This window comes from Sparus aurata, chromosome 17 (assembly GCF_900880675.1).
Source record: "Sparus aurata chromosome 17, fSpaAur1.1, whole genome shotgun sequence".
Classification (NCBI taxonomy): Eukaryota; Metazoa; Chordata; class Actinopteri; order Spariformes; family Sparidae; genus Sparus; species Sparus aurata.
Window position 1 is genome coordinate 14,353,885 of NC_044203.1, and position 243,968 is coordinate 14,597,852.

Here is a 243,968-nt window from a genome sequence, read left to right on the forward strand (position 1 = left end):
AAAATGTCCAGCACCTCCTTCCTCTGGGATTTGAGGCAGTCCAGCTGAAACAGGATGTGCCTAGGCCCTTCAATCCAGGAGTGATTGACCTTCACTTTGAACCAACATGGATAGTACACTCCAATGATAAATTCCACAATGAATCGCAGATTCTTCAGGTTCTTTCCTTTAAGTCCGTGCTTTGACACCCAGCCTGAGAAGTCTGTTCGCTGTGGTGAGCCAACGGCTGTGGTTCACTGGTCCTATCTCCAACAGAGCTATCCTTGCAGGAAGCAGTCCATCCCTGACTGCACAGACAATTTTATACCCATAGTGTTGATCAGTTGAGAGATCTTGAATGACCTTGTCAGACAGCTTGATCAGTGATGGGCCAACAGAGATCCGGGGGAAGTTTGGATTGATATCCAATTCTGTAACAGAATCAAGGAGTTTTCCTATTGTCCCAGATAATTTGTTGTCTGACAGAGTAGGGCCATCAAGGGCAACAATGAGATGGCGTAGAGGATGTTCACCAGTGTGCAGGTTGCACACCAACCAGACCAGCTTTCTCCCAATGTGCAGCTCCAGCTTGCGCATGACTCCAGCTTTCACACCAGTGTTGACATTCGTTGAGTCTCCTCCAATGGCCCACAAGGTCTTATCGAAACCCCACTCTTTCAGCCAGGCAAACAGGACCTTAGCAATCTTCTCTGCATGTGACTCCTCTTTACTTGCTTTCTCTGGGGTGAAGTGGAACAGATAGTTGCTGCCAGGCTCACTAACGACACTATAGTGTTCTTCCTTGATCTTTGCAGGAAAAGACTGGACACTGCCCTCAGCCTCCATCATCACATTGGTCAGGTCAATGCGCCCATCAAAGAGGATACAGGAGATCCCACCTTCCTCCCTGCACTTTTCCTCAAACTCTTCTCCCAGCTCTCTCATCAACTTCTCCTGTGCTCTCTTGACCTTGTTCTTATCAATCACTTTACTTGTGTCGTCTTCTGTGATGATTCCCGCATCAATCAGGGCTGCAGTTGCTATGGCTGCAGTTGGCCTAAGCCCTATGGCAGGGGTACTCAAATACAAATCTTAAAGGGCCACAAAGATTTTTTTCAATGACTCAAAGGTCCATGTGTTGAGGTCGGTCAGGCCACATGCAATAATACTGTAATATTCAAAACAAAATGTCCTTTTCATTCTAAACAACAAAATACGAACGAAAATAAAATGTAATTTCCATTTTAACATAAATTAAAATACATAGTTGAATATTTACTCTTTTTGTTTGCCTTCAAACATTGTGTCCATCACTTCTGTCATGCATTATTTTATTTCATTGTGACATAGATGTGACAAGCATCCTGCTTGCAGCTTGATATGACGATTTCAGTGCATTTATTTGTGTTGTGCTCATCTCTGAATTTTGAGGAAATGTCTCTTCAAAATTCCTATGCTTCGTCTCATAATGCCATTTCAAATTGGAAATCTTCATCACAGCTTCTCCTGGCATATTGTAACACCCCTTGTGGACTGTAGCGCAATGACTCTTGGGTATTCTGTTGGTGTTGGTGTAATTATGGTTCATGAATGTGTTTGTGAATAAGATGATATGTAAGATGGTTGTGGGTTAATTCACTTCATTTGTTCTGTGATTAAATGGTGTTGAGTTTTAACAAGGATGATAAAAATTTTGGCACCATGAGTAAAAGGGTGTTTGCCGGGAGAAACTCCCCGTCCGTTACACTTGTATTGAAAATACATGATGAGACTTGCTAATATAATACCTGTTAAACAACGTAAGTGTGTGTTATTGCAGCACCGTCAGATCCGCAGGTTTTGTCCTGGTTGGAGGATGAATGAATGCAAAGTTCCTACTTCTATGAGTGGCTGATTCTCATTGTCCACTTTGTTATAGCAGTTTACTTGGAAAATGCCATTTCAATCTCTTACCACCGGCGAAATGTTAATACGCGAACTGCTCCGAAAACGAAAGTTAAAGTTAAAAGTTGCGATCGCAGCGGTGAGTGACCCAGCTGTATGTGTATCGTTGGCATGGAGACAAGTCCTGCTGTACACGTGATGACCCAACCAAAACACATGATGAAGGAAGGAATAACAGTTCGGGGGCCACAAACAGGAGGCCGGCGGGCCGGATGTGGGCCGGGGGCCGCCTATTGAGGACCGCTGCCCTATGCCATACCTTACACTAGCAAGGGCTATGTTTGGAATCTCATCATAGTTTTTCTGTACCTTAACTGAAGCTGCAGGTTCAGGGTCAGTTTCAGGGACAAACTCATCTTCAGCACCACTTCTCTCCACTTCCAGATCCTCATCACCATCTGCTAAAAATCTCTCGATGTCCTTCTTGGCTGCCTTCTCTGCTGCTGCAGAACTTTCCCCCTTGCTCCTTCTCCTTTCCTCTCCCTTCTTCTCCATCCCCTGTCTTTCTAATTTCTTCACCTGTCTCTTGTGCTCTGGCAGATCAGGGCCCCCCATTTGGTGGGGACCTTTACTTCCAACCTTCTCTTTCTGGCCCTTGATGTAGGCAAGCTCCTTAACAGGAATCTTTTTCTCTCTGCTGCAGGAACAGTTAATGGAGGCTTGGTTCACACAGCCCTCACAGCCTTCTTCCTCAAAACTGGTTATCACTTGCAAGTCAAAATATCAAATAACTTGTCTAACTTGAGCATGAACCTCTCTTTGGCATCAAGTTTGCCCTTCCCAAGAGAAAACTTCACTGCCTGATTCCAGACGTCCTTGAGCTTGGACATGATGGTCACCTTTTCATGAATAACAGGTGGCTTGAAAAGAGCATTAGCTTTTCTCCACTGACCAATCAGAGCAGGGTAGATGTCACCCATCAGCTGATCCACTGGGTTGTTCCTCCGGTCATCTTCACATTGTTCCCTCAAGTAGATGCCATACCTCAGGATATCCCTCACAGTTGGCAGTTCAGACACCAACAGCTCCTGGCCGTTGCCGACAAAAATACTCAAATGAGAGCTTGACTTTGTCCTTGTCTTAACATGAGCCATTTTACTACTGCATAACGCAACACAATATGAATTTAAACCCGGACCCGTCTGCGCAAAGCTCAATTTTTACGACTGCGCGGACTCCGCATACTCAGTGTCACGCAATAGACAGCTCAGTGACACCGTACGCTCGACTATGAAACCTCAAACTTCCACGGACAGTGCATGTGGAGTCCGCGTGGCTCACAGTACGCGCACAGTCCGCCCGACTATGTGGGAGCCTAACTATCAGGTGGCTCTTATGAGGTAGAAGACTTTTTCCCTCCAGAATTTCCTCTAATCATATAAAATTTCATGTTTCACTTGATAAACCGCCTCAAAATAGTAATTTTCTTACCATTTCTGAGCTAGATGGTATCACAATTACAATTCAAATCATTCCAGAAGAATAGCAAAATAACCCGAGATTTAAAAATAATCAACTGCAAATTGATGTAGGTTAAAAATTAAATTCAGATTTGTCTTCTACACACTAAAACACATGATTTGAAGACCCCTCTTAATTGATTTAAAAAAAAATTTGAGTATGGCCCGCCCTACTACTACATACTCAATCAATATATCCTGTACACTGCCAATTAAATGAGCAGGAAAGTGTGCCATTTTCAGCAGAGGGTTAACACTAAAGTATGCTCAAGCAATACGTCTTCTCGGCATCAACAACATTACCAGTCTCATCATTACAGTGTTTTTAAATCCTGTTCCTTGTTTCCCCCCCGTCCTGTATGTTTTAGATGTCGCGCCTGATTCAAACGATTAGCGTGTCATCAAGCTCTGCTAAAGGTTGATAACGACCCATTCATTTGAAGGGTTAGAATGGATGATGGAATCAGGGAGGCCCTAGGAACAGTATTGGAAAAACACTGCCTTAATACATCCATGTGTCAGCTGCCATTGGATAATAATTGGTTATCACAAACATAAATCAACATAACCTCCTCCACTCACTGTCATATTTCCTGGTTTTATTTTTCAGGCAAGATAAAGAAGACGTGATATGAAACCTGGTGACAGCTGTTGTTAAGGGTTCACATTTGATTAACGGAACAGTTACTTTACTGAAGAATTACAGTAAAGTAACTTTCAAGATCAATGATGGGCCGAGCACTGATAGCAACTACCTTTGGTATACATTACTGAGAAGCAGAAGAATAGGCTGCTGAGGAGGACGCAACTACTAGGAAGAAGAGCAAGGATGAGGAGGAGGAAGAGGAGGAGGAGGAGGAGGAGGAGGAGGAAGATTTGTCTTTGGTCTATATATTATCTTTTATAGTGTACCTAAAGCAGTGCTTAACTTTCATAATAGAAAACAAACCATGGACCATGAAGCTTCACCTGACTCTCCAACGACATGAAGGTGAGTAGTAAAAGACTGATTTTTCATTTTTGGGTTAACTTTAAATTCCTGCAAATGCATAATTTGCTGTGACAAACAAGTTAAAAGGTACAGTACCTTTATTCTACTCTCTATAACCAACTAATCTGTTAAAGCAGATCTGCATATAAATGTGTCGCAGGAGAAAAAAGCGCAGGTGTAAATTGTAACAAGAATGACGGCTGAATTCCATTAAGCTGCTTCAGTTTCAGGGTCCTGGTAATGTACACTGTGACGCTAACGTAGTCTACTGGGACACTCTGGGACACATTGACACACAGAGGCATTTGAATGTTGATCGTGCTTTTCCTACTGTGACAAGTAAAACGTTTTTTTTTACGAAATGTGCCTGTATTTTCTACAGAATGTCATTATGTGACAATATATAGACAGCATTAGTGGTGACATTACAACAGTTGAACACTATTTCCTCCCTGTAAGTAAGAAGAGGACTGATTGACCCTGCTGATTTAAGACTCCAGACTGCCAGTTCTGCATTATGTATAGCAACATTTAGGTAATCAGAAATGTGCTAGCTATAAATGGCAGCCCCAGCTGTTGGATCCACAACCATTTCAACCCTTGCTGAGGTCACAGCTTGGATCCTCAGGCCATTGTATCTGATCCCAACTGCACCATTTGCTGCTCTTGGCCCAGTACCTACACTTGTCTTTAAATCCTCTTCCTCCATCTTGTCTCAGTTCATCTCCACTTGCATCAACAAATCTTTGCCGACAGAAGTGCCCACTGCCTTTAAAATAGCAGCTCTGAGTTCAGTCCTGGGAAAATCTAACCTCAATCGAGGCTCTTGCTCAAACGACACAGACCCATCTTAAACCTGCTGTTTCGCACCAAAGCGTTACAGCGGGCTGTGCCAGGCACAGCTGTCCAAAAAATTGACTTGATAAGACATTTTTAGTTGCTATCTGTTCACAGCAGCACAGAAATGACACTTTTACATGACTGAGTAATATCAGCCAGCTCGGCTTCGAGCCTCGTTTTGATTTTAGTACAGAGCACAATATTTTCTTACATCAATCTGTCCTGGAATGGTTTTCACTTTCCTCCAACAAGCGCTGATATTTGTCGCAATATTTATGCATCTGCATGTTTTTACTGCAGCAAAAAGCGTTTGAATTTCATGTAAGATATAGTGAAGGATTTCAGAGGCTGTGGTAGCAAATATGAGATGTAAGTGTTTAGATGTGACTCCTTGAGTCTCTTTTTCTCTCACCTCGGGTTTATTGTTGCATGTGCGCATACAGTACTTTCTACAAGTACAGTTCCCTTGTAAACATACCGAGATGTTTTGCCACGGATACACATTTTATTGTATGAATGCAAAGGGATTTAAACAACCAAAGTACTTTCACAACTGACGGTATTTACAGGCTGAATTAGTTCAAGAGAAGCTAGGGAATAAAAATGAAAAATGGAATTCACAATTTCATATGATCTAAAGCGGTGTTGTTAGACAACAGCATCAGTCCAACAAGGCACAGCTGTGTATTTATTTCCATCCGACTCAGTCCAAAGACAATACAAATTTGGCAAAACATACAATATATGATATTGTACAGCTTATTTTCAAAAGCCTCTGTCTATGTTCTTCTGTTTACCTGAAAAACTTGTCAATATACACTCGTGGAAGCTATCTCTTTGTAAGTCAGATCCTCCTTCACACTGTTGAGAGTCTTGATGCACAGTGTACACATAATAGAAAACAGAAAACAATTCCAGCTTCGTGACAAAATTATAAATGACTATACCAAATGCACCTGGCTACGATGTGGGAAACGGCAAAGAATATGAGCAGATATGCATTTTAATGCTTCATTTTTAAAGGAAAAATTCATGTTATCTCTTTCATCAAACTAGTTCCTCACTATCATTTGACTATGACAGTTTTCATTTATAAATTTACAAGGCCTTCTGTTTGTAGGAATGAAGGGGACTTTTCATTTTGTTTGTTCAACAAAATTTATGCACAGCGATGACACGGCGAAGAGGAAATTCAAAAGGAAGCGAAAGGGAATTGGGGTATTGATATTCAGGCAGACGCAGACCAGTAACAGTAAGGAGCAAACTACGTATAGAATAGCAGCAGCAGTCAGTGAAAATACAGTATACAGGAGGACAAATTGACATAAAAAGGCACAAAACAGACGGTACTGCTCACTTTTTCCGTGCGATTTTAGGGAATCTTGGAGGAAGCACAGCAGGACCCGAAAGCACAAAAGCAAGAGAGCCAGGCGGGTTGTGAACAGGCTCATTTAGGACAACAGAGGAAGGGTGTGTGGATGGGAAGTCACTCTGGCGCTGTGAGTGGGGAATTTTCTGAAAGCTGCTATAGTGATGATTTTCTTCCTCTTCTTCTTCTCCTTCTTGGTGTAAGAGAAGTTAGTTTTTATTCTATTCATACCAGTCACTGGTCACAACGGGCTTGTACACAAGCCTGAAACTGTCAGCAAATTCATCTTTCTGTGTATGCTGCTTCATGCCTTTCACTTACCCAATCAGGCACAAATAATTGGTTCACAATCTCACTGCCTCTCAAACTCCCATCGGCAAATGCTCTCCTCAGTTTCTTCTCAGATGAACTGAGCAGGTATTCCAGCAGGAGTTTTGTTTTCAATTACTGTGTTTCTCTTTTTTAACTGTCAAATCATTCTCTTCACTCCATATAATGATAGCTGTCTTGGCTGATTTGTTTCCTGCAGCTCATTTGTTGTTTCTGGGAAGCTGACGTTGGAGTAAAAGCAGTTGGACGCTCCAGTGGTACTGGGAGGTTTCCACTCTTGACTCTTTGACACAGACAAAGATGAAAACCAAAACTAATACATCAGGCAGCATCACACTGGGGTTTTATTCATCAAACACAATGAATAATCGTTTTTTTTAAAAGGGCAGATCATGCAGGGAGTGTTGGGATCGGGCCCTGATTGCTGCAATTTGATGTTTAGCAGAGAATGCACTCATTTGAGAATTGAATTTCATTTCAAATGGAATTCAATAATTCATCCATGATCAATGTGCACATGACTTCGACGCAACCAACACCAGTCACAGCGGCATACCTGTTATACCTCCGATTGATTTGCGATTGTGATTCTGTGCGGTGAGCTCAATCTTAGATCCGGGATGGCCAGAATAGCCTTCTTAAAACCCAAGGTAATTTTAAAAGTTTTCCCACCCGGGCGCAAAGTGTGATGGAGTATGTCTTCCACTGCAGGCTGAAGACTTGTCTGCACATCACCTTCCTCCCTGAATCATATCCTCTCTCCTCTACTGACTCTAATTGCTCTCTCAAAATATCCCCTCTGTCTCTCTGTCTGGCACTTATTCTATTTCTTTTCACACAATTTCAAGCCGACCGCATCATTTGATGGTCATGCGGGTATTGTAAGAACTAAAAGGGCCAAACCACCGCACTCGTTAAGTTTGACTGCTTCGGCGTAACTCCCCCTTGATAAAAACATAATCCAAATGCTAACACGTAAAGTGCAAATGTGAGGCTCTCTTTTCTGAAACAATGACTTTGAATTGCAGGTTCCGATGAAATAAACCGATACAACAGCTGTTTATGTTCACAGCCATATGGGGAGAGGAGGGTGAACGGATCCGCGTTTCACATTTTGTGCCATTTCAGCAAAGTAAATGTGCATGCACTTCAGACAGTAATTGCTGTGTATAATTAAGGTTGCTGGGCATACATAGAAACTAACACAGAAACTTGAATTCAAAGCAATTTCAGAAGTGTGACCCATTTTTTTGGGAACAACTTGCCCCAGGTCAGGGGTAAGTATGAGGCAACATTCGCACTGTGAAGGTAAAATGACTTTCCGATACAACAGGAAACATGGATGCAGGTTGCAGAGTGTCAAAAAAACCTTTTTGTCGTCTGTTTTGGTGTTTTTCTTTGTATTTTTGTTTTACCAGAACATTCTCAGCTGCCACCTGTTGGATTTCAGACACAGATGACTTGTCTCTTTGCAAAATGTCCCAGTTTCAGGTTCCAAAGGTGCCTAATTTACAGCTACATAATCTGCTGGAAAACAAGAAGCAGCTTGACTCAACAGGTTTGTGTTGGGCACAGTTTGTGCCGTATATGTATGTATCTGATGCCAGATCAGGCAGACAGCTCCCTCGCCGCTGATCACATCATCGTACATCTGCTCTGCAGCATCCGCGGATCCCGCTTGAGCAAACATTTGTTATTTCAAGTTCATTACATTAGACTATAAATATTATTACATAACATCAGAAACTGTTTCGCACACCGAGTCAGCTCCAGAATTAGTTAATTCATTCATATTCCACCAAAAAATGAAGTCTCATATGTATCTCATTCCATTTCGATGCATTATGGTGATATCATTATCACACTCAGCGAAAATAAAACGTTCTGACCTACAGCAACCTGACTCTTTTATCTTATTCTCTATGTGCTCTTTTCTACCAGCGATACAGGAAATGAATCACATTTGTGATCACATTAAAGCCTTTGTGTCGATTTAAGTGGTGAATCATCTAACCCACCATCTCAACCTACCCATTTTCAGCTCTGTTTAGCTCTCACACTAGTTTCTGGAAAAAAGGTTCATTTTTTTTGTCCCTATACACTACAATCTCATTCTTGTATTCTTTTATTATTCATTGTTATTTATACCCACCTATGTAGCTTAACAAAATATAAGAGATTTTGCCCCCCCAAAGACCCGCTGTGTGCAGTAGCCTTGGAGTAAAAGGGTTCAAAGTTATACTGCACTTAGAAAAAAAGACTTTTGCACTGGCCTCTACACTGACCATTATCATAAAAACCAGCATTCACCTCCTTTTTGACTACTTTTCCTTCATTTCACACTACACACATTTCTTACCCAGGGATGTGTACACATTTAATTCCATCTAATGAACAGATCTGGTAAACAGGGTTATTAATGTTCAAAATAAACTGATGCAATATCACAAAATGTTGCTTGATGAAGGCAAATAAACATGTTTTTTTTATGGTGTAATATAACTGATTCTTTTCATTCCTGCTTTAGAGTGCACCGTAGTTAGGTCGAGGTGAGGACAGGTCAGACAACGAAGACAGCAGAGTGACAAGTGATGAACGGAAGAAGTTCAGGAGCAATATAGACAGTAGAAGGTATGCAAAGCTGCAGCTTTGCCAGGATACCCTTTGCCTGTCACTTAAGACAGGAAGCGCTTGAATCCTGCGCCTCAGGTTAACCATGACCTACGGGGAATGTAGCCTGCTATTCTGAAAGACATGTTTTTTACCTTGGGATCAACACTATAGGAATTGCTAAGCTTCTTAAAGAATACTTGATAGCCTTGCAACATGCTCTGCAGAATGCACTGCATAAAAAATAGTCGGGCATGCCCATGCACACAGCACATCATGTCTCTCATTCTTGTTTTTTGTTGCCTGGCAGTGAGAGACCAACAACGTGTATAAATATTGTTGTAACAGAATACAGCTGTTGTCCTGGAGAAAAACTCTATTTTAACAGAATCTGAATGAGTCTCCTCGGCTTGGAAAGGAATTCAGTCACCGGAATATCAAGGAACGAAGGCATTAATACAGCTCTTCTAGTGCTGCTTACAGTTGAAATCATGAATTGGCCCTCTTCAACAAGGCTTCATGTCTAGCGCTGCCTAAAAAGCATAGCAACACTTTAGCCAGTGTAGGTAAGTCTGGTATTTCACAGTGTGATTAACCTCAGCTGTCATGAATACCAGATTATGATGTGAAAAAAACTCTCGCTCAATAAACCCCTGCACATTTTTTTTAATACCAGGAGCACATTGAGAAGGTCTCCTCTCTACACTTACAATCAAACAGGACAGTTTTCCCCATCAAAAAAAAAAGAGGAGTGAAATCAAGAAGCTGGCGTTTGCTTATTCTCTCCTCCTCCCTCTCAATCAGCCATTTTCCCCCTTTGATCTTTTATTCATATGATTAAGTCTGTGTATCACCACACTCTTCCCTCTACATTTCAATATATGATGAGAACATCTTTGAAGTGGGGCATGCTGCTGTCGAGTCACTTTGGCGAACAACTGTGTTTTTTTCTTCTTCTTCTTCTTCTTCATCTTCTTCTTCTTCATGTCTGCAGTTTCGCCAGTTATTGTTGGAATGGAAACACTTCCCTAACTTGTTAATTATCTCCATAAAGTGGTTCGACCTCGAGTGTAAACACACACAAAGGCAGTTTTTTTTTTCTGCGTGTGCGTTTATATTTGATTCCCGGCCCGTACTATATATTGGCTGTGGCTGGTCTCACCCAAATATGTTATCTCTTTCATAAACACATTCATTTGGTATCCAACTGAATTCACATTTCATTACATTTTCCTCGCCGCACCGGCTTCTGTGCTCCCGCTTATTACATTGCTTTACCCTCTCCTCTCCTCTCCTCTCCTCTCCTCTGTCTCTCGTCCTCTTTTTTTTCAGCGCCTACAACCTCAATTCATCCCAACCCTGCCCTCCTCCCACCCGTTGGTCCTCTCCTGTCATTCCCTCACTCTCTTCGTCTCACATCTGTTTCTAGCTCCTGCCCTTGTGTTTGCCACCATCCCTCAATCGATACCTTTAACCCTTCTCATCTCCAAGCGCCCTTGTTCTCCCTCCCCGTTTCCCTCTTTTCGCCGTCTCTTCTCGCCTGTTTCAGACTTTTCCTCAGAAGACAAAAAGGTTAAAAGAATATGTAATGCCAGTCAGACGTGTGAACAAAAGCACGCAGGCGGCCTCGATCGGCAGAGATCTGATTGTAACCTATATCGAATCTAATGAGCAAAAAGGGAGCAGTGTGGAGGAGAGAGGGGGGTGAGATGAAACGGAGAGTGCATGTGCCCGCGTGTAAGCTATAGGCCGTGTAGGGGAGAGACTAAATATATTGTACTAATACTGTGTGAAGCTTTTATTAGACTAACTCTGCGCAAACATAAATGGATCAAAAATGTGTTTGATGTCACTTTTTTTCCCCCCCATATTTACTCAGACTGAACCATTTCCTATGACTCATGGCTCAGAGTGTTGCCCTGAGCTAAAGCGCTGGCATCAGGCTGACGATGATCTTGTCAGGCGTGCCGGTGAAACTGTCAATGCATATTTTTGTCAGCACGCGACCACGTAACCTGCCACAGGATACGGTGAGATTATGCGGTTTTTTTGTCGTAATTGTAAAGCCGCGTCACACTAACTCAATTTCGTGTCTTTCTGTCAATGGCGGCCCATCGTCTCCGAGCAACGGACTGGACCAAAAACAAACCACACTTTGTCAGAACACAAAAGTTCAGAGGTATGGTGAAGAGCGTGAACATACAGGAAAGTAAAAAGGACATTTTTGCTGAACTCGCTAAGCTTAAAAGTTTATTCGAAACATGCTTTTTTTCTGCCCGAATGCCCTTGATCCCACATCACTCCGTCCCCACCCCCCATCTACTGTCTTCCTCACGTGCACAGGCACCTCTCCTCTACCACTCCTCACCTGCCCACACCTACGCAGTGCCCCTTGGGTGCTGTAGGTAACAGACCCTGAGCAATGGAGCAGCAGAACCCAGCAGTGGATTAGCGGCAGTGTGTAAGAGAGGCCAGATTCTGACACATTCCTCCAGGGAAGTCAAGCCAGTTAATCCGACCCCGGTGCTTTACTCCATCAACCCCCCACCAGCTGCACTTTGCCCCTGCACACAAACACACACACACACACACACACACACTCAAGCAAAAATATTTCCCAAGGCGTAAAGATTTGAACTTCGATGCCTGCCAGGTCCTGCAGCATCACTGCACACACAAACACGTGTTCGGCGCATATATACATACATATATATATATATATATATATATATATATATATATATATATATATCCCTTAAGGGCGCACGTGTTACACGCACACACAGTCTGACACTTTTATTCACACATGTGCATACACTCCTGTATACCACAGACAGTATGCATACACACATTCACAGCCACCTGTCTGAAGCGCCCCGCGAGGCCCCCGCAGGGAAGACAGGAGACCTTTAACTTCTGTGTGACACGAAAACCGTCCCGGGCATCAGTCTCCCTACATGGCCGCCGCTAATCAGAACATGCCTCCCAGATTTACAAGTGCAACTTCCCTGAGGGGAAAAACAGTCAGTGCAGTCAATTTAGCCGGCTGTTCAGTACGCTGCCTGATCGTCTGACTGGTTAGCTGGCAAAAAATACACGGAGGTATATTCTACACATGAATTCCCTACATCAATATGAGCTAAAGCGTGTAAATGTTTGCAAGCATGCCTCCACACGCACGGAACGCTCAGCCGTGCTTTCACACACGTTTGCATGTGTAAAAGTATACCGCATATATTCAACCTGTCATGCATGAGCTGTCAATACATAGACGCGGACATGCACACATGGATGCACACAAAAAAAAAAACTAAAAAAAAAAAAAACGACAGGAGGATCGGGCAAGAGGCAGTCTGATTGCTCATCAAGCGGCAAGCGGGAGCTGGCAAGAGGCATCAATAGGACTGAGGCTCGGTCTCCCGGGCCCACCTGTCGATTACAGTGGTAGAGACAAGCTACCTGGTGCCTCAATCCATTCCGAGCAGCCTCCACCGGGCCTGTTAGACACCTGAAGAATTTTGATGCCGGCAGGGAATAAGGGACCTTCCACTTCGCACCGGCACATACACGATGGTTTCCCACGGCTGCATAAACCATAGAGATAAACAACTCTACAGAGGAACGGGCCGAGGATACAGATCTGTCGCTCATGTGGTAGCGATTCAGTTTGTAAGGGCAGTATGAGATAGATTAATATCAGGCTGTCCGCAGATACATGTAAAATGAGAGTCTCACAAAGAGCTTCGATGCGTTCCATTGAGCTGGCGAGGACACAGTTAAACACAGAATACAAATGGAATCCACAAAAAACACAAAGCCCATAAAGTGCTGCGGCTATTTACAGCACAACAATCCCAAACAAATCTCGCACTGTTACAATCGTGAATGTGATATTTATCACAGTTTGGCCTCCAGAGCTGAATTATGTCTTCTGAATATTTGGCCAAAGGACAACAATCCCATTGCCCTCTGCTGGCTTATAATTAGACGAGATTAGAGCGGGATCAAGCTGTTTCTTTCGCCCATTTATTCTCCCGAGGGAGAACAGGGTGCAGGGGTGGGAGGTTTTACCCTGTCGAGTCGGCTGACCTTGGACGCAGAACAGAAACATGCACAAAGATGATGATCTTGGAGGAAGATTAGAGGCGCTTTATGCTGGTATATTAGGGAAGACACAGCTGTCTGATTTTCATCCAAACAGCCAGTAAACTCTTTGAAATACAAATACACATACATACAAAGTTAATCAACCCGATGCATTTTATTTAATTTACTTTAATTTATTTTTTGGGGGGGTGGGAATTGCAAGCACACACACTCTGGTTGAGAGTTTCAGAGATTCAGCACCATGGACAGCTCTCAGACTGAATCTTGCTGGCCTCTCCTCACACACACACACACACACACACAGAGAGGCTGGGGGGGTTAATTGATCACGTTTCCTGATGAATTTGCCCGCTGACTTCATGCTAGTAAATCTTGCCAATACTAAGGCACAGGATATTGATTGTCACTGAGGTCAGTGCAGGTATGATTATTAAGTGGGTGATAATCAAATCTGAAGACATGACCATAATTGATTTTAACCCTCGCTGGATCTAGAAGCTCTTCTCAAAGCTGCTGCTCTAAGAAACTTTCACGTTTCACGCTGTAAGAGTCCGGGGATGGTGGTGATGTGGAGGAGGACGCGGAGCCTCACGAACGAGGATCTCCTGCAGAATCCGAATGTGTTGTGGACCGGATGATGCTCATCCTGTGCGCAATCACGGCCTCTCACTTCACCCCGCCCCCCCCCCCCCCCCCCCCCCCCCCCCTTTTTTTCTTCCTCTCCGTTTCAAAGCACAGGTCGGCGACTCTTCCGAAGCTAGATGGCAGAAGAGCCCCACTGCAGCTGAGCTACGCTCTGCGCCGTCATCACCCCATCTTTGCATTGCAAATTGCCCAGTCCCATCACTCCCAATAACGGCAGCGCTCGATCTCCAAAATGAAAATCAGAGTTATGGTGGGATTGCCTACCGGGCGAATTTCTTTCATCAGCTTTCGGGACGGGATGCTGCTTGTCTGAGTCTCACCTAACACCCACCTCAGCTCCCTGCCTCCCCTCACGCGCCAACGCTCGCGCGCGCGCGCGCGCACACACACACACACACACACACACACACACTGTCATTAACATAGTTCATTTCTTTCTCGGGATTTACATTCTTCCCGTAAAGACGCACCTCCTCCTCTTCCTCCTCCTCCTCCTCCTCCTCCTCCTTCACCTCCTCCTCCTCTCCTGCCACCCACACCTTCACTGTTCCCGCTTCATGATTAGTGATCCACACCTAAAACAAATCATACTTACACAGGACGCTCTCTCTCTCTCTCTCTCTCTCTCTCTCTCTCTCTCTCTCACTACACCCGTCAACCCCCCTTCCACCACCACCACCACCCCCCTCTCTCTCTTTCTCTCTCTCTCTCTCTCCCTCTCTCTCTCTGCGTGCTTCAATTGCCGATCGATGAAGGCAGCATTCAGACTGTAGGACAGTCTCCTCTCCTTCCTCTACCGCTTCATAGGGACTTAAAAAAAGAACAGATGTTGAGCAGCGAACGCGTGAGCGCACCAGCACAGATCCTCACACTTGATGCCCCTCTCAGCAGAGATGGTTGAGCCCTGGTCCAGGTTGCTGTGGTCCTCTCCTAAAATTCAGTCTTGCTCACTCCTCTCCTATCAGCTGACATAGCGCGGCGGGCGGCTCTGCCTGTTTCTCCTCTGAGAAAAAGGGAGAAAAGGGAACCCACTTCAACCCAACAGAGAGAGAGAGAACAAACAAAAAAAAGGCTGTAGGTTACATGTGTGAGTTGTGAAACATGAAGGGGATTTACAGAGACGGATACTACGACGGATCTATTGAACTACGGGACGTTTTCAACAGGAGATGCGTTAAATGTGGCCGAGGGGACTTTGTTCAAGCCAGAACGATGAGGACTAGGACGGGAATTGTTTTTTGGAATCTCATCTTTTCTCTGATGTTCACTTGTGTGAAAGGTACGAGCCACTGCAGCAATTCTCTCCTGTTTTCTGATGCGCTTGGTGTGCCCGTGTGTGCGTGTGTGTGTGTGCGTGCGTGCGCGTGCGTGCGTGCGAGAAAATCAAAAGCTTTAACGTTTACAGACGTGCGCAGAAACAGGCTGCCACGGTTTGCTGGTCGGAGTTTTTAAAGGACGCATTTCCACCCGCTTTAGCGCTCAATGCAGGCTTTGACTGAGCCGCTCAATAGATATTCCTGCGGTAGCCTACGCTCCTTCTAATAGCCTACGTGAGCTGCTTTGCTTAGTAGGGTAACTAGTGAATTGTTGGAGGCGCAAGTGCGTGCACTGCAGATCTCCTATAGGATGCTCAGAGATTCTGATTTATTTAGGCTGGAGCTGTTCCCTCTTTTCTGGGTCGACTTTTCAAGTATTTATGTGGGGTTTTTTTTTTTTTTTTTTTTTACGTCACGCCAGAATTTGTTGGAGCATTTAGGAGGGCCCAGGCAATTAGTGGTGTGAAACCAATTTGTCGACTGGTGTTTTAACGGGACTCGCCAGTGCAGGCAGGTGTAAGGTGGGCTTGTTAGTATTCCGGTGGCTCTTTTCTCGGGGTCCGTCCTTTCAGTACTCGCCTCTAGCTGGTGAGGTAACCGCTGGGTCCCATTTTTCCTTGCCCTCATATGCATCAGCTATTATTTTACTCTGACGGTGAACAATTCAGCTCTGGTGAGATGCAACTTCTCTGGTACAGCTTCTTAAAATGCATTCCTCGGTGACCACATGGAGCAACAGCAATCCTGGACTTTGCACTTATCTGCCCGGTCACATCCGCCCCCCCCTTTTTTTTTTTTACCCCAGTAATGTGACTCATGCTATTTACATACTACAGCCTCAGTGGGATTAAGACAAAGCAATTGTTGCTCATTCGCCACACTGTAATTACCATGAGGCCATCCATTCAACTGACATTTAAACAACATTTACAGGAAACAAGTAAAAATCCTCTTCCCGGCTTGCTTGCATTAAATTATGTGTTGGTTGCAAAGAAAAGTCTGTATTTGTTTGTGTCTGTGTACGATATATTTAATGATCGTGTGCAAAATCATCCTTTCCAACTCAAATTAGAGCCAATGGAAAAAAAGGCAAATCTAATTCCAATCCTCCAAATGTTTTCTTGCCAGTGTGTGTGCGCGTGTGTGTGTGCCTGTGCGTGTTCAGGGCCATTGTGTGTGTGTGTGAGTGTGTGTGTGTGTGTGTGTGTGTGTGTGAGTTCACGGCTATTTATCTGTTGAATGCATGTAGAGTATGTGTATGTGCTTGAGTCTGGGCACTCACAGATATCAATTTACATGCAGATTGTTCACCCTGTGAGTAATTCTCATGTCTGTCTATTGGGGGTGGATGGAATGTGCAGCATGCAGAGTAGCAGCGCCCACCAAGAATGAGCCAAGCCGAGTCGAGCAGAGTCGGGCGCAGTGCTGTTTCATCACCACCCACATTGTGGCAATGTCAAACCTCGAGGCCACTGCCAATCCTCCCAGTTCTGTTACTTATTAGGGAGCCAGCCAGCCAGGGATTGGGGAAGTGTGGGGCGGGGAGGGTGGAGGGGGAGGAGGCCTTTTTTCTTCTTTCTGAAAAGTGCAAAGGAAATAGTGACACAGAGCAAAGGGGTGGAGGAGGAACCGCGGAACAGCTGTTGTTCCTCTGCTCTGACAACTGACACAGTGTTTGCACAAGTAAATAAGATCTACTAGATTTGGCCTGTGACTCACTTCTCCTTCTAAGATAATGATGCTGTAAAGAAAGACCTCTATCGAGCAAAGTTTGTACAGCAACACTTTGCTGGAGGAGCTCTCTCATATTAGATTACTTTCGAGCCAGGATCATGTGTGTGTGGGTGGTGCACAGTCCTCTGTTTACTAAGTTATCTCAGTCACCTGTCCGATTCTTGGCTCTCACCACAATTTAGCAACTTAGATGTGGATTAAAGAAAAATACATTCTTGTTGCAGCGGTCCACTGCCAAACAACTGAGGACATCCACTGCAACTGTGTCATCTAATCCTCGGGGAACTTATAAAACTGCCTGACACAGACACAAATTTAGGAAGCTAAATTGCAGCAACTGGATTTTATTTTTCACACGGAGAAAAAGTCTTGGGTCAGAAACTAATTGAACTCCTTCACGCTGATAGCGAGCACTTGACTGTATCTTCTGCTGAGTGCAACAGCTGCCTTTTTTTCTCTTGTGACAATCACGCCGCATTCTTTGACTCGATGACAATCAATCAAGTTCACAAAGCCGTGAGCATCCCATTCTTATGAATCAGGCTTGTGTGAGCAGTGGATAATATCCTGTGAGAGAGTGATGCATGAGATTCAGACTGGAGTGATGCCCAAAGCTTCCTGGATCTGACCTTTAAATTGTCTATGGTTGCGCCTTATATTAAGATGCACATACTTGTGATAGTGAGTAAGGAAGCTGTACGTGAATTATGATCTTAATATGCTTTGCTCAGTATGAGCCGTATACTTTTGTGCAACCATGAATGCACTAATTCCCCTTTAATAAACACTACATGACTATAATCTACTCTTATGTAATAAAAGAGAAACCTACAAGTGTTAACAGTGTTCAAGTCTTTCTAACTCAGAACATGTTCCACATTCCAAAGTGAGGACCTGCTCATAGCTGGTTTACCAGTCGAACATATGCGGACTGATAAGTGTCAGTCCACGAGTCGTAACTCATGTATAGCTAGAATGTCACTCAGTCGAGTGCATACCTCCACCAAGGCCCAACAGTCCCCTTTCTTTATCACTCATAGATACCGGACCCCTAAACACATTACATTTTTCTTCATCAAGATCCCTGAGAAATTAACAGACATGTTGCCAAACATTCTATCACTCGCAACATTACATCCATCCATTTATCTAGATGTGCCCAAAAAGCGAATGGGGTCTATTCTGGGGTGAAGCGCATCTTCCATCAAAGTTTTGATGGAAAATCCATCCAGTAGTTTTTTTTTATTTAATCCCACTCACAAAACCAACCAACAAACCGACACAATTATCAAAGCTTTTTTAATTACTACAGTAATTATGAGATTATTGAGGGAAAACTCCTAGTTCATGGCCTAGCTGTTGAAAAATATGGTCTGATAAATAGCCAACAAGCTACTTATATACATACTAATAAGCAACTAGTTAATGCTTACAAGTGTACCCTAATCTCCAGTGTTGAGAATTAGAATATTTCTCCTTGAACCTGATGAATGGTATCTCACTTCACATTGTTATCTATATAAGACAGGATAACACCCCCGGCGTTCAGTGTCTTGTACTGGACAGTCCTAATAGAGAGCTGATGAGGAAAAGTGGGGAGGGGGCGGGATCTTCATGGGAAGTTGAAGGGACGCCACGGGAGAGGACACACAGAACACACGGGCGCTGGCCCGTTTCCCGCGCTGACATTAGCACGTCAAATGACAGCGAACGACTGATGATGGAGAACAGATTGTTGAAAAATCTGTTGCGTCCCAGCACTTCTGTTCCTCGTGATTATGCTCTATCCCTCAAATTTCCACCTAGCTTCCATATTTTGTTAAAATGTTGTTGTTGTTGTTTTTTTTTAAACTCTATACCAGACAATCCTTAATTGCTGTTAATCAGGTGCGTTCTGCACAGACAGTAATCTGGCCACTGAGCCCTTGATGAAGACTTTCTCTCGATGTGATTATGTAAACAGGCTGGAAAGGCTGCTGGGGCTAATCAGGATTACAATTTGTCTGTGTAATTATACACTATCTACAGGGAATTTAGGGCATTATCCCGCTGCCCCTCGTGTTCTTTATCTCCAACAGTAGGATAAGTAGAGCACAAGTATGAGTAAAAAAGTGGACAGTCTCCAGAAGAATCACCAGAGTTCAGCGCGACCCGGAAGGAACTATATATAATTTTCCAGGATACAAGTTTACTCCCTGGACCCCTGATGCCTCTTTTAGTGCTGCCATCTAACTGGAAAGCCTTAGCAGGGTTCCGATGCACTACTGGCCTCTCGCCCGTGGTTTTCGGCCTGGCCCAGGCTCTTAAATGTTGCTGACAGGTCCCTGCGAAGGTTGGATATAGTTTGCTGGTTCTGATTAAGTCAGTTCTTCTCAGGTATCAGTTTTAATATAAGCGGTACTCTTGGGGGGAGAGAGATTGGCAATATCTTGTCTTCGGGAAGAAAAATAGCTCACAGTTTGTTGAGATTAAATGTAATAGGCTGAGGAGAGGCTGCTTCCAGAGTCAAGGCTACAGATTCAAGGTGGACTGTCTTCTGCACCTCAGGTGGGGATTAAACTCCGCTAACTGTCTGGAGGCATACCGGCTGATAAAAATGTGTGCATTCATTTAGCCCAATGCATGCAGTGGTGGAAATCTCAAAACCCTGACAGGTGAGAAATTTGCATTCACATGGTGCTGGGATGTATTGATGCAAACACTGTATTTAATTTATTAGGAGGGAATGTTAAAGGCAGTGACACATCTGTTTTAAGTGCGATATGGAACTAATAAAACAGTGACTACACTGCTGCATATAAAATGTATGTCCTGTGTTCACTGAAGCCCAATAACATCCATACCAATCCAATACTTTTCGTTAATCTTCCTTAGAATTGTATCCAAAGTGTGTTATATTGCCAGTGTTATCCACTTTATAACCTTTGACCATGGCGTACCCGCCTACCGTCACGAATCCTCCCTCACACTGATGACAGCTGCTCTTGTTTGTGTCCATGGCTGTCGGCTGGATTTTTGATCTGTGACAGGAGAGCAGGCAGGGGCGAAGCATGGCCAGGGAAACAAAGTGGGCTGATGTGAAGGTAATTGAGAAGGTAGACTGCTCAGCGATTCAACAGCATATTTCAACAACAATTAAAGTGATAGGTGTGGATAGCTTAACAGGTACCTGTTTAGACTCTCAACTACATTGTTCTGTTATCAGTGTTTAAGGAGGCAGCACTGGGCAATTTTATATTCCATCTAGTTAGAAAATAGACTAAGGCAGGTAGATTGCAGATAGCTCAGATGTGTGCGAGCTGCTCTCAGGTCAGCAGCTTAGGAATTATTGATTTTCTCATAAATGCTACATCTCTCTTAATTCAACAATTGACTCTTTTAAGTTGTCTGACATCCTCTGCTAGGAATCAAGTTGCAATGTGATCTCAAATACATTCTTCTGTTTTGCATACTGAAAGAAATCATTGATTGACTAATCATCTGATTTATTGTTCCATGCTGTGTTTTGACCTTTGGTCGTGGCCTGTGGAGCTGAATGTATTAACATACTTATTCATCATCCATCAATGTCCATTCCTAGTTCAAAACCTGGTCTAATTTTGGTTCTAATCAAGGACACACAGTGTCACTGATTGGAAGAAGCTAAACCTAGGGGCCAAGCCATTATCATCGAACTGCAGTGGCAGCAGTTTAGGTCTGCAGTGCCAGTCCAACCTGTGGAGACTCAAAGAAATGACAGTGACAGCAGGTTAGAAATGACAAGAAAAAGACAGGGACAGTAATATCTGTGTTACTGTGGCACTTCAGGCGATGTGTGCCACAACTGTAGCGTTTTTTAGTGTCTTTTTAATACCTTCGCTGAGTGTGTGTGTGTTTATGTTTGTGTGTTTCTTGGAAGGGTCAATGCAGGGGATTTTATCTACATTTTATTTGTTTAAAAGATGATAAGGGGATAACACAGAGGCCAAAAGACAATTAGTTTAATAGGTTGGCTCAAACTTGAGTTATGGCAGGAACAATTCATTGATTCATTGATTAGTTTTCACTGTTAATTTTCAATTAACAGAAAGTCAATCAGCAACTATATTGATGATTGATAATAATGCCAGGTCTTTTACAAGTAGGATTAAAGAAAAATTGCTTTTCCCAGTTTTCAAGTGAAGCATGAAGCTTTTCTTTATCACGCATGATAGTGAACTGCCAATCTTTGAGTTATGGACCGTTGAGAAGAACAAAACAATTGAAGACATCATGTTAAGCTGTGGGAAATTATAATAGACATTTTTCACAGCTGTTTGACATTTAGTGCACGAACCGATTAACTGAGAAAATAAACGATAATGAATATTATCCCCTATTGCTGCCATAACATGAGTATGATTAAAACTGTTTCCATAACTGTCAACGGTATTATTGTTTGCATAATTGTATTTTTTTCCACTTAACACTATGGCTGACTTCTCTGATGGCCAAGTAATTGAAAAACAGATATTAAGATTCATACATTAGGTGTTTAGAAATGGAAATTGGAAATACATTTATGATACCTTTGGGTGTTTTACAGCTACAAATTGTGTTGCACTGAATTGAGTTTCTGTTTGATTACTTTATATACACTGCAGGATGTGAACCAGTTTCCTGATGGTACCAGTGTTGTTCGATCTTTTCTGTTGCTCTTGTAGCATTAAAAACTGAAGGAATGAGAATAAACAAAGTACTTCAACTTGATTATCTATTATTGTATTCGTCTCTCGGCTGGCATAGGACATTTTCTAAACTAAAAATAAATCAACAGAAAATAGCTTTAAAACAGTGCAACTGTAACATCGCCTCTAGGTGGTGCAAAATTGCTAAACTCCTAAAAAAATCGGTATCATAATAATCAGAGAATCTGCAGCCAGCTTTACTTTAATGAGGCCATTTCTGATTGAGTTACAAGCCATTAAGCACTAAGCATAACTTTTTTTTTTTTAAAGTAAAAAGCATCCTCATTCTGTGAACAGGCTGTTTACCAGAGGAAGATGTTTACTTGGAAAAGTGAAAAACAGTCAAGTATTGTTCGAGCCTTTAGATAGGAAGAGACAGAATCTTGCTCTGTGCTTCATTCCTTTTACCTTTTTCGGGGGAAAGTGAAGTGTTGATGTTATTGTTTGTTTGGGAAATTGGAGGCTGGAGAGACAGGCGTCCTATTAGATGTGTTGTTGGCTCACAGTTTTGTGGTGTACAGCAGCTCTCACAGTGGTGGTCTGGCATCAGGTGCAATATGGTTCAGTAGCACTTTGAGGAGGTATTGGTGTCTAGCCATGCAATACTGTATCTGCAGGGAGGTAGCTAAAGCGCCGGGAGCACGCAGACGCTTGGAAACAGTTATTATACTTGGCTACGCAGACACACAGCGTCTGTTATTTTCTTGTGCACCGGTATGCGTTTGGTGTGTGTATTTGTGGACGAGCCAGCTGTGTTTCGGCATGGCAGTGTATTTGATTTTAGTATTTCTCACCTCAGCGGTTGGCAATTTAAAACCACCGAATGGAATATTTCCAAGCCCTTTTCCAAATTGCAGTGACACACTCATGAGGTAATAGTCGTTCTCTGGAAAGCCTCTTTTCTGTTTCTATTGTATGGAGCCCATTTCCTTTTCATCAAGCATGCAGACAAGCATGGTGAGGGGCTGCGATTATGCACATTCTATCTGTATGAATTGTGAAGGTGCAGCACAGCCATGCAGATAAAATCCCTCTCTTTGGGAACATCAATTTAAGATTTCTGTCTAGTAAGGTCGCTGGCTGGGCCCGAGCAGTCATCACTGTTGTATTTCTGGCTGTGTTGATGAAAAATTATTTTCTCTTCCCTCCGCATTTTTCTGTCTGTGGCTCAGAGTACAGCTTGTCATAGAGCTAAGAGAAAAGTGTTTGGATTGCTAAAAACAAAATTACCTCTAAATATAACTCCTAAGTGCTGCAGCAGCTCCCATTTGATATGCTGCAGACCCTGAAGATTCAAGATCTAATGGTGTGACAGCAGACGGGCAACAAAAGGATTTGTTTTCTCTTCCTTGCCAGTTATGCTCAATTTTGAACATCATCTGTAATTTTTAAATCTATAACTTTTTTTTTTCTCCTTATAAAATCCAATTCTGAGCAATAAAGCAGAGTCTATATCGACAACAGTACTGTTTCTCTTTGTTGTGTTTTGCCGTGCGGATGTATCCCACCAGGATGTTGGTTGACCTTTGTCTCGTATCGTAAGGGCTCTATCTTTCCAGTCACTGCTCTGTAACCAGGCCCCCCCCTGATGGATATCTCTATATTGGCTGACTCACCCTTAAGGCCAGGTACAAATCAATGCAGGTTTTCTTTTTTGTGTGGATTTTTTTTTTTTTTTTTTTTTGTACCCTAACTTTGATTGCTTGGAGTGGTGCTGCAGCGTACCCCTCTGTTTGTGATAGGTCATCATCATGAGCAATGATGAAATGCCATCCGGAAGAAGAGGCGCCCTTGACTGGGCATGCACTACATAGTGAGGAAATGGGGTACCAAGCAGAGAGGGAAAATAATGCATGCCAAAAATAAGTCTGGAAGAGGAGCTTGAAAGCGCATAGCTCAGTAGGCTTGTGGACATTGGGCTTAGGATTTGTTTGAAGAGAGATGCTGTGATGTATGAAGGGTGAAGGCAAAACACTCCTCATGCATAGATTGACTGGTGGTCCGAGTGGTGTTCAAAGCGAGGATCTTTTCCTTCTGAAGCCCTGAAAATGTGCATTTTAGTATGATCTTATGGTATCACGTTTAATATAATTTTGACTATACTGCTGTGAAGGAAACTTTTTAAACAGTCACTATTAATTAGACATATAGCATATTTACGTAGAAGTACCCCTTATGGTCCCTTATGTTCCCATTTCTCATTCACAATATATTTCCAGCAAATATACTATGCCTGTATGAATCTCTCCGCTATTCTAACACTGGTATCTTATCTTACCAGGTACATTTGCTATTCAAATAGCAGGCGCAAGGTTAAAAGTCACAAAAAGAATCCTAAAAAAACTTAATGAAATTTTACATAATAACTATGAATTATACCGTGCAGTCGGAAAAGCCGCTAGTCAAAAGATGCAATTAGCATTGAAACGGAAACATCGCATGAGTGTATTTTTCTTTGGTCTCTAGGCTCAGTGCATGACACATGCTGGCTACAATTATAGCTGCATTGAGGTAATTTAACAAAGTGATGTGTACAGATACAGATACAGATACAGATACATGCAGCTGATAAAGCAGTATCTCAGCCGTGTCAGCTGTTACTATTATTCAAGGGTCCTTGAGCAAGACAAGGAACTCGTAATTGTTCCAGATGTGTGTGTGTGAAAGACAACCCAATCTCCAGGATAAATGTTGCAAATCACCAATATGTTGAAACAACGTTTCCGAACTGATGTACTAAGGCTGTGTAGTCGCTACATGGTCTGATTCCAACCTGTTGCTGTAAAAAAAACAAAAAAACAAAACAAAACAAAACTCTCTCTCCCTGTTTCTTGTCATTATTTGCCTGTGCTGTCAAAAACCCCATGAAAAATAATGAATAATGTTGATATGATAGACTGAAATGTACAAATTCAAAATGTAGATACATTCAATGCAAACGTTTATTCTGGTGACTGAGCTGATAAAAAAAAAAAGAAGCCTTCCAACCGGCAATAATGTAATTACAAAGTTTGACAATATTAACGTATCATCCTCTCTTTTAAATTCTGTATACTTTTAAAGTAAAGTCCCTTGACAGTGTCGTACAGCCAAAGCCATATGTCCTTACAAAGAGCCTTGCAACTGATGTCCTCTCCTTGTTTTGTCTGTCCACACATCACAATCATGCTTCTTATGAAGAGCCCAAGAACAAACCGTTTTTGATGTATAATGCATCTAACGTGCTTCTCCCAGATGGTCACTGTTCACAAGCAACTGATCTTTAGTCCAAAGAACTTTTTGAAATCCTTAGTTTCCAAGCATATGCAGTCACTCCCTCAATGTAAGTCTGACTGGGGCCAAAGGATGGCGCTACATTTCTATAACTGCTTGAACACTGAATGCTGTTAATCAGTGAGCAAAAGCTTGTTGTGCCATTATTACTCTGATTGCTGTAAGGCACAGGATTTTGTTAGATTAGATAAACTTTATTGTCTCATTGGACGTGCAGGCTGCCACATAAACCGGGGACAATAGACAGGCGATGAAGGACAAACATAGCACAATAGATAGCAGATCATTTCCATAAGCTTCAAGGACTGTATAGCAAATGGAGCACAATAAATGTGCAAAATTAGGTCTTTCATCAATACTCAACAGTTTGACTGCCTGCGGGGGGAAAATAAGAGTTTGTCTGATGGTTAAATCTGCCCTCGGGGATCCTGAAGCTGACGAGCTGAAGCCAGAGGGTCAAAGTGGGGATGTTTATTTTCTGAGCCTCAGTCTCACGATGGTCTGTTCGAAATAGTCGATTAGGGAGGGGTAATCTTTCATTCAGCAATCATCCATTTATCCCATGATCTGTTTTTCACTCATAATAATTTGGACGGCAGTAAATGACTCCACCTCCCCTCTCCCTATTGCACATAATGATTCCTCTTTATGACCTAACTATAAATCTGTATAAATGGTGGAGGACAAGTTATATGCTGTTGACTTGTTTTGGGCGCACCTATCCCTTCAAACACGAGTAGCTTGTGTGCTGGAAAGCCAAAATGTTGTCTCTCAGTTGCCTCCATGCTTAAAGCGAGCATTAAGTAATCTATTTAGCCTGCAACTAAATCTATAATGGGACACCTGCTATGATGCATAATGCATTCAGTCTACAAAATCAATCTTATTTTCCATCCACGCAGGGTACAGCACTGTGCTTCATTAACTGCTTCACTCTGCCCCAAATCTCTGTAGTCACCTGGCAAGGAAGACGGAATCATGTGCAGTCGTCTCTCGCAAGGCCAGCAACACGTATAGATATGCTTGCGCTCACACACAGACACGCTCATACAATTCAGTCTGACAAAGAGACAAACGCCTTCTGAAACCTCATCAGGGTGGGAGACAGCTGCCATTTCCTGTCTGTTTCACCCGGCAAGTTTAGCACTCACTCACGAGCATGAAAGGTTTTCGTGCAGCGGGAAGGTGCTATTTGTGTGTGTGTATCGGAAAGGTTACGGGTAAATGTAACTGTTTGAGGAACAGCTGGGATCGCTCACACGCTGTCTGTCATCCAGCCTGGCTGCCTGATGAAGCCCCTGTTCGTGCCAGACTTGTGTGTTATGATACTAATTTATATTTCTGAACCGCATTTTCCCCACTGTGCAATCACAGCATGTTGTTAATTTGGTTTCTCATCACAATTTATGGTCGGTGCTGCAGCGTGGCACTAACACGGGGTCGGTGAGAAACCCCAGGGAGTGCTTTTTTTTCTTTTTTCTTTTTTTTAACAATTGAAGTGATGATGGAGGTCAGAGCCGGCTACTAAGCGGTGACGGCAGAATTCAAAGAAGACAAACTGTTGGTGTACAGTGAGCGGTAAATGGATCTGATGTCCTCTCTCCCCGCTACAAGGAAGTGCGTGTTGTCGCCGCGTTTTTCTTTGAAGTAACAAGATGATTGTTTACAATGTTCTTTTTGTAGATACAGCGCTTATGGAGATGACAGTGCTTAACATATTACAAGAGCCTATGAATCAGAGGATTGAGGGGGATTCTAATTCATAAAGGATAGCTTATGGGAAGAAACAAGCGGGGCGCTGGATAGTTGGAGGGAGGAGGGGGTGAGGCGAAGACGGGAAAATGAGAGGTAGAATATCAAAGCAGGAAGGGACAGAGGGATAAAGAAAGGAAGGGAATAAGTGGCTGAAGAGCGGGTGAGATAGGAAGATGAAGGATGAAAGGAATACATAGATCTGAGACGGGGGAGAGGAAGAGGGGGAAGCGGAAAGAGGGAAATAGATATCTTGGCAATGAGCATCTGCTCCATCATCTTTAGGACATCAGAACAATCAGCCACACAAACAGTGCTAAGCAGTTCACACAAATAGCATTACTCTGAAGAGTTGGTAACAATCTTCATCTAATGCTTGACAAACACTGAAATATTTCTGGGTCTTATAGAGCTCCTGTGCCTGCTGTAGTCTGTAGTAACGCTGGGTGAAACAAGACAGCCTCGAATTCGAGCAATACACCTGAAATCTAAACAGGTGTGCGTCTTCCTGCCGCTGAGCTTAACCGAAGGTTTAGGATTCATGCTATCCTACAGTGGCCGGCTGCAATCACAAAACTGTGTGGTAACACAATCACAATTTAAACTGCATGACTCTGGTTTCATATATTTTTTAAAGGCTGTTCAAAACTTTTGCGGAATATAATGTTGCTCCCACTGTTGCTGTTGAATATTTAGTGCGATTGTATCCTCCTATGGCCGTGGCCAGGTAAAATTAAATTTTAGATTAATGTATTCATAATTATGTTCATGAAAATGGAGGAGGTGACTTTCCAAGATTAATAATACACTGGAGCTGAACATCAGTTTTCACATGGCGTGTTGTTATGCATATCTGCCCTCATGCATACCTAATCCCCATGCTTCTACTGAAGAGAATTATGTCTGCATTGCAACTTGCAGGTGGGCTCAGCCTCGGTAACGGACATTTCTTCCTCAGAATTATTTTTCAAGGCCCTTGAAACATTCAGTGTGGGTGAGAATCATTCTGTCTTATCTCCAAGTGCTCATCATTAGCTCTAACTTTTTCTTTTAAACTGCCCTACATACGCCCGGCCAAGCTATTAATTGTTTTTAGTTAAAAACACAAGCATGATGTTGCTGCTAGGAAAATGTGTTGCTGGCTCTTTTGGTGGCAGCTTTGTGAAGATGAAGGCAATGTGGATCAGGCAGGCCTAATTTCAGTTAATTAAATTCAAGAATGAGTAAAACTTTAGAAAAATGCAGCAAAAGAGTTTGTGCAGACCACCAAGCCACCAGATAAAATAAATATCAAAACAGTTGCTGGTCAAACTTGCTGTTTTAATGCAATTACAACCTTGTCATCAGAAATCCACACTTTTACCACAATGCTCACATATTTGCCGGATCAGTGAAGATGGTTGTTCTGGAAATTATTACATTCCCGAGAGTGCTTGAAACAGCAGTAATGCACCGTGTCAAAGGTTGGATCACGTTGACCCCGTAGGTGGCGCATCAGTGCTGCAAATTTGCCATGATTAGCCTGTTTGCTCAATGGTGGCGGAAATAATTGCAACTTAGACATGCTTCAGACCTGAGCAGGGAAGTTTTACCACTGCGTTTATAGCAGCAGTGCATCACCAGGCACATCATAAACCTGTTATTTACTGTATGTACAACTGTATCTAAAAGGAGGTCAGGCCGGTTGATCACTCGATACAGCGGGAGTGAATTGGCCTCAGGGGCAGGTCAGTTATCAGGACAATAGGTGGAGATACAGCTCCGTCAGGGGCCCCTGTGCGTATAATATCCTGAAGGTGTTGAAAGATGTAAAGATTGTGGAGACATTTTCCAGAGGATTATCATGTGTGTGATAACAGATTTGTTTTATGTGAAATATAAACAGCTTACAGGCTTTGTCCAAAAATAATGAATCAGCTTGACAACAGGGAAATTAATTTTCCGTTTGTCTCAGAGTTAAACATTTTGACTGTTCTGCCCACATCCGTTTATAAAAAGGCGCACATATTATTGGGGCGAAAATTACTACTGCTTGTCTTATTAGAGGCCATTTTGGTTGCATAGCTGCCAAATGTTTTTGCCCCCCCCATACTTCAAAGCATGTGTAGAACTATGCAAAACATCCCTTACCTACTGAGTGTGACGAGCTAATTACAGAGTAAATTGTGGGGGGTAAACCATGCATCTTAATTAAGTTTGCTTTAGACAACATGCAAGATAGCCTCAAATAAAATGGCACTCTTCCTTTTCTGTGACACCGTGCGTATGAGAGCATGCACAAGCATTGTTTGTGCGAGTGTTGATATGTGAGCATGGAAAAATACTGTGCTGTAAACTGATGCCGTTAATGCCTGTGAATATATGTCATGGATTATGTTTGTGTATGTGCCTGAGTTACTTAGCTGTGGTACACTTGCTCATTTACATGAACACCACCGAGGTTAGCCAAGCAATCGCATTATAGCAGTTTCACTGTGATAGTATAATGCTTCACCTAATATGTCGAGGGTATTGATTTCCTGCAAGCCAATGCAGCAAGGTGCAAAGATATATCTTGTGTGGGCTGTGAAACAGAGCGTCAAGGGCTTGTGGCACCAAATCGGGAGACCTTGCTTGTTGCTCGTCTCGGGGGCTTTGTAACCCTCTGGAAAGAAGTGGGCAGCAATAATACATCACAAGCTTTTTCTGGACAGTATAACACTGAGAAGCATCACGGCGCAGTCCTCAATTATGCATTTATCTTGTATTATTACAGCAGCAGGTTTCACAGCTTATTATTTTTTGTAATTTTGAGGAGAGCCTCAAAATGGAAACAAAGAACTTGGCTGTTACTCAGCTGTTTGCCAGATTTCCCTCACAGCTTCAGCCAGCTGAGAGAAATGTGGATTTTCCAAACAATTTGTTCTCAGTAGAAGAAATATTGCACCTGAACTCTATGGGCTGTATACAGTCGCTGCAATAAAAATGTTGGAATAACATCTGTACAGGCCTGTAAAGCCATTCAGTTTGTTTATTGCTGCTTGGATGTGTGCACCAGGCAAAATTAAGCTGTTTTCTGCAAGAATCTCTGCAAATTACTCCTTTTCTTCCATGTGCATTTGATTCTGATGGTGTTTCTTTTCTTTGCAGGTTTTATCCACACCTGTGGAGGCACTTTAAAAGGGAGGAATGGGACGATAGAAAGCCCCGGGTTTCCATATGGATATCCAAATGGAGCGAACTGTACCTGGGTGATTGTTGCTGAGGAGGGGAACAGGATTCATATAGTTTTTCAATCTTTCGCTGTGGAGGAGGAATATGACTTTTTATCTTTGTATGACGGGCATCCACACCCGGCCAACTTCAGGACCAGGTAAGGAAGCTTCCCTGAAGCCATGCACCTTGAAGGCTGTGTTTGAAGACTGGCAGGTGGGACAGGAAGTAAGAGGGAGGAAAGCCTTCAGTGATCACTTCTGAGGGAAGGTTCACCTTTAATGTACACATGACAAAGACTGCTTAGTATTCTTGTCAGCAAAGTGTCAGGCATGTCAGCTGCGGTGTGTGTGGATTATAGAGTGTCTGCCCGTTTCTGACATGGTTTTGTGCTGAATTGAAATGTCTTCATAAAACTATAGAAGATTAGGATCTTGATTTTCTTATGAGGGGAGAGAAAAGAGGTTTATTTTGTGCCTTTGTTTGATAGGAGCCAAGATGATTTTTGTATATTAAACAGAAACAGACAGCACAGTTGAAATCAAAATAAAATGAAATTTGCTTCCATACCATATCTTCTTTTAGAGTAGTGGAAATGCAAATTTGTGTGAAAACAGGACATAATGTATTTGATTACAAATCATCACTTGCATATATAAACATTGTAATACAGAAAATAATTGCCTCAATAAAAGTTATCAACACAGGCAAGTTTTGTTATCACATATCATACTTCTTTTTACCCTATTGACTTGTGGCGTCTTAATTTTTGTCTAAAAAACTTCTACAATACTCAAATGATTTATTTTCTCATAGTCTTACTTAGAAAAGTGCACTTCAGGTGCAATGATATACACCAAACTTTTCAGTATTACTCCTACAATATTCTGAAAGTTTTAACAGAGGATTGAGTTCATATATAATTCAGAGCTGGATTTACATAACATTTTTCTTTCTCAAAACACAGATAGAATAAATTTTTTTATGGTTGTTGACGGTGTCTTCTGATTTTCGGAAGGATTTAAAGAGAATCACCTTCTAAAAACCTTTGCCCATATATATCAACAAAATGAAACAAGAATTCCAAAAACTGTCTGTAACCAATGTTCAGGTTTCTGTCCTTGAAATGTATACTGATTAGCACATATTTAATTAAGATGCTACATTTGTCAAATTTAAGCATTGCATATCAATTGTCCGCTTGTCACTAATCAGCTGGGTTAGTTTCATGGTGATAATTATTAGTTTAAAGCATATGTATAGTATTGATACAAAAAACAGTACGGACCGTTCGAGTAGAGGAAAATCAGGGGGAAATCTGTTTATCCCACGATGCTCACTGAAGAGTGTCTTGTAAATGTGTTGGGATACCACAGCGTCAAACTGAAAACTAAGCAGCATCCACATCATTTATTTCTGAATGAGCATGCTGTGCTGGCTTCAGTGATGCATGGGTCAGCTCAGTAGCCACCATCCTTTATTCAAATGTTTCACTGGAGGAGTCAGAGGTAGAGAAAAACACGGGAATCCAGCAGAAAGATCTGTCTTTGTTTACTTTATTCACTGAGCAGGCAAACAACTGTTTACTCTGTGTGCTTTCTGCATTCTCACAAAAAGCCTGAGGTTCAACTTGCGTGGGAAGATTTTTCCTTTTTATTTTTTATTTCTCCCTCTCCCCAGAATCCGTCTCTAACACCATTACTTGGCTCTGCCTTGTGTTTGATTTTGACAGTTAATGTAGTGAGTGTTACTTTATTATTGAATTATACAAAGAAAACCTGACACCTGTGGTGAGATGACATTCGATGACTTTTGCAGTGGAGGCTCACTGAATGCAACCCACATGTAAGATATCTTTAGAAAAGTACATAAGAGGCTCCTCCGAATAGGCAGCATATGTAGAAATACTGGCTTTTGCGGGATGGACACTGCTGAAATGTCCTATTCAACATAGTATCGTCGGCATGTTCTTGATCAAACCTTTCTAACCAGTTTGATTATGAAGGCTATAAAAGACATGCGTATGATTGAGCGAGGGTCTTGAAAGGCAGTATTATTAGGATGTTCTCTTTCCTAAATGAAACCTTCTATAATGAATCGTTTTGTGCTTGGATTTCAAAGGAAATAAGCCACAAAGGTTTCACATTTTCCTTGTCAAACCAAATTGCTCCAAATAAACCCACTCTTTTTTAGATAAGTGTGATGTGTATTGTGGGGAGATTATCTCTCGTCTCAGCTGATGGCGAAGTCAGGATACACACATCAGCTCTTAAACCTGTCAAAAGCTTTTTTTTTTCTTTTTTTAAAAGGACATCTTAGTGTCTGATTATCCACTTTTACTCACAAGCATGCTCCATCAGAGGTGAGAGTGGGGTCCAGCATTTCTCTGTGAAACGCTCAAAAAGACAGAGCCAAAGTGATTTCTCTGGGCCCATTTATGTGGCTCAACTTCAGTGGAAGTGGACTGAGGGCACATGCTAATACAATGCAGGATGTATAGACAAGAGTGGCAATGGAGGGGAATAATTCAAGAGCTGAATCACTGTTGATACTTTAGCCGCTGAATCACTTTGGATACTTAAAAGATTATGTTGCATAATTCTGTTTTCAAGGTCAGGCTTATGAGAGGTTTGTCACTATTCTTGTTTGACGACACATCACTTGATCTCACATATATAGCCTAACTCTTTTCACAATTATGTTTTTAAAAAAGCCTCAAAAACACAATACCTTATGTCTGTGACCAATTATATAGTAAATCACGATATTGCTACGACTTTACATCCATATCATTCTCTCCAGAGGTTAAAGTATTGACAGCCCTAGCTTGTTCCTATGTTGCTGGTAATATGTTAAATTGAGCTCAATATTCAGCATTATACAACATAGCACGTCTTCTCACACCCAGTGCTATGAACAGAGGGAATCATTTCAGGCTAGATATTTGAGTTAAATGTCAGTAAAATGGCATATCATTTACAAGTCATGGCAGGCATGATGATATGTTAACAAACAGATGAGAGATAAATCTTGTGGCTTTTTAATTTAACAACTGTAATCACAGTGCCAGTAAAAACTTTAAAATGGATTGACATCAAAATAGTATCAGCATCGAAATGTATCCATAATAATTGTTTACATTTAAAAAAAAAGAACAACCCCTCCATCAGGATTAATTCCCCACCTGATGTCCGGATATTAAGTTAAATATTATATACCCACATTTTCCATTATCCTTGAATGCAACACCCGTCTCCCACACTCCCAACAAACACTCAAACTATCCTCGCACAGAGAGCAGTAACACCTGTGTGGAAGATGAGTGTTGACGGAGCTTCAGTTTGTCCTGTTACTAATAACTTGTTGTAAGCAGCTTTCATTTAAAAAAAACAACAACACACAACTGTCCCCCTGAGTTTTCGTCTACCTAATTCGCTAATTTGCTCACATAACGCCACCGTCGACTAGTTCCGGTAAAGTTTTTCAGCCAAACGCGAGGCAAGCTGAGCTCCAAGTCTTGAATGTTGGACACAGTCACTGATGATATTGACAAGGAACGTGTCACTAATAGCAACATGGCGGGCAGATTAGCATCATCTGTGTGCCTGCAAAATCCAGGTAAGCTACATTAAATGTCATTCAGCTGCAGAGAAACGCCACACTCAAACAACACTAGTGTAATCTGACTTTTGGAATGGCCAAGTTACAGTCATTTTACTGACCTGGTATTAGCACTTTGGCTAACTGTCACGACCTAGCTACATGTACCAGTGCCATTTAATGCTATCAGGTGCACCTGTGCTGAAATTCAGATGTGACGCATCAAAGTGTGTCCTGTAAAAAGAGTGGTACTAAACTGAGACATGTCAGTGTGGACTTGCTTCTCATTTGATAAGAGCTACACGTCATTGCTTTGAGAGTTGATTTTTTGTCAATATACTTTTCAACTGCTTAAATGTACAAACAAACAAAACACCATGCAACAGTTATCCTTTGATTGAAAATGTTAACAACCTTGGTTCTCAAAGTGGGGTCTGCCGATCCCCAGGGAACCTCGAGGGGATTCCAGGTGTCCACAGGAAAAAGGGAAATGTTTTATTTTCATGCTAATTAAATCCATTATTAATACATTAACAGAGCACATGAATTGTAATGAAATTAGTAATAATGGGGGGTTTGTGGTTTCATTTGTGTCAGTTTAGGGTTCCTCGATGTAAAAAGATTTGAGAACCACTGATTAACAGTATAGTTCAATTCAAAACCAAAGAAACACTTAATGAGGGCTATTTACGTTGGATTTCATCATGAAATTGGAAAATGATACTATGTTAACGCGCTGTATTATTTGTTGCCTGTTAAAGAACAGTTGTAGAGTGCAAGTGTATTGTTGCTGAGTTGTAGGCTATCTCATTTGTAGACAGACACAGGCATGCTGTCAGAAGTGGTTGTCCCATCAGTTTTGTGAACTGTGATTGTCTGCTTGGGTTTAGATTGGTGAGGATCAAGCAGACGGATAGTATTCCTCTTTATCTTCTAATGTCATCTGTCAGGTCATCTTTTTCACGTCTTGGTCCATTTCTCCCCAACCGCTAATTAATTCTAAAACAAGAGGTGTAATTTGTTATTTTCTGTTCAAGAAGGGGCGTTCAATTACACCCCTAAGACAGTTGTATTTGTGTGTTACAAATCCTATAACTGGCTTATTCACAGCAGTTTTAAATGCAATGTAAGGTGATGTTACAATGGCAGTCCATTAACACTGCTGAAGATGTGTTTCTTTTAAGTTCAGTTTTAAACCATGTCTGGATGTCTCAATGTCTCTTCATTTTGTCCTTTTTCCCCATCCTTTTGTTACTGGGCCTTGGCATTCTGCCAGTTTTTAATTTTTGTTATTTAATTTTTTATCAGCAGATCTCTCAGGCTTTGTGTAACCTTCAACTCTCAAGTGATGCTTATGATTCTTGTCCTTTTATGATTCTTGTCTAATTATGCTTATTGAAGAAAGTTAATTTTACAAGTTAAATTTTGGTCTGAGATGGTTGCACCAGTTCAGGCTTTTCCCTGGTTCCATATACAGTTTTTATTTTACATTGGATGGAGGGATGTTTGGTTGGGATGTAAAAGTAGATTTTAACGTCTTGAGTTTGTAACTGTTTCAACCAGTGTGATATATACCAGGAAAGACTAGTAAATATCTGTGCTAGTGTTCATCTTGTTTACATGTTTGAGAATGGGTGCGATGGATGCGATGTCAACAGCGAAACATCAAGATGGAAGATGACATCATTGTTTAGGTGGGCGTTACTCAGTGTTTCTGAATTTGAGCTACTGTGTCCCCTCAGAGTTGCTGCAAGGCAGAAGTTACTCATTAAAACAACACTGCGCTCTTTCTATCTCTGTCTCTGACTTTCTCTTCACTCTCACTCGCTCTCCCCCCGAACGCTCTAGGTAGATGACTGCCCACCATTCAGTCCAGATCTTCTCCGAGGTTTTGCCTGTTAAAAGTAGAGGTGTGGAAATTTCTCGATTGAAGATGCATCGTAATTCGGAGGTGGAAGATTCTGCATCAATGCAGGGATAAAGCATTAACGAGAGTTTGCAGCTTATGTTGATTGTCCGGTCTCAGGGGGACAATAAATTTATGTCACAGCATTGCACACATACTTTGGGTCTCTGTAAAGGAATTAACTAAATAGTATGGTTTAGACCTAGACCAGTTAAAAAATGTCATGTGAAAAACCTTTGTTGCGAACAGGTGCATTAGTAGATTAGGCAGAATCAAACTTATTTAATTTCTCCCCACCAATGTCAACAACTCCTTTACGGTAACCCTGAGGGGACCCACTACTTTTATGTCGTCACTGGTGGGCCGCCTTTTAAATCATGACGTTACAATGGTACAGGGCTCAGTGGTTGATGCCATCTTTGACCAAAACCAATTTGAGTGTAGCAGTGCCTTTTTCTTTGTCCTATAGTACTGGTGAAGTTTAAAAAATATTATCACTGAGCAATTTCTCTCATAATTCTTAGCACTGACACATGAAAAAGGCATAATGTACTTTAAGTGTGTGTGTTCTGGGCTTTGATGCTTATCCAAACTCCAAACCAAAGTACTATCACAACCATTCAGCTAATAGCTGTCCACTAAACTGGCTCACTATGCAAAACAAGCAAAAGTGAGGTCTGCTGGCCAAAACTACATCTGTATTTTAAACATCGAATTACTTCACCCCAAATTACTTTATTGAATCCATAATAATTTAGACATTTTCCGTAAGCTTATAAAATGGGATCCAGTTGGAATATTGAAAATCATTTAGAATTATTTAGTTTGAATATAAGACTCCAACACTCGCGGCCTGGAAGATGTTTAAAATTCATATGACAGTATTAATAAGAATATTTTTCTGATATATCACAATATAGCAAAAGGGAAGCAAATACACACATAGAGACTGAGTGACGCCGAGATCCAAAAGTGGCTGAAGGTATGTCAATTGCTGCTCAGCGGCATATTGATCCCCAGACTGGCATACAGATTCTCGCGGTGGTATACCGATCCCCAGACTGGCATACAGATTCTCAGAGTGGTATGCTGCTACTATGCCGCTGTTATTCCACCCACACATGATGGTATATGCCGCTTGAGATTGTTGAGAGACTGTTTTTTTTTAAAGACAAAAAAAATGTATACATTTACGGCAGTACTTGTCGTCAAACCAGCCCAGTGGCATTATATTTGCATATTCATCGGGGGCGATACCCATCCAACAGTCTCTCAGTGCCATAACAATCTCAAGCAGCACATGCCGTCATGTGTCCGTGGAATAACAGCGGCATAATAGCAGTATAGCACTCTGAGAATCTGTAAGCCAGTCTGGGGATCGGTATACAACTCCGAGAATCTGTATGCCAGTCTGGGGATCGGTATATGCCGCTGAGCACCAATCGGCATACCTTCAGCCACTTTTGGATCTCGGCGCTACTGTAGAGACTTGGTGCTAATTGGAATAAATCCCTTTACAGTATGTATTAAACATGTTAGACACAAACTTCACTGTCATTCTGCCAGTTTTTAATTACAGTGATATGGAGTCATTAATTGTAATTATGAAATAATAACATGCTATAATAATTCATCTTTATGAGTCCAGTGAAAGGGCCTAACAATGACTACAGAGATGCTAATAACATTGCCAGGCTTCATATCAGTGTTAATTGTGTGTTAAAGTGTTGACAGTTTTTACTTTGGCTTTAATTATGACAGAAATTATGTGTTATTATAATAATAAAGGGAAGATGATACATGTGAGTAAATGACAGCAAATAGCAGGTGATCAATATGAGGTGGTCCAATTTGCTGTTTATAAATACCTGAAGATATAGCATGCTTGTAAGTTGTTATGAGCCTGAAAACCTAATTAAACATCATCATTAGATGTTCAGTAACAATGTAAATGAAGATAAAGAAGCAGAGTAAGAGTTTCTTGCACAACTTAACCTACTTCCTAGGTCTATGGAGAATTGAAACGGTCTAAAAAGATCAAAACTACAGCAACAGTTGTAGTATATAGAACAACTTTGTGTTTCCGGTTGTGCCTTTCATGTCTAGATGACCTTGATTAAAGCCACAAGCTGAGCCACAAGTCTAACAACAAAGTTGTTCTTTATACCACAGGTGTTGTTGGAGTTTTGACTTTTCACCTTCAGATGTAGATTTAGAACAACCCTTAGTTATTGCTATGACTGTCACTGAACAAATACTGTGGGTATTTAACAATAAAAGTCAAACATGGTTCTCCTCAATGGAAACCACGAACTAGCAAATAAGTGCTCATTGTCTCCTGTTATGCTTATTTTTCAGCATCTTAGCGCTGCTTTATCCCTGTCAGTAGTGCTGGAGAGAAAGCCCGGAGGTAGTGAGGTGGAGGTTGCGTCAGACATTCCCTTTGTCCATCATTTTGACTGACAGGGTTGTAAAAATTCCATCATAATCCATTATTACCCGTCATTTTAATTTAAATCTATCTTGGAAAAAAAAAAAATTCAGTCAATGTCACAAAATATTGGGTTAGTGTGACCTCCGGTAGTGTGGTGTTCAGTGCTGTGTGAGTGGAATACATTTTGGTCAGGATTATGCAGCATGATGAAGACCTTGGATGAAATTGAATTGTAAGTACACAAAGTATGCATTTTTTCAATTCAATGCAACCTACCACCTCCAGTACACTGAAGTGTTTGTTTACAGAGATGTTGGTTCCGGCATCTGTCATAGAGAGGCTGTAATGAAATGCAGACAGAGAAAACACAACAAAGCTTATGTCAGGGAGGTGGCTGTGCTCTGTCAGTGTTTTGGTGGAAATGTATGATTGTCGTGTGCAGGATGCATATCTGCTAATGTTTATAGTCAGGCTGCATTTATGTAAATGTGAACTAGGAAGCCATACACCGAGATTCCTATAACAACTTGACTGACAGACTAGAGAGTCAAAATTTTTAAAAAATGCAATATGCTAAATGGCGTACAGGAGAGAAGTGATACTTGAAATCGCACACTGATGTGTGTTTCAGGGCTATAGGATCTTTGAAAACTGGAGAAACTGCAGTGTCTTTTAGAGTTATATTTAAGTTGCACTATAGTTTATGTTGGCTTATGTGGTACACACAATATAGATGGTGCTTTGATGTGGTATAAGTCATCAGTTGTATGTTTATCATTAAGGCTGTAGTTCAAGGTGGTGTTGTTTTGGATTACACAATATTGAGAGGTCCTCTATTGCATTGCACTTTTCATTTACATGCACTTGAGGGGGTTAGGACATTAGAAACACCTCTTACTACAACGCAGTCCAGGACAACACCATCACCAATGATAGTGCAATGCTAAAACATAACTTAATTAACACCTCAGACTGTGTAAACGAAACCTGAACATTTTAGAGACTGAGTGTAGGTGTCTTGTCAAGTCATTAGCTTTAAAGAGCCATTGCTGATTTGCTGTGTCAAATATAGTATAGGGTTAACAATTTGCAAAACAAGAAACCACAGATTATATTCTGCTGAGACTTCTTGAATGCACATTGAACTAATCCTGCCATTCAGAGAGGAGGAGGAAAAGCACGTCTAATTCTTACTACGAGACAAAAGGATATGGCTCAAAATTTGATGGGTTTTTCCAGATCCGACCCAAACCTCTAAATAGCAACGTTGTTCTTTGTGTTTTAGTCACACTTGTTTTTTTCCAAGTGCTGGATTTCCTCACAATGTGGGACTGTGTTGTGTGGCGCCAGAAAACGATAATTCCATGACAGAGTCTTTGCTTTGCCTGTAGGGCCCAAAATGTACACTAGTCAAATGCCTGCTCTTACACAATTAATTCTCTCCCAAAAAAATCCCAGAAGAAAACAACAAGTTTCTTTACGTTGTGTTTTTTTTTCTTGCCTTTTGTTTAACTTTGTCAAGAAAGATGCAGCACAAACTTTCCCACCCTGTCTTAGAACAACTTGTTCTAAGAGGTGCATATTTACATATGGTAACACATGAAGTCGTTTCATTTTTCATTTTTTCCGTGTTTTTCCTTTCCTTCTCTGAATGTGTTGTTCGCTCAGGTGTTACTTGGAATAAATGAGAAGGTGAAAATAATGACAGCCAACCCTTTTACGGCTTTTCTTTTCCTCTTCTAGGGTATTTATAAAAAGAAACCTTGATAGAGATTAAAGAGGTGTTTAATTTATTAATGCTATTAATTAATTAAGGCATAAATTCAGAAGGGAACAGGACAAAAGCGACAGTGAATTTTTAACATGAAAAAGAATCGACATCCCCATGATGGACCTGATTAGTGTGTCTCCCCATTGATCTATGTATTCTCTTTGCTCTGTGAAGTTTTTCCCCCATCCCTCTCACTTGGTGCTGCATTACGATCCCTCATGCCTGAGAATGGCTGGTTGAAGCACTAATTATTATGCTGAAGTTATATGCTGTGGACGGTTGAGGAATGGAGGTGAGTTAGGATAATAAAGCCTTTTATTCCAGTGTTGTCCTGCATAAATAATGACATCATTAAAGTGATCTTTTTGCACTGTCATTATACAATGAAGATGACAAGCACAAATTGAATTCAGTGTTGATGCATATTTATCCTACTTGGATTTAGAGTTGTGCTTTCTTGCTCAAGCCTCTAAATAAGTGATCCTTTCATCATATAAACCTCAAACCAGTTGGGTCTTTCTGGTTACTTTAAGTGACAGTCAATTTGATCCTTGACTGATTATGGACTTGATGGTGTTTTTTTGTTTGTCTTTTTTTTGTTTGTGCCCCCATGATGTAATTTCAACTCAAGTAAAAGCTGTTGTGCTACTAGATGCTAAGCACTGGGGGACACTAAACACTGTCTAGACGGTTTATTTACTTGTTTAATATTTATATGATATATCCAGTGTGGCTGAACACTGTTGGCATAAGAAAGTCATTGGTTTTGATATCAATAGTCTCTCTGTGGAGTTCACATGCAATACTTTTAAGTGTCGATATATGTGTAGGATTTTTTCTTGTTTTCCCTTCTGGTTGGCAAATCTTTCCAGTTAAATTTTTCAGCTTTTAACTTTTCTCATCACTGGTTTATAGCTTGAAAGCTTGTAATTGCTGGTCAGGGACGGGGTCATTCAAGTAGCAGACACAGACTCCTGAAAGGGAACAACATGTGTATCTCATGCAGTGTTGGGTGTTTTAAAGTGGTTCGCATACAGGGAGTGAGACTTGAACCCTTTGTATGACTGGTTCTCTGCCCAATATGTGGACAAAGTTCCACACGGTTGCCAAGCAAATCAATTCCTGCGGTCCAACCATTTATTTTTGAAACATACCTATATCCTTATCTTCAGGGCATTTCTATCAAGTACAGTATCAAACAGCAGCATCGCACATGAACATATTGGAGATGACCCCGGTGCAAAATGAGCTTCACATGACAACAAAGCTAATGCTAACTGAGCTAGCACTGCAGTAATGATAGTAATGGACACTGAAAGGAACTCTAAAAACACAGTTATAGGCATCACTTATTATTTAGTTGGCTTCAAGTAAAGCATAACATTCACACAGTTTCTTTTGATCGTCTCTCAATATAGCGACATATAGTCCAACATCACCCCAGATAGGGAATAGCCACACTGAGCAACATGATAACGCTTGACCTTCTGACATAACAGCAAAACAACATGACACATGAAAACACTTGCAGCTTCTTAGTTTGAAGTCGGGGCTCTAACAGCCAGGATAGATCTGTTCTTTAGCTAGTATAGTTACTGGCCTTCATTGATCTGTCCATAGTAAATTCATGCATTCTTAAACTTCAGAATTTTTTCAGTAATTATGGGGACAGTTTAGTGATATGTCCATCAAAAATAAGGTTAATCTGCTGGGACTTGACATCCTCAGATGAGTGTAGATGAAGACTTTTGTGTTAATTCTTGCAGCCAACAACAGAGCAGCTCCCGTGCTTAGCTTTGTACTGGCCCTGATCTTGGTAAAGTTTCATGCTCACAAATGTTGAAATCTCATTAAAATGTGCTTGTCTGTGCAGCCAACAACAAAATGCTAAATCTTTCCTTCAGCATAATGTTAGTGCTAGTGTGCGGTGCATACGATAAAAACAATGGCTAATCTTTGTACGGGAAGCTCCCAAGGCGTGGCTGGACAGCAGTATTCTTCAAGTGTGCCTCTATGTAACAATGAGGCCAAAATCTTAATGGTTTACTGAATCCCACATGTTCTGACCTACGTAACCCACAAAAAACTGACTGGCTGGGACATCTTATTTTAGAGTTTGTGGGTTGGTCGGCACTCCAGAAACCCAAATATATACGCAACCACTGCAAATGTGAGTTGCTCATGATTGGTCCTCTTTAAATTATGCCAGGCATCTGTTAAAATCCAAACACATGTATCAAATGTAGAAATTTAGTTTATTTTCTTTGACTGTAATTTCTGGTTTACAAGTTCCGCTGAACAAATGAAATCAATGGAATTCAAGTCAATCAGTTTAAATGCAAAGTTATTAAGCAAATTTCTAAGATTGTAGCTCAGATTGTGAACAGACTACCCTAACCCTGACCCTGACCCTAGCCCTAAGTAAATGTATTGCTAAATCTATATTTTACTAGTTTCAACCAATTGTCCTGAACATACTGTTGGTATGAAAATGTGTAGTGAAAAAACCTCCTTTTTATTTCAGAGTAGTGACCTTCATAGGTTACATTACATGCATGAATTAGGCATGGGTTTCGAATGTTTTTGAGCAGACATTAATAAGGTAATAACAGAGCGGTTATCTTAACTTAGCCTGACATTTCCTTTGCAGATTTTACCACACAGTCACTTCAAGTAACACAGAGTTTTGGTTCATATAATGTAAATCTGTGACTCTTGACCTCTGTGTTTTATTGCCACTCTTTTGTAATGCCCTGTAATAAAAACCCTTGAGGCTGAACAGTACTAGTCGTAGAATAAGTGGTGCCACTAGTCTCAAGTGGTTGAGTCTATATTGCCTATCTGAACAAAGAGAACAGTGCAGAAAGTACAAGTGCAATTCAGAAAAATTATGCCACTGGCTAGTGACAAATCCGATGCTCATGAAAGAAGTTTGCAGTCCTATAGTGTACAGAACTGGCCACAAGTCCAAGTAGAATGATAAGTCTTGATGCGAGGATTCAGGATAAATTAGAAAATAAATACTAACGTTTTCTTTCTTTTATAATAGATCATTTGACTTTTTGACGTCATATCTCAGTCACAAGCGCATCATTTGTCATGATGGGTGAAGTCTCAAGATGTGTTATAATTTTGAGTCATTATGACTATTTTTGAAAAAAAATAAAAATAAAAATCCCTTGCAAAAGGAGCATGAGGTTTATTTTTGTGTGAAATCTAAGCAGGATCAACGTCTGTTCAGTGCTTCCGTATTCATCTGCTCCAGCCTTTGTCACCTCCAACCTAGATGACCTAAATCCAATCTGTGCTTAGGCTCTCGGTTCTCCGTTTCACCCAAAAATACCAGAACCACAATGTAGTAGGCATAGATGGTGGAGAAGTAGAGGGTTAATTACCTCTTTGTCTGCACACCTGTGAACTAATTAGTTTTTAAGAGTTGAAATAATAGCTCATATTCATCCTAGTTTTGTTTTTGTGTCGACTCCCTGCCTGTTCTCATCAGGAAAATTACATGCAGATGCGTCATACTGAAGAAAATGACAATGTAATACTGTGAAAATTATTGTGAAAAAATGAGAAGCACACTAGGCACACAGAGTACAGTATCATTTTTCAGATCATTTACCAGACTTTCGCCATCTTATATTTCCCTTTGTAATCCAAGAAATCACATATTTATTTCTTCCTCTTATTATACCAATAATTAATTAATTGATAGGATGATTTGACCTTTGTTACTGCAGTTATTTAAACAAAATTTAAATGTCTGGACCTGCTGTAATGAGTTAGGACACGTCAGTGCAATATAAGCCTATTAATCATCCCCTGCTGTTTTTTTTTCTTTGTTCTGTGGAGATGGCCAGCAGGAAGGCAATTATTCATGATTATATTATTATTTATTTTTGTTTTGCTCTGTTACTAACAGTAAACTAAAGGTAAGTGGATTGTTTTAACTGTTGCTTGGTAAAATCAGTCAGAACACTTAGGGTTTCTTCCCGCCTCTGTTTTTGTTCTTTCCTCGTCTTTCCCAAGAGACACAACCTCTTTGTGTCATGTTAAGAGCAGTGTAGCAACAAGGAGAGGTGGGCAGAGACAAACAAAGAGATACAAAAAGGCAAAGTGACACAAACAGTGAACCAGCAAGACAGGAAAAGCGAACATAACAGTGAATAACAGCAACCTCATGAAATGAGAAACAGAGAAAGTGAGAGAGAGAGAGTCTCAAAGAAAGAGCTGGTGTGACACAGAGCGAAAGACAGATGGTGGTAGAGAGATGGTGAGTCAGACAAATGGAGGCACATCATTCCTGTCTCTCTCCCTTCTCTCTCTCTTTCTATGGAATGCCACTACGGTGACACTCTAATCAGACGAATGTCTGACAGCTACCTTCAGGGCTGACGTCGTGTGTTCAGGTGGAAATAAAGGCTGCATCTGTCCACACAATCATTGGTGCACTGTTCCCAGGCACACAGTCATTCTGCTGCCACTGCCACTCCGTCTCCATTGAGACCAGAACTCCACCATCTCAACTTAGAGTCCGGTTTTGTCAAGTCAAACTCGGCAGGGGTGATATAGTCTCCCATGTAATGTGAGTTGAGCATGGTAGCTATGCGCATCAGTTGGATGGTTTGTCGTCATATTTTCTCCTTTGCTCCTCCTCGATGACCCTGTGTCGTGTTGGCATCATCTATTTCCAATTCAAAGCATTGTCTCTCAGATAATGAAACATCGGAATGAGGAAGGATATAGTCAAGTCATTTTTCGCTGACAAAATGTCCGAGTCGGGGCCTGGCCTCAAACCTACATTCACCAGCTCAAGTTTGGGAGGGACTTGCTGCAGCACTTTCTGTTTCATTCCCCAGTCCTTGTAATTAGACACACAATACAAACAATAATTAGATAGGGTAATAAAGTTCAAAAGACCAAAGTCCTCACGGACAGAAGCACCTGTGCTCCTGAAGTGCCTGAATTGCCTCGTCAGTAGTCACGCCTTTAATTCTGTGACTTCTTGACATCACACTACATCACCATTTCACACATTTGCATCACTGTGCCTAAGGGCTAGTTTTAGAATTGAATTGGCACAGCTGCTCTGTTTTTGGCTCAGGTGTGAGTGAGCTGTGTTTTTATCCTTTTCTTTTTTGCATTAAAGCATGTAAACCTACTTTTGTGAGTGGCTTAAATAAATTATGAACCTGTAAATGACAATAACATGTCTACTTGTAAGTTCCTTAGTGAGTCAGACTTACCTCCCAAAGTCAGAGTAGGTCATAATCTGATATTTAAGATGTTGTCTTCATAGAATTTCAGAAAGAAGTGTGATTTAGGGCATGGAAGTAGCTCAGTTAATAGAGTGCTTCCCATGTACAGAGGCTTTGTCCTCGCTGCAGCGGACCAGGGTTCAAGACCAACCTGCGGCCCTTTGCTGCATTTCTTCCCCCTCTCTCTCATCCTATTTCCTGTCATTTTTCAGTGTTGTCCTACCAATAGAGCCATGAAAAAGCCATAGAAATACATTTTTAAAGAAAGGAAACAAGACTTGTGTCTGAGAAGACAGCAGGACCCATGGTGTTTATTAGTTAATGACATTTTCCAACCAGTCACCTGATGCCCCCGTTGCCAAAGAAACAGGTGGCAGTGAATGCCAGATGATGGAAATCTCGTTGTCTGCTTTGTCAGAGACATACTTCAGTCATAATCTGTTTCCTCAGTATAAAATGAACCTGAGAATCGCCCTGTCTTATCCTCTAAACCAGTGGTCCATAACCTTTTTTGCACCATGGACCGGTGTCATGTATGACATTATTTTACGGACCGAGGGGGGCTGGTTTATGCGCAAGTAAAATACAGTTATACAACGAATAATTGCCACCAAAAGTGCCTTCCTTATGTCCAGTCTACTCTGTTTCTTACTAAGGTAACATACTTTAAGGCCACCGTCATTTGCAGTCTCCAGCAGTTGTTCACTCGCCATCCCCACAGCTCCAGTTCAGCCACTGTATCAGCCAACTTGAAGACAGTTGTCAATCTCCAAACGACCGGTACCAGTCTGCGGTCTGGTGGTTGGGGACCACTGCTCCTAACCAGCCATATGTTCAAGATTCAGGTTGTAACTTAGGCACTTGCAAATAGTTTAGTTTTTTATTCTATTTAAGATTAATCATGCTTTATTCTAACCCATGTAACTTGATGTTTCTGACTCAAAATTTTGACCAACCATGTCTAGACTGTCACCTCTTCGCTTCGTCACTGACTGACAAGATGTCTTCCCCTCACGTACACTAATCCCATGACATCCTCATTCCCTTGCTATTTCTTACAATGATGACAACAGGGCAAGCTAAGAAAGGATTCAGTCTGTTGAGATTTCTAACGTAGGTCTCAGGTTTAGTTTGGCAGGGCTAAGCTTTTTGTATGGCATCTTCAGGAATGTCTTCTCTCAAAATGTCTTTAAGATATTCTTGTCGTTGTCTGAGTCAAAAGAAGGCACCAAGATTTTTGCTCATTCACCTTGATTCTTCAAATTACCCTGAAATGCATCTGTTTTCTCTTCTATCTTTGTCTCATTCAATCACATGTTGCCATAGCAGCACATCTTTTTCCAAACCATTGTACACTCTGTCTTCATAGTCACTGTTGCAGCACAAAGTTAGGCGTTTGTTCAACTTTTGATTCATGGGCAAAGTCAGCGATCATTTGTCCCACTTCTGCGGTACCCACTGCAGGTCAAGGCGTGTATCTGCACTCATCTTGGTGGGTGCCATCAGTCTCTGTGTGAGCATGTTCTCTGCCACTGATTGTCCCTTTCTTTTCTGTTCAGCCCCAATAATTAGTCCCCCCATGGATCCCCCTCCCCAGACTTGGGGTAAGGAGGGCTAATTTCATAGACTACCCAGCTGGACATCAAACTGTGAATCATTGAAAACATATAACTCCCACACTGAGATGGCTCTGCAGACCCCTCTAAACCCTGTGCTCCTCTTGGAATGATGCTGAGAGAGAGTTATGTTGCAATAGAAAGCTCAAGGGCTTGTTTGTTACATGCCACAGCAGCTAACAATGCGAACAGGGATAAAGGCCAGGGTTACACACTTGTCTTTTTAATGAACAGAAACACGGAACTGAAGTCCGATAAAATGGATATCGTCAACATGTGACATTTTTATGTGAACTCTGGCTGGAGCTGTATTTAAGCACAAGTGTCTAACAATATAAATGCACAGAGTGTGGGAGACTTCATCACATCATATTATATCATATTATGTTATATTATATTTTGATTGTTCACATCATACAATGTTAGGGAGGTTTCCAACAACTTCCAAGGTTAAATGGTTTAAACTTAGAGCAGTCAACCAGTCTAAAAGTGAGAAAACCTTCCAAAAACATTTAAAACAGGGCACCATTTAATCTAGACTATAAGGATAATCAATGTCCAAAAAATATTGCATTTCAGATCAGTTTAAATCGTTAATTACAATCTTCAATAACCAAATAGTATTTTTAAAGCTGCTGAAAAATAACAACCAGCATTGTTAGCATCATGAACTGATGCTCATTTTGTTTAAAGCTCAGTGTGACTATGAAGACATGACAGTTAAGTGCAAATTCTGTCAAAATGCCATTTAAATGTGTACATTAATGAATACCTTAAAGATTCAAGAGATTCCGTTTAAATTTTTGGGAATGCCATATTTCTTTTACTTTTAACTCTTATTATTAAAAACTGTCTGTTTTTAATGTAAACGACTAAAATGTAAACAAATAGAATAGAAATTACCTTAAATTTATTGAGGTGACAAACACATTTCCTCAATACTGTACTGTACACTACATTAAAGTGCATCCAAAACATTTTGACTTCATCATGTCTTCATACAGTAGTATATTTTGTGTTTTTATGGGTTTCATTTGGGTTTCATTGAATAAAAATATGGTCAGCTCTCAGGCGGATCCAGTAAATGTTTGCATACCAAAATTGTTCTGAAAATTGAAGTTGTAAATATTTAAAAAATTTGCAAAGATGACCAACAAAATTAGAAATTATACTTGCGACGTTATGTCAAGTTAGCATACTAACTGAACACCAACCCTCCCCCTGTCGTCTGAGCTCCCAGCCCAGGCAGACTCAGCTAAGAGGGCTGTGGCCAACGGGGCTAACTAGCTAACAGCAGCTACTGTTATCAGCAGTTAACAGTCACTCTGGTGATATGCTGATAATATGAATCGGACAGGTGGCTAACTCTCACGCATTACACCTTTTAAGTATGATTTCTCAGGTCTGCTTCTTTGCAAAACAGCAGTTCATCTGACACATATAAGTCGTTCGGGAACTACTCGGCTTTGTAGTGAGAGGTTAATGTCGAGTTTCTCAGTTTTTTGCTGACGAAGAGCCAGGCAGCCGCTTCGCCATGCTTACATTGTTTTGACGGGGGAGCTCAGACTGTGGAGAGGGCTTGTTATGCCACCCAGATTTACTTCCCTCCGTGCACTTTTCCCCAGATATACGTTTCAGTGAAATTATGTCAAATGGCACGATATTCCGTGTTAAAAAATAGATTCCGTATTAAGATTCCTGACTAGTAAAGGCAGCAACTTTTAATTGTCTTGTAGACTTGTAACTAGAATGTCCCTTTTAGATAAACAATGTTGTGCTTTTGTCAGTTCTGATGCTGAGAGTTTCCTTTTCCCTTTCAACGACAACAGCTTTGGCAATGACTTCTTTCCTCATAAATTTCTCCACTCTCTGCACTAACTCTATACTTAACAGGGTTTGGGGCCTGCAAACTTAATGACATTGCCTTTAATATTTAGTTTGGATATTGCCTAACCAAATGTCAATGGCCAGAAACATCAATAAGTAAAACAATAAAAAGTGACAAAAATAGTTTCAAGGTGCTTAACCCTCTCTCTCTCCAGTCCTTGCTGTTTTTGTTTAAGCACTCCAATAAGGGGTTGCATCCAAGATTAATTTAGCCATGATGGCAGGCAAGTTCAGTGCAGTGCTCTTATGTGATTTAAGCTTCTAACAAGGTCACATTTTAAATTCTGTTTCCATGTAAATGTATTTAAAATGGCATCTTCTGGCCATTGACTTTTAGCAGTATTTTGGCATGCTGTGCAGAACCTGCAACAAAGGGTAATTATTTACTGCAAGGACCAGCACAGTTCACAGTGCTGCTGTAATTGGAAACTCTATTGAAGCTGTAAATACAGCACCCTCTTCTTTGCTGTCAGAGAGTGGATTTCTGTTTTTCCACATTTGGCCTACTACAGGCATTATTCACCTGGCTTATTGTCAGGTAGAGGTTCAGTCACACCAACAGCCCCAAAACTAGCAGTTGATAATACGGCGAAAACAAGAATGCAAGAGAGAGAAGGAGACATTTGTTTCATGCACAACTTTGGTTCCTGGTGGACAGCCTGGATTACAGCAGTGGAAGGTCGATAGAACATCAGCAAATGCCGCTGAGGAATGGTCAGCAACACATCTTGTTTATGACGTCGTGAAAGTAAATGGATTTGTTTGGACCTGTACCTAATTTGAAATGCAGTAATGAAGCAGTCTGTTACAATGCAGCTGCCAGCCCTCAAACACTACCCAACAATAGGCCATGTTCTCACTTGGGTTTTGATTGCTACCCAGAATATTGGTGGACAAATTGCATCACAATTCTCAAAGCCAGGGACGTGCACATGATTATAGAGGGGCAGGGGCTCAAAGCCAGAAAAGGGCAGTATGTGCGCGTGCATAGCGCCAACATTTTTTTCATGCCTTAATAACACAATATGTAGATTAACTTATAGAAAGCTAACAACTTAGCTGTGTATGTAGCTGTGAGTGATATGTAACTGCCATTTCTTTTATGTCAACAAATTATTGTCAACATGAGTTTATTCACATATCATAATACTGAGGTTTGGAAGACATGCAATTCAGCTGCAATTCTTAAAAAGCAATCAAACACTGGTTTATTATTAGGCTATTTATTGGAGGGCAAGTGCAAACTAGAAATACAGGCTACACATCTAAAGATGTGACAAACCCAAGAAATGACTACTGTGACTGCTACTGTGGATGTTAGTAGGAACAGCAATGTTTACAACAGCAAAGTCACAGTAACCTCAATATCTGGAAGAAGTTTAAGATTTGTGGCAAGATAAACAGCCGACACAGACAGCTGTCAGATTATTCTTAACTTTCATTAACAAGCAGTTTGCTTAACAAGCACAAATGGACGCTCTTCTGTAATGTGACTCATATTTAAGTACATTGAATAAGTGGAAGGCGACTTGTTAGCCCCCACAAGGAAGTTATGTTAATGGGTTTATGCGGCTTCTCTCTCTCTTTGTCTTCAAAATAAGAGCTTTACATTGCACCCCATTGGTGTTTAGAACTGGGTTCTTAGCGGGGGGCTTCTAATTTGAAAGTAGCGACCGTTCATAGAGTGAGAGAGAGCGGAGCTGCAGCGGACAGAGAAGCAGCTTTAGGCTCAGCACACCCACAACACCATATTACGAGGAAATACGTATGGTAGATAACCGTGCATTTTTATACCGCCGGTTTTTTGACATCCCTTTGCACAACAGGAATTTATGTATTCATTAAAAAACACACAAAAAGGGCACTTTATAATACAAGGCAAAAAGGGCAGGGGCTCAAGCACCCCTTAGGCCTTCTGTGTGCACGTGCCTGCTTAGAGCAATTCTGTTTCATTAGACACAAACAGCTACAGTGAACAAACTCACCGACTCGTCTCTGAACATCATTATTTTTAAGTGATAGGCACTGTGACGTACAGTTTTTTTGTGCAACGTTGTATTTTAGTGCACACATCTCTCAACAAGAAACAGTTATATCAAGCCATCTCACCTGGTAACCTGTCTGCCTAGAATAAAGACAGATGTTTAAAAACAAAGGTAGTGTTTTAGTTTCTGCCTCAGAACTTTTCAACAGTGTTGTCTTTTTTGGTGTCATTGCAATTTGGGGTAAAAGAATGAATGGTAGAAATGTTAGTAGATGTCACTTAATTGTTGCTGGTTGATTTTATTTCGTGAAAGCTGAAAAATTACGTTTTGTTGGACTGCTATCATATAGATTGCAACAAAACATTTGTCTTATTTTAAATTAGGCTTGAACGACAACTAGCAATATGTTTTTATTTGTATTGTTATCAGCATATAAATGTGATTTTCTGTCAGTTAAATCCTACATTCAGTACTGAGATCTCTTTCTTTTATCTGCAGGTTAACAGGATTTACCATCCCTCCACCTGTTACCAGTTCTGGCTCCATTTTTTCACTGAGGCTTACCAGTGACTTTGCAGTAAGCGCTCACGGATTTAAGGTAGCTTATGAAGGTAAGAAAAGCATCACTTTCTGCTCTTTCTCTTCTAATGTCATTAGAAAAAAAGCCATTTGAATGAAAAATGAAAGACAATTAAGCTGAAGACTATGATCAGGCCTTCATTTAAAATGTGCCAAAAAATCCATCACCCAGGAGAAGCAGACACCACTTATCCTGTCTGTTCTTATGTGTGATCACACTTACTCACTTGTTTTCCTGCAGGACCTCCACAATTTTGGACTATGGAAACATTAGGCAACCCAATTAAGCAAATTAATCTCATATTTTTCAAATCGTCTTCCCTACCCCCAAAGTACTGAACCTTTTTGCCACTCCAGAGGTGCAGCTGAAATTGCGTGGCAGATGGCGATGGGAATTAGTTGAACTAATGGATGTACAGAGTTATCTGCGTTGAAGCAGAGCTGAGTGCAGCAGGGAGCTGTCTAAATTTGAACTATCCTTCTGTGTCCATCTCGCTCACCCTTACTCTTTTACCTTCTGCTTGTTCATGCCAACTCCATCATTAATCCATTTTTTTCATATTATTTTATGTGTTCCTTTCTTTTCTCCTTGTTGCATCATCTTTACTTGTTTTTTATCCATCTCTTCTTCTTCCCTTTCCTTCTACCCTCCTGCAATTTTGTGTCTCTTCCTTCTATACCCAATTGTCTTTGGTTATTTTTTCACTTTCTGCTCTATTCCTTGACCCTCTCCTGCACCAACAGGCTCACCCAATCCTCTGGCCTTATGCCTCCTCCCTTCCACCATGTCCTTTTCCATCCCCCTTTACCCCCTCCTCATCTGCCCACCTGCCCTGGACCTGGCCAGTCCAGGACCTCTCCCCTCTCCATCTGCCCATTTGTGCACCCTCTCTCAATCTCATGTTCTGTTTCTCCCTCCACTGTCTCCTTCCATCTCTCTCTATGTCTCCGTGGGGTGGTTGAATTACATCTAGTTCTTCTGCCTCCACCTTTTGCTTAAGTAATCTTACACAGAATTTCAAACTGATTTGGATAAAAATCACATTTTCCTACATGACCGGCACAGATATTCACTGCCCCATGCTGAGGACTAATATGGACAGTGGACAATATTTTCAATCAAAGGACAATCTGGGATATTATTATCATCTAGTTGTGTTATCACTTTAAAAGTGGGGAAGTTGTATCGATTAAATATTATAGCTAAAGCTAAAGCTTTCATATAGTGAAATATAGGCTATAACATATACAGCTAAATTTCTTCTGAACATTATTCATTCATTTAAGCCATGTGTTCCAAGACATTACACAGCATAAATATTTGAAAATCTAAGTAGTATGGTATTACTTACCTCTACAGGCGTCTCCCCTGAAATCCCTTGTGCTATCAGTTTTTAAACAGTGTATTTTTAAATATTGTATGCAACAGTTGCAGGGAATGTATTAACACCATATTTTCAATGTGAAATGATGACACCACAGTCAATTCTGATGGTGCAATTGAATACAAAATATGTATAAGAAGGTTAATTGCTTCAAATGATGACCCAAAATGGGTGTCATTATCATCACGATCATCATTATCTAAATCAAAAGCCTGACGGCCTGATTACCAATATCATTTTCAGCTACCTTGTCGGAGACCTTCATGACAATAGATTTTGCCAGTCCACATGTCCTGAAAGATTTCGGTGTCCCAGACAAAAGCGAGACATTCCCGTCAAATACAACTGGTGTTTATTGAACCTACAAACAATTCATGACCCCTAACCTCGTCTTGGACAATCTTGGAATGAGATTCAACTAGCAACTGTCTTTTGATGGGATTGCTTACTCCACCCTCTGTAGCCTACAACTTAAATTGTGGTGAGAGGAAAGTATTTTCATCGGACATTATGACCAGAGGGATTTAAATACGTCAGACCTCAGCAGATTTTCTTTATTTAAAACTGTTAATTACTGAATAATGGAACTCTTTGACTGACAGGTATAGAACACAAATATTCAATCTACTCATCCATAATGTATTCATTTGCAAAGAAACTCCATAGTAACTCCCTGTTGCTGCTGTACACCTCTCTTTCGTGTTATGTTGATGTGGTTAGCAACATCTTACACATGAATATGTATTTGCTCCTCGCTCTTCTGACTGAAAAAGTGTGATGCTTGTAGACTCTCAGAGATGATTGAATCATGACTGTAATTAAATGGATTTGAATCTGCATGCATATGAAGGACACAGTGAAGGACAGGGCCAGAAGGAATCTAATTTCTCAACGGACGGTCAATCTTTCATCAAGTATGTTGGAATGCTAACCAACTCCGACTTTCTCAGAATTTTTTTCTTTATTGGTGCTACTTTCCTATACTGTCTCTACTCTGTCAGTGTGAACCTGTGACCTTTACAAGTGTGGCCTGAAGGAGTCAAGCTAAATGTGTTAGGGAATAGAGATACATGGGGGCCTTTATAATAATAATAATAATAATAATAATAATAATAATAATAATAAAAATAATAATAATAATAATACATTTTATTTAAAGGCGCCTGCCTGGGCACTCGAGGAGCACTGTACAATGCATATTTAAAAAGAAACAGTAAAAGAAAAAAAAGAAGAAAAAAAAACAGACAGTACAGTACCAGAGTTGAACAGAGTAGGACAATGTGGACAGTTAAGTGGGGTATGAAATTCTGAAAAGGTGAGTTTTAAGTCTTGATTTGAAGAGGGGGAGAGAGTCAGGGTTCCTGATGCTTTTCTATAAATACAGCCAAACAATGGCCATTAGCGCTCATAACTATTAAAGGTACAGAGACAGGGTGCAGCCATGCAGCATACATGTGCTATTGCTGGTAAGGCTATCTGCTTGCCCTTTGTTGAAGGTTGTGTATTTGCAAGAAAACATTTCATCGCCTATCTAAAACCTGCCTCGATGCCATTTCAGCTTTTTTTTTTTTTTTTTTTTTTGTCTTTGAAAGACAGCTGACCCACAAAACATAATTTCATCTTTTCTCTCCAAATCATTTCATTTGTTCCTCTGTGGCCATACAGATTGTCCACTGAATTGGAAAAGTGTGTGTGTGTGTGTGTGTGTGTGTGTGTGTGTGTGTGCATTCTTGTATGAGCATGTGTTGTTTACCGGCCTCTTTGCCCTGTGATCCAACATGCGTTCAGTCAATATTTTTTTCACCGCCTGCACAAAAATCCAGCTCAGCAGCCACTCAAGCAGCCAGCAAGGAAGCCAGACAGACAGTCTTCAGGCATCTCCTGTGGGGAAAGTGTGCTGCTTGTGTGCTCACAAACACTGCCACTCCGTCAAACTTCCATCTTCTTCAAAGGGCTACAGAGTCATTAGTTATACAGGCGAAATAAATAGCTCAGCCCCGGAGAAATCTTGCGCCCAACTACCTCATTTACCAGTTCACATAATTTACTGGTTATCCCTGTGATGGGGTATAATGCAAACCTGTCTCAATCTCACTGTCTGTGTACATAAAAAATGTGTAAAATGTAGAGGAGTGTTTTTTATGATGAGAAAATCCCATTGCTGTGGCCTTTACACATTATTCTGTGATGTTGGTATCCCAGGCCTTCATATTCATGGCTGTCTTCGCATATGAATACATGTTTGTGGACAATAAAAACAGAGTGCTCTTTTTAGTTAACAGATTTCTCTGGGTTAAAAGCACTCTGCAGGATCATATTAATGTTTTCATTTTGATTATCTGGCATCACAAATAATTACTGCTTGTTATGGTGCTTAATTATGATGTTAAGCACCATATGCGCTGTTTTAAGCAGGCTTGGGTGGTGCTTTGTGAGGTCTACATCGTATTTGCATTGTTTGCAATAATATTCCCACCTTGAAGTAAAGTTTGTACAGGTTTTCTTGCGGGCTTTTCAGCAGCCCCTTATGCTGAGGAGCATCTGTTTTCCCAAGGTTCAGTTATATCAACAATTTATTTAGAGTTCTCCAGACAACAACACTTGTTTGCTCAGGGCTTACTCTCTATCTAAAACACTTAATTTCTTAAGGGGGTTCTTCAAACCCTAATAAATGTAGAAAAACAGATTGAGTGTTGCAGTGCAAGCTATTATTCAAAGTATTTTTTTGTTTCAAATTTAGATATGCAGCTATATTGTGGCTGCAGCTGAGGCAGTTTTATCTCATCTACAAGAGAGGCCATATCCAAGGCCAGTGAGTCAGTATAGTTATATCCAGGATTCATCTTTTTAACTTTGTAATAGAAACATTTACATTATAGCAATGAATATCTGAAAGTCTCCTTAAGTACTTTTGACTGTATTATAGCAACTGGATCTATAAATCAGATAAGGCATACTGAAATTCTGTATTCCTTTGAATTGGTATTGTATTTGATAGGATTTTTTTGTTTCTTAAGCTTGATCATCAAAAGCATAATACATCTGCATCAAAAAATCCATGAAAATTATTAAAGACATTTGCATTTCATGGAGAATGTAATGCCATTCTGTTAAATAATTTATATGCTATCACATTTTTATTTGGCTGAGTGCAATCTGTCCGATGTCCCAGCAACATCTGGCAGCTGAAATGAGAGCTCTGTTCAGAGTTCACAGGCTACAGCCTGCTTTTGGATATGATTTGTAACACTCTGCAGTCCACAAACTTCTGAGGTTTTGATCTAACTCATAGTCATATCTGATTAGTGGGACACTTTTGAGCAACAGCATGTCTCCAGTTTAGAAAAATGCAAAGAATAAATTTTGAGTACAAAGAGAGAGTTCAAAAACATGTATGTTGACATATTATTGCAAATATTCACTGAGGAGGAGGTGTTACAAATAGTTCATCATCATGGCGAACTAATAGGTACACACGATGTACGATGTCTCGGAAAGCCTTAGCTTTTAGCTTTCGGTAGGCCAGCATTAGAATTAGTAAACAGTCACGCTCGATACGGAATGAGACAACAATAACATCAAAACTGAGAGTGGTAGATTTGCATTAAACCCCCATACCATGGAAAGCTCATGCCCAACATGTACAGAACAGTATGTGATGCATACACATGAACCTAACCTTATTTTCCTTCCAACATCATTGGCATGGTTATTTGCCAGTCAGTCATCCAAGAAATGTTTGGCAACCTAGTTCAGCAGCAAGGCTCCTGCTGATCAAGTTTTGCTTAATTGGCTGATGAGTGTTAAATAGCTGGAGCACAGTGTGTCTTAGGTATTCTCCAGTGACATCCCCATTCTTGAATGGTAAATGCCCAGTTTAACACTACTGGTGTGATGGAAGGCATTGTGCAGAGTTGTTCTGGATATTAATTGGTTGCACACAGCACCAGTCCCTGGCCAGTTGATTTTCTGTCTTGTATATATTTTTGAGCTGTGTGTAGAATTTTAATATAACATTGTCTGTATCACACTTTAAAAGGTTGTTGTGGTGAGTTTTAGATACTTAGATGCCTTTGATGTGCTTAGTCACACTTTGTTGAATTCCTAAAACTTTCATATTTCAAACTAATAAATTAAAATTTCATAGGCTCTCCATAATTCCCATGCAGACATGTTTGCTGTTTGTTGCCAGGGAGCATGATGTGCTGTGTAGGGATGCATACATTCATGCAGCCTTCAGTACACAGTACTCTGTATTTGATACTGGTGAAGCAGGGCTATGACACATAACAGCGGATCATTGGGACATTTAAGCATTTTCTTTTTTTTTGTTCAGGCTCACATGAACCAACATGTTTTGGATGTTGCACCATAGAATTTGCACACTCAACCAAACTTTGTCTAAACAAAAGTTTACATAGTTACTAATGCATAATAGCTGCATACGAATATAATTCTTAGGAGACTGGATTGCTCTTCCTAACCCCTGACCTCTGCTCTGGTCAGATGTCAATCCTGCATTGAATCTCTATTCTGCTTCTCACACCTCACCCCTGCATCAGTCAGGCATCATTAGTGTTGCATTTAATATGGCTTGTTTTTCCATCGTCCCTCAGTTTGCACTTCTTTTCCAAAAGAATAATCTAAATAGACTGTCAGTCATAAATATCCTTTTGTATTTTCAGCAAACTTTGTGACTTGGAAGGAGGAAGGAAGGAGGTGTTGCAGAAAAAAATGCATGGATCATACATAAATAGATAATCAACCCAATATGCATATTTTATTCTTCCTCAGACAGATTCATTTGCAGAGGGTTTTGTCTAAAAATAGCTGGTATTACAATTTGAGAATGAGAGACTCAGCTGCTTATGTTTCAGTTACTCTCTCAGTGAAAACCTAAAATCATCAATGTAAAATTGTATTGTAGGACTGATTTATTTTAATTTAATATAGCTTTTATGGGTAAAAATTCTTTATCAGTAGCTAAGCTTTGGAATGTAGTGTTGCTTAGGTCTGTTTAGTCTGTCAATATTTCACTTGTGTTAGTCAACACTTTCTGTAGTTGATTAAAAATGAAATCACCCATGATCTGTGGTCCTCCTGATTTATTCCCATTGCAGTCTGTTGGTATTTAATTTTGCTCATAAACATAAACAGCCGGCAGTTGATGCTGAGGATTTATATTGCTTTCATTAGAAATCATATGTATGAGGGATGTGTATGCCAGCATCTGCAATGTAAAGTGGATTCATAATTGGATTTATGAAATGATTCCTGGAAATTAACATTAGAAAATTCAACTTCACAGATGTGTCTATCAATGAAATTAACTTGAGGATAAAGGTCTCAAATACCCTCCTCCGTATCTCTTTCTGTCTGTTTCTATCCATAGATACATCCATCCATAACACACAGTTTGTGAAAGTGTAAGAATGTCTTCTGGTTTCCTGGCTTGCCAGTTGGAATAATTAGACACAAACAGATGGCACATTATCAAAAATAATAATTTAACTTGACTGCATGATCAGTCACAAGCTGAAGGATTTAGGGATGTTTTATATTCCCATCAACGGCTCTACTCCTGAGCTGATCACTCTAATTGGATTGTATTGATCATGCACCACAATTTCAGTTATGCAGTGTCTTCATCATAAAGCTCGGCCAAGTGTGTCTTTGAAATACACTGTATATGAGAATTATATTTTAGTTATAATTTTGTGAGTCTCTGTGCTGATTCATATTGCTGATTCATAAGGATTTAATTATTGTAATAAATAATGAAATAATTTCCTTGTCGAAGAAAATGGCATATGTGAAATATTAACCCATGAATGAAAGAGAGACCAGGTGCAAGTAGCTCGTTAAAGACCATGCCAGTGTGGTTCCTCGTCATTCTTATTTAAAAATGTTACGAGTTTGATACTGGTACAGTTGAACCCAGCAAAAAGGAATTTAAAAAAAGAAACAACACTAATTGTTTTAGCAGTTTGAAATGTGTAAACACAGTTATGGCAGTGATGAGAGACAGAAGTATGAAGCAGCAGTAAAACAATGATACACAGAGCACAAACACCATAAACATCTTTAAAACTTAACGTAACATCTATTGAAAAACTCTGTTTGTTGTATAAATAATTGGTTTTCCAGGCCTAACCTCTTTGCTCATGTTGACAGCAGGTTGACTGCCAAAAGGACCTGATATCGTTAGACTGCAGTCTGACTCCCTCAGGTGTTAAGTTTAGTGACATGAACTCAAGGTCAGACCCAATCCTGCCTTTAAGCTGAAGAGACAATTTAAAAACTAACATGTAACTGCTGGGGCAAAAAGATGCCATTGCTGTGTTATTGTCTTGAATTGATTAAATTGAGATAAAAGCTAATACTTTTTGTTTGCAGGGGAATTTTTGACAGAGAATGAGTTATGGTGGTCTAATGGAGGAGAGAAATGTACTGGAAGATTGTGTTCAACCAAAAGAACACAGGATTGAACAGCTCTCCAGACATGTTCATCACAGCTAACAGTAGATCGCTATCAGAATTCTTTTTCAATACTTTGCCAAGGAGTACATTGATCATAAGCACTTTGGTAATGTCAGTGCATAAGAATAGTGCTATTTCTGGGGAATTGCTTTCTTGTGGAAGATGTATAACTTCAATATGCCATCTTCAAAAATGTATCTACCTTGGGATTTTAATAATACTAATGCAATTTTGTACAAGTAATGTTATTTCTCATTGTTATGGTGTTCTGTCACATACTGTTCTTTACGTCAAATATCAAGAACTGACCTGAATGCTTCAAAGCTTCTACCATTGCCATAATCAGTTTTCAGATCTGTATTCGAGTGCCTGTCCACAGCATTATCTGATTGGTTACACACCAAGGGTAATAGCCTACCAACACTGATGGCTACAGTGCCACAGAAGCTAGATCGGCTCTGGTGAGCAAGAAGAGCTGTTTGTTGAAGGGAAGGCAGAAGATACTTGCAAAGTTGCAATAAACTTCACATTCTTAAGATCTGTTTCTATGATGACAAGCATTCCCGGCTTCCTAGTTGCGTGTCAAAAAAATGCCCAAAGTTGAAGCCGATTTCACTAGAGGTGGAAGTGACAGCTTCAGTCGGTCAGCCAAATCATTAGACCTTGGAGAAATACAACACACATCTGTCTGCCTGTTTTCACTGCAACTCTGGCTTTGAGATTTAGGAAATAATTATTTTAAAATGCAGCGGAAATAAAAATGTATTTCACACTTTAATCATTCAAAAGGTTGAGATCACAAGCATGCTGAATCATGTTACAGTTTAACTATGTTCTGCAAGGGAGCATTACTGCTTTGTATGTACAAATGCCTTCTTGTGAGCTCCCTCACTGTTGGAGCTTTAAAAATATTTGCAGATAATTGTCACTGAAGCCTTGAATCCCAGAAATGGTAAATAAGCTAATATCTATGTTTGTACCATTATTAGCAGTGAATGATGTATCCACAATAGCTACAGTTACAAGGAAACAGTTTTTAAAAAGATTCTGAACATTCTGATAATATACATACATATTTTGCAGACTTCATCATATTAGATTTCACCAGAGTTTAAAAAATGTGTGTGTCAAAATTATGATTTGTCTACGAAGAGAAATAAATGAAAGTTGGTAAGTTATATGAGTAACTTAGAAGAGATCCATGTCTAAACATTGGTCATTTTATATCAGGCCTCATTGACAGTTATCATTGTACAGTAGAATGTGCCAAAAGCAATAATTTGGTGAGCATTCCTGTGGACGCCAGAATCCTAATGTTCATGTTAAATGATGTTTTGGGCAATCTGTAGGGCCCTGCAGTGGGTATCAGATAAGAGCTAGTAATCAAAAAGTCTAGTGCACATTCAGTGCTATGTTTCATTTTTATTTTTTTTTTGTAGTGAGGAATTTTCCACCGATGAATTTATGAAAATAATTTGAGTTCTGCCCCTGCTGTTAAGCAAAATGGCCATTCAAGAGCATACAGGAAATTATTATAGTTGGCAGCTGTAGCTGCTTTTTTCATTTAGCCCTGCTATCTTTTTTTTACTGCCTTGTTTTTCCTTTCCTTCTGCATTGTGCTAATGTACTTGTTTTTCTCTGCCCTTCATTGCTGCCTCCAGCCATAGATTTATGTTGGTCAGTGAACTCTTAATGTAAAGAGATGGGTAAGACAAAGTATGGTACTTCAGCACTCCCTGGGTAATGCATTCTATCATCTTACCATATGAATGTCAGCTCTTCAGAAATAACTAAGCATTTGAGTAGCAATGGTATTAAATGAACTCATTGCTGACATTTGCTAGCTATGAACAGTGTCCATAGACTGTACACTGAAGTCAAGATTATAAAAAATGTCTAACAATATAACATGGTAAAAACTATGAAAATACATTTTAGACAGTTCTGCATAAATGACTAGAGACAAAAGGAAGAAAACACTTGTAATTCTTAACAATACTGTCTTGTCATTCTATTTCCAGAGCTGAGAAGCAGCGCGTGTGGAAACCCAGGGATTCCACCCAAAGGCATACTGAATGGAACCCAGTTCAACATAGGTGATAAAATCCGCTACCGGTGTGTCACTGGCTATGTCCTGGATGGACATTCGCTCCTCACATGTGTGACCAACGCAGCCGGTGTGTCAGTGTGGGACTTCCCTGTGCCAATCTGTAGAGGTGAGGATGTTTTATCATTAAAAATGAGTTATTAATCATTATAAGGGACTGGCTGCTGCAGATTTTTTCTCATAGCTGTGCAATGTTACTGCCGTGTATCATGGAGAATATATGATGTTATCTAGATATTGTAGGGCTCCCTTAAAAAATGTAAAATTAGCAGGTGATTGTTTTTTGTTTGACCTCTTGTCATTTGATTTCCATGAGTTGGTTAAAGTTAATTGCATTTCAGTGATTGGCAGCCTAATGGCTGCATGATTGGGTGACTTGTCTGTGCCACAGACATAGTAAAGTGTGGCACAAGCATAATAATAAGCACAATCATTAGATCTATACATTTATTTGCAATCTGATGGGATGAAAAGATTTTAATCATGTTGAAGTTGATTAGAGCCTCCCTGTCTTGAAAGGTTAATTACATATATATTCCTGTAGAGAAAGTAGCTTAAATACATTCTAGTGTAAGGTGGAGTGCTTCATCTACTGGATTCTAGCTGCACTATGATTGTATTGGAGAATGAGATTTGGACCCTTCTTCTTTGCGCTGTGGACTGTTTTTTTTTTTTTCCTAATGTGATGTTTTTCACTGTTTTTTTCTGCTGCCTCACTGAGGTCACAGTCAGCTCTTCTCCTAGACTGCAGGCATAGCAACAACAGCTTACACGACCTACAAAGCAATTAAAGGTTTATCCGAAAATATTTGGCAGTAACAAATAAATAAACTTTTAGTCCATTGTGGTTACCCAACAACTCCGGAACCATTGTCAATTCAATGAGATGGACCAGGAGCAACATGAACATAACGGTAGATCCAGCAGAGAAAAAAATACTGTTGTGAGGCCACAGTCTGAAGGATTCGAAATAGAAATGCCACATCATTCACAGGTTCCAGGTGTGACTGAAACTGTGCACCTTTTCTCTTTTCTGCTGATACATGAATATGGGTGTTATCTGTGCTTAAAAACTTCGACCGTAAAATGTATGTCTGCCTGAGGACCCCATGGATTATTTGGACTGTTAATTTTGTTACACATGGATGTGAAGACAAATAATATCAATGATTTGTGTTTATCATTTATCCAATGGTATACATTCTCCATAGAAGAACCATTTTACAGGTCCTTCCGTTGAAAATGCTTTAGGTTTCACAATGCAAATCTACTAAGAATGGATGAAATCTCACACCCTATGCAGTATGGGAAAGCAAAAAGGTCTCAAGTTCTCTGTATCAATTACATGCACTTGGCAGTTCAGACTACTAAAATTACAAACCATAGAATAACATTCACATGTACAGTATGAGTGTACAGCAAGAGCCAATTGTAGTTCACAGCATTGATATATTGCAAAAAAAAATGTAAGAGTCTGCATTGCTCGAGGTGTGATACATCTTCTTTTCTGACACTTGGAGAGCTTCATAATGTTTTTTTGCTCAAAAATCTTTTGTAGTGTGTTCAAAAATACTGCTTCCCATGACTTGAACCCTAAACGCTGCTGTATGTGTGTAAATGAAGGAGAGCGATGAAAACGCTACAGTGTAATGATGGATTCTTGTGACAGCGGGCTGATAGATGACTGACTAGCACTCATCATACCATGCTGCTTATTCCTGTCTTTGCCTAGATGAGACCTGTCATCACATGGATGCAAATAATCCATTACATATGTAGAAAGGCATTGTGTGGCTAAGAGTGTGATATCTTGCAATATTTTTATGATGATGCAGTGCATCTGTTATATACCTTTAAACGTATAAAGTAATTGTCGGTGCTGCTTCAGAATTTTGTGAAATGTAATAAAGTCGCAATTAATTGACTTTGTGGTGCTGTCCACTAATCTGAACTTAGATCAACAGTTGTTCGCTCTTTCTCCACTTTGAAAGTGCGCACAATGAACAATGACAGGATGTCAATCAAGTCAGGACATCCAAATAAATAGTGCTGGCACAGCTTTTTCTCCTTTGACATACAGGGCAGAGGATGAAAATACTCTACTGGAAGTCAAGAAAAAAAGTAGGTTTAACATGCAGCAAGTTAATTTAGAGTTTACAGTTTAGATACACATTCACAATATAGTCTCTATTTGTTGATCAACTCTATCAATATTAAGAAGAAAAAATGTTTCAGGTAATGTTAGCTCAAGTAAATGTGATGATGCACTGTAAAGTTAAAGGGATGAAAGTGGAGGAGAGAGGGCAGACAATGGAAAGGAGAGTAGAGGAGAGAAAACAAAGACAAAGCATAAGGTATGAAATAAGTAGACATCATCTTCTACCCATGGCTTTACCACACCAAATCATATCAGCTTATAATGCTTGTTTTTAGGTTTTTTGTTTTATATTTAAATTACATATTGATGTAATTGAGTGTGATCATTTGGCCTAATGAATTAGAAATTATGTAAGACAGCACAGACACATTAAGGGCTTACTTACAGAGGCTATTGTGATGTAGACTCTGATGCACATATTCCAAGTAGGGAACTTTATCTCCTTTGCTTTTCATGTGTCAGCCTCCCTTTACCCCGAACCACCATTAGCAAGTGCTGCCGCAATCTCATTTTGAGTCGGGGAAAACCTTGACAGTTATTTTTGTTTTTATTTTTAGACAGAGCCACAACTTTATACAATGTACGGCAAGGACACATAAGCTAGCATTGGGCAAAAGCTCGTAAAAGGATTGAAAACCATTCCTATATACAGAATAATTCCTTCCAATCTAAGAGAATAGTCTGTTATTGTTTTTCATTGCTATATAGTGAAATAGAGTAATGCAACTTTTAAGATATGGCTCCACAATGGTTTACTGAATCCAAGATTGGAAGCCTTGCACTATGGAAAGTTTGGAGTGGATCTGTGTGTTTTTTCAGTTTTTCTTTTCTTTTCTTTTCTTTTCACAAATAATCTCACTGTTTTTTTTGTTTGTTTTCTGATGCACAGCAGTGAATAACTGCATTTCTTGAATTGAAAAAATTAGTACATTTTGAAGATGATGGACTACTAGGTCTAAGATTTGCAAAGTCATCCAAACAGAAGAGAGGATATACTAAAACGATTTTAATATACAATCCTAAGCAATCCCAAAGCCAGCAGAGCAAATTTGCTTGTGCCAACTCGTTCTACAGTTGCAAGGCACAGCAAAAAGAAAATGGTACAGCATATGTCTGAGAAATGGCAAGCTTGGAGAAATAAAAAGCTGCAGATGGAGGGTTCCTCCGGTTTCCATTTAAAGATGGTGTTAGCCTCTATTGCCACGGGCCAGAAACATCACTCCTTTTCAGGTCTGGGCACTGCTTGAGCCACTCTCTCTCTCTCTCTCTCTCTTGCTCTCTCTCTGTGTCTCTCTGTCTATTTCTCTCTCTGTCTCTCTGGTCTAAATCCGGCCCGGCTCCTGTATGTAGGCAGATGGTCCTTTGATCTTATTTCCTCAGAGATCCTGCCCTTTCTGCTCATCACCAATTGTTTCACACTAAACACACAGCAACACAAAACCTCTCCCCAATCCACCGCCACCCCCCACAGTCTCCCAACACCTCAGTCGTTCACCTCTTTTTGTCCCTACCTCTCACTCTTTCATCTCACTACCAGTTCTGTTCACCATCCTCGTCCATCTTCCAAAGTCATGGAAGTCAAACGTTTGTGTGTGTGTGTGTGTGTGTGTGTGTGTGTGTGTGTGTGTGTGTGTGTGTGTGTGTGTGTGTGTGTGTGTATAGCTGACAGAAACATAGAGGAGAAAGGGGTAGAAAGAGAGGAAATGAAAAGGGCACGAAGGCATACACATTTCTTAATTAAATGCTGCGTTTAAAGCAAGATAATGACGGCACCAAACCCAAATTTAACCAATATTACACATCATTACTAAACCGTGGAATTATCAGATATAAATAAATTTGCTGGACAGAGTTGTCAAATTTCATTTAATTAAAAGTGGTCACTGCAGTGCTTTCCCTGGAGGCATGACATAGAAGTCTGTATCGATAAAGTCTTTTTTCAAGTTTGTCTTCTTTTGAAACAATATAATAATAATATAATTAATATATATTATAATTAATATTATAAAAAAGCCAGCCTTCAGAGACTGCAAGTGTCATACAATGACGCTTTGAGGATACTTTTAAAAAGGCCCAGCTGGACCAGTGCTAGTGAGCTGTTTGTGAGCGCTGGAGTGAACACACTGCAAGCAGTTCTGAGAAATGTAATGCAATGGTTCATCTGCCGGTTAAATGATTCTGAGAATCAAAATGTTGTGGCAATGGTGAACATTATGTATAGTGACACGCGCTGCACGTCTCAGTTTTGGGGGCACTGGTCTAAGTGTCTTTTAAAAATGAGTCATTAGATTATTATGTTTTTATTTTATTGTGTGTTTCTTCATCCTTTTGTACTGTGTGTCTTGCTTTTACTTTTTGTATGGACCTTGGGTCTGAAAATAAAGCTTATCTATCTATCTATCTATCTAATAAATAAAATGATAAAATACAGGAGAATAAATGGTTTCAGTGGCATGGGTTATAGGACTCCCAGAGTAGTTCTGCAGTAACTATTGTCATGCCATTTGAGGCCAAGCGCCACCTGCAAAAACGTGTTTATTCCACACGCTGGTCAATTTTGAGACTTTGGGCTATTTTGCCTCGTGTTGTCTTTGTGACAGATCCATGTTCTGGAAGTGTATGCAAATTAGCACATATTTATTTAGATAATGCTGCACTTGCATATTTAAACATACAATTTCAAAAAACTTGAAATAGATTTTTTTTTTATCTTAATTGACTCAACTGGAAGTTTCACATTTTTACCTTTTACACCTGTAGTGTCTTATTTTTTGGATAAAAACTGTTTGGAGTTGTACAAAACATTATTTTAAAGCCTGTTTTCACAAAATTTGTATTTTTCTCATCATATCTTCAAGTATTATTCCTCTATATCTGAAAGATTTGTACAGAGGGGTTTGCTGGTATGTCATTCAGCAACTCATTTATAAATTGTTGTTTTCTTAAACACATGGTGAAAATGTATTTATGATATATAGAGTGGTACAGAGGAGATATCCAAAAGTAATAGTTATATTAATTTATTCAACTTTAGCACAATTCATCCGTAGTGTCTGGCTTTAATGGAATTACTATCCATAAAGTGTGTTAATCTTCTGTCACTGTATCTTCAAAGAGGCAACACTAGAGCTTGAAAGGTTGACAGATAAACAGCGAAGCGTACATAAATGTAAGTGTAGGGATGGTTTAAGTGTAGAGTCAACAAGACTGAAATGAAAAACCAGAGAGAATCGCCTCCAAGCAGAAAGACAGTGAGATGGAGAATTAATGGCTATTCTAATCGTGAGTTGCTACTGCTCCTCCCAGGAGCCTATTTCGATTCCTTCCATCTAAATTGTCTCTGGACATTGATTAAACCAGGCAGTGAGACAGCAAACAGGGACAGTGTGGTAACATGAGAATATGGTCTATTGATACACTGTCATTCTTGCTGCCAGCCACTGTCCAACAGAATCAGAGAATTAGGCTATAGAAAAACCTTGCTCCTTTAAAACATTTCCATATCTGGTAATGTGACACGACTGAGCGCACAGCTCTCTCAGCACTGCCTTTTCAACTTTCTGCTTTACAAATTGAGAATTCAAATACGAAAACTTGACTTGTCCATGGCAAGATTTTTCAGTCCATGTGAGTAGTAAGTTGTTCTCTACAGTTAGAACTGATATGAAAATAGCTCAATATCTTCTCCAAGCTACTTCCAGAAATCCTTATATCAAATCCAAGTGCAAATATACGCAATTTGAATACTGTTTGGGTTTGTAGTGCAGTGTTTCTCATGGAATTGTTCCCTCATAATTCATTTAAAATATGAAATTTCTACGAGATGGTCACTGTAATGACATGACCCCCAGCAGTATGCATGGCGCAATATGAATCATATCTCTGCACCCATGACATCTCTCTTTACCTTTTAATCACTTTGTAATGTGACTTACAGCCAAGCAAATGGGGGACTTACTGTAGATGTAGTCACTGCCTTTGCATTAACACAGCGATTGATACAAAGGAAAAAAACCTGAGGTAGTGTAGAAAATTATACAAGAGTTCCTTCCCTTCTATCCTTGGGGGTGAATATTTCTAAGTAGAAAGACAAGTGTTGTGTATCTGATCAAAGTCAAGGGGAGAGAGGCTTAATCCCTCCTCAAGTAGCATTAGATTGCTGATGCTGGGATGTAAATGAGCTCAGCTAAAGTAGTCCTAATCCTCACCACCATCTTTTTTTTTTTTTTTTTTTTTTACACTGCCACCGTTTTAAAAAGAGACAGCTCCTTCCTCGTTTATAAATCCAGAGCATGCTCTAATGATTTGCTAAGGAACATCTTGCCCAGCATTCAGTGCCTCTTTATGTCACTAAACCTCGTTGGCAAATTGTAGCTCAAACGCTGCCATGCATCTCGATGATACACTGCACGTGAATGTATGAAATCTGTAATGCAGTATCCACTCAGTGCCATTTAAAATTCTCAAGCTGTGAAGCATTTTTCAAGGCTCAGAAAGTGGTTTGCCAGTTTATAATTTGCAGCACCATGCTTGGATGCTTTTCAAAGAAACAGCTAAGAAACCTGTAGTACTTCTGTACAATAACAAATTGCCCCCAAGCATCTCCCCAATTTTTCTTTGCAGTTTACAACTGTAGACACATTAATGAGTTATAAGTGAGGTCATTATTGTTAAATCTGGTTGTTCAAATCTATTTCATTCCATCGAGGAAGCCCTGTGCAGAAATATTTGTGATTAATTCATGCACACAAACTAGAGTGTGACTTGCAGCTGTTGTACCGAAACACCTCTTAAAAATTGCTTGCACACAGCAGGCAGTTAATGCCACCACTGCTACTGTTTTCAGTCTCCATACAACATTACCTTTGTCCTTTTCACACACTTTCACACATGACATCTCGCTGCCACCACCTGAGTTGGATTTCCTTTAGCAGTGATCAGACAGCATGTCTGTTATCTTAAAAACCACCTCAGAGAAAAACCTAACGGAGATGTTTTTTCATTCGTCCCAGCATAATATATTCTCGTGTAGAAAGATCTGAGAACCAAAAAAAGGATTTCATTTTTGTTTACTGTTTATGGGGAGCCTTTTCATTGTCTTTTTTCCTTTTTATGATAATGTCAGTGGAATCATTTGCCACAGTGGCAACGTTGTGTCCTCTGTGCCTTCAAGTCAAAACCTCGAACATAAACAGTGCAGGATGACAGCTTGCTGTTTCTGCTTGCTGTCTGCGTGCACCTCACAGCCTTAATACACTCTTATCTACAGTGCTGAATCTTACTGCTGTGTGTTGATATTTGATTGATTTATATATCATGTTTCATCATACGATGCCCCTTGGGTCTAGCAGGCACCCTGCAGATTCTTGTATTGTATTAGTAATATACTTTTCACATTTAACAATTTGGAGATGAATTATGCTTTAAGTGCATATGCAATTCACTCACAGTTTCCCAGTGTTGGGCAAGCTACTTGGAAAGTGTAGTGACCTAAGCTACCAGTTACTCTACATTGAATTAAGCTTCACTATACCGAAGCTACCCCCCAGAAAAGTATTTTTTGGGCCTTTTTTGGCTTTACTGATAGTACAGCTGAAGACTCAGACAGGAAACAGGATTAGAGAAGGGGAGTGACACGCAGCAAAGGGACCCAGGCCGGGAGTCGAACCTGGGTCTGCTGCAGCGAGGACAAAGCCTCTGTATATGGGACGCCCGCTCTACCCACTGAGCTAAACGGCACCCCATCATACTTTGGTTTTGTGGAAATTGCATTTTTGTTGTACCCTCTGCTGGTTAAAAATGACAAAAGTAATAATTAAGAGAAATGTAAACTTTTCAAATGTTTCTCTGTTCCCTCATTTCCCCACCTCTTCTGTCGGCTCCACATACACGGCCGTGTATGGCGGTGGTGTCACTGACTGATCCTTTTATTTCAGACCGCAGCAGAAAGCTCTGATGCGTTAAGCTTCGGGGATGTTTGGAAAAATGTTGCTTGTGTAGACACTACCGCACTACTTGGTCAATAAAATAGCTAAGCTACTGAAAAGCTAGTTGATTCAGAAAACAGCGACGCTACCACAATGCTACTGAGAAATGTAGTTAAACTAGTAACGCCGCCACTTGTAGCGACGTTACTGCCCAACACTGCAGTTTCCTTTACTTCTTAAGCAGTGTTTATAGGAAAGACCTTGGAATGTAAACATTTTTCTTTTCTTTTTTATTGAACTTTCACACATTTAGCCTCTGTAATAATCTTGCTTGGTTGTAATGGATGTTGTTCTCTTATTCAATGTAAGCTGTTGAAAACTGTATTGCTTAATAGCCTACTGCAATCCATTAACTGTGTGCCTTTGCTGCATTCAACAGTTTTGATGGTAGTGTGCATCACTGTGTGTTTTTCTGTTTCACAATTAATTTGTGTGGCACTAGGATTCACTAGGATGTCACAGTGAGAACTTGAGTTCTAAAGCTCAACCCATGTAAATATGTCATTAATTGATCTTATCAGACACTTATGTTTTTTGTGTTATCACTTTACAACACTCAAGTTGGAGTCTTGTCAAAGCTGCTTTCTTTGAATCTGTCCTATTAAACTTATTTTATATTCCTCAAGTGTTATTTGTGTATGTGGTTACCAGTGTTCATATCTATATGTTTCAAAGACACTGTAAAAGTGTGGTAGAATGAATAATTGTGATGGTGTTTGATAGGAGCACCCACTGATAATTAGTCAAGGTTTGACCCTCATAAAAATTTTGGGCTACTGATTTGATGCACTGTAAATAGTGCATCAAATTCATAACCATTTGATCTGTAAATTGGACTTTTAATTTACTTTTCCTTTACCATCCCCTATATTAATCTTCTGACAATCTTTGTCTCTTGGAAAATCCCAGTCATTCTTCCTTTTTTTTGTATTCCTCTGTTTTTTTTTACCCTCACAATCGATTTGCCCTCTACTTTTCCCTTTCCCTTCCACTTATTTTCTGTCTTTTTCCATCTCAACTCCCACACTCACCCTCTCTCATTATCTAACCCTTCTTATCTGCCACTTCTTTCTTGCTCTCTTTGCCTTGATGGCAATGTGGACACTTTACACTGTCCTCGTGTGTCTCATCAAGGTTAAAAAAAAAATTATATTGCTCATTTGGTTATACTTGCTGCACTCTAATATCACTTTAATTTCAGCCTATAGCCAATTACTCTACATATCTACTGGGCACTCTTTGGAATGTCATCTTAAATGCATTGAGGCAATATAAAAATTCATCGCTCAGGATAAGTGTTATACGGTGAAGTGTATGATGATTTAAACCAGAAACAAATCATGGCTCCACGTGCTTTTGTTGTTACAAGGCTGCAGGCATTCAACAAATGAATGCCTGCCCTTGCTGTTGTTCACCAATGAAAGTCTGCCCTTCATATGAATTACATATGTGTGGACATTATTGAAGTCTCACACGGTATCAATGCCATCTCCGCCCTTCTTATAAAGACTTTGATCAATTGCTATGCTCCAGCTAATGTGTCAAAGGACATGGATCGCGCTAACTAGAAGCCCCTGCTCTCTCATCCTTTCCCCTTTTCTCTTTATCTTCTTTTGAATTTCATACATCCGCTTCCTTGTTCCTTGACCAATCGTGTAATGCAGCATACGGAAATGTTCCAAGGCTGGCAGCTTTGACAGCCCTGAGTGGAGCACTGAACCATCAAAGGTTTCAGCTGGCACAGCTGAGTGTCACATATTAGTCTTAAATGATGTGAAAACTGTGAAAGCCCTTCCATCATTAGAATTCTTTAGGGGAAAAAAATCGGATACAGGGGTAGAGGGGAGTGTGGTGAGTAATAGGAAGATCTGAGAGGGCTTGGAGGAGAGGAATGGAAACAGAAATTGATAGAGATTGGAGTAAGGATGGGGAAAAGAAGGGAAAAGGGACGTGAAGTGAAAGAGAGCAAGCCGCTGTTATGGTAGAGTGCATTAACATTCAACTGAGGTGTCATGCTCCCCACATTACAAAAAGTTCACAATTTTACAGCATTATAGGCCTTGTTTATCACCATTTGTCTGTTTCCTGAAACATGAGGGGGCTCAAAGGACACAATGATGAATTACTGACTCTTCCATAAATGGAAGAGATGGTAGAAATAAGAGAACAAGCACAAAAGATAGTTTTCCACCCACATAGAAATTGCACAAAAGGAAACTGCACCAGAATTAGTGCACAATCAATTGGTAAATAGATATCATCTCAATTGTGACTTGTCTGACTGCTTAATGATTCATGCCAGTGTGAATAAAAACACAAATAACCTTTTAATCTTGCACGTCATGTTGTCAACAATCAAGAATAAGCTGTAGATACCGGTCTTGACAACCTACAGATGAGTAAAAAACAAATAAAATGTGCTTAAACAGCCTGTGCAGCTGAGCAGTGGCTTTCACAATGGTCGTTTTCTAGCTTGCATTCATTTGAAGGGACAGGTACAGATGTTTTATGCCTGAGGTCACTTTTCCCTCCCATGTTGAACTTTGAGTAATAGCTCTGAAATAACCCAGAGAACATGTGTCTGTTCTCCCCACACCCTCCCCATTTGGTTTTTCTCTACGGTGACTGACAGCGGAGGACACGTGCGGTGGCACCCTGAGGGGCTCCAGCGGACTTATCTCCAGCTTCGATTTTCCCACTGGTGACTCCCCTGGTGCTGGCGGAGGTGGAGGTGCTGGAGGCCTGGGCAGCAGTGGGGAGTGTAAGTGGACCATCCTGGCAGATCCAGGGGACACGATCTCCCTGGTTTTCACTGAGTTTCAGATGGAGGAGAAGTCGGATTATCTGGAAGTGGAGGGTTCTGAACCGCCAACCATCTGGTGAGTTGAGCTGTGAGGAGTGAGAGTGGTTGGTGCTTGTGTGAGATGATTATTCAGTTGGAACATTAAGAATTTATGTATGACAGGAGGTGTGTCATATGGTGTTCACAAGGTGTTGCAGAATGGGGTTTGTGATTTTTGTGTGATGAGATTATATTAGTGTGGATGCAGGTTTGGTTTCCATGAGTGTTTTTGACTCATGTATCAGTTGGCGAAGAATGAAGTATACTAAATTCTCTCAAGAAAAATACAGTAAAGCTATAGTAAAGCTGTTAATAAATCATGACCTATATTCTGTTTGAAAAACAGGGCTGCAAAACTGAATGTAGGCCAGAAAGCACGTTTGGCAAATCCAGAGATGCTAGTATTTTTATCACAATTAGGGTGTTTTGTAAGTATGAAGTCAGATATGATTGACAAGTGAAAGTTGCAGGTAAGTTGTGAAGTCATGTTTACTTGTGTTTCCCAACATCAAGTAGGATGTTTCAATTGGTTTTACAGGTGCAGCTCCTTACTAAGACCAAACTGTCCAAGATAATAATGAAGAGATCCCTAAGAAAAACATTTATTTTTTTATATTTTTTATAGTATAATGTATTTACCTGTCTGCAAAAATGGTGTGCACTGTTGAGATTTGGCAGCTGTTTGTTTGATCAGAACATAAATGGCAGTCAGAGAGAGAATATATACATTTTGAGTCTACACATAGAGATAACAGAGAGCAGGCTACTGTATTGCCAGCTCTAAATTTATTCCAAAGAGAAGTGAGGGGTTTGTAAGACAAGACTGTATCGCCTTAGGATTGCTCTTAGTTCTCGAGATAACAAGGAAGCCTGCCTGCTATGATCTTGAAGCATAGAATAGAGGCTTGGTATGTGTGGTTGAGCATGACTCTAATATTTTATAGGAGCAACTCTTTACAATCAGTGGCATGTATTGGAAACTCAAGAGAAAAAGCCAGCCGACAGACATGCAAATGTACATTTAACGAATTTCCATGGACTGTTGTGTAAAGAAAAGTTTAAAATATTCCTTGTGGTTCTGATTGAATCAAATCTATCACAGGGAGGGCCTGTGACTCCCTGTTGCATAATTCAAATTAAAGTGCACATGAATTACAATCTTTGACAAGAGGTTTTGTTTTAAAAGCAGCCTTTCAGACACTTTGGTTTATAGCTTTCTGTATGGGCTGGATTTAGAAGTCACTTCCAGATGAATCAAGAAAAGATGAAATGGGTTTGACCCCCAACCTTGAGGCTCAGGTTATCCATCTCCTCTGCGTCCTGCCCGAATGTGAGCACCCGCCAGCTTTATGTGATCCTGCTGGGCATTAATTATAATTGGCTGAAAGATGCTCTAATCAATCACTGAGCTACGAGCTTTGTTGTCCCTGAGAGTTGTCAGAGGGAGAGAGAGAGGCAGACACTGTGTCAGTGAGAGACAGAGAGAGTCCAGAGGAGAGGTGCTCTGAGTGTGGTGATGACTGCTAAGCATTTTATGTTGACATAGCTAAAGAGAGTGTGACAGGGAGCTGGTATGGGATGAAACTGATTTGTTTTGACGGACCATCAGGTAACTCTCTTCTTTTGGATGCAAACTCCCAAATTAACTCTTTTAGTGACAGAAATGCCTCTTGGTTTTAATCCTTTAAAGCCCCAGTTGCTAATGCTTTGTATTATCTTATGCCTCCTGTTTTTCAGGATTTAAGAAAAATTGGTCTAAGTGGTTAATTATTTACATTAATTTTATAACTGTTTATTTATATCAATTTATTCCTCTGGCCATAATAATATCTTCACATATTGGATAGACGATTGCTAATTAAAGCCAAAAACGAATGTCTTGAAAACATTTTACTGGCCAATGCATTGCAGTTTTAAAGTGAAACTCTCGCCAAAATGCAACAAAGGCTTTATTTGTGATTGAATATGAGTCAAACCTTCGGGTAAATGCATGATTATGACGAAAGAGGCACTTTTAAGATTTACCGCAGTTTCGTTTTCGGGCAAGCTAATTTTGAACGGGAGTGCTCGGGGCAGGGATACGATGGCATCAAAATCGCTATTTTTAAAACACTAAGAAGGCTCGACACAACATGAAACTTTGCTCGTAGCATCACCGGGGTCTCTACACATGAACACGAGCATTGAGAACATTGTTTGTGTACACAGAGTTTATGAAAAAGAAGGTTTTTGAACTACTCACGTTAGCTGCTGCGTCTCCGGCGCGCTGCCGTCATGGCAGGCAAAAGGTGTCGAGAGTGGGACGCTCTTCAAGCTTGGTTCCATATGAATGCACGGATAATTCATTGTTTTGTCGTTAGCGAAAAGCAACATTGACATCCACGTTGAAAAGGGAGCCTCATATTACAAGCAATATTACAATCAGCAGCCGGAAAAGTCACGTGACACCTCGCGTAGATAGTTGTTGAATAGTTGGATAGTCAAGATTGCTTGAATCAAACTTTAGAATAAAAGCATCTATAAATGTAATTACATTTCTTTTAATGCTGTCACGGTCATGAGTTGTTGTTTTCTTTGAACAGGTTTCTTATAAATTATTGTACGTATTTACTTAAATAATGTATTAAACAAGGTATGAATTACAAATGAAATGCATGAATGGATTACATTAACTGTAAACCAGGAAATTACATAGATACCCAAAACATTGAGTTTTTGGAAAAATGTCTTATCTTTTAAAAACATCTAATCATCACAGCAGCATCAATACATATCATATAGATTTAGATTACCTTACCTTACTACCTCCATCTACAGCAGAGTTTCCTATGCGTTTCTTTCCATTACCTTATCTGAAGCAGGGCCCAGCAATAAGGAGGATGGAGGAGTCATTTTTACTTTTAAAAATGTATATAAAAATATATCAGCTCATCAGACAAAACTTCCTGTGACTGCTATCAGGCGACACTTCCCTGGAGTCATAACACTTTTGGAGGAACTGATGTCTTCAACCTGCAGGAGAGGTTATAAAAGCATATATTGTTATTATTTATCAGGTAAACCAATCAAACAAGCAGATCCTTTATTTGTTAGAGTTTAATTATGTGTGTGCTGAGCGGTCACCACGCATCACTTGAATGCTTTGATACTCCAAGGTGATGTTATTGTGTGTCCCCGAATGTCGGTAGCTGTCAGTCACAGTTCTTCTTTTAAGCCCTACAATCCAAGTGGGACCCAGTGAGCTTGAGTGCAGTGGGGCTGGAATTTTAGAGCGATGGCTTCAGCTCGGCCAGGTAAACAAACAGACATGAAAACAAACACGATTCAGAGCGAGCAATTCTCTGATGCCCATAAAATTCATTGCTCTCACTCGCTCTCCCTTTATGAGTGTCTCTTGACTGCGTACAAGGCCATTGGAAAGCTAAACTTTCAAGCATCCTAACATATAGCATCAGCTGCAGGCAGAGACAAGCAAACTGTCAATTTAGCCTTGAGGGTTAGAGCTGCTTAACAATGATTGACAGCCTGGAATCTCCAAGTCAGACAGATTTAACAACTCCTCTTAGCCTTTTTCAGGCAAATAGAAACAAAGCATTACCCAACTTGACTTGTTTTCCTCTCTGAACCTGTGCTATTATTGGCTGTTATCCTGTGACAAACACAAGTAGAGATAAGGTTGCTGAATATGAGTTGCAAATTAAGTGTTACATTAATTCGCTAAAATTGATCCTTAAATAATCAACACATATTCCACATAAATGTCATTACTATAAATTAACTTCAATTAATTTCCACATATGTAATGGTTGCTGTAAAATAGGAAATGCATTAACATTTGGAACAGCCAATTTCCTGAAAGTGGTTGATAGGTGATAAATACTAAAAAAAACAATTCCTGATAGATTCCAGGACTATAGGCAAGAAATATGTTTTGCTGAAACCTCTTAGCAGCTTTTATCCTTTTATCCATTGAAGATTTCTATCAGATCTCCGCAAATGAGTTTATTGATTCCATCGTCATCACGCTGGGGAAGGTTGGTGTGAGGCTACACATCAATCACCGTGAAAATGGACACGGACACAAAAAAAATCTCTGTTTCTTTTGGCAAAAGCCAACATTGGATCTGGGTTAGATGGAGAAAAACTGTTGTTTTTTTTATTCTTCTGACCTTTAATATGATTGTACAGCCCTGTTCACAAAGGGCAAAAACAACAAGCTGTAGATTACACATCACTCATTATTTCAGATATAGACACAGAACATACAACCTGAAGGGCTTTGTGGACATTAGATACACTTTTTGTGCCCATATACTAGGCAATTCGGTAATTTGATTTATTTTTTGCCATGCTTGTCTCTGGATATCTATGTCATTTTCTATGTTCCCATCGTATCTTTGCAGATTTTTCAGATTCACTACTGTACCATTGACTCCACATGGTGGATGCTTAAAATTGATTGCTATTTCACCAAGCAATCTCGCAATATTTTGCTTGGTTCACTAAATATGAACAATCCTATCCCAGCAGAGGAGCTAAATTACCAACTTTGTTTAGATTACCATTTGTATTAGATTCAATTTCGTCTTTCTGGGATTTATTATTGATCTTTCCCAGCAAAATATATCCTATCAAAAGGTCTTCAAAAGCTTTCCTTCACTGTGATTAGAAATGAAAGAATGCAATGTTTAAATCAAGATATGTGAATTGAAAATGGATCCAGGTATCCTACCAGAGCAGTTAATGTAAAGGGCTACAGTGACTGGCTCACCATTCTCAGAAGCCAATCTACTGGCAGACAGGGAGTAACTTGATGAAGTATAGAGAGCAACTACTTCCTTATCACATGAAATATTCTTACACTTTCTCCCACTTGTCAGATTTTATGGAATAAATGAAGGAGAAAAGACAAAATCAACTGGCCCATCTTTTTTTGACAAATTTACATTGATCGCTTATTATCACGGTTGCACCTACCTATAACCTTCTTCTGTGAAACTAAGCAGAGACGCAAGAGATTGCAGCTTATCTCTCTGCCCTCGAGGCCACACATTTGGCCACAGTACTGACACATAGGGACTTGTTAGGTTGGTATTTTTGATGAGATTTCCATGCATCCTTTAACCCTTCATCCTATCAAATCAGGCAGAAGAACATCATATGAACTAATGTACCTTGCAGACCTGTGTCAGAAACAGAATCAGTCCTTGAGACACCCCAAAACTGCTCAATTGAAGCATGCCAAAACTTGGATGAAACCAAGCACATAAAAACACTGCGACCATGCCAAGAGGTAATCTCTGAAAAGCCATATTGCATATCTATGAGGGAACAAATAGCCTGAGTGAGTCTGCAGAGATAGAATGGCAGTGCATTATGTGAAGAATCCATTTTTCCAATTGGACTTTCTCATCTTTTGTCACTCAGTATGCACTGGAGGTGCTACAATAAGAAAACAGTGGGCAGCACTCAGTTGTTCTTACCTGTTTTACGGAGACTTTCACTCCACTTTCCACAAGTAATTTATTTGTTTTCATGACAGTTACGTTGATAAGTAACGGCACCAAGCATAGAAGTGTCATGAAGTACCTCTGAATTATTTTGCATAACCATTTGGCTGCTGTTAAATTTTTTATCACAATCTGGAAACACAAGGACAACTTGAGAAATAAAAAAATCAGAGCAAATTAATTCAACACAAGTTTCTGTTATCAGTGATGGAACACATTCCCTGAGATGATACCTCATCACTTAAGCTCTAAATTACATACAACATTAAGTATCTTCATCAAAGAAGGCATGAGAAAAGTTTTGGCACGCAAGTCATCAATTTCTCAGATCACATCAGATGCTGTAAGTCTTCCTTCTCATCCTGCCTTCAGCCTATGAGCACATTTTCCTCTGTCCAAACAAGGAGCCTTGAAAACAATATAATGCTACTTTGCAATTTTTTTCACTTTGTACGTGCTTTGCTTTATGCAGCAGGGAGATTTTTGCATACACTGTTACCTTTTAAAATTAATATATTGGTTTGCCATATAAAAATGTACCCATTGGAGTAATTCCTCAGTAAGGTGTCCATAAGCCTTTATTTACTGTTGATGGCAGATCATGTTTCACTTCCTCTGCCAGGCTTTGCTGCTGCGACAACAGTATATTCTTCTCCGCCAGTCTTGAATTTCTAACATCATTCCTGTGCTGCCTAGAGCGTCTGTGCAACTTCTGGATGTGTACAGTTTTATGGACACTATCCGTTTTCTTGTAGACTTGTAGACGATAATTTGCAGTTTCCACTACAGGATACATAGGGGCAGATTCTTTTAGATAATTCAGCTACCTGAAGGTAGCTGTTTTTCATTCAGCCCATGTATTAGTGTCATTAGCATTTTATTAATGACACTATGAGAGAAAAGGTCAACTTCTGTGTGAAAATCAGTTGTCTTTTAATTCTTCTCTCGGAGCTGCCATCGTCTCTCTTTGTGATACATCATTTGGATTAACAATATCAATATTGTAAAATTACATTTAGTACAATTAAAAATAAAGCAATCTATAATCTGTCTGACAATTGTATTTTACTTTTTAATCTTGATAAAGTTAAGATTTAAACTTCAGTAAAAGTGGTGCAATTAAAATACAGAAATATCAAATGTCAAGTGAATTTACTTACTTTTCTTACTTCTGTTTGCAATTTCATCCAAGGGAAAAGTAACTATCTCATTTTTGTTTTTCCTCACTTTTCCATCACTCTTTGTCTGTCTTTCTCTCAATGCTCTGCCCCCTAGGTGACTCTGCAGTAAATGCCAAAGAAATTACACAGAAAAAACCTTAAGGATGTCTTCACACTACCTAACACACAGCAATAACACAGACATGAATAGATGTGGGCACACACACAGACAATATAACAAGTTAGCACATTGTTGTTGTTGTTGTTGTGGTTTTTTTATTTTTTATTTTTTTTATACACTGGGCCAATTTGAGAAAACAGGGCTCAACTGCACCAGGCCCTTTTTAGCCTGTCCCCAGCCTCCGTTTAATAGTTAGAATGCCATTGTGCACTATTGACTGTTGTATGACAGGGCACGGTGTAGGGATTGCAAGAAAAGAACCTTAGCTGGTCAGCCAGACAAATGAGAAGACCCCTGGCAGCTTTAAATCTCTATGATTATAGTGTCCCTGATGCTGCGGCCACAAGCTGAATAAAACTTCTGATCCAAAACACCACAGTAAGACATATGTAGACAGAACATGCAGAGACTTTAGTACCACAGGCATGGTTTGACTAACACTTCTTCAAATATGATGGCGCATTTCTGCATTTGGGTAAAGTAGTCTTTATATCTCTCTGTCCTCTTTTTATTTCCCTCACACGTACACACACGCACACATAGACACACACACACTTAATTTTAACAGCAACATTTATTTCCTGTCCACCTCTATAGCTAGAGTATTTATTCTCTTCTAATGGTTGTGAATTCTTTACTTTTTTCCAGGATTTTAGTTCATTCTTAATTTTACTCAATTGCCTGTTTTTCCTTTTTGTGAGATGCTTGTGGTGACACAAGCATGCAAGTGACCAGCAGAGTCCCTGTAGCTGAATCAAAGTAAAAACAGATGACATGTATTTTCTTTTATTTGTGACAATTTACACTCAGGCTAACTGGAATGAATATTCCAGCACCCATCATCAGCAACAAAAACTGGCTTCGGCTGCATTTTGTGACAGAGAGCAACCACCGCCACAAAGGCTTCAGGGCACAGTATCAAGGTAAGACATGATTGCTTCATTTGCACATCGTAATCGAGGACCCCCCTACTTGAAAAAAAGCGTCCTTGTAGGAAAAAAAACACTGTAATTACAAAACATGTTTTTGATCTTTGTTAACTGAATATTAAACAGTTTCAGTAATACCCCCTTCTGTAGAGGGCATGAAGGCTTTTTCTGCTTCAAACCATTGACTTCAAAGGGCCTTGTTAATCAAATATTTGAGAGATACATACTGTATATACTTCTCCCTTACACCAACTCAGCTCTTGCAGTTCAATAATCCATTACTCTGACATTGTTCTTTGGCTTGACTTTAAAGTCAGAGTATATGTGCTGCATATACTATACTATAGACGCTTAAAGCCTGGTTTCGAGCCAGATATTAAACCTGCAACTTCGCCATAAACAGCTCTATAAAACGTTCAGTAACATGCATGTGTGGCAACTCACTGTAAATGACGACATAAAATCAATTGCATTGCATCTCTCGTCCATTGCAGTGCAATGTTGTGCAGCGGTTAAAGCAATTTTTATATGCATATTTTATGCAGGATGTAAAGGGCAGATGTTTTTTAAACCAAAGACAGGCACAGAGGGTTTTTTTTACGCAGTATGCTTTTGAGCATATAACAAGCCTTGTCTGGTCACTAAATAGATTCTCATCATGATTGTGTTTATAAGACACCAGTTGACCTACAGTGTAGTTCAAAGGAAAGGCATCATCCCAGTGTTTTCAGATTCAAATAGCCTTGTTTTGGTTTGATGCATCATTAATTGCTTTTGGCTATTCTGATGATACTTCAAAATTATGACAGCCACTTGCATCACCTGGCTTTTGTGTGCAATCCTGCCCCTGCTGTGTTTAATTAGACTATCTTAAGATGTTACACTGCAGTCCTTAGGCTGCCTTTTCTTCGTGGTATACCCCCCACCCCCACATACGAGCTATAACCATTTAGTCTGCACTGACCAATCAATTCCCATACACTGTTTAATATTTCTGAGTTATATGAGCACACAAACAAGAGTGAAAAACTAATTTACATTTTATAGAATTGTCAGGGCAACACTACAAAATTCATCTGCGTCGATGGACTCATTTCTTTGAAAAAGGATGCACACCAGTAGCAATTAGATTTTGATGTACTTCATAGGACCAAGTGTTATCCAGAGAAAGAAACACTTGTACTGTATCTTCTCACATCTAATACTGTAACTTCTTTTATCTAATGAACTCTTTCTATTGCTCTTGACCAGTGAAAAGCTCTGGAGAGCTTAAATCCAGAGGGGTAAAATTATTACCAGGAAAGGACAACACTAACAAACTGTCTTTGAGTAAGTCTTTTATTTTTCTTATGCAACTGTTTTCATTGTTTTTTTGTTTATGTAGGGCTTGCGTTCTGGGTCTCTGTTTCCTTTCTTGTCTCTCTTTTTTTGCTGCATCATTTGGTGAAGGAATTAAGCTACAGTACTAGATTTTGCAGAAGTGCAGTCTCTTTTTCTTTCTGATGACCTATTTCCCCTGCTGCCCCGGACTTCCCGTCCCAACAGAAATGAACTCAGCTAGATCAGGCCAAGTAATGTATATTGCAGCAAAATGCTACATTTGATCGGTTTCACTCGGCCAAACCCCCTATGTATCATTCTGTACTATTTAAGCAGCACATCAGATCGACACATGTTCATGCACTGTGTGACCTACGCACACAGCAGTAGTCAAGGTTGAGTGACCACTCACTTGACTGGTGATTTGTGTACACTCCAGACCGAAGTGAATGCATTGTAATTGCTTGCGGAGCTCTTTCATTAACATAAATCTAGACACTCCAGTGTGCTAAACACTTCAATGATAACAGGTTGTAATCTTTATTACCTTATGTGTCATAGATTCGGCATTGCATGGAGACATGAATAATGCAGAGGACTGTAATCTTTTCTATGAGCCAATACTGTAAATCATTTAAAAGACTATGAAGAGATGCTTCCAATGTCTTGTGGATTCATTGCATATAATTGAACCCATAACTGTATTATAACCCACAATTATTAACTTCAAAGCTAATGAACTTCTTGAAGACGTGAAAACATGCTGGTAGGGCTTCTCATGTTAATATAGAACTGTCCGTGTGTGGGGTAATGTCATTTTGCAAATATTGCAGCAGACCTTAACAATAGCTATGATGCTATTTCATAAATTTAACTTGCAGTGCCATCAGTCTTTGATTTACAGATCACAATTTGAAGGGGGAGATGGGCTTGTTAAAAGTCAGAACGCAGACAACTAAAAAATATTTTCCTACTTCCAAGTTACCTCTCTACTTTTCTACCATACAGCGTGTGCATTTTTATTATGCAAGGGCATTTTTTCCGACTAGGTTTTATTGTTTAACTGACTCAGTTTTATAGGTTTATCCCAAATTCAAAGGGTAAAATATCACCTCTGTCATTTCTCCTAACTTACATTACAAACTTAAAACATACAAGCATGCCAAAAATAGTAATACATATAAGAGAACATGATAAATGGTTGATGTATTCATTTACCAATAGAGCTAACCCTCTCTTCAATGACTTGCCGCCCAGTCCGCCTCCTTATTGTAGATGAAGCAGTCTCCACACTCTACCAAATGTCAAAGACCTGAACTGCCTTCTCTGACAGTACATTTTAGGTTTTAAGGTTTTAGCTTTTCAGTGGTTTTAATGTCAGGAGAACAAGTCATAATTTGGCCATCTTTAAAGTCTCTTTAAAGCAGCAGAGTACTTGAATACATGTGATGGAGTATTGTCCAGCATAATTATAGTGCTCTTGAAGGCTGCAGACATATTTCTCCTACTCTACTGCTTTCAGATAGTGTCTTGCAGAAACTTGCAGTCATTTTGTGAGTCCATTTTTCAGACCATGTGTCACTCAAATGGGCCCAACCAGTTCATTGTTGATAATGCCAGTCCACACCATTACCCCCTGTGTCCTTGATTGATCCAGCCACTTGTCCACCCATTTGGTCCATCAAGAGTCACCCTCATCTCATCATGTCCATAAAACCTTTTGAAAAGTCGGTCTTCAAGCATTGGCCAGCTCACTCTTGACGCTTCAGCTTGAGCTTAGCTTTTCTTACCTTGGCAATACTTCTGAGCACTTTGCACCTTGTTCTTCTGCACCTTCCATGAGACTTCAGTTTATAAAGATGGTAGCACTGGAGGCTAAACAGTTTTGGAAGGCTCCATGCCTTGTTCGTTGTAGCTCTCGTGTTAAAGTTAACTTTCAGACATTTTTCTTGTTTCATATTTTGCAACTCTGTTTACTAATACCCAAGAAGAGTTTAACTGTGCAGTCATCCATCTTTAACAATTTCACTATTTCAGTTGTTTTGCATCCTTCCTCATGAAGGCATTTCATTTTTGTTATTTTTTTGACTTTTTTGATAGGTATCTTTTTGCTCTATTTTTACCTGTAGTAAAAAGCTGCCTAATAATTGTGCACACCTGAATCTATGGTATGGCTCAAGCCAAAACCTCTCTCAATCAAGGGATAAGATCACCTGAAAATGACTCCACCCAATAAAATGTTCAGGTTGATATGGTTGAGAGTTTTTAAACATTGTCTCACATTATGCACACGCCGTTAGAAAGGCTATACCCACTATGAAACCATATCTACAAGGCTTTATCTGGTGCACCTAAACTATTATTACGTATGGAGCGTCTCACTGAGTGATTATGGTAGCTCTCGCAATTGATAGCTGAAGGTTATTTAATACTCTTGGTCCCTGTTGGGCCTGGATAGATTTCTCCCTATTTTGTCTAGCTCAGGTAAGAGAGTTGCATTTATCCTTGGCATGGACTCTGATATCACAAAACACAAGTGTGCATTCACAAGCACTGCCAAACAACCTACAGTTAAAAGTCTCTGACCTTGAGAGATGAGCTAGATTTGTATAACTACTGTATAACTTCTGTTACCAAACCCTACACTAAACATTGAAACAGATTAATCCACTATTCAAGTGCTTTCCAATGGAGTGGATATTGTCTGAAAGTACGAAACATCGAAAATTAAAGAATCCTTCTCACAGCATTCTTGGTCCTTCTCTTTCTCACTCAGTGAATGAAGGAGGAATCAAACAGGTGTCTAATTACTGCCCTGACCCAGGGGAGCCAGAGAATGGCAAACGGTTCGGCTCCGACTTCAGGTGAGGTGGTGCTTGAGCATCCGAAATGATGGAGCCTAGGGTTTGTGTGGAAGAGAGTTATGGAATGGGTCAACGTACTCTTCATCCAATTTAATTTTCATTATTATGACATGCAGCATATTTCAATTATCACATTGTTACGGTCTAACACAAACTATGTGCACATAATCACAGCATTAATCTTATTATGTTAACCTGCATCAGGTTTGTAACTTTGTCACCGTTTCAAATGTTTGGTCTATTTACTTGAGTCATGGATAATCTTTTTGCTAATATTGTGCACTATAGTCTAAATGTTCTTTTTTCTGTACCCGACCCATTCAGCTTTCAGGTAAAAAAAAAATAAAATCAAGCATTTGTTTGTTCAGACTATTTAATTTGAACTGTAACTGAGTTTGTTTCTTTTCTTGTTGGACTTGGTTTGCTCTAATATATATTTCATTCAGTATATTAACTGTAATTATATTTGAGGTGTTTATCAGTTTCTCTGCAGAAGTGTTCAGTGGGTCATATGTAATGCAAGTGTAGAGACTGAGGACAATAAATAGATACATTAATTCATTCATCTACTGAATTTGATATATTGATGCACAGTGCAATGTGAACGTGTAATGAATGACATAAAATAAATAATGAATTTGACATTTCATCAGGTTCATCTTTGGCAGATTGATTGCTTTTCCAGGCGTTAATGGTGTTTGTTATCTTCTCAGCATCGGAGCAACTTCTCAATTTACCTGTGATGAAGACCATGTGCTGCAGGGTTCCAAAACGATTACCTGCCAGCGCGTAGCCGAAGTCTTCGCTGCTTGGAGCGACCACAGACCCGTCTGCAAGGGTGAGCAAGGCTTCTGAGGAGCTAATAAAACAGTTTGATTAAGGCAGTGCCTCTGGTTATAGGCTCTATGCAGATAGAGGAAAGTTCATTTTCGTTAATTATGTATGAAAGCCTTCGCTGCTGCACTCTGCTTTTCCATTCCAAAATGCTCTGCATGTTTTTCTATGTTTCATAATACCTGGAGCACCTTTTAGAATTTGATTAATGGAAATGCAGCTAATAGACCTTCTCTCTACTTGTGCAACCAGTATATTACCTTTCTGTCACATTACAATGCAAGAGTTATTACTCTGCCTCCTGAGCATATTCATTGTGAATTTAAGTTTGCCAGGACTGACTTTCAGGTTCGGTAGTGATAATTTATACTATGTATACTCCGTATTAATATATTTTTTTAAATGTTCATGTATATTTTGAATCTGACTCATAACTTAATGTGTATATTGTCTGTGTCTTGCAACTGTCGTTGCAGTGAAAACGTGTGGGTCAAATCTCCAGGGACCCTCTGGGACTTTTACTTCTCCTAACTTCCCCATCCAGTATGAGAGTAACTCCCAATGTGTGTGGATCATCACGGCCAGCGATCCAAACAAGGTAGCACAATAGCCGGCTTGGAGTTTTTAGTATGTTTTACTCTTGGACCAAGTCTAATTAAAAATCCATTGTAACTGTTGTCATGCAAGGATCCAACAGTAACCGGCCTTTGGATCCTAAATCACTCTTCCCATCTCCACTTGTATGAATTTAAAAATGACTCATAGCGATACAGTATACAAGACACACAGTTATGGTCCCTAGCAGAGTACAGTATAACTTAAGTTTTGTCTTATGCCTTTTCACATCTGCTTTACTTATTATAACTCTAAAGCAGATACTGTAGATAAAGTTGAGAGGCAGGATAAGGGGCCATGGTTACAGTTAAAGAAAAAACTGCTAATCTGAGAGGAAATGCCAACATTACCTGCAGTTTTATTAGATGATAATTACTTAAAGCCCCTGTACGGAGTTTTTAACTGGATATATAAAAGTCTCTGGTTTCTGCTGATGTGTCTCTGTTACCTACAACAGCAAATGAGCCCATCAGTGTGAAGATACGCTTTTTCTAAGTAGTCTAATTCTATACCTCTGAAAGGCCTTGGTCGGGTCGGACCACTGACGAAACGATTTACGGCAGTCAGACCGGAACTGACGACATTCAGCATATCTGTTTTGTTGCTACGCTAGCCAGTGCTAACTGAGCTAAAACTTTTGTCATGGCTGATAATGAGACAATTAAAATAAAAATAATTCGAACCGAAGACCAACGAAAGGCCGAGAGGGAATCCGATCGAGCTAGGGCTAAACACGGATAAACATTGGCGATTCCTTCCAGAGATGGAGAGAGTTGCGGGGCTTGAAAGGATTCAAGTCACATCCAGAATTTGCCCGATTCCTCCTAGACAGGTATGTAAATAGTATTTCATTTAAGAAATGTATTGCGGGACGTAGTTTACAGCAATACATGAATTTATGTTGTCACAACAAAGCTGGCTAACGTTACCACTAGATTAGCTCTTGATACTACACTCGTAAAAATGACAACAAACGTCTTAGATCACGCATCCATTTCAGCTGTGTGTATCAGCCCAGCCGACCTGCAACGATGCATCGGTAATATCCTCTGTCATTATAAATGATTCAGTTTCTTACTTAGAACAAAACATCCATCACAATCACTGTGACTTTGCTGTAACGCTAGCTCTGTAGCACTGTGGGTAATATATATAGCGGGGAAATTGCAGTGCAACAGCAGCATTACACACAGTGACAATAGTGTCTGTGTCTTTGCATGTTTAGCCTATGTCACAGACATCACGGTAATACAGTTAGCTTACAACGTAACGTATTATGTTGGCAATGCTACTGCAGTTTTTGTAGGCTTACTGTTACGAACTTAGATGTATGTCTGTGTAAATTCTCATTTGTCCAGGTCAAAGGCATGATCCAATTACATAGACAGAACTTAGATACAAGTTTTAACATTACTTTGCTTCACCGGCGGCATATTATATTACATAGAAATACAAATAGACACATTACCTCATCCATATGCACGCTGCAGATAGCTGCTAAAAAAAAAAGTTTTCAAAGCAAGTCCAGTCTTCTCTCCGACGTTTCCAAAACAAATCTACATGCGCCGGCCAGACAAACGTCTTCACGACAGTAGGCGCTAGGGCTCATGGGAAATGCAGTCTTCATTCCGGCAAAACACCACCGCTTTCGTCCAGCGGGGCCGCCATAATCAACACTAAATGAAAAGTCTGTACAGGGGCTTTAATTACCACCTGTAAAATGACCTCAGAATAGTCTCTCTTTATAGTACTCATGGTATTTATAAAGATGAAATAATAGGTGTAATTTTCTTGATTAATTCATTGAATAAATGTCAGATTATTAAGTAAAACAGTCTAAATGCCCCACTTCGGTTATTCTTAAGCAAGCACAACAGCCCCTCATTAGTTATATAATGAATACAAATGGGCGACTCCCTCACCTTTTTACTCTCCCTCCCAGATGTATAGAGCATACATTTTGTCCAGGCATTTCCTTCCTGAATACGCATGTCTGCATCTATTTTCCAAGGGCTTCCCAAGGTGGGGAAAGGTTACATAGAATATGCATGTATTTTGACTTAAGTTTGCTCTAACTGTCCCTTACTAATGAACACAGTTGCAGCAGATTGCATTTCAGTCCTCACTAGACTACCAGTTTGACCGTGGCTGTTGGCAGTTCAGCAATTCGCCTTGTTCATCTGTGGTAACAGAAATGGAGAGAAATAGTAATTGAATGAGACCAGCTTTTCCCCAAAGTGAAGAGGTCAAAGCTGTTTTCCTAATGGTCATTACTGCTCTCCTACATCAAGTCTGGCTCTCTATAGTTATTCTGGTGAGTCATATACACAGAGGTGTCAACTAAGTGCTATCCAACTAATAAACAATGACTAACCCGCTAACGCTCATTCAGAAACTCACTAGGACTGGCAAGTATCATAGCTTTGTGCCATCGCACCCTCTCCTAGGCAAACAAGCCATTGACTTGGCACTGAAACTTGGTCCATTAGTGTTATTATGGTAATTATGCTTATGTGTGCATCATAATGAGGCTGTTATACATGGATATTGTGCAGGCATTGTCCTCCCCTTGGCCAGAGAATTGGATGCGAGGGTTGAGCAAGCAGCCATCATATGTTTGTCATCAACAGATGTGACAGTCCCATCATTACAACATCCTTTCTTTCATCACTAATCCATGTAGGCTGAGATAATGTTGCTTTAATGTGCAGTGTCTCTGCAGTAGACCTCATTTTGTGTGATTATTATTAGTGTAAGCGGCTCTTGCCAGTTTGATCTGTGAATGTAATCTATTCTGTCGTAGTGTACATTTGTTTATAGGGAAAAAAAGATAAACCAGTGACAGTTGAGAAAGACGTCTCAATGGTGAATGTGGACAGGCAATTAAAAATCTTAGAATTTGCCTAGCCATAATTGGTTCTTAGTATTTGATTTGTGCCATGATGTAATTTGAAGAGATGCTGCTGTCAGTTTCTATATTGCTTTGAAGTATGTTTGTGGTGTTCGAATGGTGTAGGGGTCACTACACGTGTGTAAATATCAAGCAGTCGGCAATATTTTGGGCACCCGGCACATTGGTTAATCAATCAATTTATAAGTTAATTAGAAGATGAATCAGTTACATCAAATGAATATATCTCTATGGCTGAAGTTGTAGATCCTGATATTCTATTATAAGAAGAACACAAATCTTTGCTTTATTTCTTCTCAGTTTAGAGTTCTCTCAGAGCTTAATTTAGCTACTTCTCTCCAAATTCATAAACAGATAAAAATGTGAGGAGATGAGTTAAAGTTTGCCTTCCATGTGTGCTTGATGCCATTGTTGATTAGAGTTTTATATTTTATATTTTTAATATAGCATATAAGTTATATTATGCAGCTATCACAATTATTAGATAGGAGGAACTTAAACAATTTCCCCCTGGGGATTAATAAAGTATTCTGATTCTGATTCTAAAGTCTTGGTTTTCACAGTGATTTCCATAGGCTTTTATCTACATACGCCTGCCTCTTTCTGTGTTACAGACATGCTGTCTTTAATGAAAGTTACAGAAAATTATATTTTATTACAGGTTATTCAGATCAACTTTGAAGAGTTCGACCTTGAAATTGGGTATGATTCACTAACAATTGGAGATGGAGGGGAAGTAGGTGATTCGAAAACAATAATACAAGTGTAAGTACTAAACAAAATATTCTTACATTGGATATATGTTATACTATAATATTGCTAATATAGTCGAACATGTTGCAGAGGTTGTTAGATCTACATCTTTTTAGAGAGAGCATCATATATATATATATATGTATATATATCATAAAATATATTTCAGAATTCTTTTGTGCACATTCATGAATACTGAGAGCCATCTGATTCCATACATATGTAATTGCTATGATGCACTGTATAGATGCAATGAAAAAAGTAACTCCATGATGAGATGAGGCTTGAAAAGTGTGTTTTGGTACCACAGTAACTTTTTTTTTTCCTTGGCCGATCTGCAGGTTGACTGGGAGCTTTGTGCCGGACTTGATTGTCAGCATGTCCCATCAGATGTGGCTTCACCTACAGTCCGATGAGAGCGTGGGCTCAATCGGCTTCAAGATCAACTACAAAGGTACACAGACTTAGTGCAGATATCATGTCTGACTGTCTGGTTTATGTCTGTCAGTTTGTTCTTCTATCTGTCTGTCTGCAACTCTCTACTGTATCTCCTTCTTTAAAAACCTGCGTTAACCAGGCTCTCTGACTCCTCACCTGGACCTTTATAGATAACTTTAAAGAAAAGTACTTGGCTTCCTCTCCTCTCCTCTCCTCTCCTTTCCTCTCCTCTATCCTACTGTACTCTACACTCCTCTATTCTACTCTGTTCTACTCTCCTCTCCTCTGCTCTGCTCTACTCATCTCACCCACAGAAATTGACAAAGAGAGTTGTGGTGACCCCGGTACACCCCTGTATGGTTACCAAGAGGGAAGTGGCTTTCTAAATGGAGACGTTCTGCGCTTTGAATGCCAGTTTGGATTTGAGCTCATCGGGGAGCGGATGATAACCTGCCAGAACAACAATCAGTGGTCGGCTAATATTCCCATCTGCATATGTGAGTCCAATACATGCTTTTTTTCATGACAGCAAATGAAGCAATTACTTATGTGTTTGGAAAGTTCACAGTGACATTAAGCTACTGGAGGATTAATTATAGCATTGTTAAATGACCATGCAGTGCATTTTGTGTAAACAGCATACAGATTGTAAAATAGGAAATTGATAGCATATGGTTGCCTTGTTATTTGGGGTTGATAAAAAGGGGAAGAAAGAAGGGTACACACTGTCACCCAATACAAACACTCAGGAGGGGAGAAACCTGCATTATACTGTAGATTATCTTCACAAAATATAACCTAAACCCCTCCTGTGAATTTCACTATACCCAACCTATATCCATAACAAAAATCTAGTCTACTGTTTCTTCAAGTTAACTGTGTCCATTGGGACAGTGTGCAGTATTCCTGTGTGCCCATATTGCCAGATGTCTGTATTTTTGTACACTAACTCGTCAGCTCCATCCCCCCTTACAGTTTCATGTTTCTCCCAACTACTCAGCACCCATGGGACCAGTGCTGTCTCCTGATTGTTGAGCTAGTTATAAAGTACTGACATTGTTCTATATCAAGCTTTGTGCCCGATCGCATCATGGCAGAATCTGTGGTGCAGATTTTTACACAATCAGTGAAATTTGCTGTGAAACAAATAGCCTCACCTGGGATGTGTATGTTTTTACTATATATATATATATATATATATATATATAGATAGATATATATATATATATATATATATATTATATTATATATATATATATATATATATATATATATATATATATATATATATATATATATATATATACATGTTCTTCTGCAGAACGTATATATATATATATATATACATATATATATATATATATATATATATATATATATATATAATATATATATATATATATATATATATATATATATATATATATATATATATATATATATATATATATATATATACATATACATATACATATATATATATATATATATATATATATATATATATATATATATATACATGTATATTTTATTTTATTTTTTTTAATTTTTTTTGACAGATTAAAGTGTGTTTTTGCTCTATCACACAGTCCCCTGCTTTTCCAACTTCACGGCTCCAATGGGGACGGTGTTGTCTCCTGACTACCCAGAGGGCTATGGAAACAACCTCAACTGCGTGTGGCTGATAATCTCTGAGACCGGCACCAGAATCCACCTGGCCTTCAATGATTTTGACCTGGAGCCTCCCTATGACTTCCTCACTATTAAAGATGGGGACCAGTCAGGAGCCACAATACTAGGGCGCTTCTCAGGGGCGGAAGTCCCTTCCCACCTTACGTCCAACAGCAACGTTCTGCAGCTGGAGTTCCAGGCTGATCACTCAATGTCTGGACGAGGATTCAACATCACCTACAGCAGTAAGGGACAGTTAAGTCAATTATAATCGAAACAATCATATCATAGTAAAGCAGTTAAATGAAACTGAAATTGAATTATGGATCAGCCAATATGTTTTTTTCTGGTCCAGAACTGATTATTAGAAGTCAGGGAGACTGATTAGCAATATTGAAACCAATGTACATTTATAGTAAACATTACAATTTTATTGTCAAAATGTAGAATAGCCAATGTTGGTTTGTAATTAAATACACTTTACTCAAATACTCCTCCACTAGAATAATTAAATGATTCAATTACTAGTTACTTTGCAGATTCAGTGTTGATAGGCTCTTACTTGTGTATCCAATCAGATAGCTTTGTGATTGGGACATGAGGGACCACAGGGTGACTGACAATAAATGACAACAGAGACTGGTAGCTGCATTGAAGCGAAAAGAGCATTATTAAATACCTCCACAAAAAGCTCCACAAAACCCAATATCTGAAAAATCCTGAATATTTAGATCAGCTAGGCCACTATTTGGTCTACCCCAGATATAAATATCAGGAATGAGTGTCTGAGCTCTAAGGTTTGTGCATTTTCTCTGAACTTAAAAACATCTAGCTAAAGAATTATGTTGTGTAAAGTACAAGCAAATTACATCTTCTATCTTATTGATAAAGGATGTGATCAGGTTCAGTGGTTCTTGTAATTTATGTGAATGTGTGTGTTCTTACTCACAAAACATACTCCTGTAATTTTGTTCTTTTAAAAAAATACAGCAGCATTTAGGAAAATGCATGCTGTTCCTAGCCTGTGCCTCATTGCCTAAAACAACACGACCGTAATTATTTTTCTCGCAGCAAAGTCACAGCAAGCTTCATAGATGGAGGCCATTGTCACCCTCAGGTGTTGAGAGCAGACCTCTGTTTGTTTTTTTCTTTCTCACGGACAGCTACATCCATTTCCGTTATCTCCCTTCTCCTCAAAGACCCTATTTCTCATTCACACAAGAGCGTTTGTCACTAGATCTTGTTCTCTTTCTTCTCATAACAAGCTTTCGGCCGTAATGAGTGCCCTGACCCTGGCATACCGTTAAATGCCAGGCGCTTTGGGGACAGTTTCCAGCTGGGGAGCTCCATCTCTGTGGTTTGTGAGGAGGGCTTCATCAAGACACAGGGGGCTGATACCATCACATGCCATCTCGAGGAAGGCAAGGTTATGTGGAGCGGACTCATACCCAAATGTGAAGGTACTGAAATGGAATAGCTTATAATTGTGTGGTTGGTGGACAGAAATGTTGACAATTTAGTTTGGAAAAGAAAGAATGAGCAGGGGAAATTTGATTTAAAAAAAAAAAACTGAGTGGGTGATGTGGAACATGCTGTCCACAGAACTGGCTACATTTATCTTATAGTATTATTTTCAGGTTTTTGTGCAACTCTAGCCCTTTGGTGACTCATTTTTATTTTTCAATGTTTTCATGTGGGTACAAAATATTTTACTGTGCAGTATCATCTTAAAAAACATTTCTCTCTATCTCTTCTCCTCTCCTCTCCTCTCCTCTTCTCTCCTCTTCTCTCCTCTTTCCCCTCTTTGCTCCTCTAGCTCCTTGTGGGGGCCACTACTCAGGGCCGTCTGGTGTCATCCTCTCCCCGGGGTGGCCAGGCTACTACAAAGACTCCCTGAGTTGTGAGTGGGTCATTGAGGCCGAGCTGGGAAGCTCCATCAAGATCAGCTTTGACAGGTGTGTATGACATTGCCGCAACAACTCAGCTGTGGAATACACACTCACACATGCTCTCACAAAGACAAATACTTAGAAAGCACACAATCCCTTGTGTACGTATATCCAAATACTTTACTGAAAAAAGTTGAATGACTGATGTAATTCTTTAATTCGACACTGGCTCTGGCTAAGTTCTTCAGAAAATTGCAATAAAGCAAGTCTTGCTTTAAGATCTTCACTTCTTACTATAAAATGTTTGTATTTTATAATCAAGACTTTTTCAGTGCTGACACATTCCTTTGTAGAGAAACATAGAGCTACTTTCACTATAACTTTTGCGTATGTGTGTGGTTGAAATTAGCTCAGATCTCTTCTTTAGTCCACCTTCCCTTTTATGAGCCAAAGTTTCCCTATGTCGAGCTTATGCAGTTGATTGTGGCATTATACTAGTGGTAATATGATTCTTTGCATTATAACCATAAATCTGATGGTATTTTCCCCACAGTATTGATGGTAATATTGGCACTCGTGCAGATGTCACTTGTTTGATGATGTAGAGACCTGAGGGTGACCACGGATCCATATCATGTCAGATTTCCGAGAAGCTCATCGATCTTTTACAATTGCAATAATTGGAGCACTTGCGATGAAAGCTTTTTTTTCTCATTTATCTTCACAAAATTAGATAGTTTTCTCTGCGGACACAACAGGCTAAATGCCTGCAAACACTTTAATCTGTCAAAGCTGAAGTATTATTTTGAATACAAATAACTGTCTACCGTCACTTCCCTCTCTCTGCTCTTCTCACTTTTAAGGTTTCAAACTGAGCTCAGTTATGACTTCCTGGAAGTGCACGACGGGCCCAACCTACTCTCTCCACTGATTGGCTCGTTTAATGGAACCCAGGTCCCTCAGTTCCTGTTTAGTAGCAGCAACTTTCTGTACCTGCTTTTCACCACAGATAATAGTCGATCGAACAGTGGCTTCAAGATATTCTACGAAGGTGAGCGTGCGCTACCATTGCCTGCATGCACTGCAAAACAATAAACTGGATGAGTGAATTATGCATTGTTTTTTTAACAATACACAGATTTGGTGCTTGATGTAATATTAAAACCATTTAATACTTTTTAAATGGGATATTTCAAATAAAGGAAAGAAAAAAGTTGAAGTACTTGGTAGTTACTAGCAGTAGACATTTGAATTGGTCTGTCTTTCTTATAACACAAGTTTCTGAAACTTTGTGTCAAGACTAAATTGTGCTGAGGATGTTTATCAGGTGGATTACATAACAAGAGCACCAGTATTATCATAACAGCTTGGCTCAGTGAGTAGGTTATCAGGATGAAACTGAATTTATTCAGTTTGAGCATAAAAATTCAAGTGAGACTACAGCATTTTAAACATTGATTATTTTAATGGAAGACCAAGGTCAACACTGCTTTTGTAAATCGTATATTACCATTAATGTAAATTCTTAAGGATACCTCACACAATTACACTTGGTTGTGCTGGAGTTTAAAAACCCAACTGTTTACCACGTCCTTTCTGAGAAGTGAGGGAATGGCTCCTGCGTGAAATACAAGCCAAACTTTAGGATGAAGTTGGCCGTACTTCTTAATCAGTGTTGGATATTGAATAGTATTGTGTTACAAACTATATATATGTCGATATGATTTGTAAACAAGCACTAAAAGTTAAAAGAAAGTTCAGAGGAATTGTGGGATTTTATGTCTACAACAAGGGCCTGCTTTAAACCCCAGTCCCTCAATTCACCATTTTGCCTTCAGAATATGTTTGTGCGCCCTGCTGCTAGTCATGTGCAAAAGTAGCCCTAAGTTAAAAAATGCAAGCTTGTGGAAGATGGTTGTCTTCAAGTGCAAGGAATGACTAAGAAAATCTGAGTGAGGGAAAAGAACCGTGGGCTCTCAGCGGTACATAATCTGATACTGAATAACTACCATCTTAGAAAAATCTTCTGCTCTCGGGGGTGTTGTAAACTTTTTATCTTTCCCCATCATTATGCATGGAATGTTAGTCTTTGAAAAATCAAATAAAAAAACACTCTGGACATAGTGTGATCTATTTTCACGATTGTTTGCACTAGCACCATTACCCTTGTCTCTCAGATGTGATTCATAAGACGGAGTTTGTTATTATGTCTGTATTATTGACTGAAAGCAGGCCACAAGTGCCTTTGTCTTATTATGTTTCACTCTCAAGTGCATTTCTCTTTTGTTGATGAGGCTATTGAAAAGCAATAACAGTAAGATCATATTAGCTTCTTCCATAGCACTTTAGGACATATCTTATTGCCGAAATGCTTTAGGGAAACCAAGCCTAGTTCATTTGTAAAATTGGTCTTACAAAGTAGAGCTGTTGTGAATTATGCTGTAAATAAACTGGGGCACAACACTGCATCATAAACCTTTGTATGTAATAATACAAAAAACCTCTATTCAGAAATTAAGAATAATAAAACATTTTATCAAATCATATGCAGGCCCACATGTTCCACACATGCTTTTTTATTAGTTTTGGGTTCTTTTTTTCCATTCTATGCATTCTCCCTAGAGGCCAGTATCAGCAGTGATCAATGAGTGCTCTACTTCTCTTTGCTGAGGCAAAATCTGTGTGTTTCTGTGTTGACTAAATATATCTAGAATAACTCAAGGAAAGCAAGACAGATTTTATACAGAGGCCCAGCATTACATAGGAAGAGCCCTTTTATCACACATGAATAATCAGTCAGCCTGGGCTGTTATACAGGTTATTAGTGTTTATGATTTCAATCTATAGCTCACAAACCATGCAATTAAACTGTTATACTCTTAACTATGTAATTCCTTGTTAATAATGCTGTGCTACACTGCAAAAAGAAACCTGTTAGCTGTGCAGTACACCTCTCTTCACAGATTAGAATTTACTGCAATCAGGCACCCCAGTAGCTCAGTTTGTTGAGTACGTGACCCATGTATAGAGGCTATGTCCTTGCTGCAGTGGTCCAATGTTGAAGTCCAACCCGTGGCCCTTTGCTGCATGTCATTCCTCCTTTCTTTCATCCTGCTTCCTGTCATTCTCAAGCTGTCCTGTCAACAAAGTTTTGATGGCCAAAATGCCTCATATATAAAATAGAAAAATAATTTACCATAATGGAAACATTTGAAATCAACAGTATCTGTTTGACTTGCTGAGAGTGTGTGTGTGCGTCCAGTGTAGTTTGATTCTGCATTAAGTGCAATTTTGCATGTAGTTTACATTGTGCTGTGCCTTTAAATGCGCTTCATTCTGGGCTCACAATGTCTGATGCCAGACATCCTGCAATGAACAGGATACTATTTGCTGACATGTCTTAGTCATTTGACCTGGTCAACCACCTGTAACAACTGTAGCGACAGAACTTGGACTGGAACCAGGAGCCCTCTGAAAGAGAACAGAAGATGATAGCCACATGCACTTTGCAGCTAATTTCAGTTCTGATTTAGTACTTTTTGATTTAGTTTTAGTCTGTGTATTATAAAAAATAAATGTATGGCCCCAGCCATCTCTGGTATCTGTCTCATCAGTAGCTGTTTTGTCTTGGTGTATGTTTTTAGTGATAGCTTACAGGCTGTGTATATGGATTAATAGACCACCAAAACCATTTTTTCACATAAAATGAATATGTACACATTACTTAGAATAGCCTACCCAAGATGACCTGATAACTGCTTACACAACTGTTGCCTGTAAGTGCCGAAAATCAGCATATTTTTAGTGCATCAAAAGCAGCCCTACTTGGAAGATATCCAAATGATAGCCCTGGAAATCACAGGGAAAAATGGGGGCATCTCTTTACAGCTTGTAACACTGAAGATTGAGAGAGCAGGCATAACTTAAACCAGCTCATTCTAGGAGTAAAACCAGTGTACAAAAAGCATTTTTAGGAAAACCAAAAGTGGTGGTCTAACACATGCGTAGAACAAGGGCAAGTCTATATCTACAGTGTCAGCAGTACAGTTGTCTACATTTCAGCATCTACATCTGCCTTCAATCGCCTGACCTTCTCTCAGTGGGTGACTTATTTAAACATTAGAAAAACGGGTTTACATATAAATGAAACCTTGTTTTTCTTTTATACCAGTGTAACCGACAACTCTATCAAGGTTATCCAGACAGTAACTGTCAAACATTGCAACGTTCAGTGCGAAAGTATATTTGTCTTCAAAGTCTCAACTGTATTGTAACAGCCTTTGCTATTTCTGAAATGTGGCTCTTTTTCTGTGCGCTCTTTTGTTCGTCATGTATTAATTTTTTCCCCACTTTTGTAAGCATGACCGAGCATTCATTTTTAAAGTTAAAAGTCAAAATTGCTTTGTATAACGTTCTTTCTTCCTTTATTATGTATGTGACCCGAGACCTACCTTTATTGTGATTATTGTAGTAGCATCAAAGGTTCTGTCTATTTTGTAGGAATATGACCTAGAAATTTGAGTGATTGCAAAAATAGAATTGTCATTTCATGTTTCATGAATGCTGTATGACTTCAATATGCCTCTGTACTTCAACAGTCATACTTTATCTGCATCAGCAAGAACAGACCTCCTTTGCTATATAAATAGTTGAAAAGAAAAAGACATACTCTGTGACAGACAGTCACTTGCTGTACCTAATACATAGTTCACATGACACATCACAATTAAGTTTTGTGTCTTAGTAATTATCATCACCCGTCATAGTAACAGACAACATGCCCAGAAATTAACACACAAATCTAGACACAACAAACAGTTTGTGAACAAACAGGACCTGCAATAAATATCAAACGCGGAAGTGAATTAAGTTTGTCTCTTTTTAAAATTTCCTTAGTGGTCACATTGGACACATACTCCTGTATGGATCCTGGTATCCCAGTGAATGGCATACGCTTAAGCCACGACCTGTCTATTGGCTCCACGGTGTCCTTCCGGTGTGACCCAGGATACAGACTGAGCCATGAGGAACCACTGGTTTGTGAGAAGAACCACTTCTGGAGCCACCCACTGCCCACATGTGATGGTATGCTTTCACCATTTCTTTAGTATCATTCATGAAATCGATTACCACAATTTGTCTTTTGAGTGAATGCTAATCAAATCTTAATGTCTGATTAAACTGTTTTGCTTCTTATGTTCTTAAAATGACTCTGGATGACACTGTATGACATGATCTGGTCCTTTTTCAACAAGAGGTTTCTGTATTGATTTAGCAAAAGGTAATTGGGTTTTGACAAAAGCTGCTGCTTTCATTCTGTTATTTTTTTGAGGTTAGTGAATAAAAAAAAAGAATCAGAATCAGAATTTCCTTTATTTCTCCCGCAAACGGGGACATTTCTTCATCGCAGCAGCCAAAGGACAGTGGTATTGTAATAAACAATAATAATAGTAAAAGAATAAACAATACAATAAAAAAGTAAGAAACAGACTTGTATACGTTGTGTATAAAAAATCTTTTACACTGTTAACAGTGTAATTGTAAGCAGTATAGTGTAATTGTAAGCAGTAAAGTAAAAATCAATAAAATAAAGATATGGTCTTATTGGCAATAGGTAACATGCATCCAACTATGGGTAGCTCACAGCAGTTTTAATTCACCAAGCAGAGGATTGTCCGAATGCTTTTTATTAAAAAAAAAGACCCAGTCTGTAAGTGAACATATTTCTTGGGGTGTTAAGAATCATTCCATACTAAAGACAGATAATTCACAACTTCATAACATGAAGTTCAACATTTTCCTGATATGATGTCCTGCATAATCTCTCTCGTATTTTACAGTTTTTATGTTTTTGCTGTTTAGTAGCATGCTGAAGGACAATTGTGGCAATTATTGTTGCAGTGCACAAACCGTAAATGAAGCCTCTAAGTGACAGATCATTCAGTTGAAAAAATTTAACGAACAAAATACATGCATGGGTCGGTGGGGAGAACGATACCGTGCGTATGATCCGTTGCCGTGCTGTACAGCTTTGGCCCACTGGTTACCCTGGAAAATCATTTTATGTCTTGGAGCATTTTCTTGCCTAGGTGTGTGCCAGACTGGTGCCAAATACCTTGGCTCTCTGCCTATGGAGCCTCTAAAGTAGATCATTTGCCAAGTGTACTCATTCACTTTTAATGACTTTATGTAATTTTGGCTCATTAATAAAATATTTGATATAATTTTGTTGGTGGGTAAGGATTCAGGCCTTGATGTGTTGTGCTCACTGGAGGGCCCTAGGGTGGAAGGAGAGAGGATAAGAGGGGGGTGGGTGTGTGCAGCTGTGGAGCCTGAGGCATCTCAGTGATCCTCCAAAACATCATCTGACATTCATTACTTTGAAAATATGTGCATGCACAAGAGTTCTACTTCTAATATTTTGTCAAGATCGCTGTTTTGAGGGAAGGCATCGGGGCATTTGGCTGCAACACCACTCCACTCTTTGGGCATTCAAGCTAAAGAACAAACACACACACACACACACAAACCAGCACATAGAAACTTAAAGCAAGAAGGAAGGAACAAAAACAAAACTTGTCAAGCTTCATAATGCTGTATTTAAAGAGCAGTGCCCTTTATGTGAATTGACCTTTTATTTGAAACACAATGACAGCATGAGAAAATTGTTGCTGGTTTAACCAGTATCAAGTTAGACAAGTTAACCTTCAGAGGGATTTGACATTAACCTCCTGGTCCTCAGCAGCCAAAGAGGGTAGAGACTTATCTCATTAACTTCCTGTGATGCAGTATTTGTCAATCGACAATATGTATGAGAGTCATAGTACTGGGGTGGCGATGGGTGTTGCTCCTGTAAACGACACTTGCTTTCACCTCAGCTGTGACTAAGAGGGGATTCAATTTGGCCAACCCGACTGAAGACTTGTGGATGCTGCACTGAGGTGATTGTTTCTATTTGAACAATCAAAAATAAAAGCCAGATGCCCTTAGTCGCTGAATATGCTTGTGTCAGTTGTTGTTAATGGTAAGTGAATTTAATGGATAATCCTGTTTTCTAACAATGTCTCTCCATGAAAGAAACCGTTGGAGAGGGGAAAATATAGATGGATTGTTGAATTAATGAATTATTTATTGTCCTGGCAGTAGGAAAGGTTTGGAGTCAGGGAAAGAGAATAAAAAAACATTGTGTTGGCAGAATTTCAGGTACTCATAAAAATAGCAGGACAGGATGTGATATGACTCAGATGCATTATTCATTTAACTCGCTCCAATGTCTTGAGGTGAGGGATTTATTGGTTCATTTGCAATTTTCATTTTTTTTTTTTATTTCAGCAGTTATCAGTCATTATCTCCCCTTTCTATTCAGCGTCATGTGGTGGGGATATCAGGGGACCTGGAGGGATCATCTTATCACCCGGATACCCGGAGCTGTACTCTAACTCTCTAAACTGTACTTGGACTGTGGAAGTCAGCCATGGAAAAGGTAGGAAAACCCCACATGTTTTATTGTAATGCATTCTTGAATATGTAAGTAGGAAACTAGTTAGCTGTATATATGTTTTTTTAAGAAACATGTTTATTAGTATTTGCAGGAATCATTCACAAACTACATTCCACAAGAGCCAGATTTATTTTAATATTCCTTACTGCAGTGACACGTAATAGTCCTAACGATGGCCAAATTACGAAACTATAAATTATAACAACACCCCCTCCACAGATTCCAAGAAGGATTACACAGATTTATTATCATAAAGTGAGACCTGCAAAGAGCGTGTATTTTACTTGAACAAAGATAATTTAAATGCACCCACTTTTTTCATCTATGGCAACTGGCCAGAATAATTTTACACTTTTACTCTGAGGTGTTCATTTATTAAAAAAATAACTCTTTGAATCCTTTTTAAAAAAGGTGCTCTGGTGTCGGAGCATTACACTTAATTTGTAGGTCTTTGTTATTAGCAGTTCTTTGGCTTATTCAAGCCAATATTATTCAGTAGACTGCTTTATACATTTATCAGTTGGATTTAATCAGTTTTTCACCTAGCACATTTAACATCTTTGACGTTCAGTGGTTCACCTGGTAAGAGATTCTGGTATCTCATTCTCATTCTTTATTTCATTTGCTATCACAGAACTCACTGTCAGCTATGTGATCAGTTTCCAGGTCTCTGAGATGTTCTTGTTCTTTTGAAAAGTACTCTGAGCTAATCTTGGTGCCCTAGTACTTAGATATATTATCACTATATTATAGTACAGTGCTTCTTATCTTCTGCCATGGAAATGGCATTTTACACTCTTTGTCAATTACCAATTTATCCTAGTGTCAAATGCTCACTGCTCTAATTCCTCTAAAGAGTCACCTTTGATAGTTTGATAGATTTCAATCTCAGATTTATCAACAATTCCTTCCACTCAGTTGTTGACGCGAGAAAAACTAAATTAAGCATTATTTAATTTGTGCCTCAAATGTGTCTAATTTATGTTAAACACCTTCAATCAATTGGGTTTGGGATTTTCTGCCAGGCAAGACAACAATGTAATTACTGTACATGTATACAAATGCATGTGTATTTTATGTAACAATAACCTGTATGTTTTCCAGTCAGCAGCATTATCCTTTGACTTTTTTTTTCTTTAACTTTCAACAATGACTGGAAGACTGCTTGGGAGTATTCTAAAACTATACAATAGCCATTGTACCATAATCTATGTCCTACAGAACATATATTGTCTTTAGATGGCTCTCATATTTTTCAGATTTTTTTTGTTTATCTTGTATGGAGAAACATCTATAACTCTTGCTTGATATGTGAAAACAGATAAGGAATCTTTTATCATGGCACTGATTTACTTTGTGTATTTATAACCTTGTGGCTACTGACGGCAAGACAAATTCATCTTCAGGGATACCAGCTATGTAACTATTCCACTCAGTATTTGCCAACATTCGGTACCGTACTTTATTGAAATATTGAGATGTCCTATCCTGGGGATGGCTCTTGATTAATTGATCATTTGGCTTTACTCTCTGTAACATAATTGGTGTTTTACAGAGCACAATCAATCATTTTATTTCGTTACCCATTTTATAGCCATGTGGGACTATCTGTATCAAGTGAGCCAAACATTGTGGAGGACATTATAGAGTCATATTGAACTGATTCAACAGATGGCATTGAAATGGCAGCGCTTATTGTAGTGAAAAGCAGCCAACTGGCCATCAAGGATGGAATAGAGATGTTGTTATTGGTTCTTAATTACAGTGTGAAAGTAGAAGCAGGGTGAAGAGACCTCAATCTTGTTTTCCTACCTAGGTTGAATAACAGTTTGTTGAAAGAAAATTTGAATTTTTTTTGACAAACATGAATTCAAATTGATTATGATTTCTTTGAGTCTCTAACAGATTTTGTTTCACTTGATATTTTCATTATACTCATTCTGATACTAATAATTGTATAGTATATTTTTACCTATAAAGCAATACTGGTCAACACATATATATCCATTGAGGAATTCAAGAGCATCATTTTGATTCTGGTAAATGAGGCTTATGGTTGAATGGCTGCCACTGGAAAAAAAATGCCACTTCAAAATTAAGTAAGAATTAAGAAAACTAAGTGTTTAAGAAAAAAAAGTACCAATGGAACAAGTGCAAACATGTGCAAGTCTCCTATATCTCACATAAATGTCACTTTCTAGGTGGCTGAGTCTTGTATTATGTATAAGGAGATATTTTTAACTAGAAACGATACATGTACACCTGGTATCATGCTGTATATATTGCATTTAAATTTGTTGTGATTATGTATGGTTGCTATGTTGGCCATGTCTCTCTTGTAGCTCTCTTGACTTCCTATTAAAACACACTAAAGAACATAACTGGTAGAAAGGCCATGCTACTTTAATTGCATAGTTTTAAAAAAGACAGCTGTAGGTCGCGCATTTGGAATTTCAAAATTGCTTTCAATATTTTTTGGTGTCTCAACTTTTTCATTTTCGTAGTATTCATTTACAAGTGCAGCCGTAAGATAAAAGCATTTATGATTAAATGAATGGAAAATGAATCCTTGCTTGTCGGATGGATGGGGTGAGCTTACCCCAAATTAATACAATCCATTCTTTAACCATGACAATGAAATTTAAAATTACAGCTAAAAATGTTAATGTAATGTAATAAACACACATTCAGTTTGAGTCATTTAAAATGTTTAAATATCTCCAACAGTGATTCCTTGTATTCTCCTGAAAACCTCTTAACGCTGAGCTTCTTATTTCTCCTCCAAGGTGTCCAATTCACTTTCCATTCCTTCCACCTGGAGGATCACCATGACTACCTTCTGATAACAGAAAATGGCAGCTTTGCCCAGCCACTGGCTCGACTCACAGGCTCAGAGAGGCCAGCACCGGTTAACGCTGGCCTGTATGGGAACTTCAAGGCCCAGCTACGCTTCATTTCTGACTTCTCCATATCGCTGCAGGGATTCAACATCTCCTTCTCAGGTATGAAGGCATTTGAAGTTTCTGTCTGTAGGAAGCAGGGGTAGTGGTAGATTTGTGGACAGGACAGGTAGGGAAGGTTTTAACAGTGGACACAGGATGAGTAGTGTGGAGGAGGCAGAAGGGAGAAGAGTAAAGATGCTGAAAATGTGGTGGGTGGAGATTTTAAGTAGGAGGGGTAGAGAGTCTAAGTGAAAGTCACTGACAGACAGAAAGAGAAAGACGGCTCATTCAGCGATGAGATCAAAAGTGGTAAGCCTCTCTAAAGCATGCATTAAGTAACATGTGAGGAATGATTTGTCGGTCAGAACGGGAGTAGGCTTAAGGTAGACCATGCCTCAGGCAGCGCCGATCAGAGGAGGATAATTAAGAGACAACGAGGTCACGCAGGTAGAGGGTGTCTGACCGTGATGAGAATGATCATCAAAGCATGCCATGTGGGTCAGTATCCTCAGGACTGAGGAGACAATGGGGAAAGGGAGGTAGTAAAGAAATAATGGAGAGAGAGAGGTAGAGATGGGAAATGTAGGGAGGGGGAGAGAGATGGAGAAAGGAGATGAGACAGATGGTGATGCTGAGTGAGCGGGGTTGATGGAGAGGGCGGAGAGAGGGAGATTTAGTAATGCAGAAGAAGGGAGAGAGAGAGGGTCTGCTTCATGAGCATTCTGGCTAAATGTTTGCCTGCTGTTCGTTGAAGTGAAGCATAACTTATGCAGCCATGAATATTCATGAAATTTAGTTTCTGTGTGTGTGTGTGTCTGTCCTGGCAAGCTCTGTAATTAGCATCTATAGATTTCCTGATTAAGATTTTTTTTAGTAACCTTTTATGACCTGTGCCAATGCTATCAGGTCACATCCTACATTAGCTGTGTGTTGCTGTGTTGAGATCAACAGGCCTACGTATTTGTTACATACTTAATGCAGGCTGTCAGAGGAATACTGTCGGGAGCAAGACCTTTTTCTTCTTATGCAGCCATCTACATCTGAAATGCTAAGGCCACCAACAGACCAAGTTTAATAATCTTGCATGCAGGATGGCCTAGTTTTTAGAGAGCCCATTCTTCATCCAGACATGCAGGGTTCAAACTTTTGGCATATATCCCAACCCTATGAATTGTCCTTGACTAAGACATTCAATTCCCACAAACTAAGATATTGCTTTGGCTGAAGGTGCATTCAGAGTTTCTTTGTGGAGACTGATGTTTCCCAGGGGGGGGATCATTATTAATATTGAGTAAGTTACAAATCTGTGGCTCACGGGTAGAGCTAGCATCTTATCTGAAGGTCGTTGGTTCGATTCCCCTGGTCTGCATGTCGAAGTGTCCTTGGGCAAGATACTGAACCCCAAACTGCCATCAGTGTATCGATGTATGTATGTATGTATGAATGAGTCGCTTTGGCTAAATGCCCTAAATGTAAATGTAGATCATTATAATGAAGTATTGGTAATATATTTTAATGGTAAGACATCATTTAATATTTTTTGTTGCCGATTTTAATTTTTTATGTCTATTCTGTTTCCAGAGTATGATCTGGAACCCTGTCAGGACCCTGGAACCCCTGGGTTCGGCTGGCACACAGGCTCCAGATTTGGGATTGGTGACTCACTGGCGTTTTACTGCAATACGGGCTATCGTCTACAGGGGGCAAAGGAGATCGTGTGCTTGGGAGGTGGCCGCCGCATGTGGAGTGCCCCTCTGCCAAGGTGTGTGGGTACGTGGTCAGCTGCTTTTATTACGTTTTCTTTCCTGTTTGTGTATTGCCGAATTTACACTGTTAGTCATGTTTAGATGTTTTTGGCAAAGATATCTCCTTTTTATTAGACATTCAAGACCTCAATGGAATTGGATTTACTTAAGTGGATTATGACTTAAAAGCCCTTGCATATGATTAATACTGATCTGAGCTGCCAGGTTTAAACTATCCTGGAAGATCCCATTTCCACTGATGGGTGCTCAAAGGGCAGGTCAAGGGACAGAAGATCAACATATATTTTCCCCAGAGAAGGTCAATTTGATCACTTACACATTTCAAGAACTGACTCAGAGTTCATTTTAGAGCAGAGGCACTGTGTCATTTTAAACAGATCCCTTCACTCCCTGTGCTTAACCCTGCCTCTGGCACAGGGGGTGCCAAGTGTCTGCAAAGATTCAAAGTTCAAAGTTCATTTTGGAAAGCAATCCAACTAGTTTGTCTTGGCAGGGTACAAGAAAGTAAATCTTTATTTGTAAATCTTACAAATAAAGTCTGTAATGTTTTTACAGGATTTAATAGTCTGCTCAATGTGTCAGTGCCAGTTCATAATGATTATTATGATTCTAAAGTAATGAAATGGATGGACGCATGGATGAATAAGCAAGTATGATAATCCCAGTTAGACATTTGAATTATACCTTAATTTCTTTAGTAACATGCCAATGAACTATGCCTATTCATTTCGGTGTATTTATTTCAAATTCGGGCTGTTTTTGCAGTGCCTATTATTGTATAAGTGATCATGTCTATTGTCTGTGTGTGCAGCGGAGTGTGGATCCACGGTCTCCAACAATGAAGGAGTTCTTTTGTCACCAAACTACCCAATGAACTATGACAACAGCCATGAATGTGTGTACAGCATTCAGGTCCAAACAGGAAAAGGCATCAACATGACAGCCAGCACCTTTCAACTTGCACAAGGTGACATCCTCAAGGTAAAGACACAATGCAGCTGCTCCTCTTCCTCTTTGTTGACAAGAAAATTGATTTCCAACAAAAAAAAAAAGCAGGACTCTGGTTAAGAACAAAGTCGTATCAGTTTATGTCACCATTTTAATTAATGCTTAAGTATATGAGACAGGTCGTGGTGCTTTTTATTATGTGCTAAACTAGAAAGGGGATTACGTGGAGCACACCAAGCAGAATGCACAATTGTTTTGCCCCGGAAGCCAGAGCAAAGGTCAAACTGCAGCAGCATCCCTTTGGAATGGAAGGGATTCAATTCTTTGCTCAAGGGCATTTTAACAGTTTTGGTAAGCACCACAGATGTGATGCAAATGACTATGTAGTCACCACCTCACAGCTGGAATGCACTCTTTTTGGCATGCAGATGTCTTGTGTAATGCTCCAATTAACAGAGCATTGTAGCCTACTATCTATGCTTCAAGTAATGGCGCTGTGTAGACTGTAATCTCTTGCACTTAGTCATTTTGTGAACATCTGAAATGGGGAAAGACATGCTGGGAGAGCTAAATTGACTTGAAGAAAGGGGGAAACAAAACAGAGAAGGCCTTAGAACTATTTGAAAGGGAGAGCTCAGAACCTTGAATCTCTTGTTATTGCACAGATGTCAATCATGAAGGGTAAGGTATACTGCTGGACTTTTGTATGTTTTGAATATAGAAAATATGCTGCTTCAATAAATCATTTCCATAAAGTGTGTGGATGAAAAAAGTATATCTGCAATTAAAGAGAATAACAACTGAAGATTCAAAACATTATCTTGTTTAGCAAGAATCCACAAAACATGGAAAAACAATGTACCTTACTCTTACTCTACTTGAGGAATGCACCACTTTCAATTCTCATTCAATATTGAAGAGCATTTAGTTTTTGGTTTATAATAGCTGTGAAAGAGTCTTTTTCTTAGTTTGACATAATGAACCCCACCACCTTGTTGATTTTACTCCATAGATGCACAGTAGAATACAGTAGAATAATAAAAATGGTAGAATAGTTGTCACTCCAGTCCAATTTGTTCATCCCATTAAGGACATTGGTTTTGCAATAGATGTGCAAAATAAAACAGAGGATATACAGTATTTATAGTTTCCTTAGCAACACTCTTTTTTCTGTATAAATATTTAACATCTAATATTATATTTCCACTTCATTGTTGATATACAATTCTCAATCACGCTTTTTCTCTGTCTTTAATGAGGTGTATGATGGTAAAGATGGTACATCCCCACTCCTTGGCACATACACAGGCACGTTGATGCAAGGTCTGTCCCTCACCAGCACCTCCAACTATCTGTGGCTTGAGTTTTACTCTGACCAGGAGGCGACGGCAGCGGGGTTCCAGCTCATATACCACAGTAAGTCACATTTCATTTTCCCGGGGGTGGAGGGCCCTAAAGCTTTTTCCAAATGAGTGAATTTAGCCTCACACCAGGGGCCAGGCATTTCAAGTAGCAGAATTTAAAAGAAAATTTTAATTGACCCTCACCCTGCCTTGCTGTGTCTTTCACTGTCAGGGTAACTATTAAACACAGCATGGTGTTTCTGTGCCATTCCTGCAGGGAAAAAAAATGCTTCTTTCTGTCCTCCCTTTCTCTTGCACTATCCCTCTTTATGTGAATCTCTTTTCCCACTTTTTTCTTGCTCTCCAATCCTGCAATTAGTGCCCATGCCTGCCTAACTGTACCTTGTTAAAATAGGTGAATTATTGTTGGGTTTGTTTGAAATCAGTGTGTTTGTGCAAAGTGTGCATGAGTGTGTGTGTATTGAAAGTTTGGGTCACTGCAGTAAGTGGGTCAGTAATAGATGGGTTTTGTTTCTCCCCCTAATTGGCTTGCTGACTGTGTACTGTTGCTAACCGTTTCTAATTTATTACTGTGACGTGACAATGTCCTGGTGACACTGCATTTTGCAGTCCAATTTAAATTGTTTTTGTGTTTCACCTGCAGTTGAGCTCCCTGAATTCTTTTGGTCTACCAGTGGGTTTTCTAAAGTAGAATTAGATATAGATAGTGAGAATGGCGAAAGGTCAAGAGCTGCTTAGACTAGAACAGTATAAAAGTAAAAAAAAGTTTTGAGCTAACTTGCAGTTACCAGGCCTACATTGGCAATTTTAAGCCCGTGATAATTGCACCAACTCTGTTAGGTACAAACAGACTATAACTCAAATATAAAACAGCTATACCATAGAGCGCAGCTCAGCATTACTTGACAGACCTTTGCAAAAAACAATAAAATTAATCAGGGATGTGTAATCATTTACAACACCTAAATAAATTGCCATCGGCATCTAAATAGAACTGCAAGTAGTCCTGAAGAAATAATGTTTTGATTACGACCTGCCTTTTGAGTTATAGAATTACCCATAATCAAGTATCATATAATTTAATTTTGTTTTCTTATTTATTCAAGGATGTGCTCATGGTAAATAGAAGAATGTAGGCTTGCACTCTTTATCCATCTCAGAAGACAACCTTTAACCTGGTCTTGGAGAGGATTGAGTGATGTACGAACAGCACAAGGGCAAGCGAGGGTGAAACATGCGCACCCTACATCTTGTCTGAGCATGAAATCTGATCATGTTTTCATGGTTCTTCTACCAAAAGTGCTGGGGTAATTTTCTAAATGTGAGCAGTAACTGTTCATGATTTATACTGGGAATGACACTTGTAATACTACCGTAACATCTGGCATGGGCATGGACCTCGCTTTGAGAAGAGACAATAAATCAACACTGCTAGGTTTATGTGCGGCCACTGTTGCTGCATAGCAGAACACTTACATTTAGTACCTGAAAGGGAGGAACACATACACCAGCCATGGTCAAGTTCAAACATGGCGAGCTAAAGAGTTATTACAACACTATGTTTGTGGCTTGTTTATTTTATTACTTTTATATTACCCCAAAGTGTTACAAGTGGAAGGGCTGTCTCTTAGTTGTGGTAAATGTCCACGCTCAATCAAACATTTAATTGTGAACATCTAATTGTTCTCTCTGTCCAAAAGGAATCTTTCAGTGACAAGTAATATATTGAGACTGTAAGCTCCAGCTCTTATCTGTACTCAACTGGAAATTATTTCTCAAAGCTAAATCAATACCTCTTTACAATACAGATAAATGGGAATATGCTGCTGGTTTACTGAAAGGCTAAGCTCCAGGGATCTTGGCTTGAAATGCTGACAAGCAGTTGTGTGTTTATATGTTTTCATGATGCTCAGGTCATGTCATCCATTTAACTCAGATATTTTTTTCACCTTGCTCTTAATCTAACTTTTCTAGGTTTTGAACTCTCCCACTGTGATGATCCCGGTGTGCCGCAGTTCGGCTTTAAAGTCAGTGACCAGGGTCACTTTGCTGGAAGTGCCATCACGTTTGGCTGCGACCAAGGTTACACCCTGCACGGCAGTGGCATACTCAAGTGCATGACTGGGGAGAGAAGAGCATGGGACAACAACCTGCCATCATGTATAGGTAGTTCTCTCTGACTTTGTCTTCATGCTGTCTCAGGTTCTCTCTCCTGGCATTTGTCCATCTCTTTTCTTCTGCAGTAGTTTTTTATTATTATTCAGGCCAGTTTCACTGTCAACATTGCTCCGCTAGGTGTTAATCCTAAGGATTTATCCAGAGATGATTTCTATTCAATTGAACTGTGTTGATTAAAAAATAGGCTGTTTGTAAGTTTGTAAGAGTGTATAAACACATCTGGTCCATTGTGAATCATTGATCTCACTGTGTGTCCTTGATGCAGAACTGCTTGTATAGAGTCATTAACAACACTATAGTAGCAGTCTAAATTGCTACTGAGCTTTCACTGTGTTGCTGTGATTCTCGTTCATTCAAAGGTTATGTAACATTTTAGTCCAAGTGCAATTGTTCAGCATTTTTCTCGAAGTAAAGGCATAATTATATAGTATTAATGTCATATTGAGTCAACGAGATGATGTACAGTCCTGGCTGTACTTTCATATTCAGAACATGCTGAGACAGAAAGACTTAGAAATGATAAAGCTATTACCTGCATGCTGCTAGAGTCTGGAAGGTGTTGTGAGGCAGTCTCTGTTTCTTGATGTCTAGCAGTGATGGATTAGGGTAAAAAATGATTTACAAATTTCAGTACGTGTGCAGAATGTAACTTTAAATGCCACTGTGTCCTACTGCCTTTTTCAATGAAACTTGTGTTTGTTCCTTTTTTTCTAAAAGGGCTCTGGTCTAGCATTTTGGTATGTTCAAAACAATCACAAGAAAAGTGAAATCAGTCTATTGATTAACTGTTTAACAATGCTGGTTCAGTGAATGGTCAATATTGATAGTGAGCTTTGTATCTGTGAGCTAAATGTGAAATGGGATTTCCAGCCCTCTCTCCAGGGCCACATCTTGGGACAAGATGTCAAGGACTTTTACATTTGCCCAGTGTTATGATACTGATTAAAGACTACCACTGTGGTAATCTAATGCAATTTTCCTATTAATTAAGTGCCGGTTGTTCTGTGTAATATAGATAGCAAGACGATAACCAGGGGAGAGACAACATAGATTGGACGATAAGATATTCCTTCAGTTATTAACATTTGTAGCAGTGTCCTCCCTGAAGTGCAAGACCCAGCCTGTGTATTATTATTGGACACAGTCCTTTTAAAGTTAATTAATGGCATCATTAAGGGGCATACTTAGAAACAAAACATGTTTTGCGTCTGTAAGTATCTGTGCTCATGAAAGAAGACCTGGTTGCAATCCCATTACCTGTTCGAAAAAAGAAAATTGTTTATTTTCAGCTGAGCCTAAACTGTTGCTCATTAGTTCTAGCTCATTTTAGAATCTGAGCCTCCAGTGAGTTTGGACTCTTGTGCTTTCTCCATTCCATTTCAACACATTCTGTGAGTCTTTGCTTATGTGTTTCCATTTCCTCTTGTATGAGTTTGCTTTGTCAGAGGTTTTTATGTGTTTGTGTGTGTATGCAGCGGAGTGTGGTGGCAATTTTAAGGGTGAGTCTACAGGGCGTATCCTCTCTCCTGGGTATCCCTTCCCCTATGACAACAACCTGAGGTGCACCTGGACAATTGAGGTCAGCTCCGGCAACATTGTCAGGTAGCGTAAGTTGCTAATAATATCGGCATATATTGCATGCATATTTATAGATATACTATATATATGGCATGAATCGAAAATGTGGCTGTTGTCTTGGTGTAACTCCAAGCCATTTATAACTAAAAAGGGTATATTTTAGAATACCTAAATGAAGATCTTCCATAATTTATCAAAATACACAAATTGTATTGAGCATCATAAGTCATAAAATATGGTAGTGAGAAAAAAAAACCTTATATTGTAAGTGTTATAAAGAATCTGATATTGAATTTAAATAAACAAACTCAAAGTAAGACACTCACTGGATTTGTGTGATGAAACTAAAATCAGTTTGATGTTATCATGAGACTGCAGTTTATAAACAATTGCCTGATGGGATTTGAATTGAATACATCCTAAATTAACTGAGGTCTTCCTAATTTGACGTGACTTTGAAAGACTTCAAGATGAAAACATCCTTAAAATGTTCTAAGATTTTAAGCATAAAATTAAATCTGCTCTAAAGGAGCCTGCAGCAGCTCCATTAACGATGACTGGTAGATAGATGCTTTGACAGCACCCGGGAGAATTTGCCGGGGACATGGAAGCACTTTTTTGGTTGAGAGCTCCTAGTATTACTGTGAAATAAAAACCATTTGGGCTTAGAGGTCGAAGTAAACATGGTATGATTTCATAAAGTCAGCCACACATTCTTTGTCAGAAGAGCTGCTTGAGGCCATCTCTTGATGAGATTGCAGATAAGTCTGTGCTCTCATATTTCTTACTTTGGCAGAAATTGATTGATGATGCCAAATCTTAACTGAAATGCCCAAAGGCATGGGGACACTGTCTCTAGATACACCTCTGCTTTGAACTCAGTTTAATCCTACCAAGTTCAGCACCCATGTTGCTTGCCTTTTTGGGACAACTGTTTTTGTTTTTTTTCAACATGCAAAGCAATGCAAAGCAAAACCATTGTGTACTAAATGAGTAAATTTGCTTAATGCAATGCCTTGATCTAAACAGACTTTATTGAACTTAAGCCAAAGTAAAAACCTGTTGTACTCATCTCTCCCAGTCTTCAGTTCCTTGCATTTGACACAGAGGCATCCCACGACATCCTGAAGGTGTGGGACGGGCCTCCCGAGAACGAGATGTCTCTGAAGGAGGTTAGCGGCTCACTGCTGCCTGAGGGGATCCACTCTACTCTCAATGTTGTCACCATTCAGTTTGAGACTGACTTTTATATCACCAAGTCTGGCTTTGCCATTGACTTCTCCAGTAAGTATTTTTCTCTGGGAAGTTGATGTACTGTAGATGTGTACAGGATCAGCAAGAGTTACTGTGAGGAATTGAAAAACCTTAGGAATCTCATTCAGTTTACATGGATGTAAGTCGACTGTTATGTGTAAGGACTTTGTTTAATGTGAATAACTTTCTCATTTCTAAATAATTTCTTCCCAAATCAAACCGAATCATAGTGTAGCTTTTTACTTTAAACACTCCTCACACTGTTTGGATCCCTCAGTATGTTATGTAATCATTACCCATGCACTGACAGGGTATATATGCTTATTGCTCTAAGTCTCCTGCGAAAACGTTTCCTACTATAATACTAATTGCAGTCTGCATGTTATGCTAGTGAGTAGTTTATAAACCAAGCACATGTCTAAAGCAATTTTATAACACCTCATGTATGGCATGTATGATGAGTTTGTTTTCATTTTCTTTAGTATACAGACATGGCAGCCTAATGTAAAAATCAATTGCATGTTTGTCAGTGCACATGTTTGAAGATGGAATTGATTTTGGAGATGCATATGGTACTTTAAATAGCCTGTTTGCCTAAGGCTGGTGTTTCACAGTGTTTGTGTTAAGTGAACTTTTGCAGACTCCTATCAGTGAGTGACAGATTCTTGTGGATGTTTTTGAGTAATTAAGTGTGTTTTCAGGTTTGCAGCTGTTTGCACTACCCTTAGAGAAAAACATATTTCTGAGGGTAGAGTTACATTTTAAGAATAGTTGTCCATGTAGAATTGAAGGGAAATGTCTGATTCCCTGTTTGACTGATTAAAATCTTATTGAGTGATTACTTTGCACCTACATTTTGAAAACACATAATCAAATGTATCATGCTTTATAAGGCATCTAGCAATCACAACATCACCATTTCAAGACGCAATTTTGACAAAAAACACCCAAAGAAAAATAACACAACACCAAACTGCAATATACTTAATTGTGTTAAGTCTCTCAATAAAGTCTGTCATGATGGGGACAAATAAAGAATCCATCAGATTTTACCAAATCATTCTGTAGCTCTGGGCTGCTCCACGGCTGTTCTTTAGGCGAGCAGATTAGGAAAACACGGCAGGATTTTGACTGATATCAGTCTGTAATCTGCTCAGTGCTCTAACTCTGTTTGAGCTACAGTTTCAGTTTGACAGCTGTCTACCGTGTGATATGAAACTCCTTCTGTGTGTGTGTGTGTGTGTGTGTGTGTGTGTGTGTGTGTGTGTGTGTGTGTGTGTGTTCGGTGTTTGTCTGTCTGTCTTTCAGGTTCGCTTGCAACAGCGTGCAGAGATCCAGGTATTCCCATGAATGGCAGTCGCAACGGGGAAGGGCGGGAGCCTGGCGACTCAGTGACCTTCTCTTGTGATCCGGGATATGAATTGCAAGGGGAGAGCAGAATCACCTGCATCCAAGTGGAAAATAGATACTACTGGCAACCCAGCCCGCCAAGCTGCATTGGTGAGAGAGAGAGGCAGAAGGGGAAAGGTGTGAAGGAGAAGGAGAGGGGTGAATGGGTGGAAGGAGGGAAGTGTAGGGGATCAGTGTAAGAGAGATGGTGAGAGGAAGAGGGAGTTTTTCTTTTAACCTGTAGCAGAGAATGTAATTCTCTGTTTCTGTCTTAAGAAATATGTGTAAGACTCTTCAGACATTTGCCAAATCTTATGTGGACAAATCCACTTCTGTAGCCAGTCAAAGACGGAGTACTCTAAGGTCTCCTAACACATTGTCTTATTAGAGCTTAACAGCTAATTACTTAACAATGCAATTAGAAATAATTACACTAAGTAGGTCCAAAGAAACCTAGATGTTCTTGAGTTGCTGCCAACGAGTGTAACTGAGGTTTTAGTTTTTCCTCTGCCCAGGAAGGAGTGGAGTGTTTAGAGATCACAGGACACAGCATAGTGTAATTAGACCAGAAGCAAGTCTGTATGAGTGAAAACTCGATGTAAATGTCAGCTGTCCTCACAAAAATGATACAAATGAAGTGTTACTACACTAAATAAGAGCAACATACTCATGAGGTGAATAGCACTTCGATTGTTGAAAGACTCATAATGAATGGAATGACTGAGATCTATTTGTTCACTCAATATGTTTTTCCCTCCCTATGTGTCATTTTTATGCTATGAACAACTCCATGGGTGAAAAACAAAAGTTGTGTGCAGCTGACCAATGGAACACTGAATAATACACTTACAGGTTACACCAGAAATTAATTGGAAAATGTACCAGCAAGATCCAATATCTTGGTAAGACAGGTGTCAGAAAAATACCTCTTTGGATTATAATGTAGGGAAATAATGGCATGGTCCTTCTAATGCCCTGGTTTTTTGGCTTGATGTCACTGCATTACCTGATGGTTGTAGCTGATAGAGGTTGACAAAGGTCATAGAATTTGCCTCAATTATATTTAATGACCTACAAGTGTTCATTTCTTACCTGTCTCAAACTGAATTCAGCTCAGCCAAAGGCGTTTGCAGCAGGTCAGGCACATTTAAAGACTTTCTGTGTGATCACTGTATGCATCTTTCTGATTAATCTCTTCTTCCTTCTTGTAATCTCTCAAGCTCCTTGTGGTGGGAATGTGACTGGCTCTTCGGGATTCATCCTCTCTCCCAACTACCCACACCCCTATCCACACAGCAAAGACTGTGACTGGCTTATAACTGTCCACTCTGACTATGTCATTTCCTTGGCTTTTATCAGGTAATATGAGCTGCCTTTCAGTGCATTTAAATTCTGTACTAGGTGTTTTTACTTGTAAAACATAAAACAAAACACTTGCATTATTTACATTTTAAATCACAGGGCATTGTATATTATTCTCAGTTATTTGAAACAATTATTAGAAAGAAAATCCAGAAATGTCAGGTTCCACTGGATGTGAACACTTGCTCCGATAGAAAATACTGGACACAGTGTTGTCCTTTTAAGTACATGGTCCAGTAGCTTACAAGATGAAGGTTTCCCTAAACCTGTGGCATGATTGTAACCTACCTGTAACAGAATGGAGTCAGTTCTGAGTGGATGCACTGCGGCTCAGGGTGTGCCATGGAATTGCTTGTGTTCTGCAGTGGAACAGGCTATAACGTCATAGTGTTGAGCAGAGTTGTTCATGTGAGTTAACCGGAGGACCTGAGTTTGAGTCCAGGTGTGTTTGGAGATAGGGGGATGCTACAGTCCCTCTGCAAACACCTTGAAGGCATGTACTCCTCACACTTTGCTGAAATGTGGTGAGACAAGATTTTTAGATCAATACTGTGTATTGCAGGCAGTATTTTCTAAGCTAAATGATACTTGGGCCATAAGCTTTACATTATTATTTTTATTTTTTTATTTTTTTCATAGGCAGCTTTGACTGTTGAGCATTATTGTTTAAGTGTTTTGATAAAGGGCTAGAGTAGCAGCACTGGTGCATTGGTGCTTTCTTACATTTTTCATCTTCTGGAGGTGAAGGAGAGAAATCCACCATGATTCTTTTTCAACTTTGTCCTTCAAAACAAACATCTAATAGAGTTAGCACAATGCTGATTTTCTCCCTTGGGAATGCCAAATGAAAGGATGGAGTCATGATTTTAAATTGGAGTTGCCTTGATCCAACTCAAATGCAATTATCTCCAAGCTATTTACATTTTTGTTATAAACCGTGCTCATTATTTTGAAAACAAATGCTCCCCTCTCCCTCACTGCGGCATGTGATTTGATATACAGCTCTACAATATGAAACGATCTTTTCACACTGCATTGCCATTGCCGTCTGGGAAGATTTTGTGCCAGCGCAGTGTCACAACAATTTAATCTCTTCTCACCTCTTGGGGGAGATATCTTTTTTTATCTCTTTGTCGAGAGATGCAAAACAAATCGCTTGGCATGACTCACTTCTAGCACTGCGGTGCACACTCTCGTTTTGAAACCCTAATGCATTCTAAATCTCACATACAATCTGTACAATCTGGTGGTTAAGACTTGGCAAAAATAATAACTGTTTTATCTCTTATTTGTCTGTTTCTTTGACCTGTTACAGCTTCAGTATTGAGCCCAACTATGATTTCTTGTATATCTATGATGGGCCAGACAGCAGCGCTCATCTGATTGGCAGTTTTCAAGACAGTAAACTTCCTGAGAAGATTGAGAGCACTTCCAACTTTATGTATTTGGCATTTCGCAGTGATGGCTCTGTGAGCTACACCGGCTTTCATTTGGAATATAAAGGTATTTTGAAGGCTAATGCAACTGGGATTCTATATGTATTTTCTTGTGTTACAGCAAGAGATTTAGTTGGATCCATATATAAATGAATATGAAAATAGTTATTTGATGTATGCTACTGTACACAACTACTTTCTCTTATGTTTATGCCAACTGTGAGAATAGCCTTTGGTTCACCATTCACACCATGTTTACCATGTTACTTTTTAATAGCACAGTTTTGTTAAATCAAACACATCCTTGCATCCTGTATAACTATTTAAACCTCTCTCTGTCTACTTTCCCCTTTTATTTTAGACATTTGTCATTGTTCTAAAAGCTTTGTTCTTTCGATTGGCAGCAAAACTGCGGGAAGCGTGTTTTGATCCAGGGAATATGATGAATGGCACTAGAATGGGTACTGACTACAAGCTGGGTTCTATGGTGACATTTCATTGTGAGGCTGGCTACCTGCTTCAGGGCTACTCCACTTTGACATGTGTCATGGGCAACAGCAAGCGACCCGAGTGGGACAGAGCCAAACCAAGATGCCAAGGTGAGAGACGACACTTCTACATTAACAGAAGGGCCTGAGTAGCAGAGAACTGCTCTCCAGCTGTTTGGTCAGTGTTTGATAGGACTGTGTTGTGAGACGCAAGAGGAGGAACAGATTGAAAGAAAAGCAAACTCTTTGGAGAGAATTCTGTGTTTTATCAATTTGGAGTTCTTCAATCATTGCAGTCCATTTATAGTTTATTTCGAGGTATGAAAGACATCAATAGAAGCTAATACATTTCTAACATACACATCATTAATAGATTAACTAAAACAATATGGGGGCTTAAGCCTGGTAGAGCCATTACAAAAAATGAAGAGAAAGGGGCACAAATTCATACAGCACAGACAGAATTACAGTCAAAAATATGACTGTAGTGTGACCATTTATAGACAGAAAACTTCTGTGTATGTCAGGTAATTGGTGTGCGTTTTTTTTTTTAATGACTCTTTTTAAAAAAATGTAATTAACTGTCCTGGCTTTGGCCAAGATGAAAAAATGTTATGTTCAGAATTGTATTTTCATACCAATATCCCTCCTGTCCAATACACACCCAGAGGCTCAGTAGGGTTGACAGTGTGCAGCTGAACACCATCAGTCCAACAGGATCAGCAGCATTAGGATGCACATTAGTATGTGCATATTATTTCAGGTTACTAATGGATCACCTCATACATTCAAAATAAACTGTCCTTTAAAAAAAGTTCAGTTCTAGTTAATCTTACCAGAGTAATGTAAGCTTGAAAGAAAGGGTTGATGAACAAAAGCAATATTAATACATTCATGATCTGCAAGGCTCTGACTTCACAAGAAGTGAAGCAACCTTTGTGGCAAAGTAAAAATTTAAAAAAAGTATATTTTTAACAGAAGTTTAAAAGCCACAGGGTTTGACTTGTGTGTGGACTTCAGCAGAATGACATTATGTGAAGTAACTTCAGAAAGTTTTGAGGTAAATTTGTTTCGTTTTTAGAATTTCATATAAAACATTTAAATAATAATTGTTTATTATTCACAGCCAATTCTGCCCGGTCTGCATTTCATCACGGCTTTTCGGAGCACAGTGAACATGGTGTCAAGGAGAGAAGTGAGAAAATATATGAGGAGTTTCACACCCAGCACTCCTACCTCCAGTAGCATTACACCATTTTTAATTATCCTCAGAGTATTTAATCTGCCAAGGTTGAATTAGAATTCAGCTCATTTTCAGCAGTGGGGAACAGGGGGCACCCACTCTCACACCAGGGAGCTATTCATTACATTTACTGTTGGCACCTGCACGACTTCACCGAACAGCTCTGGGGCTGCTTTACTAAAAAGTCCATCAGCAACTCTCCATTTAGTATTTTCACTTTGAGACCAAATTTGAAATGATGACCTGCAAGTCTAATTGCTTAAACCAATGGCTTTAGCTGCCCCCAACATTTAGTCAACTCACGTCCGCTCACATTATGTTCCAATAAAATGAAGCTGATTTGTATTTTCCAAACAAGACAAACATTCAGTTTACTTTAAAAACTCAGTAACTGCCAACAAGACAGATTCTTTTTGTATTATTTGTTGTTGAACGGTATTATGGACAGCAAGCAGCAATCACACTGTAATATACAGACATGCCAAAAATGTTATCTGTTCAACCAGATTTCACAGTTCTTAATAGCCAAATGTAAACAGTCAAATTTTAAGGATGCGTCAAGCATATTTTACATTTCCATTGAATCCATTGACTGTCCACATTTCAGCATCTTGCCACACACATTCAGCACATTAAAAAGATGTGCCATCATGTTGTGATGGCTCCATTAGCTCCTGTGTTTGTCTAAATTAAATGCATTCAATAGTTGGGTCAATATCCCTCAAATGTAACCACTTAAAAATCTAAAACAGAACCTCTTCATTTGCAGCTGACCATCTGCTTATGAGGACATTGTTCACAGCCTTTTCGTGAGGTCTCTTGAAATGAAATCTTATACACTGAGATCTTAAATGGTAACACAATTCTTTGTATCATCATATGGATGGGTCTCGGTAATACCTCACCTGTTTTGGGGCATTGTTTATTCCTACCTGTGAGTCTTTTATAAAACACAGACTTATTGAGGTTCTGAAATGTGCACACTTCTCCTTAGCACTGCACCCACCTGTCAGAATTGAGCCATTAAAGCATATCCTGAGAATCACTTCCTTCCATTAGGTCTGCTTTCACCTTCTGTTGATTGACAGTAAAGTGTGCCCTCCTTTCCGACAGCAGCATTCTCAAATTCCTCACCCACCACGGCACTGTCGTTTCTAGTCTGTCTGACAAATCGGCTTGGATTAGAGTCCCACGTGCCGTCATCACATATGTTTGATTACATGCCTCTTGCTACTCCAACAACTAAATGCGGATAAATTGCTGATCCATCTTTCTACATTAGCGCCTCTGTTCACTTTTGTTCATTCGCTCCTGTGCAGTGCGCGATGAAACGGCAGTGACATGTGCATTGTGTCGGCCACAGGGGGTTCAGAGCAGCTGGTGACTGCTTTCCTCCGACAAATGACTGTGTGTTTGTTTACAGTCGAGGCTCCCCCACCTGATGGCGGTCTGTGAGGTCTGAGGCAACTGCATTAGAGTGCCTCTTGGCAAATTAGGTACATCATCAGGATGGGGCAAAATAGGGCTGAGATGCAGGTGCAGGACAGATGAGTTTGTATTGATTAACTGAAACTATGAGATGCAAGACATGCATTGGTACCTCCTTGTGGATCGGGGTCTTTATAACATAATATGGTTTTGGCAGCAGCTTCATAACTGTTCATTAACATGAATGCATAGTATTTCTAATATTCTCATCAATGAAAATTGTAAATCCAGCAACTTCAAATCAAGAGCAACTGGAAGTATTATGTACAGATCCTGCTGAATGAAACCCTGGTTCATCTTTGAAGAGCTAAAACTGAGTTTTTCAAAATATGCTGTTGGGCACTGTGGGCTGATTAAAGTCATAGGGGTGTGGAACTTTTGTAATTGGGTTTTTCTGTTGATTGATGGTGTTTTAAGGTATTTTGAAGGCGAAGGGTACCTTTCATCGTAGCTTGTTTTCCTTTTCGGTTTTAACCCTGTTAACACAACCTCGGACCTCTTTTCTGTCCATTTACAGCTCACTTTCCTTTTAAAAAGTGTCTCTCAAGTTTGACATTCATTTGGCATGCTGACTACAATTATATTTGTCAGCAGCTGAAAGTTCAAAGGTGACTTTTTGCCTGATTTAGTGATATGAACTGCTTACCTGTGCACTTATGCCAGGCAAAATGGATTTGCTGATTTGTATTTTATTGCCTCATTTCCCCAGGTATTTCAATATGGTTGAGTGACATTTGTTAACTGTGCCTCTCTGTTGCTTTATTTCCTGTCCCCACAGCCCCATGTGGAGGTCACTTCACAGGTTCAGAGGGAACTGTGCTGTCCCCAAACTACCCACATAATTACACCAGAGGCCAGACCTGTGTCTATGACATCTTCGTCCCTGGAGACTTCGGTAAGCATTTCAAGCATTATTTGCACATAGTTGCAGAAAATTGTTATTTACTCTCTTCAACTGCTGCTTATAGCCCATGCAGTATGTGGTGCCAGTTTCCAGAAGTATCTTTATTTCAAACATGAAGCAAGCAGAGGAGGCTAAGAGAGATAATTGTTTGTCTTTGCTTTGAGTTTTGTGTTAATGATGAGGAAAGAGGATAGTCTGTGAGGAAGCAGAGGCTTACTCTCAAAGCTGGTCATAGGTGACAGAATTCTACCAAACAAAATGTTCAGACTTGCATTATTCATTTCCCTGTAGCACTTAATTTGTTTTTCAGTTGTTTGTAAGTGTGGATGTGGTTTGGTTATAGCCATTGACACTCAGGTTAAATGCTTGTCTGTTGCTGGATTATTATTCAATCCCTGTATATTTCCTCCATATCTGAAAGGTGAATTGATGAAAAAATCATCAAAAATGGTTACACTTTGAAGAGGCAAAGGTCACTGCTATCCCTCATTGTGGTGTGTTTCCTATGAAATTAAATTTAATCAATACATGGATGTTAGAATCCTGTATACCAACACACTGCAGGGGGACTGCTGCACCTCATCTGGCTGTTTCACACGTCTGCGTACAAGCTGAGATTCAAACTGAAGAATAGCAGTACCCGGGACTTCAGCAATACACTTGAAAGCATTGTAGGATCAGGGAAGACAAAAAATTGATTGTGTTGACACGACAAACACTCTGTGCCATAGGCAATGGAGACGAAGGTCAAGTAGCGAAAGGCTGTGGGCAATAGATTGAGCAAGAAAATGCATCGGTACTCAGTTTATCCAAGCTCCTCTGTATATGCATAATTCAACAAAGATCTCTGGAAGACCTCGATGCGCTTCAGCTCAATATTCCATGTTAGTCATAAAGAGCTGCGGAAATCGTAGGCAGAGGTTTTTATTCTGTAAAGCCCCGTGCTTATGAAACACAGATTAATCCCCTGTGTGATGATCCAGCCCGACAGTTTACATCCTCTGTTGCTATCTCCCACTGCTCATGGAGTCCAGGAACCCACAGCTCTCTCTCTCTTTATTTTATAAATATTGCATACAAATGCAGCCTTTGCTTAAACTGCCTGCAAAAGCTTAATGGAGTGTGGAAGTCGCCGAGCAACATTCCCACCTGGGCCTGCAAATTTATTCCAGGGAGTGCAGACTCAGAGGCTATTGATGATGATGTACAAGACTGCTGTTGCGTGGCTTGATGGAAATGTATTCTGAGTAGCCTAACAAAGCAACAAGGGTTCACAGCTTGGGTAGAACAAATTATAAATGTTGAGACTACAACTGGAGTTATGATGTACTCAAAAATCCTATATTATCTAAAGGATGTGCCCCTCATTTCACTGGTAATATACTAATGAATGTTTGATATAGAAGCCAGAACAGATTAAGTCCCTACACGTTGTAAATGATAAACAAACTCTAAGTTTACAGCTTGTTGTTGTAATGACAGTTGACAAAATGAAGTTTATTCCATACAGTCTGTACGTAGATGCTTTTAGAAACTGAGCCATTGACTTGTTCTTCAGTCTAGCATATTTCAACCTCTGAACATTATTTATTGCTTGTTTATTTCAACCTCGTTAAGTTTCTGAACTTAAACATGTTAGTTGAATCGCATAAAAAAACAAGCTCAAGTTCTGTATGTAGTCTTGATGTATTAATGAAATGTTAAGGACAAATCTGTTCTCTGCTTGGCAGCTGAGTTTCGCCTTTCGGCAGTATGATAGCAGAAATCACATTTCAGTGTCCAGTATACAGGTAATTGAAATTTGTAAGTGCCAAGGGTAGATAATAAAATGTATGTCTCTCATATGACCGATAGCGTACCATAAGCCTTGGAGACATTGTGTCAAACTGGTTGAACTGGCAGGAAAAAGGTCAGTGCGAAATACCATCTCATGACACTGGACCAATGACCAGAGGGTTTTACACCTGGGTGGGTGGGTGGGTGGGGATGGGGTATTTCTTTTTGCTGTCAAGCTGTAGCTAAAAGGGCCATTTTTGTTGTAAATAAATGTGTTGTAAAATGTAAAATTATCTGAAATATGTTGGAAGCACACTATGTTAGCCTCTTCAGAAAACTGAACAGGTTCAGAGTTAGAAGCTGGACATTTAAATGTAATTAAAGTACATGCTTTTAATGATTATTTTGAAAATATTTGATTAGGTTTATGCCAGTATAGTGCCTGACATCATGTCTGAGTTATTTTTGCCAAAATGGCAATCAGCCATCAGCCATTGGTTGCCAGAATGAAAGCTATGTCGGAATTTTTTTTATCATATTAAAATGGTTTTGACTGGAATCAAGAGGTTTAGCATTGCCAGGGGGAAAAAATAAAATTAACACTACTGGATAGATGTTTCGTTTAAAATTGCGTATTTACAAGGTATCAAGTATAATAAGGTAAATTGCACGAGGGAAAATGATTACTTCCTGTAAGCCTTGTCAGATAAGGCTTACAGGAAGATAGATAGATTATAATATGCGTAGTGTTTATTTAATTATTTCACAGATTACCATATAACAGGTTGTGCAAAAGAAAAAACCTTTAATTTGAGCTTTGACTTTGTGACAGAATAAAACAGTCGGTAGTATTTTTGCACATTTGGCTCTCTTGTTGCTGGAGCACCTGGCTGCCTCGTGAAGTAGTGACAGTATGCTCTCTCTACAAGAGTTAGTAAATATGACAGCAGCTCTCTTATTGTCCTCTAGTGCCAAGGTGAGGAATTCAGCCTTCTTTATTTGCTGTTGTTGTTTCTTTTTATATAACAGCAGAAACAGTTGCCAACAGGGTCCAGATCAAGTTTCATGGTTGATCGTGGCTGAGATACTGTTGCGTGGAGCAAATGGGCAGATTTTATGGCTGAGTCCTGCAGTACAAGTTATTTTCCTTGTTTTTTCAAAATAAAAGGTTTTTGCTTGTGTACATAAAAATAATACTAATACTGATGACATGCTGTAATCAGCAACAGTTCCTTCCATAGTCTTGCCTAAAAGCAAAGGTTTACAGTGTGTGTTTTAAGTTGCTGTAACATGTTTCCACTGCAAGGGATTTTGACAGTATAACTATAAGTTTTGGTAGTATTTACATATGTTGGATGTTGGCAGAAATTTTGTGTAGTTGTGTCATCGTACGGTTTGTATAGATTTTCCGTTTTCTATCCAAGTTGTCATTGCTTCTGTCTGACTGTTCATACCTTCCTGTGTCTGAAACACATTTTGCCATGCTGCATTTTGCACCTGACATATTAAAATTATGTATGCACATAATAAGCATCCATCAATTACATTGTGATGCATCATAGTGTAATTTAGTCCAATCATCATAACAATTGTAATTAAAAGAGCTGGTAGACGTCACTAGTGCTTTAAACACACTGTGTGTATGTTAGTAAAATGGTTCTACATTCCTCTGTTTGTGAATTTGCTCTGTGCATAGCCTGTTTTACTTTGCACCATTCAGATATCATTAAGGTACAATGTGCATCTGTCTTGCCCTTTAATGTTTAATTATTCTGTCAGAAATAATGGTTGTAGTCATATTTCAAACAATAACTCTGCTTCTTTTTAAAGAGATGAATTATTCATGGCACTCAACCTTTGCCTTTGGCAATGCTTGTAAACATACAGCCATATACTGGCCCCCTAAGAATTTACTCTTGTTTACACAAAGTTCAGTGGCTAGTATGTAGCTGTTTTTGGAAGTATAGGGCTTATGCTATGTATGCTATTCTCATCTGTAAAAGAAGGGAGACTTTCTGTAGAGATATTTAAAAAAAAAAATAAAGCCCTTTTTGTGCATTGCTACACAAGAAGAAAAGAATTCCTGGACAAAAGTGCCAAACCCATCTTGAAGGTAAATTGATTATTTTTTCAGTCCAAGTTTGTATAGTTTGTATTTTGCCCTGAGAATTTGTTTGTTTGGTGCAGCCTCCTTTGTGAATGTTTGAAGGCTCCAGAGGTGAGCCGAATTCCCCCAATCAGCAGGACCCTGTATGATATTTCTTTATATATATATATTTATATTTTCTTTTGCTAGGTATTATGGCTTTTTTGTTTTGAACTGGATTGTGAAAATCTCCAATAAGATGAAGCTACATTGACTCCAAATAAAGTTAATAATGTAGATAACCTTTGAAAACTGGATTTAAAAATCTCATTAAAATTGAGAGGGCTGTCAGAAGTCATATGCACGACTGAGGATGATAATTCCAGCTTATTCCTTATGCTCCTTTTGGCAAGTTTTTGTAGTTGATCAAATAATCATTAAAAACAGCAAATTTTGAATTGTTTGCGAAAGTTGTGTTTTTCATTCTCTCACCAGAAGGGTGCTCATAATGGGTTATTGGTGAATTTGATTTCGTAGACACAGCATTCAGTCACCTCTGTTTCTCTGCCCGGGGCTTTTTAAAGCTCCAGTTTATGTGTTTATATAATGCAAACAAGAACATATGCATATTGGTTGCCACAGAATGTGTCGGGAGGCGAGACAGGAGCACTGACAGATTGCAGTAATAAATCTGGTCTGTAACAAGATGGACAGAGAATGAGTAAGAGAGAGAGAGAGAGAGACTGGATACTGCGAGAGGTAAAGGGAGTGAGTCTAACAATGAGAAAGAGGCCCATAGATCTTTGCTGAATGTGAAAGTCTCAGAGAGAACAAGTTAGATGGAGAGGATGATAATGAGTGAGAGAGTTATAATGAGCGAGACGGGGAACAAGAAGAGAGGGAGAGAGAAACGGAGTGCTGCTGAGAGCAATCGAAAAAAAACGTTGACCCCGGGGGCTGATTGTTGACTCATCAGTGATGTTCGCTGGAGAGTAAGATTGTGCCTGGGGCCACCTGAGTACATGACTTGCTACATCCCACACAAAAAACCATTACCTTGTCTGTCTGCGTCAGCTTACAGTTTATATACCAGCCTTAGTGTGATTAACCTTATACAAACTGTGAACTCTGCTCTGTCCCACCCTTGATGTAGGATATGTTTTTGCTATGTGGCTGCACAGATGCATACAGTACATATGTCTATGTATGTGTAATTACAGAGTGTGTCAGATTTGAGTGTCAAGTACTCATATGAATGACTGCATTTGACAACCTGTGGTTTTCAAGTTGATGAGATTCTGGGTTTCCCATTGTGTGAGTGTAATGGCTTGTGCTAGTTGACAGATACGCCCCTCAATAGTACTGTGCGTGCTGATCAAAATCAACAAGTAAAAGCTATGAGAAAGACAAAAGCAAAAAAGAGGAAAAACTAGAAGTGAAAGAAGGCAGTATTGTACACCTGTCCTCTTCCATTTCTTTCTCAATCTTGGAGTGACCGGTACTTGCAGCTTTCAATCCACAGTGGGGAGTTTTTTTTACCCAAGATAGAAGCCTAATGGACGGGATGCAGGTTGTGCCAAGGTGCAGCCACATACTCCCAGCCAAAAGAGCTGATGCAATTTCACTGTGATAATGGGTCATTAAAAATATATGTATCTGTGCTGTCATACAATCCCTATGGTTTCTGCAAATGAGGCTGGTGTATGCTGTCATAGTCCAGAATCTCAGAAGGCCTGTGCTGCCACAAAGCAAAGACGACAGGTAACTCTTCCATAATGCATAGCCAGAAGGACAAACATATGCTGCCATTTTCCTTCCCTTTTGCTGTTGCCTGTGCTGAGAGTGTCTCAAACACCTTATCTGGGCTTTGTGCATATTTTGCCTTAAGGCACATGTAGCTAATGCAGTAGCTGTGGGCAAAAAGTTGGCTTGGATTACATTCCAGTTGGATTAGTTGTGTCCTGAACAAATGCTTTTCACAGCATGGCCCAGTGATAGTTTACCTTAGAGGCTGTGTACCACTCAGAACGTCAATACCTCTTAGCTTGACTGACCAAAAGTAGTTTTATAGTTAAATGCTATAGTTAGATACTCTAATTGCAAACAGATTGTGGTCATAGCGGGGAAAATAGTTTAAGACAGACAATGTAGTAAATAGTTTAAGGTCAGGGCAATGTATCCTGACTTGGCATATTACGAACATCCCAATGGACTATGATACCCATCTCACGCAGAACAATTTGGCTGTCGTTACCAGCTAAGGGCACAAGCATATCAACCCTTACATCTACCCTTACCTTGTTTTCTACAATTTTTCACAAGTTGAAGCAAAAGATATTTTTTTTTAATTCACATAAAAGTGTTATTTCTCTCAGATTGTGAGCACAAATTTGAAAGTCCATGTTAGGACACTGGTAGCTGTCAGTATACATAGCCGTGGACTGCCATCTGCTCAGTACAGTCTAAACCGTGATTCATCTGTAAAGGGAACACTTCTCTGAAGTGCTAGACACCATTGAAAGGTGAGCACATGTTCACTCAAGTCAGTAACAGCGATGAACTGCAGTCAGGTCAAGACCCCGGTGAGCTTGGAGAGCATGATGAGCTTCACTGAGATGGTTTCTGACAGTTTGTTCAGAAATTCTTTGGTTGTGCAAACCAACTGTCGCATCAACTCTCTGGGTGGCCTATCTCAGACAATCCTGCAGGTGATGAAGCCTGATGTAGAGGTCCCAGGCTGACATGGTTACTTGGTGATTGGTTACAGGGTCTACTTTCAGTAGACCAGTTGCATGTCCTGCCAAACTCTAGCAAATTACATTGGATAAAACCTTTTGTAGAGAATTAACATTTAACTAAGGGGCACTGGCACTGGTGTGCATTGATGCAGTCAGCATGTGATAAATGTGCACATTTTTAGAGTTGCCTTCTATTTTGACCATTCCAAAGCACACCTTTACACTTGCTGTTTAATTAGCATCTTGATATGCAACATCTGTCAGACGAATTAATTATACTGGCAAGTAAGAAGTGCTAACTAATGTAAATTGTATCCAATATGTTGTCAAAATCTGAGAGAAATAATTATGTGTGCATAAAAAAGTATTTTCTGTTTTCTTCAATTTGTGGAAAATGGGAGAAAAACAAAAGCGTTTTATATTTTTGTTGATTGTACATCCCCCTGCCAGGTTGAATGTATCTTTGTCTGTGCACCACATGTCTGTAACTTGATTGTGGCACACACTAACAGCAGCTCGCACAAAAGAAAAACACCGCCACCAGTAAATTAACAAGCAGCCCAGACCACCTCCGAATGTTGTCCAAGTGATTGGATCTCAAAAGCATCCTTAGTGTGTCTTGATGGTGTTCACGCCTGTACTCAGAGCTGTCCAATTGTGATCAGATCATACAGATCTGAAAAGCCTTACAGTCCTCTCACTTAAAACTCTATTTTAGATAAATACTCCACCATAACTGCTTCATCACTTATGAGATTTGATGTGCTGGGGGAAAGGATTTGTTGAGATCTAAAGCCAATATTGCCTTTCTGTAAAGCCATTATTGTGTGTACCCACGTAATGTAACCTTGAAAATGCAAACATCAGTCCAACATTCCTGCAGGACAGTACAACACAACACAACAGGAACCAGTAGTTTTTTCCTTGAAACTTGTCACATGAAGGTGTTTTCAAATAAACTGCACTGTCTTTGTTACGTTCTCTTATTTTGACAGCTGTAGCCTCAATTCATAAACGGCCCAGGGAGTTGGTCTGCCTCACTGTTAGAAGTGGAACACTGAAAAATCAGAAGCCAAATTGTTTTGGTACAAAATGTGCAGGACTGACCTGTGACACAAAGGAATTGCCCCAAACTTAAACTCCAAAATTATCATGAAAAGGATACTCTAATAAACCAGATGGCCAGTATGACTCTGCACTTTTAGATGGATTACAGAGATGTTATGTAAGCTGAACCATTACCATTATTGTAATCTAAAGCAATTTCTCTGTTTTTGCTTAATAAACTTAAACATCATCTCAAATATTTCAGTCTACTTTCACATATTTATGTGAGTATAAGTGGTTATGTCTTACCAGTACCTGCGGATGAGTCATTAATTCAATCTAACAGTCACCTATCATGGATGAGTGGTAAGCGAGGTGGCTAGCTGATAATTATTACTATACAAATCCATGGCAAAAATGCTGCCTATTTTGCTTTGTCTATAAAGGCATAGATTGTGGACTAGACCCTCTTTCTCCCTTACGTTAGCGGCATACTCTTTTCTACTAACATTATCCCAGAGATTTATAGTGAGTGGAATCTTATATAACTCATACACTTTACAAAACTTTTTGAATCTGTCTTTCTGTGAGTCAACAGTGATAGTCTCTGGGCCCCCAAACCTGTGTCCAACAGCAACACTAAAAGTAATCCAAAGGCAGATTGTTTTTAAGTTTTTCGAAGAGAACCAGCTAAACAGGGTGTCTTTGTTGCAACCAGTACATGTATAAGCAAAACAACACACAAGGGGACCTCAACTTTGCACAGTGGAAATTTCTTTCTGGCTGGCATACATGAGTTTTATGATAATCCATCATCTACAACAGCACACAAGTGATCCAGTGGGCCATGCTCATTCATTCTGCGGAAGAAAGATCAAATAGCAGTGGGAGGAGAGACGGAGACTGAAAAAGCCTTTCTAAGATTATGACATTTTTCTTCCCTGCTGTATTTGTAATGATCCTATCTGCAGCACATGCCCTTGTTTTGACAAGCAAAGGACTCATCCCAAAAGCCGAGATGATAAAGAAGCCAGATGAAAACTGAAAAGTGCAGTCAAAGTGTATATTGAAGGAACAGTAGATTTCAGCCAGTCAGATATATTGTCTACATTACAGTCTCTTCTGCTCTTGTATTTTTACAGAGAGCCCATACATTTTGTTTACTACTTGATTTCCCCAATCTTAAACACATTATTTGATATTGCTTAGCTTTTAAGCAGTGTTGATATATCTCAAATTGATACCTAGCCTCAAAACCCATATTTCAGGAGATTGCCTAATTTCAGTTGTGTTAAAATAAATCTGGCCACAATATGGCAGTCTGAGGTTATCCATTCACGAGTGGATAGCTCTAAATTAACTTCACATCTGGTATGAGAATGAGACATGCGTGTCGAGTAACCACTTGAATTTCACATGATTTTACTTCAGCAGTAGTGTACATGCATACAAACATGTTCATCACTGAGACAAGCTGGAAAATGCTTTTTACACAAAGAAATAAGTGACTTAATGGATTGCATTTAATGAGTTATTAGAAATGCACAAATAATTGAAAATGGCCCTTTTTCACTGAGTTTTGTAATTTTGTATTTCAATGAATCTAATAAAGATATTGCAGTTACTAGTTACAGTTGAAACAGACTCTGTTCACAAACATCTGTTGCTTACCTTGGTAGGTAAGAGAGCCCAAACACGGAATTTTCATTACAGTGGACCAAATGGAAATTAGGCAGTATGGGTTGCGTTTGTGAATACATTTTGCCTGACATCAGGACATCAGTTAACTAGACTGTCTGTCAGTGTAAACACATTTGTGTACACATGTGAAATGAATGTGAATGAATGAATGTAGCCATATGTTTCACAGACCACCTCCAAATGTGGTCTGAAGGATTGGATCTCAGTGCATTTACACCTGTACTCGTTTAACTATGTGTAGACACGTTATAATACTTAAAGTTGTACAGAATATTGGAAGGAAACAAGTCAATTTTGACAAATTGGCCATTGGAAAAAGAAAACTACGCAATACTGTTGGTCCAAACATTGCTGCTGTAATAACGCTGGACAAATGTTTTTTCCATGTAAATGCGGACACTATATTTATTTGTGGTTTATACATGGTAGCTGCAATAAGGGCTTTTTTAAAACAAATGGCAGAATATTGGAAACAGGAATACAAAGGAATTAAAAAACTATTTTTTTTAAAACAACCATAGAACAAAAAAATAAGAATGCCTGAGTGATTAACAAATTAAAAAAAGAACACATTAAATTTAAGGTTTTTAGTTTTTCTCAGGAAAAATGTGTATATAATTACAATTTAGCATTATAATTTCCAGTGATTTGCCTTTGCTGTGAATTTAGCGATGAGTGAGACGTATTTGACAAATAAAATCACAAAACTATAGCCAGTCAAAAGTGGTATCTGAACTTTAGCTTGAACATGGGTGTCAAATCAAACTCAGTGTTAATTTCTTTTTTTTAGTTATAAACATTTGTCGATTAAAAGACGGTTAAAATAATGGCAAAGAAATTGAAATAAACTGGACTCTGAAACTTGGCAACATCTTGCCAGCTCCACAGAGGAGGTCGTTGGGTTGTTTGTTCTGTTCCAGTGGTGTGGAGAAGATTTCTTAGCACGCATTACTCACCTTAATACCGTCTGAGCTGAGCAGGACTCCAGAACATACTTAGACATTGTTACTGATCAGGCGCATCCAGTCATTGCCACAGTCTACACTCTTTCAAATGGATACCTGAAACAAGCCTCGTCAGGGAGCTCCATCATACCAGAATGGTTCCTGGAACATGACAGTGATCTTAATTTACTTCACTTCCCTGCACTTTCTCTTGATCCCAGCCCAGTAGAGCACCTCTGAGATGTGGTGGCCAGGGATTTGCACAGTGTGAATGCACTGGCAAATTTCTGAAGGCACTGCGTATATTGAGTCAGTATGAACCAGGAAGAGGGAACGTCACTGTGCTGAATCCATGCCTCTCAGAATTTATGCGGTTTTGAAGCAGAAATCTCTTATGCAACTTTTGCTAGGTGTTTCTTATAAAGTGAACTTTGTAGCGTTGTAGTGCAGTAGGTGTAAGTGCTGTATGTGACTGTGCTCTTCTTTTAGTCTCTTTTGTTTCTGTAAATTATTTTGATGTATGACACAGTCAAGATTTGATTGCTCACACCATTAATTCAAGCAGTCCCCTGAATCCATTAATATCCGACAGAAACCACCATGGATAGGAAGGAAATCATCACAGTCTCTTGTCAGATTTTTCAAAATGACTGCTTTCACACGGAAATAAAATAAGATTACCATCACATGAAAGCGGGAACAACCTGTAACTTTGCATTTTCTTATTATTTAAGCTTGGCAGGCATACTGGTATGAAGTACAGTAATGCCCTAAAGTCAGGATCTAATACCCAGAGAGGTAAGCGATTAAAGTAGCTAACTGCTTTTGGATAATTCAAGGTGAAGATACAGACATGAAAGTGTTATCCATTGTCCAAGTGCATTGAGTTACACCTCCATGACGAGGCCCAGAGGACAAAAGATTCATCATAGTCCTGCATAAATTAGGTAACAAGTTTACAATGATTTATTGACTTAATATGTGGACGTGATTACAGCAAAGGAGCAGATTGGAGTCATGCATGGTTGGCTTTGGATTAGAGGCAGAAACGACACCGTACTTGTGCGTGTGTGTATACATGCGCGGGTGTTTGAGTTTGTGTGTGTTTTCACAGCAGCAGGGGAGTGCAGTCAACATAACACAATGTTGGTATGCTAATACCACAGCAGCGAGCTGTCCCTAAGGGTAAAATCATCTCTTATTCAGACCCTGGTTCAGCCATAGGCATTCACACTGCTCAACAAATAAAGAAGCAGGTCTGCCTGTGCTTCTGTGTGACTACACTTTTTTTGTGTGCATTTCCTTTTGAGTTTTTCGGCTGTCATTTGTCTCTGGCTGTTGTTTTATTTCACACAGAGTAGTAAGGGATCATTCTTATAAAAACAAAAACTGTTACATATAACCCTACTTTCTTCCTTGCCTCTAACTCCATGTCCTAAGTACTGTCATTTGGCTGGTCACTAGGCAGTCAGTCCAAACCAATATCTCCTGGGACATAAGGTGCAGCATTGCCTCTTGAGGCATTTAGCTTCTCAGTTTTGTTTTTTCACTTCTGTCTCTTGCTGTGTCTTTCTTGGTTATGTGGTGGGTATAATGGTTTTGTAGTGCTGTACTGTAAGACCACATACCAGAGGAGATCCGTACAGCTACAAAGTGAAGACGACAGGAAGCTACTCCATAATTCATTGCCAGAAGGACAAAACATATGCTCCCATTTTTTTACCTTTAGGAATTGTCTCTGTGACGTCGTTTTTTTTGTTTTTTTTTGGGAGGGGGGGGTTCACCTTTTCATGTGGAGTATTTTGCCTTGAGGCATGTGGATGTGGCTTAAACATCTGCGAAAGCAATTACTGGCCAAAAACTGCCTTGCTTTTCATTTAGAAGTTTTAGGCATTTGAAGTGCTCGCCACACAAGATCACACAATTATATTTAAACTACGTGTCTCTCTACCAGTAAAAGCAGCTATTTTCACTACTACTAGCTCGTATATTGAAAAGTGTTCAAATCTGCTGGTTTAACAGGTTAACTGTAATCTTTAAATTGACTTGGAATTTGTTCACAAAACGGATAAACAACCAAGACTATTCTTAAAGCTACTAGACAAAAACAAAAAGAAATCTGGTATTTCACACCCATGTGCCAGCTTTAATGGTGTAAAGAGGAAAGAACTAATATTCTTTTATATTAACTCTATTTAAGTGGCTCCACATACTGTATCTTTGTGTAATTTATTCAATTTAATTGATTAAATTAGATTTATGTAGATCAAATCTCATTATGGTTGTGATATGTGGCTCCTAGCCATGAGTGCTTTGCCATATGACAGGAATAGCACAGTGCAATCTCAGTGATATGAACGAGGTCTGCTTAAATCGTAGTAAGAACATGTTACAAGCACTGCATCAATTAATCACTAACACTGTGGCGTTGTTGTGATTGTTGAAAGATTTTAGCTGTTTTTTGAAAAATGCGACTCTGGCCTGACGGTACACACTAAAAAATATTTTTTTAGAATGAAGGGTAGACAGAGGCAGTACTTAAGGGTGGGTAGAGAGAAGAGGCGCGTAAAGAATAACTAGTTTTCACAAGATGCCTGTGCACCAGAGGGCAAGTTTGACGCTGTAATGTTACCATTGGTAATGCACATACATACAGTACTTTTATACACTCTAGCATGTACAATAGCACAGACACAAACAAACATGATCTCACAGATGGTCAGAGGATCCAGTCAGTCATGACTTTTCGTTTGACTGGAGAAAGATCAGATTATTTTCAAGGGTGTGTACACATTGATATAATCAGGAATGCTTACTTGGAAATACTAATGCAGGACATAACTGAAATAATTATGTTTTTTTATCACAATGTCTCAGAAGTTTCCCTCACTTCTTCTTTTTTTTCTATTGATAAGATTTAATGAATGCTCCTGTGAAAGAGGCACGTCATTGAGTAAAGGCAGTTCTTTTAGATTAAAGGTCAGACACTTCATATTCATTGTCTACATGCCGTTTCCATGGACTTCACACAGTGTGACACTATTTCATCAGTGGTGCCTTTTCAATTAACTTGCTCAGTCATCTCAAATTTAGTTCGCTGGTTGAGCATGTGATCATACAACTGAGCAGCGTGTGTGCATTCCCGAACCTCTAGCTTTTTATTTCTTCACCCATGTTACTGTTACAGGTTATGGCAGCCATACAGCCTCGTAAACAGCACGCCTCACATGGCGCAGCGAGCTTCATCAAGAAATTCAGCTTGTCGCTATTTTTCACGCAGTTCTCAGCAAGCACAGACAGCGCACAATATCTGTTGGTAGTCATATTGTCATAACACTAACATAACACCTACACCATATAGCCATCAGTTGAAGGTTAGTGTTTTCCCAGTGTTCATGCTCTCCCTCTCACTCTGGGTGTAAACAAACATATGTCCTCATCATTATTGATGGCAATTATCAAAGGCAAACTCAGTGTTGGAAGATAGCGCTGCAGCCATAATTCTGTCTGTGTGAATACCACATGCGTGCAAGCTGCAGCTGCAGCGAGGTAGCCATCATGCATAGACAGAGATAAGCAGTATGTCCCTAGGCTTAGTTTTCAATAACGCTTCCAGTGCGCTGTCTGCCCATGACATGTAGGATACAGCGCACCTTTGTTTTCTTTGTTTCTTGTTCTCCTGCTCAGGCTCAGCCTGCCAGCTTGTGTCAGTCAAACACTGACACGCCCATCCAGCAGCAGAGTCGACAAGGAGCATTTAACATATATCCCCAAAGACTTTTCACTTTCCTTTTTATAATAAGTAAACATTATATTAAAAATAACACAGACATTATTTTTGACTGAAAAGGGGATTAGTAAATATAGTTTTAATTTGCCTTTAAGTGTATACTTTATATTATTTGAAGGTTGCTCTCCTCCTGTTAAATGCCACAGCTGAGCAGAGAGAAGTATCCAATTCAATGGAATACCTAATTACTGGTTGTTAGGAAAATGTCACATACTGTAAAAGTTTACACTAAGCGAGCGGATACTACTTTGCTTGAGGAAAGAGTGTCCTATAAAAAGCTATAGTCTAACAGGCATATTGCACCAAAAGTCACATTTTTGTTGCAGCTGTTAATGCTGTACTGCGCATTTGTAATTTCTCTCAACATCGTAGTGAAGTTAATTGGTATTTCGAGGACTAAACAAAACAAAGCCAGTCTAGTTATATGTGAGTGTGTGTATGTGTGCATATTAAGTGCATGGCACATTTCCAGCTCAATACAGAAAAGTGAAATAAGCAAACAACATCTTGATGAAATGGCTTTTCTTTAGATTTTAAAAGATCTAAATAATAACCATACTCAACCAGCCCAAATATTGGTTAAATCTGAGCCAACTTGTGCAAACACTCTTTCATGTTATAATGATAATCATTCCCAATTATATTGTCGGCTAAAAATAATTTAAAAACTCAAAATTACCGTCAAAATTAAGAGGTTCTGGCTTAGTGGCTTTATTGTACATAAGACTCCAGTAAGTACTGGTTTTACAACACTTAAATCATCAATCAAAACAAGTTGTCAATCAGAACGTGGAGCATATTCATCAGTTTGTTCATGTGATTTTCTACTTCTTCACAAACATAAGTCAAATTCTTGTTACTTGCAAGACAGAAAATCATGGCTGTTTTTTTGTTTTGTCGTTAAGGATTTGTCTATCATCATTTTACTGTGTGAAACGTTTTTTTTGTTGTCTAATGAAGTAAACCAGATCTGCCCCTCTTTATCTCTCGCTCTCTCTCATACAGCCCACGTGTTGACTGATGTTACACATGCTATGAGCCACAATCAAAATTCTCTTTTTTTCAGCTGTCTGACAACCAAAAACAAATGTTTAGAAAGAAAAACAAGCCCAAATCACCAGCATGCCAGTTCACAAAGGACTAATATTATCACATGACCTTTGTGTTTAGCACAATATGTTAGGTAATTTGTGGTGAAATTTTGACTACATTACAGACATGGCAGGATTAAGATCACAGATGTCCTTGGCAATTATTGCAAATTACTAGATGTCCCCATGTCATACTAGTCCTGTGTTAGCAGGGCTTAAGTCAAAATAAAATGATTGTGATGGGGAAAATGTCTCCCCTCTACATGGTAAAATAACTGGTTTATTACAGTTAGGACACTCTGCTGCTCTACACTGCACTCTCACACACCATCAACCCAGTGCCACTGAGTGAGCAATTGTGCTACCATTATTTGTCATCAGTGCTTTTATGTGAATCAGTCATACTAGATCTTTAAAGCCTGATTTACTCCCATTATTTCTGTAAATTCTTTCAACCATATTTTATTTCAATTTTTTTGAACCCTATTATGACTGATGTATTATGAAATGTGTCCATGGTGCCCATCTGTGGAGAGACATGCAAATTAAATTGGATACTTGACCCTTGAAGCAGAAGGGAGTATTCCAGTCTAAACAAGATTAACCTCTGTGTAAGTAGTTCAAGGTGTAAGCTTTGTCAAAGCAGCAGCCCGACTCTTGAAAGACTGAAGATATATCATTTTTATTCTGCATCTTACATGGTAATTTTCGCCCTGGGACAATAAAAGATTTTCAATTGCCGCAAAATCCACCATCGTGAATTGATGCACCTGTATTTTTTCCTTTTGTTTCTTCGCAGTTCTCTTTGGTCAGTTTGTGGTATTCCAGACTTTGACCAGTGATGTGGTCGAGATATATGATGGATCCTCCACAGATTCAGCGCTCCTCTCCTCCATATATGGCTCGCACTCAGGTAAAAACAATACTGTGCAGCCCTTAAGGCTAAACTAGCTCATTGGTATGAGTAGTTTTATCAAGTACACAATTTTGCACTGTCGGAAAGACAGCACATCCGTCTCTCAGTTCAGTTCAAATCAAATGCCTGTTTTTCGCCGACAAATTGAAAATCTAAAATCCAAGCATCCCTCATACTCCCTTGGATAAAGTTTTTTCCCTTTTTTACAGTTCTGTAATGATGGTTTAATGAAACACACTGATTATATATTATATATAATGACTTCAGTTGAATAAACTCCAGAGATCCCAATTAAATTAACAAAAACAAACCAGCTTTTGTAATTTGTTGTCACACTACAGCAGGTCTGACTATAAATCAGACCTGCTGTATCCAGCTACAATGCTGAGAACACACTGCAGATCAGATCAGACTGAAGATTTGAATGACGCTGGGAACTGCGTATAAGACACAAACAACCACAAAGAATAATCTGCAGTTAATAAGGTCATGGCGAGCCCCTGTTTGTTTGTATGTATCTGTACATATGTGCAAACACCATCATCTAAATGAGTTTACAATGTCTCCTTTGATTTTGTAATTTAGGCGAGACACTCCCTCTGAGTTCAGGAAACAAGATAACTCTCAAGTTCACCACAAACGGAACAGAAACAGCCAAAGGATTTCATTTTGTTTACCAAGGTAAGACTACTTTTTTTCTGATACTCATCCTGAATTTTGATGTGTAGACTGATTTGGTGCATGGAGTGCGTTTTTCTTGCTTTTGAAAAAGAGATACTTCAGCTTTGCACTCAGCTCATAAAGGACTGTTGAACAGAGTGCCATTGGCTGTGGCCAGGCATGGCTGATCAGAGCCGGATGATGAGGAGTCAAACAGCCTATCCTGGCACAGCAGATGAGAGTGACTAATGACGTGCGAGGAGATTCACAAGGGCTTTGCCATTTCTCTCTGCCTCCTTTGTCTTGCCATCTCTCCTTCTCCCTGTTGTCTTTCTGCCTACCACACCTACCACGGCTCTTTGTCTTTCTTCCTCTCATGCTCACTCCCTCCCCTCTTATCCCTAGCTGTCCCCCGGACAAGTGCCATTCAGTGTAGCTCAGTCCCTGAGCCCCGGTTTGGGAAGCGGATAGGGAACGACTTTGGCATCGGCATGGCGGTACTGTTTGAATGCAATCCAGGCTACACGCTGCATGGCTCCAACGCCATCAGGTGTGAGGCCGTGCCCAGTGCCCTGGCACAGTGGAACGGCACTGTGCCCACATGTGTTGGTAAGCATACTCATCCTTCAGCCCTCGTCTCAGCCCCTCTGTGCACATACACACACACACACACACACACACACACACACACACACTTAGATCCAAAAGATGGAGCAGGTGTACAAAATCGGTCAGTTTTTGTTTTTCCTAGTCATTACTTACCCTAATGTTTGTCACCCATTGTAAAGCATCTGCCTATCTCTGGTTTTGATAGTACTGACAGGAAGATGGAGGCAAGGACAAAAGGTGTCACATAAATCAGACAAGGGATTTTGGTTTCTGCACCTTGCCCGACTTATGGGAAAATACACCACAACATTTCAGCCACAACACAATAATATGCAGGTTCCCCTTGTACAACCAAAAAAGCTCTGGTCATAATACCTCTGGGGGTGTCCTGTTGTGTCTGGCACCAGGACGTTTTTTGTGTCTGTATGTTGGGGGGTGGGGCCTCCCTGGATCGCACTTGTTCCAGCATGTCCCGATCGGATTGGCATCTGGGGAATTTGAAGGTCCAGTCAACGCCTTGGGGTCTTGTTTTGTTCCTCAAGCTGTTCCTGAGCAGTTTTTGTGGTGTGTCAGGGCACATTGTCCTACTGGGGAGACCACTGGCACCACTGGGAAGTGCCGTTGCCATGAGTGGGTGTACTTGATCAGCAGCAGTGCGTGGCTGAGGGTTGTGTGTCAAGTGGCATCCACATGATTGCTAGGACCAGAGGTTTCCCAGCAGAACTGAGACGAGATGATCAATTCACATCATGGTTTTAATGTTCTGGCTGACCGGTGTAAATTGTATTGAAAAATAAAAATGTAAAAAGAAAAAGAAGAAAAACAGCAATGTCTTTAATGTACTTCTTGCACTCAGTTAAAATGTATCTATCTCTTGCAAATTCAATACAACAGACCTGCAATAGAGGGTGATTTTAATACGCTCTCATTGCATATGTAAATGAAGGTGGCAACACACCGAAATGATTTATGTATGTGATAAGACATTATAATGCACAATAAAGGTTTGCTCTTATGATGCATTATGCAGGCGTCAAATGCTATACATTATGCATGTATACACTAAGGGATCTACTTTGTCACGTATACCATAAAATCTAATATTAGTCTGAAATTCATGTGCACATTATAGAAACCTGCAGTAAGCATCATATTTGTTACTTTACCATATACACTTAACAAAGTTTAGGTGGCTATAATTCAGACACTAAGGGATCTACTTTGTCACGTATACCATAAAATCTAATATTAGTCTGAAATTCATGTGCACATTATAGAAACCTGCAGTAAGCATCATATTTGTTACTTTACCATATACACTTAACAAAGTTTAGGTGGCTATAATTCAGATTTTTTTTAAATAACAGTGTATCAAATGACAATGTAAAGTGTCGCTGGTAGTGATGATCCTACAGTGAACATTCCGAATCTGCAGCTCACCTCAGCTTTGCAGAGCTAACAAATGTCAGCTCATTGTACAGTCAGCTGCTTTAATACAGTACATTGGTTCACTCTCACCGCTCTCGTACCCCTCATAGCAATCATATCTATCGCAGCAGGCTGCTGTCTCCAGAGAAAAAGCTCTAAAAAACCCAAATATAGACAAAAATGTATTATAAATAATAATAATTTGAGTACATAAAAAGCGCTAAAACAGAGTGAATATCGAACTTGCATTTACTAAGTAGCCAAAAACATGACAATGAATGATAATATTCCCCTTAACTGCTTAACATGTTCAATTTATTAACTTAAAAGGGGATTACTTGTCAGTCTTGTGTTCACAACTTGGAATTAGTGATTGCCTGTTATTGCAAGTATCCCTATTTTGCCATTTCTGTGAATGAGTTTTGAACAATCTTAGCAATTTCTGTCACAATAATGGAAGTAGAACAGGATTATGTCATGAAGTTGTGCGTTTATAGCAGTTCATTGTCTTTAAGTAAATTAAATAATTATATATTATATATAAGAGCTTCAAAGAAAGTGTTAACATTCTTTTTCATTAATCTAGCTGGGTGCAGACAAGTTTTAATGCCACAGGCAAAGAAAACAAAGTGAGAGAATGAATGCTGCTTCTGCTGCTTTAGTATGACGGAGAGTTAATTTGCAAAACAGATAAATGCCATTCTTAAAATGAATGTTTACCAGTTTGAGAGAAAATACAAAAAATTAATACGATATCTTTTGAACAATATAAGGCATGTGATACTGATGATGTCACTGACAAGATTCACAAGTCAAAATGACAGGTAAACAGAAACTAGAAATCAGATTTATTTTGACCAGAACAGAAATTACAAGGAACTGGTACAGAAGCTTTATAATTACATCAGCATTTCATGATTTTTGCAAGTTGTGAACCATCTACCAATGGGACCAACATCTCTCTTTTTCATTTGCTAGCATTCAAAGTAACATATGCACATATACCTGTACAAATATGCATTGACACAACCACGACCTCGAGCTCGAGCATTTATACACATGGACAGATTCACATGCCTTGTTTGCACACGCTGTTACCCAAACATGCAGGAGGACATGCACTCGGCCCTTACTAACACACCCACGTGTCTACCTTTGGAAGATGAAGAACTACAGATGAAGTTTTGAAAAACAGGCCTTGTGCCAGCCAACAAATAGTCCCAGTCGTTGAGTGCGGGAGATTTCAAGCTCGGGTTCACCCGAGTTTACTGCCAAGTGGTAAGGGAATAGCAGTGGCACGCGCAGTTCCATTTTAAACACAATGATTTTTATCTGGAGATTGAATCTGGCTGCAGCATCTCCCCCAGCGGCAGTGTACTCGTCCAGAATAATGGATATAGTTTCATGGAAGCTTCAACAAAAACACAATGCTGAATTACTCAGGCCCCCTTTATGAGACATGACGACGTCAGACGCTGAGGTACCTGTGTTTCAGAAGGTACAGTTCTAGCGCCTTTTCCAGCTGTTATTGACCTGGCTCGTCATGCATCACTTGCTTTGCTTTCCGATTTCACAAGTACAAAGCTTCTGAATTAAGGCTGTTCTGTTGAGTTGTGCCAGCACAATGCTCTATCTTCTCCTAATTTAATAAGCTTCGCCTGAATGGATGCATAATGTTTGGTTGACCTTTTTAGACAATTTTATGGAAAACAGTTGACTTGAATAAATAGATGTAATCGTTTGTTTTTTAAGATAGAATTTTTTCTTAAAGTAGTGAGCTTTTAAACATTAAAGAAATGCAGATCTCTCAATTTTCCTATGACATGTGTAAGTGGTAGAATCACTTTAAAAATCTGCTTATGTGACCATTTGACTGTGGAAGGATTGTGGAAGGAAGAACCAAAGCACTATTTGTTGATTGTTTGTTTCCTTGCAGCTGAATAACGCACACAAACTAAATAATTTCGGACTGCATGAAATCATGACTACCTAATGTTACATAAGCTCATAGATCACTGGGATTCAGTATGCCCACACCATGGAATTTACCGTTGGCTTCAACACCTTTTCAAAGGTGTTAAAGCCAATGGTAAACTGTGTTGCAGTGAATTTGTTTTAAAACAGGATATTCTAGTTGTGAAATAGCCTCCAAAGACCAACTTCTCGGGAACAGCGTCTCTGTTTGGGAGAGGGTGGCAAGACTAGGCCAGAGTTCTTCTCCATAGCAGATATAGCACCTAGTTAAGCATTAAAAATTTAAGTGTAACATTTTTAATTAAAATTGAGATTCTACTATCCACCCTCAAAATGTTCCAGCCACATACAAAAAGCTATTTGTATGTTGCAAATAGTTTGTCATTGTCATTGTCAACATGATGTGTTGGTAATTTTTGTTCTGCCTCTAAGAAAACACAGTTTGCCCTGAAAATGGGGATGGCAACATTTTCTCCACATTCAGTTCCAATTCAGCCTTCCTACACAATTCTGATAGAGCTGAGTGTGTCATAGCTGTCTTCACTGTCTATTTTGAAGCAAACTGACCTTGAACAACTGGCAGTGGTGTCTGCTTTTGAGCTTAATTATTCTGAGAGCTCTAAGTTTGCATTTAGTTAAGAGTCAAACTCTACTGCTTATAATGAAGTGAAAGGCAAGATAACAGAAAATGTTGAGGATATTATTGCTTTACATACTTAACATGAATTCTTACTGTGTGGGATGGTGGATGAATGATGGAAATGACTTTGTTTTTGATGCATAATTTGCATCTGAATTGTATCTTATGTAAATGTAACCTAAAAACCAACAAACATTAGAAACCATATAGGAGTATATACTTGATATTATCATTTAAGTAGAGCATGAGATGCCAAAGACTTAAGGGTACACACATTATGTGCAGATTCTTTTGATATCTTGATTAAAACACTTTTAATTAAAACTTTCAGTGAATTCCCTGTGTGTCACATGGAGCTAAATTGTGTCTCATAATGTGTGTCGTCCCCACGCTTGTCTACCTGTGGTAACGCTGACATATGAGCCTGCCACTCATTGAGATGGGTGTGGAGCATTCATGCTTTTATGAGTGTCATGATTTCTAATCTTGCTCGACCAATTACATTAACTGACAGCTCAGGGGACTCAAAGGAGCTGTTAAATCATACTGAAATACTTGGTCTTTTCCTGGTTGCTTGTCGTTGAGATCCTGGTCTTCTGCTAAGATATTTAAGATAAGATATTTTAATAATTTAAGTTTGATTAAACAGAACTAAATAGTTTGCCGTTCTTGGAATAATAAGATTTTTCCTGAAGCTTGTTCCCACATTGAAGGTTGGAACTAATGAAGATCAGATGAGGAGAGACATATAACGCTATACTGTGTTTATCTGTGTTTATATGTGTTTTGGCCTTGGTTTTGTATGAAATAGATTTTGAGGAGGCAGCAGGAAATGATTAAATAGAAAACAAGGTTACTGACAATGACAGTCTCGTCACTCAGACAAGGAGCCTTTAACCGTTGTCCACAGGATATGACATTCTGATTACAGTGCTCCACATTTCATAGGCATTGACCTTCATTTTTTCATTTGTACTGCAGAATTCAAAACTATCATACAGGCTGTTCTCCTTCCTGATCAATTTTGAGTACCGTGCATGTGACGTGTATTAGCCGATGATGACATTGCTGTGACACGGATTTTATGATAGCACGATTGTGTGATATGCTTTGAGGTACAGTAAAGAAGTATAATTCTCTCTGATGTGTTACTTGGAGTGGAAGGAACACAATAGTCAGTTTGGCACGATTCTCCAATCATATGTAAGAGGGTAGATTTTACCTGTAAAATATTGAGTTTGAAATAGTGTCCAGAAAACAGGTGAAAATATGTTTTTCTTTTTCAGTCACTTTTTTTCATCCTCCTTCGTGATACGATTCTTATTTTTCCTTTTTTTCTTGTTTTCTGTGTCTCTGCTTGTCTTTCACATAAAATCATCATCATCTTCATCTGGTGGGAGAAAAACTGTGATTATCATTGACCTGTAGAGGGCTACACCCTTGTCCTTGACATAAAACATCTGGTTCTTCATTGTGAGAGCACATTGCACAGCACTGCTGAACATCTGAAGGACCCCCTCCACCCTGAGTGACAGCTTTGCTTATCGTTGTAGAAAAACTGTTCCATTCAAATTCCAGATAACCTTGAATATCAGAAGACTGGCAAACCAATTACATAATTGAAAGTAAAAGAAAATAGAGAGTCCATTGTTTCTCTAACCTGCCGGTCACTTTAATGAACACTTGTTTTTGCATCAGGAGTGAATGGAAAAAAGATGCTTTTTAGTCACTGACCTTGCATTTTTCTGGCCTTGTTTTTCATAGAATTCAGTGTTTGTCATAAATGTTGAAATACATGTGAAGGCTTAACAGGTGTCTGACAAACACATTCCAGTAGGTGACAGCAGAACAAAAGATTTTAACAGAGCGAAGTAACAATGACAAATCCAACACACTTTTGCATTAGACTTCTTGTGATGGCGTAAAAGATTTTGCTGAACAAAATCTCATCAGCCTAATAAGTTATTGCTTGTTTTTGTGTAAGCTAACTTCAAAAGGCAGGAAATGTATTTTGTTCTGTGTTTTGTTCTGTGTAATAATCCAAAGGATTCTGGTCTGCAGGGCTGGCTTGCCACAATCCTTAATGGACAAAAAGCAGAGCCAAACACTGTGTAGAATGTAGCTGGTCGAATACAAGGCCAACTGGCGCCCATCTGAAAAGCAATAAAGAAATTGTAGCTGTTATTGCCCTTTTTTTTCATTTTGATTTTTACCCATGCTCAAATATATCACAGTTCCTGACATTGTCAGCACAACCTGGCCAGTGACAGAGCTGAGAGGCTTGATAAATATGTTACTTGTGGCACTAGAAGAAACAAGGTGTGCTTAGAGAGAAATAACTTTCACAACTGTGGCCACTTTCACAAGATGTGATTTGTGCAACCTGCAAGAGATTTTATTATACATCAGGGTTGAACTGTTTACTATTTGTGAGAGGCAGGTGAGTTCTGCCAGGCCATGCTCTATACTCTCCAAGTATTGAATGGCAATGATATCATATGGACAAGAATGCATCCTGGGTCAAACTTTCATAACACACAGCTCCTATATATTATGATAAAACATCAGTAGAACCTGTCATTATAATGGCCGGCTTTTACATGTGACTCTGGTGCTCAATAAAAATGCGAACACTTGAAAGGCCCACTCTAGAGCCACTATTTGTTTTTTCCGTCTGTCAGCATGGCGGATTCAGTGAAACAGGACCCGCCATAGATTTGTAATTGGATACGGATCCAAAAGATGGCGCTTCAGGAATCTTTTGCTGCACTACTGCGAGTGGCCACTGGGCAAATTTGTAAGCAAGGCTGAGTGCCGCCAAAGTCGCCAAAGTCCTAATGATATGGTTACCGGCTCGCTGCGCAGATAAAAAAAAGGCTCCTTCTAAGGTAACAAATAGCACAACAGTTGTTAGTGTCAGGCCATCATACATTAATCAAGGCATACTATTGAAATTTATATCAATTTCTACATCAAAGTTCTACACACGATGCTTTTAAATGCTTGTCCGTACCTACTCCCCCACTGTGACCCCTGCCCACTCCTGGCTCTGCAGGTGTATTTGTAGACTTGAACTTTGTCATGACTGACTGTCTTTTTCTCTCCCTTTCTCAATCTCTTGTCCTTTGTGTAGTTCCCTGTGGTGGCGTGTTAACTGGCCGCCGAGGCACTATCCTCTCTCCTGGATACCCAGAGCCATACGCCAACTATTTGAACTGCGCCTGGAAAATCTCTGTTCCTGAGGGAGCTGGCATCCAAGTGAGCGTTCGAAGAAGCAGTTCTTAGTAGTCATGTTTGATTTTGCTTGAGATAAAGAGATTTTTGGGTGGATTATTTTTGTTTTAATACATGGTCTTATCATTAAATTTACAGTCATTGTCAACAGCTATTTAATGGGAGACACAACAGGTGAATAGGGAAAGGTTTTTAACCAATAGATGTGAACCATGAAACTTCTTTAGTTTATAACTAAAACTAAGTTTTACTTCGTCTCATTTTTCAGTGCAAAGTAGTACTCTCTCAGTATTTAAAGTGCATACAGAGACTGGCCAAATTTCTCTTCAAGCACGATACAGCTACAATGCCCAGCCTAAGGTATGGTCATATTCAAGAATATAAGATACCTTTGGGCACTAACTATGTCTGCTGCAGCTAAAAAGACGCACTCACTTGGAATGAAGGTAGCAGGGATGGGAAGGTATGCTCTTTTTGTAGAGGTTCGGGACCACTGTGCAAGTAAAATGCACGCTTGACAGAGTTTTGGAGTGACTGATTTTCCACCACAGGAAATGGCCTCATATCAGCTGCAATGAACACGTCGATGTCTTTTGTTATTGCCGTGGCTCAAGCACTTGACTGTGGAAGTTGAGATGCAAAGGCATTTGACAGCGTTGTCTGGCCTTTTGAGTGTTCTCTCCACAGGGTCAGGTTGATTGTAGTAGAGATGCATAGTGTTTGTGTTAGCCTTGGTGAACAACACTATTTACAGTGCTTCTGTCTGTCCTGTCTGTCACTTGTCACGTTTAATGTTTCCACCGGGCAGCTGCTGCCACGCAAATGCTTTAGAAGTGGAAGGGGCAGCTTGTATGGTAATTTTGAGCTCAACGTCAGAGTCATTAAACGTATATTTCTCTTTCAGATTCAAGTTGTGACCTTTGCCACAGAACACAACTGGGACTCGCTAGATTTTTTTGACGGGGTTGATGGCAATGCTCCAAGGCTTGGTAGCTACTCAGGTAGGACTGATACAACTGACTTTCACTTGTTCGCTCCCAGTTGAATATCAATCAAATGTCACAGGGCCCCAGCAGCAGACAGATGTGGTGATGGAGCTGATGACATTTGGCATGTCCTTTTAGAATGCTGTCTAAAAACTAGTTTAAGAAGTTGAAAAAGAAAAAATCCCTCATCCCTCACAAAATATTCCTGTCCCTGCATTTGATATCTTCATAATGTAGCTCGTGTTTCAGTCTGGAATATTACAAATATAGTGTTGCCTTCGGGCACATGCTAATGAGAGTGGTGCTCTTGCCACATGGTAACCTACTAGAAAAAGGCCATCACATAATTTTAAATGCTGAATCATAGTATAAGAGTTTCTGGTGTAGAGTAATGACATCTGCCTTTGTATCAGCTATCCATTTTGTGAGACCAGGCATCAAATTTCTCAAGTGGTGCATATCTCATTTTTGAGCAAATCTCTTTACATATTGTAATCACTCCACAGTTCAGCTCTCACTGTGTAGGACAGCATGCTGTGTGAAAAGGCTGAGGTATTTTAAATGGCGCGCAATCAATTTTATCTTTGGCTGAAGTGATAATGTGATTATAAATATATACAAAAGTCTCCATTCGAGTTGCAGAAGACATATGCTTGTAATGGCGAAAATCATCCAAGACTACTCAGTGTAAAAAGTATTCTGGAGTGCAAATTCAGAGTAAGCATTGTGGGCCATGATTGAGTTCATGAGTTGGTGGGTTTTGTGGGTCTGACTAAAAGTCTAAAGGAAGTGTGTTCAAGATCACTTACAATGACTAACAGAGACAGCATGTGCATATAAAATCCATCTAGTTGAGCAGTCCTGTTGACTTCAAGGCATAAGTAATAGCATTATATAAATGCTATATAAATATGCTATTTCTATAGCCCCTTTGAAAGCACAGTTACGAAGAGCTTTATAATAAAAACAGGACCCTTTTAATTCTAGACAACTTAAAGCAAAGGCCAATAAAACTAAACACATGAAACACAAAGAGGGTGAAATACAGTGTCAAAAAGCAAATAATATAACAGAAAAGTAATTTAAGAAAAGTAGCATTGAAATAAAATCCTCTAATCGACTAGCTATAAAGACAGTTTCCAGATGTTCATTAGAAAGTAATTGTCTTAAATATTTACAGTGAAAGCAGGATTGAACCATTGAATAGCATGATTGTCAGAGACACTGAGATTTTTCTAATAATGCTGCGTTATAGAATGGGACTGACAACCAAGACTGTTAGATATTTGGGTGTTTGCACAATCTTGACCTATGATCATTATATCTGTCTTATCAGCCCTTAGCCACAGGATGTTTTTGTGACATCCACTTGTGGGTGTCATGAAGGCATTTATATGATGTTATTGTTAACCAAAAATTCTGAGAACTTGCCTGCTGGCTTGAAAGTCTAATCCTTTTTTATCGTTGCATGCAATGGTAATGCTTTCTCTCATCATTGACCCAAAAAGTCTTACACAAATAGAAGTATATCCAAAATGCAGAATGTTTTCTGAACAAGGGTGGAACAAAAATACATACATCGACAATACACTGATTTCTGACTGTGATTTGTTGCGATATGTGAGGCACTTTGTATTTCATCTTTGCACCTTAGTTCCATTTACACCTGCTGATATGCACAGTAACTCTCATTTAGCAAGGTTCAGGAGGTGAAATGGTGCCCTGCTGAAAGCAACAGTGTCCAGACCTGCTCTGCTTGAAATGAAGATGTGGAATCTAGAGAATTATTTAACAAAACTACAGAACAGTTATTACTGAATCTAAATAATTTTCTATACTGCTTATAACTTAGGTGCAATATATGCTCATGTGAATTTTAACTGTCTTCTGTGTATTGTATAATGCAGGTACAACAATCCCACAACTGCTGAACAGCACGTCCAACAACCTGTACTTGACCTTCCAGTCTGACATCAGTGTTTCCGCTGCTGGCTTCCACTTGGAGTACACAGGTATGAGGAGAGACGTCATGTCTTTCTGCCTGTCACTTTGTCTGCTGTCACACGTGTCCATCTGCCTTCGGCTTCCAGCTGCTCCACAGGGATATGGGAAATAAGAAGTAGGAATATGAAAAAATTAGTCTGAGGGAATGAGTCACTGAACAAAGCTTTTCTTACCCAGTGGTTTTGTTTTTTTTGGTCCTCCCATTGCTTCAGGTTAATGGACCCACATCTTTTTTTCATTTTAGTACCAAATATGTTCATCTCTCAGAGGGCTTTTTGCGTAGGGGCATATTTGCTTAGGAGCATGCTGAACATTTACTTTGCACTAAAATTTAGAGTTAAGGAGTATAGCTAGACCAAGGGTTGCTGATCTGCATGTGATCCACGAAGCTCTTCTGCATGTATTTAATGATCTAGTCCTGAGTGTGTCCACACTGTTTATATCTCAGGCACTTTCCCTTTGTCTCTTTTAATGTCAAGGTAATTTTCCTTTTCTCTCCTTTCTCTCTAGTGGGTTCTTTATCTGTCTTCCTCTCACATTTGTCTTCTAGTTTGTTACTTACCACCACTCACCCACACACACATTAAAGCAATTTACTTACTAAAATGTGTAGCTATGGGTGACCTACTGTCACAGTGTTCAGTGAAGTTACATCAAGAGCAGTGGAAAAAAAGAGAGTAAGAGATGAGAAGACAACGTTAAGATACAGTGTAAAAGGAGGATGTGGATGGCACAAAGGCAGGAAGAAGGGCAGCGACAAGAGCCCCGCTAACTTTGAGATTCCACACATAAAGCAACTAACTAAAGATATTTCTGAGTAAAATCTGATCAAATGCAAACAGTCAGTTCCTTCAAATGTGTTGCAAAACAAAAGAAGCGTGAGAAAACATTGCTGTCACAGAATCTGTCCTTGCTTGTCAGTCGTGTCAGTCCGCGAGCATCGTACCACTGTTGAGAACGACTTTACAGTCATGTCTCTCACAGTCAGTGCTACGTTTCCACAACACTCTCCTCTTGCTCAGAACTTCTCCTTAGCTGTGTCTCTCTGCGGGTTCTTTCCTTTCTGCATTAACCTCCTCCCCCACCACCACTCCCTCATGCTGAGAATCACTTCAGTGCCATGTCTCACAGTCAGCTCTTTCCTCCATGTCTTTCTTATGCTTTGCCACTGTTGCCCTGGTAAAATGCAGTCCCTGATGCTTTATGTAAACCAGGCTCCAGACAAGCTCCTTTCCACTTCCCGTTGCTTTACATATTTGTTAGCTTGTCTGCCATATGGTTCTACTGTCTGCCTTTTGGCAAATATTTGTGCGTTTGTGATCAAGCCATGTTGGTTCCCTGTGGAACTACTACATTCTGTTTATGTTCTCTGTTGTTTCTCATGGAAGAGTTCAGATTCTGGTTTATTTGGTCAATTACAGCATTCCTCTATTCTGCTTCCTACTTAGTTGTTTCTTGTTGTTGTATCTTATTTCCAGCCTGTGGTCGGCTTGAGCCACCCAACTATTTTTCACACACCAGTTTTTAGCTACAAATGAATGCTATGAAGGCTCAGTACAGTGGGAAGAAAAAGGCATGAGGCATTGGAACAAACCCAGCCAGTCAACCATCTGTTTTAAAATGTTTCCACTGGGTGATGCAGTCACTTGAGACCAGTGATAACAATCCTGTGTACCCATCACTACACAACTCCTGAAGAGCGAAGTGTTTTACCAGCTCTCCTCAGGCAGATTTTATTCTATAGTTGCAAACAAATGGCATGTCCTCACAGGTAATATGGTTGATTGTATGCTAAATAAAGTTCCAAACTGGGCCTCAAATACTGCAGTCTGCTGAGGCCTGTATTATTTCCACATGAGCTACATGGAATGACTGTCACAACAAACATCTGAATTGGCCCCAAGATGCGTTAATTTCAACTACACTTTAACTACACATTTGATTTCTGTTACACTACTGCTATAATCAAAGCATACAAAACACATGGGTTCTGCAGTAATTATCTGGACCTGCACTTCTGCACCCTTTAAGTAAATTATCAGTTATATAAGGCCTGAAACATGGCAGAAATCACCTGGTCAGTTCCTGTGCTTGATTATCACTCTGAACTTTAATTGAATTATATCCTCACTACACTTAATTTACCAACACAAAACCATACTGTATTCGGTGATGCACTAAAATACTATGCTGTGGTCTTTCTCTCAACTGACTGGCAGTATCTACGATGCAACTTTTAGACCTGTAATTTTATTTGAGTACAAAGCCAACAGAAATGTCGCTTTCATCTGGATGCAAGTGTCTTTAGTTGTGCTGGCGGCTGTCAAGAGGCAGAGTTCAATTGTGGTGCTCTTTCCGTCATGAAAACATCATTTCTATGTAAATTCTGCTCAGACCACATTGTTTCACAAAGGCAAGCACAAGCAGCAATTAATTTCTGTGGCTTTAGTTGGCTGTTGTGTTCACACCTGTCTAAAAAGGCCATAAACCCAGCTTCTTTCACTCGGCTATACCTATTTCCATTTCCGAAGATCAAAATGCAAACACAGTACAACTTTGATGTGTTCAGGGAAGAGTCTGTACTGGATAAATAACTCATATTAAATTGCTTTTGATGTATAACCTGTTTCTTTTCTTTCTATTTTAAGTGTGTGTTGTTTTATACTTCTGTATACGTCTTTGAGTACCTGAAAAGCATTATATAAAATAAATGTATTATTATTATTATTATCATTATACATACTAACAATGCTACCCACAGCTAATTGTATAATGTATAGGGTCTTTTCAATTAAATCAATTAAATAATTGAAGACCACATCAACAAGAAAATATGTGCCTTCTAACTTCAGTGTCATTTTCATGGGATGTGTGGCATGTAATTAAGAACAGGTTCATCTTATTATTATTATTATTATTATTATTATTATTATTATTATTATTATTATTATTATTACTAACTCATCAATATGTAAAACCAGTTGAATATACATTTTTCAATACAGTTTTGAAAAAAATCTGTCTCTTTCAACCCATACTCTTCTCTTTCAAAACACTGTATTCGACTCATCTCCATCGCTTACCATTACAAATAACCCTAACTAATTTCTAAGACCATTTGCGTTTGAACTTGCCACATCCATCCGCAAACTAAATTTCCAATATTTCTCAAAGAAATCCTGTTAACGGAGAACAAATATAATCCAGTAGGCTCCACAGAAATGGCTTCAAGTTTAATTCCTCATTTAACCCTCTTGGGCTTAAAAAGAAAATCTCCATAACATAACTTCTTGGTCCCCATATATTTCAGGAAAGAGACTGGATGATTAATTTCAGTGAAATGTGCTGAAGCTGGATAGATCTCCTGAATCTTTGCATCTTCTGGTACTTTTATGTAATACTATTAATTGTTTAAGTTTGCGTGATGTTTTACTTAAATTCCCCATCCTTTTCCACATGGACATGTTACTAGACATAACACATTTTTTGTTGTACGAAATGCATGTTACCTGCATGAAAATGGATAAACAAGGTTTTTCTAGTTGTTTTGATACATTGTGTTACAATTGGTTGGTGTAGTTGACACACACATGACACTGTGACACATTGTGCACAATCCCTGCATTTATAGTTTCAATCTGGGATTGGTGTGATACATTTATCGAGTTCTTGTTTTGTCGCGAGGCTTATTCTGAATGTACTAATTCATCCCCTGACATTATATCCTCTTGAATATTACATTTGACTGAACAGCAGGCATCCTCACAATATGCACTTATTTCAGATGTATCTCTCCAACTGAGCCACTGTTTTTAAAAGAATGAGAGAAGCTGATGTGAGTGATTTACTTTTTTGACAGAGCAGAAATTGTGCAGTTATGTTTTTGTGCCTCAGGTCATTAAGGCTTCAAAAAGCATTTACTTGCACATGTCCATTTGGATCCCACTAACAACAGTACTGGTGCCTTGTTTCAGATAAAGAATACAAATTATGTTTACAAATTGACATGATCTTGATTTTGAATGGTGCAGGGTTGTCACGCTGTTTTGGTTGTTTTGTTTTAGAAGGTAGCATGATTATATTGATGGTTAATGAAGACAAGGAAGATGATAATGATCAAATAATTGTGATCATAGTTATTTTGATAAGTAATATAGAGATCAAGAAAATCTAAATTACAAGGTTCAAATTAGGAGACTTGGGCAGAAAAGTGTATTTGCTGCACCTTAAATTCTCTGCTCTACTCGACTTGGCCCCTCTCTGCATATAAGTATTTCTTCCATTTCTTAATCTCTTGCCTGTGCTGTTGACAGTTTCAAAGCACAATACTATGATATGTAAACTTTAACCTTCAGTTCGCTGTTGTAATTGTGCAAAGCAAATTACAAAAAGAACCTTGTTTGCACTCACATTACTCTTCCCTATTGCGTGACCTGCGTGTTTTGCTTGTACATCTGCTGCTAAGTAACTATTATTGTTTTGTTTTTTGTTTTTCTTTTAAACCAACCACCTACTACCTTTATGAATACATAACTCTGTTTTCTTTACTGGTCCATTTTAATGTTTTCATAATTATTGAAATGATTGTATTTATGTAAATTAACATAATACATTGAACAGGAGTAGATAACACTCTCATTGATGCACAGTTAGTAACTGGAGACATACACCACTGACATTTCCTTGGGTAGATAAAATGTGAAGGCATCCTGTTGAAAATGAGCAAGCATGGGACTCCCCCCAGATGCAGTTTTGCAACCAGGAATAGTGGGTATCAACCATCTTGCAGCAGGGTGTCACTACAGTCTCTGCCAAAATGTGTACTCTGACAGTTTGACTGGAACCCATCTGGAGCGTAACGGGAATCAGTGCCATCTGTTAGTGGCGGCACACTCTTAACCTGACCAGAGCGCAAAGGTCTGTTTGTGCCCAGTTAAGATCTGGCACTTTGCCTCTGGCTGTGCAACCTGGGCCCTTACTTTGACTTTAATATATGCTTACCAACGTGGTTTTTACTTAACACAGGTTTTTGGTTATTTTGAATACAACTTCTAATCAGTAAAGCTTTAAATGATTCATTTGGTGTATTTTTTTTTCTTATATGTATATGATATGAATTTACTGTATGTATACATATTCATACGTTTGTTCCTGTGTATAACTAATGCAAGCAGTGATCAACGCATCCTGTGTATTTTCATTCTTTGAACAATTAATGAAGTAGAATGCACTGCTTTTGAATACTGCATAATAACCTTACAGAGTACTGCAATGGGAAGGTAGATTGTTGTTTACAGTTGGAACACACAATATTTAATGATGCTAATTAACTTTGATGTCAAATTTACCTTATGGCCCCCTTTCCCTATAGAATCAAAATAAAATAGATAACAAACACTGCGCTCATGAATTGCATCACCTAATCTCCCTATAATATACATCAAATTTTAAGAATTTTTTAAACTTATGTATCACAAAACTTAACAGTTTAAATAATCCACCCACTCTCCTCGTGAAGTAGCCCTACATTACTTGTTGTATCTATGGTTGCATATTGCTTCCTACTCTGCATCTCTTAGGTTACCGCCTCCTCCCACTCAGATATCCTCTCTAGAATGCACTAGATGCCGAGTGGAAATGGCCACTCCCGCCATTCAGTTCTCTAAAGAGTTGCCTATAGATTGTTCTTTTGTCCTTTTCAGGCCATTTTTGCTTGTATGTTTACATACATCCACCCACATAGTTTTTTGGTATGGTGAACACTTTAGTGAGCTTCAGTGTAGGTGTAAAAGGTTCTTTATAAAGATGTATTTGTGTTTTCTAAGCCAACACATAGGTGTTTTTTTTACTTGCTGTCCTTCCCACTACCCCTCACCTTATGAACTGCTTCTTAACTATGTGTGAATGAGAAAGATTCTGTATAAACGTACTTTTCCAAGTTTTAACAAAGGTCTGACTTACTCCAGCAGCACAGCTGCAAGTTCTAATATGGTTTTATGCATTCAGATAAGCATTCAAACAAACTAGTGACAGATGACTTTTGTCAGCTGAGAAACGTACAAAATAAGCAATTCCAATGCTTCTTTTCACTGTGTGACAGTGAAATGCGTGTACCAGTAATGAGTTCAGATTTTTTAAATAGGACTAAACAATATAAAAAAAAATAGAATTCTGAATTTTTTAACAGATTGTGAATATGATTTTGTAGGTCAGGACATCTCTTAAGTACACCAGTGCCTCATTTACAATGTTATAATGTGACGCAAATTAGGTCAATCAAGAAAATGCAGCTAACAGTTTTGGGTATTGTGCTTGGCCTTATTGTGATTTCGATAATATTTCGATCAATTCTTCAGCTCTAATGTAGACATGGATTAAGCTTGAATTTACTTCAAATATATTTTTGTAGGCCAAGGCTGGAATCACTATTGCTTCAAAGCCATTCAAACACAATATCAGGCCTCTCAGTACCTGGCAAGTGGCACTGTAATCACTTTGTTCCAGTGAAGCTCAATACTTCTGTCAAGTAATACTTCAGGGACTGCTTTGTAATTTCACAGTGATTGCTTCGGATCACAGTCAGAAGGATTTTGCGATTACAGCCACCAGTAGAATAGCTTTGTGACTTGTCCCAGTTTGTAAATGTTATGATGAGGGGGTGGGAGGGACGTACTCAATTATTATGCAATTACTGTACAAGCACATTAAAATGGGGCACTGTGTAATTACATATTAAACTTCAGATTTAATTGAATTATTCCCTTTTCTCTATAGGTATATGGTGATTAAATGTAACTGTTTCCATTAAATATACGATTGATGTTCAACAATGAAACGGTATCAAATGGATTGAGCAGAGTTGTTGCAGTGTTCTCCACATATTGTGCAGAAGAATGATCGCTGTCCACACTTGTGTGTTGTGACTCTGTCCTAAGCAATAGGTTTGGATTCGTGCCCAGAGCCGCTGTCTCCCAGTAACGGACAAAAAGTGGGTGACCGCTACACTGTGGGTGATATGGTGTCCTTCCAGTGCGATCAAGGTTTCTCCCTACAGGTAGGTGAAAGCACGCAGTGCTGGTCAAGCCGCCAACTAGCTCCCCTATGGTCGGATATGATTCACAAATCCCTGGAATGACAATTAAATGGGATGAGTTTGTCAAGGCAGCATTACTAAATACTAAGTACTATGACATGAAGAGTAAGTTAGGCAAAACTTGTGGTATTGCACAAATGTGTGGAGGAACTGTCCTTGTATTTATGCTGGCATCTTTTTTGTCTATGCATATTTTAAGTGTGCTTGTTTGTGTGTCTGCTACAAAGCAGCATTAACTTCCTCCAATCCTCCTCAACTAGAAAGTGTTTCTGTGGAGTTTGGAGCTGTAGAACCCTGGAATGCCACGGGCGATGGATTGTGTTAACAGTCGCCTTACTAATCCCACACCCAGCTTTCTTCCAAGCTCGAGCATTCACTTCTTTTCAAATTCTCTCTGGACCAGCCAGCAACTTCTTACACACATCTTCAGGCTGAGTGTCTCAACACCAGAAATAGACTAGAGGCCTTTATAGAAGAAAAGCACAAGTATGGCTGGGGCTTTTTTTAGTTCAGGTGTATGTGTGTTTGTGTAAGTGTGTAATACTACTCTGCATACAACAACAGCACTGGGTAGGGTTAGTACCCTTCACATAGAAAAAAAATACTGCATACTGGTTAGCGTACTAAATGGCATGTTGATATGGAATTCTGGATGCAGTCAGTGGCTGAATGATGGCTAATGCTTGTAAAAGTGCTTAGCTAATGTGAACCAAGGCAGTGAAAAAAATTAGCTATCTCAAACAACCATTATTCGTCTAGCTAATTAATCACCACAAGATGTTGATGAAGCTGTCCTGTCCTCAATTAAAGTTTTGTTGTCAGTGGCTGCAGGCACCCTAGAGTAAGCTGCAGCTGCTGCAGGGGACTTGGATTTCAGGCTAACACACATTAGACATATTGCTCATGTTGTCTGCAACACACGCAGACAACATGCAATACTCAACACATATTTGGTACTCAACCTATGAACATGCTATGAATTTTTTTTCAGAGAAAACCCTGTAATATCCATCACTTGGAGGTAGTTTTTGTATCTAACAAAAACAAATCTGAAAGCAGAATGTTTGTCTTTTCCTGGTCTCTCAGGCTGTAACACGTCTCTCTGTGGTCAAACCTCTGGTGGTATTCTTGCTGCCCAACTAGCTGCAAGAGGTCCCTCTTCTACTCTCGATACCATCAAATATTTACAAACAGGACCTTGAAAAGAGGATTTTGAGAAATCCAAAAGTCCTACTGTTAACTAATTCCAAAGAATTCGGACAAATTTAAAATCTGTTGAAAGCAGCTGTCGGTTTGATTCTTTGTGTTCTTTTTCTGTTTTTCCTTTTTATTGTACAGTATTTTGGAGGTGATGAATATATTGTTTTTGTCTGTTTTCCTGAACAGGGTAATGCATATATTACCTGCATGCCTGGTCCCGTCAGAAGGTGGAATTACCCCGTACCTCTTTGTTTAGGTAATGTATTATTTTATAGTCTAACACTGCCAGTTGTGAGTTTCAATGAGGTGATATTGTAGACCATATGAATGAAACCATATTTGTCGCATCAAACACAGTCAGCCTATTTTCTTTTGTTGGTTGCCATTCAACCTTTTCCCATTGAATTTTCCCTTGTTTATCTTCTGCCTCTTTTTTATTTTTATCCCATATCAATACTTACTCATACACAGACACACAATAGATCAGGCTCACAGAAGACTTGTTATTGTATTATGGAAAGCAATAATTTCATTCTAAGTTCCGGAGAGGAGATGACGTGTGGGCGTGGAGGTCTTGGAGAGTGTGGATTATGAATTTACTGCTTTCCCTCTCAGTTCAAAATCAATAAGGATTACCACCATCTCAGTGTCATTTTATTTCTGATACAACCTGAAATCCCCAGTTTAGACATGTACACAAACAAACTCTCAACATGCTTTAGGGTGTCACACCCTTACTGTGCATGTAAATGTACAGACAAAAAATGCACCCCATGCTCTTCATGTAATTGTTCTGTCCCTGTAGTGTTCACGGTTTACTACAGACATAAATCCTAGGTTTACTGTGGACAGACCTGTTCTCGGACGCTTGTGTTCCCTTGTTAGCTCAATTCCTCGCTCGTTTGCAGTACATATGCCCAACCCCAACACCCCGGGATCTGTGTTCACTTTGTTGCTGATAAACTCACATCGAAGTGATGGCATGCCCCTGCACAAACAGTGTAACATCTTCACAAGTGCCTCTCCTCTCCACATGTCTTTCCTTCCATGCGCAAACTTGTCAAGCAGGTTTTCACCCACCAGCAGTACAATTAAACCCATAATAGTGTTCGTCTTGTTTTGGCCTTGGTTGATAGTCCCCAAAGAAATGGCGGCAACACTTTGGTGATTCCATTTTCCACATAAATAGGCCTATTGGGGTTTGGATGGTTAAACTGATGCCTCTGGTGGCAGTACATGCATTACACCTGGGTGTTTATGTAAGACTAGGATATGTGCCACAGGAGAGGGGGATGTCGTGTAACCTTCACAGCAAGCTGAAGTGTTCTCTAGCGCACAGCCAAAGAAGAGACGTGGTGTGTTGTAGAGGGAGGGTGAGGTAATCACTGACACTGCTGAGCGAAAACTGTGGTGCCGTATTGAATCTTGTCTCCCTCATTTATTTTAATTCAAAGCACGAGCAGAGAAGGGATGTGTCCGGGTGTGTTTTGTTTTTTCACAAATGCCCTTATGGAGCATTATCCACACAGTTGAGCACTGACATGCTCAAACACAGAGGTATAAGCACTCCACCCCCACCCCCTCCCAGCTCCTGAACTTGTAAACTCATTAACGGCCCTTCACTTTCTCTCACACCCACAAGAACAGCCCTTCTTTTACAGTCTTCCAACAAAGACATGACCATATGAAACACAAAAGTGTTGCTACTCCTCAACATTTTCGTACACATACACAACAATTGATGCCTGTACTGAAAGACACACATACACCAAGACACAACGCTCTCTGCCCTCCCTCCATATTGATCCCCCATGTCGCTGTTTCTTTGTTTTCCCATTGAGCCATTTCAGTGGAGACGTGACATGTTCTTTCTCCTTGGTTGGTCTCCCTCCAGCTCAGTGTGGCGGCTCTATGACAGACTTCAGCGGCGTCATCCTCAGCCCAGGCTTCCCAGGGAATTACCAGAGCAGCCTGGACTGCAGCTGGAGAGTTCAGCTCCCGATTGGCTTTGGTTCGACATCACCCTCTGTCTTTCCTTTCTTGTTCTCCTCTCCTCTCTCTCTTCTCTGTTCTTCTGGTAACTCTGATGTCTTCTCTGCTGCTTTCTTCTGCATCCTCCTCTCCTCTCCTCCCCTGTCCTCTCATGTTGGGTTATGTTATGAATATACTGAGAACCTGCTAGTGCTAATGGATGCTTTTAACAGTGGATTTGAAGTAACTTACTACCACACTACCTAAAATGTACAGACACATTCATCCACTTTTGCTTTGTTAATATATTCTTGGGTTGTCTCATACATTAACTCTTTCTTTCTGCTTTTTTTAGGCATCCACCTGCAGTTTCTGAACTTCTCCACAGAGCCTGTTCATGACTATCTGGAGGTGCGCAGTGGGAGCCTGGAGACGGGAACGGTGATTGATCGCTTCAGTGGCCCTGTGGTGCCAAACTCTCTCTTCAGTACCACACATGAGACCACTCTGTTCTTCCACAGCGACTACTCCCAGAACAAGCCTGGCTTCCACATCGTCTACCAGGGTGAGGAAATAAGATTGGTCCTCATGGTGAAGTTAAAACTGGGTGTTATCAGAGCAGCAGCTGAAAAAGTGGCGAAGGCTTAAGGAGTTTGCTAACAGAACACTTAAAAGAGCATTGGTCGGTTAGATACAGACCAGGGACAAAGATGCAAGGCAGACACTCCGGCTAAGGCTGTACGATTACAAAAGGTTAAAGAATAAAGAAAAGAAAATCAATGTCGACCTCCACTGAGGTATTGAATAGCACATATCCTTGAATCATAATGGTGTTGGCTCTGTTAGTGGGGTATTGTGTGGTGTGAAGCGCTGTGAAAAAGAAAGTTTTAGAAAAAGACTAAGAATATGGCAATGCTTTGAATTGGAACCTTGTATCCTCAAAGTTTTCAACCTTTCATAAACCCTCCCCCACTGTACATGGTATTTTTTTTTTCTCTAGCATATGAACTACAGAGGTGTCCGGATCCACGACCGTTTCGTAACGGCATCGTGATTGGTCTGGACTACAGTGTTGGCATGACCATTTCCTTCGAGTGCCTTCCGGGTTACACTCTGCTTGGAGAGCCATCACTCACATGTCTGCATGGAGTCAGCAGAAATTGGAATCACCCCATACCTCGCTGCGAAGGTGACCAGTTAGTGCCTGTAAAACAGCTGTTTTCCTGCCAATGTTGTTCATGTGTGGATAAAAGCAACACCAAGTATTTTTTTACAGTTGTTCTATCAAGACCTAAATATTTCTTCCAAATAGCAAACATTCACCGTATCAACAAACTGTATTTATCAGTCATAAAATGCCTCTTCTTTGATATTTTATGTCCCTTTTCCCCCCGAACGTAGTGTGGAAATATTTAGATAAATGTGTTCTAACAAATCCTTAAGAAAGCATAATACTTATTTAGAGTCTGTGTAAGGTATGGATGGAGATGCTATTCCATCGCCATTACCCACTAAAAGTAAGGTCTTTGAAGTTATTATGAATGGAAGAATCAGGTCCTTCAGCCTTGTTGTATTCCTGTCCGTTATTCTGGCACATTAAAGCATCCACCTCACTTTTACTGCCAACGTAGCACCACTTTACTGAACTATAAACTGATACAGCCCATTATAATGATATATGGAGCATTTGCAAGTCTTTATAACAAATCTGATTACACCTGTCTCTGTTGTAAATTTCAAGGAGACTCGTCAAATGTTGTTCAGGAATGATAAATTATAGCTTTCCCCTCGTCAGTTGAGTGAAATGGTAACATATGTTTCAGGTCCACAGCAGCGTTTGGTATTTGTCTGAGAAAGTGGTAAATAGTTTTGTTTTGCTCCACATTGTTCCTGTTGAGTTTACGGTCCTGTTTTTTTGATGCCAAGGGCAGTTCTTTGGCTTTGACTACCGGTTCAAAGTCACATTTTAACACATTCTTTTTGAAGTGTTATGACTTGACATTATAGTGTCTGAGCCACTCAGTGTCATCAAGTTCCTGTAACCCGTAACCGTCCCCTGCAGTTGCATGTAACAGGTGCTTGTGCACCCCCATCCCTAAGCAGTATCACAGTGAAATCCCAATAACACACAGTTATAGATAGATTGATTACTTCATATGGTTTGTTTTATCAACAGTTGGTCGTGCTACTTTTATGAAAGCAGGTTTTATAACGTGATGTAAATTAAAGGCTTGGTTTCCCTTTTTATCCAGCCTCGCTGACTTTCTTCCCTCCCTCCAGCTCTCTGTGGTGGGAATATAACATCTATGAATGGCACAATTTACTCTCCTGGACACCCAGCCGAGTATCCACACTTTCAGGACTGCATGTGGACTGTCAGAGTACCTCCTGGTTATGGCATCTACATCAATTTCTCTGTTATCAATACAGAGCCAATCTACGACTACATCACTGTGTGGTAAGTGCTCATTTTTCTCACAGCATAACATAATTCATCAATTATCACACATTAAACACACACTGTGTCTGTATACAGAGCTGCATACAGATTATTGTAAGTAATTGGCAGTTACATACATACATAGACACATACATATACATATACATATACATGGCACTTTTAATATTGTTTTAATATTTCTCAATTGATTTACTTATTTTAACTCTGTCATTCCCTTCTTCTCATTTTGGCTCTTGTGCTCCTGTAACAAGTGAATTTCATGGTTTGAGATTATTAAAGTTAATCTTATCTTATCTGGTTATCTTAACCAGCTTTGCATCACTACAATTGTGGTAGTATATGCAAATGATCAATTTTAAACTATTTTGCCTGCACCCAAAGCCCCCCACTTTTGTGTTTGCAAAAATCTGCCAACAGCCCGAGGGTCTTTGCTGTTCTGTCACATTTTGTAAGCGTGCATCCGCAGAAACGGAGAAAAGTCAGATCAAGTGAGGGGCATCTCACCAAACTACAAACAAAATCTGTCATAACTAGGCAGGACTGATTGACTCTGAACATGTTACTACACTGCCAATTTCTTGCCTAAAATGCTTTCAGAAACACATTTTAGCATACTTTTTTATATGTTTGATAACTGAAGTTCCATTTCTTTACTCCACCACCTAAGACTTTCAGATCAATATGTTGTACTGAGGCAAGAATTTCCCTACTCATTGCAAAAGCAAACACAAGAGCTGCACACAGTTAATTTGACAGCATGTTGTTAGGACTTAAGGCAAGTTGGACAAGTTTTGCCTGCATCTTTTCATATGACATTCGTATTGATGAGCCAACAGCCAAATCCAAACATGCTGACCTTTGTCTGGACATTTGTGGGTTCTTTTTTATTTCCCTGACAACTTTCCACTCAGCCGTTGGCTATGAAAAAATGCATTGTTGTACGTGATGAAATTAAATAAACTGAAGTAAACTCTGAGTCGTGGCGTGTCCCTCTTCCCCTACTCACTAAACTTATAGTTGATGTTTAACTCAAGCTCTGCAGCAGGGTTTATCTAAAAGGACAGACATGTGTAAAACTATGAAAACATCACCTATGAGATATCTGGAATGTTTGTTATAAGGCAGAAACTTGTATTGTTGACAGATAAATGTATGGCAGCAAATTATGTTATACTACCTGCCTGTTATTACTCCAGCAGTTGTCTCTCTGTGTTTCCCTTCTCCCTCTACCTTTCTGTAGCCTCTCTCTAGTATAGTAAGCCTCAGGCAGTCATGAAGCTGTCCTCATGGGTGATAGAGGAGGGAAATGCCTCTCAGCATCTGGGGCTACCATTCATAGTATTAGAGGAAGGAGCTACTGGCACTATTGTTTCTAAAAGAAATGGCACATAAACAATGTGTCCCCTGATGGTAACAATGCCTGACTGCCGTCTCCCTTTTTGCTGATCACTTTGAAATGAAAAGTCCAATAACACTGTTTTTTGAAAATATAATGTATTAAATGTAGATACACATACAAAAAAGCATTTAATGTACATCATTCAGCTGAATAGTACCTAAAAGTACACGTGATGAATTACTTACAGAAATAGCATTTATATTCAATAGAAAGTACTGTCTTCTCACATTATTTAGCGGTCTATCCCCAGACGCTACCCCAAAAGATGTTACCCAACTTAATTAGACTACTTATTTCAGCTACAGATTAAGGCTAAATTCTTACGAGAGTTTGAAAGTTCTCCCCTGCCTGCTCTCATTAACAGAGTTGCCTCTGTGTTCTGTGCAGTCAGCAGCTAATGCATGCCTCATAAATGACGTGACTGTACATTTCAACTTCTGTTAACACCTCACAGCCATCCGCCCGTCCGTCTATTCATCTCAGGGTGTGGGCACATGAAGAAATCTTCATGCTAAAAGAAGTTTTATGTTGCAGTGGGGATACATGTTTGGATAATGTGCATTTCCTGAACAATTTAGAAACACTTTCTATGTACAGTGTAATAACCAGGTGGGAATACTTGTTTTAGCTAATCTGATGAATTACATACCTGACATATCAAGTAACATAATCACAAAGATACAAACATTCTGTAAATCCAGTGTTGCCATTAATTAGCCCTGCCCATTTCACCTAACAGAGCTAGAGATAATAAGTGGTTAAGCTACCTCAGTAGCAGATGGTATACACAATCTACGGTCCACCAAATCTCAATCATTTCATAGCATCCATATTGCCATATTTGCAAACCCTACATCTATATGTCCATCGCTTCTCTGCCACCTCCTTCCTTTTTTCTTTCCAGCTTCACCTGGCACATCCCTGAGTTTCACTCAGCCCAGCTGGAGTATATAAGCAAGTTCTGGGTCTGGCCCCTGGTTCTTCTCCCAGTCAAACGTGCCTGATGTAGCTCCACTTGAAGGCCTGCCAGGGGCATCCTAATTAGATGTCAGAACTACCTCAGCTGGCTCTTTTCGGGAGAAGCAGAGCAGCAGGTCTACCCCAAGCTCCTCCAAAATATTCGGCTTTTCTATTACCCCAACCTGCGCATCTAGCCCTTTCAGCTCTTTGTATCTGTAAATTGAGAAATTCATCTTCAGGCTTAGTTCTATTTTGAAAATGACATAGCAGTGCTGTGCCACTTTCGCTCTAGATGTTACCCTTCATTAACAAGGCCCATCGATACTTGAACTCTTTCACAAGGGAATGCAGCACCCACTGCCAAAGATGGGCGCTGTCCAAGATATGCGTCACACATGACCGTCTGACAATGCTCAGCATCTCATCCACCACTGGCATCATGCCAGTAAACATGCTAGTGTGGATAAAGTATGATTTTTGAGTGAATACTTGTCATTGAACTGGTTATAAACTGCCTTGTATTGTAGCTTTAGTAATGCAGATGTGGTAATGGCACTCCCATGGACATATCTACCCTTCACAGATAACAGCCAGTTCTCCCTACCCGCCATTAAGGGTGAAGATCAAAAAGGTCATTACGATTCAATTAAATTGTGATTCCCAGGGCTACAGTTCCTTATACGTAATGTTATTCAGTCAAGGGCTTAAGATTTTGTGATAACCATCCATACATTTTCTAAACGTTTTTATCCCTCCGGGGTCATGGGGGCTGAAGCTGAATGATAACCGTACACTCATTATGCACACACACATGCAGAATATTAACAGTCTCAACAAATTTAAAGGAATGTTTTGCAAAATTTTTTCAAAATTCTGTACCATTGCTTTTCCTTTTTCTCCCTGCAAACTTTATTCTCCCATCAATATGTACGATGACTGGAGGGGGCAAAAGTTTCAGTACTGTACTGCCTCATCAGTTAACATATACTCAACTTCGCCATTGACAGTGTTGATTAATGTGAAACTTTGTCTTAGATCATCAGAATGAATGCTGGGGTCCACAAGATTGCTTGGGGATAACTAGGCGCATGCTCTTTGATCCCAGCAAGTTATTACTGGTGTTTATTCATAAATCATTTGCGCTCTCTTCTCCTCCTTCACTTTTTCCAATCCCACTACAACCACAACTCTCTACCTCTCTGTAACTCTGCTTCAGGGATGGACCTGACCAGGGCTCGCCTCAAATTGGTCAGTTCAGTGGAAGCTCTGTGCAGGAGGGCGTGTCCACCACTGCCAATCAGATCCTCATCAAATTCCATAGCGACTTCAGCACCAGTGGCTTCTTTGTGCTGCATTATTACGGTAACCGCCCCTTTGATAACAGCTAAGTAAAGACCATTTGTTCCGCACTGTTATGACTCTCATTCATTTGATCTTCTCTTCTCTACCTTGCTGGAACCGTGCTGTAGTTACAAAGATGGCATGAGAACAGAAGGATATTGTCACATTGTGTTTCTGTTACTGCAACAACTTTAATTTTTGCATATCGCTATGTGGAATTGCCACTAGTTCTGTGTAATGATAAATGATTAATGCCCTCTTATGCCAATTTTTCTCCTGCACTATTAAAACGCCCCTTTGAAAAGAAGCTGATTAATAATAAAATGTCCCCCATCTCAACTAAATTAGTGATTGGTTTTTGATGATCATGAACAGTGATAGGTGACAATTTATGACCTAATCAAGTTTCAGTGTGATGGGAGCGTAAAGAATGTGCCACGGTTGAATAGAAAATACATATGCACACACTATTTCTCTTTCTCTCTTACTTGTGCACACACATACACTGTTGCAGAGTTCAGTATTTGTCCTCTCCTCAACAGCATACCAGCTGAGAACATGTCAGCCACCCCCTCCCGTCGCCAATGCCACCGTCCTAACCGATGATGACGAGTTTGAAATAGGTTTGTCTTATTTTATTTCTCTTGTTTACTGGCCACGGACTAGGCATAATGAAATAAATCGGTGCCAGACATAAGGTAATTTGTTTGGACAGCCCTGGGCAGAAAGGAAAAATAGGCATAGACATATCAAATGGTTCAGGCCATTAATTAATCAATTCATTACCCTGTAAGTTGAGTCCTTTATTTGTTAATTGAAACTATTGTTGGATGTTTATATTCTTGCTGTTAGTCTCCATTCTCTCAGCTTTTAAAAAAAGATGAATTTATTAATCCAAATTGTTCATTTCAAAACTGAAACTTTGTCTGTGGTACTTAATTAATTTTAACATCTTTTTATAATACTGATGCTGGACAGATGTATTGCAGTGTGCCCTTTGTCTCTTTCTCTTTTCCTTTCTATCTTGCTCTTTGCGCTTTCGTCTTATATTTCCATATCACTTTTCAGTTTTCCATCTACTTTACTACATTGCTTTATGCAATAATATGTTAGTTTGAGGGCAGGGCTAATTGGCTCTCTACATAAACTGTATGTTTAGTGTTCAGAAGTGAATCAGAAGTGGGAGTCATGTGGCTAGGTGCTACCTTAATTTGCATCTTTGAAAATGAGTGTGATTTTGTCTGCGTGATTGTTTACAAGTTTGCTGCCCTGTAATATTATGAAGTGACTTTAGTGCTACAACTAGCTAAAGGGGTGTCAATCTTCATTAGAAAATGTGTTGTTGATTACTGTTTCAAGCACCAGTACGGAGAATTTCTCCAATAACATCACTCTGTGGGGATGTGTGTGTGCGTGTTTGTATATGTGCGTTTGTGGGTGGGTGGATGAATGGATGGATATGTTTTTCTTGTCCACTCCCGGCCTGCGTGTGCGTGTAAATGTTCTCGCAGGGGACATTATTCGATACTCATGCCTGCCTGGCTTCACCTTGGTGGGCAGTGAGATTCTGACCTGTCGACTAGGAGAACGACTGCAGATGGATGGACCCCCACCAGTCTGTCAAGGTTGGTTTTATTCACAGTTCTTATGTTCTTGTGTTTTTTTCTGTGGCTTCAGGAATGTTATTCAGTTTGTGAATACAAGTGTTCCTCTCAGTATGTGTTTGTGTGTCCATATCCTTTTTCAGTTATGTGTGCCTTTTATGTGTGTGCTTGATGCCACTCTGCCAAGGTTGGTTGCAGTCAGCAGCACCCACTGTTGATGCATCATTTAACAGACTGGCAGCACGGCCTCTCTAGCAGGGTCCTGATAGCAACCAGCATCTCTGTTCTAATTTATCAAGACTCAGAGAGTTGAAATACCACTGACCCAAGATCGCAGACCTGCACTCCCCCAGAGCCAACACTACACTGTGAAGGATCAGTGTGAAACAGATTACACATCAGCAGGGTTTCATCGCAGAGTGTGTTTTTGCAGTGTAACAAGGTAGATAGAAGCCAGTCATAGCTGTTTTTTTCTTTTCATTGAAGGAGATAGGAACTTACCTTTTTTCCAACAATATGTGTATTGAATTGTCCCAAACACAAGGTAGTCTGCAGGAGAAAGCACAAGATTGGAGTATCAAGGACAAAATAATTAATATAAAGTAATAATTCCTCAAGAGCAGAAACCCCTCTGCCTCCACTTCCAAGCAAGGGCAATAATGAAAGTAATGGTAAAAGGAAGAGGAAAACAACAGCGAAGATGTACAATAATACAAATAGTACATAGAAATTCGAAAATATTTAGTCATCAACCCACAACACAAGGTGAAATAATTTGCATTCAGTTACTAAATCAGACCAGAATTGGTGTGGTATTAATTTTTCCTATGGAGTTTTTTTGGAGTAAAATAGGTTCTGTGCATTGCGTTGAACTACAAACGCTTATGGTGGCTCTTGCATGAGAGGTTAGTGTCTCCTCCCATACTGATTCCCAGTCTTTAAAAGTAGAGACAGGTCTTTCTCCCATTTACTTCTATAGGGTTTAGTCTCTTTGAAGGCTAAAATTCTGTCAAATGTTAAGGACAAAATGCCCTGGGGGTGGTTAATATCTTAATAGGATGGGCTTTAGGGGAGTAGAGTTTTTGCCTATATTTTCCCCATAATCCCTGTTCAAATGGCCCAGCGGGTTTGACTGATGTATAATGTCTTCTTACCCATGTAGGAAGCAGAGGAAAAGAAATGTCTATGCTGTTTGCATCAGGGATTTTGTTTAGACCGAAAAACAAATGCCATCAGCCTGGCTGTCGTGCCAATACATCTCCGCCACAGACATCAGAGCACTTTGAAACCTTCTATTCCTCATGGATACCCAGCTTTTGAAGTGCCCTGGAGTCCTTTGTCTACAAGTCTTGAGCTGATGAGCATCTCTGTCTTTTTATTTCTAGAAACTATGAGTAATCGCATTGGACGTATGATCAAGGCAGGACAGATACTAAACAAACTGTGAGCCTGCTTTCATAAAGCATCTTAGAATAGAACTAGTGATTTGGAACCTATTTGCTCATCCCTGGCTGTTATTATTTGATGTCTGACTTTATATCTTGGTTCTTCCCCCTGTAGCATTTTTGAGGCAGACATTGTTTCCGTCTTACAAGTAAGAATTTGGCGGATGTTATTTTAGTATATTCCAAGTGCCACAAGTAAAGCAACATAAGGTAATGGCAAGCTTAAGTCAAGTGACCTGACCAGTGATCCAGGATCTAGAAGCTACTCATATTCACATGCTTTATTTATAAAGGCTGCATGCAGCATTGCTGGTGAATAGCTATTACTGTATGCACAAAGGTCAAAGATACCAAAAGCATGGCAATTTGGGAACTGCAGATCACTGATGTAGGTTCAGAAAAACTAAAACCGGTCCTACCTTTACTTGTGCTGCTTTCGGCCTACCTAGCAATATGCACAATTCATTAAATTAGATAATTTATTAAAGCACAAGGGTCCTGCAGGATTTTTCTTATTTTTCTTATTTTTTTGCTTTTTAGACAGTGCAGAGTGAAGAGAGATGGGAAACAGAGGAGATAAAAGCATCATTGCATACTGCATCATACCTGTCTGGCATACAGATGAACAATTATATTAAGCCTGACATTAATGGAATTACAGCAAAATGCTCTCCAGTTTTTTTTCATTGTTAGGTTGAAAGCAACCAAATTAGCAGATCAGTGGCATTAGGAATAGTTTGGAGTAATTTCATCTCTTTGTTTTGTGCCAAGCGAGGGCAGTCACTCACTTGAGAGTACTGGAGAATATTTTCAGCTCTCTTGTTATGTTGGTCTTGCCAGCTCACCTTGCCCTGTGTTACAGACTACACAGAGCTCTGCCAAGACTAAGTAGCTCCTATCAGCTAAAACTCACATACTGTACCTGAAATAATTTCACAGGCTTTAACATTTGTGACTAAATTAACCTGCCAAATCCAGTATTTTGGGACCACTCTGGAAGAACAATACTGTACATTGTTTTTCAGTTGATTTGTATGCAAGGAAATCCCTCATCTACCAGAATTTGTAACACTGGAAACTGTTTTGAGGTTACACAGCAGAGGCTCTCATAAGTCATAGTAAATGCTGTACACTGCCAAGACAATGGCTCCCCTTAATAAGGTTAGTGTATAGAAAAATATATGAGTGTAAGGAAAAAACAGATTGTGACATATCATTTTATAAAAAGGTAAAAAAATTGAACAGATTTTCAGGCAAATTACAGTAAAATGTAAACTGAATTAAGTACCGTATGTGACAAGCATGAAGTGTGCAAAAAAATGTGTATAACTGGATCGAACTGCTCCTTGAAACCTGCCTCGAGCGTTAAATTCTCATCATTAGGACTATTTTAGGACTTCTGGGTTAGTAATTCATTGTTTGACATTTTCATGGATCACCTCATTATTGTAGTCAAGAATTCATTTCATTTTCTGGTGTTGGATATGTTATGTCCTTGTGCCACCACTAGCAGGAAACTAATTGCTCTCCTTGGGACATGTAAAGTTGAACTTAATTTGAGTTGACCTGCTATTCACTTCCAAGAAACTGCTACAGTAAGCTTGTAAAGGGGCCATTTCCTGTCTGCGGCTTGCCGATTGTGCAGGAAAAGGAATTCTCCTGTGTTCCCTGATTCTGATTTTGTTTGCTGTCAACCGTTCTGTTAATTGTCATTTTATGCTTATTAGATAACACTTAAATGTCCTTGCCAGGCTATGCAATTTCACCCCCAAATAGCACTGGTTTTTAAGATATTTCCCCAGACTCTGTCTTTATAAAAGCCTATGAGGAAGGAAGCTGCAGTAGCTTTGATCAAGGATAGAGCCACAATTGAGTTGACTGTTGCATTTGCCTGCTACACCATCTGCCACATTGAAGTTGAGTCTAACCCATAAAATGTTGTCATATTGATCTTTACATTGCCATTGATTTTCATGTGGCTGTTAGAAAACCTAATGAAGAACAATTTCTTCTCTAACGTCATCTTAATTCTACCTATGAAGTCTTTATTATATGATGTCTCAGTAGCCGACAATGTGTGACAGTCATTTTTATGATATTGTTATTCTACATGCACAGTGTGCTGAGTAAATTCAATATTCAAACAAGCACAAGCTATTACCAAGACATGTCTTTCTGTGTTTCCAAGATATAACACACAACATCATGTTGGCATGCAAGCCATTGCAAATAGTAGCTCAGTACTAAGTGTGAGAGTCCTAGGACACAGTGCGTGATATCAGTAGCTGTCTGGATGTAATTGTAATCACTGGCAAAGGATGGGTGGTTAATATACTTGGGATGACGTGCTGATTCTATTAACAAGCCAAAAAGAAATTAGAAATACCTGAAGATTTTTGTCTTGTTTACTGGATTTTTTTTAACAATTGTACACCTGTCCTATTTTTTAAAATATATTTACTACATTGATCTGTCTTTATTGTGAACTATAATTATATATTAGAAACATAATCATATTTTTATAAGATTATGATATCTAAAACAGTATGTCAATTAAAATACTGCATTTGTTTAACTAAGATACAGATGTCTACATTTGTACTGTAGCCAAACTACCATTTGAATACATTGCAAGCGTCAGTATGCTTTCAGCATAGTCTTCGATTGTTATCATGGTCCTTTAAAAAGCCATCCTAGAAAGTAGCAGCTTTGAGGTGTCTGAAGTAGTTTTAAGCCTCTCATGATTCATTTTTTTAATCCCTGCACCCTAAGTTTGAGGCAAAGCTGTTTAAGCCACAACTGTGCTCACTGGATGGACTTGTGTTTGTTGCCTGGCAACTATAGCTTATTAAAACAGTATTGGAAGTCTTGGATTATTTTAATAACATACTCCTACCAGATAGACGCCTCTATATAAAGTGCATTAGATCTTGTCAAGTGAGTCAATTTCATGCATGTCTTAAAGCTGTACAGTATGCAAAAGTGCTGCAGGGAATGAGCTTCTCTACAGTGTTTAAATGGGTTTGGGTTTGGTAAGCCAAGTGTAATAATGAGTAGGTAAATGATGTAGGATTAAAACCAGGAATTCTGTGTAGCAATTGCATACACGTTTCACACATTCCCTTTCAGCTGAATTTCAGCTGTCTTTATGACAATGATTCCCACTGGCTTCAGTGTAGAAGCAGAGGCTGCTACTGACGACAGAAGTGTCGTGTGACCTGATGTAACTGCAACAGCTGAAGACCTCGTTCTGAACTCCATCACATCACCAGTGAGAGTCTTAACTCTCTTGCTAAAATTGAGTGCTACAGACCTTGTTTTTCATCTCAAATGTGAAACTAAGTCTCTCAACTGCGTCGAAAAGCACTTAGACTCCCTTTTTTTTTGGCAAAGTGTGGATGTCTTGAATAATGGTTTAAAAATGTTCAAGTAAATATGATACTGGTTAAAAATGACTTTTCTGAGTCATCTAACATTGTGCAGTATACCTTTGTGAAATCAGTGTTCCTAATGTGAAAGTGTCTGTTTTTTGATGGCATGACTGGAAATTCCTGCTTTTTTTGTGTGAATATATTATACCTGTGACCCATAAAACATAAATATGCATCTTCATTATTTCTTAAAGGAAATTCAGCCTGCATGTTGTCCCTTAACTTTACTCTTAAGCACAGACTTTTATACAGGAGGATGCAGGTCAGCTCTTTCTAAAACATTCCCAAGTATGTGCCCCTCACATAGCACATAATAAAAGAAGAGTGCACATTGATTGGAGATAAATAAACATATGATACTGCAAGAAAATGCAAGAAAAACAAAAGCAACTGGGCATAAGGAAGTTTTTCATACAAGTGCTCTGAAAAATATCGATCATGTCAAGTGTCACAGTAGTGAAGATATATTGCTATTTTATATTAAATTGCATTGTTAATTTATTTTCTGAATTGATCAAATTGAGATTTGTTGCCTCCCTGATAAATAATGTACAGCGTATCTATAAATATTGATTCTGCCATGTACGAGTCCTACACATTTTTATTTCTTTGAGTCAGCTATTGTCTATGTTGTTGAGATGATGTTATTTGTCTTGACCTCAATGAATTGAGTGATTTAAAATCATAAAATCATATCTGCCTGTAATGTATGAGGCTGTTCTAAGTGACTGAGTGTTCTGCGGGGATACTCACACTGCTTTGTGTTACAACTCTTTCCCTCTGCCTTTATTTCTTGATATGTGTCCAATTGTTTCCACTGACCTTTTTATAGGCAACAGTTGTTTGCATTAACCTTTTATATGCGTCATGTTTCTTCACTAGAGAAACTACTGGAAGCAGCAGAAAAGGAGAAGAAGGAAACGAGGCCTGTCACTATTTCACACATGCCAGCCTACAGGAAATGAAGGGAATGCTCTGAGCCGATACACATGAACTCTCTCTCAAACACACACACACACACACACACACACACACACACACAGGCTCGCACAGCCTTGACATACGCCACCATTTTTCCATACAAAGTAAGCTGTCTCACCTAGTGAGTATTATTGTTTGATAGATTGATATCAGGTGAGCCTGGTGACAACAGCAGACTCACCAGTTTAGCCCTTAGGTGCAATATCAGTCTGGCTGAAATGTAATTGTTTCAGGGCTAGTTATCGCTTCAATGTAATTTCTGCTGTCAGAGCGTTGATGTGTGAGGATGGGGAAGAAGTTCCCTTCCTCACCTCGTCCCCTTTTTTCCTTGAATTCTGCTTTCCATTTCCTGTCTTCCAACTGTATCTTTTGTTTTATGCCTCCAATGGGTTTTCATCTCCCTCCTCACTTCGTTTCTTTGTTGTTCCCCTCTCAAGTCCATGCTCTTTCTGTAATGCTGCCTTGCCCTTGTTTTTTTCTCTTCTTCCAGTCCAATGTCCGGCCCATGAGGTGCGTTTTGATTCAACGGGGGTGATCTTAAGCCCAGGCTACCCTGAAAATTACCCCAATCTCCAGATGTGCTCTTGGCTGATCAACGTGGAGAAGGGATACAACATCACCCTGAACTTTGAACTCTTCCAGACAGAAAAGGAGTTTGACATCTTGGAAATATTTGATGGTTGGTTTTGCTGGAACTTTGGTGTTTAGGTTTTGTGAGATAAAATTGGTGAACAAGATACAAACAATGTTACTTAACTGAAATTATTGATTGTTCGTCTTGTGTTGTGAATTTCAGTGCTTCCCAGTAAAACATTCATACTTTCTTATTCTTTTGTTGTTAACCACTACTTTCAGCATCTGTTTATGTTCCGATTATGGTATCTCAGGCTATGTTCACACAACAGACAAGTCCGATTAGTCTTCCTTACCCCTCCGCTCTGGTGCTCTCCTTCTCACTGGATTTGACGTTACTGTTTTGTGTTGCATTGCAATGGCACAAAATGCTTTGAAATCTGATATGAGTTGCAAAGGCATCTGTAGAAATCCAATTTGTATTGCATTTCAAACCACCTCCAAATGTGGTTGGGATCTGATTTGCAAACATTTGTTGAATGTTTTTTTGCTCTCTTGACTTCCTAAAATCAATCTGGATACAATCTGGATATGCTAAAAATGGATTTGTGCTGGCAGTCTGAACATAGCCTTCCAATCTTTTGTTCAGTAAAATAAGTCTTACTGTATGGTTGACATCTTGATTAGCTGTAACTTACAAATGTTATTTATATTTATTCTTACTGGCATATATTTAATAACTGCTACTTAATCCGAAAAAATGAAGATGCATGTCTATGCCTATCTCCATTAAAGCTTTCTTTTTTTTATTTGACATGGATCTTTTTCTGGGAAACTATGTGTGTGCACGTGTGTGTTTATCTATCTCTGTGTTCAGGTCCCAACATCTACAGCCAGAGCATGGCATCACTCAGCGGTGACATTGAAACACCCTTCAGCCTGACCACCACGGGCCACCAGCTCCTGCTGCGCTGGTCCTCTGACCACGGAACCAACCGACGTGGCTTCCACATCAGATACGTGGGTGAGTATCAAAGTATGTATCCAGCTTATAATCATATTCTCCTTTTTATAGTGCTATTTGAATATATTTAGTCTCTAAACCAGAAAAGTGACAAAAGTCATGGGCTTACAATTCAGGCATTTATATTTTGGGTACCATGTAGAGACAATTGATAACATCACATGAGGGCAAATACTTATTGAAGCTTCTCAACTGCAGTTACTGTATTTGACTGTGGATACAATGTGACCCCATGATTTTTTATCACAGTATGCTATGATTGTTTCAGGGTATTATTTATTGAGTTTTTAATATCAGTCAATTTACAAAAATAATATGGAAATGATAATAGTTCACAATAGGAGATGTGTTCACACACGCAAAACATGAAGCAGGAAGAAAGCCACTGGAAGGCTTCCATTCTGTTTGGCAATCCTTAATTTAAAAAGGTTTTAAATTCTTAATTGGCTCTTTAATAAAGCAAGTGGTGCTAAGCAAGAGCAACATAGGGAGTCTTCTTCCATTTGAAATGCATCAATAATAATGGAAAAAGCACAAAAGATATTAATTTTTCATGTTGTGTCTCTCCATTATATTTAATACACAAGAGTGTTGCTGTGAGAGCAAGTTGGTGTGATGAATTTTGTAAAGAAAACTCCTCCTTGACTTGATTGACTTGAACAGGAACTGACTTAAACTCCAGAGTGTGTCTTTTCATCTTAAATCCTTGCTATCTCCCAGTCATGCTGATTTAAAAGACTGTTTGACAGCATCCGTGAAGCACACAGCACCCCCTCCGTTCTCCAGTCCCATCGGCTACTCAGTGCTCATATTCTGGAAATCAAATTTACCTTTTTTTGTGTTCAGTGGGCTGTAAGATGAGGAAAAGGAAGGCTATGGAACAAATAACTGGAGGATGCACCAGTATTTCATGTTGTTTAAGCAAATTGAATATGTGTGTGCCCATAGGCAAGCAAGGAATAGTAATAATGTGATTTTGAGGACTTCCTTTGCTGTGTGGCACACAGCCTGAGTGCTAAATAGATGTGACACTCCTCAGGCATTTTGCCTCATTATCTTTCTGCATTTAAAATGGAGCCTTACTGTGGATAAAAATGTTCACCTGAGTCTTTCTGTAGAGGAGCTTTATTAATGCCTCTCATCCTTTTCTCTTTTTCATTTCTCCTGTTCCCCTGATAATATCTGCTGTTCTCAATCCCCTTTTCTCGACTTCATTCTCACCTTCTTTCCTGTTTCTCTTTCCTTCCCCTCCCCATGCCACTCATACTCCTCCTCTCCCCCGTTCCTTTATTCCTCCACCTATTGTAGCAATGTACTGCAGTACCCCAGACTCCCCACAACACGGCTTTGTAGTGAGCCAGACAGGGGGTCATCTTAACAGCATGGTGCGCTGGGCCTGCGACAGGGGGTACAAGCTGATCGGAAAGGGCACAGCTGTGTGCAAGAAGACCACCTATGGCTTCTACGCCTGGGATGCGCCAGTTCCCGCATGTCAAGGTGAGCACATTGGCCCTGGCAGCCTTTTATTTGCAACTTCAGCCTGCCTCTTTTCTTGCTCTTCTGGTCACTGCGTCTGCCCTACGCTCAGCAGGCAGACAGGCAGGCGCTTAAGGCACTCGAGTGTCTCAACCCAAGCTCTATTCCTGAGCTGAATCCAGCCTGATTGAGAGCCAGAAGCCTGTCAGGTGGAAGGGAAACAGAAATCAATCCCCACTTCTTCTGTCAATTTCCACTTCCTCAAATTACTTTGGGATAACTGGTCATTAGCATGCAGTATCTGCTGCTGTTGGGTCTCACTCAACTAATTGGGTTCTTTGTTGCACACATGTGAAGTGGGTACATTTATGTGTGCTCATGGTTGCATGCACCAGCACACACACGTACACTCACATAGCAGCAAACGGCAACAGATGTAGGGCTCAACTGCATTTTATCATGATGCAGTGAAATCAAAATATGTACGTCATGTACTTATTGACTTATATGACTTAATAAACTTCACACCTGTCATCAGTTCAGTCAGTTTTGTATGATCTTTTTCAAAGCACATAACCTCAACCAATGCAGACAAACTAATACATACAGATGCTGTCCATCTGCTGTCTGCTAGATGGTAGAGATTACATTACAGTATGTTCAATCTTTTATTCTTTATAGTCCATATTGCATGATATGTCAAGAATGGCCAATGAATTAATCCTTTGATGTTGCTCTTACATCTTAAAGAACATTGGCCTAAAGTAATATTTCAAGCTTTGATGAAGAAGTTACTCTTCTAACAATCAACTTTGCATCTGAAGTGTAGAAAAGTGTGATTAGCTTCTGTTAGATTGGGATTTACCAGTACTCTCAAATGAATGTTGATTGATTTTCTCTTGGGGTTGTGAGGGCCAATCCGATTGCCCAGGGCCATATTGGCAGATTTCTATTGCTGATGTTTTTGTATTTTGCAGCTACCTTTGCTGCTCCATTTTATGTGTGTTTGCCTACCTGTTCTCTTTTAGTGTGACCCTGCAGATGTTGGTAACTTTGCGTTATTCATTCCATCCTACTTGCCTTGGATGATAAACAACTTGAAATGTTACTAGCTTGAGCTTTCTGTCTGGTTTAGGCCCTGAGGCCACAGTAACCCAGATTTAGTCTGTGTTTGGACAAGACACACGTTGTTACATGGGAGTTTTTCAGTGCTGGAGTGCTTCATTCTTCTATATGTTAGGAAGAGTTACTGTTACAATATTGAATGAACTAGTCACTTTAATGAGTTAGTCTTTATTAGAATAATTCCTTATTTTAAAAGAAATGCAATATCATCCCAACTGTTTGTTTTGCATGGTTGCGTAGCCACTTTATGTAGGATAAGAATTTTGATAACATACCTCTCTTCGGTGTGTTAGACTACTTCCACTCTAAAGTGAGTAAATAAACTTTTCCTCAAGGGGCCAGTCCTATATATAATACGGTCATGGATTTCTCTGAAAAGTGAGATTTCAAGAGCAGTAGAGATTGAATGGCCTATTATACATATATACAGTATAAGCAAATGACTTGATAAAGTGTTGGCATGAATCATCACTCTTAAAAATGCATTCAGTAGGTAAAATACTTAAATGCTAATTACTAAAATGTTGACTGTGGCAGTAGGCATGCTGTTTTTCAATTTAAGAGATGTTGCACTGTTGTTGTGACCCTGTAACAGACGTTTTGACTTTTCATAGAGAGAAATGCACAGGTGCAACTCTTTTCCTCAATGATGGCTCGGTTCCATTAAGTGCTCCAGTAAGCCATTGCAGTCTGCTAGCATGCAAAATACCAGGACTCTGGCACTGGCTCAGCTAAATCAGGTGCAGTAGTTATTAATGCTATTAATTACACCGTTGCTCTCCCTGTTGTGACATGTCAAAAGTTACTGCCATGAATAAGGTCTGCTGGCAGTTTTCTACAGTGTCATTGCCGAGCAAGGATTTTATTTCTTGGTTTTTACCCGCTAAAACTTTTAGCACAAAAAAAAACATAACTGGTGGAAACAAATAGCTGTTTGTGTTAATTGAGAAACGAAGACTCAAAATCACTTGTGGGGTTGCAGTCTCAACGCTGGTGAAGTACATGCACGTGTACTTGCTCACCAAAATGTGACTATTCAGTGAATATTTGATTGCACGCCATGCCTGTGTTTACCAGGCGTCTCTGCGAATCTCTCCAACATGTGTCTTGTACTGCGCATAAACGTGTGTCGACACTCGTCCTCTTGCTGCCCGCAGCTGTGTCATGCGGTGTGCCCAGCGCGCCAGTGAACGGAGGTGTGCTTGCTGCTGATTACTCCGTCGGCACACGGGTGACCTACTTCTGCAACAGCGGCTACCGGCTCTCCTCCAAAGAGCTGACGACCACAGTCTGCCAGCCAGACGGCACCTGGAGCAACCACAACAAGATACCCCGATGCATCGGTGAGTAGATGATGTTGGGGGAGGAGGCAGGATGAGGGAGGAGGAGGGAGGGTCATTTAGAGAAACAGAGGAAACTGTGAGAACCCATATCATGGTTGAGCAGCAAGTTAAGAGATAAGGATAGGAAAGAGTCTTGGAGAAGACACACTGATTATGAAATTTTGAGAGTTGTATTGGAGACGGAAAAAGACAGTTTGAAATATAAATTGAGGAATATCATTTTGACAAGATGCAGTAATGGAAGGTCTCAAGAAATGTGGTCTGCAGTCCCAACAGCCTGGATCTGTTGTGAGTACAAAAATGCCAACTTATTGGTTTGTGATGATTAGGCGGCAGGATGAAAGGGAGACCAATAGTTGCGAGCTGGTGCTTGGGTGAGTGTTTTACATGCTAGTACAACTCCTCCAAGTCTGCAAGCCAGTGTAACGAGTGATTGACAACATTGTTTACATTTGAGACCAATGTTTATTCCCTGCTGTATATGTGTCTCACAGCGAAAAGGGAAAACAGTGTTTGTTTTGAAAGTCATTTGGTTTTAGAAAGTGCCAAATTATAAACAACTTTGTTGTGGAAGAACATTTGTATACTGTTACTGCAGAGAAGTTGCTATTTATATTTTACATGGGTTCCATTGATTAAAATGTTTCCATGTAATTATTTGCATGTCCTCTACACTGTTGGGTTGTTACACAGGTTTATGGGTTTAGACACTGAATCCTCTCTCTCTCTGTTTTTTTTTTTTGGCACAGTCATTATGTGCCCTAGTCTCAGCTCATTCTCTTTGGACCACGGCAAATGGAGGATCGTCAATGGTTCGCACTATGAGTATGGAACTAAAATAATATTTACTTGCAACCCTGGGTATTACCGGGTTGGCCCCGCCCATATCCAATGCCTGGCCAATGGGGTCTGGAGCTGGAGGAGCGAGAGGCCTCGATGTAGAAGTGAGTAACTTCTGCAACAACATCGCATTAATCACCACAACACTTGTAGACAACACAGATTCATAAGTGCAGATTTAACTCAACCAAAAGGATAATGGTCCAGTAAATGATATCTCCATTACCTCTGTTTTGTCCTTGCATTATCATGAAAAATAAAACCTGAATAACAGATGTAGCATAAAGTCTCATCACACAAACACAATCTATGTTTCATTAGTTTAATAGAAAAGGTAGAATGGATTCATAGATAAGGTAACTTACAAGACTTGAAGAATGAATACCTTTTTTGTGGCTCACTTAGTCAGCGATCTCATGCTTTTATACACTTTGATACTATTCGCCTGTTCCTGTCACAGACTAGGTTAGAGATTGTTTACTTTAGAAATGGGAAAGAAAAGCTTTTCTATGCTGCCATGGGAACTACTGTTTGAGAAGCGAAGGAGCTGAATAGCCTGTGTAATGGCAAAAGGAGATGCGAGCCAGCATGATGAAAGATGTTGGGACAAAGGCAAACACCATCATTATCCTCCCCATGAAATAGTACAGGTCACTCTTTTATCGCATTAGGGTCGGTAAGATGGGTGTAAATGACTGTGCTCTCCCATTGACTCTGAAGATGTAAGCCAACTTCCATTTCTTCCATCTTCCTCTCTTGTTCTCTCTCTCTCTTTCTCACACACTCTACCGACGGCTTGTTCTTTCAATTCTCTGCCTCTACTATCTCCTTCTTCTTTTTTTCACTGTCCTCTTCATCTTATTGCAGTCATTTCCTGTAGCGATCTTCCCGCTCCTCCTAATGGGAAGAAAATTGGGACCCAAACTACCTATGGAGCATCAGCCATTTTCAGCTGTAACCTTGGCTATGTTTTGAGCGGATCTACAGTCAGAGAGTGTCTCCTGTCCGGCCTTTGGAGTGGGACGGAGACTCACTGCCTCGGTAAGCAGGGTCTGAATGTTCTCTTTAACTTTATAAAGGACAGCCTTGACCTAGGTCAAACACTGCTGGTGATCTCTCCTGACAGTATGTGAGCTTTTTTTGGTTGAGGCCATCATGCCCTGGACAGAACCAGATGGGGGACACAGACGGTGGCTATTATATGTTCTGTTGTCAAATATGTATGGCCAATTTCTGTATATATTTTGAAAAGATACACTGTTTTGTAATCTGGACAGGGTGGCACCAACCGGTCTTTACTAAACATTTACCTAACTGCTAAGTTGATCTTTTTTAAGACCAGTCTGTAGACTTTACAGTGGTTGCACCAATTAACCTAAGTCTTGTCTAGTCTTCACTTCACCGGTCATAGCAATGTGCATTCATGTGAATGGCAACAGGACTCTGGCAATTGCCTTGCAGTTTGCATTACTGGGTTAAATGTTAAATAGCTCCCACTATCTTGCTCATTTGTTTCATTTCTAACCTGTGGCAATTATAAAAGATCAGTGGGAAAAAAAAAAATGTCATTCACATTCTGATATCATGCTGATATTTAACACTTCCATCTTATAATCTTCTTTGGGCTTGCACACATCAGACCGTTAAAGATCATTAAGTATAAAATGTTGATTGTGCCAACATGCAGTCAAATTTGGCAACTAGCTTTAGATGATTACAGTAAAGCCTCATTGCAATGTGATGTTTCTAAAACGTTAAATGTGAAAGTGCGGCCACAGAGCTACAGCTGGCCTGAAACTATGAGACACTTGCCAAGCTGTACCAGCACAATATGAGCTGTTGTTGTAATATATAAAAAAGAAAATATGTTAAAGCTTAGCGTACCACAGCTCATCACAGCTCTGCACTGTGGGAGAAAATGAGACATACGTAATTACTTGAGCTTCATTCAAACCCACACAGCAGCAGAATGTGACGGTTTCCCTGGCAGACGCATTAGTCCGTTTATCAACCCTGTGGCACCAGCACTCCAAGCTCCGCTCAAGAGTGGTACAGTTCATTAAAAAAAAGGAACCTCTCTCTTGTTTAGCAATATGACTGTCAGGGTTAACATAGCCGAGGACCTCATAGTACAGTCGCCTACTTCAGCACTATCTTCATAGAATCTGGCTGCTCTCGACTTGAGTGTGATAATAAAATGCTCGGTTGAGTTTCTGGGTGCAGGAGTGAATTAGGGAAATCAGACTCACAGTCAGTGGCAATTTCCCAGGTTTTAAGTGGCAGTGGAAATCTCAGCAAGATTCCTGCTCTCTGAAAGGGATTTCTTGTCACTGAAAGTAATGCGATTACATGCATGAGCGTATTGCGCAGATTTTGAGGAGTTTCACACGCATCCCTTCGTCGACTGTAGATGAGAAACGCTGAGTTATCATCGTAAGTGAAGTCAAAGCCAATATGAATTTAGAAATAATAATTTGGAGATAATGAGCTGAAAAATGCTTCCCAAATCCAATGTGTTTCATGAATACACTTACTAATTTTGTTTGCCAGTATCGTAATTCCAAGACCTTTTAAATCACTAGTTTCCTCATTTCATTTTATAATACAGTTGTCAAAATGCAAAGTTATTCAAACGTGATGACACAATCAAAATTGTGTTTCTAGCCCGAAAGTATCGTCCATTAGTTCAGTGAGTGCCACTGCAGGGTTTTATTTTCAAACACTAGAAACTTGAACCTAAGTATTGTACCTCATGAGTGATTGACTGAGATAATTCATTGTGATTTGTAATGCATATATTAAACCGCCACTTTGCTACAACTGTATACATTTGACAACAGAGCATTATGAATAAAAATACATTTACATTTAGGGCACTTAGCAGGCGCTTTTTGTCCAAAGCAACTTACAATAAGTACATTTGTCACAAGCGAGAAACCACAACATATCACCAATGATGGAGTAAAAAGACATATAGAAGCAATTGTCATCTGAGGATCATAACTGCTATTTATCAACGTTACTTTAAGTGCATAATTGCATCTAGGTGAAGTCTGAACAGATGAGTCTTGAGCCTTTTGCGGAAGATGAAGAGTGATTCCGCTGTCCTGACATTGGTCAGGAGTTCGTTTCACCACTGAGGTGCCAAAACAGAGAGGAGTCGTGACTTCGCTGCGTGGGCTTTGTTTGCTCTCAGAGATGGGGGTACTAGTCGGCCAGCTGATGTAGAAGAGAAAAGTGCTCTTGCTGGGGCGTGTGGTCTGACAAGTGTTTGGAGGTAGACGGGTGCAGTTCCGTTGACGGCCTTGAAGGCCAGCACCATCGTCTTGAATCGGATGTGGGCTGCAACAGGAAGCCAGTGGAAGTCACGGAGGAGGGGGGTCACATGGGAGAATTTGGGAAGATTGTAAACGAGGCATGCTGCAGCATTCTGGATACACTGCAACGGTTTAGTCGCAGAGGCTGGGAGTCTAGCCAAGAGGGAGTTGCAGTAGTCCAGGTGGGAGATGACCAGCGCTTGGACCAGGAGCTGCGTTGCATCTTTTGTGAGGAAAGACCGGATCCTGCGGATGCTGTACAGGGCAAATCCGCAGGATCGGGCCATAGCAGTGGTGTTGGGGGTGCTGGACAGTTTGTTGTCGAGGATTACGCCCATGTTCTTGGCCGTCGATGAAGGCGATATCGTGACATCCTTGACAGTGACTGACAGGTCCATGGGAGGGCAGTCTTTCCCAGGGATGAAGAGGAGTTCATTTCTACTAAGGTTGAGTTTGAGAGGATGTCCAGCTGTCCAAACGCAGACGTCTGCCAAATATTCCAAGATGCGCATCGCAACGTATATTATACACTATTACAGGACATGCTGTCTTTTCATGGTCAAGTTTCTGTTACTAAAGAAATTCACAATCTTGATGTGAAAGAAAGATAAACTGTAAGCAAAAGGGAGAGGTAAGATATGTTTACAACACTGTGTGTTGTTTTTTCATCCATCCTCCAGCCGGTCACTGTGGTGTTCCAGAGCAGATTGTCAATGGGCAGGTGATCGGAGAAAACTTTGGCTACAGAGACACAGTGGTTTACCAGTGCAATCCTGGATTCAGGCTCATTGGCTCCTCGGTACGGATCTGCCAGCAGGACCACAACTGGTCTGGACTCCTCCCAGTTTGTATCTGTAAGTAATTTAACACCTGAACACCACTGTTCAGATGGAAAAGAACTGGAGAAAGTTGTGTTATTCATTCCTGGCTTTTTATTTAATACATTTTTAAACAAGCCTAAAATTGATAGATTTGTATTCATAAGAAAGTATGTGTTAGTAATGATTGGATGCCATTATGAAAATAAATCAATCAACACAAATGTTTCTAGCTTAAGATTAAGATTTGAATCACTCTTTAAAAGCCTCCTACAATTCCCAAAGCTTTCTGCTCCTTTATTTCAAGAAGTGCCAAAGTCAATAGTTGATACATTTCCTCATAATGTGATTCTCAATCTCCTATTCACCTATTGATGCACTGAAATCTGCAGTGTACCCTTTCTCAATCAGTAATGCCTTCATTCTTAATTCCCCTGTTGTCCTCTGAGGTTAATTATATGATAATTATATTCTTATGATAGATGTCACTGTACGTCACCTATTGATCTTTGTTATTGAGTTTCTTTCTCTCTCCTTCATTCTCTCTCTCTCACATTCTCACACTTATTCCACACACTGTCTCTCTCTTCCCCACGCACACTTTTCCTTTCTTTTCACCCTTTCTTTGTTGCCTGTCAACTTCCATCCTCCTCTCTACTTCCTCCTTTCTGACCTGGATGATGCATGTCAACTTCAGCTGTCACATGTGGCCACCCTGGTAGCCCTATCTATGGCCGCACCACAGGCGATGGCTTCAACTATAACGATGTGGTGCGCTTCTCCTGTAACAAAGGCTATACACTGGAAGGACCCTCCACAGCCCAGTGCCAGGCCAGCCGCCAGTGGAGCCAGCAGCCGCCAACATGCAGAGGTAAGGTCCAGCAACAGAGCTCCCACAGAATGGATATATGATTGGCAGCTGGGCTGACTTTAAGTATCAGAAGGATGCCGATGTAACTTGACAGTTGAACTAAAAAGCTGCTTGGTCTCTGCCAGCATGTTCAGCTAAGGCACAGACCACAGACACTGCCTCAGGAGGCAGAGACGAGCCGCAATGAAAAGCAAGAATTTCCTGCCAGCAGATGCATCATATTCAAATTATCTCATTAACCATCTGCAGTGATGAATTCTGAAGAGGGAACCGCTTAGTGTATCACTTCAACTAAAGGTGTTGGGAAGCCACTTCGAATTCTAGTCCTGTGAATCAGGCTGGCCATCAGTGGAGCAGGTAGCTGCCAGCAAACACAAGTAGGATACAGCTAAAGTGTTGGAACAGACAGAAATGGCTTTTGAAGGTGATTTTCGGATGCTTCATGAATCACAAGCTAGGATGACCAAAAGAATTCAGCAGCCAGCAGATGTATCACGATCATTCAGAAAATAAGTAATGCAGAGGCATGCTGGCAGAGTTCACATATCTATTGATTCGACTGAGAAAATCACTATCTGCTCAATTTCTCTGGATAGAGCATTAGGCAAGAACATCTGGAGCCCTGACCTCAGAGTGAAAGCAGGGAAACAGGTAATGAGCTCGCAGGAAAGTATATGGAAAGGGGAGAGTTCTGGGGGAGTATTGGAGATTTGTTTCTACGATCTTGCCAGACAGTTTTTACCAGAGGCTTGCTACAGGGAGCAATTTTTCAGGGCTAGAAAGCTCAGAGTTCTTTTAACAGAAGAAATCTTATTGTGAGTGTCGGATAGCGGCTATGTTTTAGATGCGTCAAATTTTAGATTCCAAGGTTAGACACATTACTGGTGTGTTTACAAATGCCAGAAATCCAGAGTTTTTTTGTGTGTGACCATATTAAAGAAGTGTTTACTTGATTCCTCAAAATAATTGTGACAGCCTGACGATATATTTTTTTACCAGACTTTTTCTTCATCATGCAACTTTGTTGCGGTGTGAGGATGTGGTAGATGTAGGGAAATGTGATTTTAACTGGCTTAAAAATTCTATTCTAATTAATTAAAAACAAGGTAACAGACCAGAAAGCAATCATTCCAACATTTAACTGAAGAACTGAATTTAAGTGATATACAGTGCAGCATTAATTGGTCTGATACCTCTGGATCTAGCCGGCCCAAGCTGTATTTGCCAGACTTGGCCCATTTAGAAATATCTCTCTACCAGGCATGGATTTTTTTGGCAGTCAGATGTAAAGAGACACAGTTTTCATTACTGTGAATAGCACCATAGAGACAGACCTGGGAAAAGATCAAAAGAGTAGAATCATTTTAAACTGTCATGACTACCTTTGTCAAAATATGTCTGTTTTTACCCACTAAAATGTTCTTACTTCAAGCCCATTTATTTTTGCACATTTGCATTGTTGATTTAGTATGATGTTGCTCTGAACTTAATTTCACCCTCATCTTCTTTCAGCTATTTAAAACTCCTTGTCAGCAGTGTGGTTTTGGAGAGTTCAACTACTTCTTGTGAATTTGTGACAATAGACGTGCCTTTGTTTCTGCTTTTTTAAGGCGGAAGCTTGAGGCGTTCTTATTGTTATTGAAGATGCTTAAATTTAGCCTGGACTTACTTGTCTCTATGTTTCTAGAATCAACAGAGAAAGCCACTCATCAGGTCATATCTACAGTTCTATTATTAACTCGGGTGTGAACATGCTGACAGATAGCATTTATGCAAATGCAGCTCTAAACAAAATAAAAACACTGCACGGCTTCCAGGAAAGAAAAGTCAGATCTGATACTAGGTGGAGTTAATCAGGCAGAATGCCTCAAGACTGTAATGTTTACTGTAGTCTTGTTTATTCCATTTAAAAACTCCATTACTTCCATGTCGAGGTAAAATTATTCATGAAGGAATACAACTTGTCAAGATGTTGTTAACTTGATGCATGTAGCACTCATTACTGGAGTAGATATAAATAAGTGAGAGGCAATTCTAGAAATTCGTCATCCATACATATTATGACGAAGTCTTTACAGTACAGAAACTACAGAAGCTTAGAACGGCTGCAGGAAACGTACCTCGTTCTCTCGCAATAAGCTGGTAACTTATCTTGTTAAAGCGAGTGTTATTGTCTCAAGATAATGAGATAATCAACCTGTTATCATTAGACAACAAAAAGTTATATTATTACATATAATATTTATCAGAAATCAGCAGATCAGCATGCATAGATGGCGTCTTCAAAAAAACTGTAGCAACTGATTTGAGCTGAAAATGTCTGATCAATGAAGTACCCATTGTTATCATCACCATAACCCTAACCCTAACCCACCCCACAGAGCAGTCTGTATATGTCATGGTCCAAAGGCCTATTAATTATGAACTTATTTCGCCATTTGTTTTTCCACTGTTCTCAGCTTCCGAAGTAACTCCACAATAAGCAGGGTTGCATAGTTTGGATAAGAATCACTGTATGCTACATTTCGTCTCCTGCTGTGCATCGCTGTGATGTATGCTCTGAACATCTAGCCATTGCAACCATTTGGACTCAGATGATTATAAGTAGGGTATTCATAAGATTGGTTTAGAAATGCTGCTAAGAAATTGATGTCTATGAAACTATGAAGTAACCATTATTACAATATAAACAGCATTTTTATGATTTTATATATAAGATGAATCCATAAATAAATATCGTAAGACTGCACTCAGGGCAACGGAAATACTGTCTCATTTCAACCTTTAGTTAAACAAGTAATCATGTCAGTATGCAGTTCTAACACTTACTTCCATCTGTCCTTCCAGAAATATCCTTAATGATAAGAAATAATAATAAATGGACTTCTGTCAGTATTCTGCTGTTTGAATGTCTGTCATTGTGATTAAGCTAAAAAGAAAAAAGTATGTGGGTGTAAATGTACTTTTTTCTTCTTTTCTCCTTGATCCAGTGGTAAACTGCACGGATCCAGGTATCCCTGCCAATTCTATCCGGGAGAGTAAGATTGAGCATGGTAACTTCACGTTTGGAAGTGTGGTCTTTTACGACTGTAACCCAGGTTATTACCTGTTTGGATCATCAGTGCTCACCTGCCAGCCAGTGGGCCACTGGGACAGACCTCTTCCAGAATGCATCGGTACAGTGGTTGCTTCATTTAACTGTTATGTTACCTGTCCACTTTCAGTACATTGTCCTACCCACCTTTCTGTGTTATTAATACGCTTAACAAGAGACGCAGGTAAATGATTAAGAGAAAAGTTTCACTCTCAGTTGTACGTCCACAACCTTGATTTTGTCCTCATTTGCTTCTAGAGTTTAAACGGTCCGAGTTGTTAAATGCTGTGACTGAGAGCATCTGTGTAATGTTCGATGCCCCAGTGGTTTATGGTTATGTTGCACTGTAGCTAATTGAGAAATGGGGAAACTGACATAGCACCAGTTGTTTAGGCTATAGCTAATGCTCCCTCAAAACCAAGTGCACAAATTAGAACAACAACCATCTGAGTTTGTAATGTTTCACTCAAACACCTGGCTCATATGCACTCTGGTTTGATGTGATGTCATCAGCAGTGATGACTAATTTCCAGTGAAAATATCAAAAAGAAAACCTCCAATTTTGCACAAGGGCTCAGAAAGGACTTCATTTCATGGTAGTGAGTTATATTATCAAACAGAATAGTAATTGAAGAGGTACACAGGACTGTCCATCTTAAATATTTATTCATGGCTCCAGGCATCACTGACTCTTTGTTATGAAATTAGCTTAGAATGGATTTACAGCAACTTGAGGCTAATTAATTGAGAGCTTTTAGAAGCATACATTGAGGTCAAAAGAATATTAAAGCAGCACAGAAAAGATGTACAAAATGAATCAAGTGAGCCTTTTATTTAGTTTTTATATTGTAATAAAACTAATTGTCTTTTTCATGAGACATTACTATGGCAATGACAATTAATGCATAGTAATCTCCTCTAATCTTTAAACACAGCCGTATTAGTAGTTGTGTGTCTCACCAGCACTAGTAACAATCTGAGCGGTGATTCTATCAAGTGTGTTGAGGCATGCAACACTAATCCATCCATCTATTCTCTCATCCATATCTAATCTGATTTCCTCTCCTCACTCTTTGCCATGCAGAGGTGGACTGCGGCCACCCAGGTACACCCCCCCATGGAGTGATGAGTGGGGAGAAGTTTACCTTTGGCTCCACGGTGCGCTACTCCTGCTCTGGAGACCATCAGCTCATAGGAGACTCATCACTCACCTGTCAGCTGAATGGACACTGGAGCAGTCCACTGCCCCATTGCTCTGGTATACAAACACACACACAAATATAGTCATTAACAAGCATGGCTGCTACACATTCACACAATGAAACATAAATTGTCACCCTTCAGTCAATATTTAGGAAATCTGTACCACCTATTTCTGACCAAAAGACCTGCTAACATTTCAGAGAAAGTGCCGTTGGTGAATCATAGCAGTAACATTGCAGGGATAAGCATGTTATGGGTTACATCTGTCTGACAAAAGATGCTTGCTTGAAATGAGCAAACCACACAAAAGACTCTACTACTACTTTGATTATGTTTATGATTCTGCAACACATTTACAGTTGCCTTGCCTTGCCAAAAACATAACCTTGACATTTACAATATTAAACACATTAGAAGACCATTGGTACAAGACAAAAACAGGACTTTGGTTGCCATAGTGATGATAATTGTAAGACACGTCTTCCGCACCCAGCGGCCTCGACACATATTTCTCTTCTTCTGTTGATTTCCATAGTGGTTGGCATCCACAAGTGTTGCATTAACACCCTCTGGTGGTCTGACCTTTGCCACAGCTATTCAGGCATTGCTGTTGCATGTGTGAAAAGGCGCAAGACCAGTTGTTTGTGGATGTATTTGCTTTTGCATTACATGTTTCCGTGTATGGTGAAAATCGCTGTTGGTGCCCAAAAGGTTACTCCCAGTTATTCATGTGTGAAATCAATGGAAAAAATGTTTTTAAAGGTTTGGATAACCTAAATTATAAAGCATACACATCATAAAATATATTCCCTCATTTACCTCAAATGACTATCACGCAGTTTAAGTTTTATTTACTGAGGCTTTGGATTGTCTGTGTCTTAGATTTCTGTCCTCACCCCAATATTGTGAGTTTGATGGAATTCAGTTTGTGGTTTTCATAGCATAAAATGCCACATGCCAACACACCGTATAATAACAGCTAAAACTCTGGTCATAACACAAAGTCTCTACGCACTTTGGTTTTATACAATCCGTTTACTGCACCTTATATTTTACCTTGCACTACAATTACTCTGCTTATTTATACACTTTTATACATTTTGTACATTTTGTATATTACTTTTTTCTATTGCTATTTAATATGTGTAGGTTGTTCCTCTTATTTCATTGTGTTGTTATTGTCTCTGTGTATAATGCTGCTGCTACACCGGAATTTCCCAGCTTGGTATCACTAAAGTATATCTATCTATGTATAAAAAAAACAAAAAAACTTTTTTTTACACAATGTCCCTAATATTCTGGATATTCCACAGAGCACACTGCTAACATTTTTCATGAGCACTAATTCTTCTAACAAAATCTTTTCACAACAATGTCTGTGGATTATACAGCTTAATCAGGACACAGATTCCAGGGAGACAGCTTGCAGTTGAATTTCTTAAATGTAAATTCTCACTGATGTAAGAACTGCAAATTCAACAATTCAGTTCACCTCCATTGTATTAGAGAGCCAGATATTAGTATATGGATAGATAAAGAATACCCTTCCACAATGGTGTAGTACCTGGAAGACCTGGCATTAATTAGCTATTCGGGCAAATGCCTGTGTGAGGTTCAGAGAAAACACAGCACAGGGTAGTTATCAGCCGACTGAGCCAATTTAAACTCAAACTCAAACTAGAGCCCTGTGGAGTTCTTACAGGATTTTTTTTAATGTACTTGCCAAAATATCTGACCATTATCCTCCTACCATTTCCCATCGACCCAAAGCAGCTTCAGCGTTTCACTTTTTAGAACAGGCACTCGTGTGGTTATCTGAAATATCTGCATTGAGCTGATGAATGCTTGATACTGTACACTAATGTACTAGCACCAAATGACCCGACCATAACCCTTTCCCATCATTCCTCTGTGATTCAGTGATACAGAGTTATGGCTTCATGTCTTAGCCAAAGAATATGCCATTGCAAAAGTTACTCCCTGCATAAAACAAGCAATCAAGTAAGCAATATCGCTCCTGACATAACGTAAGTGCAGACTCTGACAAAAAAAGCTTTAATAGAACTTTTAGTGTTCAGTGTGTAATACATTTAGTTGCAGTCTCTTCTCTTGTGTTTTCTTAAAAACCTGAATAAAGTGTCTTCAAAGTGTCTGTCTGCCAACTACAAACATCCCCCTTGATCCCCTCTCTGTGCTCTTCCGTCCCATCAGACCCAAGCTTTCCTGACCATTTAAGTGGATTCTCACATCTACTGAATGTTCACTTGGTTTGTTCAACTCACTGACCCAGAAGTAACGTTTGTTAGCACACTTGTGTGACAGTGTTTTTTTCTTTAAAAGGGAGTGTGAACCCTCTACTCACCTTCAACATTTTGTATTTACTCAGACAGTTGGAAAGTAGCGAGTCAGTAGTGAAGTCAGACTTCTAGGGGAGTAAGGAGATGCACGTCATTTCAGAGGTTCAAATCTATCTCCCAAATAATGTTTCCAGTACATTATTTGTTCCTAGTTTGCAAAATGGAGGGAGCAACAGAGGTGTGGTTGAGTATTTGTCTTTGTTAGCACCTGCATAATTACCTGTTGCCCACAGACTAATAGCAATTTTTAGGCCTGAAATTATAGCTTTAGAAGCTAATAATGCATATAATTATAATGCTGATGGTAAAAAAAATAGTGTGGCAAGTTATTTTTCTTCTTCTTCACCTACTTTTTAAAAGTGATTTGGCATCTATTGTTGAGATAATTTGATCAGCGCCCCACTGGTTTGACAAATGAGCCTGTTAGAAAATGATGATTTGCAATTTTCTATTATATTTCATTTCATCACTCACTCTGAGCTGCATATCACGAGCATGAGCTCTGCTGCCTCTGTTTATCTTAAGACACCCAGCTAATAAACTCTGCTGTAATCTGGGCTAAAACATTTAATACCAAACTAGATTTAGTGCATTTAATTTAAGTTGTCTACAACCTAATCAGCATCAACTTATCACTTGAAAAGTGAGATAAGTAAAGCCAACATGAGTCTGTTTCCAAGTATTTAAATTGTCAAAGGGCAATCGCTGTTTAGAGAGTAAACCCCTGTGGAGGAATTTGTGCAGCAGAATAAGAGTCCTGGGTCAGTGAGCAGAGGATTTAATCATAATAAATGACGCAGAGACTTGCCAGGCTAAAGAAAAAGGATGTGCTGAGGTGAGCTATTGCAGAGAATAGCAATTTTGATTACATGTAATCAGATCTCAAAAATGCACCTTCAGTTTGTTTTATAGTGATACAACAGTGCTCCTGTTATAGATGCGACGACACAATATATGGACATTGACTTTTTTTACGCCTTTCTGCCAGTTACAGCTGTGGCGGGAGACATTTTGTGTTTTTTGTTTGTCCACCCATCAATCCTGTCTGGTTTCCTCAAATTTGGCACATATGTCCACTTTGACTCAAACCAAGATTTTATTCACTAATTATGCCAACATTTCACAAAGGACTAAAAGGGTGATATAATAACGTGATGACATTTTATATATAATAAGGGTCAAAGGTCAGCTTTACTGTGACATCATAAGGTGTTGAGAATCAGAATCATCTTTATTGGCCAAACATGTGAACACGTACAAGGAATTTGACTGGGTTTTTTTGTTTCTCACAACGAACTCGCACAGTATAGACATTAAGCAGTAGTCCATAACAAGCACCTTGGTTTTGCTGATATTGAGCTTCAGCTGATTGTTGAAGCTGTCTAACAGTCCTCTATAGTCTTCTGTAAAAACAGTCTTTACCTGAAGACTGAATGATTTTATGAGTTACAGACATAGATGTAAACTGTGACCTGACTTGAGGCAAGTGTGAGGCAGTAATACTTGTTTAAAGATGGTCATATCATTAGGGGGTGTTATGGCCATATAACTTGCTTGTTGCTTGTTTGGTCGTACAGATATTAAGTAGTAAGAATTGGACTCAGGTAATATTTATATTGATGTTTGCTTTAGTCAGATGAAAGTAATTAGACTGTTAATTTGTTGCTCTCACATTGCCACACAGGATTACACTGCATCAGTGCTTCTGATTAACTATGAAATCAACCACTTATGGACGGAAGACACCTTTGTAGATCATTTGTTCATCACCAGCAGGCTTGATGAATTCAGACCCATGGCAGTAAACATCTGTTACAGCTGGAGCAGAAATTAGAACCACAACACAGCTGGAGCTCAGTTGTTGCTTACAAGAGCTAAAGTTGCAATGCAGCAAACGCCTGGAGAGTTTTTAAATTAGTGAGTGTGTACATTTTAGCACCTACTTTTCACAGGCACATTAGCAAAACTTCAAAAAGTGATGCAATTAGTACTGCGGTGTTAGCAAAGATAAATTAGCTATCTGGAAAATGTAATATATGTCAGTCCCTGTGGTATGTCCCTTTACATATTTGAAACTTCTCTCAAATGCTTTTGCAATGATTTTAATGTGTAATTGCAGAAAGGTAGCTGCATGGTCTATGGGCATTTTTTATCTGCAGGACTAGAAATAATGAAAATGGCACATTTGAATTTTCGGAGTGTTCATCACCAATAGCAACAACATCACTTGGGCTATGAATTCCTCAGAAGTACAGCCCATTGTCAGCAACAGTCCTCATCCATGCATCCATCCATGCATCTATCCTTCCTCTCATCTGTCCTCCTTTGTTAATTAGTAAGATAGGGCTTAAAACTGCTTGCCAAGCCATTCCCCTTTTGTCCGCGTCTGTTGCATGGCTGGGTTGAAGGCCTTATTATTTCCTCACAAAGGGAGCCTGGTGAACGGACATTAACTCGGATTCAAACCAAATCCAACACCATCCCAATTAGTGAGATTATAGCTGTCACAGTGCTTGCCGAGCCAGGCTGCCTCACCTAACCAAAGGAGACTAATGAAATACCGACAGCTGCTGTCAAACATGCTAGCACATACATGCACACTCACAGTCAACATATAAGAATGCATACCAAACATGCATATGCACAGAAGGTGTGCAAATGTACACATATATGTATCATTGGCAACCATAACCACACACAAACATTTCAACTCCAGCTGTGGTTCCTTGACTCGACACATCCAATTTGTCCAAGTGTGAGCAGTGGTACTGTGTGTGTGTAACAGATATGAGCTTGGTGTTTGTGCAGTAAGACTTTGTCAACAAGTCCAGTATTACTGCAGTAGCAGCTGCTCTGCACAGAGTGTGTGCGCAGCTCAAGGAACGTAATGACATAACCACTACAGCACAGGTGCTTCTTAAAGATCCATCATCTGTCTGTCTGTCTGTCTGTCTGTCTCTTGTCTCTCTCTCTTGTGTCTTTCTTCTGCTGGTGGAAGGAGCGGTTGGCTTTCTGTGTGTTATGAACTGTTCCCTTTGCTCTGAGGATGTCCCCAGTACTACAAAACGGAAAAACACACCATCACCTGGACTCCATCTAAACTCACACACCAGTCTGCCCTGCTTTGCGGTTCATCACAACATAAAATGTTCAGTAGTCATGACGTCACACTGACTCCATACCTGCTGTCTCACTCTCATTACTTATGGCTTAGATAGAAAACATGCCCCATTTTTTACCCACCAGAAACAGTCCCAATGAGAACATTTCATTTGAGTGAATTCATAGATGTGCAAGAAAGGTGGTGCAAGACACTGAAAATGTACTGTATGTTCCCTAACAGTAAAAAAGACAGGCAGGATAATTCAGGATTATAAAAATGCATTTGGCTTCAGAGGTCAAATTGTATTCATCATTTCTCATAACCACAGCTGGTTGCCTTTTAATGCTGGCCTCGCTCTTTTTATGGAGAGAAAGCTCCTGGTGTCAAAGCAGTGAAAGGTATTGGTCCTCCGGGTTGTTGGCTGGGTGACAACTGCTCATTGGTGCATTTTGTGTTTTATAGCTGCTTCCTGGAGGACTCAAAAGACATACAGTTCGAGTCTAAGTCCTCTCTGTAGTGTCCCTCTGCATGAACGACAGAAACACTGTGGTGTAATTCACTGCCATACCAGCTTAAAAGGGCCCATCTGTGAACACACACGACAGTTAAAGTGGAAGGCATCCTCAGTTTCTTTTGTTTTTTTCATTGCTCCTTGTCTGGTTATCTCCCATTGCAGGTGACTCGGCCGACACTTGTGGGGATCCCGGCACACCTGCCCATGCCAGCAGGGAGGCAGGCAACTTCAAAGTGCGGAGCAAGGTGCGCTTCACCTGCGCAGTGGGACACACGCTGTACGGCTCGGCAGAGAGGATCTGCTTCCCCAACGGGACTTGGTCTGGCAGACAGCCATTCTGCAAGCGTAAGTGAAATATTTAAAATGTCTCTCTGATGTATTGTATGAAACAGTAGGAGATTATAATTAGATGTGGGCATAGCCGGATTCCTAGTGTGGTTTTCGTATTCTTTGCGCATATATTCCCAATTTTAAATGAATTTGGAAATAATTCTAGACTGTATTTAATTTAGGCAAAGTTCTTGCTTCCAAGTTGCACACAAGGTTTAGTTTACTTACCACTCTAATCAACAGTGTAATGTCTGACAAAATAATCCTTATCATGTCATTGAGGTTTATTTGGCTTTGGCTTGGTAACTGCAAAATGTTAGCCTGTATTACAAACTGGGTGATGGTATTTTGGGTATTTACTTACCAGGAGGGGAACAAGAGATGAGTTGCATAATCAGAGTTATTTTTGAGAGTCGAAGATTGAATATTTCAGGACCTCCTCCAACTTTGATGATTCTTTTACAACACAAAACACAAATAGTGCAATTTGTTGAGTTTGTTTTGAATACCTTCCAAAACTGGTTATCAAAAATAGTATTGGTTTGGTACCAAAAACTTGCATCAGCCATGGAGTTGAAACATTTCAAACAATAACCAGCCCTAGTTTGGAGACACAAACATTGTATGCACATTGGCTGCATGCGAGCACGAATGTTCATTGAGTGTACAAAATAGGTGTTTGTGTGCATCCACACATACACACACAAATGATTTCAAAAGCTCACAAACACAGTACTGCACCAGATGGATAAGTATCTCTCTGTTGCAGTCTGGTATTTTCTGCCAGCACATGGTGCGGTGACTAGCTTCCAGATTGCAACCAAAAATTTCATTAATTGTAGACACCTAAAGCCAAGTTCTTTTCAGATTGTGATAAATGAATCATTGTGGATTTTGAAGATATTAGTTCGCAGAATGCCAGTTCTACAGCTTGCATAAATTACCCCCAGGGGTCAACCGGATATTGAGGCAAATGTTTGACTGCTCTCCTCTACTTACTGTCCGCCAGCTTGGCATGATGCCAGTGTAATTTTTAATAAGATAGGCCAATGCACAGCCCCTGTGAACTACTTCATGCATATCTACCTTTCATTCCTTCTCTCGTTTTTTCTCCCTCTGTGTCTTTTAGTCTCACTCTTGCCACTATCCTTCATTTCCCCTGATGTCAGCCTTTTCCCCTTTGAATCTCTCTGTCTTAATCTTGTTCTCTGGCTGTCTCTCCATCCCTGTCCACTCCTCCATCTGTCCTTCCTCTGTCTCTCTGTTGCTCAGCTTTACACACCCTCCCCTCCTTTTACCCCATATATCTCTTCCACTACCTTTTTATCTCTCCATCTCCCAGCTGAACTCCTGATTTAAAGATTGTTTTAGCCACCTCAGGAGGGAGGGGGCAGGAATTCACTGGAGCCTGAATGAGTTTCACTGCTGTCTGTCTGTGATCTAAAGCCCTGTCTATTGTTAAAGCCCATCCATCCGTTATCCACAACCTTTTATAGTCACTGGGAAACAGTCAGTGTGGATATTCTGCTCAATATCCATTTCACAAAATCTTCAAGGTCTGTTTTGTATTTCTGTCATCATATATGTCTTGAATTATTGAGAGAGCAAGCCAAGAAGGGCAGCTCTGTGCGTGTACATATGCACTTACAGTAATGTGAGCATGTTGGCACCTGGTGTGTTTGGATTTGTGCCTGAATGATGAGTTTGCACCTCAAAAGTGTTTGTGTGTGTATGTTTTGCACGCATGTGCTTGCACGTGTTTTTAACGAGAAATCCCCAGCTTGCCTACAAAACAGTTACCACAAGAATCACTATTTAAAATGTTCCTGGCAATTAGGTGATTGAGAGAGCAAATCAGTTTTGCAATTACTATGAAGGTAGATTTGTGTCTTTATTATTCAATCAAAAAAAAGTTTGCTTCAATCAAAACATATATTTTCAATAAAAAAAACTTCACTTCAATCAAAAAAAACCTTTTCAATCAAAGAAAAAAAAGTGTTTGAATGCAAAAATATAGGTGAGACTCAAAGAAATGCATTTGAACACTGTTTTTCTTTGATTGAAAATGTTTTCTTTGATAGAAGTAAAGGTTTTTTTGTTTGAAGCAACTTTTTTGATTTAAGTAATCTTTTTTGTGTTTGGGCCATATTATTGGTAGGACATTTGTGTCTTAATTATTCAATCCCAAAAAAGTTGCTTCAATCAACCAGGCTTTTTAACCAGGCTTTTAATTGAAATCTTAACTCTTTTTAATTCCTTTTAGGCTGTGCTAATCAGAGCACTTTTTATCCTTTTTTACTGTTTTATTCTCTGTGTTTTAGCCTTTATGCTTTTATTTTTTATAGTCTCTCATGTCTTATGCTCTTATGCTTTTATGTTTTAGTCCCTCATGTTTTTAGCCTCTATGCTTTTATGTTTTAGTCCCTCATGTTTTTAGCTTCTATGCTTTCATGTTTTAGTCCCCCATGTTTTTTGCCTCCATATTTTAACCAATATTTTAACCCTTTACTGTTTTAGACTATCAGTTTTTAATCTCCAGTGTTTCCTCAGGGGGGCCTGCCAGATTGGGAGTTGTCTCTGGTCTGGCCGCGGGGGGTGCTGTCCCGTGGACGGTTCCGGCCTGGGCGACTAGAGGGCTCTGCACTTTGGTGCGGGGCCTCCTGTCTGCCCGGGTTGGGGTGGTCTCTGTGGAGGGGCTCCCTGCGACCTTGGACTGGGATCTCTCCCAGTGTGGTTGGCCCCCCAAAGGTAGCTTCCTAAAGCTTCCTCTGTGCCTCAGATCTCGCTGCCCAGCCATGTCTCTGTAGTGACAGCTAGCGTTTGTGTAGGTGTGAGTGTGTGTGTCTGTGTGTCTGCGTGGCTGTGTGTGTAGGTGTGAGTGTGTGTATGAGTGTGTATATATTTGTGTGTGTCTCTGTGCATGACTATGGGGGTGGGAGGGTTGGGTTCTTTTAAGCTTCTTCTCCTGATTTTATTTGCTGTTTCTCTTTTTCTGCTGTAAGGCACTTTGTGATACTTTCTGTATGAAAAGCGCCATATAAATAAAGGTTGATTTGATTTGATTTGATTTGAATCAAAAAAAAATATTCAATCAAAGAAAAAACTGTTCAAATGCAAAAATAAAATTGAATCCCCCCCCTAAAAAAATAAATAAAAATCATTTGAAATGTTGTTGTTTTTTATTGAAAACATTTCTTTAGATTTTAAGTGATTTTTTTATTTTGAATGAAGTGAAAAAAGTTTTGAAGTCGTTTTTTTTTTTTTGATTGAATTATTTTGACACAAACATCCCGCAGTGGGCGGGTGCTTCCCCATTGGTCCGACATGTTTGAGTGACAAGTGTCTACACCAACGACGTCTTTCTGACAAGGAAGTCATGGCCGCCAGCAAGCCAGGCTGTGTAAGAAGATAGACTCAGGCTCTGCATGACCTGTTGCTGCTAAACAGGCAGCACTGCGGGCAACAGTTGGCCTGTGGACTGTTGTTTGACCACTAATGAAGTTCCTTATTATAACATAACATAGCACTAGCACATAGCAAGCCTCTGTACTTAGGTCAATCAGTGTGCAGGGCCATCGGCCAGAGACATTCATCGGCTAACGTTATCAGCTAGCCTGCCTGACAATATGATGGCGTTAGATATCTAACACCATCACACAAATTAGTCAACGTGAACTAAGTTAGCAAGCTTCATGTTTAATCGAAATATCAAACCGAGTAGGCTAATATCATGACACCAATCATTTTAATGCTGTAGTTAACAACAACTCCACCACTGCTCCCTGGCTTGCTGGCGGCCATGACTTGCTTGTCAGAAAGACGTTGTTGGTGTAGACACTTGTCACTCAAACATGTCTGACCAATGGGGAAGTACCCGCCCACTGCGGGATGTTTGTGTCAAAATAATTCAATCAAAAAAAAAAAGACTTCAAAACTTTTTTCACTTCATTCAAAATAAAAAAATCACTTCAAATCGAAAGAAATTTTTTCAATAAAAAACAACAACACTTCAAATGATTTTTATTTTTTTTTTAAGGGGGGATTCAATTTTATTTTTGCATTTGAACAGTTTTACTTTGATTGAAAATATTTTTTTTGATTGAAGCAACTTTTTTGGGATTGAATAATTAAGACACAAATGTCCTACCCATAATATGGCCCAAACACAAATTAGATTACTTCAACTGAAAAAGTTGCTTCAAACAAAAAAAACCTTTACTTCTATCAAAGAAAACATTTTCAATCAAAGAAAAACATTTCTTTGATTGAAAAGGGTTTTTTTGATTGAAGTGAAGGTTTTTTTTATTGAAAATATATGTTTTGATTGAAGCAAACTTTTTTTTGATTGAATAATAAAGACACAAATTTACCTTCATACTATTAGACAGGAGCATTAGAAAAACACAAGAAAAAAACTAATTCTTCCTCATCAAGAATACATTTTTTTGGCATATTCATGGAATGCTGTGAAGGACACCTTAGTGTAAACCCATTGAATCTACTAGAGATTTTTTTCCTATTGAAGATAAAGATCTTAAGTAACACTGTGCATGAAATTGAGCCTCTTATGTGAATTGAGTGTATGCTTTAAATTGTAAGAGTGATTAAAAGTTAAAATAATAGTAGAATAATGCTGTATCTATTAATTATTTAGAAAAATGAACTGACTTCAAGTTCGGATGTTGTCCTCAGACCGCAACTGCAAATTCTCGCATTCTCCCACCGTACTCCTCTTGTTATTAGACAGCAGTAAAAGTCATTACCATGGGTACACTATGGGATTTGGAAATATACAAACTGCACTTTATTTGCTGATGACTCATTGGTTGGATGGGATTTGTGTACCACTGCATCAGTTCTGCTCATTAGCCCCTCTGAATAAAGCTGTGACCCTGTATAGATTAGTGGTTCTTTACTGGTTTGGTTCACAGCTGCTTTACAAAAAGGAAAACAATGATTCCTCGCATTCCTTGATGTGAGGCATATGCATGATGGGGAACTCTGACACAAGCCAATGAGACAAACTACAAATATTCCTCCAGTCAAAGGCAAAACAGCAATAATTTCATAAACAAATATTACCATTCCTGCAGCATGGAAGGAGAATTCTTTTTAAGCCCTTTGAGACCTTCACAAGTCATCATCAAGTCACTCTGGGGGCTACCAAACCTCAGATTGTGAATCAGAGATATGAAAAATAGAAAATCCATTACTATTTTATACCTTTGACCTTCACCTCCTCTCTTTTCTCCTCTGTCTTGCAGCGGTACAGTGTAGTAATCCAGCCACACCTGCTCACGGCCGTATTTCCCGAGTGGATGGCACAACTTTCTCCCACTCCATCGTGTATTCTTGTATGGATGGATATTTCCTCACTGGATCGCCCACACGTCAGTGTCTGGCAAATGGCACATGGTCTGGCACGGCTCCAAACTGTACAAGTGAGTTTTATATACACCGAAACATGAAGGGATTGTGGGGTCACGTCTCCTGTGTTTGTGGAATACATTTGAAAGGCCACTGTGCTGCAGAGACTTTATGTGATTTTATATATTGTTTCTTGGTTTATCACATCTAGTTCGGTCACATTTACATTGGCAATCACAGAATTTGTTATTGTTGCTTTCAGAAATGGAACAAAAGAATAAATGACAAGGGGATGAGAAGTGGCGCTCTGAGTAATCACCAGTGTTGCTAAAATGAGGTATAAGATTTAAAATAGTACATAAATCTCTTTGAGCCTCTCTGCTTGCAAAGCATCAAAACTGTCAAGCAGTTTTTTATTGTCTGGATCTCAGCAAATGAGCCTTGCGGTAATTAAGAAGTATGCCAATCTATATTCAATTTCCACCAGGATGACTATCAGACAAAATTACACATTGTTCTTCTCTCTGAAATCACCATATTCTCCCTCTTCATTATTTTTGCTTGTTATTGAATCACAAGAAAAGATAAATGGTATGGGCATAATTTTCAATTTTGGAATGAAATGGGTCTCTGGAGAGATATACACAGGGAGGGAGGGAGAAGGAGAGAAAGATTGGAAATTGGATTGAATGATAATGATCAAACTTGCAAGAAATGCAGAATGGCTCTCTTGCCTTTTTTCCAGTCTTTCAAGCCTGCTCAATGACAAACGTATAACTGTTAAGCAACTGTATGCTATCATTTCACATTACATTTTAGTGGTCAGTTCAGGGACATCAACACTTAAGATGCCAAGATTGGCTTGGTGGGCCTTCATTAAGGAAGCAATCATTTTCACGGTTCATGGGGAATCGATCATGTAGGTTACCAGATCAAAGTCACACAACATTCTCAAGGGGAGAGAGAAAAGTTCTTCCTCTCGTCTTTTCCTTAATGCACTTGATGGCTGACGAATGAAATTTATAGAGCATGTTAAGGAATTAGGAATCAGTAGAGGTGCACTAGGAAAGAGACTTGCTCGGTGAACTGTGAAGTAAAGCCATAAAGCACTTTATGAAGTAAACAGTGAACACTGATTATTCAGGCAGATTGTTTGCCCTGTAACATGCTGTAATCCTGTCTGTTCAGATCTACCTTTATCCCTCCTCTTCTCTTCCCTAGTACTTCCCTCTCTCCCCTACTTTAAATGCCAACACAGTGGTGTTGGTTACCTTGTGGACATGGGGTTGGAGGGATCAGATCAAAAAAGGATGAATTTAACTAAGTTAGAGTCACATTTCTGCAGTATTGTCAAACATCAATTAACAAACAAAACAGTACCCTGACTCAAAGTGGTGTCACATAAAAAAAGAAAATAACTAAATTCAAAGTCTGATTAAAAATAAAACTGAAATAAGTCACACAACACACACACACAATATGATACAGTAAGGGATTAAACAAGATCAGATTACTGACCAACTGTATTTAAACGCAGGTTTTCCGTGGAGAAAGTTGTTCAAGTGCATGAACTCATCTGATTTCTTGCCCTAACCTTATTTCTCTCACCAACCCATTTTTCTTGGGAGCAAGTAAATGTTACTGAAAGAAAAAGCTGTAGAGTCAAGTTGAGTTGTTGAAGTCAACAGCCTCCAGCTTTTCAGCTTTGTGCTGACTGACTGGGTTTTTTTACTCCTGCAGATAGAGGGGCACATTTAAACATTTACATTTATGTGCATATACTTTTCTGCCTCTCTCTTTCTCTCCTCTCATCAGATTGTGTTTTCACCTCCTCACAAGATGTCTTCTTGTTGAAACCAAATAAAAATGTTATGAGCTCTCTTCTGTTTATGCCAACTGCTTCTGGCTGATGTCTGGAGAAACATCACATGCTTCTTTTAAGATGATGTGTTTCAGTGTGAATTGTTGGTGGCTCAGACCCTAAATTAATGGTTACCTATAATGTTGCTTAATAAGCAATGCCCAAACAAATATACTGAAAACACTGCACACCCAGCCACAAAGAGAGTAGATCAGCTGCTCTTTCCAATTACTATCAAAATTTGAGACACCCAATTAAAATGCTCGAGTGAAAAAGAAAAAGTTGTCGTTAATGCAGATTTTGTCCCTCAATTGCCAACTATTTTGCTGCTATCCACTATGACAGACAAGTAGTTGAATTGACTAAATGCTTGGTATATTCATTGTAGAAGGTGGAATGTGAGTCTTCTGACTCAGAGAGAAAAACAATTGAATCTGAGTAGTCCTCAGTTCTGCTCCCTTTCGCCCTGTCAATGAAGCTTGGTTTGCATGACCGAACGTCCACTTGGAAGGTAATTTCGATTCAGAAATTAGTGTATGGAATGTATGTGTGTGCAGATCTTCCATTACTGGTTACTGGTATTTCAGCTTTCAATCAAAACAATTTTGGTTCTACAGCCAATAGCATCGCTTTTTTGTAGCTTCTTCCAAATATGTAGTTTGATCCAATTATACACTACCCCTGACCAAATATGTAATTCTGCAGTGAGTTTTCCCTTTCCCAACAAAGTGGCAGATGACTTGACAGTTTTTTGCCTGTGCCAACAATTCAGTTGCAATCTCAGGTGCTTATTTCAGACCATTTCTAAAACATCTTTATGTCTATTTGGAAAAATGTATATGGCCACGTCAGTGTTCTTGGTTGTCTTTGAATGTCAGGGAATTGTTTTTACCTTTATCATGGTATTTAACTGTAGTCTGCAACAGCGGCTGTATTCATGAGACACTCATGGAGCCCAGAGAATAAATCTTGCTGACTCCTCTGACACCACCAGCAGGTCAAAGTTTTCAGGTATCCTGTAAAATATCTTACCAACACCTGGATGTATTGGCACTAAATTTTGTACTGACGTTGTTTCAAGAGAGGACTTTTTTTTCTCCAGCACCACCATGAGGTTGACATTTGCGGTTTTGAGTGAAATGTCTCAACAAGTGTTTGATGGATTGCTGTGAAAATTGGTTCCAACTTTAATGTCCCCCTCAGGATACATTGTAACACTATAACTTTTTTGGACTTTTCATCAGTTCAATTTGAAAAACGTTTGCACACAGTACCTCCCTTCATGTGCAATTTATTGGCACCTCCACAGGTTCACAAGGCCCCCCCTTTTGACCATAACAGTAGCTCGAAGCTCACCTGTGGATGTGCAAATGCATTGCATGTAAGGGTGCAGACTTTTTTTTACAGGCTGAGTTTATTTTAATCATCTTTTGGTTAGGCAACTGCCTTAAACGGTTTTTGGATCAACCTCAGCTATATATTTACAGATTAGCAAACGTTAACATGCAAACACCTGAGAAGGTGAACATGGTAAACATAATACTTGCCAAACATGAGCATGTTAGCATTATTATTGTGGGCAAATCAGCATATCAACGTGATCAAGTGGCCCACAAAAGGAGCTCACTATCTACAAGGCCTGTAAATTCCACAACATTTTAAAGTTGATAGGTTGGTCTATTTATTACAAAATTCATATTATAGACAGGCAGCCAGGCATATTTACATAAACTTTAAATACATCAGCGCAAATTGCACTGGAGTTTAGTGATCTTTACATATATTGCTATGTCATCTGACATAGTGTGCACAAAGGTGTATATTTATTACATGTTTTCTAAGGAAAACACTTAATGAATAGCCATATAAACTGTGTCATCCATCAGATGACATCATCTGATGAATGACACATTCATCAACAGATTGATTGTACAGGTAACTTTTCATTTCCCTGATTTCCTGCAGAGTATGGTCTTACCAGTGTTGTAGTTTTGTGCTGCTTTGAAAATAGATACATCTAGGATTAGATTCATTTTTGGAGCAAACGAGAACATCCTGCAATCAATCTAGAACTTTAGTTGGTGGCAAAGCTTGGACTTCACTGCTTCTCTGTAGTCACAACTAGCAGTTCTCAGATGTATTCTGTCAGGATACAAAGTTAGTCTCGCCAGGAATGATGAACAGGTCCATGTATTGAAGTCCTTGGCAGCAACTGAAAATAAACAAACAGGAATTCATTTAAGGGAGGAGGCGTTAGCAGGGACAGCCATATGTATCAAACTGACTTCTTACATTAAGGTGAGGAAGTCAGGAAGGATTTTTGTAACAAGTAGACACATATTAGAGTTTTTAGATGAAACAAGAGCTGTGAAAATGCAATCAGATACAGGCTAGAGACCTGAAGATTCATCAGAGATGGCACTAGGTTAAAACCTGACAATGTAGTGGTCAAGACTTTGCCATCCGTTTACTTTGGAGAACTTGTGCCACAGGAAAGAGCCAAGAATTCATCCGAAGAAAAGGAGAGACAGAACAAAAAATACTAGGGGAAGAAAGCGCCACAGCATTATTATTATTTTCACTGAGTTCGCCCCTTGATTTGGACAAAAATGAGCCTGTGTCTCAAAATTATATACTGAAAGTGGTGCATTTAAGAAGGCCATTATGTACAGAGAGCATAATTATGACTATTGGGATTACTGTGACAATACAGCCTTTCCTCACACTTGTGGTCACAGCACAACAGATGCTGCTTGATGACACTTTTTAATGCTTGTTCATAGATTAATATGGCTACAGCTGTGTCATCAGCGTCTGTCGATATTTATAATTTTCACATAACTGAACATCTTAATTGAAGCCTTTTGAAAGTAATTGTTTATTTGTATTGCCCAGTATGCTCTATGTGCAGACAGATATATGTGTTTTGGAGATACTTGGAGGTTGATTTGATTTGACAACAGTATTGTTCAAATTGCTGTAACCAGGTGCCATTACAATAAAGCCCCTTCATCCTGAACTTAAGCTATGTATGTCATATAGGATGGATTGTAGAGGAAAGTAAACACTTATATGGTGAAAAACATTTCAATTTTTCTAGGTTCTTGATGTTGTAATGCTCTGTTTGGTGAGCCATTTTCATCATGCACAGTTGCATTTGTCACATCTGCTCAAAACTCTTGAATACTTTTGATATAGCGGCTGAGGGGATAATTGTGAATCATCATCCACCCTTTTTGCCTATACTGAAGAAAAAATACAAATGTGAGAACAATAAAAACAGAAAATCTAAGGGAGACAAATCTAACCACTCTCTTGAGAATGCATGGGCATATTGCAGTTCAGTATGCTTTAATCACTTTTCATCATTCTACTTAATCAACAACATCATTTGGCATGATTTTCTAAGACACTTCCCTCTGTTTGACCACCAATGACAGTGATCACCTGTGGTGACCCTGGTATTCCAGCGAATGGCCTTAGATTTGGCGATGACATCACAGTGGGCCAGAATGTGACGTTCATGTGCCAGCCAGGATATGTGATGATAGGAGGCGACAACAATGTCACAAGGACCTGCACCAACAATGGCACCTGGAGTGGCACCATGCCAGCATGCCAAGGTAAGTGTCACCCACAAATGCACACACTCACACACGCGTGTCTCACACACACTGCATCACACACATGCCGCAGCAGACAGTCAACCTTGATAAACATCAGACTATGCTGTAACAACCTTGGCACGCTAGCACAGAGTCACGTACAATATAAAGTACATGCTTACACCCTGAGATATAATGAGATTAGCAAGCAAGGTGACACAGAGCTTCCAATGTGGTCAGATAGTGGGCCACGAGGCACACACACACACACACACACACACAAATATGGATATTCAGGCGCATATATTTGCATGCATGTCTAAGTATAAACATTCACCCGCACATAACACTACATGCAATTTGAATGTGTTTATTTATCTCCTGATCATCACTATGTTGCAGTTATCAAGAGATGGCATTGCCTGATATATTATACCTTTTTAGAGCCATCGACCTAGAACACAGTGATTTTAACCCCACCTGCATGTACAGTAGTATTGCACCTTTGGTGGCACAGAGCCCAGGCTAAAAGCTCCTCTGACACATGATGATGGATGGCTGACAAGTTTTCTTCATCACAACAAGGATTCCTCTAATTGTACTGCCAACAGCTAATCACTGGCTCCTGCTCTCTAAAAGTCTGTGCACACTCTATAGGCTTGATTAACATCAAAGTTAGAAAATCCACCAAGAGGACTTAGCTGTTGTAAGCCCATCAGCACTACATCACTCTGTGATTTATGACGCTCGACTGGAGGCATAGATTAGCATGTCTGCCATCGACACCAAAAAGTAAGTATCACAGGGAAGATTAACTTGTGCAGCGAACAGTTGAAAAGTACACCAGGAAGAGCTCGCAAGGCAAATGGTAGCTCATTGTTGCTAAGGAACTGTTTCTCAGGCATGCTGGCATTGAATCTTCCTCACGAGAAATGGGAAAGGACAAATTAAATGTGAGAGAAAAAGAGGCAGAGTTTCTGATAAACTGACATGCTCATGAACCGGTACATGTTAAACAGTATGCATCAGTAGGTTACAGAAAGCTTAAGTGTTTGCCACACAGACACATTCTTTAAAAGGGAATGAGTCACAACACGGTGCCTGTTGATAACTTCTCTTCTTACATAACAGCTGTTTTTGTTCCTAGATGTTCTCAGTGTATAGAATGACGTTATAGACCCAGAAGTAGTTGCCGTCCCTTTTCTCAGCTCAAAGGCAACTGTGGTTTTAAGCCACACACTTCTTGCCCTCCTCAGGCTCCCTAGGACCTCGGCTTGAAGTTTACAACATTCAAACTGACACTGATTTGTAATATTTCATGGGTGCTTTTCATTATTAACGTGCAGCGTTCCATGGTGTGTTGAGGTTGTTGGATGAATCGATGGTCGCACAAATGTTACCCAAGGCAGTTTAAATGGAGAGAGAGAGTCCCACAGAGAAGCATTGGTGTATGTGTGCACGCATGTGTGTATAAAAGTGTGTGAAGCTCCTAACCTTCGAGCTCTAATCCTTGACAGCTACCGCAACAGCTAAGGCTTTTGTCCGTGATGCTGCTATGTTTAATGGGGGTGGTGTTGAGAAGAACAGAACCGTAAAGCTAAGCCTTCCTCATCTCACACACACACACACACACACACACACATATACAATCACATAGGGGCATTCAATTACACAGCTGTCTATCTTACGCATGCATACACACTGACTCTTACATACCTTTAGTTCGTTCTGACCTGATTGTATTCGTCAGTAAGCCACAGGGTCTCTTGGAGCGGCTCTCACTTTTCCGATTATACTTATTTCTCTCGTGGGGTGAATGAATAAAGAAAGTCAAGAGAGAGGAGTCTGATTACTAAGTGGGTGCTCTGTATTAAGTTTGTGATTCCTAATTGTGAATGGGGGATATTTAGAAGGACTACAGATTTTTTACAATTAATTTGATCCTTTTCATTATTCGCTTCCTTTCCCTTGGTCTCTTTCTAAGACTATCTAGGACAAGTGATAATAATAAATAATAACAGCTCACAGGCATTTACATCTTTTTTTCATCCCTCTCACTGACAGCCCACACAGAACCAGGTCGTAGGAAAGGACTGAGAAAATATCTTTTTTCTTGTCTTGCATCTGAAACTGAAAACAATGCCTTTTCCGATAAGATGGGCTGCCTTTTTCTTTTACATGATTGAGTTCAAGTTGAAGGTGCAGCGGTTCAGTCGGGGTCAGGATGAGCTGTTTGAAATTTTCATGATGTGGGTTATCTGTCACCTTGTCACGGATTTGGATGATACACAGTATTATGCGGCAATATCCTGAGAGGGATGGGAAGAGAGAGAGAAATGGAAAGGTAAAGAGAATTTGAGGCTAAAAGAGGGGAACATGTTTTACGTGTGCACTCTGTGCTTAATTTTGCACTTAATGTGTGTGCTTCAATACTAGCCATGCTTGTATGTGTGTGGTGCGCTTACACACACTGCCGATGACACATCCTAAGCCTCGCCCGGCAAGGATTCAGTTAGATTCCAAGGTTTGGCGTGTTCAGCTAAGAGGCACTAATGCTGCTTAGAACTACTTAGGAAAATGGGGACACTCTCTGCTTCCCATTCAGTTATGCCTGCCACCCATGCCTTTTTTTTATAATTTATTTTAAGTAATTCTGATGCAGTGCTTATGGGATTAATAGGCCTTCTTCAATAATCAGCGTAATTTACCTACTTGCGCACGTGCACTCACACATTCTACCTCCATTTGTCTTTTATACTCTCTGTCTTTCTCTTACACAGATGTACTTTAGTGAGACACATACGCACCCAAACACACTTCATACTTAACAGCATCCAGCTGGGCATTTTAGTGAGGTGTTTCAGAATGAAGTGCCTTTTTTCTTAGGGCTCCAGAGCAACAACATGGAAATCCCAAATTGAAGGCACTCTTTACTAATTCATAAACATCAAAGGGAAACATTCCAAGTGAACTTGTTTCTTCTTGAGAACTTGACAAACATGACATTAACAAACAAAACATTAAAAAACAAATTGCACATCAGTACGCTCTTTCCTTGAGGTAATTCATCATGACCTCAATATATTTCCAAATACAGAATCTTTAAAACATATACTGTATGCTGTATTGTGCTGCAGTATGACCATATGGAAATCTTTTTGCATCTGCTGCCAAACAAGAACAAAAGATGGTTCCACCTTCGAGAGAATGTGTGAATATCCCTCAGTGGCCTGCTCCACATTTACTTTGATTCACTTTGTAGACAAAGAAATACATTTCCAGGCACAAAAGTTGTCCATCAATCTCCTACCTTATGTCAACACCTTCATAATCATAATTAAGACCTATTCATTTTCACACTGAAAGTGTCATAGAGCGTAAAAACAAGCTTTGACCTGCTTGCCAGAAAACTGCTGTCTGAATTGTGCAAATACAATAAATGTTGTAAGAGGCTTTTATGCAGTAATGTATCATTGAGATTTGATACAGAGAGGTTATGTCCAAATTACTTGCCTTTATTCTTTGAATGCATCAAAAGTTTTTCAGATTAGAGTCTTGATGACAGGTGTCTGCCTGTCAGCGTCAGGCACTAATGGAAGTGTCAGTGGGCAAGCAATCTCAAGACTTGGCAACGAGCGGCAGCTAGTTAAACCTGCTGTAGCTAAGTCTTTGTCTTTCTACTGTTGCTTATAAATGTGTATTTGTGTCTATTCATGGTCCTGCCCAGAGCAGAGATATCCATAGAGCCTGCCTTCACAAGACTGCATCTGCATATTTTTGTCATGTAAATAGTAAGTGAAAAGGACCAAGTTAGTGCCCTGCCAAAACACTAAACCTTAACTTGAGAACCATGGTGTTAATGTGACAGTTTAAGTAACTCGATTTGTAAACTAAACATCTGATCTTGCCCGACAGTTGCACGGCTTGGATATAGCCTTACTGCAATTTGCAGGTCTTTGTTCAACTGTGTCGGCAAGCGTGAGTGTGTCTGAAAGAAAGAGAGACTTGGGGAAATCATGGGTGTTAAGGGAGGATAGTAATGGTATAAAACAACTGCTATAATTTATTCACTTCCCTAAAACCCACATCCCATCTGTGTCCCCTTGGGTTCATCTCCAAGTGTGTCAGAACAAACTCTGAGCTTTATTATGCATTAATTTATTACATTTGTTGAGCAGAAAGTTTATGGCTTACACAGACACAAGATGTCCCTTCATTTCTCTGAGAAACTATTCGGCATACTACAAACATAAACAGCAGAAAACTCAGTCAAAACACAGACCATTTAATTGGGCTAAAGCCCTAGTTTTCACTCACTCTACATTATATAGACTGTGAATTTGTGCGACCCCTTTTGCCTATTGATAACTGTAAAATAGCACTATAATTTAAAGCATGCAGTGTACTAATATGTTCATGTTCAACCTGCATGTGAAAACTAACTTCACTCCCATTATGTATTAAAAAGAAGCAGTGCGTTGGCACATTGAAAACTTTATCATTCTTGATATAAATGGGAGGATTTAAGCTGCAAGTGATAATTTATTGGGTAAAAAGAGGGCTTATGACAATGTTTATTTTTTTTACCACAGCTACTCCCTCCCACCATCACCACCCCTTCCATTTATCCATATTGTCATTAGAGATGTGAAGACACAGGATAAAGCCATATCCCTGTAAATCCACATAAATCATAGTAATTATCGCCAAGCTTCCACTTTTTCTGTCATCCTTGGGTTACATCTGATAGCTGTTTTGGTTCATTCTATTAAGATGGAAGAAAGCATTGTTTTCTTAAGGGTCTTTTGTGATCCTTCATTTTTGTATCGATCCAAAATGTTTTTGATGTAGTAATTGCATGTTGCATGAGCACAGGTCCCAATGCTACTGCATAAATGACACACATACACAATACACTATAAATTTCATTTATTGTGACCAATAACCAGCTCCTGTAACACGTGGTTACAGCTAACCTCCTGCTACTTCAGGTAGAAGCAAGTGTGTGATGAATCACTGAGGTTTGCCGAGGCAATAAATAAGAATGGAAAGTGGAAAAACGGGGAAGAAGGTGCTGATCATATTGGGTGTAGAAATGCTATATACCAGTTCACCAACAGCACTATGAACAGCAGCCTCAAGTGCTCGTAAATCTTAAGTCATCGTCAATTTAAAAGTGCTCACAGTGTAGCCACAGCAGTTACATAAGCTACATTATTTTGTAAACACATAGATGCTCTAAATGTGCACAGGACAGTAATGGTTTTGTATGTTTGCAAATAAAGATATACTCCAAGCATCAGTCAATACCTTACACCATCTCCTAGACTGACAAGTAACATTATGAGGTGAGTAGGAGGAATAATGAGATTGCTTTTGGCTCTATCATACACATTTGCTGCAAATTTAACCTGATAACTAAATAAAAAAAACTATGTCAGTTCAAAGTCCATCCTCAACTCGACTTTCTTGATGTTTACTTTAGATCCCCCCGCAATGATAGATTCAATTGTTTAACATTAGACAGGCCCAAATGCTGTCCATGTACCATTTATTAATATTATAAATATTTCAGAGTTTTAACTATCCATATACGACTTCTAGATCGGATTTGTTCCCTCTGACTCTGTATTGAACCATGTCTCTTTTTGTGTATCGATTGTATAGTTTGTTAAAGTACGTTTTTCTTCACTCGCTTTTCCTCACGTTTCTCCACAGTGGTGACTTGTCCTACACCCCCACCCATCCCCAACGGCCTCCTGGAGGGCTCAGTCTTGGAGTGGGGTACCAGCGTGAGCTACAGCTGCCTGGCTGGCTATGAGCTGTCCTTCCCTGCTGTGCTCACCTGCACAGGAAATGGAACCTGGAGCGGAGACCTGCCTCAGTGCTTGCGTGAGTCACCAGTTTGTACTTGAATGATAATTATAATGGTAATTATAGAGGTCTGTCGAGGAAGTCTCCCTATGTTAATACTGAAATCGTCTTGGTGACATTTCTGTCACAGACTGAAACATGGTTATTTGCACAGTGGGTTAAATTAAATTATTCCTCTTGATATCCTTTTAAACATTATCAAGGATGTGAAATGTTGAACACACAATTATCTGGCCTCCTGTTGCTTTTCCTCATGTTCCTCATCTTCCTCAATTCATGTTAAATCATTTGGAAGTAAAGGTAAAAGATTCTACCTCGCTATTACAATTACTGTGTGTTGAGTTTGTGGAAAATACGGAATACTGAGAGGTATAATAATCCAGTCTGGGAAAGTCATATCATTGTGCAAATTAATACAGGGAGTTGTGAAATAACAGGTATTCAACAATATTTGTTATGCTATTGGAATCTCTGTTGTTATTTTACAACTTATCTCATGCATGCATTACGTTCAGGAGGTGATTTAAGGTGGGATGAGTGGTGATGGCATCGCTCTTGTTGGCAAAATCACAAACATGCATCCCCCATGTTACCCTGCCACAACCCCTCACCATCCCCTAGTAGCAAAGCGTGCAAGGGCAGAGTTGTTTTTAGAATATCTTGCACGACCAAGGCTCTGAAATATCAGTAGCATAACTGTGCTCTGTATCAATAGGACGCGGTGCTGAGGTAGCAGACAGATTTGTCATCGTACCTTTTAAGTCCCACTGTTTTGTCAGCTAAAATATTCTAGATATATTAACTACATATTATAAATACTGCGTTCTATACTATATTATTGCATGATATACCACTATAGAGTAATGTCAAGTTCATGATCAGAGTGGCAGGTAGCAACATGTAATTGCAGAAGAGCAGAAGCATTGCAGAAACACACTGCTGTTTGTTGTACTCATATGATATTGCTATGATCATTCAGCAGCATCTGTGCATCATCCCCACCTGAAGCAACCCTGTAACAAACTATTTTAGTGGAGACAGGACTACAGCTATAGTTTTTACAGTTGATGTAAGAAGTCCCGCAATAACATACATCTTATTTGGTGGAGTGCGGGCAGGAGGGTTCTCCTGTTAGGCCAGCCCCCCTAAAAAATTAACAAATCTCTGCCTGAGTGAATAGGTATGAAGTTTTTTTCTTTTCTGCCGGGCAAACCCCTTCTACCACTTTCTCACTTGCCCCCTTAGAGGTTATATCGAGTTTGTGTAATTAATAAAAGTCATGAATAAGTCATGGGATTCAACACCGGGGCCGAGGTGGAACAGCTGAGTCACTATAAAAATAGAATAAGATAGTCTTGTGTCAGTGCAGAACAGGGATTATTAGTGTTGCTCTAGTTGCAACATCAAGGTGTTTTTTTTTTCATAGCAGTGACTTGCACTTAATCCTAAGACCACTTTCAGAGGTCACTGAAAAATAATACTGAACACTGCTAAGCATGAGGGGCCCATAGTATCTTACTTGTTCATAAAGATAAACACTGTTGAATATGTCATCATCCGTACAAAATGGAAACTCCAGTTTAAATTTTAATTAAATGAAAAGTGAATTGACTTCCAGCCCTTGAGACAAAGCCACAATATTGATGATGAAGGTGGTGATCTGAGTGGAAACACAAGTGGAGTGTCTGATGCTCTTTACTATATTAAGACCTTCTCAAAATCTTTTTTGCAAGCATGATAATAACCCCTGGGATGCATGACTGCTCAAGAGCGTCTCACTGTCATCAGAATCGTTCTTGCACTATATCAGTCCGACAGAAATGAAATATCAAGTAGGGTGAAGTACTTGTGTTTGTTTCTCTCTGAATGTTAGTCAGGAATAAATGGAAGAAAAACAAATGTGACAAAATATATTATTTGCTGACTGCTGTGTTGCATTAAAAGCATCACCGCACTTAAACTAATAGGCAGTGGAGGCAGTCCTTTTGTTTTGACAGTTAAATTGTTGCATTTTGCTTCCAAATGATTGATTATTGGAGTAACTATACTGTGTTGATGGCTGACTTTGGGTAAGAGGTTATACATGGTTTGAAGTACTTTGGTAACACATGTTGACACCATGACTAAAATAAAATCTGTATGAGACCCCTGAGCCTATTTAAAAAGAACTATATTCACTTGTGTGTTCTTTTGTAATGATGCTAAAGAGTTTGGCGCTTTTGGCTGTATTCAGTCAGGCAAACACAGTCCCATTTGGATATTTAGCATCTGAGATGCAGCTGACAGACTGCTAGTGTTTGTGGCCATACAACTAGAAGTACAGATGTACAGCCATTTGCTCTCCTAAATGGCCACATTGCAGTCGTTTATTGTAACTCATGGAAGTCAGTGTGCACATTACTGTCTGATTTATATCTTGCTTAACTGAAAAGGGTGGTAGTGGTCTGTTATGACCAGATATGTGCACCTCAATAGAACAGGCAGTTGGTCACTTAGTTTAAGCAAAACTAAGTGACCAACTGCCTGTTCTATTGAGGTGCACTGGTATATCTGTGTTCTGGTCCTGAGTTGTTATGATGGGTAAAAAATGTCATCTGGAGATAAAATGAATCAGGTTTCACTTGGTAAATGTACCATGTCTACTTGCTGTCTACTGCAATTATGATGAGCAGTGTCATCCCTCAACACACTACAATCATTTTTTCACATCAGCACCCACAAAACAACCTCCCGCAGATATGTGAGCCAGTAACCTTTTTGTACCATGATGTAACATTTGTGTTTACTGTGTCTCTCAGCACGTAATTGTCCTAGAAGTCAGGTTCCAATGCTTGTACAAAATTGACGTACACTTTGAGCCATACACCATAAGTATGTTTCAGTGTGATCAATAATCAGCGTCCGTAGAGAACTCCGCTCTCCTTAACACATTGTTACAGCTACTTCGAAGTAGAGGCAAGTCTGTGATGAATCACTGAAGTTTACCAAGGCAAATAAATGAGTCTGGAAAGTGGAACAACGGGGGAAGAAAGTGCTGATCATATTTGGTGTAGAAAATGCTATTAGCTATGCATTAAAGTGTCAGCATAGCACTATCTACTGCAATCTGCAATGCTCACCCCCATAACTGGTCAAGTCATTATTATGAGTTATTTCTTGAGGTAGTGTCAGTGCTCACAATGTAGCCACAGGATCAACCAGTACTTTATATACTGCATTACTTTGTTCACACATAGATTAATCATGGATCGGCTCTATATTTACACAGGTCAGTAATGTTTTTGTATCTGTGCATATAAAGATGTACTTCAAGCATCAGTCTAAACATTATAATGTAGACTGAGAACATTAACCATTCATTAGCAATAATGATAATTTAAGGCTTGCCTTTTATTAGACATACAGTAAGCTTGCTCTGCTGTAGATTTTAGAAATATGATTGCAATTCACACTCAGCACTTTTAGTTGAAATACAGCTCGGCAACTCTGCGGTAAATGCCATGCATCTGCAAAGCGTCTGTGCCTTTCTTAAAATCATCACGTTTCTAAGCATTTGCAGCCAAACAGGATTAAGATGCATATTCATGTTCCCTAACATAACACATGGGAGAGTAAGCAGCAGAATTCAGTGTCTGTGGAATGATAGTTCATGTGTATGCAGGGATGAGACTGTGCTCCCAACTTTGAATCTGGCCTCTGCATACTGATTATTTCAAAGCATTGATAATTCATCAAGGAAGGGGAGAGGCTACATGAGAGAGAGTGAGTGAGAAAGAGTTTGACTAGTCCCCTCTCACTCTCACTCTCCCTCTCACTTCCATCTACACACATATGGAGACACACACACACGCACGCACGCACACACACAGGCACATTAAATATGCTGAGCTTGGTTTGGCCCTGGGCCACTCCTCTTATATATCCATAAAGTGGTACATTATTCCCCTGCAGCTTGAAGCTTTTGACTGATGTGCGTGTCACCTGTTTGGCCTGTTTTGTCAACCCAAAAATAAAAAAAACAGCAATCTGAATACTAAGTCTTACAGTCTTATTGAAAAGTGAAAAGAATCCCTTTCTGATCCAGCTATAAATTTGCATCTTTATTTGTTGTCAAATCAGACACAGAGTACTGGGTGCTGGGGTGTTGAGACTCTCAATGCATTGATGTCAGATGGGACCCACTGTATAGGCAAATGTATTTTGTACGAGTAAGATATTTCTCTGAATACAAGAATTTGTTTCTGAGATAACGGTATTTTGCAGTAATGGTTTTATATATCCATTCCTGCATGGGTTGGATTCTAATCTGCTTTCTACTAGATATCTATTATGTCAGAGACTGGCGGTGGGAAGCCCCTGTTGGTTCTTGACTTCGGGTAGAGAGCGAGCGAGAACTTATCTCTGTCTCCAGACCTCCACGCAGCAGCACATGTCAGGTCTGGTGAAGCAGCCTGCCCTATTATTGGCTTGATCCCGCAGTGCTCTGGCTGTGTGACTGAATGCTGTGACTCTCGTCCTCGCCTCTGCTCCCTCTCACACTGAGCCTTTCTGAACCTCCTACGGCTCACAAGTAACTTTTACTGATCAGTGTTGTTGTGGATTGATGGATGCATAGTATATATAATACACATGGATAGAAAGACACATTGGTAAACTATAATATAGCTGACTTGTCTTCCCATCAAACACACTCAGCCTACATTTTTAGAGTCAACTTGATTAGATGTCCACAAGCAATAAACCTAAGGAGCAGGAGTGAAAATCCAATGAGCTTCATATGCAGAGGCTGTGACTGGAGTCCCGTTAAAAAGGCAATATCATACAAGTGGCTTGGAGAGCAACAGCAGCAGCAGATGGCTCCAGTTGTGTTAACCTCAAGGCCTTGTCAGAGAAATTAATATTTGACTTGCTAATTATTTTGATCTAAAATTGAGTGCCATGACCTCCCTCACTCCCTCCTTGCTGCCAAGATGAATATTTTGTACCTAGTATAGCCACTTACCAGCAAGGTTGATTGTTGGACACAAAAAGTGTTGAGACAGCTATTCATCCTGACACAAGGATGTCAGTGCTTGTGCCCATATGCAATGAAAAACGGCTAAAGGAACATTTGCATTAAGCATAATATCAATGCAATTTGAATAATTCCTCCAATGAAGACTTTCCAAATCATGTAGAAAGACAGCCATTTTACAGTCAGGTACAAAATGTATTTAAAAAACCCATTGACAACAGCAAGGCTACCAGCAGTAGCAGTGGAAACCACTGTAGGCACTCCTCATCATGGTCTGATCTTATATGGGCTCTGCAGCATCCCACACAGCGTATTATTTTTGAATTAAATGCTGAATAGTCTCTTCAATGCTGCGTCTGAATTGACTCGCTGCTGCAGTATTCCTTGTGAGTAATGAGGTTAAGAAGAGATGAACATCTGAACTGTAAAAATAGGACAGTCCAATAGGGCATCAACATGAACAGGAGGGACGGTTTAACAGAACAGGGCTGTTGCATGAATACTACATAAAAATATGTCACATCTGTGTTTGGATTTGATGGCCCTTGGCTTATCACATCAGCAATATTCCACATTTCTGACTTTGCAGCCAAGTTCTGCGGAGACCCTGGTATGCCCGCCAAAGGAAGGAGAGAAGGGCGCAGTTTCATCTTCAAGTCTGAGGTGATGTTTAGCTGCAATGTCCCCTACGTGCTGGTTGGGTCAACATCGCGTATGTGCCAGGAGGACGGCACCTGGAGCGGATCTCAGCCTCGATGTATAGGTACAGAATGAATGCCTGCATGTTGATTCAGCTAATCCATTGAATAATTGGGTTTCAGTTTGGGATGTAATTATTTTGTTTCTGAACTGTCAAGCATTACATTATTGATCATTAAATTACTTCTATCCCACGATTTGACTTTGCTGCGTGCAAGAGATGAGTATGTTAGCAAGATAGTGAGAGATGGTGAGATTAGATGCAAGATGTCTGCCAGGAACCGTCGCAAATGAAAGAAGAACGCTTTAGTTCTACTATTATTAATCTTCAAAGAATGTATTTCTGTTGGTTCTCTCGAAGCAGGCAAGGTAAATAACACATTTCCACAGTTGGAGATGAATTTGAACCATCGCGTTGCCTTCTGGTATTCATATAAAACTAAATCAAAAGAATGAAATACATGATTTATTTTGTTTCGTCAGGGGCAATGCTATTTATTTGCTGGAAATATCAAGTGCTGATGTTATATTTAAATGAATGGATGTGTCTTAATTTGAATATAGTCTCTGCGGTGATTAAAAGTCTCTTAGTCTTATTCCTTTTCTTGAGACTTTTAAGGAATTCATAGTTACCAGATTAAGGATGGTGGGGCTATTTTGCTCATGTCACCAAGCCATTTCAGTAATTGGCCTCTGGTACATGGTACACGGTACACCAGAGAGAAATTGCTTTGTCATTATCAATGATTGCCCCTCTTTCATATTCTCGTTTTTGCTCTGCTGCAATTCCCCCGCTCATCATGACAATGTTATCTTGTTCCAGAGCCCACAAGAACCACTTGTGAAAATCCAGGGACACCTGAGCATGGCTATATGAACTACTCGACCGGCTTTAAGGTAAAATGAGCTTTACCTGCAGTGGACACATTTCCTGAACAGAGGGTGTTATGTTCCATAACTCTGAAGTAAATTGTTAGCAAAAAATACATTTCAGACACGACCATAAAAAATGATGTTCCTAGTTGGAGTCAGGTTTATTTAACAGGTATTTAATATAAAAACTAGCAAGCTGTCACAACATATTTTCTTTTTCATAGTCTGTACTCTCTGTGTCACGTACTTAATTCAGCTTGACAACAAATCCACATGTGATCAATATTTGATGATGCCTAGTTTTTGTACATTAGAGGTAGAGGGAGCTGAGTGTGGAAAAATGCACAAAATCTAGGCGCCATTCAGAGCTCACAGCTCTGCTTTTAACCTATACTCAGTCCTCTTTGTAAAGGCCAGTTTTCACTGGATGTTCAGGACAAAATCATGATTTATTCCTTGGGAAGGAGGAAGTCGTGATGCATGTATTTATCTATCCTTCCAACGATATATCTCCACCACTGTGAATGTGTAAAGACATGATGCGTATCTACAGTAGATCCATAATAATGTGCACTGTATGCTGTTTGAGCTTATGTTGAAAATGGGCAAAGTTAAAATGCATCACAGTAAAATAAATGATATCATGACCATTCGTGTGTGTTCAGCAGTTCCCTTGAGATGCTTTCAGCTCTTGTATTTCATTTTGTTTCCTCCCTGTTGCTTTTAGAGTGTCACTTACAAGTTAAGTGCAAACAATTTCTCCACAACATTCAGTGGAGTATCTGATATGAGATTTCTCCCAAATGACAGCAGAAGCAGCTTATTATTTGGATCAGTGCTTGTAATGGCTGTAGTCTTGCATTTTTCTGCATTACTGAACAAATTCAGCAATATCTTGACACCCGAATGAAAAAGTTCTGTGTCGCTGCTGTCTTTAAACAGGCAGCTGGGATGGTGGCAGAAAATAAAAGTCATTTAATAAGATAACAGAAAGCAGTTTGGCCTAATATCTTTATCAAGAAAGTCAGCTCCCTCACTTTCTAATGTCTGTGAATCAGATGAGAACACAACAAGCGCCTCTAGGAATAGTCTCCATCTGCCTCCACACACTGCAGATAATCATTAAAAAAGGGAAAAACTTCAGTGTGCAGTGTATTTTCCAAGCTCTTTAGATTTGATGCTGGGAGCCTATTGGCATTTGCATCAGTGTATTGACTCTCTCCATTTATGTGCTGTCCGTTTGTGGCCAGGTGGGCAGCAGACTCGACTTCCAGTGCCAACAGGGACACCTACTGCAGGGCTCTACCACCCGGCTCTGTTTGCCAGATCTCACCTGGACCGGCATCCAGCCCACCTGCATCCGTGAGTGCTTGTTCATCATGCTCTCTTGCTATATCTTTGTATCACTTTGTTTTCTCACTTTGCCCTCTGGCACCTTGTCACTGCTTATCTGCATTGCTGGCTACTCGGCCACTTTCTTTTCTTTTCCTCAACGCTCTCCCTCTCCCTCGCTTGATGTCTACTTCCAATACAGCTTGTCTCATTCGCTCAATCCTGACATAACTTTTGACCTCCCAGTAGAGAGAGAGAGAGAGGTGTTGATCGTGATTACTGCTACACTGATTGAACTATCTTTACACTCAACCAACGCCAAACTAGGCGGTGCACTTTATCTCAGTACCGAAATCTAACACATCATTGAAATCCCTTTCAGCTGTAGCATTTTTCATGAAAATATTACTATTTAAATCTTACTATAGTCTGCCTTTTTCTATGCACTTACCGTGTAAACATTTAAGCAGTGTGATAATGAAGGGATTCAAATTACATTTTGTAATCTTGATTGCATAAGTACCCCAAGATATAACACCGACTTGAATTTCTAGGAGACATTTTTGCTGAGGGAGCAGAAAAATTGTAATACCTACCCTTCATCCTCTGCCTGATCCACTCTGCGGCAAAGCTTTGTGTGTGTGTGTGTGTGTGTGTGTGTGTGTGTGTGTGTGTGTGTGTGTGTGTGTGTGTGTGTGTGTGTGTGTGTGTGTGTGTGTGTGTGTGTTTGGAGGAGGTGAGCTTTACAGGGATTGTGAATACTTGAATATGTGCATCATGCTGTATTTTTGTTGCGCTTACACGTAGTTGCCAGTTTATTAGGCACACATAGCTGAAAAGAATGCGAGTCTAAATCCTAACCCCTTTCATGAGAGTTATTGTGTTCAGGTTTTCGTTTTAGATGTGGATTCAACAGTATGGTCATTTTGGAGGCTGTACTCGAATTGAATTATCATACCGAGAGTTTTTTAGAATATTAAGTCTCCCCTCATTGAAACAAGTGGGTTGCATGCATGTGATTGTGGGCGGGCACAGGCCATATATGTCATGGACAGATTTATTTAAATACTTACAATGTTTGCATAATGTAAAATTTGCAATTTTATATGATGCATCTTGGTTTAAAATTAATTGGGTTTATTTTCTGATTAGAAGTATATGATGTGCTCATTTGAACAGCTTTCAACAAAAACAAAAAACAAAAATCACCAAAACAAAATTCCTGTCTAGACTTCTGCCACCCGACAGCTTTTTCTGCTCCACCTGTCTTTTCCAACTGCTGACCCATAATCCCACTTACTAAAGATGGTTTCTAGAGGTTGTACATAAAAATGATAATGAAAAAAAAAAAGAGGAGTCCGAGTAAGTTCAGGTCAAAAGTGGCATCAGCACTGTCTCTCTTTCTGGAGAGATATTACCGATTTTTGATTTTTGTGAATATATGCATATTCTGAATTTGATTCCAGCAACGCAATTCAAAGAAGCTGGGACATGAGCAACATGATACTAAGAAAGTTGAAGAATGCTCAAAAAACACCTGTTTTGAACATTCCACAGGTAAACAAGTCTGAATCAGTACAAAGTGATGGCATTGTGATCGGGTGTGAAAGGCTCAGTCATTCACAAGCGAGGATGGAGCAAGGGGCACCACTTTGTCTAACACATAACTGTCTAAGGGAATTACTAATTGGACTCGAGAGCCCTTCAGAAAACAATTTACCGTCAGTAAATATAGTGTACTCTTTTTTGTTTGTTTACTTTTTGGAATCGGGGTTCACACAGTCTCCTCCTCTCCGAGGCTGCATGTACTACTGATAAAATCTTTGAAAGGTTTAGATGACAACCTCTTTGAGCTGCACTTTTTTCTTGGAGCTTCCAAGAAAAAAGCAAAAATATCAATGTACATGACAAGCCAACAGAATGGCAGATAAACAATAAGCCAAAGTTCTAAGTTTTAAACTGAATGTTCTTAAAGTCACTTTCAGGTTGTTTCATAATGCATAATAATTTGAATTTAATTATTATGGAAATGAAGGCCTTAATAAAAGACATGTTATCTGCAGCATCTTGGCATGCTACCACTAAGCAATGCACAGACACAAGCTGAGGTCAGGAGTCAGTTGCTCGGCAGATCCGTTCTGTGCCCCTGATTGACTATGGTTGATATTTAGCTTAATGGATAATGCCCACGGACTGATAAAAAAAGGTGAATGTTAAAATCAACTCATGGACATAAACATCAAGCAGTTTGTAGTGGATTAATCTACACATAATAAACCCAGCATCTGGCAGATTCTTAAGTAGGCATATCCATTTTATATTGATTCAACTAATTTTGTCAAGAAATGTGTTAATTTATAACTTAAAAACATATTAGATCTCCTTATTATGAAGAAGTGGACTAAATCTAAGGTCACTTAGCCTGTATATATTTAACATTTTATTTCAATAACTGTTAATGTCGGTTTTGGATTTGTGTACAAAACATCTCTGCAGTTCCATTAACTTTCACAGTGGTAAACATAAAATTACATATTTTATACCTTTTTGTGTAACCAAGAAGTTGTAAAGCCACCCACTGAATTGGCATCATGACAACCAGTTGAGAATTCATTCAGAGGAATCATATTTTGTGGCTTTCCTGACTCGTTCAGTTCAGCAGGTACAGTTTCATAGCCAGGTTTGTATGCCTCTGCTGAGATTGCGGCATTTCAGGAAATGCTCTTCGGCTTTACTCCACCACCTGTGGTGGCTCGAAAAAGTATTGATTTCCCTCTGCCCTCGTCCTGTCATTGTTACTACCAGAATTAAAACGAGGACAGCATCTCTGATGGTCACCAGATTGAAGTATCCCAGACTTGTATGAGTTACATCTCAAATGTATAACTATGGAAACATTCACCTTAATGTTACATTACCATTGTTGAAGTTAAATAAACATAAAAAGGTCCACGAGTGATATCTTTTCTTTATGCATATATCCTTTAAATGAAGTTAAATTGCCCTGTAACTTTACAACAACAACATTAGTTCTTTAATCGGACAGTGACAGAAATTTCCAGAAGATGTTGTACATTACTGCAAACTGTTTCCAGAACATTGTCTTGAAAAGACCTCCTACTTTACATTTCTTAGTCTGGTTGGTGTTATGAGTGTATCATTATATGGGCAAAGAAGAAACCATCCTTATTTCACAGTTCTGCACGTAAAGCATGTAACATTATCTTTCTTTGCTGAAAATGGTTTGTTTGATTTGGAAAAGCTGTGCCATGATAATGTAATTGAACAACACATACATATCAATAAAACTAATATTTATTTTTTACATTGAACTAAAGAGTATAGTAAATACATCACTGGAGATCCAAGACAATAAATCTGAATGTGTTTGTGTGTGTCTGCCTCAAAGTTAAATTATTAATTCATTTGAAGTCTGTTGATGTATTGCAATATTTTTGTATTAATTTTTCACTTGGACAAACACTGAAGGTGGACATACAGACCCAGAGGGCGGTCTGTTCCATAATACAACAGGGGAAAACTGTGCTTATGTATATGTATTTGAGTATGAGCACTTCGTATGGGCCCGACACTCTGTGTTGACCCTCAGTCAAACCAGTCATAAATCCTCTGAAATACCTTTCTCTATGATTAAATGGTATTCTGTTCCTGTGAAGCCTCTTAAATGGATTTAAAAGTGAAGCCAACCAATCTTGTACTGCTGGTGAAAGCAAAAACTGGGAGAGATTAGAAATAAATGGGTGTTATCGATGCAGAGGACACAGGTAAGAGTTTAATATCACAGGATTTTAAGCACATTACCTTTTTATCAGATTATAATTTTGTCTGTAGGAACACACCCCAAATCTCCAAAGCATCAGCATGGAAATTCTGAGATTTGAGGGGTGCCATTAAACAAGTATAACTTGATTACACAAGAGCAAAAGTAGCAATTTACTTGGTAGATGCCGTGAAAAACATTGTTTTGATGTCAAAACCTGCAACCTCTGACTGGCAACATTTTGGGCACCAAAGCATACTAACAAGATTACCTGTTAAAGATAAAAAAAGAAAAAAATTGTTAAGAAAAACACTGTAACAGTTTAAAAGTTAACTTCTAGACAGTGACTTGCTGTTCCTGTCTGCAGCGAGCCAGCCTCCTTGTCTGGAACAGAAATCCATCAGCACTACTATCTCTGTGTGTCTGCCCCGATCTGTCTCTGTCTGTCCGTGTCCCTAACCATTGCAGTCTGTTTCTATCTGAGATAGCGACTTTGAACTAAGAACATTACATGCTGTTGTGTGACAGAAAAAGTGAAAGTGTCGTTCGAGGCCTTGTGTAATCTCAGGAGTGAAGCCCGCTGTGCTGTTTGAAGTGTAAATAAACATTGGCTCTGTCACCAGAAGTTGATGAGGAATGTGACATGTCTTTGATAAAACAATTCATCGGCCTTGTAAGTGTCTTCAGCATTCACGGTCTACAAACTCTACAACCACTCTGGACATGTGCCGACTGTTTGTCATTTTAAAATAGGTTTGATAGACTTGTGTTCAGGAAGCGAGAAGGGAGTTTATTTAATTATATATCTATTTATTTATCCAGACTTTATTTCTACAACTCACAGCATGGGGCCGTTTTTTTTTTTTTCTTGTGGTGGAAACAGTTAACACATTAGATTTCCTCATGGCAGATTTATCAGTTTATTGGGAAAGCTGTGGGTGGCTTCAACATGTTGTCCTTGTGCTTTCTTCATCAGACTTTCAAAGTTTTTATTCTTCCTGTGTGTGTATGAGACTATAAGATGAATAAGATTAATATCCTGCTCAATTTCTGTACCTGCTTTAGCCGTCATAGCATTGACAAATGTATGTTTTGAGACATGCATACACACATATATAATATTCACGGATCGGACACCAACAAAATTAATCCAACAGGAGGAATTTCCCACACATTATTCGTCTTCCACGAAGCCGAGAAAACTGGGTTTCATCCTGGCATCCCTTCCACACCCTGTTGCCACTAATGTCATTAAGACACCATGAAGGACCGATTTGGTACTGTGACTCAGTTGCAGCTGTCTCCCATTTGACAGCTGGCAACGAATTCGTTCACTCACAAGCGGCAAAATTATTTCGCTATTTTCGCATTGTTGTTGACGCTTCAGAGCATAAATGTTGAACCCCACAGTGTTTTGGTGGCACGGGCTGATTTGCATAAATTTTTGTTTTGTAGAGAGTTTGTTGATGTCAAAAATTAAACTAAGTATACTCAACCCACTCATGAGTGAATGAAAGCATTTAATACAGTCTGTAAGAGGAGGCTGATGTTTTGGCAACACAGCATTGACAGCTTTTGTCCTAAGTTTCTGATTCAGCTTTAAAACATGATGCGTAATCAGCGTTTCACTAGCTTCCTGTTTTTTTTTAAGACAGAATAGTTTAATTAGCTAAGAGAGTCAAAGCCAAGAAAGTCAAAAGAGAGTCATTGAAAAACTCAAGCTCCAACAAGATGTATACTGATATTTTATTTTCAGGTCACACCGGTCTGACTTCCAGAACATGGGCAGCACTTAAAGGCCTCCTATTTGCCAATTATTTCAGTCAGCATTCTGTCTCCTTCCAATGCCCTTAAGTAACCTTACAACCTATGTGCACATCCCCATGATAGAAAACACTCCTGCAAGATCCACAATAACATTCCTTCAGCACTGTTTTGCAAGAATACTGGTAAGCTTCATCTAGTTTGGACACATACTGCAATCCAAACCTTAGGGTAAATTACAAACAATTTGTGCAGTTATTCTTTTGACTTAATTTAAGCTCATACATCCTGAAATTAAACATTAAATCACCCAAACCACAAATATCCATATTCGTATCCGAAAAAGAAACTACACATATTAAAGGATCAATATGCTCCCTAATAACTCCCTGGACTCAATTACATTTTAAAATCATTCCTTTTTTTATCCTTTTTTTTTAATCCCTCATCTCCCCCTCTCTCCTCCCCCAATGAGTCCTAAACTATCGTCTTGTCTACCTGTGCATCTGTGTGTATGTATGCGTGAGAACTAATGCATCTGCCCTCGGCTTGCTCTCCAGCTCACTCCTGCAAGCAGCCGCGGAGCCCGGCCAACGCTGACGTCGTGGGTCTGGACCTGCCCTCCTACGGTTACACCCTGGTGTACAGCTGTCAGCCAGGTTATTTCCTTTCCGGAGGTTCAGAGCACCGCGTCTGCCGCTCTGACAGCAGCTGGACTGGCAAGGTGCCTGTCTGCAGAGGTATGTGGTCAGCAGAGGTCTGCGAGGATGGAATAAAAGTTAGAAAAGTTCAAGGGGAAGATTGTGCTCATGCATAAAGGTAGAGGGAAGTCAAATAAAACCCCAATCAAATGTAATGAGACAATGTGGTTTCTTTGATGTTTTCTGCGTCACTACACTGTCAACTAATTGCGATTGATTCTTTTTTTAGTGTGTTTTGATTTGTAAGTGCTTGTTAGAACTGAGCCCCGAGAGATCTCGCTAAACTGAGGAAAAGTTTAATGCGGGCGGCAAGTTACAGTTTAGCAATGTTTACTTTCCCAACATCCTCCAGCTGTTAAACTTGGCTGTGTATCACTACATCTTTGTGACATACATATTTATGTTTTTCTGCAGCCGGTTCCAAATCACATGAGAAAACTGTCAAACCCTTTACAGGGACACCGAGCCCAAAAATAAGTGGTGAGTCTTCAAATGCACAAGCTGTTCATATGGTAGCCATGTAAGTCAGCAGTCTTGCATCTATGTTTTGGTAGCTTTAGCATCAACTATAGGAAAGTATCTTTTATAGTACAAACTGGGTGTCATTGTTGCTCTGTAGCTGCACGGTGGGTTGAGTTTATTGACTAGACCTGTCTCAGCAAAATCATCAAACTTTCGCTGTCTTCATGGGTCCTTTTAGTCTCCAAGTCAGCATTTTTCACACTACAGGAAATTAATTAGCATATAATGAACGTTATTGGCACCGAACCTGGTGTGTATTGCTTTTATTATGTTATGGTCATACCATATTCTGTGACCTCTTTTGCAGTTACATATGTTGTACATTCTAACAAATTAAGCTTGGATTATTGGTACAAACATCTAATTAAATGTAATTAGTTACAGGAAATATTAATGGGTCATGATATGTTCATTTTATAATACTTGATGCATATAATCTAATAGGTCTATAATTGGTGCAACAATGTAATTATTTCCAGATGATACAAGCATGTAACTGGTGGAGATTTTACATTGTACCAATAAGGTCATTATTTGTAATACTAAACAAATGAAATTGTGTTTAGTGCTAATTAGCTCATTTTAACATGCTTGCGTGTTAAACTAAGGTTGTGAACATAGTAAACACCACATTACAAATATCAGTATGGCATAATGAGCATATTGGCTTGCTTACATTAGCACTGAGCTCAAAGCTGCTGTACTGTTAAAGGTAGTTATTGAAACATACAAATATACAAGAGATATTTCTGTGTAATCTCGTTGTCTTGACTATTACCCTTAGACTGAGGGGGTACAGTGAGCTCAGACAATGATCTAGGTAAGCTAACCAAATCTAACCAGTGAGGTGAAACTGCACTGTGGAAGGAAGTAACATGAATTTTTAAAAATCTCTTAAAAAATTATTTTTTTCTTTTACTCATTCTGTATTAAACAACTAAAGCTATTAACAACATCAGAATGTTGCAAAATAATGTCACATTCCATCTAAGTGCGCCGTGTTATGCCAGCAATTACTGAAAATTATCGAGTATATATAGATAATCATCCTCACTATTATTAGGTTTAATTCCTGGTACTAAGTACAGACAGTCACCTCTTTGAAAGGATAATTGCCTTGTAAATAATTGCCTTGTAAATAATTACTGCAAGATAATGACTGTTCTGTAAAAGTGCTCTAAAAAGTTTTCATGAAGAAGTTGTGCCAAGTTTGCAGAATGAGGCCCGGGTTATCTTTTCCAGAATGTATTTAATTATCATTGATTGAGATTGTCAAAGCATATAAGCAACATGATTTTATTCAAATTGAATGAAAATACCGTTATCAGCTGTTTGATATGTTGATTCCACTGCACATCCAATTACCATTTTCCAGTGTGGGTGCAAGTAGTCAGCTTGCATTAAAAACATAATTTTGATTTGATGTTGTTAGACAACGCTGGTTAATAGGAATGAGATCAGCAACATGTTCTTTCTCATTATTTTAATGACATTATTTAATGAGTTTTCCGTTCCTTTCCTTAAGTTCCTGACAACGTGTTTGCCCCTGATTTCGTCTGGAAGGGTTCCTATGATTACAAAGGCCAGAAACAGCCGATGACTTTGACAGTCACAAGCTTTAATGCCTCGACTGGAAAAGTCAATGTAACTTTAACCGACAGTAGCATGGAGTTTCTACTCTCTGGTGAGTCATCTATAAATCATCTGTCTTCTTCTCCCTCCTCTCCGCCTCCCCTTTCCTCCTCTCACTACCTCTTTGTGTCACTTCCATTTATTCTGAGGGTACCTCATGTCAATCAGTCAATCACCAAATGATCTCATGCATGAGAGTGGAAATTGACTATTGGCTGTAAAGACGGATGTATTGGTCTGCACTGACTGACTAACTGCCCACTCAAGAGTCACTCCCCTCCTCCCCTCCTCCCTCGACTGTTTTCTCTTCTGTTCTTGTCTTTTTCGAACTGCTTCTCTTCTGCTTTTCTTCATTTTGTCGCTGCTTCTCTCTCTTCTTTTATCATTCCCCCACATTCGTACTGCTTCATCACTTTACTCACACCGCTTCTCGTGTTGCCTCTACCTTGTAGGAGTGTACAAGCGCCAGGAGGCACGGTTAATGCTGTTGCTGTACCAGATGAGAGCAGTGGCCCACAGCTCTTTGAGCAGGATTACTGATGAGACCTGGGCAATGGATGGATTTGTGAGTATACGCAGAAATTTGAAGCAGCAGGCCAGTGATCTTTTGAAAAAAACCAAGAGCTGTGACTGTCTGTTATTTCATTAGACTTGTGTATTTATTTTTTCTGCTTCAGTCTGACAGACACACAGAATATCACAGGCAATGGGACTGTTACTACTTGGGAGGCAAAAATAAGCCTTCCCTCAACTGAATCCAGCCAGTGTTTCTTCATTATTAGTCTTTTCTCGTCCCATTTAGCGTGCCAAAAATGTGAAAAGAAATTATAATGCATGAGGAGAAACTGTAAATATGAGCATACTAGTAATTTCCTGGCTTCTTCTCTGTTTTTGTTTACATATATTTACATTGGCTCTATATCAAATGCACCCAGTGCTCTGTATGAACTATTTCAGCGTTCCCGCATTGTAAATTTGCTGAATAAGCTGACACACAGTTGACATCTAAGGGCCGAGACACAAATGCAAAGAAATGTTTGTTGGTGGGATTGAAGTCCTTCTAAAATAAACTTCAAGGACCACTTAAAAACAGCATGTGACAGGTGACTGCACACGGCAGAGCTATTGATAGCATTCTGCAATGCAGCATCCAGAGGGAGGTATCAGAACACAAAGGGGTTATTTTTGAATGTAGTATGACAGAATGTGTTGATCGTCGTACTAAAACAATATGTGCAGTTTTTGATTAGGGGTAGAATAGATGCAACACCTTCTTAGATGCTAAGAAAAATCCAACATGATGCATGCTCTTGAAACAAAGCAGACATTTCCTTGAGCTCTGTGTTATTTTTGTTTCTACCAGGTTTCAGCTGAGCCTGAGGGTGGCAGCTATGTGTTCCAAGGCTTCATACAGGGTAAAGACTACGGACAGTTTGGACTTCAGAGAGTTGGTATGTGTCTTTTCAAATACAGTGAGTCCCATTGCCATTGGCACGCCTCCGCATATTTTATTTTCATAGAAGTAAAGAAAAGAGATGATCTTTAAATCCTCCACTCCACTCAAATATGTGTGAGAGTTTCACACTGGAAGGCTGATGTTTCTTTGTTCTCACCTTACATCTGAGTTGAAGATGTACATATAAGCATGATTTGTGACATCACAAAGCCAACTGTGGTCCTCTGTACAACTTGGAAAACTTGAAACCTGAAGAACACAAATACTGTGAAAGGACTATTGAGCGAAAGAGAGAGACGGAATTTTTCAGTGAGCGAGATTAAATACTTGCAGTTTTAGACTTTCTTAACAGCTTTTTGTTGAAAAAACATGCCCTCAAACGTGTCTATCCGTTATTGCAAATCTATATAATATTTCAAAAATGTTGCAAATGTAGGAATAAGGTAACATTTTGTTGAGATGGATATGAAAACATCTTTTTGTAAATAGATGTTTCTCCTTCATTGGGAGATCTATTATTCTCTTTGTACACAGAGAGAGAAAAGACATTGAGTATTTTATGATAACATATTGGTTCTTTCTAGTAACACCCCCCCCTCCCATGGAAACGTCATACCATGTCTTCATTCAGACACGTGGAAAGAACATCTAAAATCCACATTTAGGTGTTTATTTAAGTTCAGATTTCTGCTCTGTAAAATTATTATGAAATAGTACATACTTAATTAAATAAAATATCAAACTTGTGACAAAATGTTGATTATTTGTGTGTCTAGATGTGTATGGGATTTTATCATACACGTCAGTCATTCTCTCAAAATAAGGTTTGGCTTGTCCACTGAGCTAGAAATCTCCACGTCAGTAGCACTAAAACTTTCCAGGCTTATCCCTTATTTTTAAGGTTTTTACAGAAGGGTTCATTCATATATCATTCATAGCCGGGTTTTATGTGCCATTTTATTCCTAAGAACATAGGAACATTTTTTTATAGCTGTTGACAATATTTTCTGATTTATGGAGTGATAAAAAGAGATATCAACTGGGGAATTTTATACCTATCAAATATTACTTTTTTTCCTATTCACCTATAGTGTTTAGTGTTTAATACGTTTGGATTAAATTGCAGCACTCACTTTATAACCCAGTTATAAAAAAATGTTATTAAAAAAATAATGCCACATAATATCTTTCTCTCTATTGATAGCATACATACATTTATAGTATGTGGCCCCTAATCACCCGCTGACAACCACTCATGTCTTGTGGCACAAAGTGGATTATTCCCTTCCACATCATCGTCCTTTACGACTTTGTGCTCAACATTCCTGTTGTCATCATCTCATGATTGTCTTCAACAAGATTATTACAGTAACAGTGATCATTATCACTATGATCATTATGGTTGTCGTCTTTATCAACGGGCTGCTGCGTCTCCGACTTGTCATCATTGTGATCATCTTCTTCTTCATTATCATCATCATCATCGTCACCAGCAGATGATGCGTATGTCTCTATTTCTTTCATTTATTTTCTCCAGTGCCATTTTGCTAATCTCAATATTTTTAATGTTTTTCATCCATTGACTACTAAGCTTTTTGCTAAATATGATGTTTTTCTTCCAGGTCTGAGTGTGAGGGAGAATATTACACTCATTGACCCCGAAACCAATGGCTCTACCAACAGCAGTTCTGTCGCTGTAGCTATCCTCGTGCCTTTCTTTGCCCTCATCTTTGCAGGCCTCGGATTTTATCTCTACAAACAGCGGTATGTGTCGTATCTTTGTGCCTTCCATACCAGCCTGGAATCCCAAATGTAGTAGCTACTGTAGTCTTTGTTGGTTTGTTTCCCACCTGAGAGAGAAAGTACTACATTTCCATGAGTGCGTTTCCCATGTTGACTCTCAAAGTTATCTACCACAGATCAGATGCTGGAAAAGTTTTGCAAACCCATATTTATGTGGATGTTTGTACAGTTGCAGCCACAGGAAATGCACATCAAGATGAGGTAGATAAGTACACTGTGGCCCACTTCCACAGCCTGCTTCACTGCAGCAAGGTTCCTCACTTGATACAGTAGCTTACTCTTGAGAGGCTTCAAAGCATGATGCAATGTTAGTCAATGTGTTGTCGGGTTACACAGCAGTATATGTCATTTTTAATGAGTGACTTTAATATAGTATGCAATGTAGTGTATTCCTCTCTGCATGTGTATGTGTTGTGCGTAGTCCAGTGGGTTTTTGTCTTGATTTACAGAGTACCTCTCAGAACAGTGCATACAGCAAGAGCCTGTGACATGTAAATTCTGCACTCATTACGTTAGTTACCAGTGAACAGGCACAGGCTCTTCTGACTGATCTTTTCAACAATAATTACCATTCAGCCTAATTTACCTACTGCAGCTGTCCACACAAGATAATGGAAAGATGTTTATTGGATTGGAAGGAGGGGAGATAATTGGGATACTGTCTCTCAACTAATATGCAACCTCATTTTTCTTTCCCCACCCCCCCAGGAAAACAGATAAAGCGCAGTACACAGGATGTTCTGTCCATGAGAACAACAATGGACAGGCCACTTTTGAGAATCCCATGTACAACACAAACACTAAAGCTGCTGAGGGGAAAGTCGTCCGCTTTGACCCCAATCTCAACACCATCTGCACCATGGTTTGATGTCTACTGAGTGAAAGAGGAACAAGTGGAAGGAGAATACAACTTCTCCTTCTTTTGCTCTACATAAATATATATACAGACATTTATATTTTTCCTGTTTCTGATGACATTCAACAAAGACAAAGAGTTGATCAGAAACATAAAGCACATTTTCAGCAACACTTACGGCAGTTGCAGTTGATCGTATACAGAATCTCAAAGATTAATGAGAAAGGAAGGGGAGGTCGCACACCTTTCCAGATCTTCCCGTAGCTCGGTGAAGTAAAGCGTTCTTTACACTCTGTGAGTGTTGGCTTTATGAATAAAAGAGCCTCTGGCATATAGATAAAATTGAGTATTTTATGCTCTTTAGTATAAATATATAGAGGGGTTACTTCACAATGCCAAATGAAAAATTCAAACTTTTTTTTCTAAAATAATAACAGCCCAGATATTGACCCTGTTTTGGTTTGTTTCTGTCTTCGTCTCATGTTCCCCTGATGAGTTACTTTCTCTTATGGAAGAGAGGAGCCTCTCAACTGTGAGTTGATCAATGTAATCTTTAGAGTCTATTTTCTAAGCTGTGGGGTGTGAGAGAGGGGATTAGGAAGTGGACAAGAAACTGCCTCTCTTTAAATAGTGTCGGTGCTGTAGTCTGTTCAACGTTATATGGCCAATTTTACCTCTTAATTGGATGGTACCTCCTACTGACGAGATATATGGCCAGGGATTTAATTACTGAAGTGCAGTACCATTTTTCTGGAGTGCCGCTGGGAATGCTAGGGCTTTTATTGTTACAGTGCAGGTTCTCTGACAACAATAGAGTACATTTTCTTCACAAGAAATATAGTCAACATTAAGGTTTATTATCAAGTTGAGTGCGGTGAATTTGTTTACGACAGAGCTGTTCTTTAAGGATGAGAGTTTAAATTTGGTCTATCCTAGGCACACTGTATCTTTCAGTATATTAGTCATTTGGGGCTGTACTCATGTCATCCATGTATTTTATCTGTTCCTAAGTTATTGAAACTGTCCTGAAAACTGATTTCTCTTGAGGTAATTTTTCTTTTTATGATTTTCCAGCTTTGTGTCCCAAATAAACCAAAATCAGAGTGAATTACCCCTAGCCTTGAGCCTGTGTGTATCAAGAATCTCAAAGTAGGAGTTGCTTAATTGTTTCAGGGGTTGTTGAACAAAAGAGAGTTGAGAATATCTACAGTGCACAGTACCTACAGCTGGCCAGGTTTCCCAGAAGTTTATTTAAGCCTGGAAGTCAGTAAATCAATGTGCAAAGATATGTCGGTGGGCAGTCTGTGGTCGGGTGAAGCTTGTTGTCTTGTTCAATTTTAGTACAAACGTTGACATGCGTCTGCCTCACTTTAGGGTAATTTCATGACAGAACAAGTGCAACCTCCACATCCATCCTGGTTTTTCACACATTGAGCAGTGTTAGTCGTTCTTTAATTCTTTTGGGAAACCGTGCCTTAGTCAGTAAATAACCTGATCCACACTCCTACTTGGAGAAACTTGATGAACGCACAGCCTTGGCCTATTTTATTGACGCCCACTGATACAAATGATTTCATTGTCTCACTGAACCATCAGCTTCTGCCAACAAATGTACAGTATACATGAAAAGATTTGCACACTTAAACATGAGCCACCATCAGTGTTGAACTACCATCCATCCATTTTTAAAAGAAAAAAGTAATTCCACACTGTCATCACATTTCTACATCATTGCAGTGCCTTGAATACTGTATGGGCATATGTTTTTAAGGAAGACATAACATTTATTGCATTAGTAAAACTGTACATCCGTGTAATTTATCTGCACAGTTAACAATGATTCAGCTGATTGATGTCAGCTCTGACAGTTTATCTAAAAAGAGGTGTTTAAAAAGCAGCTCATAGTTTCATATCTGTGCATGTTGGCAAAAAGTGATCCAGTATAGCAATTGCTGCTATAGTACTTTGTACCACTATGTTGATTCCTGTCATTGCTGTTACATTTTGTACATTTATACAGTTTTGATACTTGATGGCATTCTTTGGCAAGATGTCTTGTGTTATCGATATGTAATATATTTTGCGAGTTCATATTTCTTATGGATGAGAAAAAGAAATGCACCTGGCAAAAACAGTATACGGCAAGTCGGTCTCACATCAGACTAGAGTAGAATGCTTTTAAATGTACCACACAATTGTTATCCCATTCAACAACAGTCTCTGTACATGAATATGTAAATATTACGAAACTTTTGTAAAGAGATATATTTTTTATGCAAATAAAGCATTTGTAAGTTATTGAATATGTTGTGTAAAATTTCACATGTAAATGTCATGTAAGATCAAAAATGTTTTGTATTTTTTCTTTATCAGCAATGTATAAATCCTTAATTTATATATAAAATATGAAACAATGAACTGCAGTGTTGCTATTCTCTTCTTTTATTCATTGAGATATTGTGGCTTTGTTCAGCCTCCGTTTCTGAAACTCTGCACTCTTTCGCTGTGTTTGCAATGTAAGAAAAGTGGTTCCTTACTAAGCACAGAGCTTTTATCATTCAATCTGCCGCTTCTTTCCATTTAATGAGTTTTGTACTTGCTGACCACGGCTTGGTTTAGCCAAAATAAGATCAGTACTGATATTATCTCTGTCCAAGGTACACTGTAGATCTTCTGAAACTGCCTGTAGCAATACATTGCAGAAAGTAATCCTTGTTAACACCTGGTGTGAGCAGAACCTAAGTCTCAACCTTTTTTACACACAAAAGAGGTGACATAGGGGTATAATTTAAACCCCATCTCTGAATATCCGTACTTTCAAGAGCACTCAAACTGCAGCATTAACTTTGCTGATCTTTCCTCATCTCCGCTGTAATCTCCTGGAGTCTTATTTCGCCTGCCTCTTTTTCTGTCACCAGCAGTGGTTACAAATAGCTGACATTTACTCTAGAAAAGAGCTGAAATGACATTTGATTTTACTTTACTTTGAATATAAGACGGATTACAGTTGTATTTTTGTATTTTTTCAAATCTTCAAGGTGGGTTATTTTCCAAATCAGCCATTTATGAACTCTGGTAGTGGTACAGCAAGTACCAAGTAGGAAAAGGATGTTTCTTACAGGCATTACATGAACTGTGAAGCATTTGAATGAAACGCCATTCAGCATGACATGGTTTTCTATAGTACTTGTAACTGAAACTGCATAATTCTGTAAAACATCAGTATGTCTGAGAAAGGTTTGTTAAAGTTATCTTACTAATATAGTATTCAGTAATAATCAAAGAAATTAGAGATAAGGACTAAATCCACAACACTTCATGACAGACAGAATCAAAGAAGGTGGACACCTGCCGCAGTCTTGGCAACATGTGGAGGTGACAGACTGTCAGGCCGTGATGTGACTAAGATTAATCCAATTACGGCAATCAGAGTAGAGAAATTGCCAGGGAGTGTGACAGATATCACCGAATGCTCAATAAAGAAAGCATGAAGAGCCCCCATAAAAATCAAGACGACTTGCGCTTGACTGGCAGTAACCAGTTTGATTTCCAACTTAAGGTTAAGCATATACTTTAAAGTCTAAGCCTGGGATTTATCTATGGATTAGAAATATTTGCCAGAAGGATTTTCAATTGAAGTTACTCGAAAGCTTCATCAAGCAGATTTTACCCAAGGGGTGATGATGTAATATAAGCTGGTGCTAGGCCGAGATGTCAAAGAGGCTCAGGCTGTTTGTTCAGTACGGTGCATGCCTGCTGTAATACACTAATGGCAGCCACCTCTAAACACTGACTTTGACCCCCTGTTTGCTCTCAGAGCAGCGTATTGCCTCATTAGACCTCTGGTTTCTATGTCGGGAGAATCCTCTGAGGAATCTCTCTGTGCTCCTGCTGCAGTTTGTACCATGTCATCCTACAAATGCTCTATTGAGATCTGGTGACTGAGCAGGTTAGTGCAGTAAGCTGATTTCACTGTCCTGTTCATGGAGGAATCCGCGGTCTTGTGGCGTGGGCATGTGCCTGCTTTAGAAAATCAATTTGCAGAGGTGCATGCGCGGGCACAATGAAGGGATGTTCCTGGCTGCCTCTGATGTGCAGATACCCCGTGGCGCTCCTCCACTTTCATCACAGGCCTGTATGTATGCTGTGAAATCACACCCCGCAACATCGACAGCCAGCAATATTGACACGTTGCGTGGTGGAAGCAACTCTCGGCCGTGTGCATAATAAAACAGCCTCTGTATGAGCAGTGTTGATAGAACCATCTAACGGGCTGAGTTTTCCCCTCTTTACCCTGCGTTGCACAATGTCTTGTGTTTACCAAAAGAAGCAGAAGTCGGTGAAGTTGTTGGTTTTCTCCCCGCGCGTGTTTAGGCATAATGAGTTGCTTCCATGGATCTTTTGGCTTTAATCTGCTGGATTGTCAGTTGACTAACTAGCCTCTCCCTCACTGCATATTTCAGTCTTTCACTAATGAGCCATTTTCCACCACTCTGCTCTCATTGGCCAGATGTCCTCAGGGTGGTGGACCATTCTCGATACAGATGGGAAGATGTTGAGAAAGGAAACCCCAAAGGAAATATAAGTTACTGACAATTTCCTCTACACATTTTTTTATTGAATAAGTCGGAGTTTAAACTATTTTGATGTGGTAGATTAGTGCGCTAAGTAACAGCATTTTCACTGCTTATAACAATGAAATTCATGTAAAGGTTATGTCTCGGAAAATAGCCTGGGATTTAATATTCCATGTAACGGTTTCCGAGAGCAGGAAGAGTTATATACTTTAATATACCCTTTTTAATCTTAAAGTGGATGAATAATGTAATTTCCTCCATAACCATTTCAGCTAAATAAATTTTTAACCAAGAGTTAAATCACATGGGCATTGGAAAATAGCCTACAGTAGATGAAGGACAGTCTCTGCCTGGTATGAATTAAAGGATGTTAAACGGAGGTCAATAAGCACGATCAACACTATATCTGGAGAGCAGCCGTCAGCTGAAAGGTCAGAAATTTGTGTGCGTCTGGAGTTTGGATTGTGCAGCTTCCTAAAAAGTCAATTTATTATTAGGCAGTTCTCATTATAAATCATGAGCATGATCCATAATGTAACACGTTCTTCCTACTTCTGGGATATCATACATTAGGTCAGAATATTACATTTTCAGATGGATATCTCTTTCTAAACTTCTCAAAATAGGCGTGAAGGAAAACGTTGACATTTTGGAAAATATGCTTATTTGCTTGGTTAGCTTTTCCGACTGTATTCAGCTAAGCTAAGCTAAACCACTGCTGGCTGTATTTTCATATTCATCAAACATACTCACATTTCATACGAGGGTGAATTCATTCTTTAATGAACTTATACATATAAAGGCAAAAAACGTGTCTTGTGTTCTCTTTTCATTTTTTCATTGTTTTACTCGAACAAATGTCTTTTCAGTAGGTTGTGTCGTGGCAACTGAAAATCAGTCGCATGTCTAGTGCAGATGAGAACACCAAGTTTGACATAATATTTCTTTTCTGGTCTAGAAGTTCTTTATTGCTTGCAAGCAAGAGCCACGAATCGGCAGCGCATAGATGATGACTGAAGAGAAGCAGTCTCTCCTACTCTTTTGTATAACCCAAAACAACAAAGCATTATCTCAACATCCGCCTCATGACTTCTTATAGACTTCAACCATTGTTGTGTGTCCTACATCAGGCTAAAGTCAAAAAACTCAAACACTAGAGAGGCCTCACCAACCCCCTTCAGGATGAACTCCTTACCAAAGACCCTTTGTGTTAATTTCCGCTGCACATTACTCCATATACGATACATGAATACATCCATTCATACCCTGCAATCACATAACTACCACAAGACAAAGCTCATGTCGTAAGCCCACAAATAATGTTGTATCTATATTGTTAAGTTTCAAATGTAAGGACAAAATATCAAAATAAAAAGGGACATTTAAGACTTTCCCTCACAGTTGAATACATCAATTGTTGCATCTCAACATCACCACTGACACTTGGAATGTCAGTGCAGAATATGAAGCAATTGCTGTGCATTACAGTAACCACCTCATACACTGCTGCAGAGACATATTGACACATTGTTTGAGTACATTGATGATGTTCATTAAACTATAACATGACATTTATACTTCTAGGCTAAATTCTTGATTAGATGACAACACACGAGTAGAGTTTTCTCGAGCAATAACTCAAGATAGATTGACACTGTGGGACACAACGTATAAAGATTGGAAAAATTTTATAAATGTCACCGGCTCATATCTGTTTATCCAGACGTTCATAGACATTCAGATCAGAGAATATCTTGGAGGTGAATAACAAAAAGCCAGCCTTGAGCCACATCCATGTGACCTTGATAGACCACACAAAGGCGGTGTGAACACTAAAGCTCCTCTTGACACATGACAACTTTGATCTAATTGCTCACAGGGTGTCCAACTTAATAGTCCCCCGTCTACAGCAATTAACTGTGAGAATAATTGAGAGAAAATTTCTAAATTAGCTTCTAATGCCTTGTGACACGCTCCTGAAGGAAGCGGATTCAATTTGATATGAAGTAAGCAGCAGCACACAACCCTTTTTTCTGCTTTTTCTTATTCCTCCTCTTTGAAGAAAAGAGAAAAAAAAATAATAAAACACGCTTTTGACCAGCCAATCACATCTGTCACACAAGACGTCCCTCACTGCGGAAAATCGCTTCTCCCAGAAGGCAGATCTTTAAGACATCAAATTGAAGCCGGTAATATACTCCGCTGTATGGAGGATGATGAGCCTTACAAAGAACACGAGTGCAGTTTTAAAAACACACAGCGCATTATTGTAATTTCATCATCTCACAAAGCCTCAATCACAGCAGTCATAAAAAAAAATTAAAAAAAATTTAAAAAACTCCTACGCTCCCCCCCCTCAGGAAAATCCAGAGAAAAAGAAATCCGACAATAGAACAGAGGAGCCTGCTTTTGATCGCTCAGGCTTGTGAGTGAGTAATTGGGCTTCATGATTGAAACAGCACGTGTATTATTCATTCACAGGGCCGGAGCTATTGAGCGGCATTTCTGTTCCTCGTTTATTTTCTTGGACTAACAATCAAAAATCAAAGACATATCTCATCAGCTTTATGTGGGACGGTAATAATGAATGACAGATCAAATGCTAGACAAAGAAGCATTTTGAAAATATTATTTTTGCATAAAATATGACAGGGAACTCATTCATGTGGTGTTAAGGGCTACATTGTATGATATGTACAGTCCTACTGATCCTTTTTGTCTTAGAAACCGAGAACATCCCAGAAAATCTGATTGACTGAACCAGTGATTCACTCTGTTGTTTCTGTGAGTGAAAACAACTAACAATAACACACCAAATACTCTGAATATCAGATAATCTTTTCGTTATATTTTGCTTTCTCGCTTTGCCTCTGCACACTGATCAGACTATTTACTCTTACTGGCTGCCTCACTAGGCACATCTGTACAGTGATCTTATATGACAGCTCTACAGCAAAGTCTGCCTTTGTTGGTTGGGGAGGTAAGGTTTGGGGAGTGAGACTGGTTAGGGTTGGGGTAAGAATATCAGTGTGAGCCAATCAGAGGCGAGGTAGAGTAGATCAGTTGGATCCATAGTAACATAATCACACCCTCCCCTATGGTGGCCACTTACAACGCAAAATGCCCTCTTTAGGGTCTGTAGGTATATAAAAGGCTTGATAACTATTAATAGTAACCATCATTATTAACTGGTCAATTTGAAGATAATTAAGCATTAGGTAATAGTTATTTCACTGTCAACAATGAAATGCTTTATTAAACATTTATTAGGCTTTTGTAAAGGTTTATAAACATCAGCTGCAACTTACTAATGAACGATACACAAATGTTTTTATAAACCATTTAATTGTTTGTTAACGCAACATTGTGTTTAACTTAACAGCTTGAAAATCATGTTGATGGTCCACTGACTTGTAAAAGGGTGAATGGTATGATGTAGAAAATGCCAATTTCTACATCATACTGCTTTGAAGGTGAAATAACTATTTACTTAATCCTTCCAAGCAAACACAAACACAACAGTTCTTGGTTTCAGCTGATTTATACACTGTTGAAAACATAGTTATGAATACTATATTCCATTTCTGCCTTTACAGAAGGTCCTCCATTCATCCTACACACTGGACCTTTAACTACATGACAATTATTGAGGTTGTAGTTTGCAGTTGGTGAAGATCTGCAATACAATACTGAGAGGTTTATCTAATATTTTGCCCACCCCACTTACATGTATGAGAGCGACACCTTTCTACGTAATGCATTCCAGTGTCACACCGCCACCTCTCGCTACCACCTCAACAATAAACATAAAGAAGAATTATTATCTTTCTGACATAACAGATACTAAAGCATTTTTTAGCTTCATAAAAAGAGAATTCATGGCAAAGCTGTTGTATGGATTTATTTTACATTGTACAGGTTTGTCTAAGTGGCCATGGAGTGTATACTGCATCATTTGAGGAGAAACATTGAGTGGGGGGAAAACTTGTGGTTATGAGGAATGCATTAGTCCGTATGTGACATTTCATCTTATCAATGAAATGTTTTGGCATGATATATGCAACCTCTCTGTGTGTCATAAATCATTGGACGCTGACATTTTGGATTGGGTATCATGCATGCTCTGCAGGAAGTGGAACTCATTTCAGCATAAAACTGGAGGGGAGGGGAAAGTGTGCCACATGTGATGCTATCTAAGCATATGATTGAGTACATTTGTCCTGCGAGGAATAATCGCATAGTGTTCTGCTGATGTTAATGTGCCACGGTGCTGCCTGCAGCGCCTTCTCAAAGAGGACGGCTTAAGTTGTCCATTAAGTAGCACACTGAGAGAACTTTGGGCTGTGCATGGTGAGGATTTGTGACAACTAAGTGGCAGCTCTAAGCACAGCTTTATTTATTCCTGTATTTAGTCAGATAGCTTTTTTGCTTTAGCTCTATGGAGTGTTGGTGGCTAACCGTGAACTTAACAATACCCCGGTGGGAGGAGAGACACTAGATGTGGTGTGTGAGCAGCCATTAAGGGGTGACATGCAATTTTGGAGTCAAGGATCGCTGGATAAGTGTGTTTTGGATTCTCTCCTGCTCAGACCAGGTTAAAAGCCCCAAAACACAAAGGCAGTGCTGCATTCTGGGATTCATGAGCTTAACAGTCTTTTTTTATATGGATAATTTGGCAGATTTTACCTTGAGGTAGATACAAACTAAATCACTCAGTGCGGTAAAACAACACTTTCATTCTAGCTGTTTACTGTAAATAATAGCTGTGTATCATGAAGGCTTGTGTTTAACATAATGCATGAGGCAGGAAGTCTGGAGGCGGCTACTTTCTCTTCAGCTGTCAGGGACAGTTTGATGGATGACCCAAACTGTCCCTGCCGTCTGCTGTCACTTCTGTTTGTCTCTTTACTAGATTTTGTTGAACCGTCTCTTTGGACAACACTGTATGGACATGTGTTATCTCCTCCCAATCTAATTTAAAAAGGGGGGAGCAATCTATTGACTTATGGCAGTCCTTCAAATCCTGCACAAGGACATTGGATTCCTCTTGGCTTCTACTTTTGTCTCCATCGTCTCCCGACTTACCAGTTTATTAAGGAAAGAATGATTTGGTTGGCTGTGTTGAACATTAGTTCGGTTTTTGTCCATTTCCTGCCCCTAATCATGTGGCATCTGGCCACAAAACTTCCAAGAGTGAGTGGTCATTCCTGAGCTTTGTGCCATTATCTGGCTTTGCATCATTTACTATTGATTCACACAATTAGAGCCATATAATGAAGGTCACTTGGGGAAGATTTTAAAAGTCACGATCAGAATCCACACAGTTTCTTTCTGCTGCTAGACTCTAGTATAGAGCGGCTTTTAACAGCTGCCTCTACACGCTCTTCTCTGCCAGATGAAAACAGTAAATACAGCACACAGAACCACCATCCTCCGCTCAAAATTCCCAATCGTGTAGCATGTGCAGAATTAACAGCACAATATTTGCCGAGATGAGGAAAGAGTTGCATAATCCGTTACGATACGATATACCTCAATGTATGAAAGATATAATGTGATAAGTGACGGAATAAATACGATGTAAGGTTTTTGCTGGGAGGGGAAAAAAAGCCTTTGCAAATACTCAGAAACCAAAATACAAAAAATACACTTTCAACGTGCCCTATGCAAACAGTAATGTGTTTATTTGACTCATGTTCATCTTTTCTGTTAAGCTCTCTTGACCACTGTGTACTTGAGACAGGGTTTTGTACATGGAGAAAAAAAACATAAATGTTCTGAATGCAGAAATCTAAAATACAGTGCAGGATTTTCACTCAGACACTCCAGGTGCTTTTTTTCCCCTCACTTTCGGCACAAAGCTGTTGGTACAAAAGAATATCTAAAAAGCTATAGTTTGCTCTTAAGCCGTACTGGCCTTTGTCTTCTGCTCTCCTGCACACCAGTGTTCTCCTTCGTCTTCACTTTATTCATTCTTCTGTCTTGCCTGTCTCGCTGCTGACCTTCAATCCGACAAAGAAAAGCACACCGAACATCACTGGTTCCCGAGCAACATCAGGTAATCTGATGCATACATGGGAAACTCCTAAGGCACCCTCTGTTTTGAGGGTGCGTCGCAACATGTAATGCATGATGCGTAGCGTGCCAGATAATGTTCCCCCGGGGAGTCATATGTGAAGTCATAACACATTTTGTGTCAGAAAGAGAATAAGAAGGAGCGTCGTGGTGCTTTTGCCTCGGTGGTGCTCGGGGCGCGGTCTGTCAGTCCTGACACGTTCGCTTGTCCGTTAGTCTGTCAGTCTGTCCACTGACACTTGAGTTCTGTAAAGACAACTCGACAGCTGCTGGCCAGGTTGCCATGGTGTTCCTGTTAAGGTCAAAATTTCCCCGCTTTCCAAAACATTTTTTTTTTTTTTACATTTTTACACTGTCATTTAGAGTCCTTATGTGTTCGATGACTTATTGACCTTTTCTATCAAGTCACCACTGGGCAAACATTGTGATGTCACATGATTTGATGCACACTAGTTTAGACAACATATTTCAGATACATTTCTATGTTAAGCCTCTCAGTCTGTCATTATGTTCCTCTTTGAGCAGGGTCAGCAGGGTTAAATTGCCTAAAAAACTTGGTTTCAGATCCTAAGTATTCTCTGTGGCATGAAATATTATTGACTAGACAAGCCAGGAAGCCATAAATCCTGAAAACAAACACCCTCACTGTAGGGTGTTTGACAGTGGCCTGACAATGAGCAAAGAATCCCAAATTATAAGGCCCGAGAGAAAGCAGGGATGAAAATGCATATACAAAAATCTCAAGTTGATCTAACTTTAACTATTAGGACTCAACGCAAGTGGGCTGTTGGTATAAGCCTGCCACTGGCTGTTTCAGTCTTCTTACGTGATATGGTACGTCTCTACAGGAAACAAAAACTGCCTCCCAGCTATCAACCTACATGCTGAAAATGGAAAGTTACCCTAGCAATAATTGGATCTCTGCATGTAAACAAGTTAGAAAGTGTTAACTTTTCTTTTGTGTACATTTAGACATTTTGCTTCCAGGGCCCCGCTTCTCCACCTGCAGATATTCTACCAAAACGCCTTTCTGCAGTGCTGACACACTGCTGTGTGGAGAGGTCTGGTGTCGTGACGCTAAACTTCAGCAGCAAATGTTGTGCACTTCTAATAACAAGCTGATGGAGAAAATGGATTGTCAGTGGCTGAAAATCGAGTGCTTCAAGGTTTGGCACATCACTCTGTCCACTCAGTAAGAAAACAAAAGCTCAGACAGAAAAGCAGCTGCCCGTAACAGTAATCTTGTGTGAAGTGTGTTGCTTGAAAACAAAAAAGCAAAGTCCCGGCTCTTTTCAAAATTCACTGTATGTAATTTATTTAAGCATGAAATAATTTGAATACAGTATGCAATTAATTCTTGCCTATATTTATGTGTAAATACATGAGTTGTGGCTATTAAAAGTCAAATATCTTTCCAGTTGTCATCTGCTAGTCATAGTCTCCCAGTCTAAGCAACGCTCAAACCTCCATATATGAGATTATTAACCAAGCGGGCTGTGTCGTGAAGCGGAGAGAG

General features: G+C 39.5%; 1 protein-coding gene across 7 annotated transcripts; it reads left to right on the forward strand.

Annotated features, from left to right (window-relative positions):
* Positions 1-14,938: 14,938 nt before the first annotated feature.
* On the forward strand, positions 14,939-234,218 carry LOC115567061 (CUB and sushi domain-containing protein 3-like). Of its 7 annotated transcripts, none has more exons than XM_030393247.1 (71): positions 14,939-15,554; positions 30,186-30,408; positions 51,207-51,319; positions 61,174-61,368; positions 72,037-72,283; positions 79,908-80,020; positions 81,278-81,355; positions 84,123-84,210; positions 84,924-85,048; positions 85,521-85,642; positions 89,232-89,335; positions 89,665-89,777; positions 90,076-90,258; positions 91,351-91,677; positions 92,698-92,892; positions 93,249-93,387; positions 94,185-94,372; positions 98,218-98,406; positions 100,688-100,804; positions 103,609-103,824; positions 105,346-105,534; positions 106,342-106,511; positions 107,738-107,894; positions 109,817-110,008; positions 111,496-111,622; positions 112,680-112,882; positions 114,161-114,352; positions 115,462-115,600; positions 116,919-117,106; positions 117,444-117,638; positions 121,037-121,153; positions 137,135-137,248; positions 137,837-137,932; positions 138,317-138,520; positions 145,696-145,820; positions 146,701-146,797; positions 148,690-148,794; positions 155,722-155,840; positions 157,266-157,335; positions 158,974-159,090; positions 159,406-159,615; positions 160,051-160,239; positions 161,331-161,508; positions 165,087-165,232; positions 165,754-165,834; positions 166,723-166,836; positions 173,163-173,351; positions 173,469-173,477; positions 174,123-174,281; positions 175,578-175,766; positions 178,028-178,213; positions 178,963-179,157; positions 179,921-180,094; positions 183,051-183,224; positions 183,886-184,059; positions 187,050-187,235; positions 188,238-188,411; positions 194,493-194,675; positions 199,925-200,101; positions 205,329-205,511; positions 211,212-211,385; positions 216,971-217,144; positions 217,904-217,977; positions 219,204-219,315; positions 225,391-225,570; positions 225,946-226,011; positions 227,579-227,737; positions 228,138-228,250; positions 229,049-229,136; positions 230,764-230,905; positions 231,653-234,218. In XM_030393247.1, exons 1-71 carry the CDS (start codon positions 15,377-15,379, stop codon positions 231,810-231,812), a joined length of 10,881 nt encoding a protein of 3,626 aa, XP_030249107.1. In that variant the 5' UTR covers positions 14,939-15,376; the 3' UTR covers positions 231,813-234,218. The 7 variants fall into 7 exon arrangements, with proteins under 7 accessions (XP_030249107.1, XP_030249111.1, XP_030249108.1 ...); XM_030393251.1 differs by having other exon boundaries at positions 174,123-174,269; XM_030393248.1 differs by having other exon boundaries at positions 155,728-155,840.
* The last annotated feature ends 9,750 nt before the right edge of the window (positions 234,219-243,968 follow it).

Coding starts and splice junctions, on each gene's coding strand:
- LOC115567061 (XM_030393247.1), top strand. CDS start 15,377: ATGAAGGGGATTTACAGAGACGGATACTACGACGGATCTATTGAACTA. Junction 80,021..81,277: donor CTTCAGGGCACAGTATCAAG/GTAAGACATGAT, acceptor GCTCTTGACCAG/TGAAAAGCTCTGGAGAGCTT. Junction 93,388..94,184: donor ATCAAGATCAGCTTTGACAG/GTGTGTATGACA, acceptor CTCACTTTTAAG/GTTTCAAACTGAGCTCAGTT.